Source organism: Passer domesticus, chromosome 23 (assembly GCF_036417665.1).
Source record: "Passer domesticus isolate bPasDom1 chromosome 23, bPasDom1.hap1, whole genome shotgun sequence".
Lineage (NCBI taxonomy): Eukaryota > Metazoa > Chordata > Aves > Passeriformes > Passeridae > Passer > Passer domesticus.
Window position 1 is genome coordinate 7312069 of NC_087496.1, and position 243793 is coordinate 7555861.

Sequence of the window (243793 nt, forward strand, 5' to 3'; positions counted from 1 at the left end):
TGGTAACTTTGCCACAGACTGTTGTATCCCTTTCCTTCCTTACATCATTTATCCCAACGATGCTAATGTCTGATTTGTGGAGCTGCTCCGAGGGCCAGTGCAGCGGGGGGGTGCTGGCAGAGAAAAACATTTGCCTGCATAAAGATAATGCAATGGGTGCTTTGGGCTGCTGGTGGCTGTGTCTGGGCTGTGCTGTAATTAGGCTGTAACGAGCAAGGGCACAAACGCTGGGAATGAGGACAGGGCTGGGAGAGGAGCAGCGGAGTGCCCAGTGCTGAGCCCACGCTGGATCTCCCATCTCCTAAACCCTGAAGGTGCCCTGAGCTGCCCAGCACAGTCCTGGGGAGCAGGGTGGGCTGCCAGGGGCACTGCCACCGCGGGCACATGGACCTGGAGCGTGCCCTCAGGCAGGGAAGAGCAGGCTGGCACCTCCTGGGGCCCGCTCGTCAATCCAGAGGGTGAGCAGCCAAAGGTGAGGAGATCAATCAAGCATTGTGTGCCCAGGCTGGGCTGCTGCCAGGCCCTGAGTGCTGCAGGATGAGCGGCCACCCTGACATCCACGAGTGTGGCAGGAAAGTGTAGCCATGATATTTTATGAAAAATCTTTTTGCCAGGATTTTTCCCGTCCTGAGGAGCTGAGTGCCTCAGGAAAGAAATGTAAACAATAACTGTGTGCTGCTGTGGAATGCAACAGGTGCATCTTCCATTGGTCCGTGTGGATTGTTTTTAATTGATGACCAATCACAGCCACCTGTGCCAAGGCTGTGAGCAGCCACAGGATTTTGTTATGCATTCTATTCTATTCTATTCTATTCTATTCTATTCTATTCTATTCTATTCTATTCTATTCTATTCTATTCTATTCTATTCTATTCTATTCCATTCCATTCTATTTCTATTCTATTCTACTCTATTCTATTCTATTCTATTCTATTCTATTCTATTCTATTCTATTCTATTCTATTCCATTCTATTTCTATTCCATTCTATTCTATTCTATTCTATTCTATTCTATTCTATTCTATTCTATTCTATTCCATTCCATTCCATTCCATTCCATTCTATTCTATTCTATTCTATTCTATTCTATTCTATTTCTATTCCATTCCATTCTATTCCATTCTATTCTATTCTATTCTATTCTATTCTATTCTATTCTATTCTATTCTATTCTATTCCATTCTATTTCTATTCCATTCCATTCTATTCCATTCTATTCTATTCTATTCTATTCTATTCTATTCTATTCTATTCTATTCTATTCCATCCCATTCCATTCTATTTCTATTCCATTCTATTTCTATTCCATTCTATTCTATTCTATTCTATTCTATTCTATTCTATTCTATTCTATTCTATTCTATTCTATTCTATTCTATTCTATTCTATTCATGTCTTTGTATCCTTCTGATCATCTTCTCTCTCTGTTCTTTTAGTACAGTTTTAATGTAGTATTTTAGTATATTATATAACATAATAAATCAGCCTTCTGAGAGCAATGGAGTCAAGCCTCGTGCCCTCGCACGTGGCGTGTTCACCTCAGCAGGAGCGAGCCCTGGAGCTCAGGGTGACGTGGCCGTGGCCGCTCTCCGGAGCCGTGGGGACGGGGCAGGGGGTGCTGCAGCAGCAGGGCCTGTCTGGCCGCTGATGGAGCTGCAGCTCGTTAGTCACGAGCTGGGCACAGGAGAGGAGCTGCTGCCAGGCGTGCCGGTGGCTCGTGGCTGTCGGCCTCCCCGCGCCAGGGCAGCGGCTGGGATGTGGGATGAGTTGTCCCGGGGCCTGGCGACGCTGTGGGTCAGTGCCAGGCCTGGGCAGTGGCCGTGCAGCCTGGCTGATGTCCCTGCTGCCCCCCTCCCTGCAGGGCTGCTGCCAGCGGGGAAGAGGAACGCTCGCTCAGCACAGCATTCACCAGGAGGGCACTTCACCACCAGACAGGTGGGTTCATAAATCCTCCAGCCCCTTCCAGAGCAGAGCAGACTGCTGCCTTCCCCACGATGAGTTTTGCTCAGAATTGATTTACGGGCTCTGCACAAGACCCTGTGGGGACAGGGCCTGCTCAGGGAGCCACCTGCACCTCCCACGCCATGGACGGGCTTCTCCCTGCTCTTCACCATCCCCTGGGCCCTGCAGCCCTGGCAGAGGCAGCAGGAGAGGCCCCAGCCTGCTGATCCTGGCTGTGGGATCTCTGAGAGCCGCCCCGTGCCTGGATCCACGCTCAGGACCAGCTCCTCTTCCTCTCCTGAGCTTCTCCTCCTAATGATGTTTGCTCCAAAGCTGTTTTCCCCTTGCTCCTTTCCACCTGCCGCCTCCTTCCAAGCCAATTAGTGCTTTGTTGGTGGTTCCTGGGATGTCGGTGACAGTGTCCTGCGCCCCTGGCTCTGGGGTCGGTCCCCAGCCCCCGTCAGGCTCTGTCTGACCCATCCCTCTGTTTCATCTTCTCTTGCTGCTGCTGCCTGGGCTGCTCTCAAGTCCTGGAGCTGACTCCAAAGTAGAAAGCTTTTCAATTAAGAAACTTTTATTTTTTTTTTTGGACTCATTAAAAGAGAGAGAGAAAGAGAGACGGTTATTTTTTTCCTTCTTTGTGGTAATTATTATTAATGGCCTTTCTTTTTAGCAGAGGTTTGTTACCCCGGCGCAGGGGGGGAGTGCTGGCAGGCTCTGGCACAGGGGGGTGTAACTGGAAGTGACGGGGAGCGATGTCTCCTACATTATTTCATTAGCAGGAGAGCACATCTGAGGGAATGCACGATTCCCAGCTCCTGCGTGGTGCAGCACTGCAGGGCTGGGGCGAGCAGGGAAGGGCAGGGAAGAGCCTCCTCCTTACATCCTCCCCTTCCAGAGAGCCTCGAGCCCCCGGGCAGCACCCAGCCAAGCTGCCAGGCGCTGAAGCCGCCCCACAGCAGCCGTGCCCAGCCCCTCTCTCCATCCTCTGTGGGGTCTCTCCCTGCCCATCAAAGCGCTGACCCACTTTTGTATCCAGAGCAGCGGCTGCTCCTGAGAGCTGCGGTGCTGCAGCAATCCCGGGTGACCAAAGGCTCCCACGTCCCCCCAGGTACAGCAGACACCAGCAGGGCCCTGCCCAGGGCAGCTCCGGGCACCTCTGTGGGCTCGTGGCGCTGCGGAGCAGAAAGCAGAAAATGGGACAGGGCTCTGGGAGCCCACTGAGCAGGATGACAGCCTGTGCCAGCTCTCTGCTCCTGGAAAGAAGGGACTGCAGAGGTGTGAGGGCCAGCTCCCTGGGGAGAGCAGGCTCCAGGCTCCTGGGGGAAAAGGAGGAAGGAGGTGCCAGTGCTCTCACAGTGCTTCCTTGTGCAGACCCCGTGGCTCTGTGCTGCTTTGGATAAATCCCATTTTCTGAGCCAAATCTGCAGAATGAGGCTGCGCTTAAAGGAATGAAACCCCTCCCGTGCCCCGTGCTGCCAGGGCGTTCAAGGCAGTGACAGTGCCACGGCTCTTGGGTGGCTACAGCTGCAGAACCCAGGGACTGACCCCCACCCAGATGGGACATCCCCTGCCCACCCCAGGCTCTGGCTCCTCCTCTGGGGAATCCTGGTCCAAGCTCTCTGCAAATCCAGCTGCCTCAGGTTGGCTTTACCACCAGTGACAGCAGAGAACTGCTTTATTATTCTTCTTTTATGATCTTTTTAATGAAAGCCGAGGCACTGGAGAAGGATGGCAAGGCCTTTCCCTGACCCCACCAAACTCCCTCATTGCCCTTCAGGGATGGGCAAACACCCAGTGATAAACACTTGGCTAATGGGCTGCACATCATAAACATCCCCTCCCCTCGCACTAATTGTCCTCCTTGTCACTGCTCCTTGCACGGTGACAAAATGTTTGGCTTTAGTGGAGATCAGCTTCCCCTGTCACTCCTCAGCCATCCCTGAGGCGGGGATGAGCCAGGGGAGAGGCCAGGCGTGCAGGGGAGCAGCCCCCGACAGAGACTTCCCCGCTCCCCCCACCCGTGTCATCCATAACAGCCAGCCCAGAGCAATTTTTCCCCCAGGCATATTTTCCCGGCCGAAGCCACTCTGTTTCCTGGAGCAGGAGCAATATTTATCCTTGCTCGTGCTGCGAGATCAAGCGAGCGCCTGATAGAATTAAAAGGCAACTCATTTAAAAGCAATGCAAGAGCAGCACTTGGATTACCTGGGAAACTCGAGGCTGCAGGGTCATTTTCCGGTAATAATTTGCTGTGGACTTAAAATATGACCCTGTGTTAGTCCTGCTAGAGCAGAACCTGGCCAGGGCTCGGGAGATGGATGGGTGCCCAAACAGTCCTGGAGTCAGGAGTCTTGTTTGCAGGGCTCTTGAAAGGAAGTGTAAAGAAAAAAAACCGAATCCCAAGTGCTCAGCTGAAGATAAGGAAAAAATCCCCAACCTGTTCCAAACTTCAGAGCCCTGGAAGAGGAGAAGCCGAGCGGAGTGTGGCAGTGAGAGCAGCAGAGAGGAAAGCGCTGACCCCTGGCCCTGGCAATAGCGAGGATTTCTTTAGATATAAAGAAGAAAGAAAGACTGTGATTGCCGGTAATGTGCTGTGAAAGAAACATTTCTTCTCAGCCTCCAACCTGCCAATTGAAGCGTGAGCTGAGGAGCAGGACAGGGCTCCAGAGGCTCCGAGCTGCTGCTGCTGCCCCAGCAGGACCTCTCCAGCCTTCCAGGAGCAGCAGCAGAGCAGGCAGCACCCTGCAGGTGCCCCAGAGCACCACAAAACCTGTCATGAGTGTTCCCCACCCTGAGACAAGCCTGCTGGCCTAGCAGGACGCAGTGATTGTCACATCAGAGGCTCTGCTCTCCCCTGGAAAACGAAAAAAAGCACCAAGATTTACCTGGAAGGTTTGTCAGGAAGGAAATCAAACCAGCTCCTAACAAACCCCTCTTCAGAAATTATCTCACTGAGTTAATGATGTAAGAAGACTGCAAGATCCAGCTGGGTGAAAAAAATCTTCCAGCTGAGATTCTCTAACAGCTTCCCGTGGTGAGGAAGTTATTAAAAATCCTGCCCTGGAGAAAGGCCCCCTCTCTGTTACCAACTCCCATCGCCCAGGTGATGATTCAGAGATTTTCTGAGGTGTTCTCAGTAAAGAAAACTGACTTATAAAATAATAGTAAAAACCCCTAACTTGGCTGCTCTGCATGGTTTTCTCTAGTCTCCATTTTTTCAGCTGAAGCTGCAGTAAAACTAAAGAGTCGTTTCCCATGTTTAACCAGTGGGTTTCGTGTTGGAGTGCCTTTGAGATACCTGCCCTAGAAAATATATGGTATTACAGAAGAAAAACAAGGGAAAAAGACAAGGAAAGGTGAGATTTGACCTCTCCAAGGATTGCAGGGAGGACCAGGAGAAACCAGCTGAGCTTGGTGGGGTAAAATCTGCTGGTGCTGCAGGATGGCTGCGGGAGCAGTGCAGGACTGCCACCAAGGGAGGGCAAAGAGCCTCCAGGGCTGAAAACCCTTTCCCCCAGCACTGGGGTACGGGGTTATGCTCCCCAAGAGCCCTGCAGCCCTCCTTGTCCTGCAGGCAGGCAGGGGAACCTCCCTTCCCACAGCACACCCATCCTGCCTGGGGATCCATCCCCTTGGAAAAGCCACCACGTCCTTGCACGGTGCCACCCCAGGTCACCCACAGCCAGAGCAGCCACAGGCCACGGCCTGAGGGGCAGCTGGGTGGCCACAGGAGGTGGCAGAGCCCACAGAGGGTGGGCACAGGAGGTGGCAGAGCCCACAGACAGTTTTGTCCCTAAAAAGCCAAGTCTTCCCCTAAAGCTTGCAGACCACAAGGGTCCCTGGCTGGGGGCTGCAGCTGAGCCATGTTGGAACATCCCAGCGAAGCTGTGGGGCTGTAAATCACTGCCTGCTGAGCCCCAGGACACAGATCGGACCTAACCTCACTCCGGAGAGCCAATTAGTGCAAATCTGGCCTGGTAATTACCGTGTGCTCAGGTGCTGCTGTCTCCGGGCGGATGAGGCTCGGGGAGCCACCCCCGAAGGCAATGGCAGGGTTGTGGTGGCCTCACCTCCAGCCCAAAGCCCCTGCGAGGTGCAGCCTCGGGCAGGGAGCAGGGAAGAGCTGTGCCTGTCCCTGTGCAGCCTGGGTGCTGCTCACAGCTCCCCTCTGCTCCGGAGCTGGACATCTCCTGGGCTGACAGAGCCCACCCCGCTCCTCCTGCTGCAGGCAAACCCCAGCGGGCAGGATTTACCCTGATTTCTCCTGATTTCTCCGGATTTCTCCTGATTTCTCCTGATTTGTCTTGATTTCTCCTGATTTGTCCTGATTTCTCCCGATTTATCCTGCTCCAGCATCCCTGGAGGAGTGCAGGGGATGCTCAGAGCCCAGGAGGAGGGAGGTACCCAAGCTGGGGAGGCTCTGAGCCTCTCAGTGCTGCCTTTGTCCTGGCCATGGGGGAGGTGTGAGTGCCCCAGCCGTGCCTGTGGTTCGATGAGGAGGGAAGGGACTAGAGCAGATCTGATTGTGGAGGAGAAAAGAGGATTTTGGCAGCGGATGGAGTGCTGGGTGGGACTGTCAGCCGCGTCAGGCTGGATCCAGTTCCCCGAGCAGGAGGGAAAACGGGGTCAGGCACTGGCACACGTGGTAGAGCTGCTCATGTCTGTGCAGCTGATGCCTCTGAGAGCAGCTCTTCACCCTCTGGGGAAGCTCAGAGGGGTTTGCACGCTGTCCCAGGCTGCCTCCAGCCCCCAGCAGGCCGTGAGATCATCCTTGCCACGTTAGGAAAGCTGAAGCTGAGGCTCGCTGGGGTGAGTCTGGACTCATCCTGAGGAGGCCAGGGGATATTTGGAGATAACTGTTTGGAGTCATCGTTATAAAACCAGGAGCCATATAACACCAGGATCAGAGCAGTAAAGGATCCTAAACCTCGCTGACGGTTCTGGTGGTTAATGTCTGCCTGTAGCTTAATTACACCATCAATTCCATTAAATAGCACAGTAACAACCTGGAATTTAATGAATACATAGAAAAGAATAAATTGGACTCACAGTGTAACTGATATTCCTTTATGGAATCAGAGGAAACTGAAACAGAGGTTCAGTCTCTTTTTAGTGAAAGCAGAGAAAGAAATCCATTAAAATTAGAGGTTTGAAGTGGTGCAGCAGCAGCTCCAAACCTGTGGTGCCTTGGGGTGACCCTGCTCAGAGGCTGTGACACCCCATGCAGGGCATGGACAAAAGCAGAGGCTCCCAAAAAGGGGCACGACTGTGGCAAAGCCAGCCAGGCGTGTGTGCCACCCCTTTGCCAGCACTGCCAGGGCGGTGCCGATGCTCTGCATCCTCTCCCGGGTACAGGCACATCCCTTCCTTCCCCTGTCTTTCTTAACTCCGCGTTTTGGTGGAAGAAGTGTTTGCTTTTTTTGCTCAAATAACCACGCACTGTTTGCTCTCGAGGTGTTGAAGCACCCGGACAAATTTCCCCCGTGTTGACGAGGAGCAAACAGTCCGGCAGAGCAAGCGGTGTTTGCACAGGAAATCCAGGGGCGTTTCGGTGCGTCCGGAGCCGCGGCTCCATGGAGAGGGAACCGCGACACTGCCGGCTCCGTGTCACGGCGAGCCTGGCTGCAACAAGCCCAGGACTGCCTCATCCTCATCCTCATCATCATCATCATCATCATCCTCCTCCTCTCGCCAGGAGCACCGCGGCCGGCGGCTGCTCCCATCTCCAGCAGGGATGCTCAGGGCAGGGCAGAGGCAGAACAGCGGGCAGGCTGCAGCCCAGCCTCCCTGAGCCTCCAGATTATCCAGTTCCAGCCCCCTGGAGGGGACATCGGGGGGAGCAGGGCAGCGGCGGTGCCCCCTCCCCGCCCCGTCCGCGCTGCCCCTTCCCCGGCCCGGGGCTCGCAGCCAGCCTGGCCCTGCCCTCGCCACGAGCCGCTCCGGGCTCCTCCTTGCCGGATGACACTGGATTTTTCTTTTTCAAGCCAGCTGCGCCCCGTGCTTGCTGTCAGCTCGGCTGTGCGCTCCCCATCCCCTGCGGGCCGGGGGCAGCGCGGGGTGCGGGCACGGGGGGCTGCTCGGCAGCTCCTGCCCTCGCTGCCCAGCCTGGCACGATCTGCAGGCAGGGGGGCTCCGGGCAGCCTCCCCCGTGCCTGCTGTGCCGGTGTGATGTCCCTTTCCGCGCCGGCGGCCGGGCGGGGCTGCGGCGGTGACCGATGCGAGGGGCTGATTGCCTGCACGGCGATGCTGAAAGGGGTCGCGACTCCCTAAGTGCTCGTCAGGATGAAGGATGACAGCCTCAGACAGCGAGACACTTCCCTCCTCTCCCGCGGCTAATGAGTGCTCCGGCGGCCGGGGCTGCTGCTGCTGCTTTTAGTTTACTTTCCCTTTGTTATTTCTCTCCCTGCTTATTTGTTTAATTAATTTATTTGGTTTAGGTTTCTCCCTCCTTTCTGCCCCCGACCCCCCCGCTCCGTCCATCCTTTCCCTGCTTTCCCTCTGGCTTCCGCAGCTATTTGCGTTGGATCCCGAGCAGTTAGCACTCTGAAAATTTAATTAGGCATTTGGATGGATGCTGAGAGCTGGAACTGGGTCCCCCTGGCCCTGCTGCTCCCCACTAAGAGCACTTTGAGGGGACACGGGAGCCCTCCCAGCCCCCCGCAGCAAATATCCCTGGTGGGTATTTGGATGAACCGGGATGAGATGGGAATGTGTTTGTCACTCGGAGCCTCTCCCGGCTGCTCCTCCCCGGAGCCAGGGCCGGAATTAGCTGCAGGGAAGGGGATCCTGATTTCCCTGCTGACTGGGCTCAGCAGCCAGCACCCCTGGAGGTGCCAGGCCCAGCATGGACAGGGGGTGCCGGTGTGGGGCTCGGGTGCTGGGCTCACAGAGCACCGAGCGAGGCTGGGGCCTCTCCAAATCTGCCTTCTTGCTCTTCCCTGAAGTTTGGCCTCCCTGCCTTCCAGGAACGAGCTTTACCCGGCTTCCCGGGGCTGATTGTGGGGACGCTGCCCTGGAGGAGCCCCCGACCTCGGCGTCCTTGGGGCCCAGGGCAGCGACCCTCGGTGCCCCGATGCTCCTGGGGACACACACGGGCTCCTGCAGTGTCACCTGTGCTCCCAGAGCCCCAGTGCGGGCCCAGGCACCTGCAGGCACTGTTCAGCACCCCCTCAGGGCATGACAGCTTTTCCTCCCCTGCTCTGCTTGGTCACTTGTTTTCCTGCCTTTTTTGATTGTATTTTTTTCCTCCTCCTCCTCCTCCTAAACCCCAGGGCTGGTCCTGCCCTGTCCAGCACACGATCCCACATCCTGAGACATCCACAGGGAGCTGAGGGAGGATGAGGAGGCTGGGAGAGGCGCCGTGGTATCCGGGCAGAGGCAGAACTCCCCAGGCACCCCCATCCATGCCCTGAAAAGCTGCCCCTGAGCAGGGAGACCCCATCGACCCCTTTTCATCTCCTGTTACACAAGGGAGTGCTTGAGGAAGGGCTGCCTTCCCTGCATTTGCACATAAAGGCTTGGAAGTGTGAGCAGGCACTAATAAATTACTCCCTGGATTGACAGTTTGAGGCTTTTTTTTTTTCCTACTGTAAAACAAGTAAAAAATATGCCAGGCTCATTCCTGCCTCTTTTTTTTTTTTTAAAGGATCGGTTAGACACAGGGACTCCAGAGTGAATAAACTGGGATTTATGTCCCCGTCAGTCGGATCCTTAAACTTCCTAAGTGCTTAAAACATACACATTTTAACTTGAAAAATTACCAGGTTTGTCTAAAGGAAAATTTCAGCATAAAACAGGAAACTCATTTGAAGGGAGAAATTCTCCAATGAAGCGAACCCAGGCAGTCATAAAAAAGTTAAACCAGGCATAAAGGGAAATGTCAGATGTGTGGGAGAGCCAGATGTCTCTCTATTTTTTCTCTTTTTTTTATATTTTTATAACCTAGATCAGATTATAGGAGAATATATGAATGTATCTCGCAGGGAGGGGGACGTGGCGAGAGGAGGAGAATTTAGCTCCCAGCCTGTAACTTGCTGTAACGTGGAGCACTCTACAAAGAAAAACATTTTTTTATTTCTAAATAAAGCACTTTAGAGTGACACATTTATTGCTGGCAAAGAATTACTCAAATAAGAGACATTGTCAGCTATTTATTTTAAAAGCTTTTTTTTTTTTTTTTGAGTTTGGGGAAAAAAAGAGAGATCAAAACCCCTTTCCATTCTTCACAATATTCCCTTAAAAGCTTTAAAATAAACTGGGTTTTTTTTTGCTCCTGGGTTGCCTTTTTGGTGTCTCCAGGGCTCTGCAGGGAGCTGGAGCGTGGCGTTCCCAGTGGGAAATGCAGCCAGGGGCTCTGCCCTTGCCCCAGCTGCCACCGTGGGCATTTCCCAGGAGACAGGAATGGGAATCTGGACCTTTCCAGGCGGGAATGCAGCAATCTGTCCCTGAGGCAGGAGCTCCCAGGGCTGTGCCCCCAAGGTTCCCGTGGGGTAAACGAGAGCCTACTCCCCCAGATCCGCGAGAGCAGCAGGAGATGCTCCCTTTCTCTCCCTCCTGGGGATGAAAAGGGAAGGAAAACAGATCTTTCCACGGCAGGCTGCAGAGAACGCCCCTGGCTGCACACGGCGGGTCTGGCTGAGCCCACAGAAGGGCAGCCCTGCGTCCTGGGCACGGCCAGAGCTGCTCCAGAGGGGTTCAGGGCAGCCCCTTTGTGGGATGGAGCCCCGGGAGGCTCACAGGGAAGGAGCCCACACCAGGTGGAGATGCAGGAGGCCAAGGGCTCCTTGCCTTGCCCTCCCCTCCCTGTCTGACTCCAAGCCAAGTTTAATTTGTCCACACTGCTTTGGATTTGTTGTTTCATTAGCTTTTCATCTCAGATACTTTCTTTCCCCCAAAGATTATTCTATTCCTCTTGCTTTCCCCCTTTTCTGTTCCTTTTGCTCTATAATTGGATCATTTGCAGTTTATAGGAAGGATGAGAAACAAAAGGTATTGACAACGTGAGCATTCAAAATTATATGTCAAGCTCAAAAAAAGGAGATGAAAAGAAAATCTGGATCCTCTTTCTTTGCATTCTGATTTCTGAACCTGCAGAGCTCATTAGTTTCCTGTGATTGGGGTTTTTCTTTGTCTGTGGAAACCAGAAACCTACTTTTAAGAAGAGCTGTAGTCAGTTGACTCCAGTGATGAGAAACGGTGAAGTAAAATCCCATGGTAAGTGCTCAGCTTTAAACTTCTCTTCTCTTCTCTTCTCTTCTCTTCTCTTCTCTTCTCTTCTCTTCTCTTCTCTTCTCTTCTCTTCTCTTCTCTTCTCTTCTCTTCTCTTCTCTTCTCTTCTCTTCTCTTCTCTTCTCTTCTCTTCTCTTCTCCACAGTTTTACATCCAGGCCCAATGCATTTTCCCACTGGCCCCCACAAACACAACCAGATATTCTCTGGAAGAAAATGAAGTTTTATTGTGGATCCCTCCTACCTACCAGCAAGTGCCCACCAGGGAGGCACAACCCCACGCCCTCATTCCCAGAGGAAGGGGAGCTCCGTGCCAGCCCAGCTGCGATTCCCAGCTCCCAGCCCCGCTTCCTGCTCCGTCCTGCCAGGCTGTGCCCAGAGGGGGCTGGCAGGCAGGGCTGGCAGGCAGGGCTGGCAGGGCTGGGGCACGGCGCTGGCTGCATTCGGGACGCCCTGCCAGCGCCTGACCACGGCTCAGACCAATTACTGCTGGCGTGAGCCCAAGCCATCCATCTCAGCAAATTTCCCTCCAGGGGCCACCCCATTAGTAGCAAATAACTAATTATTGCTGTCAGCTTTAATAAAAAAACATTAGTTGAAAGATATTCCCCCCCTTCCCAACTTTCCATTGCTGTATAAATTACAGGAGACAAAACTAACTTCTAAATTGAGTAATTCCAGACATTTGTCAGACTCCAAGAAATGCTTTAATTAGCATTGGTTAATAAAGTGTTTAGGTAATTAGGAGAACATTTGTCCTGCCTGTGCAGATTTTTTTCCTCTTGCTTACGACAACTCAAAAAAAATTAATTGGAGTCCAGTCTTCAGGAATTACAAGGCTTTTTTTGGTGCTTTCTTGGTGAGACCGTTAATGATTCTAGGGGGAGTTGCCTGTAGTGATGGAGTTCTGGAATTTTTCCCTCCTCTTTCTGGCTGTTTTGTCTGACGTGGGGAGCAGCAGCTCTCGGGGGACGGATCAAAGCCAGCCCCAGCAGCTGATTCCCCGCGGGGCGTCGGGCGGGACGCGCTCGGGGAGCTGCTCTGTCTGCAGCACGCGCGGCGTGCCAGCGACAGCGGCGGTCTGGCTCTGCTCCTGGGCTGGGCTGGGCTGAGCTGAGCTGAGCTGAGCTGAGCTGCCAGCCCACAGAGCTGTCACCCCGCCAGAAACCAGCACTGAAACCCGGCCCCCACCCTGGTGCTGCGCTGCCAGCTGCTGCTGTGGTGAGAGCCCATGGCACAGCCTGTGTCCCCTGCATGGCACAGCCTGTGTCCCCTCCATGGCACATCCTTCATCCCATCCATGGCACAGCCTGTGTCCCCTGCATGGTACCACCTGTGTCCCACCCCTGGCACAGCCTGTGTCCCCTGCATGGTACCACCTGTGTCCCACCCCTGGCACAGCCTGTGTCCCCTGCATGGTACCACCTGTGTCCCACCCCTGGCACAGCCTGTGTCCCACCCCTGGCACACCCTGTACCCCATCCCTGGCACCCCAGCTGCCCTCCAGGGCATTCAGGGGCCGGGGGCAGGCGGGCAGCTGGAGGAGCTGGTGTTTGCCATGGTGTTTGCCATGAGCAGGACTGGCAGCAGGCTGCAGGACCAGGCCCTGCCATAAAGGTCTGTGCTGGAGCCCCGGGGCTCTGAGTGCTGAGGGCAGCTCTGAGCGCTGCAGGGAGCACTGGGCAAGGGTTATTTTTAGCAGCATTAGATAACAGGGCTGCAGAGAGGTGGCTGCTGGCAGACCCGCAGCAATTCCCCTGGACGAGAGCACAGGGCAGCGAGGAAGCCCCGAGGTGAGCGTGGAGGTGAGGCTCTTCCTGCTCACCGAGTCCACACTCCTCTTGAGGTTTCCACCTTGCACTTGTGCTGCAGGAAGCTCTTCTCTGCTCTTGAAACAGCTTCTTCTGCCTCTCTGCTCAGCGGGCTGTGGCACAGCTGCTGGAGCAACCAGCTGAAACCAGCTCCGCTCGTCGGGCTGCGCTTGTGCAGAGCAAAGGCGCAGATGCTTGTGCTTCAGATGTTAAAAATTTAAGAACTAGTTAGTCTTGAGGATGTCCTCATGGAAAGGTCTTCATGTTGTGAGGTTAAAAAAATCCCATGTAGGTGTAGCTCACATCCTGCCAAGCACTTCTGGTGGGAGCTGCATCCTGCTGTGGTCGCGGGGTCGTGTCCTCACCAACTGCTTGGCATCAGTTCCTGCAGCTCCTCCAATCAATGCATTAAGAGACTCTGCAATTAATTTGCTCGTCTGGCTTGCAGGAGTGTGGGAACAATGGGAAACATGCAATTTTCTGGTCTGCTTCGGGCTCATCACCGAGGGGTCTGTTTGCACCATGCCTGAATCCCTCAGGTTTGCTCCTTAAGCTCCCTCTGCACAAAGCCTGGCTGTCCTGTGTGCCTTTCTCCATGGAGGAGCTCCGTGCTCCTGGTGGCTCATTCCCTCTGGGAGAGAAGGGCTCGGAGAGGCTGCCTGGCTCTGGGAATCCCAGCTCCAAGCTTTGGGTGGAGCACAACTCGGAGGACACAAAACTCTGCCAGGGAAGGGCAGCATTCAACTTCTGGTCCCTGAACCAGCTGGGCAACACAAAGGCTCCATGGGAACCAAAGGCAGCACGTTCCATCCTTTAACCCGTGGTGATGTGTCACTGATCAGCACATTGGCTCTAACAGCTCCCCAGGTAGATTTGGGAGAGCAACGAGTTGAACATAAAAAATCCCTTTATTATTGCCATTTTGCTTTTATATACCCATCAAGCTTTCATATTTAATCTCCTACATCACAATAGCTGATCATTTTTAACATTTGACATTGATAAAGTGCCCACTGCTATTATTCTGACATACTATAAAACATTACACCCATTTGCGATAGAAAAGGCAAAGAATCAATACTCAGCCCCATTTTCCAGTGCAGCAGTAAATCATGGGGAGACTAACAAATTGTTTTAAATATAAGCACCTTCAAGACGAATAAAGAACCCAACAGATCCCTGTCCATTGTCACAGCTGTCAAACATCTTTACTGCTAAATGGACACGGAGGTGGCCCAAACCCCGATCCCCTGGGGGTCAGGCTTGGGGGATCTTGCTGTGGGATGTGCTGTGAGCTCCTTTGGGCAGCTGCAGGGGTATCAGGGCTGCCCCACAGCTCTGGCAGGGCTGCAGGGTACCAAACCCAGGAGCCAAACGAGGCTCAGGAGGTGAAGCTCCTGGCCCAGCAGTGAAAGGAAGATTGCAGCTCCCAGCTCTCCGCAGCCCATGGCAGGGCTGCGAGGTCAATCCTCCCTGGAGGCGGCGCAGAAAACGCTCCCAGATCTCTTATTTTGGAGAGCAGAGACCTTGCTGTGGGCCAGGGCAGCTGTGTTTCCCTGGCTGCTCCCCTGGGTGGTGTCACCACGGACATGGGGCACCCCTGGGAGCTGGCAGCCCGAGCCGGGGGAAGGCTGAGTCGGGCATTGCCTGGCACACCTTGGAGGTTGGCAGTGCTGGGGCTCCTCACCCTGTGTCCCTGTGTGACCTCCCCCCATCCGTCTCCTCCCCGTGCTGCTACTTAGTCATGGAAAGGTAAAACGAAAGGAAGAAGCGAATAATTTCCCGTCTGAGCTGATGTAAACCTTGTGTGCATAGTTTAAAAATGTCTCTGGCACGTCTGCTGTCAGAGAGCTCCTAAATAACACGGTTTACCTGGGTTGACGGATTTATAGGAACGGGGCTCCCAGACCCCAAGGATGACATTTTAAACACATCTTCCTTTCATTTGTAAGGGATTAAATGAGCGTGTTTTGACAAGATTGATCAGATGGAGCCTCAGACGATTTCTCTTTGCGGCTTCAATCTATAGCTGGTAGAAGTGAGCGAATATTCCTGGGTCTCATTACAATAATGCAGGGCTGGCACCTCTGGAATGAATGTTCAGGGAGTTCCCAGTGCCCAGGCTGCCCTGCAGAGGCAGAGCCTCGGTCACGTCCTGCCCAGGGAGGTTCATCCACTCCACCACCGCACATTTATTTCACACCAGCCCTCAGGTCTGTGCTCCCAGAGCATTGCTGAGCCCTTAACGGCGGCTGGGAGCACAGGGAGGTTCCAGTTCCTGTTTCTGCACAGGAAAGTGTTCCCTGCTCTTCCCTGGAGTGCTCTCCTTGTTCTCACCAGGAGCTCCATCTCCAGGGGGCTGTGCCTGCTGCAGGTGGGGCTGCCCCAGAGCCTGGTTTTGTCTTTCAGTCCCTCATTCTGCGAAGCATTCCGAGGCTGTGGGCACTGAGGCTTTGCCCCGGCAGGATGAGGTTTTTAGAGTTTATGCTCTTTGTTTCAAATTCACTGACTCTGTGGCCACTGGCGTGGGCTGTCTGCCCTGCACAGCCTTAGGAAAAACCACAGGAATCAAAACCATCTTTGAATTCGGGCCAATGTCCCCAAGCCCTGAAGCCTTGGAAGATCCAAAGCAGCTTGTTCTTGCCCCAAAGCACTCAAGGCTTGCAGTGCCTGGCACAGAGGGGACAGTAAATCACTGAGTGCTCCTCGTGGAGATGGGGATTTGCTGACCTGGCAGAGGCAAAGGCTCAGTGAGGAATCACCAGACCTTGGCAGGGCTGGGCTGCTCCTGGTCCTTCCCACACAAGTTGTGCTTCCCCCTTGCTGGCAAATTGTGATGATGCCCTTAGGCCCTGGGCCAGATGGGAATGGCAAAGGACTCTCCCCCCACCCTGTTCTTGGCCTGGGGACATGATTTATGTCCTCCCTGCCTCCTCCCAGGCTCAGGAATCCCTTCCCCTTGGATGGCAGCAGCCTGGGCACGGCTGGCAGTTTGCACTGCTGCATTATGCATGGGCAGAAAACACAGGAACGAAGCAGGAGGAACAGGAAATCACTGCGGCGTTTTTAATCTGAGAGGTGAGATCGAAGCGCTGTTTGCAGGCTGCCTTTAATGGCCCTCGATTGGCAATTAGTGTTATATTATCACATATCTTTAATAGAATATTGATGCTGCTGGCAGAGATATAATCCCAGTGTCAAGAGTAATTCCCCTCCTTGCAGCGCGTGCACTCATTAGGTGAGGGCCCAGCAGAGCAGGGGGGGCTCGGCCCAGGCACCCTGATCAATCAGGATCAGCCTCTCCACGCGGCTGAGGGCATGCCAGGGATGCATATTCATGATTATTAATGACTATTAATGACCTGCCTGGGGAGGGAGGTGCCGGCCTGCCCCGACATTGCCAGCTCAGGGATCCAAGGTGCATCCCGGACCCCAGGGACCTTCCTGGGAGCACAGCACAGCCAGGCAGAGCTCCCAGCCCGTTATTCATTTACCTGGGGCTGCCTTTGGAAAGCAGGTGGAGCAATAACAAACACCAGCACCACAAGTCAATCTCTATCCTGAGCGCTGTAATAAATGGGAAGTTAAACAAAAAATCGATGCAGATCTGTTAATTCTGGGCGCTCCTGGGTCTGCTCCAGAGCGGAGTCTGGCCCTGGGGGGGTGCTGCAGCTGGATCTTCCCTTGGGCACGGGCATTCCCATGGCATGGGGTGTTATCCCCACAGGGCTGCACCTTCACAAGAGGATTTCCTCTGCCTGAGCCCTTTCTCCTCTGCAGGAAACCTCGAACTGCCCCTTCTCCCCAGAGGCAGAGCCTCAGCAGGATCCCTGGGGACCCCAGCCCTGCCCAGCAGCTCTGATGGGTGTGGGAGGTGCCCATCCCAGCGGTGGGAGCATTCCTGGCACACCCTGATGCCAAATGCCATCATGTGCCAACGGGGCTGATGGCAACGGGCACCACAGAGGGATGGGAGAGAGGAATTCCAGCATTAATCTGGACCCCAAAGGGGGAGCTGCTGCCCCCTGAACAGGGCCCTGCTGCAGAGCTGAGCCCAGCAGGGCTTCCTGGGGGAACTGGGACCCTCTGCAACCTCAGCACTTCTGTTTTCCACCAGGATGGAAGAATTTCATTGCTGCAGAAACCACCGTACCAAGCCAGCCACACCCAACACCCCACACTGGAGACTGATCCACGGATCCCCGAAGCCTGGGAGCTTCTGGACTGGCCAAATGGCTTCTGGGGAGGACTGGGAGGACTCCTCTTTCCATGGAACCCAAAGCCCTTTACCCACTTTCGGGCGGGCTGTCCCTTGTCCCCCCGCTTCCCTCCACCAAGGGGAGCTGCAAACCCATCTCAGAGGGGAAGGTGGTTCCCTTTGGGCTCAGGCTGGAGCTCCTGGTGTGGTGGCAGCTCCATTCCCCCAGGACCATCCCACAGCCGTGGCTGTGCTCCAGGCTGACCCTGCCCTCGCACCCAGCACTGCTCACCCCCTTACCCCAAACTCTGCCGTGGCTGCTCCTCCATCAGCTCCTCCAGGAGCCCCAAACCCACTGGAGCTCTGCCACCTCCATGAGTTTTCTCCCTGGTTCATCCTTCTTTTAGTGCCTGCAGCCTCGGCTGAGGGTGTGCTGTGCTCCAGCCGTGGGATTTACACCCCCTGCTCCTCTTCCTGCAGGAAGCCTCTCCCAGAGCTCCTCTGCTGCTTTCTGCAAGGCCTCAGCTGCATGGGTGTGAAAGGGAAAGCTGCTGAAAACACACCCTGAAGGGACTCAGCAGGCTGGAGGTGCTTGTGCAGCACCAGGGGCACGAGTCAGGCACAGCATCCCACCCCAGCAGCACCCTGAGCTCCTGAAAACTGGATCTGTAGCCTTTGAACAAACCCTGGAGATGGGATCTGGTGGAAGCGAGCCACTACCAGGAGACTGCAGCTTCAAAGCCTGGATGTATTTAACTTCTAGCAAAACACCACCACCTGAAATCTTTCCTTGGAAGGCACAAACGCGTCTGCAGCGAGGGCTCCCGGATGGTGACGGAGCAGCACATTAGCATAAATTTTCTCGGGAACTGAACTGTCACAAGGCCAACCTTGAAAGCTATTTGGAGTATTTACAGCTTTTATGAAGCCCCCCGGGAGAGAATAATCTCAAAGTACTGCAGACACTGCTAGGAAGAACCGTGAAAAACATTCAATTTAGGAGCAGTTTTGCCTGCATCTCTGCTTTTTGTGAGCCCTCACTCCCACCACCAGCTCTGTCCCCACCCGGGTCTGCTCTGCCAGAGCAGTGAGTCACAGCAAGGTGATGATGATGATGGCACAAGCAGAGAATTGCTAGATTGGGCAGGGAAAAGGCAGCAGTGGGTGGAAGGCTTCGGGAAAGAAAGTGATGTCTTTGTGTGAATCTCTGTTTGGAAATAAGAAACACAGGGAGAAACATGGAAGAAGATGAAGCTGCTGAATTGTCTCAAGGCAGCCTGCTTTTCCTGCTTTTCCTGCTTTTCCTGCTTTTCCTGCTTTTCCAGGAGGCATCAGTGGGTTTCTGAGTCTACCCAAACCCATGTATCTCCTGTTACCCCATCCTCAGGATCCTGTAACCATGTCAACCAGAAGAGAAGACATGGAAAGCCAGCAAAAAGGAGAGGAAAAAAAAAGGAAAAAGAAAAGGAAAACTCAGCTTGAAAACCACTGTGTTTTGGATTATGCAAGCACAAGAGTACCTGATCTAGCTCCCGAAATTACAGGGTTGCAGAGTGTTCTGTTTACAGTGGGATGTCACGGGCTGTAATGAGCTGCTGTGTCATTATGGGAGCAGATGCCAAACAGATCTCAGCGTGTTTATGGAAAGGCTCTCTCTTGCTGGAGAGCTGCACAGGGCTTGCAGGCTCCTGGCAGGTTCAGAGGACAGAGATAATGCTTGTCCTGGGGGTGTGGGTGTGCAAACACAGCCCCGAACACGGAGCTGCTCCCCTGGCACACAGAGACAGGCACGGCTGGAATATCCATCCCATGGATGCCATCCCAGAGCTGCCTGCTCTGCCTGTCGCATTTCAGCCATCATCACTGGCGTTCCCCTGGCACTCAGGACCCCCCGGGAACAGCAGCGGTGCCAGCCCCGTGTGGCTCCACGCTGGGAGTGCCTCCCCTGGGAAGGCAGCAGGGAGCAGCACCCACGGGTGCCTCAGCACTGCCGAGCTCTGGGAAGCTCAGGAAAGCAGCAGCGTCGCTCCCTGCGTGGAGCCACCCGAGAGGAACAACAAGCAGGGCCCCTCTTTGCAGGTGTTTGCCAAAAAAATCAGCGTGTGCATGAATAGAGAGAGAAATAAAAGGTGTCTGGGAGCTCGTCTTCGGGGCGCAGCAGCGTGAGCACATGTTTTATTCAGCGAGGAGCAGCTGCACTACCTGGAGCAGAAATTCAGCTTGTTGAGGCCTAATCTAGGTAGATCACTGAAGCTTTGGAGAGTCTAAACAGCCAGAGAGCAGCAGATCTCATCTTTATGGCAGGCGAGGTGCCTCTGCAGAGGGGGTCTCCGGTGCCTGGGCAGTGCCCGCTCTCCCAGGGGAATTCCCTCAGGGCTGGCAGTCCTGTGGGGCAGCTCGCGGCTCTGCCCTCCAGCCTGGCACCCCGACTGCCTCAGTGGCACTGAGCTGCTTGTGCAATCCCCTTTTCATCTGTTCTCCCCCCGTGGGATCAGGGCAGGACCCCCGGGATGTGCTGCAGCTTCAGCCCCCGGCCCTGCTGGGAGCCAGGGCAGGACTCGGAGCTCTGTGGCTGCCACCCCACACATCCCAGGCAAAAACAGGAGCATTCCAGGGTGCAGCCTCAGCTCCTCGGTCAGGTGGATGAGGTCATGACATTCTTTCATTCTCCTCTCTTCTGAGCGCCGGGCTTTGGAAGATAAAGTTAGCAAAATTCCTCCTGCTCAGGGCAAAGGGCAAAACTTGCAAAGCGAAAAGCCTGTCTGTGTGGGGGTGGTGTGGAGGAAGGCCAGGCCCAGGCTGGGTGTCCCCTGGCACCCTCACACTGCCTGGCTGAGGGCCCTGATGAGGATGAGGAGGGTGCCTGGATACCCGAATGTGGCAGGTTCCTCTCACCAAGGGCACATGGCACAGCACAGCCAGGTCCTGCCCCTTGGCATGGGCATGAGAGGTTAAATAATCCCCATGGGAAGGGTTCAGGAATTGCTCTGGAGTCCCTTTCAGTAATCTGTGAGGATGAAGGAAGCAGAGGTCTGCGTGTGTGGAAAAGGAGAGAGGCGGGGGGGAAGGGGAGATTTTATTACTGAAATTTGCCAGAGAGGCTCTTTAATAACGTCATTCATCTTTCTGTCAAATACATCACATTAGTGTAGGGAAAAGGGACTTTGAGAAGATGAATTAAGACTTAAATACATTAAAATGACTTAAGGAATATTTAAATACAATACAATTTATTTTTGTGTAGGCTTGTTCCATGTCAAGCCGCGCTGTCTGAGGCTGCACGAAGAGCGTGTGCACGGCTGTGCATCAGCAATGCCACCTCCCATAGAAACGGGGCTCAAATCAGCCTTCTCTTTGGACCAGAGATAATGTGGATGCAATTAGCTGGCATTGCACAGAGCAGCCAAATTCCCTGCCAATGCCCCAGGGGAATTGCAGCCCACAGGTGACCTTCACCTGAGCGCCTCCACCTGCGGCTGCACCCGGGGGCAGAGCAGCCACGGGGGTGGATTTTCCTCGCTGTGTGAGACACCTCCCTCCTCTGCTGTGCTCTGGGAAGGGAAACAGCTCCGCTCAGCTGCTCTGAGGCCGGGATCCCCAGGGCACCGGGTACAGCCCCAGGGTTTGGCTGGAACGTCCCCAGCCGGCGCTCAGAATGGGAGCCCCCTCTTCCTGGAACAGCCTTGCTGCCCTGGCTCCCCGGGGATGGATCTGAGAAGAGAGACAAGGAGGGGAAAAAATAGAAAGAAAACAGACAATTGCCTGGAGCTGCTTCTTGTTCTGCAATGTTGGGGCTAAAATTAGCTCGGCAGAGCCTTTCTGCCCGTGGGCTGTGCAGCAGCCGCCGCCTGCTCCCCTCTCACAGGAGCCACAGCAGGCCCGTGCCTGGCTTGTGGCAAGGGCTGTGGCTGACTTTTGGTCTGGTTTTGCTTCTCAACCCCGAGTGCTTCATCAGAGAGAAGCCACAGGAAAGCACTGAGGGTAATTTGGCTCCTCGGGAATGAGGAGTGGGTGGGATGCTGAGGCGCAGGCCCCGGTGAGTGCAGGATGCACCACAAAGATGGAACTTTCCCTGCCACAGAAGGTCCCTTGAGAGCTCTCTGTTATCTCCCCGTGCCCACAGAACAGGCTGGAACTGCTTCCCAAAGCGTTTAAAGGCTCCCAGTATGAAAGGCACATGGCTGCTCTGTGATGGAGGAAATGAAAACCCCTCAAAGCGACCTGCTTGTGTGCCTGGGGAGAGATGGATTCAGCTGCAAACAGCCGTGCCTGCAGTTTCCTCCTGCTGTCCCCACAGCTGGAGCGCGGGACTGCTCCGGGCTGGAGAGCACGGGAGGAACATGTGTACATGTGTCCTCTCTCACAGGCCCGTGTGTTCAGCTCCTTCATCTCTTCCCGTAAGTCAGATCTGCCAAACCCTCTCGGATTTGTTTCCACTCGACTTCACTGCTCTTTCTTCTGCTTTTATTGAGGCACTTGGAAGGGCAGCGGTGCCAGAGGAGCGATAGCCGGCTGTAGCCCTGCAGCCACACGGTGACCAGCCTCAGGCACACCTTGCACTGAGCTCTGCTGCCTTTGGGCAGCCAGGGGGGACACACGGAGCTGGGGCATGATGCTCATGGCTCTGCCACACCGCTGGGAGCTGGGGGCTGTCCCAGGTACCGCCAGGGCAGGGGTGGAGGGTGATCACTGAGAAATGAACAGAGGTGTGGGATGGGTGACAAGGAACCTCTCCCCTCCCCATGGCTGAAACTCCCTGGGTGGCTGTGGGACTCCCTCAGGGATAACCCGTGGGTCCTTGAGGGGATGCAGGGGAAGTGACACAGAGGGGATGCTCCTGGGGCTCCTGGCAGGGGAGCTCCTGGGGATGCTCCTCACAGTGGGGCAGCTCTGCCTGCTTGGAGCAGCCCCAGCTTTGCTCCTGCAGAAACAGCCCCCGGGTTTTGCTGCAGGGGGTCCCGCCCTGCAGAGCCCTCAGGCCCCCCTGCCCTGCCCTGCCTCGGGAGGTGGCTGCTGTCCCCTGGCCGGGCGGGTGGCAGTGGTTCGTGTCCCTCGGCCGCCGTGGCTCCTTCCCTGGCTCGCTGGCTCCGGGCGAGTCGCTGTGCTAATGAGCTCGCTGGCAGCCACAACTGCACGCGCAGCACTTTCGCATGCAGCGCCTGCTGGAAATGAATTTTTAGTTCCTCCAGAGCAGGGCTGTTGGCCCCAGCCCAGAGCTGGATGTGGCAGCAGCGAGAGGCGCGGCCGGGACCAAAATCCCTGCATGGGGTCAGAGATGCAAGGACTGGGATACGGGAGAAAACGATAGTTTTGTTCCCTGGTGTTTCCCAAGGGAGGGGAAATGCACATTTTTGTTTCATGGATGCTGTTTGCCAGGCTCTGCTTTTTTCCCCCCTATCAGGGGAATCACCTGTGACCAGCACAGGAGGTCTCCATCCCCCCAAACCCAGGTCTCACTTCTGGCAGCTCTAATGAGGGGAAGCAGATCCAGGCTGGCAAACAAGCCTACGTCACACCTCTCTCTGCAAAGAGGTTTTTAGAGCTGGCTTAAATGGATTTTGGGAAAACGTCTTCGGGATTGGAGCTACAAATGGCTTTTTGATCAAAACAAAATCGTTCATTTTAAAAACTGAAACTGTTTCATTAAACATGTTTGGGCTTTGTTTGTTTATGTCAGAAGCGATGGGTTTGCCAGGGTCTGAAAATTGGAAAGTTTAAAGTATTCTTCTATCCTGGACTTTGAATGTAAAAGCACTTCAAAGGTGCTATGGAAGAATAAGAACAATTAAAAATTTATTTCCCCGGGGGAAAAGGAATGATTAGAACGATCGGAATAAAGATCACGTCTCTATTTTCAGGCAAACTTCTCTCGTCTTTAAAGGCTGGAGATGGTATCTGGGCTGAATAGAATCGTGCAGGGGCCTTTGTGTCACTTGAAGCGGGAGAGGGGAGCGGGCCGGGGCTGCAGAAAGGCTTTGCTGACACCTGACATTTGAGGCACTCTGACTTTTTCTGAAGGCAAACGCCTCAGAAGTGTTTTCATGAGCGGTGATGATAACCAGGCTGCAGTCCCAGCTCCCCCAGAGCCCACGGGCTCTCCTGCAGTCACTGATGGGACCAGGGGCTGTGTGCCCTTCCAGGGCTGGGTGGGCACTGGGCAAGGAGGCAGGGCTCTGCCAGGCCCGGGTGAGGAAGGGTGGCTCAGGAGGGGAGTGTGGCCATGCCCAGAGCTGCTCATCCTGAGCTCTCCGGGCCCCTTTCTCCTCCTCAATGAGTCCTCTGCTTTCCATCCCGCTTCCAAGGGACAACAATCTGTGGAGCAGAAGGCTGCTCTGTGCTCCAGTTCAGTGGAGAGGGATGGAGAGGGGATGCATGGCAGCTCTGAGCCCCGCTGTTATCCAGGCAGGCTGGAGCCCTGGCTGGCAGCGTGCAGAGCCCGCAGCTCCCAGCCTGTCCCTGCATCCAGCCACGGGAGCGCAGAGCTCCGAGGAGCAGCGCTGGGATCAGGGGACCGGGCTCCGTGCCTCCACCGGAGCCTGCATGGATCCTGGGAACAAAGAAAGCCGCCTTTGAAACCAGGCAGAGCTGCCCAGCCCTTTGCAAAGCAGAAGCAGCTGGCTCGACTAATTAAATGTTAAAAATTCCAGCAAGACGAGCGCACCAGAAAACAAACAGGCACGGGAGCCAGGACGGAGCGAGTTGGAAGGGATCGGCGCGGTTCCCGTCTCTCCCATATGTGTGTGCACAGACTCTGGCACCTGTGCAGCCATGTGTTCACCCGGCCCCGCTGCACCGCCGCGGGCAGCAGGAGAGCGGGCTGGGCATCCCAGCCACTCCCGTGTCCCCATCCATGGGGATGTGCCTTCAGAGACCCGGGGGCACGAGGCTCCTGTCCCTGTGCCAGGCTCTGCCCAACCCACCAGGGCAGCAGGAGCGCGGGCTGGGCATCCCAGCCACTCCCATGCCCCCATCCATGGGGATGTGCCTTCAGAGACCCAGGGGCACGAGGCTCCTGTCCCTGTGCCAGGCTCTGCCCAACCCACCAGGGCAGGAGGAGCGCGGGCTGGGCATCCCAGCCACTCCCGTGTCCCCATCCATGGGGATGTGCCTTCAGAGACCCAGGGGCACGAGGCTCCTGTCCCTGTGCCAGGCTCTGCCCAACCCACCAGGGCAGGAGGAGCGCGGGCTGGGCATCCCAGCCACTCCCATGTCCCCATCCATGGGGATGTGCCTTCAGAGACCCAGGGGCACGAGGCTCCTGTCCCTGTGCCAGGCTCTGCCCAACCCACCGGGGCAGGAGGCGTCTCCATCGGCCTCTGTTCGATGGTTTGGGGAGGAGGGTAACTATTTGTGAGCGGTGGTTTTGCAAATCGCCACTTTGCGGAGAGGAAATAAGAGCCATCCATTTGTGCTGGTGCTATTAAAGATTTTCTATAAAGTGCCTACATTTCCAGTGCAGCTGAATGGATTTCTCTGCAGAAAACTGCCAGGACAGAGAGGCACAGTGGAGGAAAATATCATATACAATGATTCACAAACACATAAAAATACCCTTCCCAGCTTGGCTATTCTTCCACCGCACAACAAACACCTTGTGAGTCATTCTTGAATGTATGGACGCATTGGAAAATGAAAGTTGGATTTGAACATTATTCATTAAGACCTGGGATTAGTTCAGTTCTCCATTTAGCTCCTCAAAGCCAGCATGCCAAGTCAAGCTAAAATGCATTCTAAGGCTGTCTCAGTCACCAGGCAGCTCTAACAGCCACAGTGGTTTTCTACATCAATGTTTCTGTATTCAGCTTAAAAAAAACCCCAACTTTATTCCTTGCTCCTTGCATTGAATTAATCAGATATCTGAAGGTAGGTGGAGGCAAAAAATCAACATTTTTCTTGGCAGGCACATTTAAGTTGAAGGGCTGTAGCTCTTGCTGCAGACGACAAGATTGCACTGTTTAGGAGATAAAGAAAGGGGCTGGAGGGCATCCACGGAGTGACAGCCGCGTGCACGCCCTGCCGCCGGCGGTGGCAAACAGCCAGGCTCGGGGACGGGCCCACGGATGATTTACAGCCGCGCATCCCCTCTACAAACACGTTAACTCCCACCTCGGAGGAACTGCTAATGAAAACTTGCGTCAGCTCTTCCAGCTCCTGTCAGACACAAAGACGCTGCTGGATGCGCGGCCGGAGCGGAGCAGAGGTTGGGGACACGCGCTGCCTGTGTGTGGCCACGGCTGTGTCCCCATGGCTGACAGCAGGCACGGCAGCACCAGCCCGGCCCAGGAACCGGCCCAACAGACACGAGGCACGCTGCAAACACGGCCCACAGCACTGCAAAACACTTCGCAGCTTCCCCGGCGGAATTTCGGGCCAGCTCACAACTGGCGCGGTGGCCACGCGCGAGGCAGCGGCAGCAGCGGCATCTCCTTCCGCTGCCAACGGGGAAAAACATCACAGCTGTGCTTACTGCTGCTGCGAGGGATATTTAGCCTCATTTAATGACAGTGTGGGGCAGTTTGGTACAAACATATGGATGATGCGGTGACGTTTCGACAATTACTCAGCTGCTGGGTTGTTGCAGCTCCCTTCTGGATCCTGGACTGGGGACTGGGAGCCGCTGTCCTCAGAGTGTGGGAACATTTCCTGCTAACAACACTTACTGCCCTCTGAGGTCAGATTCCTCCCAGGCCACCAGCAGGACAAATGCCACACGAGCGAGGCACCTGCTGGAGGAGGACACGTCCCAGGCCAGCAGTGCCATGCCCAGGGTGTCCTGCTCGCTGCCAGCCGCCTGAGCCAGCCCCGGGCCAAGGCGGCAGCTCCCCTGCATAATTTCATAGCACCAATACCTTGGTGAGCAGCACAAGCTGCTTGTGGGCAAGGAATCAAAATTCATAGAATAAATTACACGCGCTAAATTATTTGCCCAGCTTTGTTGATTATCTGCAGTTAAAAAGTTGGAGGGAGCTGAGCTGCTCTGCGCATAAACACCAGACAGATCCTTGCAGGCAGGAGGTGCTCGGCTTTGGCACAGGGAAGAGGAGAGCTGCCAGCCTGGAGAGGACAGGCTGCCTGCAGATCTGCTCCCCTGCAGCATCCCATGGGGTTGGGATGGGTGGCAGCTCCACCACGCCGACGAAGAAGCTGCTACAAGCCCCTTGGTGGGTTTACTACAGAGTTACTCAGCGAGCTGCAGTTTGGTGGTGCTCCTACGCATGAGGGATTTGCTCTTTGCTGGCTGAATGAAATGACGTGTGTGATGTTACAGAACATTTAAGGGCGTAAAGGCGGTTCGGTGCAAGGGTCAGAGCAAGCACAGGGCTTTGCAGCCCGAGCTGTGGATGACCCATGCATGGAGGAGAAGGGTCCTGCTCCTCCTGTGCCTGGCCAAACTCCTCTCCCCCTGCCAAGAGGAGGAAGCTCGCAGTGGGTCAGCGTGTTGAAGGTCTGTGATTGAGCTCGATGATGAATCGCAGCTTGATGACTTCCTCTACATCAATGGAGCTGAACTGGCTTGGGGAAACTGTTTGATTTAAGAAGAATAGGCCTAATTTTGGAAGTGCTTCACACCCATCAATCTAAGTGAAATTCATTTATCTGAGGCACAGCTGATACGTCTCCCATTTACATAGCACTAAGTGCCTCACAATCCTTGATATATTGAAGCTCACAGCAGGGGAAGAGGATAACGCTGCTATCCCCTTCAGCAGGCAGAGAAGGGATTTTGCAGCGTAATCCAATGAGTCACAGGAGCCAAATGGGCGCCAGGACCCGGCCTGGGAGCAGTGTCCACTCCCCGGCCACGCTGGGGGCTGGACAGGGTGGCTGTGCACGTTGGGTCTGGCGTCTGCAGGGAGGGGGCAGAGGGAGCTTCAAAGCATTTCCCATCTCCGATCTAACACGGTTTTATGAAGTGTTTGCAATAGTGTCTCAAAGGCAGGGTTGGGAGGCAGAGTGGGAATCACAGCGGTATCTGATGGAAGAGATATTTAGAGGGAAGAGACATATGGCATCTTAAATAAAAACAACCTACTCAGTGGTTAATCTCCACTTGAAAAACCTCCAGGACGGACTCGTCCGTCTCCCGCTGCGGCCCCGCCACGCTGCTGGCTGGGCAGAGATGCAGCTGCTGCAGTCAACGCTGCAGGGCTGGGGGCCTGGGGAACCACAGCACCTTCCCCACCTCTCAGTGGGTCCTGCATGGCTGCTTCTGAAAATTCCAGCCTGGTGGGGAGAGGTTAGGGGGGTCGGTGGGGTGATGGGACCAGGACCCCTGAGTGCAGCCCCCATCCAGCAACCTCCTCTACAGCTCTGTCTTTGGTGGGCTGAAAACAGGAGCAGGCAGGAAGAGCAAGTGCCTTCTTCCTGGAACTCTCCATGGGCACTCAGGACAATGATGGAATACTTGGGCAATCGCACAATGTTTGTTTAATGCCAAAACTCTCCTGGCCACTTTACAAACAAGCATGAGTAATGGCAGAGCGGGAGGGGGCAGAAGTTTCTCTCTCTTCCTCTGAGATCTTCTGAGTATGCACTTCTGCCGTGATTTATCCTTGCTGCAACCTTATCGGCTCACTGGGGATGTAAATCAAGCAACCCGACATTTTACCCGGAATTCCAGTTATTTATACATAGATTGAAAGGGTATAATTACGGCTGCTAAAAACGGCCGGCACAGAGGAGGGACACAGGTGTCTGTCTCCGTGGAGGTTGGGGATGGAAAAGTCCGTGCTGGCTCCCTGCCTGTCCCTGTGCTTGAGAGGCCTCTTGGACCTCTGTGGCTCTGCAGAGGAGGAGGATGGGGAGCAGGGATGGAGCCACTCAGTCCTCTGGGCTTTTGGGAAGGATCTGACCGGGGTCTCTCCCCTTTCTCCATCCTGTATGTCCAGTCTGGGGCTGGAAAAGTGATCCCAGCTGGGCTCCAACCTTGCTGCTCCTCCATCTTTCTGATCTGAACCACCCCAGTGATGCAGTTAGGCTTAGGCTCAGGCTCAGGCAGTGTTTAAGGTACTGGTTAGGTGAAGTTCATTGGTAGGGTAGTGGTGCCCATCCCAACCAAGGAGTGCTTGCAGGGCCTGCCTGGTCCCCATCCCACCCGCATTCCAGCCAGGCTAATTCCATCACAGTCTCCTGCACAAGTCCACGGCCGAATTTGCCTTCAGCTGCAGGCAGCCGCTGCCTGTTTCATCTGTAAGTTGCCATGTACTTTAACAGCATCTCCCTGATCCCTTGTAATCTCGTTTTTTTCCGCTGCTCCCAGACATCTCTCCCTCCCCTTCCCTCCCTCCGGCAGCTGCGCAGCGAGCAGCAGCCCCACAGCCTGTTAGAGGCTGGGGAGCATCCTGGCAGTGCCCCTGAGTGAGCCCTGGCCAGGCCAGCAGCTGGCCAGAGCCACATCCCTGCAGGACCAGGGGATGCAGAGCCACCTCTCCAGGATGCCCTTCAGAGGCCCAGCATGAAAGGCATCTAAAATTCATAAATGTCAAGGAGGGAAGGAAGTGAGGACAACTAAATATAGAAATCCAAACACTTCCTTTTAGGCTACAGAAGCAGGGTGGTGTGCACAGCCCAAAGGCTCCTTAGACCTGAGCCTGGCTCAGCACTGCAGGGCAGGGCAGTGACTGTGGAAGGGAGGTGTGTTCATCTTCCCAGAGTCAAGGCAGCAAAGGCTGACTCCAGGAACATGTGCACACCTTCTCCCCTTCTCCTCTGCTCAGGTGAGACCCCACCTGAGCGCTGCCTCCAGCTCTGGAGTCCCCAGGAGAAGGCAGACATGGACCTTCTACATCCAGACCAGAGAAGAACTGCAAAGATGGTCAGAGGGCTCAGCATCTCAACAACCCATCCTCACCCCGCTCTGCACACACTGTGACACCCCTGATCCCAGATCTTTCTGTCTCAGGAGCTGCAGGGAGAGCTCTGCAATGTCTTGTTTGTCCTGCCCAAGTTCAGGAGCTTCCCCAGTCTCACATGCTCCCACCAGAAGGCAGGAGTCCATCCACGTCACACTTCATCCACTGGGGAGATGGAAGTGAAACCCCTGTTGTTTCTGAGTTTAGAATGTTTTTTCTTTTTGTTCCGCAGGAAATCTCACTGTTCACTTCTCCATTCTGCTGCAAGGGGAACAGAAATGGGTCCTGAAGTGTCTGGGTTTGCTGTGGAAGGAAGATTCAGATTTTCCTGCAGGGAATCGTGTAGCAGAAACAGCTGAAACCAGAGAAGAAATCCAGGGTTGTCAGAATCTTCAGTTTCTGTTTTAATTATTAGTCTGGTGGGATTTTCTCAGAAACTGCATTTCCACAGTGGTAACTGTTATCACTTTATTTTAGAATCTTGGCTATTCACCAGCCTGGGACGAGCAGGATCCGTGTGGGGAGGAGCTCCCAGGACACGTTCACAAGCAGAAGTGTTGGCTTCCCTCTGCCCCGTCCTGGAGCACCCACTGGGGCTGGCAGCACCCAGCCCGTGTTCTGTGGGAGTCCTGTGCATGGAATTGGGATTCCAGGGAGAGCTCGCTCTGAGCGCAGCCCCCGTCTCTCCAGCCCTACCATTGTTGTTGGGAAGTTCAATCTTTTTAATTTGTTGCATATCGTGCATTGTCTGATTAATTATAGCTTCTCTGCAGGGAGGGCTGGGGTTTGCAGAGCAGTCCAGCAGCGGGGCTGGCTCACCCGCCGCGGGCTCTGCTCCGTCGATAATGATGACTCAGCATTTGGCCGCTCCGTGGGCATCTCAGGAGCGCTTTATTAAAAACTGCACAGCCCGTGCATCGACCATGCATCCATCCAGGCAGGAGCTGCCGGGCGTGCGGAGCCGCTCGCGCACGGCTCGGGCCCAGCCGCCTCCGCCGGCCGCCGTTTAATTGCCGCCACAGCGGCCTGGGACGCCTTGAGCTGCTCGGCGTGGCCTCCAGCCAGGGACAGGCGCAATGAAATTCCCTTTACAGCCACGTCTCTCCATCAGCAGAGAGGAAGAAGCCCTCCCGTTCGGCAGCCGAGCTGGAGGAGGCCGTGTGAGCGCTTGGGAAGGCGCTGCGGCAGGACGAGCGGTAATGAAATGCAGTTGAACATTTCCAGCGCTGAGTAAACCATATGTCTTCATAATTTGATTGTGCCCCGGTCCCCCAGGTACCTCCCAGCTCTATTGAACACCGATGGAGTTATTTGGAATCATAAATAATATTATCAAAGAGGGTCTGCTGGGTAAACAGAGCTGGTGTATAAATTGTCGGCGGCGCTATTGATTGTTCTGAGCTGACTAATGAATTATTCTGTTTAAGGGGCTGTGCAAGTAGCACTCAGCGTTTTCAAGGAAGGCCCTTTGGATGCTTCCCTTGGCACTGCTGGGCTTTGCTGGGCCCAGCCCCCAGGCAGCAGCCCTGTGAGCCCAGGACAAGTGCCCAGGGGTGTGTTAACCACAGGGGCATGTCACAAATGATCAGGAAAACATCACCCTACCCTTCAGTTCCACCACTTCATCTTCCCCTCCTCCTTTCTCATCTCCCCTTCTCCCTCCCTCTTTATTGGCACAGCAGGATCCGATGTGGGATGTGGGGCTGCTCTCAGAGGGGCACCAGAGCCTTGCCACATGCCACCAAGGCTTCCCACCCCATCCCAGGTGAGCTCTGCTCCCTTCCTGCAGGGACTCCAGGCACTTCTCCCTTCTCTTTCCATGTCGTGCCTTTTGGGCCTTGAATCTCTTTAAACTGGGGCTTTTCCCCCAGCTGCCTTATGCCCTGCCTCAGAAAGAGGAGAAAAGAGCCATCCTTTTTAACAGGATTTGCCTATTTTTCCCTCACCTGCATAATGGGTTCTGTTAAATTTCCAGTTTTCCATCCCTTTGATGTGCGGGACTCCAAATGCCTCCCGCTAATCTCGTGCAGCAGCGCCTGAGACGCTGAAGGCGCTGGCGGGGAGATGGCAGGGAACCAACCACCAATTACTGGCGTTTGGGGGCTGGGCCAGCACGGAGACACAGCTCATTTTAAAATAAATTATGCCATTAAAACAGTTCTGTTCTTTTCCCTGCTTTTTTGGGCTACAGGATCAGCAGGGAAGAGGCAGAGCAGGAGCATCCTGGGGGAGCGGGAGGAAGAGGAGGAGGAGGTTGGCTGTGCCAGGAACAAGCCCTGGCACTGGGTCCTGCCCACCAGGGGTGTTCTTCCCATTCTCCTGGGAATGTTGTGAGGATGGAACACTTAAAGGAAGCCTGGTTATTTTCCCTCCAAAGCAGAGCAGGATCATTTTCCCCTGCCCCTTTGTCAGGCTATTAGGCATTACTGAATTCATCATTTTCCTCTTGTCTCCACTCACGCTCCCTTTCTCCTCAAAGCCTGGGAAGACCCTTGCTCACAGCTCTGGGTTTAGCATCCAAGAAATTCCAGCACTTTATCAACTTCTGTGAGAATTTAAATGTTGCCACGTCCTTACCAATGGGCAGTGTCAGGCAGAGCCCCAGCTCAGCATCTCCTGGGAGCAAAGCGAGCTGGCTCTCCAGATGGGATTTGTGCAGAGAGTGGAGGCTTTGGGAGCTCCTTGAGGATGCTGAGGGACGTGCCCACCTGCTGCAGGTGTGGAGGGCTGGAAGGGGTTAAGCCGAGCACCAGGAGCTGAGTGTCCAGCATGATCCAGGCCATTTAATTAGTGTCCCATGCTCGAGTTCGATAGTGTTTCCCCCCGGGAGGAGCGCACCCGCTCACATATATTGCCTGTTATCTTTCAAGTACTCCGAGCAGAATGCTTTTTCAGTAACCTCATCAAAGGATAAGCCAGGATTCAGATAAGCTTTTCAAGGAGGAAGTCAGGGTTATAATTTTCAGAGACTTCTGAATGTCACCTCCAATTTTCGGCTCCGCCGTTGGAGCGGCCGTTTCTGGAAGCCACCCAGGCTCAGATATTGAAATGGGTGACCTGTGGACTCGGGCCTCCTCAGTTCCTGGTCATCGTCAGCCTGGCAGATCTTGGAGTTAAAAGTGCCTGAGATTTCTGACTTTATAATAATGTGGTTTCTCAGAAGTGCAAATTACAGAGGAATTGGTGCTAAACTCCCCATTAACTATAGAGCCTGAGAAGTCCTCGGTGTCCCAAATTACCTGTCACTTTCTCTGTAACGTGGCATAACTTTGTCGCTTAAAAAGAATAAAAAAAACAAAGGGCTGTAATTTGAAATTTCAGTGAAACTCCTAATTGAGTGTGTGGCTCCCTTTGTAGCGGGCTGTGCCCCCTCAGTGGTTTGGCATCCCCTGGGCACCACGATGCTCCTCAAGGCCCTGTGTGTGACCCCCCAGCAATGCTCCCCCCATTCCAGGATCCTTTGGGGGTGCTGGGGGCCCTCCTGCAGCCCTGAGCCTCCAGAGGGGGCTGAAGGACCCCCGAGCTGCAGGAAAACTCCAGCTCAGGCTGGCTCAGGGTTAAAACAGCTCCCGTGCCTGTGGAATACCTGTGTCTCCCGGAGAAATCAGTTTATTAGGTTTGGGTGTGGGAAGGTGGATCGCTTTGCAGGCAGGAGATGGAAAGCAGGTACAGTCAGAGGCATCGACAGGCAAGCAAGCAGAGTCTGAGCTGATGGGGTTTTTGTGAATTACATTTTGTTGTGAATTGCAATCAGCTTCTGCCTGCTTCTCCAAGGCCACATTTTTAGCTTTCATTCATGACCACAAGATTTACCCCCAAAATTACCTGCACTGATTGAAAAGGACTTTTAGGTAAATGCAGGGAGGGAAAAGCCAGGGGAAAACAATGAGCAAGGTGTTTTCTTTTTTCACTCCTGCCTGCTGGAGGGACCCCCAGCACAGCCCCAGAGCTCCTTCCCACAGGAGGAAGGGTGGGATGCTGCACGGATAAAAAAGAGTCAGCACCGGCTCAGTGCCTTCTCTTCCCCTCTGGTTTTTTTTCTTCTTTTTCCCTCCTGGCTGAATCAATAATTAAGCATATTCTAAGTAGTACAGTTTTGCTTGAAATTTTCCATTTGGCTTGGGCATCAGTTGGAAATGAAATATTTAGAGGACAGAATATAGTAATAAAGCCAAGACACATTTTCTGCTAGTATATTTTATTTATTTTGTTTAATAATGAGGTTCTGTGTCTGTCTCTACCCCCCTCCGTATCAGTGGCTTTCTCCTCTTCCCCTTTCCTTTGGAGGCAGGAGATAATATCCCCCTTTTAAAAAAATAATAAAGTCTGGCTTGTCTAACAAATCAGGCCCTGTGCTCTGATGTTGTAAGTGTTCAAAGGAGCTTCCCAGAAGGCTGAGGGAGGGAGGAACCCAGGCTCCTGCTCCACTCATCTGTCTGCAAGGACAAAGCGAGAGGGATTTCTCTGCTTGAAATTATTTGTTCCCCGGTGCAAAACCTTTAATAACTGCCTGGGAAGGGAACGGATGCAGGAGCACAGCCCGCCCTGCCCCACCTCTGCATTTCCACCTGTGAAATCTGTTCTGCTCCTCGGGGCCCTCTCTGCTCTGGCAGCGGGGTCGGGGTGTGTGCAGGGAGCTGCTCCCCGGGGAACGCTGGGGATGCATCACAGATGCTGCAGGGAGAGCAGGGAGAAGGGCTGGAATGCTGATGGGTGGCCAGGGGAGGCTGAGGGAGATGATCCTGCCCATGGCAGATCCGTGCAGCAGGGAAATGCCTGTGCTCCCCCTCCAAAATCCTTGTGACTTCAACCCTGTTCCCCCCCCCATTCTGCTTTTGGGATGTAAAAGCAAATGTAAATCCCTCAAATAGAAATTACTCCCAGGAAATTCCTATCATGTACAGCGGAGCACTTCATCCCAACAGCTTCAAAATGTTTCCCTCTGATTTTGATCTTTTCTTCAAAACCTGTTTACAGTTAAAAAAAATAAATAACTGTGTCTGTATTTGAGATTGTGAGCATTTGAAATGGAGTTTCTTGGTGTGCAGAGGCTCTTGTCTGAAAAGCAAATGAAGTTTCCCAGCAAAGGAGAGAAAGCTGGAGCTTCCCGGGCTCTGGGGAGGCAACTGCTCCCGTGGGATATCAGGGCCTGCTTTTTGAGCCCTGAATGTCGCCAGGCTGGGGCCGTGGTCCTTTTCCTGTGTGGCAGAGACTGTGGCAGGGCTTTTTGGGGTGGCCAAGCTCTGTCATGGCTCCAGGGCTTCTGGTGCATCCCAGGCTGGGGCTGTCCCTGCCACCTCCCGCAGAAGGGTCCCAGCTCCCACTGAGGTTTGCTCCTGCCTTCAGATAAATATTTTGTGTACATTTGAACTGGAAAAGAGGACGGAAGCTGAGCTCTGTTGGGTGGGATCGTGCTGTGTTTGAGAAGTCAAATCTGTTCTTCTCAGCGAATTATGGGTGCCCAAAATTGAGCGTTTTCTGCTATTTGCTCAGGCCTGCGTCTGATGCCACGCGCTCCCAGGAGGAAAGGCCTGTGCAGGAATTCAATCACAGGATCCTGAGTGAAATGGAGAGGAGTTAGAGAGGTTCCCATTCTCGTGCTGCTCTGTTGGGAGTGGCTCCTGCCTGTCCCTTTGCAGCCTCTGTGCTTTTGCAGCAGCCCTACCACGATTGCCTTTACTGGCCCAAATCTTCACCCTGTTTGGGGCAGCTTGGGGTGAGTTTGGGTTCCCTTGGCCTTTCCTGTGAGCAGAACCAGTGTTTTGCCCTCTCCAGGGCGGTTTGGGGCTGGGCAGAGCACGAGGGAGGCCGGGAGAGCAGGGCCAGCCCTTCCTGGAGGTTCGCTCTAGTTAATTCTCGATAATAGTTTTCCCATCGTTAATATTGTTGTTGAGCTGCTGCATTCTCACTCAGCCAGAGCTAATTATAATAATTAACAGACAACTCATGAACTTGTCAAACTGGTAATTATAAACCACGGAGACTTTTATCATTAAGAGATTGCTCAGGAGGGGGAGAGGGGCGCGAAGGCTCTCGGGATGAGCTCGGGTCCAGCCCGGGGCTGCAGAGCTGCAGCTGCACAAAGCCAGCCTCCCCTCGCCCTGCTGAGCAGGGAGCTGCCGCTGCACTGTCCAAAATAAACAAGTGGCAAAGGCAAACAGTTGCCTGCAGATCCCCAGGCAGCCCAGGACAGCTGGGCAGGGCTGTGCCAGCACACGGACCTGGCTGGGCTGCGGGGAGGGTGGGAGGATGCTCAGCTTCAGCTTCCTCAGCCTTCCTCCCCTCCTTTGGCCGTCTTCTTCCATGGAGAGGCACCTGAGGTCCCTGTGCTGCCCCCCAGGGCTCTGGGCTTTGCTCTCCAGGGAATCCCTGAGCTCTGGCACCGTTCCCTCCCCTGCCCATCTCCCCAAGTTTGGCTCAGACGTTCTCCAAGTTTCCTCCCGTGCCTTTTGTGAGCTTTCTCTCCCGGACAGCAAACAACAAATGGTCCTTTTCACCCGGGAGATAAGATTGTTCATCTTCCAAAGTCACCGGCACTTGCGGAGCCGGGTCTGGAGCAGTTTGAATAATGAGCCTTCGGGAGAACTCGTGTTTCTCTTTGTGTCCTTTTCTTAACAAAGACCTTAGGCTCCCAAGGCAGCGGCGGCTCCGCCAGGCTCCGAACGCGACAGGGGCTGCTTCTGAAGGGCACAAGTTACAGAGAAGATTTTCTTTTCTTCCTTATTTTTTTTCTCCCCCACTTTTCCAATTGTATTTTTGTCATGCGCCCTCGCTGAACAATCGGTCCTTTATAGAAAAATTCCCACCAGGAGCGATAGGAGTGCTGCTGCCAGATCCCCTCCTCCCTCACAAACGCTATCTCGCACTGCCTCGCATACACATTTCAATCTGAAAAGCCAACCAGAAGTTCCCTGTGTCCTTAAATCCTTGCTTTTGTGGTGCCCACCCTCCCCTGCATTCCCTGGGCCCCCACTCCCTGCTCCAGCGGCATCCCTGCAGCATCCCTGGGGAAGGACCCAGCTCTCCCTGCCTGGGGGAGTGATGCTGGGAAAGGCAGGAGAGAGAAAGGCTTCCAGCACAGATTGAAACCCTCACCCTCACCCCTTCCTGTCCTGCTGCTGGCTTTGCTCTCCTCTGACTACCAGGAGTGCAACAAGGCAAACAGAACACTGAGATGTTCTCACTGTGCCTGCAGCTTCCCCGAGCAGGATCAGCAGCACAAACTGCTCCTCACGCCCTGCCTGAGCATGCTGGGCCCTCAAGGTGGCTGCAAATGTTCCCACCGGAGCCACACAGCTTTTCGTGGAGCTGCCTCAGGGCTGGGACCTGTTGCTGTCCCAGCAATGGGGAGAAATGAAAATGTGGACAGTACAGGAGGGCTCTGTCCGGCAGGGAGATCCATCCTCCCCTCCTGCTGCAGCCACAGAGAGGCAGAAACAATTCACTCCCCAGACACCAAACTGGCAGGGGTGGGTGTGAGAACTCCAGCTGGGTTTTCCTTCCTTTGGTGCCCCCAGGGGCTGCCAGTCCCCACCTGCCCCAGGGCCGGTGCCAGGCTGAGGGGGGCTCAGCAGGCAGGACCACCAGCCCCGTGCCAGGGCACAAGAACAAGCACCTGCTGAGACCCCCGGGTCGTCCCCACGCCGGGGAATGGCTGAGGGGGCTCTGCAGGGCTCTGGGCTCCTTGCAGGGGCCGTGCAGAGGAGCAGAGCCAGGGCCAGCGCTGCCCTTGCCAGGCTGCCGCACGGAATGGCACATCGGAGCATTTAAAATACATTAAAGGAGCCCTCCCTTTGAAGTGGGAAACTCTCTCTATTTAATCAGAGAGAAACAACTTTTCAAAAGATTTCCCCCCTCCCCTCCTCTTTACCTTCAGCTGTCTGGCTTCTCCTGTGGATAGTACCATGAATAAAACATGCATATCCCAATTAAATCTTGATTTAATTTCTCTTCTTTGCAAAGCTGATGAACTCGAGTGCTTTCATAAAGACACGAGCATTAGCATTCTTTTGTGCTGTACCAGCCAGTCAGAGGAACAAGGGACTGAAATAATCACCCGCCTCTCTCCTGGCCTTGCCAAGCTCTGCTCTGGCTGGAGAATAAACCCTGGGCTGGGATCATCCTCTGGAGCAGCAGCCGGGCTGGGAAAAAGAAACTGGTGCAACAAAGTTTAGTTTCTGAACCAAAAATCACACAGAAAATCACTCCTGGAAAAGGTCTGCTCTTTCAGGAAGGAATGAAGCCCTAAAAAACCAGCACACCTCAAACTTTCTTTGCTGGAGACCTTTTCCTTTAAAAAAAAAAAAATAAAGTCTATAAGCTCTCTCAGAACAAATTTCCCCCAGAAAATTGTTTTTGCCCTTCCATTTTTAATAGGGATTTTTGAAATTCATTTCCTGCGTGGCTCTATATGGAGCTGCTGAAATGTCACCATGGTGATTGTCCTCGTGACATTTCCATTCAGGTTTTACAGCAGAAAACAAACACATTGCTGGGCTGGGACAGGCCTGGAGGGGCTGGTGAGGGGCTGGACCCGCTGGCCATGGGGACAGAGGACTGGAGCCCTCAGCCTCCCTGGGTGCAGGGTGTGAGCCCTCCTGCTGGATCAGCATTCCTCGCACTTTGTAAAAGCAGCTATTTATTTACACCCCAAGGAAGTTCTGCTGCGAGCTGGTTCTGATTTACGGCCGCGCTGCTGTGTGTGTGCAGCCTTGGAAATGTGGGATTTATTGGATTTATTGGCTGTGCCAGAGCTCGTGTGCTGGCCTTGGCAGTGCCATCCCTTCCCAGAGCTCCTGGGCTGTGCTGTCACCTCCCTGGGGGTGGGGACCTTCCTGTGCACCCCGATCTCCTCTGTGCTGTCCCTCTTCCCCTGGGCAGCAGAGAGGGGCAGGAGGATTCCTGGGGCACCTGCTGAGGAAAGGTGGGGTGTGAGGGGCAGAAAGCAGGGAATGAGACACTGTCACCTGCTCAGAGGGATAATGAAATGTGCCCAAAGCACGCCAACCCGCCTTTCATCACGGCATCATTCATTATAAACCCAGAAAGAATTAGCAATGGAGCGTTATCAGATGGAGAAAAACATTAATAGCAGCAATGGGAGAGAGAGAGAGGAGGAATTTGGGGTGAGTTAATTAAACCACACATCCTCATTGCCTGCGAGGGAGCTGGACAGGGCTCCACTGCCCCTGAGGGCACGAGATTCCATCTTGGAGGAAGGAATTTGTCAGCTCGAGCAACTTCTTCTGAGGAGCAGCACTTGGGTGGTGTTCCCAGGCTGGGAGCTCCAGGAGCAGCACATGGGGGCTGTTCCCAGCTGTGGAGCTCCAGGAGCAGCACTTGGGGGCTGTTCCCAGCTGTGGAGCTCCAGGAGCAGCACATGGGGGCTGTTCCCAGGCTGGAGCTCCAGGAGCAGCACATGGGGGCTGTTCCCAGCTGTGGAGCTCCAGGAGCAGCACATGGGGGCTGTTCCCAGCTGTGGAGCTCCAGGAGCAGCACATGGGGGCAGTTCCCAGCTGTGGAGCTCCAGGAGCAGCACATGGGGGTGTTCCCAGCTGTGGAGCTCCAGGAGCAGCACTTGGATGGTGTTCCCAGCTGTGGAGCTCCAGGAGCAGCACATGGGGGCTGTTCCCAGCTGTGGAGCTCCAGGAGCAGCACTGGTTTCCATCCTGGACAAATCCTGTCGTGCAGCTCCCAAGCCAGCCCCTGGCTGTGCGTGTGAGGGGCTGTGGAACACTCTGCAGCCTCCACGGGGTTAACAAAGAGAGGCACCCTCGTGCTAAGTTACAGGGCAAAGCTCAATTAAGTTGGGAACTGAAATGGATAATTCCATTAAAATGGATTTATTCACTGTGCCGCCGCCGATACCCATCATGCTGAGGGAGAGCTTCAGTGCGAGTTTGTATTTTACCAACTTTGCTCAGTGTCCTTGTCCTCCCCAGACGCCTGTGGGGAGTGCAGGAGCCACCAGGACACGTGGCAGAGCTGGAGCCGTGTCCTCCCTCACCCCTGCAGCAGAGCAGAGCCAGGAGCTGGTGCCAGGCTGCTCTGTCTGGGTCCCCAGCAACGAGGGGACACTGCAGTGCTGATCTCTGTGCTGGAAGAGATGAATTTCAGCACACCAGGACCGTGAGCTGGGTGTGGTGCAGCTCCTGCTCCGCCTTCCTTGGAACCAGCTTCATTTTGAGTTGTTCGTTTGTTTAGGGCAAGGTACAGGAGAAAGGAAGGGCTCAGAATGGGGAGAGCGTGGCTGTCCCTGTGCCAGCCCCTCTGCCCAGGCACAGCTCCAGGAAAGCTCCAGAGATGCTCCTGGGAGCCCTGGAGCAGAGGGCATCACCCAGCCCCAGCTGTGCTGCTCTGGCCTCCACTTGCACTCACCCCAGGCTGCACAGGGGGAAGTAAAAAACAAACCTCGAACGCTTAAGGAAGGGAATTGTTTCATTCTCTCCAAAGGTCAGTTGCTTTAAACTCAGTTCAAGCCACCGGGGCACCTTTCAGTTTCATTCCTTCTGTTTAATTCTCAACAGTTCGTTAAAGTCTGACCCTGCTGCTCCCAGCCACGGCTCACCACGGCCAGGCAGACACAAGCCCTTCACTTCCCGGGCCGTTAAACTGCCAGGGACATTTTAGGGTCTCTTCTTAATATTTCTGGTAGTGGCTCAGGCGCTGTCGGAACCCCTGGCAAGCGGCAGAGAGGAGGAAAAGCAGAAGATAATGGGAGAGAATAGAAGAACGAAGGCACCCAATGCCATTTCTTGTGAGCCGAGGAAAGGTCAGGGGAGATTGTGGGCAGTTATCTCCCTGCTGCCACTGATAAAGCTCGGGAGAGCTCACGGCCACCAGTGGCTGCTTCAAACAAAGAGATATTTAATTAAAGCCCACAAAAAGAAAAGGAAGGATGAGTGCTTTAGAGATAAATTCCTATCACCCAGCCAGGCTTGAAGGTCCACGAAAGCTGAGATTTAATCCTCCCGCAGGTGCCTGGGCACCAGTTCTGTGCTCTGTGCCCGTGGGCACCCCAAAAGCGAGGTTTGGGGAGCAGGGGTGGATCTGGGCTCGCGGGGACGTGGCCACACCGTCGATGTCCCCGGCGATATTCACACCTGGGCTCTCCATCCCTGCCCTCCTGGCCAAAGCCTGCCCGAGCATCCCGGCCCTTCCCAAAGCCGGCTCCAGCCGAGCCCGGCGCGCCTGGGCAGGCTCTGCCCGCCCAGGGTATTTAGACATCACGCTTTATTTGTTTGCCTAATTAAAGCAGGGGTGGATGCAGCCCGTCCAGGGCCGCTCGGAGGAAGGTGTTGATTGCTCCGTGCGGGGTTTGGGCAGAGGCAGGTCCCCCAAGAGCGGCGGTTTAATAAAAACACCAGCATGATTTATCATCTCCCAGGCTTGGGAGCAGCCTCGCTCTCCAGGTAAAAACATCCTCGGAATCCACGCTCTTAATTTGCATAGGTAATGGTCATATCATTAACAGCTCATTAGGAGGAGAGCGGGGGTGACAAAACATAAAGTCAGAGATGCTGAGCTAGAGAGGAGCCCGGTCCCTGCCTGGGCAGGAGACACGAGGCTCTCCAAAGCGAGGGTTAAAAAAGCCGGAGCCGAGTCTGGGAAAGCCGGGAAGATCCACGGGTCATTTAGACCTTATGAAATGTAACATATGAGGAGCGGTGCGCTGAGTGAAGGTTAAAATTGTCCTGTTGTGCCCATGGCAGCCCGGAACGGCTTGTGCTGGGGAGCGCCCGCGCTGCTTCCGAGCTGAAACGGATGGGAGGGAGAGAACTGGATGGTAGAGAAGGGGCTGGGATGGGGATGGGGCTGGGATGGGGCTGGGATGGGGCTGGGACAGGGATGGGAATGGCACAAGGATGGAACTGGGATGGGGCTGGGACACGGATGGAGCTGGGACAGGGATGGGGCTGGGACAGGGATGGGGCTGGGACAGGGATGGAGCTGGGACAGGGATGGAGCTGGGATGGGGCTGGGACAGGGATGGGACTTGGACAGGGATGGGACTTGGACAGGGATGGAGGTGGGACAGGGATGGGGCTGGGACAGGGATGGGGCTGGGACAGGGATGGAGCTGGGACAGGGATGGGGCTGGGACAGGGATGGGGCTGGGACAGGGATGGAGCTGGGACAGGGATGGGGCTGGGACAGGGATGGGGCTGGGACAGGGATGGAGCTGGGACAGGGATGGGGCTGGGACAGGGATGGGGCTGGGACAGGGATGGAGCTGGCACACGGACGGAGCTCCTGCCCTCGGGGTCACTGTGGGGTCCCCGCAGCCACAGGGCAGCTGAGGAGCAGCTGAAATGTCTCCTCCCTGCCCGCCCTGTGCTTCTCCAGGTGCCCTGTGGATACCCGGGACTGAAGGGACGGGAGATAGCAACAGGGGGAAGAGGCAGCCCTGGTGAGGAGGGTTTGTGTCCGGAGCTGATAAATGCCCCTGCCGGGACTGGGTAACTTTATTGACATGTTAACCAGAAAAATAACCAGAAGAGAAAAGCAGAACTGGTTCTGGCAACTTTAGAAGCTGGGAATCGAAGCAGGAACTGGCTCCTCTGTCCTAAGAGGGTAATTCCGGCTCCTCGGCCGGGGGATTGGTCTCTCCCCTTTCCATTTTAAGCCACCACTTTCTGGGAAGTGCTGTCAGCCAGGAGGACGCCTGGCTGGACAGCTCCCACTGACACTCTGCTTTGCTCCTGTTAAGTGTCACTGCTGCTGTGCTCGCCTTTAATTGTGGTTATTTTAGGACAGGAGTGCGGCTGGGGGATGTCATTCTCTGCTCTGCTGCCCATCAGCTGCTGGCTGCAGCCCCAGCTCTTCAGTCAGGAGATGTAACACAAAGCTCTCACATCAAACTGCTCCCAGCCCATCAAATCAGACCTTCCCTCTCTCTCTGCTGTCCTGGGGATGGGTGAGGAGCATCCCTCGTCTCTGCAGAGCCCTGGGCAGTGATGCTCCTGCAGCAGGTCTGGGGCTGCGCGGGTGGGGGCCGGGATTTCTCCTCTCTCCCCTCTCCTCTCCTTCTGGCTCCGTTTTGCTCGCTCACAGTGGAGAGCAGCATCATCCCCTTGGCGCTGCAAATCCCCTCCAGCAGCCAGAAAGCCCCGACAGCTGCCACGGCTTCTGGGAAACCTCTGGGAGGGCTGGCAACGGGGCTGGGGAGCCCGGCCAAGGCTCCTGCTCCTGCTCTCTGCTCCTGTTCCTGCTCCTGCTCTGCTCCTGCTCTCTGCTCCTGTTCCTGCTCCTGCTCTGCTTCTGTTCTCTGTTCCTGTTCCTGCTTCTGCTCTTGCTCTCTGCTCCTGCTCCTGCTCTCTGCTCTCTGTTCCTGCTCTCTGCTCCTGCTCTCTGTTCCTGCCCCTTCTCTCTTCTCCTGCTCCTGCTCCTTCTCTCTGCTCCTGCTCTCTGCTCTCTGCTCCTGCCCCTGCTCCTGTTCCTGCTCCTCTTCCTGCTCCTGCTCCTGCTCTCTGCTCCTGTTCCTGCTCCTGCTCTCTGCTCCTGTTCCTGCTCCTGCTCTGCTTCTGTTCTCTGTTCCTGCTTCTGCTCTTGCTCTCTGCTCCTGCACCTACTCCTGCTCTCTGCTCCTGCTCCTGCTCCCGTTCCTGTTCCTGCTCCTGCTCCCGTTCCTGTTCCTGCTCCTGCTCTCTGCTTCTGCTCTCTGTTCCTGCCCCTTCTCTCTTCTCCTGCTCCTGCTCCTTCTCTCTGCTCCTTCTCTCTGCTCCTGCTCTCTGTTCCTGCTCCTGCCCTCTGCTCCTGCTCCTGTTCCTGCTCCTTCTCTCTGCTCCTGCTCTCTGCTCTCCTGCATCCCTGCTCCTTCCCAGGGCGGGAAGTTTCGAACTCCTCCGCGGGTGGGGGGATAGCTCCAGGTGGGGAAGTCCTGCTCCACTGACTGGCTGGAGGAAACCAGGACTCTTAATGCTAAGCTCCAGCCCGTGTAACACAGAAAATGGTATTAAAGGATTTGCTTTTCATGACCATAATTCAGAGTTGGCGTACATTTGATGTTTAATGTATGAACCACAGGTGATTTCAGACTGGCATGGCCTTTTCTAAATAGTGTTTTAATCTTAGGGGGTTTTTCAGTTTTTTAAGGTTTGGCTACTCAGCCTGTCAGACAAGAGGAGAACAAAACCACAGCAAAGCTGGGTATGAGAATCCAATGTGGGCAGAGGCTTTTGTTCCGTCTTTTATTGAGGTTTTACCTCTAATCTCTGCCTTTTGATGCAATTTAAGATTAAGGAAATGAAAGGCAAGGCTGCCTGTGAACAGTTATCCAAACAGGACAGCCAAGGGGCGCTTCCAGGCACTGCTGTAAGAGGCTTTGGGCAGCTTTCCCCAAAGGGAGCACCAGAGACTCCGCAGCAGCTCCCGAGGTCCTGGGGCAGCGGGAAGGGGGCCCCTCCTGCCCTCCCAATCCCACCCTCATCCCCTGGGAGGAGATTCCTGGCAGAGCAGGTGCTGGCTGCTGGGTTCAGGGACCTGCTGTGAGGTGCCAGCTCAGACTGAGGTGTTTGGGAATAAATCCTGAGCTGGATGCCCTTTCAGGGATGCCCCAAGCCCAGGCAAAACCCCATCACACCGTGGGCAGGAATGGTGTTTGTATTCCCAGCTGGAGCACACCTTGAGCGGCCCAGAAAATGGGGGAAAACCAAATTCCTGCCAGGAAAAACAACTCAAATAATCAAGCCCCTTCCTTCGTGTGGCACCGGTGATAAATTCGTGCTACTTACCCTGACGAGCTGAAAGGTCACGAGCAGACCTTCCAAAATAATTATTAAATAACTTTGCCATTTGTTCAGGATCAGTTGTGACCTTATTACTGGGAGCAGGAGATGATATCTCCACATCCTGGGCACGGATCCAAGGAGGTCATTAGTAACAATGCTCCATCCCAAATTTTGCAAGGGGAGGGAGGATTTCTCTTCAACCAACACAGGGAGCTCTCCAGGCTTTTGTTTCGCTGGCAAACGACCTGTGAGGACTGGGAAGATCCATCTTCGCTCTTCACATCATATATATGTTTCAGCAGCCTTGAAGGGGGCGAAGGGCAGAGTCAGGAAGAAATGTTCTGTCACTGCAAATCTTTTAGCTCAGCAAAGAATCAAGAGCCATAAATAAAATCCTCTTTAGTGCTCGGACATTTGCCTCGCTGTGTGCCCGTGGTGGCACCAGTCACACACGGGACGTGTCTCTAAACCCAGCATGGTCTCGTGGTCAGAGATGGGAACCAGTGCACCAAGGGCTGCTCCTTTCAAGTTAAAGATTCCAAAAGCCCTGTGCAAGCTCATTTCCAGTCAAATGAAGCACTATTTGGGCAAAAGAAGAAAAAGCAGCGATTCTGTGCAGCCTTGCCCTGCAGCTCCTCCATCCCGGTGAGGGCACCAAGGTGGGTCAGGTACAGGAGGTGCCAGGGCTGCAGGGATGGGCATCAATCACTGCTCTGCTCCCTGCCTGGCCCCCAGCCTTGTGCCTTCCCTGCAGGCTCCGGGATGTCCCCGGTGTCCCCCTCGGCCCTGCCGGTAATGGGATCAGCTGCCAGGGCCATTAGCGGAGCCGTTTGCCCTCCGCTCTTATTGTGCTGGAAATTTAATTGGCTGACGATTCAGAGGAGAAATCCTTTCTCTTTACTTTCATCTGGCAGCCGCCTTTGTCCTGCCGGCATTCCAGCCTCAGCCACCGATTCCTCGAGGACAATCGAAAGGCTCTTAGAAGAATTTCCAATACTTTCCAATGGCTCCCTTTCTAATCAAGTGTGTGTCACAGCGGCCGGCAGCGCTCCCAGCCCGGGGTGCAGCTCCCGGCGGAGCAGAGCGCAGCTCAATCGCTCAGCCCTGTCATTATCCGAGGGGATTGAGGCTGGCTGCGAGTCCCTGCGGCAGGTCCAGCCCGGGGGAGCGCGGGGAGAAGCGGCCAGCGAGCCCCCGGCCCCCGCTCCCAGGGCTCGGAGGTGACCCGCTGGAGCAGCCCGGAGCAGGGTTGCTCAAAGCCCTGCACTAAACACGGGGGTGCCCCGGGCCAGCTGCTGATCTGGAGTTGTTGGCGGCTCTTGGCCATAAGAGAAAAGGCAAGGCGGGCTCAGCAGCAGGGTTTAACCCATTCCCAGCTGGTTCCCGGCTCTGCCTGCTGCGCTCCGGTGGATATTGCGAAATTGGCTTGGGCAACCAGCGCGGGGGTCACAGGGTCTGTGCCTGGCCCCAGGGCTCCATCACAGCACCCAACCAGCCCTGGGGGTCACAGGGTCTGTGCCTGGCCCCAGGGCTCCATCACAGCGCCCAACCAGCCCTGGGGGTCACAGGGTCTGTGCCTGGCCCCAGGGCTCCATCACAGCGCCCAACCAGCCCGGCCGGTCTCGGGTGCGGCCCCAGGGCAGAGGCGCGGAGCCCGCGGCGCTCCCGGAGTGCTCAAAGCCTCCCCTCGGCATCACAGGCGCCTGTCTGATGTCGAACATGAATGCTCCTTGCTGCAGTTTATGTTTATCTTGTCATCCTCATAGCAAACATGAAAACCTGTTTATTCTCTCCCTTTTCAGAGCTTTCCTTTAAATGTTTGAAGGCTGTTTGCATGTGTCGCCTCGTCTTTCTTTTCCAGGATAAGTAAGGCAAAATTCCCCCTGCTTCCGTCCTGTGTCAGTGTTTTATCTCCCTGCTTGTCCTGGCTGCTCTCCCCCGAACCCTCCCCAACAAATTCCCGTCCTCAGGAGTGGTGTTCTCTCTGAGATGATGGGCAGGGACCTGGCTGGCTCTGGGAAGCTTTGGCGTACTCCCCAGTGTAAAACACACATTATTCCTGCTGATTCTGCCTCTTTTTTTTTTTTTTTTGCCTAATTGACAAATTAGGAGTGTCCCCTCCCTCCCGGTGGTGTCACCAGCCCATGGAAGTGGTTGTTGGTGCTTTCCGTGGAGCAGAGCAGAGCAAAGCTCTCGCCTTGCTGCCTGCACAGGGAGAAGCTGCTGTTGGGGTTTCTGCAGCTTTGCCCCAGAGCAGCTCAGCCTGTGGGGAAGAAGCAGTGGGGAGAGTGCAGGAAGAGAGGGAAGCTTGGAGCACACACTGCTGGGGCTTGCATTTAACTAAAGAGCAAAGTAACATTGTGCTCCATTGATTACACATTTTTTCTGCCTGTTGTGACATTTGCAGGAAGGCTAATTTATTCAAGCATGGAAATCTTTAAAAACTTAATTAAGTTATTTCTGCTATTTCCATGCCTTATTGTTTCGACTTCACATTTAACTTTTTATATCTGGTTAATGTCTTTGAGGGGAAAAAAAAATAATATAAAAAAACAACCAGAAGGAGAAAGGAAATGGAAAGGAGAGGGAAGATGTGGCAGGAATCCTGCCTGGTGGGATCTGTCCTGCAAGAGGTGGTGTCTGGGTGTGCCTGGCACACGGGCAGGGCAGGGGGTGGCCACAGCACAGAGCTGGGCTCTGCTTTGCTGCCAGTGGGGATGGAGCAGTGCCGAGGTGCTGTCAGGCTCCTCTCTGCTGTGTACTCCCTGCAGAGCCCTGTGTCCCACTGTCCTGCAAACAGGCAGCGAGGGCAGGGCAGCAGCAGGGGCTGGGTGCTCCTGGGCCCCCAGAAGGGGAAACAACGGCAGGAAAAGCCCCAGAGGCCCTGGGAGCCGGCGTTTCTCTGCACAGGAGGCCCTGAAGGGTGCAAGACGCTGCCAGCAGAGCTAAATGCTGCATTAATAAAGTTTCTGTCAGTAAATTCACTAATTAAGGCTCACAGATGGAGCTGGGAGGAATGCTTGTGGTGAAACCCAAGGAGTGTGAACACTGCCTGCTTGGGAGGCAGGCTGCACGCCTGGGGAAAAAAACGGGGAAGGAAGGAAGGAGAGGAGCCAGGAGTTTCAAAAAGCTTCACCTGCATCTCCAGAAGTGAGGTGAGCCCGAGGGCTGGGTCTGGGGGCTGTGAGCAGGGCTGGCCCAGGTGGCACTGTGGGTTTATGGCAGAGCTGCCCAGGTTTGAAGGCAGTCCAGCTTTGTCAGGCCCCGGGTCGGTGCCCTAAGCACCAATCTCCCTGTCCGTGACAAAGATGGATGCGGGGAGGAACCACTCCGGCTATGAAAGCCCCCAGGGCCATAAAGAGCTGCAGCCATAAATGACAAAGTGCTGTAAACCCTCTCGGCGGCAGCAGCGGGCCCGGGGGAAGAGTAATCCCCTCGCTCTCCAACATTTGCCGAGCATTAGGCTAATTTCCCTTGGGCTTCCACCAGGCATTCCGAGCTCTTGCTGGGTTTCTGTGTATTATTCTTAAGTCGTTACCCTGCACCTCGCGTTCCTGCTGGAACTCTTACAGGATGGATTTATGGCACTCATTGCCGGGCCCGTGCTGATGGATGGGGTTCATGGATGGCTTTCCCTCCTGGACAGGGCTGGTTGGAGGGAAGGCTGGTCCCTTCTGAGTGGGCTGAGGGTCAGGGCTCCTCAGGGTGTTCCAGCCTCTTCCCAAGCAGGGGGTGTGCAGGTGAGGGGTGGCAAGGGGAGCTCGGGAGCTGCAGGTGCTGCTCCGGGCCGGGCGGGGAGCGCAGCCCTTCCTCCTCTCTGCCTCCGCTCCCCCCGTGGCTCCGGCAGCATTTGTATTTGTCAGCCTATGGCAATCCTCCGCATATGGAATACATTTGCTCTGGGTGTTTGCCATTAACATTTTCATTTCTGTTTAGCGTCAGGAGTTTTCAATTACCGGCCTGGCGGAGCAGCGCGAGCCGCCGTGTTCGTGCTCCCTTTGTTTCCATTTCCACATCCCGGTGAATTACAGCACGGCAGCCCTGCCCCGGGGCTGCTGGGGACAAACCCAGCGCCCGAGCTGCCTTTGGAGCCGGCCTCACCCAGCTTTGGCTGGGGGCTGGCTTCGCCTGGCAGCACGCTGAGGTGAGCAGGCGGGGCTGGGCACAGCCCTGTCCCCTCTGTCGCCCCTCTGGGTGTGCCCTGCTCCTCTGTGGCAGCGCAGGAAGGGCTGAGAGCTCCGAGCAGCTCGGTGCCCTTGAGCCCGGCCTGGCAGGGCTGCGGGGCTCTGCGGCACAGCCCAAAATCTGCCTCCTCTCCCTTGGCCTTATCCCAACTCTGCTGAGACTTCACACCTCCACTTTATAACTCCACGGAGAGGATAAAAGTGCTTTAGCCAGTAAAGAAGTGAGGGACGAGTAATGCACATCCTGGCTGAAGCAGCAAACTCCGCATTTCCGAAGTGCCGCCTTCCTAAACTCTAAGTGAGCCATAATGTTTAGAAGGGGCCCTTGAAAGAGCAATAAAAGGCTGCCAGGCCGGGCAAACAGCAGTGTTAGCAGAGCTGGACGAGCCTGAGCACCCGAGCTGCTTTTCCCCGTGATTGCAGCACTGCTGGGGAGCCCCCGGGGACAGGGGAGGTGGTGGCTGTCCCCAAGCCAGCCCTGGGGACACGGGCTGAAGGACAGCTGCAGACCTGCTCTAGACAAGCAGAGAGGTTCTCCTGCAAGTGATCAGTTCCACCGTGATCCAGAATAACTCTCTTTTCCTGTCCTAGAGCAGGGAACAAAAAGTGCCGCGCGTTTGGCAGCAGCCGGGGGATGCCGGGATCCACCTGCAGCATCCCCTGTCCCTTGCTGTCCCCGCAGCCACCCTCCGAGGGGGCTGACAGGACCCCAAGGGGACGCTGAGGAGTTTAGCAAGCGTCCGGAGTGCTGTTAACCTCAGATTTAAAATCCGGGTTTCCTTTGATTTAAAGTGATTTTAAAGATTCCAGCACTCCCGCAGTGTAATTATCCCAAAGATTTCTGGGAGCCTTCTTTTGTGCCCCTTTGTTCCTAAGGCGGCTCTACGGGAATGCCACGAGGTTACAGCCATTATGGAGTGTAATGCAAACAGGGCCATTTATTGCCTTTTTATGAGGGTAATGCTGCACCACCCAATAAATTCTGCAGGAAGGATTTGATGGAGAAAAGGCTGAGATTCAGCCGCAGCAGGGTCAGCCAACGGGAGTTCTAATTTCACAGGAAAGCAGTTAAGGGGGCAAAAGGCGTATTTTTCACTCTCTTTGGAAGGAGTAGGGAAGGATGGGAGCTGGGGAGAAGCAGAGGAGAGAGCAGGTACAAGGAGGAGAAGGTGCCAGGCTTAGGAGATGCTGAAAGCTTGGCCTTTCTCCTTGTGTGTGTCCTCCTGGGGGCTGAGAGGGCTGGCTCCTGCTCGGAATGTGCTGCCAGGAAGGAGCAGAGTTGGGTGGGAGACGGGGGCAGAAGGCCCCTGATGCTCGTGCAGGCTGTGACCTGAACCTGGGGCTGTGACCTGAACCCGGGGCTGTCACCCACGCCTGGCCAGAGCCAGGGGCATCAGCTTGCCTTGATCAGTTCATCAGGGCGAGCAGGGGATCGATGGGAGCAGGGGATCGATCACAAATAACTGAGAGCCGCGCTGCTGCTCCCGGCTCATTTCTCCCGGGGCAGAGATGGATCTCTCCCTCCTTCCCCGTGTGGAATCCCCATCCAGAGCGCCGTGAGACCGCTCCCCGTGCTGGCCTTCAGCCTGGCCCAGGGCTGGATGGGCCCTCTGGGCTGGTTCCAGCTCGGTAGCTTGGCCAGACTGGAGCCCTTTGAGGGAGCCGCAGCTCTCTCTGTCCATCCCGGAGCCAGCTGTGCGGAGCCGCTGGAGCCGTGTCCAGATGTGCACAGCCCCTGGGAGCTCGGGGTGCTGCCTGCCAGGCTGCAGTGGCTGCCGCCGCCGCCTGACAGCCGAGCTGCTCTTTCATGCTTCTCTCGTTCGGCTCGCTCGCAATTGATAGATCAAAATTCCCCGCAAACGACCGGTTTCATGGGCCGTTTCCTCTGCTGTCAATACGGGGAGCTGAGGACTGTCAGCGCCGTCCCTCCCCGTCAAAGAAAAAAAATCAATTATTTATCGCTGCCTCTTAGAAAACTAATTGTATTGCTAATTGTTCTTTTCCTGTGAGGAATGTTACATTTTTTTCAGGTGAATGGCTTTAGGCAGTTTGAGGGTTTTTGTAAAGAGTCTTTCATCAAACATGTGATTCAGAATGAACTCACCGAGATGACATTTCCCTTCCAATTTTCTGTTTATGTTTTTGAAGCGGGAGGATTGCTGGGAGCCCAGGGCTGTAGCTGCTAACCTGATTCATTCCCTGCACAGGCACGGGACTCGGCGCAGATGAATTTTACGAAATTGGCCGTGTTTATGTGTAATGGTGACAATAATGTACTTTATCTATCTCCTGTTGAACTACAGCGGAGTTTTCCCAGGAAGTTTGACAGAAAGAGGATCAAGTTGCTGCTTAAATTTCTCCTTGGAGGACCTCAGGGTAATTTTCTTCCAGCACTTCAGATGCTGAGAAGGGTTGGGAGCAGCCGTAGGATCCTCGTGCGTCCCTGACCCAAAGGAAGATGCCACGGGGAAAGGGAAGGGATGAGGGGGGCACAATTCTGATAATCCAAGGCACAGGAATATCAAATCCATCTTGCCTGAGCACTTCAGGGTTTAAATGTCTCCTTTTCCAGCAGGCAGGAGCTCTCCTGTCACATCTTTTGCCTTTTCAGGACCACGATAAATCTTCTCTCTAACACACCCTGGAGAATAACAGCATCAATCATTTATTGCTGGCACAAGCTCTCAGGATTCCTGACCCCTTCCGTGCTTGGGGATGAGACAGGGGGCCTTGGCACTGCTTGTCCACGGCTCCATCTCCAGCACAGCCTGGTGCTGCCCCATCCCTCCTCACATGGAGCTGGAGCTCCCTGGCAGCTCTGGGAAGGGCTGAGCTCCCGGGGCCAACGAGCCCTTTTCCAGGCTGGAAGGAGCAGGGGGGATGTGGCTCCATTCTCGTTTCCCACAGTGAAGCTGTGCCAGGACAAATCCCTTCCCTGATTGTGCAGGATGAAATGCAGCAGCGAGGGAGGCATAACCCTTCAGTGCGGCAGCGATTTACAGGCTGATCCTCCTTTAATGGGGCCCGTGCACCTGAACAGGGCTGTAAAAACAAACAAACACAGCTTATCCCCCAGGCCCTGCGCTCCAGGGCAGCCCAGAGCCTGAGGACAGTGACACAGGACAAGGCCCTGGGTCTGCTCTGGAGATTCAGCTCTGCAGATTCAGCCTAAGGCACAATCACACTGGAATCCCTTACCCCTCTCCCCCGTCCAGAGCTCTGGGTGCTCCTGTCCTGGTGCCTGGCTGGGCTCTGCCAGCCCAAGAGAAGCTTCTCCGAGTGGGAGCACAGCCAGAGATTCACTGCAGCAGCCTGATCCCGCATCTTACAGTAAATCAATGAAACTTCCGTGCCTTGACAAGCCCTTGCCACTTAAATAGACAAGAAACAGGTAGGGATGGATGCTGCAGGTTCCTCCAGATCATGAGGCATAAATCTCAAGAGAACAGCAGCGGAAAGATAAAACACTGCTGGAAGCACAGAACAGGATTTAGGATTTGTTTAGAGGTTGTCATTTTGACAGTAAGGAAAATACATTTTTCCTGCCCAGGGTTAGCAATTAGTGTGGCTGCAGGGAAAGGTAACGCGGTGATGAGCACGGCAAAGCCCTCGCTACAGGTGCCTTGATGGCAGACTGCTCTGCTAAAGATGATAATTTCTAAAATCTTTGAATCGTTTAGGTCTGAAAAGACCTTTAAGACCATTGAATCCAACCATTAGCCTAATGCCGTGGAAAAGCTGATTAGGATCTGGTGATGGTACAGCAATGGTTAGAGGGCATCGGCCGCTGAGGTGGTGAGCTTGGTGTAATCAGCCTTGATGGACAGGCAAGGAGATAGAGGAGTGTAAATGGGAATTAATAAATTCAACAGCCAGATTAGCTGCCATTATTGCGCAGCTCCCGCTGACCCGGCGCTCCAGCTGGGAGCGATCTGTCCCGGCGAGCTCCCCACAAAGCCGCAGGGCAGAGGCAGCCGCTGCTGCCTGCCGGAGAACAAACCCGGCTTGTTTGGGAGAACAAATGCCGGAGCCATCGCGTCCCCCTCCCCGCCCTCACCGGGGAGCCGGGCTGCGCTGCTGGGAGTGGAAATGCCATCTCTGCAATGTCATTTGGCTGGAGCACGCTGCAGGACAGCAGCAGCTGCCGAGGCAAATCCAAATAACGCTGGGCTCTGTAATTGCGTATGCAAAAACGGGAAAGAGGAGAGCGAGAGGAAGCGGCCTCCCCTGCTCTGCTGGGTATTACAGATGTAGCTGTCATCCTCCTTCCCTGCCGCCGTGGTTGTAGGTGTTCGGTCCTGGTACTCCGCTGGGTGTTGTAGAGATTGGAATATAATTTCCAAGGTGCAGAGGTCAAGCCACGAGGCTGTTCGGGAGCTTGTGCCTCCGACAGGGACTTACCCAGCTCAGAGCTGATCCAGCCCCTCTGCGAGGAGGCTGCCCTGGAGGGGGAGTGGGAGTGGAGCTGCTGCTGGCCACGGGGAGCTCGGGACCCCCACCTGCCCAGCAGCTGCTTCCTGAGCCGGCCAGCATCTTGGGATCACCCCGCTCGTGGTCCTGCACACCTGCCCTGGGTGCTGGGGTCAGGCTCCCTCCTGCCCCCTGCTCTTCCCTGTGGGATGGAGGGATGGATGGATGGATGGATGGATGGATGATGGATGGATGGATGGATGGATGGATGGATGGATGGATGGATGGATGATGGATGGATGATGGATGGATGATGGATAGATGGATGGATGGATGATGGATGGATGATGGATGGATGGATGGATGGATGGATGGATGGATGGATGATGGATAGATGGATGCATGAGGAATGGATGGATGGATGGATGGATGGATGGATGGATGGATGGATGGATGGATGGTGGATGGGCAGATCCATCCTCATACCCACTGACCCTCCAAAATAACCCATGTCTGCTAAAGTTCCCTGTGAGATCCCTCAAGGTGCAGAAGAAATAAAATATTGTTTGTGTCCTAAATGAGATGCTTGCTTCATACAGACATTGATCAATACATGAAGGAGACACCATTAGGGAGGACAGAATTCTTTGCTTTCAGGTGAACTCTTTGCCCTCTTACATTCCAGACTGTGAAAACTGAAATCAGTTTATCAATCTAATTTTCTGTTCATAATTAATGCTTTTATTTTTCAGTTTGCTCTAATCATGAAGAAGAGCTAAACAGAGCAGTTCCCTCTGTGGACTATCCGTGTCCTCTTCCCAGTTTGCCTGGTTCCCATGCCCTGCTGTTCAGGTGGGGATGAGCTCTGCCGGGTGGGACACAGAGCTGCTGTTCCCTCATGCTATGGGATTGTTAGAGATTGTGTTTATCCTCTTTGTGAGGCTGAGTTATCCCGCTCCGTAATTTCATCCCGCTTCCCTAAATTATTCATCTTTTCCAATAGGCCACAGGAGCCTTCAGCTCCCTCTCCTAAATTACTTTGCAGCAAACAGAGCTGCTGCAGAGACGGCGGTGGCTCTGCAGAGGGGGAAGATCTCCACACATCTCCTTTACCACGGGGAGTGCTGTGGGCTCAGATAAGTCCCACACGCACCCAGAGCCTCCCAAGGACCAGGCTGAGTTGGGAAAGGTAAAGTTTCCTCTGAGGGACGGAGCATTTCCTTCCCAAGGCATTCGCCAGAGAATCCCCGACGGCTCCACGCGGCTCCAGAGCTCGCTTGCTTCAGGTTGTAAATGTTTTCTATTTCTTACAAGCTGTGAGTCTGATGAAAACGTAGCAAAGGCAGGACCCAGCAGCAGAAGAAGCAAAGTGTGCAGCACGCGGCGTGGTGCTCCTATAGGGTGTCCTCAAGTGTGGCGGGTAATGATCCGGCAGCTGTGAATCCATACAACCCAGAGCTGCTCCGAAGGGCTGTAATTATTAATCTGCTAACGCAGACACAATGCACTCAGCCTGCTCTCAGCCTCTCCCAGGAACGGGAAATAATGCTGCAGTGGCAATTACCTTAATGCAATTATCTCAAATGTGAAATTCCACAACCGCACTCCGCGTCCTGGGCTGTGGAGGACGGAGGGAAGGGGGGCTCTCCCCTGGGCCCCCACTCCTGCTGCCAGCAGGATCCTGTGCCCCTTGTCACCTGGCAGGCACAGGACCTGGGCACGGCACATCCTGCAGTTCGGGTCCTCAAGGGATGGGCAGTGCCAGGGTCAGGAGCAGAGCGTGTCCTCGATCAGGAGCCCTGGAGCAGATGGCACCACACGGGCAGCTAAGGCAGCCCTGGCCCCAAAATCCCACTGGAAGGAGCTCGGATCAATCCATCATGTTCAGACCCAGCTCTCTGGAGCTTTTCCCGAGGATAAAGGGAATGCAGGAAGCCACGCTGATGGTGACCCCTCCAGGATTAATGGCAAACACCAGGGCAATCCCTCCCACGTGCAGGGTCCGTGGTAACCCCGCACTCAGGACAGGCAGCAGCAAGGCCTGAGCTGCTCAAAGCTCCCTGGAACCCTCGTGCACACCCACAAATCAGGAGAGAAAATGTTCCACAGTTTGTTCAGGATGGGCCTGGAGACTGTTCCAGTGTTTTTGTCTCTCAGGGAGGAATGAACTAATTGCAGAGGATTTTTAAAAGGAAGATTGTAACTGGCCCAAAGCAGTAAATGGATTTTACTTCCTCTGCTCTGATAAATATTTAATTACTGAGTGTAATGCAGGGATTGGGTTTGGATCTTGCTTGTTTTGATGGGCTTTTGTTTGTTTTTACACATATATTTATTTATATTCTGTACTTCCATTGCAACTGCCATCCTCATATGCCTCCCCCACAGTGGTATCTCTTAAAATTAAATAGAATTGTCTTTCCACTCCTCTAATCCACACTGCCTTCATGTCTAGAGCCTGTCTCTGGCAGCAGCAGTCCAAAAACGAGCCTGATGTGTCCCTCACCTGCTGCCCTGACAGTTGCTGGTTGGGGTTTGGTTTGCTTTTCCCTCTTGCTTTCTAGTGTCATCCTGCACAATCTTTACCATTTTATTTTTTAAAAAAATCTCATCCCAATAATGTAATCGCTTGAAAATGTTTATTTACTTAAGGGACTCTTTAGTGACAACTCCAGGCTCTTGACTACTAATATCGTGCATTTACGTAATTGTGTAATTACAGCTCAAATGACAAATGTTTCTTTAGGCTCTGTTTCTCTCCAGGGCCCATTCCAAGGGCAGCACGGGGGTGTCCTGCTGCTCCCTGTGCCACAGCCTGGCAAGTGCCCACACTTCAGCTCTCCCTGGCCTCTACTCCAGGCCGATGAATTATTGCTCATGCAAAAATCTCATTAAAACTGTGAAGAATGCCCAGCTGCAGCATCCCAGGGGCTGGCAGGACAGTCCTGCTCTGCTGGGCTGGAGCTGTGTGCCCAGCCCGCGTGCTGGTCCCGCTGCCCTGGCTGACCCCGCTCCATCCCATGCATGCCGCAGCCTTCCCGGACCTCATTCGTGCAGCAGGGCTTTTCCCAGCACCCCTGGCAGTGCTACAGCCTCATAAATAACGCTCCCAACGGGATGCTGGGCTGCTGTCAGCCTATTAACGCTTGTGTGTTTCTCTTCATAACGTTCAAGTGCCTTATTTATGCCAAAAGGGCCGGGCTGCCTTTGTGAGGAGCGGTCAGAGGGTGGCTGCTGCCAGGTTAGGGGGGGTTTGATGGCTCTGGGCCAGATTTGGTGGGGTTTGGTAGCTCTGGGCCAGGTTTGGCAGCTCTGGGCCAGGTTTGGTGGGGTTTGGTAGCTCTGAGCCAGGTTTGGTAGCTCTGGACCAGGTTTGGTAGCTCTGGACCAGGTTTGGTAGCTCTGGACCAGGTTAGGTGGGATTTGGCAGCTCTGGGCCAGGTTTGGCAGCTCTGAGCCAGGTTAGGTGGGGTTTGGCAGCTCTGGGTTTACATTGCCGTGGTTGTCACTGCCAAGGGTCCCTTTGTGCTCCCAGCTGGGAACATTTCTGCTTCACTCTCAGCCACACATGGAGGTTGTTCCTGCAGAGGTGGCTCTGTCCCCACGTGTCCCCACGGCGTTCCCCCCTTGGCGCTCAGAGTGTTCCCAAAGCCCAGCTGCAATAAACCTCCAGCCTCAGCTCCAGCCTCTCCAGACATAAAGGTCTCTGTTTGATGGCCCCGGCTGTAAAAGGAGCCATAAAAAGGTAAGGGCAGCTGCACCTGGAGGGGATGTCCCCCAGCCTGTTCCTGACATGGGTGGAGCATTGCTGTGTGTCACCAGCCACCCCTGGCTGGGCAGGAGCCAGAACCAGTTTACAGGAACCAGAACCAGCTTCCAGGAGGGATTTAAAGGGCTTCTCCTCCGTGCTCTTCACTGGAAGCCAGTTTGCTGGGAAGCAGCATGCCCTGCAGCTCTCGGGGGCTGAGCTGGGGTTTCCACAGTGGAAAGGCTTTGCAGACACTGCTCAGCACTGCCCACACCCCATCCCACACTGGGAGCAGGAGGAGAGGCGGCTCCTGGGCCCAAACACGCCAGGGAGAGCCTTAAATTCAGAGGGTACGTTCGATGTCAGCTTCCATTGCTTCACAGATCCCACTGAAGCCACATCCATCAGTGAGAGACTTCAAAGTGCAGGGGAATAAAACTCCTCATGGATAACAGCCCCAAAAATGCCTTTTGGCAGCTTTATTGCCTGGCATACAGGGAAAAGAGCAGTGCACTTTCAGAACCAGAAAGAACCTGGATAATTCCCTTAATGGCCACCCCAAGGCAAGGTGAGGGAGAGCAACCTGGGCTGCTGGGCCTCTCCAGAAGAGAGCAGGCCTGGGTCTCAGGCTGGCTTGGCTCCCACACTGGTGCTGATGGGAGCCCAGCGAGTACAGAGAGCTTTGCACCAGCTGGGGAAACTGTCCCCACACGTTCCACGCCAGAAATCTCCAGGGTGTGCAGGCTGCTGGTGCAGACCCTCTGACCCTGGGGGCTGCCAGACCCCAGCCCCAGCAGTGCCCACGTCCCCTGTCCAGCACTGAGGCCATTCCAGCAGATGGGCTGCAGCATCCAGATGTTGGCACTGGGAAGTCCTGTCAGGGGTTACTGGCCGGGGTCTCGTTCTCGCCTGTCAGACTTGACATCTTCAGCGTATAATTAAATGCCAGGACGCGAGCAGCAGAGCAGGTGCATGCTAATGAGGAGATCAATTTTAATTATGATTTTAATTAAACACCCAATCCGGTAGGAAATATGACAAGCAGGCTAGAAATGCAAAATTTATACTGGGGGAAAACAACAGCGAGAGACAGAGAAGATGGAGCTGAGGTGTGTGTGCCTTGCAGCACAGGCTGGGTGGGATGAGGATGGATGGGTGGCTGTGAGCCAGGGTGGGCATGGAGGGCATCCTCTGATTCCTCTTGTTGCCATAATTTGATGAGGAAAGTTCAAAAAACCACATTCACCGTTCTAGTTATTTTTCCACACTCTCATTTTTTGCTCTCTGCCAGTGCTCCAGAGCTCTTGCAGACCACGGGGTGTGCAGCCACATGGTAGAAATCAGCTGTAATAGGAATTACCACTGAACAGAGATATTTGGCAAGAGGCTTTACAGCAGCCCATGTCACAGGGGGCTCGTGGTTTTGGATCACGGATCAGAGGGAACCTCTGGGATCCTTCTGTGCACAGCCTGGTACATTTGGCTGCTCCAGATTAACTCCTGCATGAACTCCAGCAGCCTTCAAAAGAACAAATCCCTCCCCGAATTTCCAGAGCAGGAAACCCTCCATCACTCCTGCCACGGATCACTCCCACCCCCCGACCCATCCGAACCTGTCTGGCTCCAGCTCTGGGGCCTCCCCACAGCTGCAGGCTGCCTTTGACAGGGACACTGCTGAGCCACTTCCATCAGGTTCATCTCTCCCAGCACAGGGGGATCCCAGCAGGCTCTGCCACATCTGCCCTGTCCCTGTGGGAGCTCTGGCCCCTCGGGATGTGGCGGGGGCAGCCTGGGCACCACGGTCCCTCCTGCAGGAGGTGCCTGTAGGGGAAGAGCAGCCTGGGATGCTCTGTGGTCCCGGCCAGGAGCAGCAGCACAGGCTGCCCCACCCGAGTGGAATGCTGCCGAGCAGGGATGGAGCATGAGGCCAGATGCTGGGAACGGGGTTTTTAAGCTCACTCGTTACCTGAACTCACCCCTGGGCCCCGTCCCTCCCTCCAGCCTACCCTGACCCTGTAGAATTATTGATTTTGCTGGGTTTTCACTTTTCCATATCATAAATTGACTTTGGCAAACCTTTTCCCTAACTAACGAGGCCATTAGCGGTGGGGGCGGGCGGACAGCTCGGGCAGATCAATCGGGCACGGGGATGTGTCTGTGCTGACAGGCAGGAGGAGGTGTGGACCCCAAAGACATGGGTGCACCCACCTCCATCCCCGGGCTGGGCCACAGCCCAGAGCCAAGAGGGGCAGAAAACAGCAGATCCAAGAGGGGAGAACCCAGCAGAGCCAAGAGGGGCAGAACCCAGCAGAGCCAAGAGAGGAGAAACCAGCAGAGCCAAGAGAGGAGAAACCAGCAGAGCCAAGAGGGGAGAACCCAGCAGGGCCAAGAGGGGCAGGAGCCAGCAGAGCCAAGAGGAGAAGAACCCAGCAGAGCCAAGAGGGGAGAACCCAGCAGGGCCAAGAGGGGAGAACCCAGCAGAGCCAAGAGGGGAGAACCCAGCAGAGCCAAGAGGGGCAGAACCCAGCAGAGCCAAGAGAGGAGAACCCAGCAGGGCCAAGAGGGGAGAACCCAGCAGGGCCAAGAGGGGAGAACCCAGCAGAGCCAAGAGGGGCAGAACCCAGCAGAGCCAAGAGAGGAGAACCCAGCAGGGCCAAGAGGGGAGAACCCAGCAGAGCCAAGAGGGGAGAACCCAGCAGAGCCAAGAGGGGCAGAACCCAGCAGAGCCAAGAGAGGAGAAACCAGCAGAGCCAAGAGGGGAGAACCCAGCAGAGCTGGCCCTGGAGTGTGGAAATACCCATCTTGCCCCTGCAGCTCTGCCACCACCAGCACTTTTCCCCCGTGGTTTGGCTCCCAGCCTTGACGTTTTGAGTTCGGGGGGATAACTGGGGCTGTGGATGGAGCCGCTCGGTGACGCCAAGCCCCACTCCCACTTTTCCCCAAAAAGGAGGTTCAAAGGACAAAAGGGGTGTCCTTCCCGCAGCCCCCGCTCCCTGCCAGGCTGGGCTTTGATTTGCTGGCTGGAAGTTTCTCTGCGGCTTTGCCCCTCCCGTTTAATTAGCTGCTCTGGCAGCAGCCGCATAGCCCGGGCTGGGTTTTCATAGAGCGCGTTTTTACCTTTCACCCTCTGAAATGTCAGAGCAGCGGGGAAGCCGCGCCACTTTGTTGCCTCCGCTGTTTTAATAACTTTATGGCTTGCAGTGCTCCGGGGGCCCTGCTGCCCACCTGCCTTCGGGAGGAGAGCCCTGGGGAGATGAGAGCCCACGGGAGCGACGGAGCAGCGCCCAGGCCCGGTCGCTGTCCTTAACCCGGGCACCAGGGTCATCCATCCCGGCAGTGCTGCTCCTGCCACCCCAGCCACAGCCCAGTAAATCATCCTGGCCAGATAAAAGTGAAAGCCAGGGCTGGTTACTTATCCGGGGCTCGATTGAAAAGCCGGGAGCTGGGGAGAGGGGAGAGGCTGGGGGCAGCTCGGCTCACCTCCGGAGCGGGCGGTTGTTACAGCGGAGGCACCTCGGGCTGCAGGAAGCAATTTGTCTCCCGGAGGCTGACAGGAGCTCCTTTCTTCTTCACTTACTCCTTGCTCAGAAATAAAAGGGGCATCCGCTCACATGAAAAGCGGGGAAGGCTCCAGGTTTCCCTTGTGAGGTCTCTCCCAAGCTGGCACGGACGGGCAATTTGTACAAATGACACTTCCCCGGGAGGGAAGAAAGAAGGAGAAGAAGAAAGAGCCACCCCAGCTTCCAATTTGTGCCGCAGCAGTCTGCTCCAGCTCCTCCTCTCCCCTACTTCCAACCTCCCGTACGCTGCTCTGGCTCTGCTCCCTGGCTCTGAGACTGGCCAGTCCTGGGGTCCAGTGTCCAGTCCTGAGCTCCAGTGGCCAGTCCTGAGCTCCAGTGGCCAGTCCTGGGGTCCAGTGGCCAGTCCTGAGCTCCAGTGGCCACACGAGCCAGGCCAAGGGGGCAGCCAGGGGTCAGTGGCCGTGCTCCTGGGCTCTCCCTGCCCGCAGGGAGCCAGCTCCTCTCAGCCCAGCCTCGCCGAGTGCCTGCCCAATGTGTCCCCAGTCACCTCTCGAAGGGGAGCAGTTAAACTTCCACAGACTCCTCGGTGGGCGTTTTTGTTCAGTATTAGAGTGGTTCTAATTCGATTTATCTTAATTCACTTGCAATTTGCTTATAATTAAACTACAGTGAACCAGGGGAGCTGATTTACCCGGCGCACTGAAATCTGATGAGGATTGTGAATCAGCCACCTCAGTTCACTGCACAGTGTATTAATATAAATTGAAGTCAATGGTGGTTTATATTAATGCTTTCTTGAATGTCCCTATATGTGCAGGTCTGGGGGAGAGCACAGAAAACGTTTGGTTTTGGGGGAAAACATCATCTCTTGTGCTTTGTGCTTGTCCCAGGCACTTAGGGCCAGGACAAGAGCCAGGGCTGTCACCTGCCCCATCCAATCACAGGATAACAGAATCATTTCTGCAGTATTGGACTGAAGACGTAAGGGAGGATTTATTCTCCCAAAAGCCCCCCTAATGGCCCTGGCACCTGGCAAAAGGGGGTCGTTATCCCCAGATAATGGACCTTGCCAACATTAAGCTTTCACACAGTCAATTATCTCCTAATCAGGGCCGTTTTGTCAGAGGTTATTGCCCTAAGGACTCAATTAGGTTATATCCACGTCATTAATATTTTATGGAAAAATCATTCACATGGAAGTGTTAAACACCTTTACAAACTTCCTTCCCCCACCCCAGGGAAAAGGGATTGGAGGCTGCCCGGGCCGGGCAGTGCAGCTGCTGAGGATGCAGGGAAAGCTCCTGCTCTGCCTGCACACCCAGAAAGGACCTGTTGGAGCTGCTCTCCAAACCCTGCCAGCTCCCCCTGCGTGCTCTGGGGTTATTTTCAAGCTCTCAGTTATATTTAACTCGAGGTATAGCAGTTGCCACTCCAAAACCTCTGTTTTATTAAGCCAGGCGTTTGGGTACTCACTAGTAGAGCTGCGTGGAAAATGGAGAAAATTGCAGAGAAAGCCATTTATTCTGATTACCATTTATTTCCAGGAAAAAAAGGTTCCTTGTCCTTCATCCAGGACATCTGATGGTCAGGGCAGGAGGCGGTGGGGGCAGAGGCTGCAGCTCATGGGCATCACCTGGGGAATGGGGCTGTGGAGTGGTAAAGGCTTCAATGTGGCCCTTGGGGAGCTGCTGAAATAACTGTAATGATGGTCCAGGGTGCCAAATGTCCTCAGCATCCCAGAGTTCAGCTCCTGAGCAACACTCATTGAAGTTAATGAATAAAAGCCTTTGGAAGGCTTTTTCCAAAGGTTCCTTTGGTGGGCTCACACTGTTGCTGTTCTCTCGGGTGGATTTTCATGCTGGCAAAAACACAATGAAAAGAATAAACTCAGCAGAGCAAAAACATAAAAACATGTACCAAAAGCCAGTAATGGCACAAAATGTTGTGCTATTCCTGCACCTCTGAGATTTCCCAGTGTAAGTAAAGAACCTGGCTTCCCTCCCTCCAGCAGATTTGTTGGGAGCACTCCCGGAGGGAATGGGGCTGCTCCCAGAGCAGTGCTGGGTCGGAGGTGCCAGAGGGCCCTGGATGGCAGCAGGCACAGCCTTTCCTGGGCTGGGAGCAGCAGAGATTCCCTGCAGTGATCCGTGTCTCCGGCATGCCAGGCAAGTGTTTCCCATTAATGGGGATTGACACAGAGTAGGGCTGTTTTTTTTTTCTTTTTTAAAAAAAAGTTCTCCTCCTTCCCTAGGCAGTTTTGATGTGAATATTAATATTAACATAATTTCATGATGATTAGAGAACACAATTAGGGGCTATTAATAATGACACAAATAATGACATTTAAGGCCTCGTTTTCCTGTGAGTAACACTCTGTCTGGTGGTATTTAAACAGCTCTGTCTGGCACAATCACTGCCGTGCCAGGGCGATGCCACGTCAGCGTCACCGCGGTGTCAATCACTGCCCTGCCTGGAGGAGAGGAGAGGAGAGGAGAGGAGAGGAGAGGAGAGGAGAGGAGAGGAGAGGAGAGGAGAGGAGAGGAGAGGAGAGGAGAGGAGAGGAGAGGAGAGGAGAGGAGAGGAGAGGAGAGGAGAGGAGAGGAGAGGAGAGGAGAGGAGAGGAGAGGAGAGGAGAGGGAAAGGGAAAGGAGAGGGAAAGGGAAAAAGAGGGAGAGGCCTGCCATGAGCGGGGATGCTGCTGAAGATGCTGCAGCCATGGGCACACTTTGAAAAAAAAAATAGATAACTTTTTGTTCATAACACACTCTGGAACAGGCTGAGGGCTGTTCTCCAGGAGCTGACCCCACTGGAGGGTTCCTGGGACTCCCCAGATAGGAGGAGAAACCCGTGCAGTGCCAGCAGAGCCCATCCCAGTGCCAGGCTGGCCCTCCCCAGAGGCCAGCTCCATGCCCCACTGTAAAAGCAGCTTAGTGGGGCTGTTGCAGCCCAATTCCACCAAAGTCAGGCCTTGCAAAGACCCCTTTTCTTTTCCAACACATTCACTGCCAAGCTCAGCCCTTGGAAGAGGCCGTGCTGTGCTAATGTCACTTAATGGAAACCTCGGAATCAATTTTTTGCTCCCTGAAGAAAATCCCCCTGGTTTATGCAGCAAAAGCTGTAATACTGGAAATGGCTTCGGATTTTTTTGTGGGGAAAAAAAAAGGGAGGGGAAGAGAAGAAAGGTTCACTGTAGCTGCACAAAAAGGAGGTCAAGTGAAAGGCTGCCAGTTTGGTGCCTGGTCCAGCCATGCTGCCCTGGGGGAGGTGTGGGGCTGTGCCAGGCTGTCCCCAGGGCTCTGTGGGAGCACTCACACTCCCAATTACAATTCCCAGTTCCCATTTCTTTGGAACACCCAGAAATGTGGTTCCCTGATGCCGTGGAGAGGGGGGGGCAAGCTTGGAGGGTGGTTTAGCCCACACTGGGATGGGGACAGGGACTGTGCCAGCCAGCAAAGGGCATCTGAGGGTGTCTCAGGGTGCACAGAACATCCTCCAATTTCCAGGATTCAGGCACTCAGGGCAGGAGGGACACTGCAGAGCCTGAGCCCAGAGCCACAAGAGGGTGGCTCATGGCCCCAGGAGCAGCTCTGGTGGTGCTGTGAAGGAGCTCAGGCTGAGCTTCCCCAGAGCCCCGGCGGGGGATGCCCGAGGGAGCAGCGTGGTTCAGAGGGAGCAGCGTTGTTCTTCGGCATCCCCCGCGCCTCACACTGCGATAAACAAAGCCTTTCATTACATTCTGGAGACAAACAGCTCGGGGCATTCCTCATTGTAATGCAGGCAGACACTGCTGGTCCAGCCGAGCTGGAGCTTCCCTGGGAGCGTTTCCGTGCGCTGGAGCTCGGGCTGTGCTCCCAGCCCGGCTCCCGAGGAGCTGCAGCTCAGCACCGGCAGGGACAGGGCTTTGTGCCAGGGCTCTCAGGTCACAGAAAGCTGGAGCCTCCTGTGTTGGAAACCTGGAATGTCCTGCGTTGTAAAACTGGAATATCCTGTGTTGGAAACCTGGAACCTCCTGCGTTGGAGACCTGGAACATCCCATGTTGGAAGCCTGGAACCTCCTGTGTTGGAGACCTGGAACCTCCTGTGTTGGAGACCTGGAACCTCCCGTGTTGGAAACTTGGAACCTCCCATGCTGGAGACCTGGAACGTCCTGTGTTGGAGATCTGGAACCTCCCGTGTTGGAGACCTGGAACCTCCCATGTTGGAGACCTGAAACGTCCCGTGTTGGAAACTTGGAACCTCCCATGTTGGAGACCTGGAATGTCCTGTGTTGGAGATCTGGAACCTCCCGTTTTGGAAGGGACCCACCAGGATCATCCAGTCCATCTCCTGTCCCTGCCCAGACACCCCAACAATCCCACCCTGGGCATCCCTGCAGTGCTGTCCAAGCTCTCCTGGAGCTCTGGCAGCCTCGGGCTGTGCCCATTCCCTGGGGAGCCTGGCAGTGCCAGCAGCCTCTGGGAAAGAACCTTTTCCTGAGCCCCACTCTGCAAACCAACCCCGCCACCCATGGCCCCCTAAAGCCACCAGAGCTGCCGATGGCATGGACAAGACTCCAGGAAGAGCCACCAAATCAGTTATTAAATTTTAATCAAACAGTGCAGAGGGCTACAAAGATCACACTAAAATTTAATGAGCCGGGCTTGTTGGCTTCCCCGAAGAAGCACATTACAGTAAAAGTGTGGCTCCTGACTTCCAGGTATTATCCACAAACCCTCCCCTCTCCTGCTCACCGCGCGAGAAACCAGGCGTGAAGTGGTTCCTTATGGCTGGTTAAATGAGGGTTTGTTTTTCCCCTTCCTCCAGACACCAATTTCTTTTCTTTCACCATCTCATCTCGCCACAATTTATTTATTCTGGAATTTTGACTCTTCAGAGCACACAGGCAGAAAGACCTCACAGAAAAGCTGCTCTTCTTCAAATAAAAGGGATGCTGTGTTGTTGAGCACCCCTCCCCAGCCTGCAGTGATCTGTGCTCTGGGATCACTCTACTTCCCTCTTTGGGACCAGCAGAAAGGAAACCCCAACCCCAGACTGGTTTTTTACCTCAGAGAGCTCCAGTTCCCAGCTTAGGATGCAGGCAGCATCGCATCTAGAACTGCACAGCTGCATGCAGCAATTCAAAAATTGTCTTGTTGGACTACAATGTGCCAATTTTTCACATTTACAGCCATTTTCAGTATTACAGCCTGTGGCACTGAAGCCGGGAGGCTTTTCTTGGGGGAGCGGGAGCTGCTGCAGAGGTGACCATTAGCACACGCTGCCTCTCCTGCAGCCAGGGGAGGCCGGGGAGGCTGCAGGGCTGCGTTTCATCAGCCCTGGCAGCTGCAGGCTCCGCGAGCGCGGCGCGCCGGCTCGGAGCCCCTGTCTAGACCAGGGCTGGCAGCGGCTCCCGCTCCGCTTTAATGCGCCTGGGTGAGCTCCAGCCCTGGGAAAGTAAAGGAGTGCTTGGGCTGGAGCCAGGGCTCGGGTGTTCCGTGCTCCAGGAACGCGCTGGGCTGGGGGAGAGGTGGCAGGGCTGCCCTGGGCAGGGGTGACAGTGGGGTGGGTCCCAGGGTGACAGTGGGGTGGCTTGCAGGGTGACAGTGAGGTGGGTCCCAGGGTGACAGTGGGGTGGGGCTCAGGGTGACAGCAGAATGGGTCCCAGGGTGACAGTGGGGTGGCTTGCAGGGTGACAGTGGGGTGGCTTGCAGGGTGAGAGTGAGATGGGTCCCAGGGTGACAGTGGGGTGGGGCTCAGGGTGACAGCAGGATGGGTCCCAGGGTGACAGTGGGGTGGGTCCCAGGGTGACAGTGGGGTGGGGCTCAGGGTGACAGCAGGATGGGTCCCAGGGTGACAGTGGGGTGGGTCCCAGGGTGGCAGTGGAGTGGGGCTCAGGGTGACAGCAGGGTGGGTCCTGGAGCACCCACCACTCACAGGGGCTTTGGGAGCACCCACGCATGCACAGCTCCCCTCCCAGCCTGCTGTGGTTTGTTTATACAGGAGGAAAATGCCATTCATTGCTAGGGCAGCCTTTCCCAAAGCTCCCCCGGGAGAACCTTTCCAGGCTGCAGCCAGGCCCGCTCCAAGCTGCGCCGTTCCCAGCACAGCCCACCACAGCTCTGGGTTTTACTCTCTTTTTACAGCACTTTTGGGGTGTGCTGGGCCAGGTGGGGCCGACTGGGCAGTTCATTCCCTGGAGCTGAGGTCATGGAGCACTGCTGGAGCCACCCTGAGTCCGGGGTGTCTGGGCTTGGAGGGGGTTTGTACTGCTAAGTGCTGACAGGACGTCGCTGTCAACACAATGTTCCGCCTTGGAGAACCTTCATCTAGGAAGATACTTAATGAATTAGTTAATTAATGAGTGGAGTTTGATTGATGGATCATAGGGAGCTCTCAGCAGGGTGAGCCTGACCCTGGGATATTGCTGCTGTTGCTTAAATGCATCCCCTCGCTGGTCCGAGGCACTCGGTGTTCTGGCAATTTGCATGCATTAAATGTAGCTCCTTAATAGGATGTAATGTTAGTGAAAAGCCAAAAGCATAGCAGCTGTAACTTAAAAGACAGCCCCATTACTGCAAGCCTTATAATTAGGGTAAGAGGGAGACTCGCGCTGCCATATGTTAAACTCTTTTGAGGTTAATAGCTCTGTAAGATTTTGCAATTTAAAAAAATTAGTCTTGAGGAACGATGACAAGGCTCGTCAATGAGGCTGCTCCAGCGGGGGCCGGGATGCTCTGCCCTGCACAGCCAGGCAGGGGGACAGGGCTGGGGTCAGCCCTGCCCTGCCTGCTCTTGGCCAGCCTTTTGCCAGACCTCCCCTTCTGCCCCCGCTGCACCCAGGGGTGCTCCTGGCTGGCAGGACACGCAGCCGGCGCTGGGCAGCAGCAGCTCCTCCTCTGCCCTGCTCTTTGGGGGCCTGTTCAAATTACACAGAACAGCAGCTGCTGCCTCCAGGTCCCCAGCCCGGTGTTTGGCTGATGCAGGAACAAATAACCCTTGTGCAGCGGTTGTTTGTTAAAGCCCTTTTCCCGTGTAATCGCTGCACAGAGGCCTCTGCTCGTGTCTCAGGCTCTCGGCGCGGGGCTCCGTGAGCATCCCCAGCTCAGGAGTGCTCAGGAGTGCTCCGAGCTCCCGGGGCTGGCTCTGGACCCAAGAGGGGCTGGGTGGTCTGAGCTCAGCCTGGCAGGGAGGCAGCTCCCCGGGGGCTCCTCTCGGCGGGGTTTGAGAGACAGAGAGACAGCTCCTGTGTTTTTCCTTCCAGCCTTTCTTCCTTTCCTCTGTTGTGCGGGCAAATCATTCCACTTCCCAGCCTCAATTTCCTCATCCATAAAACTGAGACTAAAAATGTACTTGTTAAGGGTGTCACAGGGCCTTCTGAGTCTGCCAGGGCTTTGATGTCCTCTTGTTAAAGTGCCGTGGAAGTGAAGGCATTTATTGTCATCAATACGTGAGGTGGGTGGCTATCGGCAGCAGCGCGGGCTGGCACGCTCTGCCACACTTGAGGTCTGTGCACTTGCCTTTGCTGCCCAAGGAGGGCATTACTGGGGCACTGCCTTGGTTTTCTCCCTGCCAAACCATGGGCAAACAGAGCCTGGAAGGAGCCAGCGGGGAACAGTGGGGCTGGTTGGTCTGGGGAAGGTTCAGTGCCCGGCTGTGCTGCCCTGAGCTCTGTGAGGTGGTGGCTGCTGGTGCTGGTCACCCAGACTTGCTAAATTGGAGCTTTCTCAGCCACAGTAGTGGAAGACTTTAAGGTCATCCTGAGCTCGCTTTGTTTCCTTCCTGCACCCCCCTCACCTTATTAAAGTGTTTAATTGCTTTCTTATTTAAGTGCATCAAGATTTCCTGATAGGCTGGTCCATTTGACTCGCGTGTTCTCTTTAGGGAAGCTGGGGAAATGGAAAAGAGAAAATTATTTTGAAATTCCAGGTTACTGGGGACAGATACGAGATTGTTAAACCCTCTCCATTGGTGTTTGGGTATCATGAAGCTCAAGAGCTGTTTTGATGTTGAGCTGAGGTTCAGCTTTGTAAATTCAGGATTTGTTCCTCTGCTGCTTGGAGAACGAGGCCTCAGCTCCCCTGCCTAGTCACTGCTGCTGGGATGGTTGTCAGGTGCCTTCCAAAGAGTCTGGGACTGTGGCTGAGGAGCAGACCTCAGGAGATGCCATTTCAGGGGTGCAGGGATTGTTCCCAGCCCTGCGTGGCTCTCCTGTTCCAGAGCCCGGCTGTGCTCTGTGTCGTGGTGCCTGTGAGCAGCAGCTCAGGCTGCTCAGGAGCCTCCCCCTCGGACACAAGCTGCCTTTTTCCTTTTCCCACTGGCGCTCCAATGTCAAAGGCAAAATCCCCATCTCCAGGTCGATACCAAAGCCATTAAAGCACATCCTCAATTTCCGCGGGTGCCGCTGCCGTGCTCAGCGCTGCGCCGGGCTGAGAGCGAGCTCACATCCCCAACAAAGGGAAATGCTTCGCTGTCCTGGCCTCTCCTGCAGGCTGGCCAGCAGTGAGCCTGATCCTCCAGCAGGGAAAAGAGGGTTACAGAGGCTTTGGAGCAGCTTTCCCAGGTGCAGGGGGAGCTGCCAGCCCCCAGCTCACTCGGATTTTGGCATACAGGGGTGCTCGGGGCAGGAGCAGCGCAGAGCAGGCAGAGCTGGCTTAGGCTCCTGCAGCTCCAGGGGACTTAGGCATTTACAAGCACATTCTGAAGCGTGACCCTCCTGCAGGGGAGCCTGAGAAGCCCTCTGGAGCCCTTCATCCCTCCCTGAGCCCTGTGGAGCCCGTCACGCTTGCAGGCAGTGCTCTGTTGGGCAGGGCCCGGGGCTGGGCAGCCTCTGATCCCTTTAGCACCGCTCTGCCCCCGCTCCTCGCTCTGGCTTTGTCACTTGGTGATGCACAGAGTGTGTCAGAAGGGGCTTGGGGCATTCCTGGCTTTAGTGCCGTGGTGCTGGGCAGTTTTTCAGCACAGGATTGAGAGCTTATGTGCAGCTGTAAACCCTCTCCATCTTTCTCCTCTGTGTGGAGGGGGCAGGTGAGGATTCTCTGATGCAGCACTCCCCTTGTCTCCTCTGGCTGGGAACAAAGCTGACCCAGCAGCTCATTTGAGTTTCCATCTGCTGCTTCCATGCTGGAGGAGAATGGTGTCTTAGTTGTCTGAGGAGAGACTGCTTTTTAATCATGTCTGCACTGCCTGGGGTTTGGGCCTCGGTGCCAGCCAGTAGGAAAAATCAATGTTTAAACTGTTCGATGAAGAGCGCTGGCTGCCAGTTCCTCCTCCTCTGACGGCTCCTGGGGGAGAGATGTCTGTGCCATGTGTGCCTCGGGGGGCTCTGGGCAGCTCTGCCCCTTCCTGGGGGGCAGTTCATGCCCCAGCTTCCTCTGATAAGGAGGTTTAGAGGGGTTTGGGTGTGAGCTGAGCTTCCTTTGGACTCGTGAAAGGCACTGGAGCTGAGTGCAGGGTCCCTGCTGCTGGCACTGGCACATCAGCTTGTCCCCCTGCCGCCCTTTGGGGTCTGGGGATAAGGATCTCCCCTGACCCTGCTGTGACAGATGGGAAAGCTCGCCTGGGCAGGCCGGACTTGCTATGATGAGTGAGGATGGGGAGCAGAACAGGAGGAAACAAAACGGAAATCCATCTTCTGGCACCGTTAAATAATGGTGCTGCTGCTCGGCCAGCAGAGAAATATCCTTTGGACAGCGTGACAGAAAACCTTCTGGGTGCTGTCAGACGTGGCCTCAGCTCCTGTGAGCACATCGTTCTCTGCGAGGGGAGACAAATCAGACAAATCACCCCTCGTGCAGGCACACCCTCCCTCCCTGCTGGGCCCTTGCACAATTCCTGCTGGGAAGGGAACGCGCTGGGGCAGAAGGGCCCCGAGCAGCTGCTGGGGTGCTGGGCTCGTGTTGCAGGATGGGGGTGGCCATCCCAGCTGTCCCCGTGCCCCCAGACCCACCGCAGGCTCCTCAGTCCCCTCCCTGCTCCCCCTGGGGACTCAGCTGAGCCACCCAGAGGGACAGACGTGGCAGGGATGGTGACCCTGGGCTGCAAGGGGAGGGTGACAGGTGGCACGGGGCCTTCCCAGCTCCTAATAACCCTCACTTGCTGATTTGCCTTCGCTGCTGAATGCTGATGAGGTGTAAATCCTGGGCTGACCTCAAATTCCATCTGCATTTCCTCAGATTTGCCATTTCAAGCACTGGTTTAGCTCTCAATCCCCCCGGCAGGCTGGGAGGGGGGGCTGAATAATGCTTTGCACGATCGTCTTACACCTCTCTGCACCTGAAGGTTTGGGAGCCCTTTGCAGAGGTTCGGGAAGGTGGCAGGTGGGATCAGGGGGTGTTTAAAGGCAGACACAAACCCACAGCTATGCTGAAGTGAATCCAGAGCTGGAAGTCAGGGTGAGGGCTCTGCAGCCTGCACCTTTGCCCAATTACAAGCTCCTGCTCCACTGGCACTGGGTTTTTGGGAAGCGTTTTGCCCCCTGGTTCCCCTGTAAGTTGTTATCAGGAGATGCTGCTCGAGGTCTTGGAGTCCTCCTGCCTCCAGGAGCAAAGCGTCGGGACAGAGACTCCTCAGTGCAGAACAACCTGTCATGTTGTGTTTCCCGAGGCTTCATTTCACTTTTTAAATGATTTAATTGATGAGCCCTTTCTTTTTATACATCACATTCAGCTGGTTTCCACAGTAACAACCAAACCTGGAACCCGGAGCTTGGAGTCCTTTCTGAGTAAATAATGCCAAACCAAATCCTCGAATATTTAATTAAATTCACTGTCATGCCCCTTTTATCTTTGTTCTGTGGATCTTCCATAACAGATTTCATGGGAACATGGAGCCCAAAGGGGATGGCAGAGGACAGCCTTCAGGGGAGCTGCCCTGGGCCAGCCTTGGTGCTGTGAGAGCAGCGTGGGGACAGCACAGCTCCCCGTGTCCTGGGAGTGTGTCAGTGGCTGGGCTGACTGGGCTCGTGGTCAGTTTGTGACCATTGGTAGCCTCAGGTTCCTCTGGGTTTTTCTGGCAGCACCCTGGGCTCCCCTGGATCACATTTCCAGTGTCAGGGCCATTATCCATCCTGCACTGACCTGATGTGCTGCCACATCTGCAAATCTCATCCTTCTTTCTGTTCCCTCCTTCTGTCCTGAGTGCAAACCCTGAGGAGCACTGGAGATGCTGGGGGGCACAGCCACAGTCAGTGAGTGGATTATTTATTATTTGCTCAGAGGAATGGGGTGGATTCAGTCCTGTCAGCAAGGTCAGGGTTGGGACTGACCAGGGCCAGGGGTTCAGGCTGGTTTTATTTCCCCCAGACCCTGCTGCAGGAGCCTGGGCTCTGCTGGCCGTGCCCCTGGCACATCAATTATCCCTGTGCCAGGGCGTGTGGCACAGACACCCAGTGGTGCTGGTTTGCTTACAATGGCTCTTTGGAGCTTTCCCGTGGTATCACAACACATCTTCATCAGATGGTGAGTGGGCTTAATTAGCCCAAGTATAGGTTTTATTTTTGATTTCTATGACTACTTAATCTAATGGCAACACATTATCTGCTCTGAGGTCTGCAGTTTTCCATTCGTAATTATTGCTGCTCTTAATTGATGGTGCATCAGGGGTTGTGGCTGCAATATGGGACTTGGAACGAGTCGGTTTTCTTGAGCACAGATCCCAAAATGTTCCTCTGAAGATGCCTTGGTGTGCTTCAGCCCAGGTTTGAGTTGCTGGCTACCTGACTTTAGTCAGAGGAAGGAGGAAATTCCTTGGAATGATGAAATCTTTGGTGTCAGTCACACCAGAGCTGTGTATTGTGAAGTTTGTGCTATTTTGTGGTGGAGTTGAGGGAATTAAAATGCCTGGATACTGTAGCTGGAAGCTGTTCAGGTAATGGAAGCAAAACAGCTTATAAATTTCCAAAACGAGGCCTGGCATTTATGACTAAAACCTCGCATTTCAGGACATGCAGATGGTGAGGCAGGAACAGCTTGGAGGGACGGGCTAATACAGAATTATTAATTGTAGTGGCTCTGGCATCTTTTCCCCAAGAAGGTGCCTGCCTGCTAGGTGCTGGTTTGATGTGGGCACTGGGAAGGGCTGGCCCAGGGAGCCTCACTGGCTGTTCCACGGGGTTTCAGGGATGGAGCTGGCTGGGTTCTGTGCTTGGCCTCCCTCTCCCCCTTGCAGGGAGGGACCTGGCTGTGCTGAGCTGTGGGGCAGTTCCCAGTGAGCAGCCCATGTGCCATGGAGAGGATGCAATACAGATATTTGTAGGTGCATTTTGCAAGTCCCAACATCTTCCTGAGGCTTTTGGGTGTTGCCTTTTCCAGCTTCTGCCAGCAGAGGGAATGCACAGAAATGTGCCAATTTTATTTTCTCCTGCTCAGAGGCCCCTGCCCAGCTGGGAGCAGCAGACACAGAGCCCTGGTGTGTCCCTTGTCCCGGGCTGTGCCACCCTGTGCCTGAGACCCTGGCAAGGGCCTCTTGTGCACATGGGGAAGCTGTTTAACACAACATTTTCAGAGATTCCCTTGTTCCCAACCTGCTTTGGTGGCAGGGAGAAGCCTCAGCCTCTTCCCCAGCCTCTCTCTCGCAGGGTGACCGATCAGATAATGTTCTCTAAGCAAATGCACAAATAACACGAATTGGGGTTGGCACGGAGCAGTGAGGTGTAAAAAAAGCAATTTGAGGTGTTCTAAGAAAATGCCAGAGCCTCTGTGTTGTGATTGCCTGTGGGAAAGCCGTGCCCAGGGTGCAGAGCTGCAGGGACACCAGGGAGAGCAGGAGGGTGAGCTGTGGGGGCAGCAGCTTGGGGACAGCACTCAGATTCCCTCCGTGATGCCGAGCCCATCCTTTAATCTGCCTTGGCTGTGGCAATTTGCTGCACGCTGGGAAGTGCTGAGGGCAGGGAGAGCCCTCGGTGCAGCCCCAGTGTGATGGGCAAGCTGCTCCAGGCAGGGGCCAGGGGATGCCGTGCCTGGGCCAGGTGAGAGCTGGGTGCTGCCTCAGCACAGGGTGAACACAAAGTTCAGTGTCATTCTGCTTTTCAGTCACAGATGTGACTGGAAATGGGTTCCTCTGCACGTGGCAGTGGATGTGGGCACAGCTTTGAGGCTGGGACGTGCCCACTCTGGCCAGGTCCCCCTTGGCCTCTGCTCCCGTGGGTGCTGCTGCTGTGGCTCTGTGGGAGCCTGTCTGGAGGGAGGCAGACGATATCTGAGATGGCAGCCTTGCATTTCTGCTCCATTTCCCTGCAGCCTCTCCTCCTGTAACATTCATTAGCTGCAGAGAGGCCGGGCTGAAGCACTGAACAGAGGCTGTGTGCAACCTGTGAGTAACCCCTGCGCTGCAGCCCCTGCTCTGCACCCCGCCGGCTCCTCGGGAGGAAGGAGCCCTCATCTCCCACCCCCCGAGAACCAGCGTGCCCCATTAGTGTGGCACAACCAACATCTGTCTCCTCCACGGTGTCTGTTTACAGTGGGGAAACTTCTGAGGGCAGCTCTGTCCTGTTGGAAACGAAAGCAGGGCTATCAGAGACCTGGGAATTCCGTCTCGTTTGGAAAGCACACATCCTTCAGGTTCAATAGATCAGCTGCTCGCAGCCTTCGAGGTGTCAGGGCCACTGGAATGGCCATGGGTGTGAATGGGTGTGGGGAGCACTGGATGTTCTGGGACAGCCTGCCTGCTCCTCAGACCCCTCACAGACCCAGGAGGGTGGCACAGCTCTGGGGGTGACCTGATTGTAAGAACCCTGCTCTTGCTGACTGGTTTGACTGGTTGGTGCAGCTGCTGCCTAACCCTCACCCTCACCCTCTCCCTCCTCTGCGGGGAGGCTCTGGTGTTTGGATGCTGCAGGTGGTCCTGAAAGTGAAACCAGAGGTGCTGGTGGGGGCTCAGGTGAGCAGCTGCAACGCTGCTGCTCCTGCATCCCTTTCTGGACCCTCCTGGTGCTTGCCTTGCGTGTCCCTTCTGCTGTGTGAGCACAGTGCCAGGACAGCAGCTGAACTACTCTCGCAGATAAGGATGTGAGGGAGTTATCTGGAAGCCTGCAGATACTGTTGTGAGGAGGAAGGTCACTGAAGGGAGGGGGGTGGAGGAGATGGAGATTAGGTGATTTGGAGATGGCTTGAGGGATTTAGTGGAGAGGCAGAGCTCCTGTGGAGCATGAATGGGCAGCAGCACCTCTGATGGATTACGGGGAGCCTTGTTCAGAGGCGCTCGGTGCTGCTGCAGGGACCAGCAGGGAGAGACAGGGAAATCTCGCATGGAGAGGAGGCTGCGAGCTCCAGAGCGACACGCCTTGCTCTGCCCTGCCCCTCCTGCGAGCACTCTCCAGGCAGCAGCACCAGAGCAGGGTGTCAGTGGATGCCCGGGGCAGAAAATTGGCCAGGACATGGAATAAAAGGCCTTTTCTGGGTCTGGGCTTTTCCCGTGGCAAGGTCCGTGCAGGAAAGTCCCTGCCTGTCCTGCAGAGCTCCCTGCCCTGTGTCCATCTCCAGGCACCTCGGGGGAGCTCATCCCAGCTCCGTGGAGAGCAGGCAGCTCCTGACCTCCTCTTGCTTGTCCTCATTTGGGATTTGCCCCGTTCTATCCTATTTCAAACCCTGTTCTCTGAGCGAAAGCAGGGTTTACAGCCTTGTTCCTTCGGGTAATGCCTGCCTTACATTGTACCGGGGCTTTTCCCTGGGCTGTCACAGAAAATCCGCGGCCGCTGATCCTGCAGCCGCTGTCAGGGATGTGAACCCCGGCCCGGCAGCCAGATCCTATCTCTGCAGCTGGCCCTGATCCCTCCACGGCAGCCGGGGAACTACACCAGCCTTTATCCCCTATTGTCACGGACAAAGCACGGGGATTTGTGTCCCAGGCTTAAGCTTTCGCAAATCTCCGAGTATATTCCCCAGACGATTTCCTGGCTGTTTCCTGAGTGCCTTTTTCTCCCTGTCGCCTTTGTTTCCGATCGCTGCCGCAATTTGCAATAGGTGTTTAGTAAATATCGCCGTTATTTACTGGAAACTGGCAACTCTGTTTCTCTCGTGGAGTGAGCGCTTCCCAGGGATGCTGTGCGTGTCCGGGCAGCCTCGGGCCGCCCGGAGCCGGCTCCGGCTGCTGCCGGCGTCATCCCCGTGCCCTGACGTGCAGGAGGTGCCTGCATCCTGGAGAGCGTGTTAACATTTAAATCAGCGCCATGGCCTGGGAATAGCAGCGGCTTAAAAGGACCTCTCCTGAAAAGAGCACAGCGGGGACTTGGCTGAAGAGTTCTCTCAGCCCTTCAAGCACGCACGGCTGCACGGATTTCATCAGCGCCAGCGTCACGCTGGTCCATTAGGGCTTGATTGAGCGGCTCTTGGGGTGGGTGCGGAGGGAGGGAAGGGCAGGAGCTGCCCCTTCCCCGGCCTGGGTGCTGAGACCTGCTGGCCCTTCCCCTTCCACCACCGGGGTCCATCCTGAGCGGTTCCAGCAGGGTTTGTGCTGCTCTCACAGCTGCTTCTGTCGCAGAACTCGAGGTCAAATTAATAAATGTGTAATTACCTGCCCTGTGCATGAGGCTTCATCCTGGCCTCTCTATAGTCCAAGGTGCTCTTCAGCATGAAGGCTGAGGTTTAAAACACTCTTCAGAATCATTTCACCGTGTGTTTCAAGGAGCCTGGGTGCTCTGGTAGCTGTGTGATCATGGAGCCCCTCCGGAGTCCTGCTCAGCTCCTGTCCTTATTTTCTCTGGCAATAACTTCAGCAACTTCATTACTGTGCTGGAGAAGTTTTTCCTTTTATCTGCTTGGACGTTCTCCCTGTCTGATTTTATTGAAAGCCCCAGCTCTTGTGTGTTATGAGACAGCACAGAAGTCCCACTCTACCCCTTACGGACCATCCATTGCCTTTTTATTGCCTCCTCTTAGCAGCTGCCATTCCAAAGCCAGAGTCTCATTTTTTACGATCTGTCAGGCTCCTGGACACCTCTGAGATAAGGGCACTTGCTCAGATCCCCCCTGCCTCTGCGGGCTGTGCTCTGTGGCGGGCAGAGGCGGTGGGTGAGCTGTGGGATGCAGGATCCATCCCAGCAGCAGTGCCAGCAGCTGGAGAAGCCTTCCTGCCCTTCACGGCGGAGCAGGAGCTTTCAGCGAGCTGTCTGTAATGTTGGCAGCCCCGTTAGCTGAGCTGACAGGATTAATTTAAAATCCCATATGGCGCAAGGCTCGGCTTTTCCCTCCCAGACTGCTCCCTGGGAGGATGGGGAGCTGCATTTGGTGTCCTGCTGCCACCTCGCCCCCATGCCTGCTGACCCCGGGGCAGCCGTGGGCAGCTGTGGGCCTGCCCAGGTGCCGGTGCCACTCTCGCCTCTCTGGGGGCAGTAAAGCTCATCAAAGCCTGTAACTGGATGCTCGGAGCCATATGGGCTTTCAAGGTCCTCTGTGGAGCACTGGGAGTGATTTAGGGAGTTTGGGGGAAGTGCTCACCTTTGACCCTAGATCTGACACAGCAGCTGAAAAAATAAATAATCCAGTTGCTGGGTAAAACATGCAGGGGAATCGTCCCTCCTGGGCAGGGCAGGGTGCTCCCAGCAGGGCACTGCGAGCTGGAGTGTCTGGGGGAGGAAAACCAGAGTGGCAGCACAGGAACAGTTTGGCAGCCACAGGGCAGCAAAAACAGAGATGCTACTCATGGGTTTGGTTTGATTTAATATAACTTCAGGCAGGTGAATTATTCTTTCTGCACTTGTTACTTCTGCAGCTCCCAGCACTGAGGTTTTGTTGGTTAATGTTTATAAAGCCTTTTGAAATGTGGCTGCTGGCATGTGGGTCCAACAAAGGGAAGCAATTGTGAACAATGAAAGAATATTTTCCAAAATACAGTGTAGTAAAAGCAGCCGAGATAAGGTCTGCTCTCATTAATTTAAAAAATGATATTTTTCCTTCTTCTTTCAATAAAAACTGTCTGCATGATAAACTGACATCTTTAACAATTGTTTAAGCTGCACAGGTTTAAATATATACTTCCTGCATAGGCTGCTGATGAGTCACTAGTCAAAATTATTTATCAGAAGCGATGGCTCTGTGCTAGACAGCGTTAGACAGAGCTCTTTGTTCTCTGGCCAGAGCTACGTGGTTACCGAGAGCTCTTACCTGAGCCCTACAGCTCTGCCCGTGATTAAATGATTCTGAATCAACTCTAACATCTTTGGGGAGCTGGAGCAGTTTGGGGAAGAGCAGGTAGGGTGCTGAGGATGCAGTATTTTCCACAGTGTGAGGGTAGAGGCGAGGCTGGAGCCAGGGAATGCTGTTAGAAATGCATTTGGGCACCTCGGTGCTCTGAGCTCTGCTGACAATTTTTGAACACTTACGCTCCCATTTCTTTTGATTGCAAACACACAAACACTCTCCAGCCAGAGTGAGAGAAAACTCACCATGCAGAGAAAAGAGCAGACAGGCTACACTGAGGGCTGAGGGTGAGAAAAGGGATTTAATGAATGTATATGGACACACACAACAAGCTTTTAGCTGTGTGTCATGGGATGGGATGCAGCAAGTACAAGCATTTTAAGGAAGGTGGTTTGCTAGGTACCTCCCAAAAGCCAGCTCTGAGGGATTGTTGTGATGATTTAGAGGCTGTTGGATTTGTGATTTGGCTTCACCAGGGCTGATATTTGTAATTACTGTGAGTCTGGAGGGTGTTGGCCTCACAACTGCAACAGGCTCTGCACAGGGAAGGGCACCAGGGCTGCTCTGGAAAGGGGATGGCGGGACAAAGAGGATGGAAATCACTGCTGACGGTGTTGGACTGAGCCCAAAGAGGAGCCCCAGTGCCCTGGGGATGCCCAGGCCAGCACAGCAGCTTTGGGGGTGCTGAGCCTGCCCTGCTGGCCCCCGGCCAGCTCCATCCCTCTGACGCTCTGCCACCTCTTGTCTCCGGGATCTGGTGCCAGTGAGCTCCGTAACAACCCCGTGCCCTTGGCTGCTGGAGGACGGGGGCTTTTTCTTCTGGTGTTGGCAGGGCTGGTCTCCCACACAAAACACCTTTATTTCCTTTTAATCAAATTGTCACCAGGAGACACGTCTGTTCCCACTCGCCTCGCTGCTTTCATCAGGGTGAGGACTGGGCCGTCCTTTGGAGCTGCGGATGCGGATGCAAAACACCTCAGCCAGGCAGGGCAGGGGGTATCAAAGCAGAGCCTGAAGAGGTGGGATGCCGGGATTTGCATACGCGATTGCCAGCTGAAATGCAAACAGCAGCGATGTGAAAATCAGTGTGAAGGGTGAGCATGAAAAGCAGGGGCAGGCTGGGGAGGGGGGAGCCAGGGCAGGTGGGGAGAGAAGCAGCAAGATATGAAAGAGGAGGAAAACGAACACACAGAATATTTTAACTAACTGAAAAGTTTCTTGTACGGCAGACAGATGATGAAAGGGAGACAGTGAGGAATTATTAGGACAGAAGATAAGGAAACAGCAGAGATAGGAAATAATTATTTTGTATCTGTCTTTATAAATGAAAATGAAGGGCATTAACTTAAATAGGATTTAGATTTTCAGGGACAGAAGGGGATGAATTAGGAAGTGTTCAGATAGCAGCAGAAACGATTATTAAAGGTTGGGGGCTCTTGAAACAGACGCTGTGGCTGGGCCCGTGCAGAGGCAGCCGGGGTGTCCCGGGCAGGGAGGGGACACCTTGGGGTGCCCAAATCCCGTGTGTGGCTGAGGGGTGCTCAGTCCTGCTGGGGCTGGCCGGCCCCCACACTCACCCCAAGCTGAATCGCTCCAAAAACCTGCACGGGGCTGTTTTGTCTCTCAAAACCCTCCTGGCTTGTGGCACACGGTTCCCCATTAAAGATGCTTCTGTTTAGGATAATGATAATTAGGAACACTTTCTAATATTGCTGTGGGGGGTAAAAATAGAAATCCACCCTCAGTAAGAACTTTCTTAAGGCGTGTTTTCTTCCCCCTTAGATACAAGTAGAATGAATTCAGCAAGTCAAGCATTTTTATTACATTCTAAAGCCAAACAGCCCTCGGCCCTGTTACATTTTCATGCACTTAAAGAGCACTTGCAAAATTCTTTTCATTTGCACTTAGTTTAATTTCAGATGATGTTTTCATCACTGTGCCCCCACTTTGCACGCACAGCCTCCTACCTGTGGTTATCCAGGAGAATAGAACCTCATCTGCATAACCAGAAATGTTTATTTCCCTGGTTTGATGTACAAATGGGCAGGTTGCAGTGAGCTGCTGATGGCAGATGTGGAGGTTTGGGGGAGTGATTAATTTGAAATTATATGTCAAGATTTCCAAACAGACCAGTGACATCGAGTTTAATGTCAGAAATTGAGCTATTTGAGCACAGCCTGACCTTGGGGGCTGCATGTTAATGACATTCCAGAAATACTCTTGGAAGTGCTGCGGTTTGGGCACTGAGCCTCATGAGCCACTTGGGAAAATCCCTTCTTCACCTCTGGCAACCTGATACGAACTTCGAACTTTTGCCCTGATAAACAACATCTAACAGGCTTTAAATAAACCAAATAACAGTAATTTCTCTTAACCTCAGACTCTTAATAACACTTCTCTCTTGTGTCACTCTGATACACTGAACTTTGCTGGTAATGGGTTTGGCTTTGGCGCTGATGAGCTGACTCCTCTCAGCTCATCCCTGTGGTTCTCATAGGGCCCTGCTGGTGGGTCTGCCCACCTTGTCCTCCCTAGAGGAGCTGGAGGATGGATTTGGGGGTGGCACTGGGCTGGCAGCATCACATAACCCACTGCCACCTCACTCTGCTCCAGCTGGAGAACTGAGGGGGGTGAGGATGCTCCCACTGGAGCCCTGGAGCCCATTGTACCATCTGGGAGAGAGGGGAGATCTCCACGTCAGCCTCCTGCTGAATCCTGCGTGGAGGAGCTGGAGGAATTCTGTGTCTGCTGCCTGGGAGAGGAGCAGGAGCAGCCTTGTGAGTGGGCGAGTCACTTATTTATAACTCTCCCACTGAGAGCGAGTTTGTTTAATTTCTGGAGCAGCACAGCGCCGGCGAGTGTGGCTGTATAAATTTGCTAACAATAGTGTCTGAGCCTATATATAAACCTGGAGACACTGCAGTCCGCCGTGCATTCCAATTAACAGCAAGATGCATGATCTATGGCGTGCCAGAGGTGAGCTGGGACCTTACCTTGATGCTGCTCTTATCAGTCCCAAACTCCCCGGGAGCAGTCGCTGCCTGGCTCCTTTGCAGAGCTGTACAGAGCGTTTGGTAGTGCCTGCTTTGTCCTCTGCTCCTGGGATTTTGGGCGCCTGATGTGTTCAGACCCACACACCTGGGTCCCTGGGGGCCTTGTAACCCGTCTTCTCGTACCTTGTGGCTAATTGCTGTAACTGTGGGATGTCAGTGGCTTGGCAGACCCTCGGTGGGGCTGGCGGCTCGTGGTCCCCAGAGGAGGGGGCAGTGGAGAGGAGGGATGCAGGGAGCAGCAGATGACATTGCAGTGGGAAGGGCAGCACATCAGCCAGCAAACAGCTCCAGGCTCTGGAACAGACGTCACTGGAAAGAGGGGCTCTAGGAGATGTCCATTACACTGTTAATTGTTAATTGATAAAATCTGACACAGAGTAAAGGCCAGAATCTGCATGAGTGAAGCTGAGCTTGTCCTGTAAATTACCCACGCACAGCTCCAGTTTCTGCCTTGGCTATTCTGTCAGCAAGAATAGGGCTATTCACCTGGTAAAGCGGAAAACCATGATTGAAATGAGATTTACAGCACAGTTGTGGGAAATAATCAAAATGAGAGGCCGCCTTTTCAAGCCACCCACTGCCAGCAGAGAGGCAGCCAAGGGGCTGCCATGGCTGGGGCGGTGGCTGCTGTGTGCAGAGCATCTGTGGACAGCAGTGCTGCTGCTCTGGGGCTGGGGAAGGGCAGGGAGGGCAGGAATTGGGTGGTGGGGGCCCCCTGGGACAGTTCAGGGTGGATTGACGTCCACCAAGCTGCATCTGTAAGGTACCTGCAATTACAATATTGCTCATTATGGCCTTGTAGAAATGAACTCATCAATAGGCACGTGAGCAAAGGGAGGTTCCCTCTGAGCAGGGCCATGTGTCTGCTTGCTCTTTGAGGGGGGGCTGGCTTGAAAGCCAGTCTGAGCTCTGGTGAAGGTGTGTGAAGGTTCAGAGGAGCAGAGTGGCCTGTTGGGTGGTGCAAGGACGATTTATGCCCTGAGTGAGCTCAGCGGGCACAGGCTCAGCCCCTGCTCAGAGCAGCTGTTTGACATGCAGCAGCCAGAGCGCATTCTGCACCGTCTTAATGGAGCCAAGTAAATCCCATCAGCTCCAGAGGCTGCAGACTGGACCTGGGGAGGGGCTGCTCCAGCCTCCTGAGAAACCCAGTTACAATATCACCACTTCATGTCATGCAAGAGAAAAGGTGCAATTTAAAATCCCATCCTTCAGGTGCAGCGAGCAGCCTTTGGTTGTCAAAACTGCATTTCTTTAAGGCAGTGGCCCAGAATAAACTGGTAATGAAGAGTCATTTGACAGCAGGCAAGCTGGAAGCATGTCTATGAAAATAATACAAGAGTTTCTAGTTTATCGTGCATTTAGGTGACTTATTTTTTCCCTGTGCAGCTCCTCACCACCACAGGCAGCTCAGCAGAGCTGTGCCTTGGGGAAGGAGGTGCCTGAGCAAGCTGCAGGTGTGTGTGGAAGGAATGTGCCTCATGGACTGAGCACTGCCAGGCTTGTTCAGCGCCTCCTGGGCACAACCAACCCCTCAGTCAATCCTGCTTCAGGGGCAGAGCTTGGGGAGAGTTCTGGTACCCAGCTGTGCTGCATTCCAGCTGCTGCAGCACTGACTCCTGCTCCCTTGGCCATGGCATCTCCCTTGCCCAGCCAGTGCCCACAGTCAGAAATCACATCTCCTACACAGGATAGAGAATAGATGCCCATTCCTTGATTTTCACACCATCCCCTTGCAGTCTGGAAGCTGTGGCTGACAAGACCTATTATTTTTCCAGTTATCCAAACTGTCTGCATCGTAACAGCTTCCTACTTCAGTCGAGACAGTCTGAAAAGTTTAATATCATTTCAAATCAGAGTGCCAATAAAACTTGACATTATTAATATGATGTCAAGGGGTTTTCCAACTGCTTAGGGAAAAACAACGTGTCCCATTAAACAAAGCTCCCTGCATTGTGAAATATTAAGTGACTTTTCAACGAGTGCCAGCTGGAGCTATTAGTTTTCCTTTGGTGCTGCTGATGTGGAGAGGAGGTCTGGCTGAGAACCTTTTATGAAGACATTAGCCGGATCCATGCAGTCGGAAAGGCTTTTGCTTTCCGAGGGACCGCGCGCGGTCTGGGCTGCGTCTGCCAGGATGAATTATTAAAGGCACTAAATACGTTTGGAGGGATGCGCCTCCCCCCGCTGATGCACTGGTTACACTGGGGAGTCTGGAGCCTCTACCGGGACTTGGAGCCAAGATTTCCATAAATGAGCCCAGCCCCTGCTCTTCTCCCAGCTCTCCCCACGGGGGCTGGGGAGTGCAGCTGGCGCTGACGTAGGAGCCCTTGGCTTGGAAGGGACTTTGGAGATCATTTGGTTCCTCCCCTGATATGGACAGGGACACCTTCCACTGTCCCAGGTTGCTCCAAACTCTGTCCAGCCTGAACATTTCCAGGGATGGGGCAGCTTTTCTGGGCACCTGTGCCAGGGCCTCAGCCCCTCAGCACAGAATATCCCTCGTTCTGCCTTGGGGCTGCATTGGTTGTGCTGGGGGTCACTGCCAGGCGCTGCCCTGGCTTGGCTGGGTGCTTGTTTTCCAGGCAGGGCTTCCCAAGGTATCCTGCTGCTGCTTTCCAGGCTGGCTGCTTTTCCTGGTGGGTGCTTAGGCAGCTCACAGCCGGTGGGATGTTCCTGTAATCCTTTCTCTGCCTCCCAGTCATTGTGAAAGAAAATCGCTTCATCTCTTTGTCCAGACTAAACATGTTCTGCACAAAAAAAGTTGAAACAGATTTTTTTTTTTAGCCAGCCTTTGGTACCACGCCCGGGACTGAGCAGGGATTTGTGTGCTCCAGGCTTTGTGCAGCACATGAAAGCCTCAGGTACACACGATGTTTATACCAGGCACGTGTTGGTGCATGTTCTCAAACACACCCCTGAATGCTGGGCTTGGCTCTGCCTCCACCTCTGGTGTCCCCACTGGTACAATAAGGAGGGCTTTGATGCCTCACAGGGGAAGTGAAAGTATTTAATTTAACTTTTATGAACTTCTTTGACAATGTAAGAGCACTGCATATAAAGCTGGGTTTCAGGGAAGTTGAGGCAGTGATGTCCCACTTTTATCTCCGAGAGAGATCCCACATCTGAGCTCAAACCCTCCCACCCCCAGGGCTTCCAGCCAGCCGTGCTTGTGCCTTCAGGCCATAACTATTTTTGACACTTTTAGCCAATAAAACCCCAACCCCCGTTCCCATTCTCATGCAGCAGGACCAACAGCTTTGCTACCTGAGCCATTCATGCTGCCAGGAGCCAGGCCAGGGCTGGAAAGGAGCCTGCTGCCAGCTCCCTTCCCACGGGAACCACCATCCCGAGGGCACCACCATGCCTGGAGCTGGATCCTGCCCAAAGCACCCCAGCCACTGCCCTCGGGCTGCTCCTCTGGGGTGCCTCGCCTGGCCCTGGGGCTCTGTGCCCCAGCCGGGGCAGCAGTGGTGGCTCCAGAGGTGGATGCTGCTTCAGCTCCCCAGTAAGCTCAGCTCCTGGAAGGACAGCAGGCAGTTTTTATGCAGCCTTCAAGGGGGAGGAAGCTTCTTGCTGCCTTTTTCCTGCTGTACAACCTTCCTTCACCTTCCTTCTTTTAATGTCTTAATCAAGAGGCTGATAAAAGAAGTGATCCATGAAAAGGACGGGTATCTTGACAAGGCACAGAGGCTTGTGGCAGCACTTTCCCCACAGATCAGCATCCTCCACGCGACGGAGAGACAAAAAAGGCAGATTTTTGTACCCTTAAGCTTCCACCACTGCAGTTCAAAAGACCAATCTTTACAGAAAATAAATTTAAAGGAGAATTTTTGATGTATATGATGGTCTCTTGTGGTCGACAGGAGTGCTGCTGGCAGTATATGGAGTTATGCAAAGCCAGAGTTGGGATTACTTAAAAGTGTCTGTAGTTCTTTGATTAACCAGTGTGTATTTTATTTTTTATATGGCACAATCACAGCTCTACATTGATAATATCTTGCTATTATTGTTCGATACGCCGAACTCCCCCTTTTCCTGCAGCATGAGGCTGCTTTTTAGGGCTCTATTTAAAGAATTCACTCTCTGCATATTAAATTTGTGGGTTTACAGGAGGGTTTGTGCTCTTGGGTGTATTTTGGTGCGGTGCTATGCCCGGTGAAGGCTGTGGAGGCAGGGGAAGGGCCGGGCTGCGCTGTGCGAGCCTCTCTGGGGAAGGGAGGCCCTCAGCATCCTCCTCCCCCACACTCAGGCTGTTTTTGGAGCTGCCACAGCAGGAATGATGCTGGTTTCTTGGTGCTCTGCCAGCTTTGCAAGCAGGACTGGAGAGGCTGTGAGGTGCTGCAGCAGCCAGGAGATGTGAGGGCTCCGCTCTCCTCCGTGACCCTGCTCACTTCACACCCCTCACAGCTGGGCCTGGCGGAGGCCATGGCGGCAGCAGAGATAAGAATAGCTCATTGGGGAAGGCAGAAGTGAGCAGAGCCAGCCCGGGGGCTCTGAGGGGCTGAGGGGCCAAGCCAGGAGGAGATGTGAGGGCTCTGCTCTCCGACATGGCCCTGCTCACTTCACACCCCTCACAGCTGCTCCCTGGGCCTGGCGGAGGCCATGGCGACAGCAGAGATAAGAATAGCTCACTTGGGGAAGGCAGAAGTGAGCAGAGCCAGCCCGGGGTCACAGTCTGAGCCTGCTGGAAGGGGAAGTTCAGCACTGGGGCCAAACCTGAGGAAATTGGGCCTGAGGGTTCCTGCTGGGACCTGCTGGGCAGCAGGGGTGTGCACCTAATGCCGCTCCCCACCCAAGGCTCCTAAACCCTCTGCAGCTTGGAGCAAGGCTGTAAATACAGGCTGGAACGTGAAGCAGGCTGGTCTCTCCGGCTTCTATCCAGGGATTTATTTCTATATTTATTTTGCATTTTCCTTCTGGCCTCTCGGCTGCCCTCCACAGCAGTTCCTGGGCAGGCCCTGAGCCCTGGCCTGTTGCCATTCCTGTGTGATCCCTGTGCTCTGTGTGATGTGGAATGTGGAGGAACAAGCTGTGTGCAAGGTTTCTCAGCCTGTTGTAAGGGGAGAAGGGAGCACTCCGCATCACCAGAGGAAAGGGCAACCTCTGTGTCCGTGCTCTGACTTTACACAGGGACTGTGATGGTGTTAATGAAGGGTGTGACAGCCTTGGCTCCGTGCCCTTGGGGCTGTCCTGGGAAAGGTGAGAGTCTGCCCATGGACGCTCCAAGAAGGAAAAGGAGGATGTGGGATACAGGACCTGGTTGTGTGAAATTTGTTCGGTGCCGTTGGATCAGAAATGAGGGGAAAAGGGATGCTCAGCTCTTTCATTATTTGCCTCCTTTTATAATGCTTCCACTTTAAATAAAAATGAAGGTAGAGAGTAAATTTCACATCCAAAGATGGGTGTCTGCTCCTGAATAGGATCGATTTAGGGTCAGCGCTTCAGCAGCGCAGGATTTGGGTTTCAAAGGTTCCCAGCCACTCCTGCAGTCAGGTTTTTCTAAAGGCCCCAGCGTGATGACATTTACAGCCAGGATTTTCAAAAACAGCGTAGTACTTCAGATGCTGAACTCATGAAAAATCCAGTCATTTAATTTGTTAAATGAGAGCGAAGGTCTCTTCAGATAATCTCCCTGTCATTGTGAGAGCGAGGCAGTTCTGTGGGAAAAGCAGCCCGTTCCCAACTGCAGCTCCTTTCGGGAGCAGCACGTGCTGGCCTGGAGTCACTTTGAAGTGTGCTGGAAAGGCAGGGAGTGACCTGAGGAGTGCCAAAGGCCACCCGATAGCGTTAGCTGGGATTTGCATGGCTCCTCCCGGGAATTCGGAGATGTTTGGTCTTTGGGGAGCACTCCTGCCTGGTGAAGAAGTCTTGCTGGAGCTCAGGATGGCATTTCCCAGCGCCTGGCACAGGGACAGGCACTGCAGAGGCTGCTGGAGTGAGCGATGGCTCTCCCAGGGCAGATAAAATTCTTGTGTGACAACTTGCTCCTAAGATTTCAGGCGCATCTTTTCCTTAAGAGACTCCAGCGGGCTGAGCACTGTCTGGGGATGCACAGCTTGGAATTCATGGCTCCCTCCAGCCACAAACTGCCTGCCATGAGGACAGGGCACTTCATCTGCCTGTCCTGCTCTGCGCTGTGGGGTTGGTGGTGCCTGGAGCCATTTGCAGTCCTCAGGGCGCAGGAATTCCTGTCTGACTCCTTGTTTTGGATCAGCTCCCAGCTGGGGAGCGGAGTTTCATTGCTGCAGTCCGTGGGCATTGCTCCCTCTGCAGCTGTAATAACCCTGGAATGGGGAAATAGCAGCTCCTTGTGCCCTGGCCCCTTTGCCCACGGTTTGCTCTGGAAGCCAGAGCAGCACATGCAGACACGGTCTGGCCGCAGCGAGGGGCTGTCACCTCCGTGTGTGCACGGGGATTTGGGGTGGTGCTTCCCTGGACAGGTGTGGAGTGTGGGCAAATCCCAGCTGAGCAGCTGAACCTGTCACTGGCCTTTAACTGCTTGGAGCTGATTCTCCTCTGTAATAAACGCCTGCTACAATTAACAGTCAGTTGGTGGTTAATTAATGAAGCAATAGCAGCAGAACAGAGCCCTGGCATGGGGCACTGGGCTGCCACAGCCCTTATGCTGAGCTGTCCCCCTAAACCAGAAGCAGGAGTGGTGTGAGGAGGGCAGAGCAGAGCCCTGTCCTGCTCAGCTGAGCCAAGTTTAACAGCACAGATGGGATGGATCCTGTCTCCTCCCTTCTCTCCTTCCTCATCCAACCTTCTGCTCTGGCTGGAGAGGGCAGTGGAGCTTGGAGTGATGCCAGAGTTTGCTGGGGGTTTCCTGGGAAGGAGCATGTCAGCTGTGCTGGTGACAGAGAACATCCCTTCCCTCGCTGTTCTTCCCTTTCTGCTCCAGGGCTGTTGTGTTAGAGGTGACTCCAAGCATGTGAGCACCAGCTTCCTTCCCTTTTTCCCTTTTTTTTTTTTTTTTAAGTCCCATTTTTCTGTCTTGTCAGGTCTATTTAAGCATTTAATGAGGTGAGATAGTACCAATAAATTTAACACAGCACAATAACTCTGATGTGGGCCGCAGCCTAATAAACTCCCATCCTTGGGCCGGGAGGGCCATCCAGATTGCATCTGGAGTGATTGCTTTGCTCAGGTGTTCCCGAGGTTGAACAAGGACTTTGGAGGCACTGCCACAAAACTGAGGCTGTTCTCTGAGAGGTTAGGGCAGGTTTGCTGAGGGCAGAGCTGCTGGTGGTTAATTGGCAGCAGGGGCATAGAGGGGAGGGCTCTTTCTCACATTCCCAGCCCCACTTTGTCCTGTACCCCTTGCACCATCCCGGGCAGAGAGCTCAGGCTCTGCCCTCCTGATGGCTCTGACGCATTCGCCTCTGATGAAATACTCAGGGATTTTTGCACCATGTTGCACAGTGTAGAGAGATTTGTCCTTTGGCTGCTTTGAATGTCTCCTGAATGAGTAACTTGGCAGATTTTTATTTTTTTTATCCCCTTCACTACTTGCAAATCTGTTTGCAAGCAGCTTGCTTTCTCGGGGGAGGACTTGGAACGATCCGCTGGCTCCTGCATCTCGTTTACTGAAGCATCCCTGGCTTTGGCAGTGCCTTCTCTCGTGCTCAGAGCGGGCTTTTTTGGGCGGGGAGAACAGGGAAAGCCGGGTTTAAATTTCATGCAGGGGCATCTGCAAGTTCAAGACTTATTCTGGCACTTTGGCATGTTCATTTGTGGCTGAGGCAAAATTATTTTGGAGTATGAACTAATTGTCTCTGGCTTTGCACATGTTTGAGGATTTTAATTGTGTCTGCAGCCGGATATTGCCCATTCATCAGGGCCAAGCGAGGCGATAGCTGAATTATCCTCCTTCATGCGGTCCTACACCTCACAGCAGTAGAGAGCAGGAAATTATAGCGAGTCTGGGGGAAGTGTGTGTGATCCAGAGCCCAGGGCCCTGGCTTGGCAGAGCTTGGCTCGCCTTGCAGAGCGTGGCTTCCCTAAGCTCCCTTGTGCTGAGCTGCTTTCTCCCGCCTCTGTGCTGAGGGACGTTCTGTGAGAGGTTTATTACAGTTTTCGGTTCAGCTCTGCTGCAGTACAGTAGAAATAACACAATCCTGCCTTGGCTCCATCTGCTCTCGGGGGCTGAGGCGCAGAACAACCTTTAGCTCTGCTGGTGCTCTCACTGCCAGCGCTGGGGGATGGACTGAGGGATGGATGGATGGATGGATGGATGGATGGATGGATGGATGGATGGATGGATGGATGGATGGATGGATGCTCTGAGGCTCCCTCCCTGCTCCCCTGAGGCACTGGTGTGGCTGGAGAGGAAATGCTCCTTGCTCAGCCTGGTGTTGGTGCTGGGCTGCGGGCTCCGTGCTGCAGGGAGCATCCTGCTGGAACTGGAACGTGCTCCTGCTACACAAAACAACCCCGTGCTGCCTGGTAGCTGTAATCTCTGATGCTGCTTCTACCCTGCCATGGGAAATTAGGGGTTGTCCTGAGATCTGGAGCAGAGAAAGGATCAGTGTGGTGATGGCTGCCCTGGTCACCGGGCTGGGTGAGGGCGGAATGAGGAACAAGGGAAGGGATGCCAAAATTACCTGTAGGGTATTGGGTGTTAGCTGTACACAGAACATCCAGGTGTGAATCCAACACTCAGGTTTATCATAATTATCTGCTCCAAACAAGTCCAGGGATAACTCCCTGTTCAGAGCAGGGAGCCTTGTTGCAGCTCAGTAATGGATTCAGCAGTTCTTTGAACATGGGGTTAAAAGACAAGAGTCCCTTCAGGTAACAGACAACTCAGAACACAAAAATGCGTGAGCTGCTGGGTTTGGGGGCTGTAGAGGTCATGAACTCTGCTAAATTCTTTCAGCCTCAGTTGCTGGAGCTCCATGAGACAAACCTGGGGGAGAAGGAAAACATTCCTGGTGCCCCTGTGCCTCCACAGAGCGGCAGCAGCAAATGTTTCCAATTACCCTGTGGAGTTTGCATGTGCTGGGTTATTCTGCTCAGTGCCGGAGGGGCTGGATTCCCTCACTGCTGTGGAGAGTCTGTGAGCCAACAGCCACAACCATGGAAAAACATAAAACCAGCTTGGGCTTTCATCACAAAAATAAACTCTGCCATGCAGAGGGAAAGTGAGAGATGTGGAGGGCAGGGAAGGGGACAGGCTCGGGCTGCAGCCCCTCCTGGGTGAGAGGGAGGGTGCTGGGCACTGTACTGTGCAGCCAGGGATGGGTGCAGGGGGCTGTTCCAGTATGAAACTCCTGGTGGGATTTTCTGCCTTTGGAAGGAAAACAGGATGGAATGGTTTCTTAAAGCCAGCTCCGTGCCACGCTGTCTTCCTTGAGAGGATGAAGCAGGGAATGGTTTGTGGTAGGTTTCCATCATATCACTTAAATCCGCTGGCACCAGGCGAGGGACATGTTTAGAGAGACCTTGAGGAAAGGCATGGGGAACAGCTTGAAATATCAGGGAAGCTTTAACACAGAGATGAAAAGCAGCAGGAGAAAGTGGCCGGTGCCCATGGAGCTGTGCAGATGGACAAGAACAATTTTGTGTGTGAAAAATGAGCTGGTTTTGCCTGGGACACAGCAGAGGTGGGAGAGTCCCCGAGTGCTCGAGCAGAACAGTCCAACCCTCAGGATGGAGCTTGTCTCGACCCTCTGCAGCCCACAGCTACAATTAGGCTGCACCCAGACAGCTTCAGCCCTTCCCTTTCAAGTGTCTGAGCAGTCAGTGGGGAGCACAGATTGCTTCTGGAGACACAGAGCTCACTGAAGTACCCGGTGGGTGCAGGGGGGTGGGTCTGCAGGTGAGCTGGGAGCCCAAGGGGGTGTTGGATACTCCAAGAGGTGCCCCCTCAGTGCTCCTGGAGCCCCAGTGCTGAACCCCCTGGCTGTGGGTGAGTGTTTCTTTAAAGCAGCCGCAGTGATCCTTGGCTGCCTGACAACCCAAATGTGGTGGCAGTGCCGTATGTTTCTGGCTTTAACCCTCCACGGAGTGCCCCGATTCCTCTATGTTTCGATTTTAGGGTGTTTTTGTTAGATCTGGCTCCAGCAGCTCTCCCCTTGGCCGTGGTTGCTGGGGAGTGCTCTCCTCCTCTCCAGCCCTTTGTTGCTGAAGCAAATCAGGAGTGTCTCGGCTCCCTCGCCTTCCCACACGCTGCCAAGTAAATCCCGCAACTTTCTCGGGTGACGACATAAATTTGCAATGGTGTTGTACAAAAGCTCCCTCCGAACCAGAGCTGCCTGGCATCCGTAACAAGCTTATCAAAGGGTTCCTTTGCAGGGAGATCTGAGCCCTCCAGGTTTTGATTCAGAGCAGGTGAAGGCAGAATGTGCTGGAGCCTGATTGAAATGTGCGAGGTCAACAAAATAGAGCCGAGAGTGCACAATAATTGGGGAAGAAGCGGCAGCCTTGCTTTCTGCATGTGTTCCTGTGATCCCTCGGCTGTAATCTCCCATTTCCAAAGGGAAGCCTGTCTTGCATACTTTATCATGGTGCTCATTTGCACAGGAGGGCTCTTTCTGTGAAAAAGGGAGAAAACCCAAGCTTAAAACCATCCCTGGCTTTATTCCCTGCTGTTCTTGTGCAGGGAGACATCCCAAAGGGCCGTGGGGAGAGGAGCAGTGCGGTATCCAGCTCTCATTTTATGGCACCCCGCTTCTTTCAGAGTCTGATCTTCTTTCTGGGATGCTGGGGAAGGGGTTTCTGCACTCTCTTGGAAGCTGAAAATCCCTGGAAGGATGAGACATCAGGGCGGAAATAGCTGGGCTTTTTGGGGCAAAACTATTTGCCAGCCCAGATTTTTGCCTGGTCCTGTCCCTGGAAGAATTTACAGCTTTGGGGATCTCTGGTCTGGGAAGAAGTAGGAATGGGTTTATTTTAAGTGTGTGCTTTCCCCAAAGGCTGTAACACTTTGTGGGAAATTCTCTGTTCCCGAACATCTGTGCAAATCAAACCCTTCCTCTGCTTTGGAGAGTGTGTTTGGGGGGTTTCCTCTCCTCTGCATTCTGTCTGAGAGGGGAATGGATTAAAAAAAACCAACAAAACCAGGGGAGGGGGAAGAAATCTGTCCCCTTCAACCTCCTTCCCATCTGTTCTTTAATCACCAGCTGTTTGTCCTTAAGCTTGGATTACAACCTCTCCAGCAGCCTGCTCGGTGCGGGGCCCTTGCTCCTCGCACACACATTCCACGCACACTGCTCCAGGGAGGAGGAAAATCCAGGGACCTGTTGAGCCTGTTGCTGTTCTGCTGCAGAAACATGAATTTCTCCCCTCTGTGTGCTCCTGCTTGAGCTGTCCCTGTTGGAAATGCCCGTGATGGGGCCCAAGCCGGTGCCTCTCACCCCGGGGTTGAAGGGTTTGAGGTCATTGCTCTCCCTCCCATGGGACAAGCGATGAGAATCAGCCCTGACCCATGTGTGGTGTCCCCTTGGTCCCCTTGGTCCCTTGCTGCCCTCCCAGGCTGTGGGAGGTGAGAGGGCTCTGGGCTTGGCCGGGTGTTTGTGTCCTGCAGGGAGCTGTGGCAGGCACGGGGCTCCCAGTGCCTGATCCAGGGAGTAGGGAGCCAAGAGTGACGCTGGGATTTCAGGATGGGTGCCAGCTCTGCCTCAATCTAGAAGAGCTGGAGAAGTCAGCAGAAAACCGAGGGATTGCTTAACAAGCTCTTTAGTGCTACTGAACGTGCTGAGCTCATCCAGGGAGGCCACGGGCTCCAAGTCTGCCATGCCATGGACTCAGTGCCGTAGGTCGGGAGCCATCAGCAGCTCCCTCTGTCCCATCCTCCCCTGGGGAAAGGCTCTCTCAGGGCGAGAGGCATCACTGTGCTCCCATCTCCTTTCTCCCTGCTTGCAGCATGTCCAGCTCCATCCTTGCAGCACGTCCAGCTCCATCCTTGCAGCACGTCCAGCTCCATCCTTGCAGCATGTCCAGCTCCATCCTTGCAGCACGTCCAGCTCCATCCTTGCAGCACGTCCAGCTCCATCCTTGCAGCGTTCCCCACTTTGCCTGGTCTGCAGCTCAGAGCCGGCCGGTGGCAGCGGCGCAGATCCAGCTGCGCCACAGCTGCCTGCAGACAGAGCTGCCGGGGCCTGATTACCAGCACAGCGGATGGCTGCAGCCACCAGGCTGATTAGCAAACATCCCCCGCCAGCCCCGCTCCGTACCCGCACGGAGCCCGCGCTCCGCAACAAAGAGCCGGAGGTTGAAAGCGGCGCCGGCTCCCCGGGCACGCGGCGGAGCACCAGCAGCGCCTGCCAGATCATCACTAATGATACCCGGATCAAATGTAAACTATTCTTAGACACCTGTGTCAATCGGGGAGGACAAGAAGAAAGCAGAAACCCAGAGCTGCTGAACACAGCATCCAAAATATTTTTATAGATTAGTGCGAGCTCTTTATTTCCGAGCAGGTGAGGTTCAAAGGAAAGCAGGGCATGGAGAGCGGCCCGGTGCACAGCGCTGGGAAAGGATTGAATTAGCTCTGAGTTTGTACTCGAACAAAATAACCAAGGGGAGATGGGGCTGAGGATTTTGGGGCACAGCTCACAGTAGGGGTGTGGTGGGGTTTCTTTCTGGAAAAGCTGGAGATGGTCTGGACACTGCTCCTGTGTCCTGTAGGGGAACTCCGGGCAGGTGGTGGACACGGCATGGTGTTGGGTATGTTTGGGTGTGGGAGGAGAGAAGAAATTGGCTGCCCTGGTTTGAATCACAGCAGAAAGGAGAATTCAGAGCTGGGAGCCAGGGTGAAAACTGGCAAGGTTGGCGTGTGGCCTCAAAAAGGGCTGGCTCTGATATGGCCTCATCCAGCTCCAGAGCTGAAATCAGTCTCTGGAAGAGGGGACATGCTGTGACCTGAGGGGTGCTGACAGCCCTGCTCTGACCGTGGGGTCACCTGCTTTCACTCTAGGGGAAGTCTGGGAAATGGCTTTGAAATGGGGCTTTTCATCTCGAATTTCCTGGGAAACCCAAGAATGCAGGAGAGAAGAGCTGCTTGGAGTCAGGAAGGCCATACATTCACTGGTTAATGCCTCACCAGCCAAGAGAGCTTCGTTACACGGGGCTAATCATTTACAAGCTCTGTGTTTAGATGTGTGCATTTAAGCTCGTTACCTCATGCCCCAAGTATGTGGATCAGCTTCCTGGCTCCAGGGTGGGGTTTCTGGTGGGTCTTTGTGCCCCTTGACAGCAGAGATTGGTCATACAGCGAGTGCCAAAGCCAAGCTCGCTCCTTCCTGCCTGGTTACCATCAGTGCCAGACTCTGTCCGGAAAGAAAACTCATACTGGGAGTGTGGGGATCCCACAGTGCTCACTGCTAACAGCATTTCTCCTTTTCTTCTCAGAGGTGGAAAGGGTGTAAATGAGTAGCTACCTCAGCCTCTGCCTTGGAGCTTTTGGGGATGACCCAGGAGAAACCTTAAATGCTGCTTAGAATAACCTAAAATGGATGGTGACTGCCAATTGTTCCTGAAGGTGGAAAATGTGCTCCTAACCCATTAAACCCCCGGGACTGGCTCTGGGGTGGGTCTGTTTGCCTTGGTGGTGCCACGTGTGGTGATGTTGTGCTTTGGTGCCAGTCAGTGAAGGCAGGAGATGTGGGATCAGGAGGGCTCTTCCCTTACACAGCACCACTTCGGTTTTTCTTTCCTCTTACCTGCAAATGAGGCATGCTGCTCTCCCTAGCTCTGCATTATTCCAACCATTCCAACCCCCAGCTCCCCTCTCCCTGAACTAATAAGGAATTTTGAGTAGGTTCATGGCCTTGTTTGTTTATATCCGGCCTAGAAAATGCTTTTCCTCCCCCTGCCTCTCTTGCTAAAATGTTTTCTGAGATTTATTTGTAAGCCTGTAAATACAAAGTAAATAGCTTTAATTTAATTTACCAGCCTGCTGTAAGGAACAGTGTCTGCAAACAGGAATTCCACCAGCCCCTGCTGAGTGAAGAAATGTCTGGGTGCTCCAATATTTTCTGGGTTTTTTTTCCTTTTTGCTCTCCTTCCTAAGGAAGGCACTTTTTCCTCACCTTCTAGAGGCTTCAGGAGCTTTGCTTGTGGGATGCTCTGAGCACAGGGCAGATACTTTATTCCAAAGGTGACAAATTCCCTCCTGACCCCTGAGGAGGGAAGGAGCTGATCCTGAATGGGGCCAGTGCTGGCCCAGTTTGAGGTGCCAGAGCCCCAGAGGGCATCTCCCGCCTTCCACCCACCTGCACTCCAGAAGATGTCATTTCCATATTTTCTCACAACTCTTGGAGTCTTCCTGGTTTCTGGGATGTGCTTGGCAGGCAGGCTTTGGTGCCTGGCTCCTTCTATAAACAGTGTCTCCACGGAGCCGTGAGCGCGGCGCGGGGTTTTATGAATGGGGAGTGTTGGTGGCATATGGAGGCAGCGCTGAGCCCAAAATGAACGTGAGAAAAGAGGGAGAGGGTGCGAGCTGGCTTTCAGCTCGGCGGCGGCTGGAGGAGCGACATTCCCACCCTCTCCCTGCCTGGATGGCTGCCCGGGCCCCTGCGGAGCCCGGCACAAAGGGGCGGCTCTGGCACCCCAGCTTTTGGGAGCACAGGGCTGGTGATGGCACCACACCTTTTCCTCTGCCCATCTCCAGCTCTGTCCCATCCACCTCCCCTCCCTCCCTGTGGCTCTGCGGGAAGCTGCTCATCCCCAAGGAGCTCTGGATCCTCAGAGCATGGCCGGGAGCCCGGAGCAGGATGGGTGGGAACGCAGCAGAGCTGGCAGCCTTGGCACATTAGCCAAGATAAATGCTGGATGGAGGAGGCACTGACGCAGGAGTTTGCTGTGCCCTGTGTCACCCTGTGGCTGGGGCTGGCGCTGTCCCAGTCGATCCAGTGCCACTCGTGTGGCAGGGCTGCAATGCTGCTCCAGGTTTGCTGCTCCCCACGGCTGCCTGCGCCTGCTTTGACTCCCAGTTAAGAGATTTGCCAACTGCGATCTCTTATTTTACGTCGATTTGTGAGGAGGTTCCCCCACGCACCTCTCCCACCCGCCGCTGCCTCTGACAGCTTATTTAGAGGGGGCTGGTGCCCAGAGGTAGAATTTGCAAACAAATAACTCTCACCCGACATGACAGTGCGGAACAGGCTGCGACAATCCGCCGGCGCTCGCTGACGTGACAGTGACAAGAGGAGTTTTGTGCTCATTAGTTTTCCCAACATAAAGACTCCAGCTCTGCCCGGCCCTCGCCGCATGTCAGCGGGAACAGGCTCCTCCAGCTCCCTCCCAGCTGCTGTGCAGATGCTGTGAGTGGCTGGGGCTGTGGGGGCCTCCTTCTCCTCCCAGGGAGCTGTACTGGCACTGCTGAACACCAGCCGTGTCTCTGCAGCTACAGGAGGGTTTTACCCCTGGGTGTGAATTTAGGACATTCTTTAGGATGAATCCATCTCTGGTGGAAGAAGGGAGAAGGGAAGGGATGAGGCTGCCTTGCCTCTGGTGCTTAGTGCTTAGTGCACCGGAGATCTGAGATGTTGTTCTTGTCTGTGGTCACAGCGACTTCTGCATTGACTTTCCTTACTTTTAATCTGAGGAATTTGTAGTTGCCATGAGTTGTCTTCTGCAGCGTGATCTCCATTACCTTGTTATGATGGGAGTGCGGGTGGAAGGGGAAGAGAAGGAGTAAATCCTGCCGCCCCTGGAACTGCACTGCTGGGATTTGTGATGGGACTGCAGAGGCTGAACAACCTGCATCTGTGAGGGGCTGAGTGGGGATGGAGGGACTCCCCAGTTTCATAATTTAATATTTTAACTCTTGGGCAATCTATCTGACAATGCATCTGCCCACTTAGGAGTACTTACCTGATGGAAAATCCACTAATTCTGAAATTTCAATCCTTGGGGGATGGAGGAACCCCTTCTCCACCCTTTCCCTCTCCCAAACTGCAGCAACCAAATGCCTCAGGGGCAGCTGCTGAAGGTCCAGAGCCCAAACCCACCCGTCTCCCCCAGAGCAGCCGCTGAGGACACCTCTCCTGCTGGGGTGCAAGCAGGCTCCCATTTTTCCTAATTAGTCATGATGTCTTGCCCATCACAGGAATAAATAGCAAGCTTTCCCTGAGGGTGTGAGATGAGAAGCACTATTTATCGTTGCTCTCAGAGGAAGCTGACAACATGACAGGTGAAATATCAGGAATAATTAAGAAAAATAAGGGCTTTATGTACTTTATTGCACCACCAGCAGGGATGTATTGCCAGCGACTCGTGCACCCTTTCATGTGGCCCCATCCTTTTCTGGGCTGCAGTGCTGTGCTTGTGCAGTGCCTTGTGTCTGGGGCTCAGTCACCACTGGCCATCCCCACAGGCACCTGGGCTGCCCAGTGCTCCCAGGATCCAGTCTCAGTGGAGCACAGGCAGCAGTTCAGTGGTGGCTTCACCTTCAGGTGAAGTCAGGGTTCCAGCTCTGAGGTGTGCACAAGCCAGATCACAAACCTGTCCTTTATAACTCCTGTTTTCCAGTGAGCTCTTTGTCCACGAGACAGAAAGGAAAACCCCCAATAACCTGTGTGGAATTTGAGGTTTTTTCCCAAATTGTTGGCCTCAGAAAGTGGCTGAGCCCCCGAGATGTGCTGTGCCAGGCTGCAGCCGGGCTCATGCCCTGCTTGGGCTGAGAACGTTCCCCACTTCCATGGGGAGCTCCATGCCAGGCAATGCACAGGGCAAGGAGAGCAGCTCTGGCGACCTGGTTTTCCATCTCAGCATTCCCTTGCCCCGGGGAGCTCCTGCTCTCTCAGGCTGGTGCTGGGCTCCGTGGCCTCCTCGGGAATTCAGTGCCAGCTGCGTCCCGCCCGCGCTGGGAGATGTGCTTGGTTATGAGGCCGGACAGCTGGGGAGCTCAGGAACTGTATCTCCTCAAACAATGTGAAAATCTGATTACAGCAAGTGTCACTGGGCATCACTTAACTCTTCCTCTGCAGCCCCAGCCTCGCCTGACAGCCATAATAGATCTCTCGGATGCATCCTACACGGGAATAAAATGCCCAGTCAAAAGCGCTTAAAATCCCTCAAGTTTTGGGTTTGCTGATCACATCTCCTCGCTGGCTCGGGTGCTTTCGGGGCCACCCAGCCCACACTGAGCCTCATTAGGGCTGTGCAGACACATTCCCAGGCGTGGGCAGTGAAATGTGTCTGGTTTTTGGCACTTGGGAGAAGAGCCATTGTGTGCCACAGTCCTCGTCCCCTCTGGCCATGTGCTCCCAGGGCTCGCTGGCTTTCTCAGAGGCTTGTGAAAGGGACCTTTTGTCAGGGGAGTAGAAATCCAGCAGCAAACAACTCTCAAATTGGGAAACACTGCTCTTGGGGCACTTATATTTAGCTCTGTCCCTTATATTTGCAGCACTGTCCCTTCAATTTATCCTTGTGCTTTTGTCCCTTTAACCACGGGCACCAGGGTCTGAAAGAGAAAGATGCCGGAGAGGAACAGCAGCTGCTTCTTGCAGAGGTGAAGGTATTTTTAACACAATGCCCGAGAAAAACGAGCTTGTTTCCTCCACCCTTCAGTCCAAATCATCCTGTGAAGAGGCTCTAGAGGAAAGAGAAGCCCGTGTATGTCTCTCCACAAAAGCACCGTGGAGACAAAGCCACATACAAAGGCTGGAGAGGTGAGTGAGATACACAGGCAGGGCTTTGTCCCAGCTCGGTGGCCTGCTGTGACTCACTGAGAAGCCAAGGTGCTGCCAGGGAGGCAGGACAGTCATGGATATTAATTTAAAACATGCAGGGTGGCCAGGATCCCAGCCCAGGCAAGGGAGAGGATGAGGGCCGAGTCACAGCGAGCCAGGTCCCTGTCAAACCGAGCCTGGTTTTTGTTCTTTTAAATATTTATGGAGCCCTGTGGCACCTTGTGCTGTGGCCTGCATCCCCTGAGGCTCTGGAATCAGATAAAATGTCCAGAGCAGGGTTTGCATCTCTGTGTGAAGCCACTTCAGAGCCTGCCCGTGACCATTGGTCACCCCCTGCTTTGAGTCTCACACTGAGGGTCCCCCAGACCCCCTGGGGACCTGGGCAGGGTGGGGGTGGCTGCTGGGGCCTCTGCTCGACCTGGAGGATCCTTGTTGGGGGTCAGGGTCTTCAAGGAGTGGGACGTGCAGGGACCCAGGAGCCACCTTCCCAGTGGAACACCCCAGCTCCAGGGGTGCCAGCTTTGTCCCTCTGCTCCCAGAGACTGACACCCTGCAGGAGCAGCCTCCTCATCTCCAGGAGCTCCTCCTCACTGGAGCCATGGCAAGCTCTGGGGATATGCCCACAGCTCACCAGGCCTGCTGAGGAGAAGCTTTTTCCCCACCCCTTCCCTATCTTGAAAACATTTGTTTTCTTTATCAGTAGCTGGCTGGGAGCAAGTCCAACAAGTCTTGAGTTCAACTGTGCGACCCCTCCACTCGCCAAGCAAATCAGCCCAGATAAGATCTGGACCTCTGAAGCCAATTGTAATTTAATACAGCTTAAATTGTAAACATCCAATAGTGGCAAAGGAAATATGATCAAAGCCATTGATTTTTTGTAGTGACACAGTGTCTTTTTGACTAATTTCCAATAATGAGAAAATTGAAACCTGTTTGCAGATATTAGAAGCCTAAGTGGTCAAGTAAATAATTAGCAAGCTACTCATTTAAGCTCTCAGTATGAAAGACCATTGAGGTCCTTACTTTCAAGTAAAATGTTAAAATGTGCTGAGCATCTTGAAATAAAATGGGGGGAAAAATCACTTCAGGCAGCAGAAGATGGATTTCTGCTGGGAGAGCAGGATGCTTACTGTAGAGAACAAACAGCTTTTCCCAAACTGCATCAGTGCAGCACTGCTCGTTTTCCATTGTGCTCCCTGCATTTCTGGCCCTTGGATTAATGGTGGAGCGCTAACGAGCTGGCCTGGCACGGCATTCCAGGGAAGGGCTGAGGTGAAGCTGGCAGCAGTCACACACAGGGTGTGTTTGGGGTGCCAGGGGCAGCACAAGGCTGGGAAAGCAGAGCCCTGAGATACCCCTCCCCAAGGAGAGCGTCCTGGGCAAGGCACGTTTGGCCATTTCCATGCAGGAAGGTCTGTAGGTGAATGTGTGTGATACGGGCTGTCTGTGGTGCCAGAACAGAGGGGAATTCAGAGCGCTGCTGGAGCCCAGCTGACTCCCCTTTCCATCTGGAAAGGGCAAAGTACACCTGGGAAGAGGTTTCAAGAAATAGAAGCAATTTGTTCCTGCTTCCCTGTGAGAGGAGCTGCTCCTGCCTGCGCCGAGCACGGCACGTCTCGCTCTGTTCCTTCTCTTTGCTGGAGGAAAATGTCTCACCTGGAAACGGGGGCACAGGGAACCCATTGGGCTCGTGTGGTTCATGGGCGCTGCTCTGTGGTGCTGCAGCTGAGGCTGAGCCAGAATTTTGTGGTGTGTGTGAGAATTGTGGACTGGAGGGCACGAAAGTGAGGTGTCTGGTTTCCCCAGCAGACAAAATACCTGCCTGATTGTGGGCCCTGAGAAAGCTTGGAGCCTTTCAGAGCTGCGCTTCCCTGCCAGGCATGTTCCGTGGGAAGCTTGCCAACCCCCCTGTGGAGACAACATTCAGGTTTGTCTGGATTTCCACGTGCTTTCAGGTGTCAGGATTTCAGCTGGATATCTCGGCTGCCGTTCCAAGCGCAGAAACAGGGTGGCCAAAAAATGAGGATGCAGCAGATAATGGTGCCGGTCACGGCGGAGCGGCGCTGCCGAGGGCAGGAAGCCACCGATTATTGTTCATGCCAGGCCCGGGCTCACAGTGGATGTCCTCAAAACAGCCGCGCTCTTCCCCGGCCCTTCAGCCAGGAATGAAAAGGCTTTCATGTTCTGCGGGGGCGGAGAGCACAATTTAAGCTGACCTGGCTCCGGCTGGGATTCGAAAGGTCACTTTGAGTACGGCGCTATCTGAGCCCATTGATTTAAAAAAAAAATAAAATAAAAAAAAAAGAGCCCCAGCGCTGTATGGAGGGGGCAAGCGGGGGAGAGGAAGCGAAAATAGCTCTGGCAACAGTCATTGTTTAAAACCAACAAAGAGGCACTGAAAGGCTCCCTGCTCGCTGCCGTCAATAGCCGCGGCCAGGGCGAGGGCTGGAGCGGCTGCCCCGGCCAGGAGCCCCTGGGCAGGGGCAGGATGGTGCTGATCGGGAGGATTGGGAGAGTAATTCTGCCTGAGGGAGCTGGAAAGGGGCTCAGCCTGGAGAAAATGGGCATCAGCGGGGCCCTTCTGGCTCTGCTCCCAGGGAACAGGGACAGGAGGAGAGGGAACGGCCTCAGGCTGGGTCAGGGAGGCTCAGGGGGGACATCAGCAGCAATTTCTCCATGGAAAGGGTGCTCAGGCCTTGGAACTGCCCAGGGAGGTTTGGAGTGCCCGTCCCTGGAGGTGTCCAAGGAAGGGCTGGAGGTGGCACTCAGTGCCCAGGCTGGGGACAAGGTGGGGATGGGGCACAGCTGGGACTCCATGGTCCTGGAGGTCTTCTCCAACCTCAGTGATTCCAGAATTCCCTGGAGAGGGCAGGGAATGATTGGCAGCAGGTGGCAGGGCAGGTGTTCAGACAAACCCAAAGGGAGTCTGAGGGACCAGCCATGGCTGAATCGTTGCCTTGAAAGCATCCGAGGCCAGGAGAGGAACGATTTGCCCTGAAGAGCTCAGCCCACTGTCAGCTGCTTTGTGAGCATTAGTGAATAATAAGGAGCGAGAGCGGCATTAGCCCTGGGCCCGCGCACTCATCTGTCACGTAACAAGGGAAGTATTGGCACACTGTCATGTTTCAAACAGTGCTGATCAATGGGTTTAAAAAAACAAATGCTGCAGCCTGGCCCCTGCGTGCCCGGCAGCAGCGCTGGCTGGGTGGTGGGGCTGGCAGTGCCAAGGCAGCTCCTGCCCACCCACCCAGCCTCCAGCTGAGCAGGGCACAGCCCCTCTGCTCTGCCTGGATGCCCACGAGCAGGGAGGGGAGCAGTGGTGGACACCCAGGGGTTGTTGTTGTCTCTGTGGGGCTGAACTCATCAGTCCCCAGCTCAGTGCCCTGTGGAACAGGGACAGTGACATCTCGGAGGTGCTCTGGGGTGGGGAGGGGACATCAGAGTCATGGGCTGTCCAGCTGCCCCAGCCTGGGCAGGGCTGGGAGCTGGCAGTGGGAGAAGCCGTGCAAAGGCCACGCTCTGCCTGTCTCTCCATCATTAACTGCAGCGTGCAGCCGTGGATGTTTCTGTGGCCAAGAGGGAAAAGGCAACACTCAAACTTCTGACTGGATTAGACAGCAGGGAAAAAGAGGATTTTGCCTTGGCTGGTGGTGAGCAAAGGTGGAGGCAGCATCTCCTGGGCTGGGTGTCTGAGGGAAGAACAATGAAAGAGCAGAGGAGGCTCTTCCAGAGAGCTCACACTGACAGGTGTTTGGGAAAGTGATATTTTCCTATTGACTCAGGGGGGAGAGGACAAGTGGATTGAGGGATGGGAACCCCTCTGCTCCAGACACAAGCCCAGAGGATGCACCCAAGGAGGCAGAGCTTTGCACCAGCAGGAAGGAGCTCAGCACAATCCCTTAATGGATTTATTCCTTCAATTTCCTTCAGCTCTTCCAGGCTTTGGATATAAGCAAGGAAAGCAAGTTTAGGCACAGATTATAAAAGTGATGGATCTACAGAAACAGGAGAGGTTTGAAGGGCTGAAATTTACTGCAGAGCCTGGCCCAGAAATGACCCTCTTCCTCCTCCTCGACATTTTTTGTCTCTTGTGCAGAAAAATGCAGCTGGTCAGTGTGACAAGTGGAAACTGGAGCTTTGTCATTGCTGTGCGATGCTGAAACAATGATGTATGGCTGGCGATAGATCATGTTGGGTTTCCGGAGAGCAGCGAAGACGAAGGCATGAGACTAATTCATGATGCATGAACACATTGATCTTCCTGGCTCTGGAAATACAATGTAATGAACCCCCGCTAACAGATCATTTTTGTGCCACTGCACTTCACTAATATCTAATGATTTCACCTTGCTCTGAGATAAAATATAATTGTATGGGAGTTCCAGCTTTGTTCTTTAATACTCACATAGAGTTAACGAATTATGTTTTCCTCTGTAGCTGTCGGCAAGTTGAGACAAGCTTACAAAAGCCCCGCAATTACCAGGCTAAGATGCATGTTTAAAACCCCGTGTGTGTGTGTGTGTGTATGTGTGGTGTGTTTATGTATAATGGCTCCATGCTCAGAGCTTGGTGTGCTGCTGGGGGCTGAGCAGGGCAGGAAGGACACGGAGGACGCTGAGCAGGGGGTGGCTGTGCTCAGGGACTTCTGGATCTCACCCATCCAGCTCAGGGAATGGCAGGAGCCCTGCAATGGCAACCTGCAAAGGCTGCTGTTTGCAGCATCCTGGCTGGTGGCCGGCAAGGCCAGCAGTCCCATTGGAAAGCACAGTTCTCCTTTTATCTCCCAAAGTCCATTTGGAGGTCAGCCTACCCCTGTCTGCCCCCCAAACCCCCAGTCAGGCAAAGCCTTTTGCTTAAGAAGATAAGTTTGGGGTCCTTTGGTGAGCACCCCTGTGAGATCTTTGCGCTTCACCTCAGGGAAGGTGCACACTGAGGTTTCCCCTGCTTGTTGTGTGTCTGTATGGGAGTTCCAGCTTTGTTCTTTAGTACTGTCTCTCTCCCAGCCTGTGCTGATGCCCACGGCCTCTCTCTGGTGATCAACAAGAAGGATGCTCCCCAGTGAGGAGGAGGGCAGGTGGAAAGGAGGGGACAGGTAAGCACTGAGTCTCAACAGAGCCTCCTTGTTCTGGTTTGAGGGGTTGGTGGCCCTGGTGTGTGTTCTGGAGCAGCACCAAGAGCGCTCCTGGGCTGTCAGCTCTGGCCAGCAGCGTGCCAGGGCCAGACACTTCTTCCTCTGACCCTCCGGCAGCGTTTGGCTTGGCCCCTTGCTTACAGTGTTTGTCTTTGCCCCCAGCTTTTCTGGGGCAGGAGGGGTAAACTCCTGTTTGCTGCCCAGCACCTGCTGCAGCTGGGTGCCAGCCCTGGCTGTGCCTTTGGAGCACACGCCAGGAATGAGCCGGAGCGCAGATGGGAGCTGAAGGTGAAGATGTTTGTGAATTCTTCAAAGCGAGCCCGGCTGGTACAAAAGGAGTCAGTGAAAACCTAACTGCTCCTGACAGGGAGAGCTGCAGTAATGCTGAACCTCATTTGAAATTCCCTCTAGGCTAAGTAAGGCTCTTCCTTTCATGTGCGGTGTTTGGATCCCTTCTGGGAGACCTTTCCTCTGCGCCGCGCTCCGTACGTGCGGTGTTGACAGATGATTAAGATGTGAAATCTCTGAAATCAGAGGAACAGCCCCAGTTTTCATTGTGTGCTCAGGTGTTTATTCACATTGGTGTAATCAGCTCAGCCTCACTCTCTGGCTCAGGACCTGCTGCCTCTTGCAGGAGCGAGGTACCAGAAGGCAAACCAGTCCTTTACTGGTACTGGTGTGTTTCTAGTGGATGGTCTTACTGGATTTGCTGCTATCCTTAGAGGTCACTTTAGGAGGCTCACTTTGTGCAGATGAGGAGCAGAATGTTTTAGCAGACTCAGACCCTGCAGTGTGATTTGGGGAACCAGTGATTGCTGCTTCTGCACGCTTTGGATGTTTCCAAACCCCAGGGTCAAACTGCACCACTGGGATGGAGCTGGGTTTTGGGGAATTTAGGCGAGGCAGACAACGCCCATGAGACATCATGTGGTGGGGAAGATAAGGCCTTTGATGGGATCAAAAGGGGGATTTTTTTTTCTCCCAGCAGCTTATATAAAACAAACAAACAAAAAACCCCAGATAATTTGCTGTGGTGCCTGTCTGGAGCGTGGGGCTGCGCTGGCAGTGCCCCAGTGTCCCTGGCTGCTCCCAGCAGATGCTGACACTGAAACCTTGTGCTGGCACGGGAGTGGAGCTGACCCCAGCTCTGCTGCAGGACACAGGCTGGTCCATGAGTGGCCTGTGCTGAACCAGTGTCAGCGGTGCTGGAGCCCTCCTCACACAGGGCTGTGGCTTCCCTGGCACTTATTTTGATGTCTTCCTTCCTCCCCTCCCTGTGATCTCAGTGTCTTGACTTTTCCAGGCACTTTTCTCCTATAAGAATATTAAACACACTTAAAAAACACTTAAATGCTAATGTGAAACCTGAAAAGAGGATGTCAAATGTGCGAGGCACTCTGAAGACATGATGTCTCTGTAGAAGGGTTTGACCCCAGTAATCTAATTTGCTTTACATTTAAAATGATACTTCATTCTCCTATTATAAGGCTCTGTGTCATTGGCTCATAAAGATTACCATTTCTTGTCTTCCAATTGTAATAAATCCCATTCAAGCACCCTCTTGATTTGAAATTTGTCACGACAACATGCAGAGGGCACAGTTCCTGCATTTTATGGCGCGGGTGCATTAGATACTCATCTGCAGGAAGGATGATGCAAGAGCATAAAATGATTTGTCCCCTTCCTTTCTCAATTAGGTACATGTTAAAAAAATTAAAAATCTGAATTATAGCTTACTCCTCATTCTCCAGCAGTAAAAAGGTTGGGCTGGCAGGGGAGCTAGGCTGGCTGGATTGGCTCTGGTTTTCCCTTACACTGGGGAATAATCTGGTTTCTTTAAAATCATCTGAAAATATTTCTTGTTTCAGCAGACTGGGGAGCTTTAACCTTTCTGGTTGTGCTTGTTGGAGACAAGAGGAAAGTGAGTGTTTGGAGCCTACACCTTATCAGGCACTAAATGCCACAGTCGTAGCAGCTCCTTGTGCCAAAACGCGAGGCTGGATCTGGGGCAAAAACGAGACTTTTGGGTAAACTCAGGTGTCCCAGGGTGGAAACACCCCTGCCCCATATCGGAGTGAGTCAGAGCAGTGTCTCTTACCCCAGTGGAGCCAGCCCACTCCTCTTTAGGGCTGGGACAGCAACACATCAGCCATCAGTGCCATGGAAATGTTCCTTTTTTTGGGAGGTCTTGAATAAATCCATGCAAGAGACTTTGCTCAGGGAGAACTTTTATACTTTTAGTATCTGTTGTTCCTTAGGGTTTGGTTTTTTTTTTTTTTGGTAACAAAGGTTTTAGTTGAGCAAAGAATCCCATCTGTATGGCTTTTTTATTAAAAGATAAAAAGCTGGAGTTCACAGGAGTTAGCATTAAGTCACAGTCCGCAGCAATCCGAGGTACTCGCTGGCTGGGGACTCTCTCTGTTTATTTCAAATACCCCTTTATCATCCTGTTGAAAGAGCCCTGTGCTCTGTAAAGCTCAGCCAATTGAAAAAAGAATCAGATAATGAAGACTGATGCTGCACTGATGACAGCCCCTCAGATCTTCAATAGGATTGCTCCAAAATCAAAAGACTTTTGCGTTTTATTGTCACACTCGTGGCTCAAAAATAATTAAATGGAATCCTTTAGCTCTAGAAACAAAAATGAAAATTTTAAAACAGCCCCCCACACCTGCAGGAAAGGGGCTAATGGGAATATCCAGTGGGTACTGGGCTGGATTCTGTGTGAATTTGCAGATTGTGCAGATTCTGCGTGAAAATCTGGTGATTGCAGCAGGTGCCCAGCACGTGTGTGGTGACACCACTGCTCTGGGTGACAGCACTGGGCGCCAGCCCCCAGAGCTCCCAGCCCTGATGGGGCTGCAGAACCCCACCTTCCCTCTGTCCTTGGCTCAGCTCTGAGCTTCAGTTCCACCTCTGGAAACTTCCAACAAATTCGTTGCTCATTGCAGTGGAAGGCAGATAAATAAAATATATTGGGAGCGATTTGTGCTGTAACTAAACCCTGAATTTATAGAGAGAGAGCATGGCCAACGACAACTTTGTCACAGCACATGAAAGCCTGGAAATTAGGCTTTGCACTTTTACCTGATCTTTAAAGAGGCATCTCCAGGCCGGGCCCAGGTGTGAGGAGCAGCTCTGTGGTCCCACTGGGGGGTCCCACCAGAGGAGGGGACACGGCACACCCAGCCGAGCTGGATTTTAGGCAAGGCATTAAATCCGAAATGCTATAACTTGATTATTTCTTCTGCAGACTCCCCTTGACAAAACTGCTCCATTTTCAAAGAGTTACACAGGATTTAGCCCCGCGCCGCTTTCATGTGAATTGTGTGGCTAAAGTTCCATGCAGCTCTTTGAAAATTTCAGAGCCGGCGCTTTCCCCAAGATCGACAACTGTTTTATTTCTCTTGACAGAAAATGGTGAGAGAACAAACACTGCTGGCCGTGGGGGAAGAGGTTTGGTCGCGGGCCCTGCAGCACCTTTAATGTGGGGCTCAAAGAGCCACGCAGGAATGGCAACTCCTGCTCTACCTGGATGGGTTCTGTGGGATCGCCCTTCCCTAGGGAGGAAAACTTGGGTGGCTTCAGTTCTTTCTCCCTTCTTACACTTTGTAGGGAGCAGCACTTTGTCTCCCTTTGTCCATGTGTGAAACCAAGGAAAGGGAACTAATTGATCATGGGTTTTGTAATCCCATCTGAAAATGGCTTCTGCCATAAATTCTTCTGCAGTTGATGCAATTAGTGTCAGTTATTTGTAATTAGCCACCCCTTGGGTGACGCTGTGTCCCCTAAGACCAGTGGCAGGACTGGCACCAGTTTGCACCGGGATTTCTCCCATCCCTGGCCCAGTGTGTTGACAGCAGCTGCTGCTTGTCCATGGATCTGAGGCTCCATCCTGCTTCCAAATGCCACTCCAAGCATGTCCAACCACTGTCCTGTGCTGCGTCACAGGGGGACAGACACAAATCGCCTCGATCCTTCTCCTGCCTTTCTCTCTGGGTCTGAAACTGTGGGGCTTGGCTCCGTCTCTGGAATCATACCACAGATTGGAATCCTCATTTTTAAGTTCATTTCTGCTCTGATTTAAAGGCTGAATTAACAAACAATGGCTTATTTGGTTTAAAATGCAAAAACACCATCTGGTCTTTGAGATGTGCTAAACCACAGCGGGGGGAGCCAGAGTGACACATGGGAAGGGTCTCCAAGTGGCACGGGTGAGGCTCCCAGGAGGAATTCCTGCTGCTCCTGACCCACGTCAAGGCAAGGAAAGCTGATCTTTGGAGTGGGCATTGCTACAGCTGCCGCTGGTGGCCTGGGGACAGCTCGATTTCAGGGGATGCTGCACTTCAGCCCTCACTGCTGGCAGCTCAGAGCAGCGTCCTGGGGGCTCTCCTCTGCCCCTGGCTCCTCTCCTCACCCTGATGCAAAGTTCTGCAGAGGCATCCACAGGCACTGCTGGCCTTAAGCTTTGCTCCAGAGCTGGCACAGGGCTTTCCAGCATCCCTGGCACACGTGAGTCTCAGGAGTGAGTGCCAGCAGGACTCAGGGAGTGACCTCATCCCCTAAGACCCTCGATTACACCCCCCGTGCTCATGGGTCAGGTCACTCTCTGGTCCTTCTTGCCCCAACCCCTGTGCCCGCGCTCCCAGTGCCACTCCCAGCTCCGTGCTGTCCCTGGCTGCTGGTGATTTGATTTAATGCAGCTTTCAATCACTGCCAGCGGGCCTCGCGCTGCAGCAGCATCACTGCTAAACACTCTGTGACAAATAATCTGAGGCTAAGCTTCCAGGACAGAGGAAATCGCTTTCCTCTTGAAATTAAAGTTGATGCATAATGGAAGGCACTGAGACGTCTCCAGCAGGAGCATCGCCAGTTTGAGCCCGGCCCGAGTCTCTCCCCGTCTGCTGAATGAGACGCGGGAGGTTAGGGAAGTCATTTCCTAGAGTTCAGGATTTGCAATTTGCATTCTATAATCTCCCGGCCATTTACCAGCAGATAATTTGTCATGGTTTGCTTTAGCTGTTGTGATATTGATATTTATTATGCAAATTGTATTTCTTACTACTTATTGTCCTCACCCTCAGAATACTTGAATTATTATAAACCTGTTTAGTTAATAGGGGTTGTGTCTCAATTGATGTCTGAGCGCAGCGGGTCGCAGCGTGTGATATCCTGCAGGGGGGCTGCTCTGGTATTTAGGGACACGGGGTGCCTGGATATGGGGTGGCACAGGGGCAGTGGAGCTGCTCTGCTGGGTTTGGTGGGGCTGGAGTCCTGGAGAGGAGGGGATTTGGGGTGCCAGCACAAGACAAGTGCTTTCGCACTAACTGGGGTGAACTGGCTTAGTTATGCAATTGTGATGGTTATGGTGGCCCAAAACCCTGCTTGTTGAGCAGGAAACAGATGTGTGGCATGGCCGTGGAGCAGAAAGGCTTGTCATCATGGGAGACAGAGTGGCATGGGGAGGTGGGGATACAGGGAGCAGTGGTGCCCCAAACCAAGTCCCCGGCAGCAGCATTTTGGGTTTTCTTGGGTGTGAAACCAGCTTGGTTTCGCATTCCAAAGGGTGAAAGCTCTCTCCAGCCCCACAGTGTGAGTCAGTGCTTGCCCTGGGCGGTTATAACCTCAAGCTTGGCAGAATCTGGGATGATGAAGCTGAACTGACAATTCACCTGCCTCAGGTTAACTTGGAATAACCTAATTAATAAGGTTGGGAATATTCGACATCCTCTGCGTTTGCTCCGTTAACGCTTGCATGGACCCATTGCCAGCGATTCTGTGGTTTCATTCCCGGTGCCGTGGGTGGGGGAAGGCTTGGACCCTTCCCGGGCGGGATGAATGCCCCGGTGACCCCGGCCGCTCCGTTTGCCGTGTGTTGCGGTTCGGCTGGGCACTCAGGGGAACGGCAGGGGGCAGTTCCGGGGCTTCACTCGTGAATCTGCTCCGTTTAAATCCATCGCGTGGGTGAGAAATCCGCAGAAGGGGTGGATTGCTTGCCGGGCTGCGGTTCCCGAGCCCCGATCGCCGCCGCCGGGGGGCCCGTGGGCTCCGGCCGCTCCGCTCCCCCGGAGCCGCCAAGGCTCAACACCGCCTCCAGCGGCGCGGGGCCCGCTCGGGCGGGGAGCGGGGGGCGCAGGGCCGGGGGACGCGACCCCCGGGAGCGGAGAGGGGGCGGAGAGGGGGCGCAGACACCGGGGGAGCGGCGCGCTGCTGCCCGCGGGGATGCTCAGGGGGGCACCGCCGCCACGGACAGCGCGGGCGGAAGGATGCTGGGGTGGCACCCCGCGAGGAGGAGGATGCTTGGTGGCGCGGGAGGGGGACACACGACCCCGGAGAGGGGGAAGGCAGGCGACGGGGTGACAGCTGCGGGTGGGGCGCGGCGGTGCGGGGTGCGGGGCGCGGGGCGCGGCCCCTCCGTGGCGCTGCCCGCCCGCCCGCTCGGGGGTCGGGCCGGGCGCGCCCGGTGCCGCCCGCGCCCCCCGGGCCGCGCGGGGCGGCGCGCGGGGCGTGTCGCGGTGTCCCCGCCCCGTGACGCGCCATCTCCCGCGGGCGGCGCGCGGCGGCGGCAGAGCGAGGCAGGTGCCGGCGATGGCGGGTCGCGCCCAGCCCAGCGGCCCCGCGGGCAGCGGCGGCGGCGCCCCGGGGCTCCTCCCGCTGCTGCTGCTGCTCCTGTCCGCCGCCGCCATCATCCCCCGAGGTAGGGAGGGCGCGGCCCCCGCGCACGGACGGGTGCTGGCAGCGGGGCGGGCGGCGCGGGGATCGCGGCGGAGCTCGGGTAGCCCCGGTTGCGGCGGGTCCGGGGGGCGGCCCCGCCCGCCCTCCTTTGCCCCGGGCCGTGCCCGGAGCGCTCGGTGGTCCCGGGGAAGCGCCCCCGGCGGCGGGAGCGGCGGGCGGGCTCACCCGCGCGTGGCGGCGCGGCGCGGGCAGCCGCTGCCGTTTCCATGGAAGCGGCTTCTCCCGCTGCCCGGGGGGTCATCAGCGGCCCCGCAATTAAAAACTAATTGCTTTGCGCGCCCCCTCTCTCTCCCCCCTCTCCGCGCCTCCCCCCGGTGTTTGCGGCGGCGCGGGGATGCTGCGCCCCTGCGGGAGCGGGGAACCTGTTGGAATCTGAGTGGAACTTGCGCGACGCTTCGCTCTCCCTCTCCCTCTCCCTCTCCCTCTCCCTCTCCCTCTCCCTCTCCCTCTCCCTCTCCCTCTCTCTCTCTCTCCCTCTTCCTCCCCTCCCGCCCCTCTCTCTCGTTCCTCTCCCCTCTCCCCGGTGCCCCCTGCCGCAGCCGCGCCCCCCGCCCGGCCGGGCGCGCTCGGGGCGCTCGCCCGGCTCGGGCGCTGCGGCTGGAACGGGCGCTGCTCCGGCGTGGCTAACGAGGCCCCCCGAGCGGGGCCGGTTGGGTTCTCTCGCCGCACCCTCGGGGCTGCGGTGTGCCCGGTGCGTTGGGCGAGCCCCCCGCCCCGCCCGGCACCGCTGCCCGCCGGGCCGGGAGCCGCAGCAGCGAGCTGCGCTCGCGTCCGGTGGCTTCGGTTCGAACATCCCCCGTTAACGCCGTTCACGTTTCCAGTATGTCCGTGGGGCGGCGCGGGGCCGCACGGCCGCAGGAGCGGCTGCTGTGTGCGGGATGTTTGGGAAGAACAAGAGGCCATTGAACGATCTGTTGAATCCCGCTCGTAGCAAAGGGGGGACGGAGGGGCCGCCAGCCCGGCGAACAAAGAGCTTTATTCACAGCCCGTGTGCATGTCCATGCCTTCCCCGCTCTTCCCGGGCGGCCTTTTTGGTGGGATGGCGGTGGGGGGAGATGGCCGGGGTCGTTTTCATCTTGTTCCCCCCGCGAACGGGGCCGGGGCTGGTGCCCTCCCGCCGGCTGCGCTGGGCAGCCCCGAAGGGCGACCGTGCCCCGATGCCGGCGCTGCGCAGCCCCGAGCCCGGTCCGGGGAGCCGGAGCGAAGGGAAGGAGCCACCGCGGCGGCTCTTGGCGCTGCGAGCCGGGGAGAGGCTCCGCTCCGGCTCCCCCGCGCCCGGGGCTCCCGCGGTCGCCGTGCTGGAGCTTCTCGGATGTCTCGTCACGAGGTGCCGTTTGTGTGCTCGGTGCTTTTCGCTGCCTGCTGGGTCTCCCGCCGCTCTGACCTGCGGACTCTGCTACTGAGAGAGACGCTCAGATTGGGAATACGAGCCCGGCTCCTGGACGGCCGCGTTCATCCTTTGTTTTGCTGTCTTGCTCACCTCAAATTCCCTAAGAGCAGTTTTTAACTGGAGGCCAGAGTGATCCCCCGGCAGGCTCAGCCTGTTCTCCGCTGCCCAGCCAAGGGGTGGAACTGTGATTTGGGATCGCAGAGCTGCTGAAGGCAAACAAAAGCAGGGCTGGATGCTCGCTGTGCCTGACCCAAGCACCGGGGTGAGAAGCACCGCGCGGCGTGAGCTGAGGTTGTGGTAAGACAGATATTTTGTGGTTGCAGTGCTGTGTTGTGAATCGCAGGATAAAATCCCAGACTGTCTGCGTTTAGGCGAAATTTCCCTACAGCTGAGGAGCTTCTTTTCCCTTTTTCCCCCCATTCTCCCCCTTTTCCAAGCTAACAGTGTTATTTCTCTTCAGCGTTCTGCGAAGGCAGAATTAGTGTGAGGTGGCAGCGTCAGCGCTGAGCGCAGAGCGCTGTCGCTGTGTCTCCCGCACGGCTGCCACCCGAGGCACAGCGGTGCCAGCGCTGTGTCACCGCCGTGGTGGCACCCCGTGCTGCGGCTGAGGGTTCTGCTGCCTCCTTTCACCGAGGCGACTGGAGCAGCACTAGGCAGCGGCGAGACTTGGTTTGGGATGAGCCTGTGCGATCGCGTGGATCCGTGTGTGTCTGTGCTTCCTCTCCAGCCGCTCTCGCTGCTTTGCGGTTCACGGAGCTGCTGATGCCCCTGTGCAGCAGGGCGAGGGTGAGGAGCGCTCTCGGCTCACTCTGAGGCGCTCGGGCAGCGCTGGGCTGGGACTCGGAGTGTGTCTGCGCCGCACTCGGCACTTCAGGGAGAACAACTTCCCAGCAGAAGCCTCAGGAGGTGTTTGGAGACGGCGTTGGCGTGGAGCCGCGACCCGGCCGTGGCACGGAGCTGCCAGGGGCTGGCCAGGGCTGGCTGTGGCTGCAGCCTCCGTGTCTGCCGACACCAAACCGGCCCGGGAGAAGCCCCTCAGGAAGGCAGCGAGTGCTCCCAGCGCGGCTGCGCTGAGCCTGGCTCCTTTGTAAACACAGAGTGAGTTTCCAAGGAGCCTTTGTATGCAAGCGAGGCGAGTCTGCTCGTCCCCGGCCTTCAGCAACACGCGCTGCGTTCTGCATGCGACGCAAACACCGGCGGGGAAGGGGCTGGGGAATAAAGTGATCCATCTGGGTTGCAGCTTGGGCTCATTTGTCTTGCGTGTAGGCAGTTGAGCCCAGGTTTATAAGCACGACAATCTGGCTTGAAACCACTGCCAAGGAGGCTCCTGAGGATGGGAAGGCGAGGAGATGGCTCTGCTCCGTGCTCTGCTCTGAGGAGGGGCGGCTGCCAGCACCTGCTGCAGGATGGACATCCCCGGGGTGGACGCTGTTGATGGACACCGCCGGGACGGGCGCTGCCGGTGTCCCCTTGGCGCGGTGGCCGCTGTTGGTGCGCGGAGGTGGCCGCGGTGGCAGGAGGCCGGAGAAGAGCCGCGCTCCCCGGGGACCCCGTAGCCGCGGCCGTTCTGCTGATGCTGCGCTGCCGTCGCCTTTGTTTGCCTTGCGCTGTCTTTCCTGGTGTGTAAATAAAGAAGGCTCTGTAATCAAACAGCGCTGGCTCCGTCAGCCGGGCGCTTGGCGAGCCTTCCCCCGGCCCTGCCAGGACCGGTGGGGCCGTGCCTGTGCCATCCCTCGGTGAGCTCTGCCCTATTGCCGGCTGGAAAATGGGTCAGCTCCTTAACCCTGCGCCTGCCCGAGGCCACCCGGAGTAAAACCTGTGTTCCAGCCTGGATACACCCTCTGTTTGAATGGACCATCCAAGCACTCCTCAGAACACCTTTGCTCACAGAAAGCAAAGCCACCTTCCTGCATGTAGGCAGAGTTTTCTGGATGTTTCTCTTGAGTGGCTGTTTTTCTAGGGATTATTGTCAGACTTTGTATAGGGGTTTTGACAACCTGTTCCTCTTCTGGGTGTTGGTGGCACTTGGTGGTACTTGTGTCAGGAAAGCAGGGGCTCCCTCCTGCATCCAGACATTTCGGTTCCTGTCTGCGGCTCCAGATCTGAGCAGGCTGCGGGAGAGGAGCGTGAGGCTGCATCCTTCCCTGGAGCTGAGCCAGGAAGTGAATACTTAACACGGTGGTTTGAGAGCACAAGCAAAGCTGGACACACAGCCAGTGTCTGTGAGAAACTGGATGCTGCACGTTAAAAAAAATAAGTTGTGCTTGTTCCTCCGGGGGACATTGTGAGGTGCAAACCCACCGGCGCTAAATAAAGGGACGCTGTGGAAACCTGCCAGGAAGGAGAGACCCTAGGTGGAATGTTGTAATTAGGAGTGGTATGTACTTGTTGAAGTTCCATAAATCAGTCTCTTTCCCGGGCCGTAATTGCACGCCGCCGAGAGCAGCTGCTGCCGCGGCTCCTGGGGAGCTCCACCACAAAGGCTTTGAAGGTCGCCCAGCGTGGGCTCCGGCGCTTCAGGGCAGCGTGCTGGGGAAAGGGGTGGCTTGGGATGTGCAGCAGGCGAGATGGAAGGGAAGTGCCACGAGGCTTGGATCGCTCTCAGCTCCGTGAATCGGGACGCAGCGAGCCCTGCCCCGCCGGGGTGAGCCGGCGTTTGTGGTTCAGCCACCAGCTGCATTTAGGTATTCCACTTTTTAATTTGCAAGGGCAGGGTGAGCCCCAGCTGCCATGCTGTGGCTGCAGGCGACTCCGCTGATGGCCCTGCCCATGTATGACCACCACCCGCCTGCTGTCAGCCTTTTTTGCTGTGGAAACAGTTTGTCTTCTTCCTGGTGTCCTCGTTACCTGTTGAACCTCTCGGTTTTCCTGCTGTGTTGCACATCGGGCTCTCACATCTTTGCAGGGTGTTGAGTTGGGTGTTGGGGAGCCTTCCAAGCCGCTGTATGCTGCTGGATGAGGCTTTGAAAACCCCAATTTCGTGTCAGTCTTTTCCACCCATCCCAAATTCCAGCAAGGACTACAGATCCCCAAAAAGATTTGTTTCTTGGGGTTTCTCGGAGCCATTCCTGAGCCCTCACCACACATTCACCCGCAGTATGTGGCTGGTGGCTGCTTGCATTTAAAACACTTGGCTGGGCTGTGCCAGGGACATTTGCTGCCCTCTGCTCCTGGTTATTTTAGACCAACAATGTCCCTCTGTAGGGTTGGGCTGGCTATTTTTACCCTGTGGTGTGGTTTTAGTTTACTGTGTTCTTCTGTGGTTTAAAAACTTGAGCATTACAAAGACTCTGCCCTTACCAAATTCTCAAGGTGAATCAGTAGAATATTTGATACCCCATTAAGTTCCAGCCTGAAGGATCAAAGAGATACTTAGGCGCATCTCTTTGCTCAGAGATATAAAACTTTTGTGGGCTGTAGCTTAACTGGAAAATGTCTTTAGTTTTGCTTTTTTAGGTATTTTTTTGTCCCTGGAAGTGCTGGCAGCTCCTTGATGTTGGTTTGCTGACAGTCTCACGCACAGGTGCTGCCTGCTGGCAGGTCTGTGGTGGGTTTGCTTTGGTCCTGCCCGTGTTTGTGGGTCCTGCCCAAGTGACACAGCCCAGGTCCCCCCACCCCTCTTAGTGGCAGTTCCAGCATTGGAGGGGGAATAGTCTCTTTACAGTAAACGACTGCCAAGAGGTTTTAAAGCCCAGGTGTGCATTTGGCAGTGGAAAAAAGTTGTGTTGGAAACTCTCCTCCTCTGCCAATCCCAGCTGTGAAGTTTGCCCTCAGTAGTTACGCTCCTGGCTTGAGCCTTCCCTAGGAAATGTCCCATTTTCTGGAGCCCTTGGCTGAGCAGTGGCAGCCCCGGGGGATGGAGGTGTCTGCCTGCAGGTCAGGGAGATGCCAATGAGCCATCAGAGCCAAGGCTGCCTGCAGGGTCACGTCGTGCTCAGACTGGAGGAGTTGGGTGCATAAACCCCTGGGTTCAGGTTACGTCTGGAATAAACTGCTCTGATCTCGTGGTGTCCTCTTTTAGCAGTTAGTGAGCCTGTGTCTGATTTATGATCTCCTCCAAGGTCTGCTTCCAGACTGGAAATGTCATTGCACGCCCCACGCTGTCAGCAGGGCTCTGGAGCTGGTGGCTGTGACTGCACCTCTGCAGTGGGGCCTTCCCTTCTCAGAGATGCACTTGGGTGCTGCTCCCAACTGTGATGACTCTTGGAGCTGAGACACCTCAACGTTTGGTACAGAAATAGAGCAGTAATGCTTTTTTAGAGATGAATTTTTCATGGACAGCATGAGACCATACTGGGGCAAGCTCCAGCAAGGCTGGTCTGGGAGTGCTGGTGCTGTGGGTGGGGGCCCAGTGGGGTCCTGGGACCTCATCTGCGAGGTGGGTGCACCCAGACCCCCCGCTCCTGTCAGCTCTTGCAGTGTGCATCCCTCTCCAGAGTGTGACAGGAAGAAAGAAATATGAAGCAGCAAAGTGACATTCCCTCCCTCCCCTTCTCCCCCCGTGCAGCAATAGAAATACGAGTCTGAGTCTGCAGCGTCAAAAGAGAGATCAGAGTAATCGGATCAAGCATGAGGAACTGCTTGTTGCTGCTTCCCTGTTTTTAAATGAGGCTGCCTGGCAGCTTCCCTGGCAGAGCACTTTCAACATTACTCGTGTTCAGCTTTGGAGCCGGGGTTGCAGCAAAGTCGGGCTCTGTGAGAATTGGGCTGGAAAGGGAACTTTCTGCGTAGCCTCTGGGCTAACACGCAGAAATAAAGGCTCCCTGTGCCCCCACGGCCCTGGTTTTGTAGCCGAGCAGAGGCACATCTGTCCCTAATTCTGCAGAGAGAGCGCTCTCACTTCCTGCATTTATCACAGTGCTGCTGCTCTGGGGTGTGCTCCGTGATGCCAATACATCCCTGACCCTGGAAAAGCACCGTGGCTTTCTCCAAAGCTGCTTCTGCCTCGCTGCCCTGGTGTGGCACGGGATAACTCTGGGCAGCAGCTCCCCTCTGGCTTTGGAGAGGTGTTGAAATGGTCCAGCTGGGTCAAACCAGGGGGGAGAGCTGCTGGCTCAGCTGCAAAGGCTTCTCTTCATGCAGTGCCTCTGTGCTGGCTGCGTGCAAGTGGACATCCATCATCCATCCATCATCCATCCATCCATCCATCCATCCATCCATCCATCCATCCATCCATCCATCCATCCATCCACCTCAGTCTTTAGTGCTGGCACTGCTCCAGAGCATCTGGACAGTCGCCTGCCCTGCTGCAGTGCCTGTGGTCACAGAAACCCTGCATTGCTCCATGGAGTTTGGTTGTGAGGTTGTTCTGCTAATCCTAAATGGTTTCATAGAAATGAGAACCTGAAATACCCACATGTAGAGGGCTGTTGCTGTACTGGGTTTGTTCTGCATTCTCATTCCAAGCTATTTTGCTTGGAAACATGGTTGGACCTCTCTGTGTGTGCTCCCATTGCCTCTTTGATGTCTTCGTTCCCGTTGGCTAACGCAGACATGGTGTTAGAAGCCTGGTAGAAACAGGGACGTTCCCAAGGGTTGCTGCTCCTGCTTTTCCCATTCTGTGTGGAATTAGGTGCAGTTTCCAGCTGTTTGAGGACAGCCCTTGCCGTGCACTCACAGGCTCTGCTCAGCAGAAAGCCCGCTGTGCTGGTTTGGGTGTCAGCAGCTCTTACAAGCCTTCATGCCCAGATCCCTGCCTTGCTCAGGGAGGGCTGTGGGTGATGGGGTGGCGTGCTCAGAGCTGAGATCCCGAGCGGTGCCGTCCCTGTTATCGTTTTTGTGACAGCCTGCCTGGGCTCCCTGGCGCTGGGGAAGCTGCCTGACAGCCATCAAAGCCCTGAGCCTTGTCATCAACGGCCGGCAGCTTTGTCAGGCGAGTGCTGGGGGACGCTTGCTGTGTTAGGACTCCTCGGAGCCAGCCCAGCTTTTCCAGGCTGGGCTCAGCAGGAAGGAACAAAGCCGAGCCCCTGCTTGCCTTGGGAGGAGCTGTCTTGGTGTTGGCTGGACAGCAGTTCCAGGTGAGCGGGCAGATTCATTCCTTTGCCACCTGTGTTTGTTGCTGAGCAGTCTGGAGAAGCAGCATGCAGTTCCCCAGGCTCGCAGGAGGATTCCTGTCCTGGAGGGTGAGAGGCAGAGCAGATCCCTGTCTGGAACACAGCAGTCAGGCACTGTGGCACCCCTGTCCTGTGCAGGTGCTTGTGGTGGCTCGTGCTGGATGAGGCAGAACCTGTGTAACCTGCTCCTGCTTCTTGGCCATAGTCGCTGTTGGAGGGTGGGTGCAGGGAAGGTTTCTCTTGGTGCATAAAACGTGAGTCTGATTTCTCCTTTGGCACTTTTCTCCTCTTCGTTTACCGTGATTTTATGGGCTGCTTGGAATGAAGACTCGCATCATTCAGAGCCTGTGTCTAGGGTCACAACGCACAGTGGCTTTTCTTGCCCTGTCACAGTTAAAGACAGTTTTCCTCAGCTCCCGGTCTGTGGGTGGCTCCAGAGGAGACGTTACTCATCCCTGAGTAGGCAGAACCACCGAAAGCGAATCCCACGCTGAGGTTGCTGAGCTCTGTCCACACAAACAGCTTTTCCTTCGATTTAAAGGTCTTACAGCCTTAATCGTTCCCTAGAATCTTTAACAGAAGGTGCAGCTTTAATCAACTCCCTGAATCCATAACTGCCAGGTACTGCTTCCTCAGCACGAGGAGCAGAGTCGTGCCTCTCCCTGGGAAGGGTGAAGATTAAAGTGGGATAGACGGGAGATTAACAGTGCTCCCTTCAGACATCGCCAGGGAAAGGGGGAGACGCTCCCAGACGAGGAATAAAGGAAATACTTGGAGGCAAATCACTTACTGCTCTGTAGGAATCCGTGGAGCCTTGTAAACAGAGGCTTTATAGCAAACCCAGTGCTGTGGCTCTTAAATCACTCTGGGAGAATTTTGGATGCACAGTTAAAGGGCGACTCGCTCCTCCAGGCTCTCATTAGCAAATTGGATCCAAAATATTCATGTCACACATGATGTGTGTGGAATGCAGCTCAGGAAGGTCTGTCCAGCTGTCGGGTTTGGGATACTCTGTTTTGTGTTGGGGTTGGGTGGATCTATTGATCTCATTCCTGGTTTGGAAGGGGGAGGTTTAGCAAGAGTCCCATTAAATCTGATTTCAGTGTTACCTACAGAATGACTCTTATTAAGTTCCTGCAAGAATAAATCTCTTGTGGACAACCTGTTGTATTCACAACACTGCTTCTTCTTCTCCTTCCCCTCATGCACGGCACCCCTCTGCATCTGACTCTTTGGACAAGGCAGGACAAGGAAATGAAAATTCTCTGTGGGGGTGTGAAAATCCTGTCCAAAGGTAGGGAGTGACTGAAACGATCCTGCAGAAAATAAATGAGGATTAATAAGCTATTTTCAGCCTGGTCATTTGCTTCTTCCCAGGGAGAGCCCAGTGGAGTGACCAGTCCAGTGGGTGTCCTGAGGGAGGAGGGGATTTTGTGCTGGAATTAATGTGGATGTTGGAGGGTGTGCATGGACAAGGAGGATATTGGAGGAATCCTCCTCCTCCTGGATTTCACTGCCCAAAGAGAAGATATTGCTGAAAACTGTCCCTGAATCCTCTGGGAAACCTTTGGAAATGCAGCTCCTCGTTGCTTTATGTAAAATGTCTTTGTAGCACTTGAGGATGCTGGCGTCCATTAAAGACACAATCCAAAGCCATGTGAGAGTTTTAATAACTTGGTATTTTTGTTGTGCCAAAAAATCCAATTACATACGGAATCACTTTTCCTTTATAAAGGTCTGGGAAAGTGTTTGCTAAACTGCTGTGGAAGCGGCATTTCAGTGAACCAGCTGAAAAGTCACTTTTGTCAGTTTAATGGCTGTAATAAAATGGTCCATCTTGGGGGGGGGCGAGGGAGGGGGACAGAAAAGCCTCTCTGAAATTGGGATCTTTTAATTTTAAATTGCTTCCTAGGATTTGTAAGGATTTCAAAGGCAGATGGAGAGGGAAGAGCTCTGGGTAGGTGTTGACGCAGCTTGTCCCTGTTTTTCTGAGAAATATACCGATCCCATAGATGAAGTATTTACGAAATGGACACGAAATACACACGTATATACAGAAAATGCACAAAGCCGGGCACAGGAAGGTGTTGTGGATGGCTGGGGGCTCTGCTGTCTGTCCTCAGTGCTGTCAGTGATCTGGCAGTGCCATGGGTGCTTGTTTCCCACCCAGCGTGGTTCTGTTTGTCTGGTCTCCTCTTGGAGTGGCTTTTTTCAGCCTTCGTTTGTCCAGATTATCAGCATGCAGAGGAGAGCTGCCTGGTATTTACATGATTTAGTTGTAAATATGGTTAAGTGTTGATAGATATTGTTGTCATAAGTGCTTACAGCTCCTGGACTGATTACTGAATTTCTTATGTGGAAATCTGTACAAGCTCGGCGTGCGAGCAGCTTCCCAAGGGAGGAAGGAGCTTGTGGTTTCCGTGTGGAAATCAAAGCCCAGATGTGGCTGGAGAGGGTGAATTTATGGGGGAAGTACTGTCGGGTTTGGTTGGCAACAACTGGGGCTCCGAGGCTGCGATGAAGGGAAAATAAAAGGCTCTTGTTGCCTGTTTTTGTGGGAACAGATGCTGTTCTGTGGAACAGCTATCGGGGGCTGATGTGCACGGGGAACATCTGTAGGGTTATACACCAGGGCTCCGGCTGAGGGGTGCTCGTCGCTGCCACTGGGCTGATGGAACAAATGTGTTATTTGCTGCTAGTTTTATTTTTAATTGACTGATAGGCTCTGCTTGAACCGCCCTAGTTTAACAGTGTTATTTCCAGGATGCTTTACATCCCAGTGTTTCTGGGAAGTGTCTCTCTGAACGCAAAAAGCCTGGATTTGGCAGAATCCTCCCCGGGGGGTGAGGATCGTGGAGGGCTCTGTGATCCTGATCGTGGTCCTGAAAACCTGTGGGTCTTTTCTGTTTGCCCACACAAAGGGAGATTTGTGGGGGTGCTTTGGAGTTCTGAGGTTATTAGGATAAAACACGGGGGGAGAGGCCAGCTGTGTGGTGTGTGGAGGGGATTTGTGGATGTGCTGTTCAGCTCAACGCTGAATTTAGGGCAGGGATAAAAGCCTCTCCCCACCCCGGAGTGCCTCTCTGCGTAATGCCAACACTTGAATCCTCGCAGCGCTGGCTGGGCTCGGGCTGTGGGAAGAGAACCTGGGAGCTGCACCCCGAATCCTGCGCGCCGGGGCCTCGCAGCACGCAGAGCAAGAGGCAGCACGGCCCTGCCCGCCCTCCCTGCTGTGTTCCGCGCTTTAGAGCTGCTTTCTGGGAGTGCAGGCAAGTTGGAAGGAGCTCTGTTCCCTCCCAGGCAAAACCTGTCCCTTTGGAGGGAGCTGGAGCGGCGTGTCTGCATCCGCAGCGAGCTTTGGCAGCCGCTTTGCCTGGCAGCCCCCTGATCCAGGACTGTTTCACCTTCAGGGGGGAAGATCCCCCAAAACCCTTCACTGGGATCAGGAGGGAAGGGAGAAGAGGAGCCCCTAGTACTTAGTATGGGCAGTGTGAGCTTTGCGGAGTCACACATCCAGATGGATTACATGAGGAACTTGACATCTTGTTTAAAAACAAATCATTCATTATGTAGCAGTGAATAATCAAGCATTACAGTTTCATCTCTGGAGGTTCCTTTTTTGGTTGGAATTTTGATAGTTCAGTAATTAAAAGCTGTAAGCTATTACGCTGTCTACATGTTGATCAATTGGTAATTAAAAAGTTGATGATAGATATGGTATTTCATGGGACTGGTTGGTTACGGTCAGATTTCCTTCGTGTGTTTTGAAAATTGTCGTTTAACTTAACACTTAAACGTTTTTCAATATTCATGGGCTGTTTTACTTGATTTTTATAAATGCCTTTTAATGATCACAATTTGCATATGGTAATTTAGAATCAGAGAATCGTTTAGGTTAGAAAAGCCCTGTAAGATCATCGAGTCCAACCATTAACCCTGCACTGCCGAGGCCACCACTAAATCATGTCCCCAAGTGCCACATCCACACGGCTTTTAAATCCCTCCAGGGGTGGTGACCCCCTCTAGGCAGCCTGTGCCAGGGCTGGACAACCCTTTAAGGGAAGGAATTTTGGCAATATCCAGCCTAAACCTCCCCTGGTGCAGGATCTGCTGAGCCCCTCGCGGCTGCGGCGCTCGGAGGGGAGCTTGATAACACAATCAGGGATAAAGCAGTCCAAAATGAAGGAAAACTGGGTTGGTAATGGCCTCCGTGATGGAAGATTCATTGCTTCAGGAGTCTAATCTGAGACCAAAATGAAGCCCAAACCTGACAGCATAATGCAAGATTTACTACTCTGCCACGCTCAAGAGATTAAAAATAAAAACAGCCATCCTCCAAACCACCCTTCCTGTGCCTGCAAAACTTAGGGAAAACCAAGGGGTTTTGCGTCTTTTCAGTAAAGAACCCCAAAATAACCCCAAGCAAAATGGTTTTGCCCTGTGAACTCATGCCATGGCATGCGGAGTCCTTTTCCTAACACGTGTGACCACATGGAGCTGCAGAGGGGGGTGATTTGGGGTAGCTCTGGCAGTGAGGAGTGTGATGGTGTGCTGGGAGGGATCCTCGCCCTGCTGAGGCCATGCACTGCCCTGGTGGTGGATGACCCTGGCTGGAAGCTGCTGCCAGGGCGTCTGCTGGGTTGGGAATCCTTGTGGAGTGGCCCTGGCTGGGCTGGTGCTGCTGTGGGGCTGGCACCGTGCCCTACCTGAGCTGCAGCCCTGGCACTGCTCACCCAGCTTGGCGTGCACAGGGAGAGCTGGTCGAGGTCCCTGCCAGCCCGACCTAGTGGAAAACACCTTCCCATGGAGCCTGTCAGTCCTGGAGAAGCCTGGAACGGGGGGGAGCTCATCCCTAGCTGCACACCTGAGGAGGTGCCTGGTTCGGGTCGTGCCTCCTTGCTGGTGATGCATCCTTGGCACTGGACTGGTCCAAGGAGCCAGAAGGTGAAAGCTCCAAACACTGGATCCTTCCAAAGGTTGAACCCTTCCCAGCCCTCACCCCTGATCCCTGGGATGTCCTTCTGAGCTCCAGTACAGAGTGATCTGCATCCTCCTGTGGTGTCAATGCCTGTGGTGGCTTCACTCCCTCCTTGGGGACAGGGACAGTTTGGAGTGACCAGGTCTGCTGGAGATGAAGACAGAATAGCATCACATGTGTCCTGGAAAGCCCTTGGTTTAAAAACCACTTTGTCCTAAGACACTTGTTGCTTTGTGACAGCTGGTTCCAGTAATTTGTTTTTATAGGGCAGTTTGTAGTAAATGAATGACACGTTGAATATTTTAGCGAGATTTTAGATTATCTAAAGAATGTTTTCCGGTTTACTAATTGGTAGATAATGCTGAATACATTGATGCTGACACGAGCAAATGGATGTAAAATGATTTTGAAGCGAGCCTCATTAGAAGATGCTCTAATTCAGTCAACAGGAGATGTCAGCTCGTGGCCGTGTGTGCTCGGACCCGACTGCGCAGCGCTGCCTTCCCAGGTCTCTGCTAATTACAGGAGATGTGGGGCTCCTGGTGAGCCCCATGACAGGTTCTGGGAGTTGCCCTGATAGAAGGCAGTAAGTGACTAATTAGTGATCTTGAAGAGCTCCTTTTGGCCTCTGTGCCATCCTCAGCCAGGCGAGGGTTGGCTTTTGGAATCAGTTTTTTCTGGAAAACACCAAAGAGAAGCACACCAAGGGTGGCTGGGCGTGACTGAAGGCGTGCTCAGGTGGGCAGGGTGCCCAGGTGAGTTTCTGGAGGCAGGCACTGGGTTCAGAAAGGTTCCCAAAGGCCTGATTCTCGTGGTGATACACGCGGAATACGCTGCAATGTGCAGGGGTTGGTGATCAGATCCTCAGAGTGGCTCCTGACAAGCAGTGACAGTCCAAAAGCACCTTGCTTTAACCCCAGAGGGAAGGTGGGTTTTGTTGTCTCCTCAGGTAATAAATCCCTGCAGTGTCTGGTGCTCCAGGTCCCATTTATTGTACAGAGCAGGAGATTTTTCACTCCCACAGATTAGGATCTGCCTTTTTTGGGTCTTCCATCAATAAAATTAACTTTTCCCTTTCTCTGTGCATCTATGAAGGATGTTGCTTTGCTCTCTTGCAGGCAGTGTCTGAAGTTTTGAATTCATAAAGCTGGATTTGCTCAAATCTCATGTTTTCATTCCCTGGACACAAAGGGGGGCAGTTGGTGCCTGTGCAGCTGCAGCCCAGTGTTAACCCTTTATCCTTCAGGCTTTGTTTTGCGTGAGAAATCGTGAGAAGGTTTTACCAAATGTGATAATTCTTTGGGAAAAGTCCTTTATTTCATGTATTTGGGAATGCTCAGAAGTTAAGGGATTTTTGTAAGGTGGTTGATTCTCAAAATGCAGCCAAGTACAGAGGGCATCAGGACTGGGGCAGTCCTAGGAATGTTTGCCAGAATACCCAAACCATCCCACCCAACCAACCCAAACATATTTCTTACTTGTCTGAGTAGAAATGGAGCAGTTTGGGGTTAACTTTTCTGGGAGTGAGTCCTCAATTTCCCGAGGCTGATCTCTGCAGACACATGGAGGATAAAAGCTGCTTCGGGAGGAAAATGAGGAGCAGAGTCCTTCCCCAAAGCCGCTTTCCAGGCAGAGGATGATCAGGAAAAGCTCTTCCAAAGGGGGAGGAAACCTCAAAAAACCCCAGGCAATCAAGTTTTAGCTTTCTCCTGTCACCACAGGCTTGCCAGGGGCATTCAGATGGTAGCTGGAGCCTTGCTGAATTTTCACTAATGTCTAAAATTAATCAAAATGAGTGTTATCCACTTAGTGCATAATCCCTTCTGTAGGCTGTGTGTAGGCATAATCAAGGGATGCCAAATGTATTACATTACCTGGGATATTTGGGGATATTTTTATTCTACTCAAAGTAATCTGCAAGATCTGATATGAAGAGACACAAAAGGTTAGTTGAAAGCAGACAAGAACTGAATCATTGACTTGAGGAGGAACTGCATTGTGCAAGCTGTAATGCTCCTTCTTATTCATTACTGCAATTATAATTATGGAACCCAAAGTATTTAATTGGCCTCCCAGACTCTTCACACTGAATAGATTGCATTGTTACCATTTAAAAAAAATATCCTCTTATGCATTGCAAATACATGTGCGTGTTGCTCTCCGGCTCTCAAGAGGTTTCTTTGTTTATGTGATGAGCGATTAACTGAATTAGGGATCTCTGCTGTGTTGTGTCAAACGAAAATCCAGCGGAAGAAGAATTCTTCCCGGATGTCAGGTGATATTAGAAGCTCTAAAAGCAAAACTTCACGCATTAAAACCACCAAACCCCAGTGTAATCAGGGCTGTTAGGAGTTCTCAGAAATACAAAATTTCGTGAGGGTGGAGTCAGCCCTTGGGGTGAATTCCCCCTGCTCTGGTCTCATGGCATGGGACGTGGGGTTGTGCCCGCTGTCCAAGGTGATCCTGCTCTGCTCCAGCCAGGAAGGGCTGGCTCACATTGGCTTGTTTTATGTGACTTTGTGTCTTGTGTGTGGAACAAACAGACACGTTTAATTACCAAGCAGTAATTCCGTCCGCGGGGCTCTCGTGAGCCTCCAAATGCAGGCGAAGCCTGTTTCCTCTCCATTAACAGCAGAAAGGTGCGGAAAGGTTTGTTTTTCCGCCCTCATTCCGCCGTCCCTCGTGCCTCCCAGGCAGCATTTATCGTCCTTCCCTGATCTTTTAATGCTCTCACAAATGGAAGGACAGTGGGTTTGGGTATAGGCAGCGCGGCAGTGCCCATCCAAACAGCTCTTTAATGGAGCGTTCCGCCGGAATTGCCGCTGCTCCTCGCGGAGGGGCGGTGGGGCTGGAATCGTCACACACAAAGATGCTGTGTGTAACACTTGGCAGAAGGACCTGAAATTGGATTACAAGCTCCTATTCCAGCAAGTAAACGTCCACGGTGTTTTTTATAGCTTATCTCTATTCATCTCTGTTTGCAGGCTCTGCTTGCCAAGCGTTAATGTAAACACTCTATTTTGAGACGTCGGTCCATTTGCCTTCTGGAAATCCTTCTTTTATAAGGTGGTAGTAAAGTCTGTGCATAAAACCAAAATAGCTCTGTGGTCATAACTGCACTGATGCCGCGTGGCTGGCGTTACCTGGGGTCCTGGGCCTTGCAGATGGAGCAGGAGCAACCAGGGCAGGGGGATTAGCTCTGTGTGTGTCTATAGATGTATGTGTATGTATACATATATATGGTTTTCTCTCTCCCCAGTGAGGCTGGAGATCTCTGATAGTTGAATTTGAAAGAATTAAATTGACTTTCAACTTATTGGACTCGCTTCCAATACTCTCCTAGAACAAATTTCCTGGAGTTGGTGCTCGGTGCAGAATGGATGATGGTTTGAACTCTTCAGGGGATTTAGGGAATGGTTTTATTGTATTGTTGGTTTGGCTGAAAAAATCATAATGGATACATCATCTGAAAGAGATTAAAAAGAGAAAATGAACCAATTTTGTGTGTCCAGCCAAGCAGTTGAGTGTTCTGGTGGTGTAATATGTTGCACAATATTTTGGAAGAAACTGTAAATTCTGGGAAACATGGCCTGGAAAATGTGCGAAGAATCCCGGCATTCTGTGAATGTGCAATCTGTGCAGTTCTCCGAGGGAACTGGGTGTCAAGTACTTAAGAATATTTACTGGTTCAGAGCCTTCTCGTGTTTATTTTGGGCTGCTTTGTGATTGGAAAAAAGCGTGAGGATTGAGATATTTCCTTGCCTCCTTTGAGAGGACAGACAGAAGTGAATGAGGAGATGAAGGCGGAACTTCCCAGGGAGAGCTGTTTGTATGGGAATGAAATCAAAATGTGCCTTCATAGCGTCAGGAAACCTGTAAATAAAACCTGTTTTTCTTCCTCTCTGTTTGCTCCAGTTTCCTGAAAACTTGTTTACATATTAAAGGGTGTTAAACTGTCTTCCTTTGTGGCAGGTCTTACTTAGAGCTGGGCTGAAGCAGTGGGAATGAAAGGCTCCCATCACTGCTCTGGATAACGGGACCAGCCTTGTGACAGTCTCTGGGAGGTGATTTGGCAGGAAAAATAAAAGATTCTTTTTACTTTCTGGCATTGCCATGAGGTCAGGGAGGGAAAGAAGGTTCAGGAGAGGCTTCCTACACACATGTGGGGTAGGGGGACAACCACCAAACAGGGCACCTTTCTGCTGCCCTCTGCTTGGCAGTGCTTCCCACCGTGAGAATTTGAGGTTGTTACTGGTGTTGGTGTAACAGTGGTGTCTGGAGGAGCTTGTTCTGGTTTAAAATTTTTGCCCCATTAGCCACAAGAAAAGAAGGCTGAGGTGAAGGACATCCCTGAGAGTGTTCAACACCCAGACTGGACAGGGCTTGGAGCAGCCTGGTCTAGTGGAAGGGCAGGGAGTTTGGAACAGGGGGGTTCCAAACAGGATGGTCTTTAAGGTCCCTTTCAACCAAGCCATTCCTGATTCTGTATCACACAAAACCATGCAATGACATTCAATTTGAGACCCAGTTGTGGTGCCTCTGAGAAGACTCATGGTCAGGCAGGAGCCTGTGACTGAAAGATACTCGAGGGATGTTAGGAGGGGAAAGCAAAACAGCTCAATCACCGTTCAATAAACACATTTTTACTGCTCTGTGATACTTTGGTGTTAGGTTGGACTCACAGTTGAGCTGGTTCTGCAGCACCCTTGGCTCTCAGCCACCAGGCACCTTGGGATCAGGTGTGCTCTGCGTGATCCTGGGAGCCATGTGTGCCATCAGCCTCCCTGCTGACAAATGGCAACTGTTGCTTAATTTTTATCCCCAATTATGTAGCTCCAGGACCCATTTTTCAGGTGGAATGTTGGAGCCATTAAGAAGAAATAAGTAAACTCTGCTGTATTCCATCATTTCTGGCAGGTACCCAGTGGTCTGTAGCCTTAATGTATGTGCATTTCTATGCAGGTATTTTTCATAAGGCTGTGCCTGGGACTGCTTGAAGCTTTGTTTGCTGGCTTCACTCGTTTCAGGAGCGAGTGCCAAGTGAACCCAGAGCCTGGGCTGGCTGTAACATCAAACTGGGGGAGGATTCCTGGCTGTCCTCACCCCTCTGCTCCGGGGACAGCATTCCTGTGGGACCACGCAGGATTTCCAGCTGTTGGCTTCGTTTCCAGGGAGAGACGAGGCGGTGGCTGGTGGATGATCTGACATTTGCAGAGGTCATTTGAGGGGAGCTGGGTTACCTTGGGAGAGCTGACAGGGCTGTGCTCAGCCTTGCTGCAATTCGGGGATGATGGAAGGTTCTGGTGAGGGAAAGACCCGGTGGCTTTGCTGGGAATCTGTCCCTGTGCTTTAAATGTGTTTCTTGATGACCTTCCTAAGCAGAAGGAGCAGCTTCCAAAGTTTCCCTGGTTCTTTAGCAGATGGATAGGTGAATATTCACATAAAAACACCTGAACCCGAGAGGTGCTGCTGTGATGTGTGTCTTTCCTTGCTGCTTTTGATGTAACAAAGATGCACAACTTCCTCTAGAAGAAACGGGAAATTAGGATGTGTTTTGTTTTCAGAGGAGATTTTGTCACAAATTTGTCAAATTTGACCTCTCAAAAAATGGCAGAAGTTTATCCAAACACTTGCAAGGTTGACACCAGCTATAAACTCGTGTCTAGCACTGGGCAGCAGAGGATCCAAACAGCCTCCCTGGGTCTTGTTTTGGGAGCAGAATACACCTCTGCATTTTAAAGAATGCATCTGAAAACATCAAATTCTGTTGCACCTGCGTTCATTGTGTGCAGGGAGAATGCAGCTGCCAGCACCAGGCTGGGAACAAACGGGATGGGTCTTGGTGTCAGAAAGCTCCAGAATCCATTTATTGCCCCCAGGGAGGAAGGGGGGATGGAGATGAAAGAGCAGGCAAAGGCAGGGTGGTGGGGTTCTATAGGGATCACAGGGGTGGAGGTAGGGTTTGGGTCAAGGCAGGAGTTCTTAGCAGCACAAGAAGGGTAAGAGCAAATTCCTGCCTCTTTGTGGCGAAAGTTCTTCTTGGTATGAGCACCCAAGATCATGGAAGGGTGGCTGAAAGAGATTATCTTTGTTTCTGAGATAGGATCAGAACTGTTAGATATTTTCTAATTTAGTTTTGAAAGTTCCTCCACTTGCAGGGGATGCGGTGACGTTCCTGGCAGCTTTTGCCTGTGTTTATCTGTCCTGGCACTTTTGTGTGTCTAATTCTGCAACTGTTGTGTTTAAACCTTCTTGCTGGAGAGGTGTGTGCTGTAAAACTGCTCGGTGGGATTTCGGCAGGTGTGTGCAGATTGCTGGGGCCAGGCCAGAGCTCACCAGCTCCGGAGCAGCTTCCCAGCTCCAGCCTGAGCCCGGAGAGGAGCACAATTCAGCAAACCCGTTCAAGATAATGTGATTTGCTGCAAAAGTCTGTATTTTTAGGATGTTTACTACAGAGGTCTGAAATTACGTGGGCAATTTGTTGCCCTTGACAAGAGAAAATGTATCTCCGGTGAAATTTCATACTAAAAGCAATCTTTTAATGGACCTTTTCCTGCCGAGCTCGGAGCTGTAATGGCAGTGCCTGGGCTGTAAATCACCGCGCTCCGGGGCCGGAGACAGCCGGGCTGGGCTGGGGTTTCTGCTCCCCGGGGCACAGATCCGGCTCCAAACCCACCCAGCTCTTCATTTTCTGTGGGCACGGCCCCTGGTGTGTGCAAAGAGCCCTCCTGGCGCCAGGCTGGGGCTCCTGCAGTGTCCAAGCCTTTCATTCCTGGTCTGGGTCCACACTGCCAGGCTCAGGGAGGTTCTGTGGATCCTTTACTGCCCAAACAGGACCCAGGAAGGCTCTGTGGATGCTTTAGTGCCCAAACAGGACCCAGGAAGGCTCTGTGGATCCTTTACTGCCCAAACAGGACCCAAGGAGGCTCTGTGGGTCCTTTACTGCCCAAACAGGACCCAGAGAAGTTCTGTGGATCCTCTGTTCCCCAAACCAGACCCAGTTAAGCTCTGTGGATGCTCTGTTCCCCAAACCAGACCCAGTTAAGCCCTGTGGATGCTCTGTTCCCCAACCCAGACCCAGTTAAGCTCTGTGGATGCTCTGTTCCCCAAACCAGACCCAGTTAAGCTCTGTGGATCCTCTGTTCCCCAAACCAGACCCAGTTAAGCCCTGTGGATGCTCTGTTCCCCAACCCAGACCCAGTTAAGCTCTGTGGATGCTCTGTTCCCCAACCCAGACCCAGTTAAGCCCTGTGGATGCTCTGTTCCCCAAACCAGACCCAGTTAAGCCCTGTGGATGCTCTGTTCCCCAACCCAGACCCAGTTAAGCCCTGTGGATGCTCTGTTCCCCAAACCAGACCCAGTTAAGCCCTGTGGATGCTCTGTTCCCCAAACCAGACCCAGTTAAGCCCTGTGGATGCTCTGCTGCCCCAGTACCAATGGTGCCATGGCCTGGGGGGTGTGAGCTGTGCACTGCAGCATCCCCAGCAGCCCTGGCCTGTGCCTCCCTGCCCCATCCAGCCCCCCGTGTCCTGCTGGAGGCTCCCGGTGGATGCACAGCCCCTCTGTGGTGTCAGAGCACAGAAATGTGCTTTCCCATCCCGGGGACTTGCTGGGACGGCTCCTGTGCTCAGGCACATTTGCTTGGCAATCCAAGGAATTAATGCTGGGTTTTGTTGACCCACCTGTTCGGGGGGAGGTTTTTAATTACCTTTTTGGTGGCTGGCCAGCGGGATAATGCCTGTACATGTTCCTTCTCCTCTGTTTGGTTCCCCCAGCTTGAACACAAAGCGAGCATTAAATTGCCTTTTCAGAAGTGTGGCAGCCTTTGCAAGGGGCGCCTGCTTTCCCCTATCCGGGTTGTATCTCGCACCCTGGGCTGCCAGGAAGTTGAATTTCAAGGGAAAAAGCTCAGGAGCAGCTGGCAGCCGGGATGCTGCAGCGCTGCTCTGCCAGCTCCCTGCTGGAGGGAGGAAGGAAGGGAGGAAGGAGCACTGGTACCTGCTGGAGTGTTTGGACACGGTCTCCTGAGTGGGAATGGGAGCTGTGGAGTGCTGAGGTGTGTTTATTGCAGTGGGGGTCAGCAGCAGTGCCCTGTTGGGCGGGTGAGCCGTGCCTGCCCCAGGCTCTGCAGATTGCAGTGCCAGCAGCAGGGGTTGTGTGCCTGCACGGGGCAGCTCCAGGAGCTGAGCTCTGCTGGCACATTTTTCCATGCCCTTACCCCAGGTGCCCTTTTGTGTCCTCCTCAGTTGACTTTCTGATGTCCACTGGCTTTTGTAACCCGTCCTTTGTCCCTGGAGCTGGCAGCAGCAGCAGTTCCATGGGTGGCTCCCTGTGCTGGCCCTTGTGGCTCCACTTCAGGGAGCGGGACCTGATGGCCAGGGGACCCTGGGGACCCATCCCGTGGGGAGCTGGGCAGGGATGAGCAGGGCTGGGCAGCACTCTGGGGCTCAGCTGCCTGACCTGCCAGCTCTGCAGCCCCTCCTGAGTGCCCCCAGAGCAGACCTGTCCTGCAAACACTGAAGGTGAACGGTGTGACAGAAGTGACAAACTCCACTGCAGCCCTCATTTTTCTCCCCAGCTGCTTTGTCAGTGTGGTTGCTCGTGGCTGGGGCTGGTGGCAAACCCCCCAGCAAGGCTGTGGTGGGGGCTGCTGGCTGCTCTGAAGGGAGGCCAGTGTGAGTTTGCTGAAGTCTCTTCCACATGCGTGGACTCCCCTGCCCTGACTCCTTCTGCTGGAGCCAGGCACCAAAAGGCACTCGGGTGCTCTGGCAGGGGTTTCAGTGCTGCTGACAGCATGGTTTCCTCAGTTACGGGGGTGTCCCTGACGTGGGGGGTCTGAGGGAGTCGGGCAGGTGGGGCAGCACACCTGGGCTGCTGAGCTGGAGCAGAGCAGGGGCAGCCAGAGCTGCTGCCAGCACAGTCAGAATTCCTTGGTGCAGACAGAGGATAGCTCTGCCCTTCCTCTGAGGGCTGTTAAGGATTAATGTTTGCACAGGGCTTTGAGTATGTCAGGCTTTATGTAAATAGCAGTTATGACTCTTTTATGAATTCCCTCCCCCAAGTAAATAAGCCGTGCTGCCAGGGAAGGCAGCGGGGCTGATGCTGGGCTGGGCAGCACCGTGTCCCCTCCCAGGGCCTCTCTGACCCCAGCCCAGCACCAGGGCTGTGCTGGCTGCCCAGTGAGGCAGAGGTGCTGGCCTGCAGCCCTGCCAGGTGTGTGACTCAATCCTGTCCCTGGGAACCAGCAGGGGACATTTCCATCAGCCCCTCAGGGCACGCCACCTCCTTACAGCCGAGAATTCTTTTGGGGCTTCGCAGAAATGATTATGTGCCTGCAAAACACCAGCCCCAGGTCTCAGTGTCCTTCCATTTTGTGCTGCAGTGTTCTTGTGCAGGAGATCTACATTCATCCGTGTCGTTTTGGACTCCATGTTCCATGAATTTATGACTTGGTTTGCTCTTGATGTGAGATGTTTAAAGAGGAGGATGAGTCTCTGGGGTTTAGCTCCTCTGCCCTTGTGTTTGTAATCAGGCAAAAACATCATTAGAAGAGATCTCTGTGAAAGGTTTGGGAGTGAGACTGACAGAGGTGTTTTACTGCTGGGTTCAGGAGCTCATTTCCAAAACTTAGTGTTGTGCCTAAAACCATGGAGGGTGGGAATTGGCTCTTTGCCAGTTAGTTACTTAAGTTTAAGAGATCTTTGCATTCAAATTACTTATCTGGAGTGCTGGCAGGCTAATAAATTCCAGGGAACTGTTCTAAATATTGTCAATCTCCAATGTAATCCTATTAAAATAATTGAGTATTTTCAGGGTAAAGAATTCCCTCATCCTCTGTCCCCAACACACAGGAGGAAACATGAAAGGCAGCCTGGAGTGTCCTGTGCACATCATGGAGCTGACACAGCTGAGGTTCCTGGCTGTGGAGCTGTGAGATTCCCAGCAGCCAGGGCTTGGAGAGGCACAGCACTTGTACCAAAGCCATCTGCCTGCCAATTTTGTGCCTTTTTTTTGTGGATGTGAGTGGGTTTTGTCCTCGCTCCCTGTTTGATTTAGCCTGGTGCACCTTGATTTCAGTGGGAGGCTGTTGTTATCCGCTGGGATTTGTTCTTGGAATGCAGGGAGTGCCAAACCTGGCATTCAGGGGAAGCTGCTGGGCCCTGTGTCTGATCCTCTCAGCAGTTTCAGTCTGGAATAGGTGCTCGCAGTGCCCTGCCTGCTCTCTGTCCCCCGTGAAGAGCTGGGTCAGCTCTCTGGATCCTCTTGTTCCAGCTGAGCTGGGACAATGGACCCTCCTGGAGCAGCCCCCAGGACATCAAACGCAGCCCCTGTTGCTTTTTTTCAGAGAAGGCAGTTTCTCCAGTTTGCCTTTTGATAATCTTCAAATGGAGGCCTGACCTGAATTTACAACACGGAGGAAGAAAACGAGAGGAAAAATATCTCCCGACAGCTTTTAAGGTGTCTTTGACAGCAGTAAACTAAAGAAAATAAGCACAAGTTCTTCCCTTCCCCTTTGCTTTTGTAGGTCACTTCAGGGGAAATCTGAGCAAATGAGAGAACTTCAAAAACAACCTCGAGCCCAATCGCTTCCACCAGCACCCAAACCCCCCCGCCCACAGCCCACAAACTCACATTCTCCTTGGCAGCCTCGTGTGAAAACCATCCTGGAATAACTCGCCACAAAGAGGACACGAAGTTCCTTTGGTTTGGCAAAGTAAACAGGTCTATTTTTGTTTGCAGGAGGTTTTGCAGCGGCAGAGCTGGCCTGCATCTCCTCCTTGCCTGGATTCACCCTTGGGCCCGGGGAGTTTGGAGGATGAGGTCGTTGGGAAGAGAGGGTGCAGGGGCTGCCTTGGTGGCTCCTGTCACCAAACCCTCGTGACCTGAGGTGCCACATGGCACCTGTGCCACCAACACACGGTTTATGTTCCTGTAGAGCATCAGCAGCCCCAGCGCTCTGTCCCTGTGCTCTGTGACATGGTCCCTGTCACCCTGGGCATGGGTCACTTGGGTCCCACTGCCCCAGTGCTCTGTCCCTGTGCTCTGTGACATGGTCCCTGTCACCCTGGGCATGGGTCACTTGGGTCCCACTGCCCCAGTGCTCTGTCCCTGAGCTCTGTGACGTGCTCCACGTCACCCTGGGCATGGGTCACTTGGGTCCCACTGCCCCAGTGCTCTGGCCCTGTGCTCTGTGACGTGCTCCACGTCACCCTGGGCATGGGTCACTTGGGTCCCACTGCCCCAGTGCTCTGGCCCTGTGCTCTGTGACGTGCTCCACGTCACCCTGGGCATGGGTCACTTGGGTCCCACTGCCCCAGTGCTCTGTCCCTGAGCTCTGTGACATGGTCCCTGTCACTCTGGGCATGGGTCACTTGGGTCCCACTGCCCCAGTGCTCTGTCCCTGAGCTCTGTGACATGGTCCCTGTCACCCTGGGCATGGGTCACTTGGGTCCCACTGGTTTCTGCCGTGCTGCTCTGGGTGAGGCAGGAGCAGAAGTGGTGCCATGACTGAGCTGGGCCTGCCCTTGGGATGATGGATGGTTTGGGGGGCTGCTGCTTGTGCGAGCTCCCTCTGAGCTGGGCCAGGAGGGGCTGCTCACCTGGGCAGAGCCCTGGCACTGCCCCTGGCACTGCTCCTGGCACTGCTCCCATCTGTGTCAGGGCTGTGGGCAGGGATGAGCCATTATTGCTGAAATATCATCTCCCTGGGCTCTCGGGGATGAGGAAAAGGCTCTGTGCTGCAGTGAGGGCCTCGGGATAACGCCCCGGCGCCCTCACAGCGGGATGTGGCTCCATGGATTTTCTCCTCGCCGTTTTTAAAAACAACCCAGCAGATACAGCTGATAAATGGGGCTTTGAGGCTGCTTTCAGGTGCCCGGTGGTTTTGGCTGGAACAGTTGATGTGCTTGAATTGTGAGTGGAGTTCAGCGTGCTCGGGCCAGGCCAGGCCAGGCTGCTCTGGGGGCTGCCCTGTGGGGTGGTGTTGGTCAGAGGAAAAAGAGGAAAAACAGTCTGTGCAGGGGATTTGTGGAGCAGGTGCTGGTCAGAGGATGGAGGAGTCTCTGTGCGGGGGATTTGTGGAGCAGGTTTTGCTCTGCTTGCCTTTCAGGGAGCTGGAGGCAGCCCCCGGGGTCTGGCCCACGGCCGTGTGTGGAGCCCTTGCAGGAAGGTTTGCCTTGTCCTTTGGAACAGCACAAATCCAAGGCTTTCTCTCAAAGCCACTTCAAGCGGGGCTGAGGAACCACTCAGCCCTACCTAAAGCATGGTGTGGGTGCTGTATCTCAGCGCTTTCGTCTCCTTTGCTCAGCTCCCCACTCTTTTGCCCTTACAAAGCAAGATGGAGTTTATTGTCTAATCACCAAAGCTGCCGAGTCAGGACTTGTGTCCAGGGTGATCGTTGTCAGTGCCAAGAAACAGAACTGAGCAAAATTAAACCCAGACCTGATTAGTGACCTACTTACAGGATGGAGAAGGTGCTGGGATTCTGGCTGAAGCAAATTCAAATTCCCTATTTCATTGTATTTTCTTGATTAATAATAAGTGAGTGAAATATCAGTCAAGATTTTTTTTAAAGCAAGGAAGCAGCTTTAAAACATTACATTTATTTTACCTTGGGAGAACTTAATTAGCTGTCAACAGCACAACACATGAGTGGTGACTTTTGAATGAAATTATGAAATCTCTGCTCCTGAGGCATTTTTCTCCCTCCTTCCAAGGCAGAGGGAAACACAACAGATATGTTTAGGTAAAAAGCTAAGTAATTTTTAGGAGAATGCTTTTGCCTTCAGTTTTCTTGTATTAATTACAGAAGTGTATAACCCTTCAGTTCTGATTTGAATGTGAGCAACCAGCACAACCAGGTTATTAAATCAGATTGTGAATCCGAGATCAGGGTCGTGTGGTTCTCTGTGGTTCTTTGATGGGCTAATTTCTTAAGTGATTGAACTTCTATCATTCCACTGGATACCATGGTAATTTACTTATTTCACAAATGTGATAAATAAACCACAGCCAGCAAATCACTCAAATGGTCCTAATTTAGAGCTGCTGGCTTTTGCTGACACATGATGGGAGCGAGGCAGGGCTATCAGGGAAATGGATGTGCTGAGGAGCCAAGGAGAGCAAGGTGGTTTGGAGTTAAAACGCCAGGAGCCACCAAAACCCAACCAGCTGTCCCAGCTGCCTCTCCTGGGGAGGTTTGGATCCCAGGGAAAAATCTGCAAAAGAGTTTGAGGAAATCCTGAGCAGCCAATTGTTGGTAAGAGAGTGACACTGAAAGTGACACCGAGTGTGGCCATCGGTGCGAATTGCCTTGTTTGCAATGATGTTGCAAAGTGAAGTACCCACATACTTAAAAAATGTAAATAAAATTGACGCGAGGAGCGTGCCTGGGGTAATTTGCATTTCAAAGGGCTTCAGTGGGACAAAGATCTGCTGTTTGCTGGCAGTGGCTGGCTGCCGTGGGCACAGGCATCGCCCGGGCTTTGGGATGTTTGCCTGTTCAATGTGGGTTACCCTGTAAGTGGTAGGGACTGGTAAACCTCGGCGAAGTCCCACCTTTCACACTGTGGCTGAAACCCCTCTTGTGCACCCTGGGGATGGGTGTTCCCTCAGCCTGCTTGGAGTCAGAGAGATAAAAAAAGGATGGTTGTGGCAAAGCATTTAGTGTACAATATCAGGTTGTTTTTTCAGTCCGGATCTCACCTTCAGCGTCCCTGTCACAAGTCCCCATAGACCTTCTGATTGAGATTCCCTGCTCTTCCAGGAGACAGGGAGAGGAAGGACGAAGAGCTTCCCACGTTTTTGTGGCAACTTGTGACAAACAATTTCAAATCTGGCAGCTGCAACAAAATTGTTGGCTGCACCCTGCCACCACTCTGGGGCTCAGGAATGTGTTTTTGTAGCAGATGGAGCTATTAGTTAGCTGTGCTATCTTGAAGAATTGCTTTCCCAGGTAATCAGCTCTGCTCATTTAGGATGTCGTTTCCCCACCTCGATATGTCAGCGGAGGAAGCAGGAGTGATTAATCACTGCGGCTTGGACACTGCACAGGAATAACTGCGTGGAGGGAATCGTTCTGCGGAGCGCCAATGCCACAGGGAGTTTAAAGCGCTCTGATGCAAGGCAAACAAGATGGAAAAGATGACCGTGATGCTTCCTGATGGCTGCGTGGCACCCTGAGAGTTTCTGTGGCAACCTGAAGATTTGCAATTCATGGGGAGCCTGGAGCGAGGCAAAACTTCCCGGGGCTGGGCTGTGGCTGCTCTGGAAGGGCCAGCGCTGGCCGCGTCCCCAGGCCGGAGCCGCACGCACGGCACGGCCGGACGGACGGACGGACAGACAGACAGACAGGGGGATGGACGCCTGCCACGCTGCCCAGCCGCTCCTGCCGAAGGGAGCCGGAGGTCTCGGGAAGGTTCATTAAGAGTCAGCTGTTGATCCCTCTGCCTGAAAGGCTGGGTTTGCTGGACCGGGCAACAAAAACGCTGTGAAAGCAGCACATTTTTATTCTTCCTGGTTTAAAGGCTGAAAATGAGATTTTGTTTTTTCAATTACTGATATTCTTAAATTACCAGCAAAGAAGGTTAATCCTTTTTTTTTTATTATTATTATTATTTTTTCTGGCAGATCTGAGGCTTAATCCTGCTGGTGGCTGCCTCTGTTTTCGTTTCACCCCTTCGAAAGCAATTTGGGATATTTTGCAAGACTTAGTGTTGCCATGTACTGTATAAACATAAGATGCAAAATAGGGCAGTCTGGGATTTGGGATAGAAAGGGTATCAGCTTTAGCTCTGAAGTGTGACCAAGGAATTTAAACTTGTTGTTGGGCAGCCTCATCTTGTGAGGAACATGCAGGATTTTCAGTCTCATCCCTCCTTGTAGCAGCTTTTTACCACTCACCTTCCCTGCTGGGCTGAGCGCTCCATGGCATTGTGCTCCTCATGGGGAGGGATTCTCCAGGGCTTGGATGTCATGGGAATGAGAAAGGCAAAGGGACTCGTGGTGTCCCAGAGCTAAATGCATCAGAAGATAGCTGTGGAGGGGTGTGTTGGCTGCTGGGGTGAGTCAGAACAAGCTCAGGTGGGTGGAAGGCAGCACAGCAAAGCTGTGGTACAGGGAATTCCTGGCAGCTCAGAGCACAGACACTGGAACCCCACCAGCAGCCCTGCTTTGTGACCATCAGCTTTAATCCCATTTCAGACCGGGCTGCACAGCCATTGGTGAACCTGGATCATAAAAATTACAGCAGCATTAAACCTTGCACCGTGAGCTTTATGGTGGACGAGTGGTCCTGCAGGAGTTCAGTGTGGGAGCTGATCGGTGCCTTTGATGTGGCCAGCACAGCACGGTGAGCTGTGTCCATCACTCCTGCTGCAGGCTGCTGCCTCTGGGGAGAACTCCCTGTGGGAGCTTCCCAGCTCCATCTGCAGCTCCTTGGAGTGATGTCCTGGGTGTGTGCTCTGGGCTGGCTCTGTCCTGGGGCAGCTCTGCTCTCCCAGCCCAGCTCACAGCACGTCCCTCTCTCCACACTGATGGTGACACAGAGGTCTCCTTGGCTTTCCTGCACCTCATCCCGGGGGCTTCCATAGACCTCGTACAAGGCCAGGCATCTTTCCCTAGGTCTGACATAACCACGTTGTTCTGGACTGCAGAACCAGCTGGGTGAGGCGTGTCCCAGGAATGCAGAGCCCCGGGCAGGCTGTTCTGGGGCACGTGCCAGCCTCCTCCAGGTGCCCTGGGTGGTGCAGTGGGGATGTTCACCTCGGAGCCTGTTTGGGAGCTCTTCTTCTTCCCACCTAGCTCAGTCATGGCTGTTGCTGAAAGATCTTCCTGTTTATTTTCAAAGCACCCCGTGCCTGTAGCAGAATTTTGAAGTTAATTGCCTGGATGCAGACAGCACGGAAGGCGGAGTGTTACAAGGAGATAGCTGGAGATAGAGAGGCTGAGAAAATAACCTCAGGGCATCTGCCTGTGAGCAGGCATGTAAAAATACTAATTTTTGAACTTTTGACTTCAAATGGTTTGTGTAAAAATGTTTAAGTATTTTTTTCCTCTCAGATTTGATCTTTTTGAGTCACAAGACCTTTTTGTGGTTGGCAGGGCTCCTGTAACATATTTCTTTTTAAATGATCTCTGAAGTTGTTGAGTACACGGGTATGAAAGTGCCTGATGGAAAGCTGTACAATTTGTTCAGGCAGGAGCATAGAATGAGTTTCTTTTCAGTGGAAACTGAGTTGGCTTGAGAAGAGATTTTCTATGTGAGGGCTCAACTCGTGCTTTGTGGCTCTTCCCAGTGAGCCTGTGAGCAGCCCTGTGTGGAAGTACCCTCGGGGGTGTGCACTGACAGGTACAATTTGGGGCAGCCTGGTTTCTTCAAGCTGGAAAGTTTCCTAGAATAAATAAAATGAGAAGTACAGGGGTGTGGGCCTGGTTGGAGGTGTTTCCATGTCAGCTCCAGTGTTCTGTCTGCGCCCCATCTGGCGGCGTCGTGACGGGCGAGCTCCTTGGCTCCTGGTTCCGTGCCTGTTTGGGCTGAGTAGGAGCATCCCAAGGTAGGCACCGTCCCAGACTGCAGCTGAGTCACAGGCACCCAAACTGCTGCCGCTGGCGCTTCCCACCCGCGCGCTCGGAAATGGGCCCCAGAATCCCAATAACGGGAACTCCCAGAGCGGGGAGACAGCTCTGGAGGCTTTCAGAGAGGCGTGTAAATGAATGAAAACCCAGATCCCTCGCCGTGGTGACAGAGAGCTGCAGGCTGCCCCCCGGCCCGTGCCCCTTGGGGTGTCCTTGCAGACCTCCTGGGGCTGCAGAGGTTGTGTTTCCTGGGTGCTGGAGGTGACTTTGTTCCTCTGACTCTACTGTTGTCTTGAGGCAGGGGCTGGAACATCAGTGTGCCTGCCCGTGTCCTTCACCAGCATTAACCACTCCAGTGTAAGGAGCTCGGAGCTAAGGAACACAGCAGAATGCTCCTGGCATGTTTCATAAATCCATGAAAGTTGTTTTTCAGTCTTGGTCTCATTCTCTGGGAAATGCTAATATGTACCAAAGGATTTTTTGCTAGTCTTGATTCTGCTTTTGACCTAATACAGCAAAAGGACAAGGACAAGAGAGCAGAAAAATGAAATGGAGAGTGGAAAAGAAGGTGTCTTGTTTGCACGTGGTACTTGGCAGGCTCCCCTTGGTGCTGGGGATCTCACCCCTGTCCCTGCAGCTCTCCCAGCTCCAGCTGAGCACATGGCAGAACATTTTGCTGAGTCTAGGACTTAATGAGGAGCCATGTTGGGAATAGAGTTGTGCTCCCAGACTGGAGTTCATGGTGGAGTGTACCTTTAATATGAAGTGACACTTGTCAAAACAAATGAGCGAGATTTTTATTGCATGTTCACTCGCTTGTAAAATTCGCTAGTCTGCAGTGGCTCTTAATCACCGCCGCGAATTAGCCAGGTCCTCCTGCAGTTCAATTACTGGTGTGTCATGTTTAAATTCTCCCTTGATGAACTGATGGTGAGATTATACGCACGGTTTCATAATAGGTAACGGGCAAAATACAAACACAGGAGGGGAGCACAGATGGTGCAAAGTGCTTAATCTGCAGCAGGGCGAGGTGTGGTGGCTGCTGGAGCGGGACGTGGGGGGCCACCACAGCCAGTTGTGCCTCGGATGAGGGCAGGATCTGGCCTCGACCAGGGCGTGGGAACTGCATATTGACGTGACGGAAAGGGGCAGGCACTGCTGGCCTTGCCACAGCCAGCATTCCTTCAGGTTGCTCCGTGTTCTGGTAGCATCATCGCTGGCGCTGGGCTCTTCCTGCTGTTGGCACCACGCTGTGCCATGTTGGTTTTTGACAATGCCCACGGCCAGTTTCGTATAAAATCACGGGGACGAAGGATTGGCCGAAGATGCAGAAGGATTGGCCACGATGCAGAAGGATTGGCCGAAGATGCAGAAGGATTGGCCACGATGCAGAAGGATTGGCCACCATGCAGAGTTTGTGAGGCTGGTTTCTCCCTCTGCTGTCGCTCACGGCTTTCCCATCCCCGCACAGCTCCACGGAGCTGCTCGTGCTAATTGTTGCAGGCGGTGCTCAGGCGCTGGCTGAGGCACAGTGTTTAAACAGAGTGGCAGGTGGAGCAATAGATAACGTTAAATGCAGCTCGCTGCGAGCTGCACTCCCACAGACTGTCTGGGACACAGCGCTGCCTTCCCCTGGCTCCGCGCAGCGCCGCCGGGCCCGGGGCAGCTCGGGCTCACCCGTCTGGAGGCAGCCGTGGTGCCTCCCTTGTCTTGACCTCTTGCTCAAAATGAAATTCTTAATTACCAGGGAGCCGATGACTGAGTCATGCTGCGCGTTGTCAAGGAGACAAATAAAGCCCGTTGAACTCGCAGAGATTGTGCTGGAGAGACTGGCACGATTCCTCCTTGTTCTAGAAGCACTCTGAGGCAGTGCAGCCTTCCAGATGTTATGTACAGCTGCTACCTTTACACTGTAGATTTCAAAATTGAGTACAAAAAAGCAGACTCATTCCCTCGTCTCTTATCTGTGCTCTGTAAATTCTCTGCTTACCTTGATAATGTGGTTTTCTAAGGAGCCACCTTGATAATGACCAGAGGAGATGAGATGAGATGCAAGCAGTTGTAATTGGAGAGGAAATAACATTTAAGAAGTGGGAAATTGAAGATGCTTTCCTGAAGCTGAGCAGGTCTAACTGATCTCCGTAAGGTTTCCATAGAAAATTGAAATTAGGGTGTTAAGTCCAGGGCTCTAAGCTTCACACCGAGCTGTTAGAGCAGGGTGAATCTGGGGATGGAGTGAGTGCTGCCACATGTCTGAGCAAAGGATGATCAGTGCCCTGAAAGCCTGGCCCCTCTGCTGCAGTTTGCTTACCCAGGAGATGTCCTCCTGTGCCTGTACTCCGCTCAGGGCTGGGGAGGATCCAGATGCACGCATCCGTCAGCCTGGCTGCTGAAATTAGAGGTAACAAATTACTGATAATTAGGGCTGTTTTTTGTTTTACCATTGCAAAAAGAGAATTTATAAAAGCCAATTTATTTTTATCTCTGGCCTCGGGAACTCCAAAGCAGTTGTACTTACTCTTAATTGCTTGTTTTATGGGTGAAAATGAAGCTGGGATGTAAACGACGGCACGGGGGGGCTGGGATAGAGCTGCTGCCACGCTCCAGCCACGAGGAGGAAAACTGGCACTGAGGATTGCCCAATACTCCACAAATTCCAATTTTTATTAAGTTTAACAATGCAACCATTTCCAACCATCCCAGAACTAAATATAGTAATGAAATTTTATTTGAAGTCAGGAACATTATCGAGATATGACTTGATGTGTGTAAGATACTGCACATCACCGGAGTGCTACAGATTGTGTTAAATGGGCCTGAAATAATCTTCAGGAAAGAAAATCGTTTTCTATTCTCCTTGACACAAAGTGTTTGTCACAGATACGCGTTCTTATCCACGTCTTGTTAGTGAAATCATTATACTTTTCATTACAACTTTTATGCAAATATGCTGGTTTTCCTTGATTAGGTTTACATGAATAAGCTGTAATTGTAGGCTGAGGTGATATTAATGCGCAACAATTAAATATGTAATTACCGTGTGTAATTGTGGTGTGAGGGATGGGCAGCCTGGGCGCTGTGCTGGCACAGGGTGTGGGGTCTGGGCTGGCTCCTGCCCACGGGGCTGCTGCAGCGTGTCCAGTACCCAAAATCCATCAAGAAAGGGAGTGTGAGACCATGGGAGTGCGCTTGCTGCTGCCCAAGGTGTTGGATGGTGCTCACTTGTCTCACTTGCATTCCTCCTTTTGCCCACCTGTACACGTGGAGCCTTTGCAGTATGATATTTAAGGGAACTCCTTTTTTCCCAGGCAGCTGCTTGTGTCTGCTGTAATTCCTGTTAATCTCTGTGTGCACAGGGCTCATTAGAGCAGAGGGTGGTTTTCCTCTCTGTGACACTTTGCTGTGTTTGCAGTTGGTGTTGCAGAGGAAATTAAAAAAAAAAAAAATAAAAACAACCAAAAAGGAAAACTCGAAGGGAGAAATACTGACCTATGGGTACCTGCCAAAATTGTCCTTTTGGCAAGCAGTCAGATGTGCCTCTAATGGAGAGAGCTGGGGACACCCTGGGAGCATCTTCTAGGCTGTGTTGCTGGTTTGGAGTCCCTGTGCTGGGAGGAGTTTCAGTGTCAGCAGGCACAGGGCTGTGCTCCTGGAGGTGACCGTGAGCACTGAAAAGGTGTGTTGACAAAGGCAGCTCTTCAAATGTCTTTGCTTTTATTTATTTTTATTTTTATTTTTTGCAATCAAGAGTTCCCACAATTCTAATTCCTTTATTTTTGGTTCTGAGTGGATTTTTCTGTTGTTTTTTTTCTGATAAGGCAGCGAGGCTCCTCTGGTGGCCCCTTTTTGAGGAGTGCAGCCCCCCCTTCCCTGTGCTGTGCTGGGACCCAGCACACCAGAGCACAACTCACTATCTGCAGCCTGAAGAATGAGTTATTGTGCCGCCAAGAATTGTTTGAAGAATTAAAATTGACCCATTTCCTTCAGGCACGGGCAAGTTAATACTCCGGAGTGTTCACATCGTAGGAGTGATTTGAGAAGTATTATTCGTCAAATCCCTGTGCTCATATGTATGTAGGTATAAATAAAAAGGCCTCAAAGGTTGTTTCAGCATTTATTAACCTCTCCTCCTCTTCAGGGGCTTTACTTGGCCAAGGCTTTATCTGGTTGTGTGTTTTTTTCTGAATTTGTGGAACCAGAGGAGCAGCTGCCAACACCTCCCTGGTCTGAAACTTGTCTTTGTGTGGGGTTTTATATCCAAGTTGCTACGTTTGTGCTAATTTTGTTTTCCTGGCTTTTTTTAGGTAAGTGAACCCGCTCAGAGGTGGGATTTGAAGGCTGGTGTTTGGCACGGGACAGGTTCGGGCTCGGACAGCGGCTCAGGCAGTTGTCAGCCAGCAGATGCTTCATTAGTAAGTCTAGAAATGATGGGCTGTAAAAAAATGCTTCAACGGCTTTTGGAGATTTTCTGGGATTCTCGTGTTTGGATGAGGAAAGGAGGACTCAGAACTTTTCCTCTCACAACACTGTAGGGAAAACCCAAACAGCCCTTTCCTGTCTTGTGATTTCTGTTTCTGATTTTCCGTAGTATATTTAGGAGTGCAACTCTTCAAGGAGTAATTTTTAAATGCAGCTGGATGCCTGGGCTTGGGAGTGTTCTCCAGCCTCGTGTTGAAAGGGAGCGTGAGGAGGTAGGAGGCAGCAGGGGTGGTTTGTTGTTTTTTTAAATAATGCTTAATCTAGAATTAAATTCAGAGGAGTGCCTGGAGAAAATGAGATCTCTCTGATCAGATGCTCAGAGTACTTTTTGTCTTCTCTAATAAGCAAGAAAAGCTAGTAGAGGGAATTACATGCTGGAAGAGGAATTTTAATAGCAACAGATATGCAAAAAGGCAGGTATCTCAGGTGAATAGGAGGGGCAGGCTGGTGAGCAGGAGATCCTTTCCCAGCTCCAGCAGCATGAGTTTTTGTGGCACAGACACAGAGCTGGACCTCCCCAGCAAAGCCAGAGGAGAGGAACCAGCTCCATTAGGTTTTCAGTCCCTGCCTGGTGCGGGGATATTCCCTGCAGGAATGGGCAGGAGAAGCAGCACCCCCAGGGCTCCCTGTGGCAGCCTGGCTGGGCAGTGACTTTGTTTGTCCCTTTCAAGTGCCCTGCTGCTGTGGCTAAGGGAAGGCATTTGACCTTGGGGAGTGTCCTGTGGGACATCCTTCCCTGGCTGTGGCTCCCGTTTGAGTGGGCTGCATTCAGCAGACGTGCCACCACCCCCAGCCTCGGAGAGCAGAGGGGAAGATCCTCCTGTTCCTGAGGCGTGGGCACGCTGCAGGAAAACAGAAGCATCTCGTAGTGGGCACAGATGCTCCCAGTGTCTTTTTGCCCGTGAATCTGGTTAAATAACATGGGATTTTGCTGCAGATGCCATTCAAGGTCGGTTATTCGGCGGTGCTGTAACTAATTCCAATTAAAGCAGAAAGCTTTTCCCATTTTTTAAAAAAAGAAAGACTTAAAAGCTTTAATTTGCTGCAGTGAGCTGCAGCTCATGGTCTGGACATGCAGGAGATGTTCCTTGTTCCAGTAATGCCCTCCTGAGCTCGGGAGCCCAGGCTGCATCTCCCAGCCTCAGCATTCCAGGGGAATGGGGATGGTGGCTTTGGTGGGTGTTGAGCAGAATCCAGCCCTGTGGAGAGGTCTGTGCAGGGGGAGGAGGGACAAACAGGACCAGGGCAGGATAAATTGCATTCCCAGGTGGGACCCACTCAGCCCAAGAGCCGTGAGTGCTGTGGGAATCCCGTTGTGGAGCGGCAGCTCCCGTGCTTGTGTTCAAACATGGAGATAAACACACCCATCTAAACTCATCACTTTGGGGTTTTTCCATGGAGTTGCTAATTATTGAACATAACTGCTTATTCATAATTTCTCTTCCCCTGCCTGATAGCCCTAATCCCGTATTTGTGCGGCTGTCATTCCCATGGCAACAGACTGGTGTCTGAGGCAGGAGATGATTAAATACCGAGCAGCACATTAAAATAATGGGCAGGTTCTGACTTAGAGACTTTCGCACGGGGGCAAACTTCAAAAAAGAGAACACTTTCACAAAAAGCAATTTACTTTGCCAGTAATGTTCTCCGTTCCCCCAGCTCTCAGTGGAGAGAGCTGTTTGAGGAGCAGCCCTGCCTCGCAGCCCATCTCCTGCTCCTCCCGCTTTGCGGAGAAATCCTCGGCTTATGTTTATGTCATCAGTCTGTTGCCATGGAAACTTTGTCACAAATGTATCGTGACCTCACAACGGGATGGCAAAGGAGGAGAATGTGGGCTGGAAGATGACATTAGGAATGATCAGCAGCAGGGAAAAAAACAGCCCCAGGCCTCGGGAGATGCAACAGAATAAAGCACAGAGAAGGGACCGGGGCTGGGGTGCCTTTGCCTGATCACCACTGCAGGCACCCGTCCCACCCCGACCCTGGTGTGCAGCAGCTCTGCTCCAGGGCCATTTACAGCTCTAACTTTGCTGGCTCCCTGTCAGTTCCCAGCACCGTCAGGTGTCCATGGCAAAGGAGGAGACCCTTCCCTCCAACCTGTGGCACAAACAGCAGGGCTGGGAGCTGGGGGGCAACTCGACCTCTTTGTAAGAGTCAGGTATTTGTCTTTTTGGGGTTTCAGCCCTGTGTCAGGTGGGGACAAGGGAACAGCAGAGCCCTGGGTTTGCTGCAGCACTGCTGCTCTGTGCAAGGTGTGTTTGCGGGGGTCTGGAGTGACAGGTGTCAGGGTGATGCTTTTTGATGCCTTTCAGAAATCAGACTTTCCCTAATGAAAGCTGCAGCTAAAATGTGAAAGAGGATTAAGCAAGGATTAATAAAGGAAAGGTAGACAAGAGGTTTGATTATCTGTCACAGAGATACTGGCTGGGTGGTGTGTCGAGGCAGTGAGATGGAACAGGAGATTCTGCACACCTGGGGTATTGATCAGTGGGTGCTGCAATTTATGGTGCCTTTTGCTCATTTGTGCTGACCACAGACTGATGCAATGCACTTCCCAAAGCAGAGGATTTCCCCTGGCAGGGCTGCTGCTCCTTGCTGCCTTGCTGCAAGGTGGGAGCTGCCCCAGGACTCATTGCAGTGGAGCTCGGGGCAGGTGCTGCTGTGACGCTGCCTGGAGCTCAGCCACCTCCTGAACATCAAACCGAGATGATAAAAACAGAGAGGCTGGTTCTTGGAGCCAGTGCTGCTCCAATGTTATCTCCCTGTGCAGGTGCTCCAGGCAGCGGAGCCGCATCCAGGAGTGCCATTCTCTGCATATTTCATGTATTTTTAATAAAATCCTGTAGAGCACTAATAAGATCTTTGTGCAGCTCGAGCTTCGCTGAGAGCCAGTGGCCATGGCAGTGTTCTGAGGGATGTGGGGGGTGTGTGTGTCCTGCACAGCTCTGGCACACACTGGGGAAGGGCTGCCTTGGCTTGTGGCCTCCCCCTCACCAGGGCTCACAGGGAGGTGGGAAATGGGGAAAAAGAGCCTGATTGGGAGCCAGCCAGCCCAACAAGGGCAGGGTGGACTTGCCTGCCTTAGAAAACCCTCTGGAGGGGATTTCTCGTGGTGTGCTGGGACAGAGTCAGGGGAGCAGCATCTCCTTGCTGTTTATCCCTTAGGATTCCTGCAGGGAATAAAACGAGGGCTGGACTGATTTGTAGAGCGTGTGCTTCAGCACTTCCTTTCTCTCTTAAGCAATTTCCCTGTCCTCTGGCTTCTTAAGAGCTTAAGGATCATTTTCCTCTTGCAGTTGGTAATACGAGAGGAGATGAGTAAGTACAGATCTCTGCGACCCATAAACCCTAAAGTCCTGCCTGCAACTTAAACCTCCGTGGCTTTATTTGCTGTGCCGTGGCTTCTCACATGTGCTGGGGTTTAACAAACACGAGTTTTCCCTCTGGAGACAGACTTAAAAAGAGGCTGCAAGGAGCAGCATTGTTCTCAGAGCGTCTTTTCTCTGCCTTGAGAAGCGTGTGACTTCAAAAAGGAGCAGCAGCAGCTCTGCTCAGGCTCCTTGCCCCTCCTGGGTTCATGAGTTTGTTTTTGGCCGCAGCCTGCAGTGCCTTGGGGACAGCTCTGTGCAGGGAGAGTGCCCTCACCCTTCCTGCACCCTGCTGCCACCCTGGCCCCTGCTGCTGGGAAAGGCTGTGGTTGCAGGGCCGGGCGGCAGGTGCGGCCAGGCGGGGAAGGAGCGAGCTGGCAGCACAGCATCCTGTGAAAGTAGGGCATCCCGGAGCTGTTGTGTAACAGCAGCTCCCCTCCCCTCCCCAGCCAGCCCTCTGCCTCCTGGGGGATTTATGACCGAGTTCACTGCGATGCTATATTTGGCTGAAATATTGAAAAATGCATTTGCTGTCAATGGGTTCCTTTAATATAAAAGGAAGAAGATTTATGGGAAGAGGAGCGCTGGCATCACAAGTGCCCTTTGTCTTTACTTCTTTACTCAGTTCTGTCTTACCCTGGGCCTGTTTGAGCCAGCTGTGTTGTTGGGAAGGTGAGGATGTGAAACCATAAGGGTGACTCGGATTTCCACCTCCAGGAGATCCTGAGGACACAGGCAGCACTTACAGGAAACTTTGAGGGCTGTTCCTCCTAGTGCTCTGCCCAATTTTAATCTTGAGCTTTTTCAGTTGAAGGTGGAGGGGTAAAACCAGGGCAGCGTGCTCCTGGAAGGGAGCTCCTGGAAGGAGTGCAAGGGGAAATGGCCCTGCTTTTGTTCTCTTTGATGAATTCTCTGAATTGTGTGTCTAATTGCGCTCAATGACTCCCGCCTGGTGCAGGTGGCTTCACGGTTTCCAGGCAGGGATGTACATTGATTTCTTTTGCAGGCCTGGACACAAAAGTCATTCATAAAGGATGAGGAACTTTGCTCTGCTGTCAGGATGGGTGGGGGTTGCATTTCTGCTTCTGTATTGTTGGCAGCTTTTACATTGATTCAATTTGAAAACTGAATGAGAAATTAACGTGTTCTCGTGTGGACACATTTCAGCTAAATTATTAAATGAAGTGGTCGACTCTTCTCCCTGCATTAAACCAGGAGAAAAACTATAATTAACTATTTCATTGACCGAGGAGGAGTGGCAAATTGATGTGAGACATTGACCTCATAGATTTTTCTTGCCTGTGCTGTGAATGTGAGGGTGAGCTTTTAGGAACGAGAGTGGTGGGTCAGCTTTGTTCCCAGAAATACAAATGGTTTCAGTTCATTAAAGCACCTTTTCTGCCTTATCTCTGCTTCCCCTGGGAGGCATCTGCTGCTGCCTTACTCTGCCAGGATTTAGGAATCCCATCACTCTGGGACTTGATGGGATCCCTGCTCTCCTGGTGGTCCTTGCTGGCTTGTGTGGAAGGGAAGAGGCACAGCACAGCCTGTGGTTGGGATGCGTGTCTTCCAAAACACCTGTTCCACTTATTTAACATAACCTGCTTTCCAGGAAAATTCCAGCAAGTCTGGGGCACCAGCAAAGGTCACTTGGTGTCAGTCCCTGGGCTGCTGGCAGGTGTCCTGGCTGTGTTGGGCTCCATCCAGCAGCCGTCTGCTGCCAGGTGTGCTGGGGGTGACGGGGAGATGCTCCCTTGGCACAGCTGCCTGGAACTGGCACTGTGGGAACTCGCAGGTGGGAAGCAGCACGTGGGAATGGCTGGGAATGGAAGGGCCCCCGGGGCAGCCCAGCTCTGGCTCAGGGGTGGAGAAGCACTGCCCTGAGAGATGGAGGGTGAGAGGTTTGTGGCAGAAACAGCCTTGCACCTTGGGTGTGCTCCAGCCTCCTGAGCAGATGGCAGCAGTGACCCTGGCTGACCCCTCGTGTTCCCCAGGGCTGGGATATCTGGGTTCTGGGCACAGGGTGGGGCTGGGATTAAGCAGAGATTATGCAGAAAATCCATGGGAGGTGGAGTGCTGCCAGCTGTTTGCTCCAGGGGACGATGCTGTCGTGGTTGGGAGAGCGGGCAGTGTTCTGTGCAGCACAGAATAATGTGCTTCTCTAAAATCTGGGAACACAGGGCTCTGTAGAGCACTGCACAATGAGAACTGCAGGATTGCATTCCCCTCATTGTGAGTGCTGCCATAATGCAGTACTCCAAGCCCCTTGGAGACAGGAAAACACAGGCATTTTATCCAGAATACCCGAGTCAGTCCTCTAATAGAGAGTTTTATTGGGTACATAGCAGTGCATTTCTCACAGCGTGTGGCATCAGTAATGGGCTCTGTTGGCTCCAGTGTGATACCTTTAAATATCCCAGCTGTGCATCTAATATGTAAAGCACAGAATCCCACAATGATTGAGCCTGGACAGGACTTGAAAGCTCATCTCATCCCACACCCCCTGCCGTGGTCAGGGACATCTTTCTCTGTCCCAGTCTGCTCCAAGCCCTGTCCAGGCTGGCCTTGGACACTGCCAGGGATGGGGCAGCCTGTGCCAGGGCCTCACTACCCTCACAGTTATAGCAGGGCATCGGTAGGAATAGCAGAGTTATCATCTCTGCTGATTTCATGCTTGAAGTTCCATTAGGAATTGCTTGGGATTTCATGGGGCATGTAGAATTTTGGTGTGAGCTATGTGGGAGGGATGTTTGTGTTTGCCCAACTCGAGGGGTAAACAAGGGGATGCTTTTTGCCTGTGGTTTGTTTTTGTCCCCCTTTCAGCCAGCCCAGCACACCTCGGTGCTGGGGAGCTGCTGAAGGTCCCTCACTCTAATGAACACCACTGCCAGTTGTGAGGGGGCTCCCACGGGAGCAGCGGGCTCAGTTCTGCAGCCTGCAGCTGCTGAAAGTCTCGTGTGGCACTGGGGGTCTGTTAAGTGTGTTCACATATCTCTGTCTTACATGTGGCAGCTCCTTGAACCTTATCAATTTTTAATGGTAGTCTACTGTAATAAGAATATATGATCACTCACTGGGCAGGAGAGCTGAAATCCCAGCGAATGCAGGTTTTCTGTAGGGTTCTGAGAGCAATATAGCGGGAGGCATTTAAGGCGTGCTGGTGGAAGAAGGTGAGCTATCCATCAACTGCACAATCTTGGATTTGAGTCTTCTATTTAGATTAAACACGTTAAGAAAGATGGATGGTAAACGTATTTCAGCAGCATTGTCCCCAAACCAGAGCGGAATATAAAGAGTCTGGGAGAAGGATTCAATTACACTGGCAAATAGCTTGAGCCAGAGCTGGGTAGGAAGGGAGCTCGTAGGGCAGTGGGATGTGGATTTATGGAGTTCTGTGATAAAAACACCGCTTTCATTAAACCCTCCCGCTCACAGCACATCTGTACTGCGTGGAGACCTACCTGGGAGCTGCTTTGGGGTGGCTTTGTGCAGCTGTGATGTGTGTGATAGTTTATGTACATCCCAAACTGGGGCTGCTTCCAGCTCCTTGGGCTCTGTGTCATTGCTGGGAAAGGCTTCTGTGCTGGTGCCTTTGTGTGACTGGTGGCTGGGAGGTGATGTTGGCATTCCCTCCTTAGGTACACGGGATTGGGAGAGGGAGAATCCTGACCCAGCCCTTGGGTGATCCCACTGTTGGCTCACGGGGTGTATTCCTGAGCTGTTCAGAGCGCTCAGCACGGGAAGGGTGAGTCTGTGCTGGCTGTGCCCACAAAGAAATGAGTTGTATCCTTGACGTGTAAAGGACGAGCTTGAAAAGGCCAAGGCATCAAGGTGGCTGTGCTACAGGGCTTCCTTGTACAATTAATTGGTGCCCCGGCCAAAGAGGAGCAGTTAACTGTGTATTCTGCCTCAGTGTGAGGTTCAGAGGAGCAGGAGTGGGACTGCCATTGTAAACCCCTTTTCCTGCACCTTGAGGTGTGCAATTAAATTACCTGGGGCTTGCGGGCAAGGTGTTTTCTTATCTTGAGCTGAAACTTTGTTCTTTTCCTCCCAGTCTGGTGCTTGGCAATTAAGGAACCGTGTGGTGCCTCTGCTTTGATCTTTACCTGCTTCTGCAGTCCCTGGTGTTGCTGTGGTTCAGAGAAGGGGAAGTGTTGGCCACTGCTGTGACCAAGGGCTCACTTGGCATTTTGCTCTCCGTGTTTCAGTGGTGGTGTGTGCTCACTGTGAAAAACAAACCCCCAAAACCTGCTGGGGTGAAGCAGTGCGGGGAAGAGTTAACGTGCTGGGGTTCTTCTCATTGAAAATAGGGGATTTTTCTTTCCAAATTCTTGCTGTTCTTTGTGCAGTGATTTGCCCTTGCTTGGGCTGGTACCAGGATCCAGGTAGCTGCCCAGGATTGTGTTCTGGGTGAGATCAGGACTAAGTTAAGATGCAGGGAATGGGTGAGCAGCCAGTGTGGCTGTGATTCACCCCAGGGGTTAGCAGTACATGGTTTTGTGCTCGAGTCCTCCCTGCAGTACAAACATCTCATATCAGCTCCTGGGCTGTAGGACAAGAGGCCCCAGTAGGTTGCTGAAACCTGTGAGCTCCTTCTGCTTTCTCTGGGGCTTTCTCACTTGGCTGTTGAACAGAAAACAACACAGAAGCTGCAAAACTCCAACCCACACACAGGTTCGCCTGGGATTTCTCCCCTCCTGGAATTTGCCTGGATGCACAGCCTCTGTAGGAGAACTCATCTGTGTCTTGCTCTCTTTCTGTATTTTAGGCAGGGCTTGTGCAGGTGTTTTTTTTTCATGGAGGTGGTGGTTTGTGTTTAATTTCCTTATCACTTTGACTGACCCACGAGCCAGGTGTCCAGCAGAGCTGCCTCTGTGTGTGTTTGTGTTTCCACCTTCCCTGGATCCCTGGGGCTTTCCAAGGTGGCAACATCAGGATAACCTCTCTTGAGTGAAGCTCTTAATTCAGCTGTATGTCCCACAGAGTTGGAGCCATTCAGAGAAGGTGACTTGGATGATTTTGTAGCCAGAGGAGCTACCAAAAGTCTTCTTGCATTTTTTGTTGTGTCTGTGGCCTGTCAACCATTCAGATTTTTTTCTTCTGTCAGGTTTTGGTGGCCAGCCAACACTTAGGAGGTTTTTTCACTTCGCTGCTCAAGTCTTTTCATTTCACACCATTACCCCTGTGATTTGGGAATGTTTGAGTGTGTGCCACACTTGTGCTGTCGAGCCACAGTGGCCGTGCTGTGAGCCAGCTCCCAAGCCTTCCCTCCAGTTCCTGGAGGTGGTAGAGAAAGTTGTGTAGGTCAGCTTGGAATCATCATGCTTGCAAGGAAAAAAATTAAAACTGACTTCAAAGGACAACTCTGACACGGTCAATTAATAATTAAAACAGTTTTTTAATGAGCTATGCAATTACCTGTGTGTCCCTGGAGATGATAGTTTATGGTATTATTGCTCAGTGCCCTTTCTTTAGTCATGGCAGATGACATCTGTAATTTAAAGCAGGCGAGACATTAAAGTGACAGAACTTTCATTAACCTTGTCTAAAGTTTGTTAATGACAAATGTCTCGTTAAAAAAAAAGCTATTGTCAAAACAGCAGCTTGGTGTCAGGAGGAGCCCCAGCTCCTGTGGCCCGGGGGCTCCTCCTTGGCCAGTGGGGCTGTGTGAGTGCTCCTCAAGGCTGCTGGGTGCCTGGGGTAGCAGCACTGAGGGATATTTGCTGGAATCCTCAAAGGGAGCATCCCCACATCTGGGGTGTAGTCACAGATGTACTCCCCAGGGTTTTCACTTGGCTTTTGTACTCCAGGAACTGCAGTGAGCTCAGGTTTAACACTTAAAGTTGTGGCTTAGAATTTGGTTTATTTAAAACCACGGTCTTTGAAGGAGCCTTGGAAAAGCAGCGTGGCAGGAGGCCCAGAGCCCTGTAATACCAGTAAATCTGACAGCCTTCACTCTCAGGTGCCAGTCCTCTGGGCCAGCATGGCCCACTGGATGCCCCGAGGAGTTAATTTTGTTTCACTGGGGTCCCGATGAAAGGAGAAATGATCTGCTTGAATCGTGAGCAACTTTGTGGGAAGGGGGAGAGGCACAGGGAGGTGCCTCAGCAAGGAGATTGCTTTGAAAAGGGTCAGTCAGACCTGAACATCTCCGTGGTGAATGCCAGGCTGCTCAGAAATAGAATTTTTGCATCGTTGTGTCAGTGAAGACACTGCAGGGGAAAAACCATTTTGTTTGGCGTTTTTGCGGTTTCTAATAGGGAACAGGTAGGAAGTGCCTTGTTAAGTTATTGATTACCTCCAGATGAACTTCCAGGAGTTTATAGCAGCACACCGTGCCCTCAGACTTTGTTAAACTGGATTAATTTTTGCTGCTGATCCCATGAGGCTTCCAAGCCTATTAATACAGAGTGCAGCATTTAGGAGCTGTCCTTCTGGCAGAGCAGCGCTTCAGATCACGAGACCCAGGATTCATCTGCCTGGGAGAAATGTGGTTTCCCTTTCCAAATTAACAATAAGGAATGTAAATGCCTGTGTGAGGGTTACACAGCATTTCATGCCTTTGTTTGTTGTGGCAAATTGGATTTAAAACACTTGCTCCTGCGAGAGGGTTTTATGTGCCCTGAAGAAAGGATTTGCTATAGTTGCTGGGGCCCTCCTCCCATCACTGTGTGTGTACATGCAAACACACACATAGATTGTGTTTGTGTGTGTGGACAGAGAAGGGAAATGCAAGATCTGCTAGTTCCAGTGTCCCAGTTTTGTCAGAATTTGGGATGTGGGGTGCTCAAGAGGAACAGTCCCTAATCTCAGTGTCTCCTGATTTCAGTTCCTGTTGGTCATTCATTGGCATCAGACTCATCTCTCATCTCATTTGGGAAGGAAAGAAGACATGCTGATGTCAATGGTGCACTTGTAACCCAGGGCAGACTCTTCATCCCCTTTGATTTCACTGTTGCTGCCCAGTAGGAAAAGTTTCTGGGATGAAGGGCACTCACTGTGTGGCTTCTCAGCAGTGTCAGTGTCCTGATGGAATCCAGGCAATCCTTTGGTTTCCCATAGAAATTCCACCTGCTCCTGCACACCACCACTTCCTGATGAAGACAGGAGAAAACACAGCAGCCCTGCGGATTACTGTCATCCAGAGAGAAAGGGCAGTGGGCAGCATCATTGTAAGTGGATTTTGAAGGCAACTTAGGTTATTTACAGCCCTGTCTGCGCGTCTGGTGATCCCAGAAACGCTGCTGAAGCCTCTCTGTGCTTCCAGGATGAAGCAGGTCCCTGGTGGCTGCTCTGCCATTCCTCCCTGTGCAGGTAGTGACCCTTTGTGGGGATTACTCAGTTCAAGTGGCAGCAGAGGTGCTGCAAAGAGAGCAGCTATTATGTCTGTTTATCTAAGTAAGACATAATGCGTATTCCCCAGATGGGTGGATCTTGTTGCCAAACTTTTGTCTACAAATTGCTAAAACCAGTTAAGCAAGCACGTTTGCAAATGCACGCGGCTCTGGGGAACGCACTTTTGTGTGAAATAGCCCATTAATTTGAACAAAATGTTTTAAATAGTTTCGGATCCTGCTCTCTAAAAGCTCTGTTGCTCCAGCACGAGGAGTGGCAGCTAACAGACGTGCCAGTGCTGCTGCTGGCTGATGGGGATGGGCTTTGGTGGGCAGACCTGGGTGAGAGGGGCACTGAGCCCCAGTGTGCCCTGGCACAGCCAGCAGAGGCTTTTCAAGCAGCCAGGACTGCCTGGAGAGGGTGGTTTGGTGTTCAGCTTCCCTGGCCACGCTGCAGTCTCAGCTGCTGCAGCTTGCCAGGCCCGTGCTGTCTGTGCAGGGATGTGCTCTCCTCGCTCCCCAGCTGCCTTGCAGGAGTTTGAGGAGTGTTCTCCTTTCCCTCAGCTCAGTCTCTGTGTCCGGGGGAGCCTGCAGTGCCCAGGGCTGTGCTCCAGCTGCAAACAGCCCCTGGCTGTGCCAGGCTCCCTCCCAGCCCGCGGTGTCTGTCCCCCTCTGTCCCCATCTCTGGGGGACCGTGTCTCCCTGCTTCAGCCCTTGGTGAAGTCCAGCAGCCCTTGTTTATCCAGGATAACGCTGTGTGAGGTGTGAGGAGGCTGCTGTGGCTGGGCAGGATGGTGGGGTGCTCACTGGGGTGGTGGGGTGCTCACTGGGATGGTGGGGTGCTCACTGGGGTGGTGGGGTGCTCACTGGGGTGGTGGGGTGCTCACTGGGATGGTGGGCTGCTCACTGGGATGGTGGGGTGCTCACTGGGGTGGTGGGGTGCTCACTGGGGTGGTGGGGTGCTCACTGGGGTGGTGGGGTGCTCACTGGGGTGGTGGGGTGCTCACTGGGGTGGTGGGGTGCTCACTGGGATGGTGGGGTGCTCACTGGGGTGGTGGGGTGCTCACTGGGATGGTGGAGTGCTCACTGGGTGCCTCCCTTGGTTTGTGGCTGGCTCCGGCGTGACTTGGTGGCAGATGGCTCAGCTTTGCCAGTCTTGAGGAAGGCTAAAATAGGAACAGGTTTGTTTTCAGAGGCAGGGAAACAACCGGTGCATGGCAAACTTGTGATGATGGTGGTGTTTCTTGGTGGTTTACAATACAGAAATATGAAATGCTGCACGGTTCAGGATGAGGGTGCTGGGGGGAAGCAAGGTTAAGCAGCATCTCACACCTTCCACTTCACATCTCATTATTCACTGCTAATAGAAGCCTGGACCATCTGTCTCTGCAGAGAACATTTGGATGTGACAGGCATAGGAGATGTTACAAAACTTTCTCTGCGAGGTGTTTATTTCTGGCGTGTTCTGCTCGTGGTGTCCTGTGCTCCTGCAGTGCCCGAGGATCCCTCGTGCTGGCTGCTGCTGCAGGAGCTGGCCTGGGTGTCACCGTGAGCTCTCCGGGCCACCAGAGCTGCAAGTGCTGCTCCCTTGCCTCTTAAATTCTCTTTGACTTGCAGACAGCCTCCCAGAAACCCTCTGAGTTTCTGCCATGTCTTAGCAGTGGTGCTGTGTGTCCGTCTGAGACCATTGGTTGGGGAGGAGTGTCCTGTGAGGGTTATGGGGTGGGAAGCAGTGTCCCATCAGGGTTATGGGGTGGGAAGCAGTGTCCCATGAGGATTGCAGGGTGAGAGCAGTGTCCCAGCAGTTCCTTGCTGCAGGTCCTGCCCCATCCCATCCCTCATTTTCCATCAGTACCCTGCTGTCAGTGTTCCTGGCTGGGCTGACCCCGAGATGGGGCTGCAGGGTGTTTCCCTCTGCCCACAGCACCCCTGGGAACACTCCCTTCTTCTTTCCCTACAGTTCTGCTGCAGGGAGACTTAGAATATCAAATATCCATCTCCCCTGGAGGGAAGGAACTGCTGAGGGATTTTAAAATTCTTTTATGTTTTCTTTCAGCAGTGCTGAGGAAAAATATCTTCTTGGTTCCATCAGTTAAATTTATGCTTGTGAAAGACTTAGCAAAGACCTTCTTTCCATCTGTTTATTAGGCTTCTGAATTTAAGCAGTAATCAGAAAACCAAACAGAAAGGATGGTGTTGAGTACAAAGTCCCTCCTGGGTAGGTTTCAGTCGTCTTGGTGGCTGTGGTGTCATCCAGAACGTGTTTCCTCTCTGGAGAAGAAAATCAGACGGAGCACAGTTGTCTTTTGGGGGGCTGTGTTATGAACTGCAGTCCTGGCTGTGTTAGCAGCAAGCCCCTGAGCCCCAGTGCTGCTGACAGAGCAGGGACACTCGAGTGGGCACTGCTGGCACCATGTCCCACAGGCAGCTGCGTGCCACTTGTTAGAGAGGACAGGCATCCATTCAAATGCTGAATAATTGAAGGCCAGGAGTGCAGCGTTAAGGCTGGCTACTTAAGGAAGGGATGATGGATTCCTGCAGAATCCTTTTTTCTCACTTTTTGAAGGCATTTTAGGGAGAGATTCTTCCTGAGGGGATTGAGGTCATCTCTCTTCCCTGTGTAAGGCCTGGTGAATTGCCTCTTGGACACTTTATCTCGTGAATGACACGGTGTTCAGTCAGGGGGTTCTGCTGACAGCTGAACCACCGAGCACAGCTCGCTTTGTGAACATCAGCAGAATCGGAGATGGAAATACCTCCGTGCCGTTGGTGATTTAGTCATGGCATGTAAAGAATTTTCAGCAGTAAATGCACCGGCTTTTGAAGTTTCTTTATCCTCTGCAGAGTTTTAACTTAGATGGCAATGGGATATCGGTATTCATTTTATAGAATTTTTTCCGGAAAATATTTTTCTTATTTGTGCCAGCCTGACGTTGTTTGCATTCAGTTCTTCCGTTATCAATAACTGTAGAAGCAATCTGAGCAGAGTCTGCAGAAATTGCTTTGTCTGTGCTTTCCTCCTCCAGTATTTATTGGCTGACACTCTAATGTGATTATTTCTCTGTGTCCCTGCTAAAGACACAGCTTGGAAAGATGCTACCCCAAGATGCCAAATCTGCACTTTTCTTTGTATGAATTTGTGGGAGAACAACTGTTTATTACAGGCACCTGATCTGAAAATCATTCCTTTGGAAGATGAAGATTAAGCAGCGTTGAATTTATATTTGTGATAGATAGGTCTCAGCTCTGTGATAGAACAGTAGCAGTGTTGAAATCCTGGAATGATTTCATGTGGCTGTGCTGACAGGAGATGGTAGGAGAGAAAAGTTTTTACAGGACAAGAAACAAGTTGCTGAACTTGGCATCTGCAATAATCTCAATTGGCAATACATGCCTTGGAGCAGAATATTTGGCCACTGAGCTGGAAAATTGTTATCAGTTGTGGCAAGGCTATTTTTAGGCTGTAACATCTGTGGAACACCATTTCCTCAAACTTTCACTATCTTTTGACAAGTCAGCCAGATGTGACTCACTTGAGCATATTGGGTGGAGAGGAAAAAACAATGTGTTGTGTTTACCAGAAATGCAAACATGACCTTTTCGGGATGAAGGCAGCCTTTATTCTCCCATGGAAGAGGCAATAAGAAAAGATGGATTTTCATCATCAGTATTAAACCTCTTTACAGTGCAGTATTGTGGTCCAATGCTCGCACAGAAATCATGTTGAGGAAGGTTCTGCCAAAAACACAATTTCCTCTCCTTGTTTTGGAGCAGAAAGGGGAGGGAGCCAGTGATGGTGTCCTGATTCTTGCCCTGCATGTCACCTTCTGTCCCAGGGCTTGGGGCTGGCACTGCCTTGAGAAGCTTTTCTCACCTGGAGATGGGTCTGACCTTTCTGGGAGCAGAGTGTTTCTGTCCAACCTGGAGTCTCCAAGAACCCCTTGGTTAAATTAGATAGAGGGTTTGGTTTCCTGGCTGTGCCATGAGTGCCATGCCAAGGAGAGTTCTCTCTCTGAGGAAGCTGTGGAGCAGTTCTGGCTTCTGGGGGTGATGAGCTTCTGGGGGTGATGAGCTTCTGGGGGATGATGAGCTTCTGGGGGTGATGAGCTTCTGGGGGTGATGAGCTTCTGGGGGTGATGAGCTTCTGGGGATGATGAGCTTCTGGGGGTGATGAGCTTCTGGGGATGATGAGCTTCTGGGGATGATGAGCTTCTGGGGGTGATGAGCTTCTGGGGGTGATGAGCTTCTGGGGGTGATGAGCTTCTGGGGCTTCTCCTGCTGCCTTGGTGCCGGAGCCCAAAGAGGAGGGTGGCCCTGCCACGAGGGGTGTGACACCTTGGGAAGGTTTGGGGTGGCTTTTGTAGCCCAGGAATCACGTTTGTATCATGCAAGCCACACTGGAATTGCTGTGGGAGACTGCAGGAAGCCAGTGGTGTGTTTTCCTGCTGGAGGAACCCGCAGCAGTAAGGGCATCTCATCCTCTGACACGGCTCAGTCAAACAAATCAGCCCCAGGAGGTGTCACCTGCCAGGCTCCGGCTGGGGCGTTACAACAGGAGTCAGACCTTGACATTTGATGTCTCTGAAACAGGTTTTGGCTTAAATTCAGTTGTTTACTACTGCAGTCAGGAGCAGATTTGTTAGACAGGGCTAATTACATGTGCTTGTTCCAAAATCATTTGGAAACTGTAACATTTGTTGCTTTTCAAGCGCTTTAAAATATGCAAATATTTCATGCAATGAAGAGAGCTGATTTTTGCAAGAAGCCACAAATGGTGTTCCAGCCAAATGTGATTTTAGAGGTGGCCCAAAGCAAATCCATTGGGTCCCCTGAAAGGAGTGGGGTGGAGGAGGACGGGGAGGGTTCCTTGATTGGTGCCAGTGTCTAATCACGGGTGAGAACTGAGCAGGTGGAGAGTTCCTTTGCTCTCTTTGTGTGGAATTTGTTAAACAAGTAGTGGGAAGATGACCAGGAACCATTCCCAGATCCGGATGAAGGGATGTGCAGGGGGTTTCTCACAGTCGTGCTGTGCGTCAGCCAAGAGGGGCTGGCACTGCCTTCAGCAGCACTTACAGGTTCTGACCCCTCAGATCTGAGAATTCCTGGGATCACAGTGTTTTAAATGTTGCTGGGTTTCTGACTGTTTGGCTTGTGCTGCTCAGACATTCTGCTGTGTTGATGGGATCCAAGACTCCCTTCCCCAGAGAGCGGAAGCTCAGCCTGGCCCTCTCTGCTCTTGCCTTGAACAGTTGTACAGAAAACCAGTGGATCTGGGGCTTTTCAGTGTTCTGCTGAAGGTCCAACCTCCCCAAACCACCTAACTAGATGAGACCCTGATTGTGTATCATGGGAGCAGGGATTGGAAAGTGTTTCCTTTAGGTAGGTCCAACCACGCAAAAGCTGTTGGGGCATCCAGAGACACCGATTCCTCCCATATTTTAAGTGTGGATAATTTTATAAAAGGCCTCTTATTTTGTTTGTGTCTTTGCTGGAAACCATGTCTATCTGCCAACCCTTTGGAAATGTCATGATGTAATTATTTTAACAGGCAGTCTGTGCTCCTTTATTTGGGGGATATTAACCTTTCTAAACAAAAGAAATGTTAATATACATGGGAGACGCAGCTAATGGGATTTCATTTTTCTTATTAGAACAGACTGGAGTTCTCTTTTTAAATTATTGTAAAAGAATTCAGCAAGTCGAGTAATTGCCTTCAGCTAATCCACGATGGCAAATTTGAATGTGAATATCCAGATCATTCTGTGTGGATGGGAAAAAGTAATGTGATTTTCTTGTTTTTTATTTGCTTTGGCTAAACAGTGCTGAAGGATGATATAAATTCATTGAATTCGAAACAAAGAACATGCTAATTATTAATGCGCCGAGTTGTGATGCGCTGTGAACATGCTGTTTAATTTGCAAGGCCTGTGGTGGCCTGCTTATATTTCATTGCACATTGATTCAAAGTGTGTGTTTGTACGTGGTTTGGTGGTTTTCCCTGATAGCCAGGGAATTTCAGCTGGATTTATGGGCTTTTCCCCCTGGTGGGGACACCGTCATCAGACCAGGGCACAGCCGCACTGGCTGTGCAGGTCTGGACACAAATGGGTAATACTTTATAGGGCTTGCTGCAGGTTGACTGGATTAATTCAAAGATTAATTTCTCTGTGTGCAGCCTGTCCTCCAGGCCGCCTCCTGCTCACCAAACAGCCCCAGGGCTCGCCATGGCCTTTCTGGGGCAAGCACTGTTGCTTTTACGAGCTGATGCTGCATTTAAAGTCGTTCCTTCCCCGGCGTGCCTTGCGGTTGGAACGCGTCGGGATAAATACCCCAGACTCTGCAGGATTTATCTTCCAATCTCGATTTTAAAGGGATATTTCCAAGCTCTCTAATCACTGGCTTTATCTGCAGCCAACTGGTGTGGTTTGCAGCGCTCTGTAGCTGCCTGGGCGCTCCGCCGGGGCTCGGAGGGAGCCGCGCGCCGTTCGCGGATACGTAACGGAATTCGCTGTGACCCCCCGGTGGATAAAGGGGGATGAGTGGAAAGCCGAGCTGATTGCATGTCTGGAAGAATATTTGTGCCTGATTTATGTTCTAATTTTGGTATTGGGCTTTCTCCGCAATAGTAAAATGTCACATTAGCATGGAACTTTCCATCTAATGCGCTGAGAACAAACACCGGGGCTGAGGCCGTGGTTTGGGCTTCCCTGAACGTCAGGATCTGATGGCTTTGCTTCAGCAGGGTCTTGGTTAAAGCTGTGCTTCTGTGTGCAGTTTTGTAGGAAATCCTTGGGTAGTAGTTACCTGCCTCAGAAGTGCTTAGGGAGATCTGCCCGCGGTAGTTAATCCTGGTGTTACCATGTCAGGATGCTCGTTAGAGGCTGGAATAAAACAGCCTCCAAAGCCTGATGACTCCCAGATCCTTGGCAGCGTTGAAGTACACAGGTGGGGGGAATTCCTTCTTGGCACTTCTGGTTTGCGTTGGATTTTGGCTATATATCAGAGTGAAATTTTTCATCCAATGAAAATTGGTGTCATGGACCCCTCAGTGCCACCCTGTCAGACCCCAGGCTCGCCGAAGTGTCAGCTGCAGTGACTAACCCCAAGTGCTGCTGGTGGGAAGCTTCCAAGATCTCATCTTCTGCAGTGTTGGAGGCTTTGTATTACTCAACCAGTAATACGAAGGAATTAATAATTCATCTTGTGTCTGTAGGAGGAAAATGAGTCTTAAATTTGATTAGTAAATGACAGGTTTCAGCCTGGTAATTTGCAGCCTTTATTAACAAACTTGTAGAACTTATCAATAACACTGTAAGCCTCTTTATTTTGGGCACCTTTATTGGAGCTGGTGTCATTTTTCCCAGGAAAGAAGTGCTGGTGTTCCTATCTTGAGCCAAGCTCATTAAGGCTCCAGGGCTGTTCCACTTGTACGTGGTGCCTCTTGCCTGTTATATGCCACAGATGAGTCACAAGCCTGTTTTGATTCCTGGTGGTTCTCCGCCTGCTTTGCCAAATCCCCCAAGATTTCTTTCTGAGATGATCCTCAGTGGTTAACCACGACTTAGAGCCTGTCCACAGATTTTATGTGGGATTTTTGGGTTTCTCTCAAGCGGTGGTATGAGACACGCTGTGAAGAAAATAGTAGCCATATGTAGTCTAGTCTTGTCGAAAGTTGGGAGAAGCTGTGGAGTGATTCTTCCAAGTTTTGTTGGAGTTTCCTTGGCTCTGCAGTGCTGATGTGCTGGAAGCACTGCAGTGAGTCAGTGGCAGGGACTTAAAAGTCCCTTGAATTTCCTAAAAAGTCCCAAGACAACTTGAGGAGCAGTTTGTTTTCTTGATGTTTATTTTAGTGCCTTCGCGCCGTACTGGGAGGTCACAAACCAAACCCTGCTCAGATGGGGAATTGCTTTGGTTAAACTGCTCTGCGCTGTGGGTGTCAGGAGGATTTCACTGAGGAGGAGGAGGGTTCTGGGGGTGCTTGGGGGGCTGTGGGCTGTGGACATGCTGGCAGAGCCTCTCTCCGAGCTGGTTTGCTATGCAAATTGGCAGCCGAGCGTTGCGTCGCGCCCGCTTGGGATGATGCTCTTAAAAGTTGTGCTGCTTTTGTAGATAAACACGAAGACATCCGCTTTCAACTTCACATTCTTTAACCTTGTTTTATTCCTTGCCTAGTGCTGACACTTTCAAGGCAGATGAAAATCAGACTAAATTTAGCAGGGAGCAGAGCCCTCATCCCTCCCTCTCCCCCACCCTACCCATTCCACGCGTAGCATCCGTATGCTTTTGATTAGTTTTGCCCTTGGTTTCTGCTTCAGATGTGAAGTTTTGCAAAGTGATGCTGAAGAGAAGCTTGGGTTTTTTATGAAGTGAGCCCTTGGCATGCCATGTCTTCAGTCCTTTGCAGAAGTGAACCTGGAGACTCTGTTTCCCCTTGTCAGGTTACACCCTGCTCTCTTCCTGTCTTGGCACTTTGGCCTTCACAGAGGTGGATTTTCTGATCTCTTGGTGCAGGATGGAGCCACTGATCTGGAGAGATTTTGTAGCTGGTGCTGGTGAGCATCACTGTTGACAGACTGTGTGCGTGCTGGTCCTCGCTGCTCCTCCGAGAACCTCCTCAGACATTCCTCAACTCATTTAGTCCCATAGTCTCATTTAGTCCCTGTTTGAGCAGAGATTAATTATTTTGCTGTGTTGTGATGGCTTTTCGAAGCCGAGCCCTCGGGGGAAGGAATTTTTTAAGGCAGTTGAGCCTCAAGATTTAATTTGAACTCCTGTCTCTGCATTTGGACAAGCAGATTAATTGACCCTTGATAGGTGTGGGCTCTGCTCCAAATGAACAAATCCCAGCTGCTTCCACTGTGCCTGTGCATGGGCAGATAAACGGCTGGGATTGTGAGGTGGGACACTCAAACCCCTCCTTGTCCTGCTGAGAAAAGGGGAGCTGAGTGTCTGGAGATGATGGGGGTGGCTCTGGTCACCCCGTTGGTGTGACAGGCTGCTCACAGCTGCCTGCTCCTTTCCAAAGGGACCCCAGTGAAATGTTTCCCAGCTGGCTGGGGGACTCTGGCTGGGACCCCCAGCACCTCCCTCAGCTCTTCCCATCTCTGCTGCCTGGCTGTTCCTTGTTCTCCAGCCCTTCATCCCCATCAGTTGGTGTGCATATCTAATGAGGAGGAACTGGTGGCATCCCAGGATTAGCTAACCCCATTGCTTGTGAAATGAAGCCCTCTTGAGTGTTGAAATGCTGCTCGGTGGCAGGTGAGCATTTATTATTAGACTTAAACATGCAGCTGAGGAATGGGACTGGCTGTCCTGTTACTTCCTCCTGCAGCCGCTTGAACTTGCCCGTGTGTGCCTTGGACCCAAAAAGGTCTGTGCAAATGCCATGAGTTTCACGGGGTGCAGAGCGTGGGCACAGCCAGGCTGAGCTGCCCACGGGGGAAATGTGCCCCTTCTGCTGTGGGCTGGGATCTGCCAGATGCCAGCAGGTTCTTTGGGTGAGCAAAAATGCTCCCAGCATTTTTTTTTCTTAAATAACAGCACTTTGCGTATTCCCTTCTGCTTTTTTCTGATGAAAAACAACTACCTGTGCCCTTTAGTTTTGAAACCGAAGGGATGTGTGTGCTGTTTCCAGCTGGGAATGAAACTCGAGTTTCCCCAGCCCAAATCACATTTCCTCAGTGCTGTTTAGATGAAAATTACAAGTTCTGTATATTCTTTTACACAGTTGATGTGTTTTGTAGCTACACACTGATAAGGTTCATGAGCCAAACATAACAGTGGCTCTGCAGTATGATGAATTGGCCCTGGTTTTTAGGTCCTCTACTACCTTTGTTCTGAGTAATCAAATTAAAGTAATCTCTTATTACAGCATGGCAGAACCTGCACATGCAGCTGTTTTTTATGGTAGCTGCAGGTCTTAAGGTAAGTTAAAGTTATTTCAGTTGTTACTTATCTTTGGAATGACGATCATGACAAATGGCCAGTGTAATTTCTTTCCTTAGCAGATGGATAGAAAGGGAAGATATTGCACAGGCTGCTCACTGAATTCATAAATTTTTAGACTGGAAACACTGAGTTGGATATTGAAACACTTAACGTGACAAGAAGACAGAGAATTGTTTTCTGATCTTGTTGGTGCCATAAAGTGGAATTCGGTGAACTTCGTCAGCAGCTTCTTGTTGCTGTGTAATTTAGATGGGAGGGGAAATAATCCATGAGATAAAGATTTCTGGGGTTTGTTTGTCCTTTCCTGCCGTGAGAATGGAGCTGTGGGGTCCAGCAGCTGCAGCAGGTGTGTGTATGTGGCAGGGTGGGTGCCTGGGGCAGTGACCAGGCTGGCAGGGATGCTCCGTCAGGGATGCTGCTGTCACCTGGGATGGGGCATCCCGTGTGTTTTGGGGCTGTAGGTGAGGGTGCTGGTAAACTCAGGGTGGTTCTGGGGCAGGGCACACATGCTGGGACATGGCCAGGCCCTGGGGAGCCCTTGTTGTACCAAGCAAATACCAAAGCGCTGCCTGAGTCTTCTCTTTTAGCTGAGTGTCTCTGGTTCAAAAGGATGACAGTGTTTGGTTTAAGGCACAGATCGTGCAGAGAAAGGCCTTCCTTTGCTGTCTCTTGGCTAACTGGTGTGGACAGGAGCTGCAGAGAGGACATCCAGAAACCAGAGTGCCTTGGCACGAAGCTGCAGAGCCATGTCTTAAGGATTGCCAGCAGTGCTGATGGGAATAAGCTCCTTCCCTCAGTCCTGGGCTGGCTCCGTGCTCTCCTGCCTGGCTCCTCTCCTTCTTTGCCAAAGTGCCAGTAGATGTGGTCAGCACAGAGCTCAGGGTATGGATCCAGCTCTCCCACAGCGTTCCTGCTTGTGTTCTGCCTTGGTTGTGAGCCAGGCAGCACTGGTGTGAGGTCCATGGGATTGCTGATGTGCCGTTTTTTCTGCATGAGAGGAGGTTTTATTTAGCATGATGCTAATTGGGTGTTGCCCTTCAAAATACGTCGTGTGATCCTTTAGGTTTGGAGCTGGGTGGGAGAGGAGCAGCTCCCTGACTGCATCTGCAGCTAAGCTTACACTTGCATTTGTAAGAGGGAAGGAAAATTTGGCTTCTGATTTTGCCAGCTATAAAGAAAATATTTTGATACAAGCTCATGAGTCATCGGAGGTAAAAGGGAGGAAGTCTGAGCACTGGAGCTGCCTGTGGCTTCCCAAGCAGCCGAGCCTGAGATACAGGACTGTGCTCTGGGGAGCAGCTCGGTCACACTGCAGTGCCCCAGACCAGGGCAGATGTGGCACCCCTGGGGTTCCCCACTGTCTGTGCAGTGAGTGGGGCTGCAGCACGAGCTCTGGACTGGCACTGAGCCCTGTGGATCGATGCTGAGCATCTCTTGGTCATACCTGGGGCGGGCTCCAAGAGCTCTCCCTGACCACCCTGCAGTCCCCTCCTGGTCTGTACTGGTGTGGCCTTCACAGAACATGGCCTGGAGGGTTCTTCCATCATCATTTGTCACCACGTGAACTGAACAGGCATTGCCACGGATGGGCTGCCACCCAAGGACGTGAACTGGGATAACCCTGCAGGGTTTCTGCACTCTTCAGTGTCTGTGCTCCTCTGGGAATGCTCCTCTCTGCTGCCTGGGGTGCTTGTGAGACAGGGAGGTGTCAGGGGACGTGCCTGGGCCACTAATGGCTTTTTTTGGTGCCAGCTAGGGAATGTTGACCTCAGAGAGAACCTGAGCAGGGGCTCAGGCACTGGAGAGCTTGGCCAGCATGAGAAACCTCTCCCAATTGTCCTCCTTGATGTTCCAGTGTTTAAACGACGCTAATTTTCTGTTCGCCTTTCATTTGTTGGATGGCTGCTCAGAAAAGATAATTTTTTCATTTTCCCTGGGCTTCTGGGTGGTTGAAAAGAAGCCGTGCATCGTGCAAGGCGGTTGCAGAGAAAGTGGCTCTTGGAATAAATGAAGGGAAGGCCTGTAAATGGGAGGCAGCTCAGTGGGGAAGGAGAAAAGGCGAGGCTATCGCACGGGAGCCAGGTGCTGGCATCTCTGCCTGCCTCCCTCCAAGGTTCCATCTGACAGAAAAGCAAACTCAGCCGCGCCTGCAGCACCACTTATTTCCCTCAGCACAGCATTCTGATTATTAATTTGAAGGCGTATCAGTGTGCGAGTGATGTGGTGGCGTGCAGACAAACAGAAGACTTTGGTCTTCCAGGGGCTGCCTGCTCGGTATAATTGCGGCTTTAAACAAATTCAGTGGCCGGAAAGCTGTAAAACATTTGCAGGCGAGAGCACGCTTTGAATATTCATCTTCTGTGAGTGTCACCGAGTGACATCTAAGAGTAACTGGGCAGATATGGGTGCCAGGCAAAATAGAGAGTGGGGAGTCTTGCTCGCTGATTTGTATTCTAGATGTAAATCTTAAATTAGTTTGAGGTTTTAAAATGGATTTTTAAATGCCAGGCACATAAGAGGCGGAATGGATATTAATATTAATAGGCCTAAAAAGATATTTAATGAAATATTTGTATAATTTAATTTCTTCATAATCAAGTCAGAAAAGTATCAAGTGACCACAGGGCTCAGAGACCTCCATTGTGCCATCCATGTGATGTGTGGGGCATGACCTTGGATACCTGGGACTGCCCTGGGCTTTGGGCTGACCCACACCCCGGCTCTGCCACCCCAAATGTCACTTCTTTGGCAGCAGTGGAAGGATCCATATGGTGGCAGAGGCACCACATTGGTCCCCTGGCCTCGGGGCCGGGGCTCTCCCCGTGCCAGAACACGGAGGCAGTGCTGGGAAGGAACAGTCCCTCGGCAGGGAGCCTTGCTCCAAGCAAACAAGAACTTGGAAGAAGTAAGAGTGGTATCCTGCAGATATAAATAAAATGAGGCCAGTTGCAGGAGGAGGAGGAGATGGGAGAGACTGAAATATTAATGAAGATATAAAGCACTGCACCTACACTGAGAGCAGTGTGATGTTCTTGCTCATCTATTCATGTTGAGCTGGCTGGAGCTTTAAATTTTAAAGCCTGGGTGGAGAAGAGGGGCAAGGTTAGGCAGCTCGTTAGAGGCTGTGGTGGTGCTCACAGGCAGCTGAATGGCTCTGAGGGGAGGGAGCTTCCATCCCAGGGATTTGGCAATATCCCATTGCCTGAGCCTGCTGTGTTGGGCATCCCTCCCCTGTGCTGGGTGCTGAGGGTCTGGTGCAGCTGGAGGTTGGGATGTCTGGTTGGGATGTGCAGCTGGTGGATGGGATGTCTCTGCTGCTGAGAACCCCTCTGTGCCAGTGGCCAGGAGTGAGGGCATGACACCCCTGCACAGACTGGGCAGCCTGAAACCTCAGGGAGGCCAAAATGGCGAGGTAATGGCACCTGCCCAGGTGCCACGGTGATCCAGGGGCTGGCAAAAACAGCAGCAAGGTGTTCTGCAGAGAGTGCTGTGGGGCAGCCAGCCCTCGGGGACAGTCTGGAGCAGGTGGGGCTGCACAGATCCCTGAGCTGGGAGCCAGTTTTGGGGTGGGTGGCATGGTGAGAGTTCTCCTGTGCAGGAGCCATCACAGTGCAGGAGAGATGTGCGGGCTCCTCTGGCAGCTGCTGCAGGTACCTCTGGCTGTTTTCCTGCCTGTCTTCTCTTCAGCAAGGAGTTTGCCTCCACCTACAGGAAGCAGAAAGCAAGAAAAGCCCCCGTAGTCACACGACACTCTGTTAGCCCTCATCCTTCAGGGGAACAGCTCATCCCTCTCCGGGCTGCCAGAGCACCTCCAGGAGCAGGGCAGTGTGCTGCACGGAGGCTCCTCTCAGACAGGTTTTAATTCCCCCTTCCTCGTGCCCAGGCTTTGACAAGGAAATGCTGACAAGCCAATAATTGAATTTTGGTGCGTTAGCGAGGCTTCTGCTGGGGCTTGTGCTGAAAGACAAAGCAGATCTTTCCGAGGAGAGCAGTAGTGGTGCAGGAGGGTTTGGGGAATCACAGCTCTGGGGAGAGTGGAGCTCTGAGTGTGGAATTATTGGCCCTGAATGGCACAGGAACACAGGAGCAGGATTGATATCCATGCTGGCACATCAGGGGAGGGAGAGGGCTGGAACTCCCCATTCACCTGGACCTGCAGGTGGAGGGGCTCTGGCAGTGCCTGCAGTGGGGCTGGGGTACACCATACCCCCATTCAGTCCTGTTCCATATTCAGCTTTGTTTACCCTCTCCCTGCATGTGAATGCAGAAGAGAAAATAAACAGAGCTTGGGTGGCTTCTCCAGGGCCTCTTCAGAGGGAACCTTTCAGTTCCTGTTTCACTCCCAAAATGACAGTGGCTCTGTCACTTTCTCCTGTCCCACTGCAGCCTTGGAGCCCTCCCTCCTGTTTGGGTGCTCAGTGTTTGGTTCTCGTTTGAATTTTTGGATGGTTTCCAGTATAAGAGACTGTCTGGGACATCCTGCTATGGAGGACTTGTAGGATGGGGCACACTGGGGTGCTGGGCACTTTCAGATATCAGTGTTGCTGTTGTGGGCACTTCTGTGGGACAACAGGGAAAAGCCTTTAACAGCATCTTGTGGATGGGCACAGTCCTTGGTACTGGTGTTCCAGCTCTTTGGAGCAGTTTATCCAGATGCTGAGGGCCAGGATGAGGAGGGGTCTGGCTGGCCCTGGTCCAGCCAGGCAGCCCCCTTGTACTGAAGGAGTGAACTGTGTCTGTCCACCCTGGCTGTCAGTCCAACAGCCTCACATCAATAACGCTGCTGGAGTCATGTTTGTGTGTGTTGGGGGGATGGTGCCACATTTGAGTGATGTCTGGGTGAGAGAAATTCCAACCTCTGCATTTTCTGTGCAGGATACCTGACAGTAAAGCTGTGGGATGACCTTTATCTTTATGAGCTGGGAGAATTAAGGAGTTCTGTATTTTAGTTTAATTAAGCTATAAGGCATAACAGATGGTGCTTTTCTGGGTGATTATTGAATGTCTCTGCTTTGACTGAGAAGTGCAGGAACACCGTGATGATAAATGCATTGTGATTTGAAATATCTGAGCTCTTAAAGAACACGTGGCTGTGGCCGTGTGTCCGCCCTGCCTGCTGGGCACCTGCAGCTGTGGGTGCTGATATTTTCCACCCTGTTTGGCCAAGGTGCTTGGGTGGCATTGGCCAAGCTGCCACCTCGTGTGCCTCTCTGTGAGAGCAGAGTCACCTGCTCCCCCTCTGCATCCCTCAGCAGTTTCCAGGTATGAGATTCTGCAGGGAAATGTTCTTGTTGTACCAACTGCCCTGAGCAGAGGCAGGTCTGTGCCGTGTTCTTCTAATAAAATTGACAAACAAATTACCCTAGAATTTCCAAAATTACCCTAGAATTTCCAAAATTACACGGATTCAAAAAGCCCCCAAGCCCCAGCATTCAATCTGCAGAAACATCTCTCTGTAGGAATCACCAGCCTGATGAGATGGCGTTGGCGGCAGCACAGCAAGGAGGGACTGAGAAACGCAATGGGCTGGAAACCCAGAGCAGCAGCCAGCTCCTGTGTCTGCAGATCAGGTACACCCAGGGCACTGGAGATGGTGCTGTTCCAATATTTGCATATACATAACCAGGTCAGGCATTAAAGATGCATTGTAGCACGGCTGGTGTGTAGGACTCAAGAAGCTGAGAGGAGCTGAGGTCATGGCAGGTTGATTTGCTGTTTGATTTTTTTTTCCCCCTCTATTACATGAAAACTTTGCATGAATTTGTCTATGCTGGGTGTTCCTCTGCACGCTGGCAGCTGCCATAGTTACTTCAGATGTTAGAAAGCAGCAGAAGCAAGGAAGAGTGTGGAATTAATTGAGCAAATCTGACCAGTCCGAGGATTTTGGAACAGGGTTCAGGCAGTGAATCCCAGAATGGAATGGGCTTGAGACATCATCTCATTCCAGCCTCTGCCACGGGCAGGGATGCCACCCACTATCCCAGGTTGCTCCAAGCCCTGTCCAGCCTGGCCTTGGACACTTCCAGGAATCCAGGGGCAGCCACAGCTGCCCAGGGCAGCCCGTGCCAGGGCCTCCCCACCTACACAGGAAAGAATTTCTTCCCAATGTCCCATCCAACCCTGCCCTCTGGTAGTTTTTTCCACTGGTGCATTGTCATCATCCCCTTTTCTTTCCCCCGACTTGTCAGACGTGGGAATTGCTCACAGCCTTACCCTGAACTTGTGCTTCCTCAGTATTTCAGATCACTGACTAATATGCCTCAATTTTTCTCATTAATGGGGTATTTGAAATGATCAAAATGAAATAGATTCACTTCCTGGCTGTAAAGTTGTTACAAGGATGATCTATGGGAAGTTTTTAACAAAGCTGTAGTCTTTTTTGGAGAAAACCTCCCATTTGTCTTGATCTTGTGCTGTTACAAGATGATCTGGGATCATTCTTTAGATGGTGAACTTTGAAAACCAGCAGTTCTGCAAGAAAGCTCCAAGTTGTGGTTTCAAAGGGCCTTGTCCCTTCTTGACCTTTCCTTCCTCTGTTTTATGAGCCAGTTCCTTGTTCCCCCTTGTGGCAGGGTGGTTCCCATGGTGGGACACACCCGTAGTGGGACACACAGAGGGTCCCACACTGGGCTGGACCCCCTGCCTGGAGCTGCCATGCTGGGGTGCTGCATTTCGGGACCGCACAGCACAATGAGAACCCTGGGCTGTAGATGAGCTGGCTCGGTGCCATTTTCAGAGACAATGCCCTGCCTAAATAACCCGGATTGGGCCGCGAAGAATAATTGCCGCTATGAAATAATTCCGCAATTACCGCTGTAATTAAGGGCAGTTTGTTAATGAAAGTGCTTGGTGAGTAATGGCTGCGGGGCACTCCATCCTGCGACCGCGGGGATGGCTGGGGACGCGGGGACACAGCTGTCGCTGGCAGGATGGATGCAAATACCCGCCACTCCGGTGATGAAGTGCCGTCATTACCCCCCTGCCCCGCGGGAACTGGTCAGACAAGGAAAAATAAACTTAAAATATGACGGCGGGCGGCGTGGCCGCCGAAGGGCCCTTCGCGCGGCCGCGTTAATGGGATATGCAGATGCCCTCACCCAGCTGATCCATCGCGCGATTCCCAACCTCGCCAGCCGTTTGTCAGCAACACGGACTCCAGGCTTTGCTTGTTTTTCCGCATCGTGCTTCCTCTTAGAGCACAAATCCTCACAGATTTTTCCTTTGTATGGCTAAAAAAAAATTACTGTTAGAAAATGTTGCCCTGTTTGCATGTCTGAGTGCAGGGGGAGCGCTGGCTGTAGACCCTGGCACAGCGTGTTTGCAGGGAAGCAGTCTTGGAAATACTTTGGTGTGTTTGGGCAGGAGTCAAATTAATGGAGCATTTTAAATTGCTGGAGGAGGCAGCTGGCAGTGGACACATCGTCCGTGGGCTGAGGATCTCTGAGGGTTTCCTGAAGCCAGTATCACAGAATCGTATGGAATTGGTTCTGTTGGAGAAGACCTGTAGGATCATTGACTCCAACCATTTCCCTAGCACTGCCAAGTCCACCAGTGACCTGTGTAGTGATGTTAGTGCTGGCATTCTCAGGGAAGTAATTTTCAGGAGCCTCCATTGTTTTCTGCGTGATCCAAACCATTGATTTTGTGGCTCTTGGCTCTTTGTGGGGCTCCTGAGCAGATTTTCCAGCATAGGAGGCAGGGTGGGATTTGGCCTCTCATTGCCTAAGAGGAGGGTGGCTTTCCTAAGGTACCAGGTGACCCTGCTGATGTCTGGGTGCCAGGTTGGCACTGAGCAAGCCAAATTCCTGGTGAATTTCAATTCCAGCTGCTGAAGGGCTTTCTCAGGGATGTCAGGGCCATTGGCTTACACCTGGTGGGAACGGAGGTGAGGGAACTTGTGGGAAGATGGGAATGGGGCAGGTTTCAGATGTGCTGAAGAGCAGGGAGGCTGCTGGTGCACCAGCACTGCACTCAGGGGGATGTTCTGTGTTGGGCTGCAGCTGTGGAGGAGAACTGGTGCCACTTGTCCCCTTTGCTCCATAGCCACAGTGCAGGACAGGGATGCCAGGGCAGCAGCCAGCCTTCTGCAGAGCAAGGAAAGGCTTCCATTGGTGCAGCTTGTTAGAGGTGGAAGGATGTTTTTGTGCCCAGCACATCGCTGGGTAGCAGTGCCTCTTGTTTTAATTGGATTTGCAGCCTGCTGAAGAGCCGTGATTTACAACAGCTGCTCAAATATGCACAGCGAGGTCTTGGGGACTGCTGAGGTGTTCATCTGACCATCAGTGGAAAATCATTCCGGCCCCTTGCATCCCATTTGCTCTGACTGAGCTCCGGGAAGCGCACGGGAAGAGGGGGAGAGCACACGGGGCTGGGTCCCGGAGCCGCCACGGATGCGCCGGTGTGGATGCGAGGAAGCAGCCTGTCTGCCTGTACACGGGGCTTGTCAAAGGTTTTATAGATCTCCATAATGAAGATGGATCAGGTTCATTCTCATTGCCAGTTGCTCTATCAAAATAGCGCTAATTACCGCAGCCGCACGTGCCGCGCGCTGCCATCTTCCTCCTTGGAGCCTAAAGCACGTCTTGTGCCGCTCACAATAGATAAAATGAGGCAACTTTTCCCCTTCTATTTTTGGAAAAGTAGTTAGTAAAGGAGAAGGAAATTGATTTTGGTGTCAGAAAGGACATTTCTGACAGGAGCATACTTTGAAATGATTCAAGGCATCTGTTTCTGTTGCAGACACCCAAAGCTGCTGAGAGCGGTACCTAAATTAAACTGTTTAAGATGTCAGCTCTGGGTACGAAGGCAATTTACATCCCGGTAGCACGGTTGGAATTTTTATCATGTAATGAACTTTCTCACTCAGTTTACGAACAAAGCCTCTCCCACGGTAACTATTTTTGTAGAACGTACAGATCCTCAGGTGCAGGATTGATGTTCATGTTGGGAACGAATGGGGCAGGGTGTGAAGTTACGAGCAGGCTTGCAGGAGCGTTGGGCAGGCTGGCTGTGGGACATCAGTTTGGTGGCCTTTGTTTTACAGTCTTGGTTATCATTAAACACTGGGGAGAAGCATTCCTCCTTGCTGCCAGTGGTTTCCCCATCCTCTGTGGTCTGCGAAGGGTCTGCAGCAGGATCACCTTTCAAGGTGAACGTTAAATTAATATGGAAGACTTCTAGAGCTCTACAATTACAAGGTCTTTTGCTTTCCCCACTTCAGAACAGATCTGGCGGTTTATTGCCAGAGCCTTGGCTCCCAGCCTGGCTGACCTTGGATCTATGCCTTTTAACTATCAGCAGGGTTTCTTGTGTGCTGTTGTGGCCTTTTATGCAAAGAACAAGCCCCTATTGTGGCCACCAGCTTTGCTAAAGTGTTTGTGATGCTCAGAGGATGCCAGCAGAGGTGGGAAGCTTGATTTTCCCTTTCACGTGCCTCTCTCAGTCAGCACTTACTGTGCCCATGAGGTGGTCAGCAATGTAGGAGACCCTTTTTGGTATAGATATTTACCTTTTTAAGGTTTTCCTGATGAATTGAGGCAGATGAGGAGGCCAGGGGGAAGCACAGGCTGTGTTTGCCTCTGACAGTCTGGGACTTCAGGGTCTGGTTGCTTCAGCACCTTTCATATTCCCAGTTCTGACACCTTTGGCAAATGGTCCAGAAATGACAGCAAGGCTGATCCAATCCCCTCAGAATCAGCTTTGTGTCCCTGCTTTATGTGCTTGAGTTCCAGCCTTGGCTGCTCAAGCAAAGCATCTGCTTGGCATTGACAATCCAGAGTATAGTCTCAAAAAGGGGCGTTACACGTGGTGCTGCTGTTTGGGGCGTGTCAGCAGCTCTGCACTGACACTATTTAGGTATTCCTTCACCCAGAGTTAATTTTCACTCAAATTGAGTTGTCTGCTTAAGGGGAGAATCAACACCCAGCTGCCAACATGAGCAGCATATTGAAGGGGTCATGGGTGCCATGTCATTATCATTTCTATTAGTTTATATTGGCTGAAAGGATGAAAGGGGAAACAAGAATATTGACTTATGTTACTTCATATTGAATTAGCATCCCTTTGCAAAGGGCTTCTGGCTTAACTTGGAGCTGTGAATAGTTTCTGTTCAGCAGAGGTAGGGAAGTTGTGGAGCAGGGATGTATCTGTCCCTTCCCACTGCCTCTTCCTGCCTTTTGCAGGAGCTCAGTGAGACCTTGCCATGCTGTAACTGAGTGGAGTTTGTTTAAGCTTTGACTTCAAACAGTGGATTACCTTTTATCACATTATATAATGAATTATTGATCCACTGATTGTGAATATTCCGGGGAAGGAGGCCGATGGAGGCTGCCACCGGCAGATCCAGCCCTGCCCTGGGCTGAGCAGAGTCTCCCTTGTCCCAGGCTCGCACTACCACGTCTCAGACCAAACACAGCTCCTTGGGCATCGTCCTTGGAACGTGGCTCCAAGGGCACAGATCCCCCACCACCCTTCAGGCTGTCACAGCTCTCCCTGAAATCAGCATCGCTGCTGCTGCTGGGAAGGGAGAGGTGAGGCATGAAACCCTGCAGCTGGTGAAGGTGTTGGTGGGCAGCATTTCAGTCTGGATGGGGAGATCTCTGCAGAATGGTACCCTAGGTCAGCTCTGGAGCTTCCTAGGGCCTTTACTCCTTGGCAATGTTGATTTTGTCTGTGTTGGCTGATGCCAAAGGAGCTGTAGTTTGTGTTTATTGAGTCACTGGTGTTGAGGTGCTGTTCCGAATCTCAGCCTCACCAGGCCTCTGTAGGTGAGCAAACCTCTTGAGGGACCAGTTCTGACTTCAGGACCCGTTCCCTGGGGGACCTGGCAGAGACTGGAACACACATTTCCATTGTCCTCCCTGTGTGGAGGACGGAGATAAAGCAGAAACACGGGTACTGCTGGCTGCAGGCTGCCCGGACAAGGTGTTGAGGAGCTGTTTGCACTGAGCGAGACGTACGGCGCATGAAGAACAGAGCTGGGCTCTGCTCACCATCTGTGGATGCAGCAGATACCATCGCTGGGAACAGAAAGGGTTTTCAGCCTGTGAGATGAGTTCCTGATTGTTTTGCTCCGTGCAGACTCCGCGGTCTTTGGCATTCCAGCAGCACGGCCCTGCCTGCATCAATCGATCCCCGCCCGCCGTATTGACAGGCAGCTCCGATAGTTCTCATCTGAAGAAGTGCAGCATGGATAATTAAGCAATGCACTCTGCAAGTTGGTGATCAGCTTCTCGTGGAGGACCAGTAATGAATAAAAAGTACATTAAGTAAATTAAACTCTTGATGCCTGCAGGTCTGTAACTGCAGAGTTGCCTTTCTGAAATTCATTACAGTTTATAGGAGTTCTGTTAATCAAGAGACTCCTGCAGAAAACATTCTGGGAATTAAAGTTTATTTTGTTCCTGTGTTGTTTAGGACAGAGACAAGTGATGTTGCTGCTGGTCTCTCTGAATACTGAGCTGGGCTCTGAACCTGGGCCCATTGGATGTGGAAAAATCTAATTTAGCAGTTAAATGGTCTCACCCCCCCCCCCCCCCCCCCCCCAATATTTAGGTAACTACATCTAATGGGACTTTATGCTCTTTGTTGGTGATATATTGTCTTTGAACAGACACCAGGTTGAGGGGCTCAGTGTGTGTAAGCCAGCCACCTTTGTGTTTCTTGGTGTGTGCATGGAGCATCCAGACTCTCAGCAATGCCTGGGATCCATCCCGTGCTGGATGGCCACGTGTATTTGGTATGTTCAGATTTCTTCCTCTGGAGCACTGAAGCTTTGTTACATCCTGTAAACGAGAGAGCGCCCGGCCGAGCAGGTGCCCTTCTTAGTGTCCAGATGTAGAAATGTTCTCCAGCGATATGAACACGCTGCAGAAACCGTGTTTGCTCTCTAAACTTTTTTTTGCGAGCGGCTGCCAACTGCACGCTTGGATGGGAGCCATTTATTTGTAGCACAGTCAATCTTCCCTTAAAGAAAACCACCAGTGAATTAGCTTTTGCATAGTGTTTCAATCAAAGCATTTGATCCTTGTTTCTGCGAGATAATCCTAAGAACTTCTTATTTGGAGAATAGAAGACCGTGATGGATTTAATTCATAAAGGGAAGCAGCCGTAAGGAATGTAAATGTAAGAGGCTGATAAGGTAGGATTTCCTAGTTGCTATGACAACCCCTGGGTCATGAGCCTGAGAAAATATAAAGTAAGTCCTGGAGCTGTGAAGATGATTATAAAATTTAACTGTCATTCTTCATTTGGAGTTGATGGCAAACATTATTTACTTAAGTTTATCTCCAGGCAGGCGAGGATCCTTTCTTCCTCCCTTAAATCGGAGCCTCGGATCACAAATGAACGTGTTGTGCGCGGCCGACATTAGAAGGCGAAGCCACTATTTATTATTCTAACCAGACAATTTGCACGGAATATCCCTGTAGATTCGGTCACTCCGTACAGAAGCAGAGCTTTTATCCAGCGTATCCCTGATAAAAGGCTCAGTGCAGGGGGATGTTCCCGGCGGGGGTGCCAAGCTGAGGATGGCTCCTCCACCCCAGGGATGCCCTGATCCCCGTTTTCTTACTCTGGAATCCGTGTTTGGCTTCCATAGGGGAGGGAATGCTCAAACCTGATGATTTGTGGAGCATGTGCCCTATCCCGCTGCCTGATGGGCTCTTCCCTGCCTGCAGGAGGGAACAGGGAGCCACAACAGCCTCTGCATCCCCCCTGTGCATTTCTGGTGCTCTCAGCATCTGCTCCCACCTCAGCCGCAGCAATTTGGCTTCACCTTCTGTTCTTTGTTGTCGCTGTCCTCCAGTTTCACACCAGCAGATGAATCCTTTTCCAGCCCATAAACATTTTGTGGTCTTGAGGGCTGCAAGAGTGGTCCCAGCTGGGATAGAGTGAAGCACAAAATGCCTCTGCACAAGCTGCTGATGTTCCTGGGATTAGCGGCTCCAGGAGTTGGGCATCTGGGGGTGTGGCAGCGGCAGAGCCCGCAGCTGCCAGTCCCCCACTGTCCCAGATACCCAACTGCTGCAGAAAGGTGGATTAGTTCTTCAACAGCTTCTGTTAAAGCTCTGCTCCAGATGGAAACCAGGGAGTTCCTGGCTTTCAACATCACCTTCTGTACTGATCGGTTCTCTGCACACTTATGATGGTTTCAGCCATTCCTGGTGTCATATAATTTAAAAAATACATATGTGATGAGCAGTTGTGTGTGTACTCTAAAGGATCAGCCGTGCCCTCAGCAGCGGCCTCTGGCCTTTGAGGGAAGGTGGGAGAAAAAATTCTTACAATTACTTAAAGGATGTTCCAGCTGCAGTATCGGAATGTGTGACTTGAGCACAAAAATCATTCAGCACCTCCCTCTGAACTTTATTTTACTGCGTTTGGAAGACTTTTCTCTTGCTGCTCAGTGTACTCGAGGGGATGAAAAGGGAAGTCACTGGATTCAAAGAATCCACGTGCAGCAAATGCCTTTTGAGGCTTTTCACTGGCTGCGGGATTTAGTGTGATGCTATTTTCGAGGCTGCTCTCACAATTTCAGTTGGGAAACTCTTTCACCTTTGCAGCTTTCATCCTGAAATGATGCTGGTGCAGGCGAGCTGGCAGATTGTGGTAAGGATCAGAGTTTGTAGCCATTGCTGAAGAGAAGTAGCTCTTGTGCAAATGGAACAGAGCATTATCACTGTACTGGGAAAACCAGAATCTGTTACTTTTCCTGGGATGGGAACTTTGTGAAAGCACTTGCCTAAGTGGAAATTGCAGCAACCCAAAATTTTAATGACAGTGCCTGTGTTGCCCATGAGCTGCAGGACCTCTCTCCTTGTGCTCATGAGGGGGATGGACTTTGGAACATCTCTTTTTGTTCGTGACACTGTGTTTGCTGCCTGGGACGTGGCGGTGGCTGTTGGTACCTCCAAGGCAGTGTCCCTGGCACTGATGCTCAGCTGTAAGCCTTTGTCAAAAAGGCTGGTTCCCAAATCTTCAGTGTCTTCCCATTTTTATTTTTTGGTAGCCAGAGTAGGCTGAGCCTCAGGAGTAGCTGAGCACTGTCTGGGGAAGGCGTTCATCCTTGGACCTTCCCTGGGCAGGCATCGGGGTGTGGTTGTGTTTCTCCATACAGCATTTAGTCATTCAAAGCCACGTTTCAGGAAGGTACATCAAAAGATCTGGTCCAAAAGGCTTCCCCAGGACAGACCACTGTGCTGGAGCTCTGAAGCACAACAGAGGATGAAATGCTGGAGCGTAACAAGGCTGATGAACACAAAAGAGCATTTTTATTTGGTTTCTCATCAGTTCTTCGTAAGCGTTGCAGTGTCTGTACATTGATTGGAGATTTAGCCCTACTGCCCTTGTTATCCCTAGTTTAAGATGTAAAATGCTTTTTTTTGCAAGTGTGGAGGCAAAAGGCTTTTGAGTTAATTAAATCTATGAAGAAATGAGCTGTGAGCTGAGCATTGTAGTCAGCCCTTTCCAACCTGAGCCTGGACCCCATGGTGCTGGCCGCTCGCTGTCAGCGTGCCGATACCTGCCAGCGTTCAGGTAGCATCAGATCCCTCTATAAAATGGAGATTTCAAGCAGCTTGCAGGAGGCTGTGCATGTAAACCTAAGCCAGAAATAGCTGCTCTGACAAAGACTGACAGGTACGTGCCATTCTCTTCATCTGGCACATGCTGTCGGCGGTGCCGCTACGGGAGCTGGCAGCAGCCTTGCAGTGGTGGGTGGCAAACAAAGGCTGCTCTCAGAAATATTTTCCACACAAAGTTAGGATTAAAAGCACAGAGCCAATATAAAATACCAGTGATAACGATATGGATGAAGGGAGTTGCTGGCAACACACAACTAAACTGAAATCTGTAAAATGAGGCTTTTTCTTTTGTACTGAGTTTTCCAGCATTGCTTTCGCACAGGGTGTGTTGCCTGTGATCTCCTCTGCCTCCTGCAATTGATAGAGCGACGGGGATCAATAATTCATGGACGTATGGGACGGCATTAGTGCTGGAGCCAAGGTTGCTCATGACTTGGGGAAGATGCTGGTGGTGCTGGTCAGCCTCAGCCGAGTGTGGTTGTTACATGCTCACCTCTGCCCGCAGCCCCTGACTCATCTTTGACTCACCTGCAGAGGACCGGGGGTGGAGAGAATCGCAGTCATCTGCCAGATCCCCCTCAAGAGCTCCCACAACTCCATGCAAATGGAGTTGTTCCCCTCCCACAGCTCCTTACGCTGCCTTGGGCTGTACCCACGTCGCTCATCAGCACTCCGGTGGTGTTGGTCCTGATGGCTCAGCAGAACCCACTCACCGCCCTCCTCCGCCAGCAGAGCCGAGGGAGGGCTGCTACTACCTTCCCATTTTTGGTGGTGGGAGGAATACGGGGCATTTTTATGGAATCTGCTCCTTAACACAGCCTGGCTGGACCAGGATGGTGTTCCCTTCACTCTGCCTTACACGTGTGCAAGGTGAACTGCTGCAGCTTCACTTCAGGTGCTCTCCCGCTGTCCAGCCTGGCGTGCGCTGACAGATAACCACCACCACCTCCTGGAAAACTTTATCCAGGCCTCAGGGGCCTTGGTCACCTCCAGGCTGAAGGATGGTTTCTAGGACAGCGTGAGCCCCTTCTCAAGCTGTTCTGTCGGGCAGGAGGAGCTGTCAGGCTGGAGATGTGGGAACACTTCTGGCCAAAATGAAGATGGGCAGCGATGGGTGTGGGTGGAATCCCGTGCTGACATTTCAGACACCTTCAGCATCAGAATGCTGAGATAATTGAAATCAGAGATAATTGCAGAGCAGCCATGGTAAATGTCATGGATTCTGCTCCTGTAAGAGCTGAATCTGTGCAGGCAAGTGGGCAAAGAGTGCGTGAACAATGAAGGTTCTTATGAGTAAGTACAGGAGTTGAAGATCAACCTCTCCTCCCATTGCCAACTGTTGCTGCCAAAAATGTAACGATTGTGTTAAATACGTGGCTTTTCAGGCAAATCCTGTTAAACCTCTTTGTGGTTGTGTCCTGTGTTGTAGGAGGTGATGACTCTGTTCCTTTGCCTTCTTGGGTGGGAGTCCAGGTCAGCACCCCCAGCTCTAAAGGGGCTTTTGGGGTGCTACTGGTTTGAGTTTGGCGGTCTGAAGTAGTTAAAAATGGACAAGGATTGGAAAAGGCATACTGTGATCTCCCCTGAGGGCTCCACAAGTCCTCCAGGTTGTACTTGGCTCCACTTCCACGTCTTCCAACTGATTCCAGTTTTGATCTGGGGTTTTTTGCAGCAGAGAAATGGAAAGATTTGGAGAGGACAGGTCATGTTCTTATTATCAAATTTCCATGATTTGTATTGTCTTCAATATATCGTTACTTGTATAGCAGGTACCATTAAAACTTCCCATTGAAGAGGCCAGTATCATGCTGATAGTGTTGGCAGAGTTGGGGATTGGACTGGCATCCAGCACCCCGTGGTGACAGAACCCATTTTTCAGTGAAGTTTTGTTTTTCCCTATTTGCCCATTGAGTGGGCTCCAGACCCTCAGCAGGACCAAAACCAGAACAGCTGTGGCAGCTTTAGGGGACTGCTGGAAAAGCCTGTTAGGAGGTACAAAGGCTGTGTTTAATTTATGGAAAAGAAGGGAGGGTAATGCACGAGAGTCAGAAATTGGCTGTTCTCTTTGTAAGTGAAAGGTCACGTTACCGAGCACGGCAGGGTGGATTTGTGAAAAACGAGCTCCTGTTTGCGAGGAATTAGAATGAGTAGCTGTTTTTTTATTTTTTTTCCCCACTTGTGACCTTTAAAGATGCTGCTCGTAGATTGATAAGCAGGCTGATGCTTTTAGCAACCCAATCCTCCATTTGCCTCTCGCAGAAGGACAATCTGTCAAACGCCATGGGTGTCACTCGCAGAAAACCTTCCTCTCTGCAACCCCCCGGGGGAAGGAGGGACGTGGTGGCAGGACCCGAGCTGACAAACAAGGAAAATTCAGCATTGTCTTCATGAGTAAAGACTTGCATTTCCTGTGGTCTAGAGCCTCTGGCTAAGGACTTTGCCTACGTCCTTTTCCCAGTCAATTCTACTTTCTCCTTTTCCCCTGTCCTTGGAAGGGTTGCAGTGCTCCTACCTGGTGGGACAGTGAGGGTGGTTTGGGAAAGCTGGTTTTGCCCTCTGAGCCAGGAGAACTGCTTTCCCTCCTCTGCTGCTGAGGAGGTGCATTTTGGGGCTGGGAAATGATGGTTTGGAGAGCCCCATGTGCACTGCAGGTAGCACACAGTACCTGAGATGCATCAGCATGCCTTACATGGGTTGTGTTTGGTGACAGAAATAATGGAAGATGGGCTGAAGTCAGAAAAATAATTTTCTTAGTGATGGACAGCAGTTCTGTATGTCCAGGTGTGCCACAGCATCCTGGAGGACACTGAGGAAGCTCCTGGTGCTGCATGGAGGTCTGGCTTTGTGAGCTTGGCAGTCTCTCTGAGAGGCTTCACTGTGTTTATTTTCTGTTCCTAGAGTGCTGCTGGCACTGAAGTGCCGCGGCTGCACACACCCTGGGTAGTGCAGTGCCTGTGGCAGAGCTCTCCTGTGTTCTGCTGGGTGCATGACACAGTTGGTCCACGGCTGTCCTGGCAGGAGCAGGATTCTTACCGGGTGACAATTTGCTGCAGAGCAATCAGTGCTTTTCTGGTGATGCTGCCTCCCTTTGCCCTTGGTCATCCCTTCCAGTTCAGGCAGAAACTGGAACATGTGGCTTTGGTCCAAAGCCTGCTCTAAGTGCTGTAAGCCACGTGAGAGCTGTTAACACGGATAATTCCACCGTTTCATTTGGTTGCCCATTACTGGGGGATGTTCGTGCACAAGTGATTCTCTTGCTGCAGTTGAGGCTGTTCCTGACCTGTTTCTCTGTTCTAAAAAGATTTTCGTCACTTTGTCTCTGTGATGCTGAAGAGCTCACCCATAAGGTATTTTTCCTTGCTGTAATGTGTTGCTGTTCTGTGAGGAACAGCTGACAGGCTGCCCCATGACTCTGAGCATCCACACTGCCCAAATTGCCCCGAGTTTGGCACATCTGCCCGCTACCCTGGCAGGCAGTGGGGCATTTCTTGACCTTGCTCTCTTTCAAGATGCTCTGTCTGCTCATTCCCCATGGGCAGAAGGTGCCTTCATGGTTTCACTTGGGCAAAACTGAAGTGCAGGGGCTGAATTCCATTCTAGGCCCTGTGTAGGGCACGAAAGGTGAAGGGTGCTGCCAAGACTTGGAGCTCATTCCGGGCGAGGGGAGCCGGCCCAGGGCAGTCTCTGTTCTACAGTGTCCCTTTGTGAGTGCCGCCCTTACATAAGCGCGATGCCGCAGCCGCACGATGGAAATCTCGTCAGGCCCGCCAAGTTCCCTGGTCCGGAGCCAGACATCTGGGATTGGGGTTTTCATGGCATTCTTCAGTAGCATGAGGAGCCTCATAAAGCAGCTTCTCTGGGGTATTGTGCCGAGAGCCGCATTCCCAAGCAATTACAGCCGGGGCTGCAGCAGTAATGAGCCCTCGCTTCGGGAAGGGACAGGAAGACAAAAGGGAAACGTTCAATGGAAGCTGCGAAGCCTTTGAACGTGAATAGCTGTGGGCTTGTTAATTGGGATCACCATTGGGAACATTCCCTGCTCCCTCCGGCTTGGCAGTATGACCAGGCTCCAGGGAGCAGGGTGGCAGCAAGGGAAGAGGGCTGAGAAGCTGCAGCTCTTTGGGGTTTCACCATTAATGATTTCTGGCGATGGGGACGAGGCGCAATTGAGCCTTTTTTGGACCAGAAAAGTGCTGCAAGTGGTGTTCCCAGCTGAGCGAGTCTCATCATAGCAAAGCACTTGCCTGCTGCTTCAGAAGGTTTTGCTTCTTTGGCACCAGCACCATCCTCAGTAGCTGTGGGGTGGCAGGGGATGGAGGAGCTGCTCTGACTGAGCTTGGTGTTCCTGAAGACGCCTGCCCCAGCTGGTCTTGGGGAAGCAGCAGTGGGATAGTGGGTGCAGGCTGGTGCTGGTGACAGGCACTGTGTCACACAGGCTGGTGGCCATCCCTGTGACCAAGCTCCCATTTATTTACAAATCTGGTATTTGTATCAGAGTGTTTCAAAGCTTCCTTATTGTGTGAATGTTTCCTCTGGAGTTTGGTGGGTTCCAAATAAGAAGTGAAGTTTGAAGAAGAACCACTTTGGCTTCTGCAGTGAGTTATTGCTGAGGCTGCTCAGAGACAGGCTGTTTGTGTCTGTGTGGGTAACTATCAGAGAACATTTTGTTGGTGTTTGTTTAAAAGACAAACAAAAACCATCTGAGTCTGAGTGAAACACTTGTCCCTGGGATTTTGAATATGACAGCAGGTATGGTGTGGATTGTGACTCAGTGTGAGGCATGGCACCAGTACAGTGCCCATAATAACACTGGTGTGTTATTATCCTCGTGTCCCCACAAGGCTCTGCCAGCTCAGGGTGGATGATTGCACACTTGCAATTTCCCTAGGGAAAACACTTGGTGCAAGGTTCAGGGAACCAGTGCTTCCCATCCTGCAGGCCAGCACTCCCAAACGTTCTGGTTGGCGGTGCAAGGACAGATTCCTGGGCTCACTGATGCCAGAGGCAACCGCACGTGGTTCCACTCTGTCGCGCGGTTTGCAGTTGAGAGTGACAAGTTTAATTCCTTGTATTGCATTTCGGATGGAAAGGAAGAGTACGGCAGATGAATTTCCTTCTTTTCTGATTCCCTCCCCCCGTTTGATTGCGCTATTGTTTCTTTGGGCACATTAAAATAGAATTTGACTGGAGTCGTTATCCGCTGTCCCCGCGCTGCCGCGTGTAATCCTCTTGCAGAGCCCTCCGCTTTGTGCAGCGGCGTTTGCTAATGAGCAGAATGTAATTCTTTTTTTTTTTAAATTACATGAAACAGCATACCCATAAAACCTTCAGATTCAAGATGGCTTGTTTTGTTCCCATAAGCAGCCCAAACTCCAGAGCCGTTCATCACCCGCGCGGCTGCCGCGGGGTATCCACAACGAGGATTCAGCCCCAGCTGGAGAAGAACCTGTTGTGCTCCACAATCCATTCCCATGCACGCTGCTTAGATCCCTGTGTTCAGGAGATGAGAGCAGGATGAGCTGCTCCCAAATCAAGCACAGGCAGTAGGGAAAGGAAATTTTGCAGGTTGAAGTCACCTGCCTCATTGTGGGTGTTGAGCATATGGTGTCTGTGTCAAAGCATTTTTCCACAAAACTTGAGTGTTTTATCTCATCAGCCGAGATACATTAATACATTCCATTCACAGGATGGTTATCCCAGGGTGATGATTCCGAGGCACAGCCTGAGGAGGTGAGCTGAGGGAGGAGTGTGCTTGCAGGGAGGGTGCTGGGGCTCAGCCTGGGCGAGGTGTTGGTGTCACTTCAGAGGCAGAACCCAGCGAGTGCCTGACTCCAGTGATTGATGACACCCATGCTCCAGAGTAGCTGCCTGCCTGCAAACCTTTCAGTAACACACAGCCCTGGCAGGTTTAGCAAAAAAAAGTAATCCCCAACCCAAAAGCACCTTCACTGCAGGATCTGCTCAAGTGGCTCCTCAGCAAAAACCTTTTTAACGTTTATAAACCACTTCTAAAAGCCAGCCTGAACCAGACTGTCATTTCAGTGCCTTGCTAGAAAAATACCCGTGAGGAATTGTCCTTCGTTTGTAGCTCCAAAATGTGGTGTGTCATCCAGTTTGGTGAGAGCAGCATTTACTGGAAGGTCGTGGTTGCTGGGGTTTAAGGAGGGGTGTTCTGGACAGACTGTGCTCTGAGTTAGAGCAGGTTTTATAAAGTGGCTTTAAATGCAAGTGATTAAGGGGAGGATTTCTCTTGCTCTCAGGTGCAAATGCAGCTCCTGATTAAAAGTCAGCTGCTGAAATCTGAAATTTTCACAACAGCACTGCTGAGTTATTTATTGTGTAGCATTTCCATTGAAAATGAGCCTTGTTTTAAATATCCTACCCTTGATGTGCTGAGTGCGAGGGGGCCAGGCTTACAGTTCATGAAAACTTGGCAAAAACAAGCAGATCTCTTCAAACTGTTGGGCTTTGAGAAGAGAACTGTGAAGAATGTGTCTAATTGAAACTGTTCTTTCAAGAAATGCTAAGCAAATGTCTGGTAGATTTTCAGCTGCTGCTGGCAACATCTGTAAAAGGTCTCATGTCTCCTGTGACATGGCAGCAGGAGGGTTGGAGCCCGCCTGGCTTTGATGGTTGGAGTGCATTTTTATTTGAAATACACTCACTGTGTGTACAATAGAAAGAAGGGAGGTTGTTGGTGTGTGAGGGGCTGCTCCACCTGCAGCAGTGCTCAGTTCCAGCTTCGTGCTGGGTGCCCGAGCACCAGCCCTGTGGGCATGAGAGAGCAGGTTTGCCCAAAATTGCAGCAAAAAAGCGGTGTACCAGATTTTTCTGGGGGTTCCCCATATTCCCCAGGTTTGTGCCCAGGAGGACAGGGAAGAGCAGCAGTGACGGGAGGGAGAGCAGGATTGAAAAAGCTGGAGCTGGGATGTGAGCAGTTACCCCCCCCCAGCCCCACATCCCTCTTGGGCTCCTCAGAATGTTCCAGAGAGCTGCTGGCAGCACTGTGGGTGGCACGGAGGGGTGGTGGCAGCTTGGCACCTTGGGGAACTTAGTCCCTGGTCACTGCAGTCCATCTAATCCTGGCTAAAGGAGGTAAAGCCGCCTGGGGCCAGGCGTGGCGAGAGCCGCAGGGGTTTGAGGTGGTTTGTAATCCTGGGCACATCGAGCAGGAGAGGCTTTATTTAATTCTAATAATGGCAGAGATAATGTTGGCTTTGTGATAGTCCCAGGCACAGCTGTTCTGTAATATCCACGGCGGTGCATGCTGTGAATGGCTAGCAAGGTATCGAGCCCCCAGGATGTTTTCCTTGCTTTTCAGTGCCTGGGATGGATTGCATTGGTTTATTGGAAGAGCGCTGACTTTGTGCTTGCAGTAATTAATTCCCTTTTCCGGGCTGGGGGAAGGTTGGCTATAATTTCCTGCATTCTTTTATCATAAGGCCAAAGGAGAAGCTCAGAATAGCGAGCAGAGAGGAACACTGCATACATGCATTTTAAATTTAGTTTCAAGCAGTTAAGAAGACGGATTTTTGGTGGGGTGGCCTCTCTGTATTTGCAGTTTTCAAACAAGGTGACCTGGAGGATTGGTGCTGGATGTAGTGTCCATTTCCAAAATCCCTGGCTGTACTGCTCACTCCACCTGCAAATCCATATTCCCTTCTCCTTCAGGGCACTGCAGAGGGCTGGAGATCAGGAGTTTGTTTCCCTGTTGGTAGTTCTGACAGTGCCTGTGGACAGGAGGAGGGTTTTTGGGGGGAGTACAGGTGTGTGTACAAAATTAATTTGTGTCTGAGCTTGGAAATGTGGCAGAGGAGCAGCACAAAGCACGTCCTCTTGCTGTCCCCTCTGCCTGCCCTGGTATTAGGGACATCCCAGTGCAGGCTGGGCATGAGAGAGCATACCACGGGTATGAGTGAGCATAAGAGATGGAAAATACTTGCTTGAGAACAAGAAGGGCAAAAAGAAATTGGGGAAGAATGAGATTCTTGTGTATTTCCTCTGATTTTGGGGGTTTTTCCACAAGAGGACAAGCACGGCTCTCCCATGTCTGGTGCCACCTTTGCTTTGTGGCCGTTGCTGTTCCCAGCTCCTGTCCCACTGAAATGGATGTGTACAGACAGGCAGGGAGGGCTGGGGTGGGGATGGCCGGGTTCTGGCCAGACCCAGAGGGTTCCTAACCGCGTGCGTTCCAGAGGGAGCTGCTCCGATGGTCCCTGGGTGCGGCAGCACCGCGGGGGCTCCGCAGGCTCGGGGGCCGTGATGGGACCCTGCTGGGGACACCCTGCCGGGGGTACTGGGACCCTGCCGGGGGTACTGGGACCCTGCTGGGGGTACTGGGACCCTGCTGGGGACCCTGCTGGGGACACCCTGCCGGGGGTACTGGGACCCTGCCGGGGGTACTGGGACCCTGCCGGGGGTACTGGGACCCTGCTGGGGACCCTGCTGGGGACACCCTGCCGGGGGTACTGGGACCCTGCCGGGGGTACTGGGACCCTGCTGGAGACACCCTGCTGGGGCTGCTGGGGACACCCTGCCGGGGGTACTGGGACTCTGCTGGGGACACCCTGCCGGGGCTGCTGGGACCCTGCTGGGGGTGCTGGGACCCTGCCAGAGCTGCTGGGACCCTGCTGGGGACCCTGCTGGGGGTTCTGGGACCCTGCTGGGGACCCTGCTGGGGGCGCTGGGACCCTGCTGGGGATATTGGGACCCTGCCGGGGGTGCTGGGGACCCTGCTGGGGACACCCTGCTGGGGGTACTGGGACCCTGCTGGGACCCTGCCGGGGGTGCTGGGGACACCCTGCCGCGGGGGTGCCGGAGCCCTGCCGGTGCAGCCCTGCCCCGGGCTCCCCGGAGCCCTGCCGGGGTGCCGGAGCCCTGCCCGGGTTCAGCCCTGCCCCGGGCTCCCCGGGCCCGGCGCTCCCGTTGCCTTGCCAACACCGCGCACGGAAGGAGCGGAGCGCGGCTGCGGCACTGCCGCGGTGCTCGGGGAGGAGGAGGAGGAGGAGGAGAGAACCTCAGCGCCCCAAAAACAGCCCTCTGCACCGCGGCGGGGAGGGAGAATTAATGACGCTGGCAGAGGCACTCAGCGTTCACTCCTTGCTACTTCTGAGATTGTACAACAGCATAATTTTTTAATGACGGGTAATGATGAAACATCAATTTCAAATCTGTTTTTTTCTGACTGGTGCCTGAAGCTGCAGCGTCAGGCTCGGCACAGGGAATAGGGTGCCCCGATCCCTATGGATGGAGCTGTGCCTGCTGATGTTTGCCGTGTGGATATCAAGGAGGAGCACTAAATTGAAAATTGCTTCTAAATGGGCTCAGTTTGACTGTTTTAATGCTTCTCGGGAGAACACAAGAAATGTAGAGATTTTAAAATAGAAGCAGCACGGCGGTGCCTGGTGGTGTGCATGGCTGGTGTTTGTCTTTCTTTACAGTTCACATCCCTTTGGTGGCGGCTCGGAGGCGCCTCACCTGAAAGAAGCAGGGATGAAATGCCATTTATCTCAGCCTTGCAGCCTGCAGAGCGCTGTGCTGCAGGGCTGTGGGACAGGTGGCAGTCTGCTGGGCAGCCCCTGGGTGCTGTGCCAGGGACACTGTCCCCAGGGAGGAGCGGTGGCTCCGTCCTGCCCCCACCATAAATTCCCTTGGCCCCGGGCTTTGGTGTTACCTTGGGCTCCCTCCTGCCTGCTCATCCCAGCCCTGCCTTTGGGGCTCTCCAGATATCCTTCCCAAACATTGGTGGTGCACCAGGCTACACACCACCCATCCTGCCACATATGGGAGCGTGGCAGAAAATGAACATTTCAGCCCAAAAGATAAAAATATGTAAAGGGAAGGCTTTTCTTGCTGCAGCTCTCCCTCGGAGCAGACGCTTCAAAGGCAGCAGCGAAGGGAAGTCACTCTCTGGAGCTGTCTCGTTCTTTCTCGAGGCAGTGTTTTGATAAATGTTGATGAGTTTCACTGTAAAACTAAATGACATTTATAGCACGATGTATGCTTTACCCATTGCTTAATTATACCTAATGGTGTTGGATGGAAAAGGCATTTACCATTTTACTTTTGTTTAAAATGACAATCTAAACCTCAGAGCCTGTGGGGTTTTGTAGAACGATGACGATTTAATTAAGAACTAAATACAATCTAATTTTAAAAGGCAATTGCAACTTTAAGAAATAAGTGATAAAATTTACAAAGAGCTTGCTGAGAGAGGAGTGCTGGGCTCGGTGTGCCTGCTGTGGGATGGGGTGGGCATCTGAGGGGGTTTGGCTCCAGGTTTGAGGAAGGTGGTATGAAGACCATATCCAGACTTGTTTTCTCTCTCATCATTACTGTATTTCTTTTGTCATATGCTTTACAGTCCTGTTGCTGCACCTGCAGAGGCAGTGAGAGGCATTGGGCTAATGCAGTTTATAAACCCAAGGGTTTATTTTCGTGTGCACAACACGGTTTCTCTTCCCTTCCTCCCCGCTCTGCCTTTGTCCTGGCAGCCAGCAAAGAAAACAGAGCCTCTATTGAAAACAAGGCGTGAGGAATGAGCGTGGATCAGGCAAGCTGCATCTTTAAAAATAAACACTGGAGCAGAGCTTTGTGCCTTCCACTCAGCTGGCAAAGCACTGACAGCAGGCAGGAATGTGTTCAGGAGCATCTGCCCTTTCTCTTCTTTTCATGGGTTTAGTCAAAACAAATCCCGTAGATGAAGGGGAAAAAATACCAAAATGCATTTTACTTTCCCAAGCCTGGATGAGCCACCGGGAGGAGGCTGAAGGGGGACGTGCAGGATCTGCAATGAGGAGATTAATGTTTAAAGATATTAGCACTGGTCCTATACTAACATTTATAAATCCGACGGGTGGCAGATTGAGGGCTGATTCCACATTTTTTCTTCCTCCTCTGTAAAATAATAAATATGGTAAAATAGCTCTCAGAGCTGCCTTTATCGTGGGGATGAATCAGGACAGTTGGTGTTGCAAGAGACTTAAAACTTACAAATATGTTGCCCTTTAGGTGAGCATTCATCATAATGTCTGATCTGGGATCTAGACTAAAGGCTTCTCTTATACCTTTTTATCCTTTCTGGGAAGTGGAAATTGGAAGGAGCCCTCGCTTTGATCGTGATGTTGCTGCTGAGATTCTTTCACCTGTTTTGTGGGGGAGTGTCTGTCGCTGCTGGGGGTCTATTGTTCTTTGAGAAAAGAGCTTGTCTGCTGTCTCTAAAAAATCTGAAAGGGGGGGACATACTTGAGTAAAAAGAAAGTGAAGGGAAAGACCCCTAAAGACAGTGCCCCAGTGCCCTTCTTGATGGCATGGAGTGCCTGCAGGTGCTGGGTGGGCAGGGAAATGTGGGCACAGCAGGGCTCAAAATCCAGGACTGTGGCATTCTCATCTGCACTGCCACCCCGGGACATGAGGAGTGGACAGACAGCACCTGTGAGCAAAGCCACTCCAAAGGCTGGCAGTTCGTGGGAAGTGACATCAGCTTTCCTCCCCTGATGGCAAACTGGGAATTAACTTCAAAGGGCAGAAGGAACTCAGCCTGATCTGTGGAGGAGGGCTCATCCTCGAGGGTTCAGTGTGTGATGGGCTGGTAGCAAACAGGTCACTCCCCGTGCAAACCCTTGGTCATCCCAGCTGGTAAATGTTTCCTTTTCTGCTTTTACCCCACGGTTTTGGGATAACAGCTGGGCAGGTGTTTTGTCACAGAGTCGCTCCTGTGTGTGACAGGGCAGGGACAGTGCTGGGATTTAAGGCTGGCTTCATGCTGAGCCAAAGGATGGGAACAGGCTAGGATGCCCCAAAAAACCACAGTATTCCCTTGTATTCCTTGCTGGTCCTTTGTTTCGAGGACATTTTATACAGGTTTGTGCATTTGTTAATAATTTTGCCATTTATTTCTTGCTTATTTCAGTGGTGAGCTAAAGATTTCAGACTTAAATATGCAGGCGGTTGAAAGGAGGTCCTTTTTATAGGGAAGAGACCAGGCTGATGTTGATCAAAATTCATTGTGGGTGCTTTATGGAAATACAGATTTCTTGGGTTTAAAAGAGATTATTAAACCGCACGTTGTGACAGATGCTACTGACAGTAAAAAATAGAAAGGATGTGAAAAAGTCTGCAAGAAATGGGTTACAGGTATGGATATAAGACATATCTGCTCATTAGAGTAAAATGAAACCCATCATCTGAGTTGAAACAGGATTCCTTGTTACTGGGAGCCCTGTCGCTCTGACTAATGGGAATCTGTGTTCTGGGGCGCACCTGGGGCAGGTGCTGTGGGATCCAGAAATTGAGCGTGTGCCAGAGCAGCCCTTGTAGCAACGGCATCATCCCAGAGGGCTCGGAGGGCACAGAGGGTGTCTGTGCTGAGGGGCTGGCGGGCTGGGGTCCCTGCGAGGGCTCCCTGCTGCTGGCAGTGCCATGGAATGATGTCCCCCCTTGTGTCCCCGTCCAGCCGCGGTGCCCGGCTGGCACCCCCGGGAGCAGGGGTCTGTGCTGGGGGAAGGTGGGCACAGAGCAGATGGGCAGCTCCCTGCACAGCCCCACGTGCCAGCTCGAGGTGTGAGCAGTGCCCTGCTCCCTGCCAGGCAGGTGGCAGCTGCTGGCCACCGCAGGGCGAAAGCAGAGGTGACAACAATGGTGACAAACCTGCAAACATGTAAATTCTCTCCTCCTGTGCTCAGGTTTTGGCAGGGGCTGCTGCAGCTTTACCCCCGTGGCAGAGACAGAGAGGAGTGTGAGGCAGCAGGTGTTGTTCTGGTCAGGGGAATGCACAGAACATGCTCTTTGATTGTGAAAACTGAATATTTGATCTGCGCTTCCTCCTCTTACGCTCCTCATCAGGGTTTAGCTCCCCATGGAGCAAGTCAAGGCAGGGAAAGGAAATTCCACCTGTGTTTGAAACTCGGGTTTAATCAAGGTCTCCTTCCTTGGATCTGGGCTGTGGGTGTCCTTGGTAGCGATGTAGCTGGAAGATAAATGCAGATACGAATTCTGTATTAGGGCTCCATTAATAATAAACGTGTGTTGATGCTAACTGAGTGTTATTTAAACACACTGAATGGAGGCAGCAGCCTGCTGGGACTGTCTCGTGTTGTCAAACCTTCTCCCTTGCTGATGCTGCTGCCAAGCAGTGCTGGGCATGGCAGTGGTGGGTTTTAGGTGGTGTCCTTGGCGGGTGTTGGCTGCCAGAGGCGGCTGAGTGTCAGGGGGAGCAGGAGGGAAGGGCACCTGACTCTTTCTGCTGAAGGGCCACTCACAGCTCTGCCCTTTCCTGCTCTGTTGGTCTCCCTCTCTTCTGTCCCTCAGTGTCCCCCAAGAGCCCCCTCAGAGCCCTCAGCAGCCTCCCCTTCTCAGGTCCTCCCACAGAAGATGTTCTGTCTCCCTGCTGAGCCGAGGAGCCCTTGGGGACGCTTGGATAAACCTCTGACCTTATGGGAGAAGGACAGTCTTTAGTAAGTGACCTTTTACTGTCTAGGCAATGGACCATCAGCTGCTGGGAACAAGGCAAGAGAGCAGCTGCTTCTGTTTCTTAGAAACACGTTAGAAATGTGGAATAAAAAGCTGAGATGTGCAGAGCAGCAGACTCGTGCTGCCATTCCGAATTGTGCCTCACCGCGCTCCCGGCGCCGCCTTTGTCCCCTCTGGTCAGTGACAGAGCAGATGGATATTGATCCTCAGTGTCCGCCAGCAGTAACCTTTGAAGGGACAGGCGACGTATGGCCAGGGAGTTTGATCTATCAATATCTGGGTAATAGAAAGACAAGGGTGACATCTAATCCCAGCCCAGGTGACAGATCATAAATCTGCGCAGACGGGGCGATTGGCGGCAGCAGGAGCGTGAGGGGAGGGCAGGGTGAAGGACCAGCTTCAGTCTGAAACACGCTTTGGCCACAGCCACAGAGGCTTTCGTGGCAGGAAAAAAGAATTTTGTTCTTAAGATCCAAAGAAATACTTTAATTTGGCCATAACACAGGACTTTTGTTCCTGTACCATTGTGGTTTCAGCCAGTGAAAAGAATTCCCTGATGCCATTGCATCACATAGATATTCACTATGTTTAAAGTCAGTGCAGCCTCCAGTGTAATTTCAGAGCTATTGTCATCTTTTATTCTTACTCTTTAAGCCAGAAAAGCCATAAAGGTGGCAATGGCATTTTTTTTCTCCGCAAATTTAATATCTGTGCACAACTCGCTTGAATTTGCCGTATATTTCTCTGAAGTGGCTGTTTCATAGCGTAAACTTGCTCCTCACAATAAGTAATTTTTAGCACCATCTTGCACGTTCTCTCTGAGTGTGGAGAGTAATTCAGGGGAAGTGTGACTGCGGCGGGTGCGAGCGGGGAGAGGAGCGGGCGCTGCGCGAAGGCGCCGAAAGCGCTCGCTCGCGAAAATCTGTGCTGAGAAGGAGGGGAGAGAGGTCCCTGGGACGGCTGGGGCTGCCACAGCCTGTGACAGGGATGAGATCCTGGCGGCAGGAGCGGCTCTGTCCCTGCAGACAGTGCCAGGGAGACTCAAGGAAATCAACATTTTGGGAACGGTTTCTGTGCATGCTAATTCCTCCCACTTTCCCTCCTAAATGGAAACTGGGGCTTTGAGCATCACCAGGGGATCCCAAACTTGGCACAGCAAAGTTGTCTCTGTTGGTAGAGCCCTTCCTCAGAGCAGTTCTCTTAAACCTGGCTGCGGCATAAAGGAAGGATAACATGCATTAAATGTGAAGTAGAAATCCAAATACCAGGTGAGCATTACCGTGTCAATTTGCTGTAGTCTGTGCCTCAGAGGGAGACATGGAGCTGCCATACCCCATTCCCATCATCTCTGAGCAAGCCTTGCCCAGTTCAGCTCAGCTGCACCTTGCTGGAGAGTCCCTGTTCCTCTTATGCTCAACAAGGAATTTTCATGGGCAAGACTCCCCAGTGCTGAATTGCAGCTGACAGACCTGCACAGAACTAACTCAAAAGGGAGATCTTTCTAGAATTCTATTTGTTTGCCACCATCACTTTTTTTGAAGAGCTCTTTGCCTGGGAATTGGAGTTGCTGAGCCTGTTTCTGACCATGGAGGAGATGCTGAAGAGGGAATGAGAGCTACTTGAATGAAGAAAAATCTCAGAGAGGCTTGACTCAGGGTCACAAAACTGGTAATTACATCTTATTAGAAGAGAAAGTTGCTGTTGCAAAAGGTTAGTTGTGAATCTTGGTGGAAAACAACATTTCCCTCTGGGGTGAGGGCACGCTGGCAGAAGAATTGCTCGGGGGTTCCACGTCTGGCTCCAGGCTCCATGGCCTTGGAGGGTTTCCCTTAGGGGCTGTGCAGGAGTGGAAGGAGCAGCAGCTGCCTCTCCCCCTGCCCTCCCTGCAGCCCAGCCTCCCACAGTGGCTGTTTTTGAGTGGGTGAGGACGCCTGTGCCTTGAACACGCACGGAGCAGTGCAGGCTGGCTTTGGTGGGGCTGCAGGAGCGCTGCATTCTGCCCCAGCCCCTTCCCTGCCTTTGCAGGACCCTCCTGCTGCAGCCCTGCCCTGCTGCACCGGGGCCACACGTGTGCCCACGTGCTCCGTGGTGGCAGCCTGGTCTCCAGCTGTTGCCCGTGAAAAGATGCCATGAAATTAACTCCATCGGCAGCAATTGCCTTTCCCTGCCAGCACAATCAGCGTGGATTGTCTGTTCTTTTCCAAAGTTCAAGTGTGACGACTGCAGCTCTTTCAAATGGTCTCTCAGGACTTGGAGCCCGGATGCACAGAGCTCCAGTGGCTTCTCCCAGCACGGCCTGGCAGTTCTCCTCTCCCTCCTAGAAGCAGATCTGCAGGCTAGTTAAATGGGCTTTGGGTCCCCTCCTTTTTCCTGTGTCCCATACATGACCAAGAGTCTGGTTCTGGTTCTCTTCCTGGAAAGCAGACTGTGATATTTGTGTTGAAGGGGAGAGATGAAGCTCTCAGTGATGGATGAGAGAGCAGAGGATGCTCAGCTCAGGGAGGAGAAGGAACACAAAGGAGACAAAGCTTCTGGGGAGGTGGATGCTCAGTGTTTATAAACCCACTTGTCTCTTCTCTAACCACCACATTCCTTTTAGGTACTTGAAACTGATAGATGAATGTTGACATTCAAATTGTGTTAATTCTGGGAATGGAGCTCGGTGTCGCTTTTTTCCTGGAGCACGTGGGCAGTTTGTGTATCTGTGTGAGTTGTTTCTTCTGACTCAATCTATTAAGAGGAATTTTGTTTAGGTTTACGGGCTTACACAGTTCAGGTGTAATGAAAACCCCTCTTCCTTGGAAAGCATTTGTGTCGGGATCCTGCAGACTGAGCCAGCAGTGCTGCAGCTCACGCTGGGGCACCTGTGGTTAGAGATTCCATAGAAATTGAAAAACCATGCTCCCCAGCACGTATTTTTAATCTTTCCTCTGCTCTCCCTGATGCTTCCCTCTAGCCCAGTGTCCTACAAGCAGAGAAAGAATTGATTTTAAATGTGACCGCTGAATATGAGCCAAGGTCCCTGGGCTGTGTCCAGCTGAGGGGGACTTGTTTGAAACACAATTTACTCGTCTGTGTCTGTCGGGAGCCCTAAGAGGAGAGACTGCAGTGGTCTAAGGCAGGAAGACAAGTGCAAAAATTAATTGTACAGGTTGCAGCCAAGGCGTCCCTCAAGCACTGTGTCCCCCTCCTCACCCCCCTTCCAGTAAGTATAAAACAAGGTGTCATTTTTCACCTTCACAGGGAGATTCAGTAAATGAGGCTGGAGAATTGCTTTGGGTAATGAAGGCAGCACACATTGTACCCTCCCTCCTCCTGGCACTGCAGACACCCATTTGGGTGATCCCCTTGCTTGTTAACACCGGTGCCTGTGTTAGACAGGAGCTCACCCCAGAGACTCCCCCCAGAAAGTGCCTTCATTCCTGTTCCTGCTCCACTCCCTCTGCAGCAATCCCTTGTACTCCAGGTCAAGATTTTCAAGGCTCTGAGCCCAGTCCTGGATTCTGTCTGTCCTGGTGTCTGTCTGTCACACGCTGGGATGAGGATTTGTCCCTCATGTTGGAGTCCCAGCAGGAAGCTTTGGTCTGATACAAGGACACCATGCTGTCATAGTCCCTTCACGTGTGATAGATTAAAATCTGTCCCATATCATTCTGTTGGGGGCTTCCTGTTGGATCTGCTTGTGCTGTGCCCCTCCAAAGCACTGCCAGGATTTAACGTTGCTTCTCAACAGTAATTTTCCTTTTCTTCTCTTAGCTCCTGAGATTCCCTGTTGAGCCCATAAATTTCACCTGCCCTCCCCAGCCCGTCTTTTTCTGTTCCAAAATATTGCCATGCTGTGTGTGTGTACTTTAATGCTCCTCAAAATACGTATACACTGACAGTAAATATTGACTGAGAAACTTGCCGGGGTGTTGACAATGAGGACGGCTCTGAAGAGTTCTTGCTTTGTGTTGCATTTTTATTTAATTTACAGCTTGTAATTGCCGCTGCCCGTGGAAATAGCTTTCCTGGGAGCAGACAGGAATGGATGTGGAGGGGTGCACGCCTTGGCTGGGTGCAGCACGTTCAGGGCAGCAGAGCAGACACCCTTTGATGGAGAACAAAGAGGCAGAGCCCAGGAGGCCGTGGAGGGGCTCAGCGTGTCCTCATGTGCTCCCTGCCCATATTAACCCAAATAACAGCCTCGTTCAGAGGCATCTGCTGCCAGCCCAGAGCCAGGTGCTGGACTCTGCAGCCATCCATCGGCAGGTTTAATGCAGCAGCATCCCGGTGTGAAAAGCTTCAGTGGCTTGAACTTCAAATAATTTATTTCTAAATTACTTCTACTGTAATTCTTATTAATTCAAATAGTCTTCTAAGCTGATGTAAAATTCAGTAAACGCAAGGAACAGTTTAATGAATTGAAAATAGGATTGAGTCTTTTAAAGTAAATGTAAAAAAATATGCTGGCAATAATTGCTTAGATGGAAATCGAATCTTAATAGCTTTGTTAATGATTTGTAGGGAATATTGCATTTATGAGAACATATCAAGCTGATCCTTGTGCAAGAACCTTGTTTTGAATGGGTTTGATAAAATTATTCCCCAGAAGCAGTTAGTAATGTTTAATATTTTTGCTTGAACCACTTTTGAGATGTTTGATTTCATTCGTGCCAGGGCCTGGCTGTGGCTGTGCAGGGCTGCTCCAGCACCTCCACGGCAGCATGTGGCACAGGCAGGGCAGGGCTCTGCTCTGGTGGTCTGCACAGTGGTTTGGGATTTGGGAACAGAACCATTTATGCTGAAAAAGCCCTTTAAGATTATAGAGTCCAGCCTTTAATGTGTGTCTCCAAGGTTCAAGAATACCACGTTAAGAGTGCTGGTAGTATGGTGGGGTGGCTGAATGCTCATCTTCTGATCAGAGGGCTTTGAGCAGGACCAGCTTCATCCTGATGCACAGAATGTGGAGCCAGGCAGGTGTCTGGGGCAGGGTCTTTGCCCCTCTTGAGAGGGGCTGGGGGTCTGTGCTCCAATATGGGTGTCACTGTTTGATAGTAAATCTTCTTGTTGCTCCTCCAAGTTCATCAGTCTGGAGAATCTATCTAAAAATTTATACTGAGAGGGCAAAAAAATGTGCCCAGACTTCAGCTTTCTGCCCATCAGGTGTGGAGAGGAGTCAGATGGTTTATCAATCTTTCTCTTTCCGAACAATGCACTTTTTGTCAAACATTTGTTTCCAAGGGATGTCAAATTATAAAGGCAAGTTGGAAAGAAAGATAAATGAAGGAAATGCAGGGTGAGAGAAAAACTGGGGTTTAAATATGATCCCCAGACTTCCTGTGTGCAAACTTTGTCCCAGTCCTGCATTTTTGGGTTTCTCGTGGCTAAGGCAGCTGCGGAGCAGCAGAGATTCTCTGACCACCCAGCCCAGGTATCCTGGCTTCAATTGGAGCACTGCCAACCAAAGTCTCGGTTTCTCCCACTCTGGTTCCCAGTAGTGATGGAGGAATTGCAATGCAGGGCACAGTTCTGCTGCCATCCCCGTGTCCTTTGGCAGTGGAGAGTGTCTCAGCGTGCGGGCGTGCGCTGCCTCGGCTCATTAGAGGAGAGTTTTCAGGGTGATGACCTGGAAATGATTACAAGGCTCCCACGGCATAATTGCACGGGATCCTTTTTTCCCCCTGCCTCTGGACATTAATAGCACCTGCTGATTACACAGAGTGAGTAACGACTGATTCCCTGAAGTCTGTCTGCTCCAGTCGAAGGATAAGTGCTTCTTACAGGGAGTTGTTCCTTCAACGTAATTTAACAGGATTTGTCTGTTGGGAGAGGAAGGGAAATTTTGGTGTTTCTGTGTGGGGCACCAGTCCTTCTTTATTCCCATCTCAGAGCTCCATTCTCATTGCTCCTTTACAGCTGGTTGGGGACCCAGAGTCAATGGCTCACTGGCTGATGTTCCTCCATTGGTGGCGTGGAGCTTTTCACTCCGAAGTGAAACCCACTGGGGTCATTGCTGACCTTGAGCCCCGCCTTTGCTCTGTGCTGCAGGTGATGGACAGAACTTGGTGACAGAGGACGTGACCGTGGTGGAGGGGGACGTGGCCACCATCAGCTGCCGCGTCAAGAACAGCGACGACTCGGTGATCCAGCTCCTGAACCCCAACAGGCAGACCATCTATTTCAGAGATTTCAGGCGTAAGTTTATGGTTCCTCGTTTGGTCGTGACTCCTCCTCTTGCACTCAGGACATGGCATTTGCTGAGATCCCTCCTGTCTGTGCAATGCTGGGCACTTAGAGTTCACTGGTTCTGTGGAGACAGGTGAGATAGACAATCATAATCTTCCCCTTAATGGAAGACTTCACAGTCCCCTCTAAAAGTCAGAGCATCTTACTTTGCAATGGGAATTGATTGTTGTAATTCAGGGTGAATTGCAATTGAATGCCAAATATTTAGCTGACACAAACAAATTGAACAGGGCGACACCGAGACAGCGCAGTGCTCTCAGGAATAATCTCTTCAGAGCAAAGACTGAACATTTCAGGACAATCTGTGCCGCTTTATACCCAAACTGAAATCTCTCATCACTTGCATGTCCAGTGGATAAGCCTGTCCTGTGGTGACAGTGCCATGGTAGCTGCAGTGAGACACTTTAAATGGTCTGTGTTAGTGTCACTGTGGGGACACGCCTGTACTCTCTGCCCAGGAAGCAACAGGACAGGAAAAATGCTTTAAATTCTGCTTCTCCCAATTCCTTCCTCATTTAGGCTGTCCCTGAGTGCCTACAGTTGTTGCTGGGGCTGTACAGACACCATAAGCATTTTACCTACACAACCCTAAGCCACCTGGTAATAAAACCATGTCCAAAGATTTCATGCTGTGCCCTGTGATTGGCTCATGTTGATTATTTGAAATCATTGGAGAACCAAAAGATTTTTATAGGTCCAGCTTCAGGGTAGGAAGCAGCGAATCAGGAGCCCAGGGGTGCTCACCTTGGTGTGCTGCTGTCTGTGGGGATCTTTGGGATCGTGGTGTGGCAGGAAGGGGACGTTGCCTCTCTCCGTGCAGTCACCCAGGCTGTGCTTGCCCCACAGCCCTGAAGGACAGCAGATTCCAGCTGGTGAACTTCTCCAACAGCGAGCTGCGAGTGTCCCTGACCAACGTGTCCATCTCTGATGAAGGGAGGTACTTCTGCCAGCTCTACACCGACCCCCCCCAGGAGATCTACACCACCATCACGGTGCTGGGTAAGGAGCCTGCGGGCCCTGCACATGCAGGGTCAGTGGGATGGGGTTCTGTGCAGCACTGGGAGGGCTCCAGCCCCTGGAGAGGGGCTGCAAGCGAGGATTTGAACCATGAGTGCTGGTGGCCAGGCTCGTGTGGCCAGGGCAGCGACGTGCTGCTCTGCTCCAGCAGTTCCTGATGATTAGCAGCAGCTTTTAAGGCTCTGTTAATGGGAGAACCCGAATCAGGGAGGGTGACTTAATGTAAGATCTCACTTGCTGATTAGTTTAAATCTTCCTTCTTTTGCTTAATGAGATTTGGGTCTTAGGTTTTTATACGTTGTTAAGTGATGTTTATAAGCAGTTTTACTCTTGCTATTACAGTTATCAACACCTTCAAAGTTTCCCTGCACTTTCCAGCACGCACAGGCACAGGAAGCTCTTCTAGCTCCTGCTTCTAATCGTGCACAGGCAAAAACAGTTTGTTGGATTTGATTTCACTGCTGGCAATGCTGAGAAGGTGTTTGAAAGGAGAATACTCATTTCATTCACCTGTAAGCCAGCACCGCATGTCTTTCAAGTGCGAGACATAATGCAGGTTTTTGTTGGGTTTTTTTAAGCATGAATCATGCTTTAGAACTGAGGGAAAAGTCAGTTTTCTTGCCTTGTACTTCAGTTGTTTTTGAGAAGCCTTTGTGGCATGGCCAGTGTGTGTGCTGCCTTTCCCCCCCATCCATAAAGGAGGTGGTTTCTTGTCACCTTTGTCGTGTTCTCGGGTCAAACCTCAGCTCAGGAAGCAGGCAAGCATGAGGGAGGTTTATTAGCAGGAGATGAAGGGGGGTGTTAGTACTTGCATGGAGAGATTGGGCACTCTGACGCCAGGGATGGCTTGTCTTGCCTGTCTTTCCTATTATTGGCTCCCTAATTAGGGGAACTAATGAGCCAGGGTGGAGGAGTGGTGGCGTTGGCTGGTCCTCCCAGGAACTTGTCCCCCACAAAAATCTCGTGGCCATCACCCAGCCTCTGATAGAAATCAAAGGCTGGTTTTGCTGGCTGCCTGTGATGCTGCCAGCCCGGAGAGCAGAGGGAGGTGCTGAGGTGTCCCCCTTTGCAGCTGGCATTCGGGGGGAGCTGCACGTTTGCTTCAGCACTTTCATGTCTTCTGTGACACAATATGTAGATTTATTCATGCTTAATTGGAACATGTGAAAGTCTCAAATATGTAGCTCATTCTGTTCTTTTTAGAGAGAAGCCACAAGTGACTAATTAGTCCATTTGATCATCTGGATGGTATTTATACATATTTGTTCTTCATTAGCTTTAAGACCTGTGAGTCACATCTGAACTGTGCAGTTGCTTAATCACATTGATCAGAGCAAAGTTGAGTTTCCTTTGGAAGTTCTGGGATTTTCTGAAGCCGTGACTCTGCCATAAGAGCTCTAGCTGTTCACTTTTTCCTGGGTTTTGCCTCGCTGCCGGTGCTTTCATGGGAAAGAGATTCCCTTGTTCCCATGTCTTAATTTTTAAGCTCATTTGTCCCATTTCTGGGCTGTGCTGCAGTGGTTGTTAGCCCTGAACTTACAGCCTGTTTCTCACTGTTACTGGATGATTTTTCATTGGGTACAATCTTCCAGCTTTGTGTTTTGGGAGACTCCTGGTCTAGGGAAGATGTGTGCCTGGGCAGAGCAGCAGATCTCCACCCCAAAGGATGTGGCTCTTGTGGCTGGGTGTAGAGCCAGCTCCCTCCTCCTCTCTTTGGGGTGGTTTTGGGGGGGTTTGTGGGGGTGTGATGAGGGGCAGGGCTGTTCCCAAGGGATGGTGTTCCACTCCAGGCTTGTATTCAGTGGCTTTTTGAGCGTCTTAAATGAGGTTGATGTTTGCTGGCCTGCTTCCATGCTCACGGCTGAGCCTTGGAGCTGAACAGCAGGAGAGAAAAATTGCCGTGGAGGTTAGAGGCTTGGTAAGTAATGCAGTGCCAAGTGTCAGCTTTTGTGTTTCCTCTCCTTGTCAGAGAAGTCAGGAAATGTGCACGGAGTCAAGCTGGATTTTTAAATAGCAGCACACACCCGAGTAGTGCAGGAGGCTGCGGCTCTCCCTGGAACGGTGCCTGCTTGGGAGAGGGAACACAAAGTTACAACCCTGATAAGTAATAATTTGTGAGACTGCGGTGATTATTAGGTGGAGAGTGAAAGTGCTCACTCCAATTACTGCAAAACCACCTATCAAAGGGTTTGATTGATTGAAAGATCAAATAAATGCCGGTTGCTTGTTTCCTTCAGTAGATTTTACATCTTTTCCTCAAGGTTTTGTCCCGTGTTAGTGATCAAAAGATGTTTTTTTAATCTGGTTTGTGTTGTGCTTCCCATTCCAGTCCCACCACGCAATTTGGTGATTGATATCGAGAAAGAAACCGCCGTGGAGGGGGAGGAGATCGAGCTGAACTGCACCGCCATGGCCAGCAGACCAGCCACCACCATCAGATGGTTCAAAGGCAACAAGGAGCTAACGGGTAGATGTGTCCTCTCAGTCCCTTGCTTTGTTCAGGGAGCTGGAGTGATTTATGTAACGCTGGGTGTTTGTTCTCTGCTGCCAGTTTAAGGGGGAAAAAAAGTAAAAAAAGTAGAGCGAGCTTCTTTGAGCGCCAGCTGAGGAACAAAGGACTGTGTGGGCAGACAGATTATTCCCTAACGCAGGGGGCTGAACTCCATTTGGTCCTCTGCCTACCTGCCAGCCTCGAGTGCTGGGTTCTGGAGCCCTGCTGTAACTGCAGGTGACCTTGAGGAGCCCAGGGCTGTGCACTGAATTCATTTCTGCATGGCTTGTGTAGCTTTCTGCCCTGTCTCAGGTACAAGAGGGATTGTCTGTGCTTTGGGCTGTAAAGATTTGCAATTCACCTTCATGTCTAGCTCCCTTGTTTGTCGAGCGTTTTCCCTGTGTTTGGTTGAATATTCATCTAAGATGGGTTTCTCTCACTCCCTGAAGTCTGGTGGCTCCCAGTACTTGCACATTCAAGTCACTGGCTCTGATTGCATGTGACACACTGTTAGTTTAAGTCTGCATATAGATGTGAGCTTGGTTGACAACACCTTTGTGCTTTACCCAGTCTGAGACACTGACTGACTCTCTGCAGAAGTCCAGACTCATTACTTCAAACCCACCCCCTTGCAAGGACAGGATAAAATCCTCTCATTAAGCCCAACACTTCAGAGCATTTGAGCAGGCCCCATGCTGGGAGGATGCTGGTACAGGTGGGATGCAAACCTGCTGCCTGGTGAGGTGGTGCCCTGCTGCATCCCAGCGCTGTGCTGTGCAGGGAGTTAATGATCCCGTTCTGGTTTCCTTCCCCATATCATGGGCAGCAGGACAAAGTGTTTGTCCCTTTCTGCCTGACCTGTGCAGCTTCTTGACTGAGTTTTCTTGTGTTAGCAGTTGAATCCCAGCTTTGAGTTCTCTGGGAAGAATGCTGAGCTTCATGTAATACCATCTCACCCTGCTCAGTCTTCAGATATTTTTTTTAACGGAGTAGAGACTGAAACATTTGGCTGTGAGTTTGTGAATCACAGGAAGTGTGGCTTTGCCCATGGGAAAGCTTTTCCTCCAAATATCAAGGGGTGTCTGCATGTGTCACCTGTTTCACTCTCATATATTATACAGCAATATTTGCTGTCTGCAAGAGCTCTGCTACAGAAGTTACTCTTAGCAATTTTGCCTGTGAATTCTTAAATAAAGAAGCACAGATCAGAGTAGAACTGCGCTGTCAGCGGGTGCTTGCTGAGTTCCTGGAAAAATCCTTTTTCTCCTGTCTTGTCTCGTCTCGTTTTGTCTTGTCTTCCTGTTTGTTTCCATCACAGCATCCCTCAGGCAGCCAGTCCCGAGCTGGGCTCCCCTCCCTGCCGAATGCTCCCACCTATCCATACTCAGCTTTTAATTAATTTAATCTGTTAAATCACTTTTGTAGCTAATTGTTGATTCAGCAGTGGGAGGGGATTTGTAGCTCATTGACTGAAGAGTTTGGGGACTTGGGGGTGGCGTTAATCACTGCAGTAACATGGCAGGACGGGATGGGTCTCCAAAGGGAACGCGGACAGGAGGGAGCTGGCCTGGCTGCAGGGCTGTCTCCACCCTGTGCTGACTCCCCTGTCGCTGTTCCCTGCCCCAGGCAAGTCGGAGGTGGAGCGGTGGTCCGACATGTACACGGTGACCAGCCAGCTGCTGCTGAAGGTGGGGCGCGAGGACGACGGCGTCCCCGTCATCTGCCTGGTGGATCACCCTGCGGTCAAAGACTTGCAGACACAGCGCTACCTGGAAGTCATGTGTGAGTAGCAGAACCCTTAATTCTCTCCATGTATGAAGTTGTGTGCTTGGGAGTTCAGGAGCCGTTCCCTACATGTTAAAATTCCGACATCCGTGAGGATTATATCCTGTTACATAGAAATCATAAACACAATGTAAGGTAACACTTCACGACTTTTCCAGCCCTCTGTGATACCATAAATACTTTGTTCTCTGATGAAATAACTCCCTGTATATACAATTTGCATCAAAGGTTTCTGGCTGGGCTTTTTAATTGTCAGCACAGATTAAATCCGAGTATTTTTCTTCTAGCAACCTACTTAACTCTGAGAAGTGCTTCTCCCCCTTCAAAGCAACTGGCCACCGTGGCGAGTTTACTGGCAAAAACTGGGTACTGTGCAAGAGAAACCTTGTTCACAGTTGTGCACTGTGAACATACAGCATCAGCAGGATTTGTACATCAGAGCATGGAGTTCTCTGGAATCTGTAGGAGCAGCGCTGATTGAAGCCAGCCTATTTCCTGTACTGCTCCTGACATGTTCATTGTTAATAATGCATCTCACTTCCCTTAGGAGCTGCTCCACTGTACATGACAGCAGCAAGCAGGTACCTGGAAATAGCTGTGGTCCCAAATGCGCCTGGTGGAGATTTTGGAGCTGTGTACATGCATCCCTCTGTTCTGAAACATCTCCCAAAAGCAAACTGGGATGGTCCCTACAGCGAGGCCTTGTGCTTGGAAAGCCAGGCCCTGAGACAATTCAAAGCCCTTGTTTTTGTAGGGTCCCTTCAACTACATCGCACTGAAAGGAGGAGAGGAAGTTTTGTATTAATTTATTTCATCTGCTTCATTATCTAGTTTCATTATGAACATCTTGGTTACAATTCTCGTATCTCCAAAACTAGCGGGAAGTAATGTTCCTGTAATGAGGAAAACAGGAATGATCAGATACTGCCTAAATTGACAGATACGAGATTTCTTGCGACTGTGCTAATGTGTAATTCATTTATGCAAACTTAATGTCCATTAACATTTCTTGCAGAGCTCCATTAGCTTTAATAATACATTAGCACCTTTGTGAGGCGTGATCAAATACTTAACGGGGAAGAGCAAAAAATGCCATCCACCCTGTTGTGTGAGGGGATTGGAACTCGCTGGGCTGGAAGGGCGTTGGACAACCTTGAGGCTTCCTTGCAGAAATCTCTCTGGAATCCTGGTGGTGTGGTGGAATAGGAGAGTGCCACTGTTTTGGGGGGGATAAAGCAAAATTTTTTTCTCCTCTTCCTCAAATAAATCCCTCCTTAGCCACTTCAGTTTGCAGCCTTAGGGGTTGCCCATGCAGTGAGGGAAAAGCACCCTTAAAGCACAGTTCTTTGTTCAATTCTGCTTTTAGTGCTGATTTTTGGGCTGTTCCAGAGCTGTTTGTGGGAATGAGGGACGGAGCCTCTTTGGGAGGGAACAGGGATGAGCAGGAGAAGGGATTCAGACTGATTTGGTTTTATGTTCTGAATTAAGCTCTGAGCTTGTTAAAAGTAATTGTGTTCCAGTGTGGGGACTTGACCCCATTAGCCCAGTCTGTTCCTTGCGTGGTCACCAGCAGATGGCCAGAGAGGAGCCCCAGCCCAAGAACTTGTCCTGCATTGTGACCTTGTGGCTCGATGGCCTGGAGCATGGCCAGACACCTGCATTTCATACCTGCTGCAGGGCTTTAGCTTAAGGAAAAGGCAGTTTCAGAGCAAACTCTTTCCCTGGAGCTTCTGCTGTCTGACGATGATGATTTGTTGGCCAGTGGGAGAGTGTGGGCAGGAGGAAGAGCCTCTTGTCCTTGCACACAGGCATCTCCGTCAGTGCTCCCATGGAGCTCTGCCCTGGGGGGCTGGGGCTCCTGCACTGACACCTTCTCAGCTGATTTTGGATGTGGAATGTGCAGCAGAGGATGCTTCTCCAGCTGCTGCCCGTGCCTCCACTGTCCATGGCATGTCCTTGCAGGCACCCAGCTAGCAGGTCTCTGCTGCAGGGGTACTCAGAATTCCTTGCTCATCCTGTGTGGATGCAGCTGCTTTCCCTGCAGCAGGTCAGTTACCTGGGCTGCCTGTTCCACTCTCTGCTCTGACATCCTCTGCCCACAAATCCTGCCCGCTCCCCTCACGGGCACAGCGGATCTGCCCCTTCAGAACATCAGCAGGGCACAAGAAAATGTTTTTCTCAGCAGATGTTATATTTCTCTGCACTTAATGTATCCAACTGGAGCATGAAATGTGTTGGGGAAGGACAGGAGGATGATGGATGGAGCCTGCTCAGATAATGAGGTATTTTTTGTCTGACTAAATTTCAGAGTAGGGAGATATTTCTTCTGAGATGCAGCTAAAAAGTTGTGGGGTTTGTTTTCCAAGAAAAAAGCAGAAAAGAGCAGTGCTGGGTGCTAACTTGCCCTGTTCATGGAGTAAGCCATTTGTTGCATATCTGCCCTGGCACAGTGGTGAAGATTGAGGTGAATGCCTTCACGTGGCTGTAGGGTGTGTTACTGAAAAGAAATCTCTGTGAACACACAGTGTAACGTGTGAAACCCTCCCCTAACACTCCTCAAAAGCAAAGCAGGGCTGCACTGAGAGCGTGGGGCACTCACAGCGGCCACAGCACTGCCATGCCTGAGGAGCATCCTCAGCCCTGGCACTGGAGTGGAAATTGGAAATGTCCCCAGGTCTGCTGCAGCCACTCTCTGTGCATCCGTCAGTGAGCGATGGGACACCAGCGTGTTGGGTGTAATTTTAGAAAGGAAATGAAGCAACAAAATGCATTAAAATGTCGTTAAGGAGCTGAGTGGAACCAGATATTCTGGGAGACGTGCGAGTTGAGCCCTTGTGGTGCGTTTGCTGCCCTCATTACATGACACTGGGAACGAGCATTGGACCTGGAGTTTGGCCTTTTCTCTGGGCTGGCTTTTTGTCCTTTTCTGAAGTTATAATTACCTGTGCATTCATTTTTGTGATACCTACGTGTGTACCTTTAAAGCCTGCCCCAGTGGAGTCTTGTTGCAGCCTCTGCTGTTGCGATAGGAGAACTTTTTGTGCCCAATTATGTTTAAAATCAGCCACATACGTTTGCTGCCGCATCTCCAGTAATCCTTACATTTCCGTCCAGTACAAATATTAATTGCATAGTTTGCAGTGAAGTTATTAACATCAATGTAATTTATCATCTGGAGATCGCTAAAAGCGAATAAATGAGTTGTTTTGTTCAGTGAGGTGTTGACCCCTTCAGAAACTTTGATTTAAAGCTGTTTTTTTTTTCTTTTAGTGAATATGAAAAGCACCACAATCAGCCGAGTGTTCAGTTATTTGATTTTCTGGGGCATTAGCCACTCTTGTTTGTGACATTTCCCAGTTGGGTGCTCGTTTGTGAGCTCATTAATAAGGTTTTCTCGGAGGAATGTTGTTGGGAGCACGGAGCGTGTGGGGCGACCGGGGCTCTGCCATTTGCAGGCATTAAGCAGCAGAGTGTGCTTAAATATTAAAAGAGAAGTGTTTATCCCCAAAATGCCTGTCGGGTTCTGGCATTCCTTTCCCCGCAACAAGCAAAATGATTAAATTGCTTTCGTTAAGGGTGAATTTTGCAGAGTCGTGTTTGGGGTTGACAGGCTCTTCCAGACAAGCTGTGATCTGCCAGTCCTGCTCATTCCTTATTTTAGACACGGGATCTATTTATTGGATAGATTTCTGTATTTTGGCTGAAAATCAGCAGTGCAGCCTCTCGTCCTTGTCAGAGGTGAGGAGCAGGCAGGGGATTGCCAGGCTGGGCTGGCTTTGACGCAGAGTGCATTCCTGATGAGCAGCCCCGCTGGATTTTGGAATGAAGGTAGCTGTTGTTTACACCTGAGGATCAGTGTTAACTTTGCTGACTCCTTTTAATATTGAAAAACACATTTTTCCTGCTCTTCCCCGAGTGAGATCAGAGACTGCCACAAGTCAGTTTTTTGAGCAGCTCTTCTTGGCACAGAAGAGAGCAGGGATGAGGAGCTGGATGAAGCAATGCCCACCTGGAGGGAGATGTGTTGAGCATTATCTGGGAAATGCTGAGGCTGGATTTACCTACAGTGGGCAGGAAGGAGGCTTGGCCTGCAGATCCTGCTCCAAGGGAAGCCATCTGCCGCCAGGTTTGCCAAGAGGTACGTCAGCAATCCATGCAGGGAACCAGAAAACGGATTTTAAACTTGGACCCGGCACCTCCTTGCCTGGCAGAGGCCAGAGCCTGCTGGGCTGAAGCACTGGCAGAGTCCAGGCTGCCGGCTTCTCTGCCGGCTGGGGCCCGGCGCTGCCAATGGCACCACGTGCTGCCTTCCCAACCCTTGGGAAGAAGCCTTTTGGGTGTTTCCAGCCTCACAGGGAGCGTGCCCTCTGGGCTGGGTTGTCTCTGGGGGTGGTCAGCGAGGGTCTCACAGCCCCTGGAGCATCCCTGGGTGCACGGGGAGCCGCGCTTGCCAAATCTGCCTGGTGCGGGTGTGGGGCAGTGAGCTCGCCCGCCTTCGAGGTCGTGGGCTGGCCTGATGAAAGGAAACGGGTGGAAATAATAGGCTTAGGCTTTTGTAAGGCCCCGAACTCGGTGTAATGTTTTATCTCGGCTGATTAATGACATCTAAGCATTATCGATGAAGCGCATGTTTAAATGGATTAAGAAATCACTAACTGGCAGATCTCAAAGGATAGTCATTAGGGAGTAATCAGCAGTGCTGGTATTTTTAGAGGGAACGCAGGGGCCTGGGTGCTTGGCCCGATGCTGTTCAGTTGAAGCATTTGAAGTTCTTAAAAAGTCACTGTTAATAATCTTTGCTGATGGCACAAAAATGGGGCGAGCAGCTAAAAAAAGGAAGAACTGGGACAAATGCAGAACAACTGGAGTGGTTTGGTAAGCTCCCAAGCGCGGAGCTTGAGAGCTGTGAAAGTCAATGGGTGCAGGCTTCAGTGGTCTGTGGCATCCTGAGGGGAGGTGAGGGTTTTGGGGTGCACGGTGGCCCCAGCAGACCCCGGTGCACGGGCACGCGCCGTGCCTGTTGTGAGAGAAATCTCATCAAATGCAGAATGGCTTTGTAATAAGTTTTTCAAATTGGCTGCTGCTACAGTGTAACCTTTAGACGACTGGTATTTAACCTTGTATATCACTCTGAGCTTTTGAATGAATTTAGCTTAATAAAGGTGCCTTATTAAATTACGAGGCTGTTTTTTTTAAGCTGCTAGAAAGAGGCATAGTAGGAAATAGCTGTGGGTTGTTGGGTCTAATTGGCTGCCATGGAGCATGCAGGGCCTCGGGTGCACAGATGCAAGTGTTTATTTTTGTGTAACAATCCAGTGGTGTGATGTTACGAAGCTCCAAGTTGAGGATTTTCGGGCACTGGAATGCGCTTGGTGGTGGAACCTGCCACTTCCTGCTGGTGTCCTGTGTTACCACCCGAGGTGGTCACCACCCCACCTTACAGAGCTGCAGGCATCACTGCTGGAGCAGTCCTGTGTACCAGGGCGGTGGCAGACAGCTGGAGCAGGCCTTGGAGCCGTCAGAGCTGTGTCCGTGTGCTGCTAAATGTCACAGGAGCCGGGCTCGGGGTCCCAGAGCGCTCGGCATTTCACAAACCCGCGCTCGGAGTCCATCATCTGCAGGAAATACACTGACTCGCTGAGAGGCAGGCTGTGGGCCCAGGAAGGAGGGTTTAACATTGTCTAAAGGCACGTCCCTAAACAAAGGGAAAAAGACACCACTGCCCCTCCAGATTCTTGAGTGGAGTTATTTTTGCATGCTGTGAACCGAATGCCAGCCCGTCCTCTGGAGTGTCCAGCCATCCCTCTGCATCCCTCAGGCTGGGTACACTTTCCTAAGTGCCCTCCCAGCACGCTGACAAGATTGCTGTGGTAACCGTTGGGAAGTTCTTGACTTCAGCAGTGTTGACACGTGTGCTGATAAACCCAGATTCCTGTTGCAGGTGACACCTGGACAGTGCCTGGATCCACTTCACTGCCGCTGTTGGTTGGATGAAGCTCGTGGGGCTGGGAAGTGGCCCTGGAAGGGTGGGAGCTCATGGAGCTGGCAGTTTGTGCTCAGTACAGTGAGCCTGGGTGTATTCCTCCTGATTTCCATAAGTAATTGTCATTAGTAAACAGCTCATTAGAAATACTAAACTCACCTAATGGAAAGGTGCATCAGGAGATGCAAACAGCAAAAGGAAGTGTTTCAGTCCCCGTGTGCTGAATCAGCTGGGCTGGGGAGGTTTCCTGTTCCTTCCACAGCACGGATATAAGACCATCCACGTTCCTGGCATGGGCTGCTGGTGCTGCTGCAAAGCACATCAGAAGTGGGGAGCAGATGGCCGTGGGGTGGGAATTGTGGACGGGAGTGGTGAGCACAGTGCCGAGGATGTGGTGTGTGATTTATTTGCTGCACAACACCAGGTGAACTTGTCCTCCCGTGCTCCTAGTGCAGAGCTGTTGCCACTCCAGGACTGGAGGGTGTTTCCAGGCACACCGAAGCTGCCCCATGTCCTGTGGGACTGGGACTGGGACTTGTCCCCTCAGCTGGTGACACCCTGAAGTGCTGCCACCACCCCCAGCCCACAAGGACAGCCCAGTTCCAGAGCTGCAGAAAGCATCTGTAACAGGGATTAGTTGATGAAATGTTGTGCTAGAGTCATCTCGGGAGAGGATTTACTTGTGTAGCTTATTCCATTACTGAAAATTATGAGAGTTTAAATTGGTTAAATCCTGACACGCGGGTTTTTTTTCCTAATCTCTATTATTCCATAGGAGGCATGTTAATGAGTTAAACACAGTTAATAAAATGCAGCCAGCCAATATTTTGGGTAGCAGTTACTCTCAAAGGAAATAGAAACATTTAAATGGTTTCAACCTTTATGCATACTGATTTTTTTCCTTCCTTTGTTCCTTACAGTTGAGTAAATTCCTGAAAAATATCTATGGCTTAATGGCACTTGTAGCCTTGAATTGATTTCCTGCACTGATAATGTTTTAGCTACAGCTCAGATTGCGTTTTTAATCTCTGTTTCAGTCATGGGAGGTAATGAATTTTTTAATTGTGGACTCTAGGTTTGTGGTTTGGCTCTTTTTTTCCTGCAGGGTCCTACTAAAGTGTTGTTGAGTTTGCTCCCTAACTATCCATGCTTTAATTCTCTGTTTATTGTAGGATTTAGAGGAGCTTCATCTGGACGAAAGGCAGCCTCCTGTTGTTTACACAGAGGCAGCAGTGGCTGTGGCTCTGTTTGTGTCTCTAACGAGCATCTCTTGTCCAGCCCGGCATGTCAGCACCCGCCGACTCCGTGGGGCTGTGGCGCAGGAATCGCCGGCACCCCGCAGCACCCTCCCATCCCGGGCACCACGCGCCTCTCCAGCTTCCCCTCAGCACCAAGGCAAAGGAGTTCCTTTTAGCTGGAGCCAGCTGGGGGCTGAGGCGAGCAGCAGGAGCCCTTCCTGGGCAGCGCGGTGCCGCGGCGGGACTCGCGGCACCGAGCGGGCGCGGCGCGCGCGGGCCGGGGCTCACCAGCCGTGTTTTGTGTCCTGCAGATAAGCCTCAAGTGCGGGTTTCTCAGAATTACCCCTTGCAAGGCCTGACGAGAGAAGGGGAGCCGCTGGAGCTGACGTGCACAGCCTTTGGAAAGCCACAGTAAGTTGGACCCTTCCCAGGGATGGCCCGGGGTTGGCCGGTGGTGACGGGACCTTGTGTGGCCACTGTTCCTGTTGCCATTCTCTGCTGGGAAGACGATGGCCCAGAGTGAAGGAGAGAGATGCTTCCTGCACCCAAACATCTGCTGGACTTACTGTGCACCTAATAGCCAAGGAATTTCCACTAGAAAAGCTCCTAGGAGAGCTCCACCATGCAGCAGCCTTCGGGTGCAGAAAGGCAAGGCTCCCAACTGGACATCTCTTCCCCCAGGGAATGGCTTGGGTGGCATTAATCTGCAATTAATCATGGGTTGGTTAATCTGCAAAAGCAAGGCTGGGGGCTGCAGTTGTGGCCCCTGGAGTGCTGGTGCGTGGATGCCAGCCTGGCACCACAGCACTGAGCCCGGGGGGAAGTGGGTTGGATCCCCAGGTAAGGCAGTCCATCCTTCTGCTCATACTGACTCTGTGATGGTTTTCCTCCCCCTTGGTGCCCCGTGTGGTTTTTACAGAATACCAGTTTTTACTCTCTCTCCTCTTCTTGCCAAGCCCTTGAGGCTTTCTTAGGCAGCTGAAGAAATTTATGCATCAGGAAAATCCTGGCAAGGGAGGGTAGATTTTCTCACACTTTCATTGCTGTTCTAATTTAAGTTTTGTCAGCTTTATTTTTTTTTCAAAATACTTTCTCTTCCACTTGGATTTATGGCTGTCAAGTATTTACGATCCTTCTTTATTTTCATCATGTCCATAAGATTTCTGCAAACATTCCTGAGATCTGTCAGTGCCTCCTTGGCAGTGTGCCCAGAGCAGGGGCGTGGGGAGCTGGACCCCGTCCAGCTCGGCGTTGTGGGCAGGGCAGGCACCCAGCGCTGAGGAGGCTCAGGCTGCCCTCATCCTCCCTGGTAGCCTACATCCCCTTCCACAGTATTTTCTTGATTCCCATAGTACTTGCTTGATTCCCACTTGCCAGTTTGTTCTGTGTGGCACGAGGCCAATCCCTTCCCTGTGCATCAGAGGCTGGCACGTCCCTGCTGAATTCCGTTTAGTAGCTATTCCCTGCTCAGAGCCTGCCAAGCCCCTTTGCATTCCTGCTCCCCTGGGTACCTGCAGTGCCTCCCATTTGCTATCAGCTGGGAATCTAATGAACAGGCTTCTCTACATTTTTTCCTTGCAGGCTATGAGTAAGACATCCCCATGTTAAATAGGACAGACACATCTCCCTGGCAGCTTGCCGCTGCACGTTTCGTGGTGCTGGTGATGTGCTGGGAATTGGCTTCTCTAGGTCACTTCACCTGGGTCTCCCAAAGCTAAGAAAATACACAGTAAAATAATGAGCTGGGTTCGGCTCCATCTTTTTAAGACCAGGAGGTTTCACAAAATCTTTTACAGAGGTTTCAGATGAAGGGGGACGTTTCTCCAGTTCAGCAAAGTAATTTCTCTGCAAAATTTGGCAACATAAATATTGGGGGAAGGAAGCTCAGAGGGAAAAGAGACTAGGGAGGAGAATTTTCTGTTTGATATTAATACAGATATTTTGTTAGATTAGACACAGCCTCCTAAAAGCATGACAGAAGTGGGAAGATGCTGAAGTGGTCACTTGTGAGGCATCCAAGGACACACTTCTCTGAGCAGCAGCTACTGTGTCGTGTACCACCTGGGACTCCACAGCACAGAGAGCCCTTTAAAAACTGTAGCCAGGAGCATTTGTTAATGCAGTTAAACTGCATTTGGGCTGACTCAGGAGCTCTGCTGCCCACTCTGTGCTTCGTGTGCCGGTTCCATGGCAGCGAGGGACAGAACACCAAGCCTATGTCCAAAAGCAGCCAGCCAGTGCCCAGCTGAGTTTGCTTAGTGCTGGATCCATGCAGGAGCATGGCTGGGATGTTGAAGCATCAGGAGCTTCTGCATCATGGCTGTCATGTCCTGTTTGGACCCAGGGAAGAGCCTGAGCCGTGGGATATCTCCGTCAACGTGAAGTCCCCCTTGCCAGCCTTGGAGCCAGGCAGGCTGAGAAGTGCTGTGCTGCAGGAAACTCCCCTTTAAGAGGAGTTGAGTGGCATGAAGAATGCTGTAATTTCCTTGCTGAGAAAGAGCTGATCTGTCCCCTCACCACTGCTTAAAGACATAATAATAATAAATGCTAATAACTCCCACAGAGTCAAAAGACCTCCCCCCAAAGCCCTTCAGTGCTTCCAGTCTTTACCAGCTTGACAACCCAGGCTCATTTCATTCCCTGAACGATGCAGGCCCCCTGCCCACGTGGGTTCTGTAAGTGTGGGGTGCCAGAAGGGGCTGCCAGACGGGCTGGGGGACAGGAGAAGGGCTGGAACTCCCTCAGTGCACAGCACAGCCCCCGCTGAGGTCACCAGGTCCCTGGCAGCTTGTGCAAGGGTTCAAACTTGACAAAACCGTGCTTGTTCTGCTGTCCAGCTCTGCCCTCAGAGCACCCCGTGGATGAACACTGAGTCTGTAGCCTCAGAGCTTTCAGGTTTGCTGAGTAAGCGAATGATTAACCACTAATGAACTTTCTTCCTGCTTGCATTAGTGTTTTCAGAAAATTTAAGCTCTGGATACAGTTTCCTGTTGGGTTTAAATAAATTTAAATTGAGGAAGCCCGACAGCATCTGGGCTTGAGTAGTGCAAAAAAGTATGTGTTGTTTCTTTACAGTTTTTCTTGGTTTGGGCTTTCTGTCTGTGGATGAACTTTTGAAGATGCCATCTTGACCATAGGAAAATAGTAATGTGACTGTTTCTTTTTCTCCCTCCTCTGTAGGCCTACGGACATGAGGTGGTTAAGAGTAGATGATGAGATGCCTCAACACGTTGTAGTGTCTGGTTCAAACCTTCTCATTAGTAACCTAAACAAAACAGATAATGGTACATACCGCTGTGAGGCTTCCAACGCGGTGGGGAAATCACATGCGGATTACATGCTGTTTGTATACGGTACGTGAGAAAAACCACCGTTCTTCTAGACTCGTTTAATTGCAACATGCCCTGCTCGGAAAGCTGGGACAGAACCTAACGTTTGCTCAATGCCACGTCTGCAGGCAGCTCCCGACGCTGTGCTGGGCTGGGGTAGGGGCTGGGAAGGCACCGGGGGGTGCTGGGGCTCGCTCTCGGTGTGTGCATCAGGCACTGAGCCTGTCCCAGCTCTGGGGAGCTCCCACCCCGTGCTGCCAGGTGGAGCCTAAGGAGAAGCCAGAGCAGGGGCGTGGGGAGAACTGTGCAGTTCTCCTTGGACTTCTCAATGATTTCTTGTCCTTCTGGTAACGCCTCCTCCAGTGGCCTGAACAATGGTCTGAGGGGTTCTGAGCCTTTCACTAGCGAGTTAATCAGCCAGCATCCCCAGATAATTACAAACCAGTAAATAAACTGGAGGAATGAGGTGCCTTCAGCCTGTCTGTGTGGCTGGGCAGACACTAAAACATGCCTCAGCATCTTTTGAAGCGCTGTTAAGTACCTGCTTTAATTCTTCTTTCCTCTGCGTTACTTTGGCATTGCTGTGAACTCATGCTCCTGCCATGAGGTGTTGCATGGAATGGAGATTCAGGAGGCACTTGCAGAGCCATCCCCCAGTTTAATGATGAGCTGTTCCTTGGGCTGCATATTTCAACTTTCTCTGTCAAGGGCGGTTGTGTGTGGCTGGGCTGAGTTCCTGGTGGGTCTTGGTCTTTTCTGACCTGAGCAATGCTGTGGTTCCACTCAGATGGGACAGAAACTCGCTTTGAAGTCTGTTCCATGCAACAGCCGCCTGAAGCTCTGCAGTCTGAGCTCTCTGGCAGTTGCTCTGATACAGTCAAAGAGTGGAGAACCTCCCTTACCTCTCCAAGGAGTGATTTTAAGCCCAGTCTTAGAAACTCGCCTAAAGACTCAAGGTAGTGGCAGCTCTGAGCTTATACAAAACTCATGCACCCCATCATATAGGTAGTTTTTCTAGTGTCTCTCACTCCACAAGACTGTAATTTACAAAATGAAGTCAGATAGTCATTTATGATTGGTAATTTGCATGCTCACAATACGAAAAACCCACTTGTTTACATCAGTGTTGAAAGAAACATCCAATGTTGCGGAGAGCAAAGCAGTTGGAAGAGGACACAGGCAGTTCCCCACGAGATGGAGACTGTGAAAGCTGCTGCCACAAAGCAGCTGTGGGGCAGGTGTAGTGCTGTGTACCCATCTGGGCCATGGCAGGGCTGGGAGGACCTCCTCAGCATTACTGACCTGAGGTTTAGAGCTCGTGGGAGCTCTCACATAACTGCTCTGCATTTTGGATGTGAGCGAGAATAGACAGCGCAGGACTTCCTTGGGGTTGCTTCCTCTTGGGATTAAATCCCCAGGAGAAGACCCAGGATAGCATTGCTTGGAAGGAGATGCAGGTTCCCAGGGGATGGAGACTGTGGGTTCCAGCTTAGGCATCTGGCAGATGTGCTGCCCATGCAGAGGAGGGCTGCTCGTGGGCAGAGAAGGGTTTTACACACCCCGTCACCTCCAGTTCCTGCATGTTTGGGACCATCCTGTGCCACTCTGGACAGCACAAGGAATCCTTTTAACTCTTGATTTTAAAAGGAGAGGTCCAGAGAGGGGAGGGAGTGGTTGGGCTGTGGCCATCAGCTGAGACCTGGTCCAGAGCCCAGCTGGAGCTGCTGCTGAGGGGAAGATCAGCATGGGGGTCTCACCCTGCTCGGTGGTGGAGCACTTAGACCTCTGGTCCATGGCTTTTCCCCACCAAACCAGCCAGTTCCCCAGCAGCAGCGGGCTCTGTGTCCGTGCAGCCACGTCTCTGTGGGCACGGAGGGAGCCTTGGGGCAGGCTGTGCCTCGCTGGCCCCACCAGGCCAGGCTCATGCAGAACCCCCAGGCCACGCTAGGGTGGGAGCTGGGGGCTGCAGACACGGAGCAGGGTCTGGCACAGCCCCAGGAGAGGCAGCATTCAGGCAGTCCCGTTGCAAAGGACATCTCTGCAGGTCCAGGTTTGATGTGGCTTCAGCAGCTGAGCTGTGCCCAGCACCTCCCCAGCTGCCCACGTGGGATGGGGATGCATAATCCCATTGACACACACTGAGCACACGCTCCTTTCTAAAATTCATTTTATGCTTTTTGTCCCTGTGGGCGTGGGCAGATACATTGCTAGAAGCTTCCAGCTCCATTAGCACTCCAGCTTTCTTTTTTTCTTTCTTTTTTTCTTTTGTTTTGCTGTTATGGAGGAAGAGCCCACGGCACAGCCAGTCCAGGCTGGCCAGTGTGAGTCTGGGGGCTCTTCCCCCAGTGCTGCTGTGCCTCAGCTGGGAGGGTCCCCCTGCTCCCAGCAGATGTGTGGGTCAGGAGTGAGAGAGAAGCACAGGGGCTGGGATCCTGGGGATGCAGAGGAGAGGCAGTGACTGCTCATAGCACAGCCAACTATGAGGTGATGTTCCTTAACTCTTGGGAAGTTGGATGGGATATAATAATGGTGCAGTATATAATTAAAGTTCAGATATCTTAATTAGGGGATCCAAGGGAGCTTGCTCAGAGATAAAAGAGTAGCAGATGTGTTAGTGAGGAACAGCTGACGTGCTACGGAGGAAACCTAAAATCAAAAGCCCATGAAAGGTTTCATGCTCTATTATTGCCGAATGAATCCGTAGTTCAAAGTCTTTCTGACTACTTAGTGCATTCAGTTTGATCATCTGGGCATTGATACATATTTTTTCTTTTACATCTTCTCATATCTACCTTCTCCTGCCCGATAGTTTTGATAAGGATGTGTCCCTGTGTGTAACATCAATCCCGTGACGAGCAGCAGGGTTTGAATCTCAACAGGTCCAGTCCATCTGAGAAATGGTCACAGAGAGAAACATCTCATTAACGATGCCCTAGTAGCAAAAACAAGCGTGTGCAACTGAAATTGTCAGAAAAATATTGACTTTTTTTTAATGGAAAGATCTTGGTGGAATTCCTCATACCTGGAAATTGATATTCAGCAACGGTGTTGTTCATTTCTCTGTATCCCTTACCATCTTTGAAGTAGTTTTTAACATCCTGCTGCCGTGTGTTTATAGAGGAAGAGCAGTGAGGTTCACGGCCCTGGGAAGACAGTGAGATCTGTTCATGTGCTGTTAATGTTCAGGCTGTGAAGCACAGCAGGGCCTCTCACACAACCCTCCCACCTGGGTTTGCAAATGTATCCGTAGACAACCACCAAAGCACCACCGTGTCTCTCCTTGTATGTGCAAACTGGTCTTTTTGTTGTGGAAAGCGTGCAGTTTATTTTCCTTATGCCTCTCCCATTCCATTTCTCTCGCTCATTGACTAATTTATGCTGGGTTTTATTTATTTTTTTTTTTAGCATTGTTTAAGGCAGAAAGTGGGGAGAGGTTGGAGCCAGGTTCTCCAGCCTGGGTAAGCATGGGTGGAGGATCTGGCCCCGCTGTCCCTGCTGGGCTCCCCCCTGGGATTTAGCCAAGCAAGGGTCCCCAACCCCACGCTGCTTCTTAGCATCCTTGTTTTCCTCTGATCACGATTGACCGCTGTTGTGTTCTGCTTGTTTTTTTCTTAATTTGCTTTTTTTGTTATTTTCCTTTTTATATTTTATCCAGATCCCCCCACAACTATCCCTCCTCCCACAACAACCACCACCACTACCACCACCATCCCTACCACCATCACAGGTATGGTACCTTCATAACCATTGGAAATGTCCTGAATGTTTATTGTCTTTTATGTATATAAGCAGAGCATGAAGCCTGGGGAAAAACAACAAACCAGTCACTTGCAGTATTTTTTTTCCCCCTCAAATACGCCCACCCACAGCATGAGCCCTGGTCCGGCAGCTCACAGCGTGTCAGACAGTCCTTGCTGTGGGTGTGGGTGTTCCTGAAACGTGGGAATTGTCATGGCAGGAAAAGTGATTAATTCAGTTACTGGTGGCCAGCACTGGGTACTTCAAATGCAGGATTCCAAAAGCCTTAGAGCTCCCTTAGCACAGGCAGTCATTTCAGCCTCCATCCCGTCAGCATCAATTTCTGAGCAATTTATAGAAAGTTTGGTCTTGGGCAGTTCAATTCACCTGATGTGACTCAAGATGATTTTTCTGGTGCCAAATGTTGGTATTTCTCTGTGATAAGCTCCTCCCTCACTCTCCCAGAAAAGGGAATTCCACCAGTCATTTTTGTTGTGTGAATGCCATCCATAGGCCCCTTCTTGAGGAGCTGCCTTTCAGCTTGTGAGATTTTCCGTGTCTTGCAAGAAAAGATGAATAAAAACAACCAGCAAGATCATGACACCTCTCTGACACATCCTCATACCTCGTCACAGACCCGACTCATCAGGAAAACCCTTCTGATTTATTTGTAACCATTCACATTGTCATTCCTCCGACCTTTCCTATTCCAACCGCTGCTTTTGCTTTTGCTTGCTGCTTTTTGTGGGTTTTGGTTTGGTTTTATTTTTTTATTTGAGGCAGAGGTGACAAACGGCAGGTGAGGATGGACCATTGAATAGCTAATGGCACAACGTTTACTGTTGCTGTAAACCACCCCTTGTGTAAATGCCTTCACGTTTTATTTGCTTTTATGACGCTGCTCAGCTGACTCTCACCACCCTGCCCAGGGCGTTCCGTGGCTTCTTTTCCTTTTCGAGGTTTTTTTGCACCCAAGCCAGGCCCTGCTGGCACGGAGACGCCGGCGAAGCCTCTCTCCCAGCGTGCCTTAACGTGGCCACCATCGCCCTGGCTGTCCTCACCACGCTCTGCTTCCTCCCTGCAGGTGCCCGCCAGTAGCCCCAGCTCCAGGCACCCAGCCCGGGGCGCTGGGGATTTGGTGACTGGCTCTCCCTTCTTCCCGTTCTGGATTTCTAGACCTAACCCGCTTTTGTTTCAGAGGAGGTTTGAAGCTTTCTCAAAGCCTCCCTGAGAGCTGTTGGCAGAGGAGCTGGCCGTGTGTCCCACAGGCTGTACCTGGACGTGCTCACAGGTTTCTTTCTCTGACGGTAACTGCTCGTGCTTTCAGTGAATTTTGGAAGGCTGAATGGAACAATGTGTCTTGATGCTTGGATAACCCCTTCAGTTAATCTTGGTGCCTGCAAACCTTAATGACTGTCCTTTTTCTGGGAACTGGGTTGTTATCAGCCTGTCATTTCAGGGATTGCCCCAGCACTGCCTTCCCAAGCCTGTCCTCAGGTGCTGTGTCAGGTTCCACAGCAGTGCTTGGTTCTTCCCAATAAGCAGCATTTGGTTGTTTGCTGTCCTGCTGCAAGTGCTGTGGCTTGGCTGTGGATGCTCAGTAGCCTTTGGGCTTTCCTTCACATAGCTTTCCAGGTTTTTATATTAAAAATAAGAAGGGGAGAGAGATGGTTCTTGCAGTCGGAAACGGCCGTGTCATCAGCCTGGCAGAGGTCCCGTGGGGTAAGGAGCACGTGGCTGTCCAGCATTGTTCTCTCACCTTGGTTTGCAGTGCTGGAGGATCTCAGACTGTGGTGGCAGAACCCAGTGGGTCTCCATTGCCTTCTTGATGCTTTTCTGTGCTGCCTTTGAACTGCTGAGGAGGCTGGAAAAGTGATGATGTGATATTGCTCCCTGATTCCAGCAGTTCCTGCTCGCCATTTGTCAGAAGAAGATTTACTAACGCTGATAAGGAAAATTATTATTTTCTTCCCTGGCACTGAGTCTTCTTGACATGTGTCTTACCATCCTCTGCCCATGAGTTTAGTGTGCTTTTCCCACCCAGAGCAGCTGAGGCTTCTCCTCCCTCTGTTGTGCAGAGATCTGTGTGTGTGTCCTCTCCAGTCAGTGCTCAGCAGCGTGGAGCCACACCAACTTCTGCCCTTCAGTACTTAAGAGACTTGGTGGCTGGAAAAAATTAGGTCATATTAACATAATCTCTAGAATTACATAGCAGAGTAGTGTTGGAACACTTTTCAAAGCCTTGAGAGACACCTGATACCTTAATTCCCATCCTCACCCAAATGCTGCAGCGTTCTTCCCGTCTGACAAAGGAGGTGGGAGACAACAGGCTGTTCTCTGAGCTGCTGGCAGCCCAGGCATCTGGAGCCAGCCCAGTGGAATCCAATACTTAGGATGAGGTGGGTTTGAAATCTGCTTTGTTTTGCTTTTCTCCCCCTACTTTTAGTATAACCCTGACATAGTTCATGTCCCCTGGAACCATGGAGTAGTTCTGAAAAACAATTGTCTTGCTTTAATTGAATAAAACATGGGGAAAGAGGCTGCACTGAAGCAGTTTCTAGCAGGTGACCCTAGAAAATTCTGTCCTTGGAGTTTGTCCTTTTGATTTATTGGTTCAGGGAGTTTCTGGGAGAGCTCTTGGAAAGCTGACCTGATGCTTTCTCCAGTGAAGGACAAGCTGAGCAGTGAAGTTTCCAGACACCACGACCTTTAGAGCTTTCCCTCTGTCACTTTAGTGTAGGTGCTTGAAAAGATTTCCTGCGTGACAGCTTGATCTTTTCCACGTATCCTCCAGCAACATTGATATTCCAGCCATCCTTTGGTGTTCCAGCCGTTATCACTGCCGAGCCCTTTTTTATCAGTTAAATTGTCCTTGTGGCTTTCTTCATTAAGATGTACAATACGATACAGCAGAGCAAACAGCACCATTTGAATTACCCTGGAGTCGCTCCTGGAAATGCTGGGCTTGGGCAGCTGTTGTTTCCTGGGAAATAAAGGTCCTTAATCACAGCCCAGCCCTCATCTCAGGTTCCCAGCCTGTCCCAGCCTCCCCACAGCTGCCTGGCACACCCTGCTCGCAGGACCCACTCGTCATTCATAGGTGCACATTTGCATTTCCCAGGCTTTCTCCACAGGTGGAATTGCACAGGTGTCTTGGCAGCAGTTTTGGTGAAGACCTGGGGGTGGCACGTGCAGGTTGCCAGCCCTGCAGTGGATGCTGCTGGCTCTGCAAAGGCACTGCTCTCCATCCTTTGCAGCAGCAGCAGCAGGCTGGGGTTCCTGATGTCCCCCCTGGAAAGCCTATTTAGAGCATATTTTAAATCCCCCTGATCCCTGGGAGTAGCAGGTGTGGGTGTGGGCCTGTCTGTGTATTTCAGGGGGCTGTAACATTGCAGGCTGTGCTTTTCACTTGAGAATTCCCAGAGGTGCTCCAGCTCCTGCAGTGAGTGCATGTGGAAAGCACCAAGCCCACCCTGTGGAAATAGCTCTGAGTTCTTTCCTGAGGCTCAGGATTTGTACAAGCAGGAGCAAGCTCTCTTTGGCGTGGAGGTGTGCAGTGAGTTCCAAAGCAGGAGCTGAGAATTGATGCTGGGTTGGAGTATCAGCTCTTGAGCAGGGGCACATGGTGGTGGAACTCTCCTGTCACCCACGGGGGCAGGCACTGTCTCCTGAGAAGCACACCTTTGTGTCATCCCAGGTGCTTTAAAAATAATTGCACATGGAAATGCGAACTCTGTGACCAAAAATAAGTTGCAGATTTTCAGAGCATTTCACATGTTGAAAAACTTCCTCAAAACAAGAAGAATTATTTTATCCTCAGGAGGAGTTTGTCCTTTCCACAGCCAGTGGTGTGAAAAGCTGCAGTTGCAGGGGTTTATCCCAGCAGTAATCCCAGTGGCTGGTGGGCAGGAAGAATGCAGTCCCAGTCACCCTGTTCTCAGATCTCCTTGCAGTGTGTTTGTGGGAGGCAAGAGGCAGCGTGGGGATGAATAAAGCACTGCATCCTGTCAGGATCATGGCACCGCTCAGGTACGGCCACTTCTGCCTGGGGCTGCAGCAGTGCTGACCTCATTATGGAATTTAATTGTAAAAACACATTTACTCCCCAGCCAGCTCAGAGGGGTCAGCTTCAGCTCGGCTGTCTGGACTCTCTCCCAGTCTCTTTTCTGGGGATGTGGAGATGCCCACGCTGCCAGCAGGAGATGGGCACGTCAGCAGGAGCAGGAGAGCTCTCGGTTTCCTCTCGGCATTCCCAGTCTGGTGTCGAGCTGTGGCATGTCCCTGTGCTCAGTGCCACTGTGCAGGGACGCAGCCCAGGGATTTGTTCCCCCAAATTATTTATTATTTAACTTCTGCTTTCCGTTGAAGGTTCTGCCTGTCCCTGGTAAAATGTCAAGTTAATTTAAAGATGATTCTTCGCCTTTCTGACATTTTCATCCAGGATGTGTCTGCATTAAAGGGGCTAAAGGCAGAGCTGACAGGCCTGGGACAGGAAATAAAATTAAATAAAATTCAGTCTTTCGGTCCCATGTCCAGCCAGTAGCAGGCAGGGCCTGTCTTATGTGGCCTTGCTTTTGGTGACACAGCATAAGCAGTGCACAAACCATCGTCTTGTTGAGCAGAAGCGTGGGTTGTGTGCTAGCTTGGGCTTGAAATCAAACCCAAATCCTCCCAAATCCGTATGGAGAAACATGCAAAAGCATGGCTGGAGCCACTGTGGCAATTTCAGACTATTTTTGTTCTGGTCACACACAACATCCATAGAGATTGTGATGATTTTTGTGAAACATCTGGTCTGCTAATCAAGCTGTCCCCAGGGCCCATTGCAGCACGCCTGGACCGGGGCACTCAGTGCCAACCTGGAGTGCTGCACAGAGCAGATCAGGGGGCTCAGGAGGGCAAAGAACATCTCCATCCATCCCTGGAGGAGCGTGTGGTGAGGGAGGGGATGGCTGAGCTGAGGGAGAGGATGGATGGGCCACTGCTCTCTGGTGTTTGAGCCCCGTCACCCCTCAGCTCGGGCATTGCTGGGGGATGTGACGTCTGTGCTGGTGTCCCACAGCAGCTTCATCCAGGGAAGGGTTTTGTAGGCCTTTTCATCAGCCCTGAACCAAAGCAGGGATCCGTTTGCAGTGCTGCATGCTGCTCCCTCAGGCTGCTGTGAAGGCAGCATGGTGCAGGAATTCACACTCGCCCCGGTCAGTACATGTGAAGTAGTCTGGAAAATCGGGAAGAATAAGAGCTCCACGCATCAGGGATCAGATTGGCTTTTGGTTTCAGTTCAGAAAGCAATTTTAAAAGCAATATATTGAATGGGTATCTATACTTGCTAAAGCCTCTTTAAATTTAAAAGGCAGCAGCGTGTTTTGCCGTTATTTTGTGGATGTGCTGCTGTAATTCTGTGTGTGCTCCTCAGCCCCAGCACCGAGTACCTCTGCGAGGCTGCAGCACTGCAGCTGCAGCATTCATCCAGGGGAATTTAATTTTGCTGCTGGGGTTTTAATATTCCTCCATCGTGCTTGTTCTGTTTGAGGCTGTGGACTAATTACGGCCAAGTTTAAAGGGCCTGGTCTGTCACACTCTGCAAACAGTTTGAAGTTGGAGAGAATCCATTTGAGAAAACGAGGAGGCTCAGCAGTGGAGCTCATAACTCTGAGAAATGTTGCCCAGCTGCCTCCATGCAGTAATTTTATAAATACGTGTGTGTATATGTGTGTGTGCCCTTGCGTAGCTGCCTAATGGGGTGGTAAGTGCCTAGAGCTTGGGTGTCATCTGAGTTGTCCTAGATGGCAGATATTTATTTCTTACAGCCAGTGCTACACAGAAATCCCAATAAAGTGAAATTTGCAGCTTTGTAGAGGCCAATGGTAACTCCTTTGGGTACTTTCTATAACTATAAACCAGGCCCCTGAGGAGCTTTTGTACACAAAGAGTTTGGAAGGCCTTAACATTGTTCTACTTTTTCTGAACAGCATGTTTAGTTCTCTTCCTGATTGGCATTGGGAAGAGAAGCCTTGATACTAAGATAGAAAATCCCATGTTGAGTTGAGTCTGTTTGGTTATGTGATTTCTACATCCTCTTGGCTTTGCTGCACCTGGTAAGCCAGCCCCTTCATCACCAGCTTTCCATTTTAAATGACAGCCATCAGCCTTGGGTGATTGTGTAGCATGTTGATGGCTTAGGGTGCTTTTTTGTGATGGCACAGCCTTCCTTGGCTTTGGTCAACATTAGTTAAGTCAGGAGTGTATCAAAGACTTCTTGTTGGTCAGCATTTGAGGAGAAGAGATGGTTTTTATTGTAGGACATGGGGCAGAAGGCTGATCCCTGGGGTGCTGTGTGCTTGCTCTGACACAGAAGTGTGGCTGTTCTTGAAAGCAAAGCAGAAGCTGGTGGCACAAACCCAGGATTCAGAAAAGCACCTTTGAAGTTAGCCAGTCCAGCCTAAAGTTAGGTGCTGTGTGAGCAGCAGCATGGCAGGGCTGGGACGTCCCTTCCTGGGTGACAAGTGGCAGGGCAGGACACACATGGATTTACAGGAATGCTCTGATTTGGTACCAAAGCACCAGTGCCTGTTTTCTCTCTGCCACGTGATGCTGTAGAAGCACTGCAGTGTCAGCATGTTCATGTCTTGAACACGGGGTCGTTCCTGTGTGCACAGTCCTTCTTCCCAAAGAAGACTGGGACTGGGCAGGACTCCCCGAGCGCTCACTCTAAACTTTAACCGGTCTGTGTTTCCTATTGCAACCATCCAAACCATTTGCTAATCATAACTTTGTCATTCCAGCTGCAGCCAACATGTTGTTTGACGTGGATATTTGTTCGCACTTACAACCGCTTGAGAACTTTATTTTGTGTAACCTGTCGGTCTCTGTCCCCGGACGGGGAAGCGAGATGCACTGTCCAGTTTGCACTGTTTCTTGACTAATAATCTCTTCCAGCACATCAATACGAGTTTGCTTCCAGCAGATTCTCTATTTATTGTAAAAGCTGACATAACTTTTTTTATTTCAGGAAGACAGTAAATTGAGACTATTTATAGATGCCAAGATGCTATCTCAGGAATTAATACTCAGTTTTACAACCCCTTCTAAACAATGGCTTTCCCCCCACCTCCGCCACCATTTCCCCTTCCACCATTTGCTTGGTTAAAACAAATGGGGATTGCTACCCAAAACCAAAGCAAAGCCCTGCTCTTGGTCTCCTCGTGGCTTTGGAAGGCATCCCCTGCAGCCCCCAGAGCTCCCGCAGGAGAACAAGGGCTGGCCTCCTTGAGGGTGCCTTAGATTTGGTTGCCAAGATGAGAACAGCCTACACTGGCAGTGGAAACAGGCTAATGATGGCTTGATAATCTGTTATGCAAATCTTGGTGCAGTTTGTTAAACTGTGCAGGGTTTATTTGTTTTGCTTCCATAATTAAAGCATGTAGACCTTGTATCTGTAAGTATTGTGTATTCCTTGTATGATCCTTGTCTTTGCTGCTGCTTCAGGAATTCAGCCCTGGGCTGTCCTCAGCTAAATTGCCAAGAAACAGGTCCTGTTTTTTCCACTGCTGCCTCTGCCCGTGCAGGGGCCGTGTCCCTGGGTTGTGTGCCAGCATGTCAGCGAGGGGAAACGCTGCTGTGAATTGTCTGTCGTTGCTGCAAAACCCAAGCTCCGGGCTGCTGTGCAGGGACACGCGGTGCAGCGCTGCTCACCACGCTGTTGCTCACTCAAACACTGCCTGCCCCAGCCAGGCAGAGCCCTTGGCTCCAGGGATTTATTCCAGGGACACGTCCTGGGGAGCCTCTCGCTCCAGCCGCTGACCCCTGCCGCAGAATACCCACCTCCAGATGGAGAGTAAACAGCCTCCAACAACTAAATAGGCCAGTAAATTGGGGAATGTGGTTACATTTGGTTTAGACCTGTTGGTGGAAATAACTGTCAGTAAAAGCCTTCAGATCTGGTCAGTCTTTTAAAACTGCCTGTTGCAAACTCCTGGAAGAGACAAAGCATCTCTCCATTGCGAGGCAGTGCCCCCCAAGAAATTTCCAGTGGCGTGTAGTCCATATGGAGTAGAGTCAGCTTCAGACTAACCAGCAAAAAAAATCCAGGATATTTTAATTACCCATAGCTGTTCAACCAGGTACCTGCTGTAGCAGAGGGACTGGTAATGTTTGTCCACTGTTGCCAGTCCTAGAACTTCTTTTATACTGAAAAAAATGGTTCATCATGCAGGTGATGGCTGGGAAGCTGGAGGAGAGGCAGGAGCAGGCTGTTCCCTGGCCATGGGTGCTCTGATGAGGCAGTGTTTGAGTGTGTAACAGCGATGTGCCGAGCCTCAGCTCTTCATCCTGCTCTGGAGCTTCTGTTTTGTCCCCACCAACCAAACCGTTGGTGTCGGTGTTCTCTCCTGTCTCCTGTTCCCCTAACTTTGCAACCACCAGTAATTGTTCTGGCAAGGACCTGGAAAAAGAGAAAAATTTACTGTTTTCCTCAGGCTCATAGCTTTTGAACTGGAGGCATGTCTTCTAAACAGTGCAACTCACTTCAAATGCTTTTTGCCTTTCATTTTATTATTGCTTGTCACGCAATGTTCTTTGAAAGCTTGCTCATATATTATCTGTTCCATTTTTTCCATTTTCCCTTTTTTTGCATGCTGTTCCTCCTGTTTCTTCCCTTCCTCCAATCCTCTGTTCCCGTGTGTAGACACAACGGCGACGACAGAACCGGCAGTTCACGGTTGGTATCACATTCCTGTTTATCTTATTTCTCAGCGCTGCTGAGTGGCAAGACAAGCCTGGGAAGGGGAGGCCAAAAAGGGAACTGGAGTCTTCAAGGGAAAACTGTGTTTCAGGTGGACTCATCTCATAAATACAACATGGGTTCTAAGGCTGGAAAGTCTGTCTGCTCTTGTCATTTCTGCTGTGAGCTCCCCAGGTGATCATCCTGGTGCCAGGCAAGCGCAAGCCCCGTGGAAGTGGCATCCAGGTCCAGGCAATACCAATTGAGTCTCCACCCATTGACTGAGAGAGTCGCTTTACACATGAAAAATATATAATTTTTTTTGCCTTTTTTTTGCCTTTTTTTTTAGATTTTTGAGCATTTTTCTTGCATTTTGAGTTAGTTTTTAAGACAGGGTCTGCTGGCACAGGGCAGCACTGGGGATTCTGGGATGCTCCACAGAGGAGCGCTCGCCTCCAAGGTCAGCAGGGAAGTTTGCGTTATTACACTGCAGAAGGAGATTGGGAAAACAAATAGCAACACTTTCCTCTCAGCATAGCAGTCTAGCAAAGTAACCCTTCTCGTCTGCTCGAGGCAGTCTAGCTAACAGCTTGACAGCTTCCTGAGCTTCCTCCATTCCCCGCGAGCCTACGTACGCGCTGCAGGCTGGAAATTGAGCATCCCAATTTTTTGGCACAAGCTTACTTTTCAGCTGAAGAACCAAAACCTTTGACAATTTTTAATTACAGCTAATCCACGTTGGACTTTGCTGTTCTAGTTTCTTTTAACTCCAATAAATTGACTGATTTTTTTTTTACTGACAGAAATCCATCGCACAGAGCACGCTGTTCTCCTGCCTGCTCCCCTTGAGGCATCTTTCCTTATTTTTCTTTGTTCTGAGGATGCCATAAAAAGCCTGTTCTTAACTTGAGGACTTCCCCCCTCCGTGGGGAGGATCACTGCCAGGGAGGTGGCCAGCTGAAATGACAACCTATCCCAGTCAAACGAGCTGCCACAAACTTTCCTGCCTTAAAACCAGCCAGTTTGTTCCGAATTCCCCCCTGCTTGCCCTTGTGGGGTGCTTTTCCCATGAAGACTCTGGATTTCTTTCCAAGCTTGTGTTGCTGGAGTGTGTATGGAGTATACCAGGTGTTTCTGTATGTTGGCCATTTGTTCTTTCTGATGTCCGATGGGAGTGAGCATGTCTGTGAATGACTAGAAATGCATGGGCATGAATACAGCCAAATGGATTTTCTCCAAAAACGATTTAAAATGAATTGGGGGAAGAAAAAAGAAAATAAACCAACCAAACAAAAAAAACCAAAAAACAAAACCAAAAACCAACCCAAAAAAGAGCTTGCTATCAAAGAAAATGGAATGTAAGGCCAGTGTGGAGCCAGCACAATGCTTCAATCGGGGAAGGAGGGTTTTGAGCCATTTGAAGTTTTGGAGTGTATCCTAGAGGACTGGGGGGAAGGAGTCCTGTGTGTGTGTGCATGTCCCAGCAGTAGCCAAGGCCCTGCCATTCCTGTTTCCTCACGGAATGGAGTTGACGGCAGCGATGCATGAGTGACCTAACGCACGAACGTTGTTAACTCTTTTGTTGAAAAATGAGAGCTTAACTGTGAATTTTCTGATGCACTCTCTCCTTTCTCTGCACTGTTCATTGCCAGAGCTCCAATAACAGCATGGTCATGGCCGGCAGGAAGGCTTGTGCTTCCGCTGCACCCCACGAAGCTGGGGTTTCCCAGCCTCAGCCCTCCTCCCTCTCCGTGTGCCCCCGTGGGGTCAGGGTGCCCGTGGGGCTGAAATCACAGGTCCCACTGTTTGAGCTGGAGTACGGGCAGAACTCAGTGGAGCCAGGAGTGTAACAGCCTGGAGTGTTACACTCAGTCTGGGGAGAAAGCACTTTTTCTGCCACGCCCTTTCAGTTTTCCTCCCTGCCGCCCTCCCCACCATAATCAATGTGCCAGTTTTTAATGTCCTGGCCCCTGTTGCCCCTGGGTGGCCAGAGAGCTCAGCCCTCACAAGGTGCTGGCCTTTGTGGAGCCCTCAGGTGAGACGCCCAGCTCATGTTTGCCCCTGATACAAGCAGGACATCTCTAAGCAGCCATGACCTTGGACACGCTGACTTTGTGTCCATTTTTTTCCAAATTCTGCCCTTACCCTGTTGTAAGCAGAGAGCTCTAAATGCTCAGAGTGATCCCCAGGATATGGGTGCTGTCCACACAGGTGCTTCAGGCCCTGTCCACCCCTCTGTCTGCCCAGCAATGGGGGGCTCAGGGCTGCTCCCCACTCCCCCAGCAAGGCAGGAACCAGGCAGTGCTGCCTCAGCACAGGCAGAATTTCTGCTGATTCCCATGGAATGGTAGGGTTTTGAGCCATTTGGAAAAGCCTTCTCTAAAGCTGGCAAAGCAGGAAGCCTGGAGTGAAAGTTAAAATAAGGAAAACACCCCAGTCACAAATGAAGAATGATAAGAAAATACTTGGCCCATAGTGCAGCAGGTAAATTATTTTACAGGCTGGAAATCCTTCCCTGAAGGCCTGTGTGGGTTTTTAATTGTGGCCTTAGCAGGTTTGATACAAGAATAGGTAACACTATTGTGTTACGCTCTTGTTCCTTTTTCTGATAGTGCTCAGTCCCTGAAAATGAGTTTTGCTTGGCTGAAGCCAAAGCCAAAGCTGCACCAGAGCGCTGGCCACTCGTACATCCAGGTTCCACAGAAAAGGGCTTTCTACACTGCCATCACCAAGCAGCTCTGCTAGCCCAACTGCCTCCTTCCCTCTTGGAAATGCCCTACTTAAAAGTGCAGCTAATAGTGAATCCGTTCCTCAGTCTATTTCACAGCTCCCATCCTTGGGGCGGTTGAATAAAACATCACAGCGCTGCCTGCGCGCGCCGCCGCGCGCGGCATGAAACGGAATCCCTAATTGCTTATTTAGAGCCTGAGATGGGAGAGAAATTGGCTTTTCCTGAAAAACTGGATCTAGCGTGGGAGCCCAGAGAAACCTAAATATACTCAGGGTGCCTGGTCCTTGTGTGAGCACCTTGTTGAGCTGCAGGACGCACTCACCGCGCCGGCTCTGCCTGCCGAGGATTTATCATTGCCAGGGAAATGGAGCAGAGTGAAAAGTTCCCTTTCATTTCTCTAACAGGCGCAGTGGCAGATTTTGAGTTCATCCCCTCAGAAGTGAAAAGAAGGGGCTTTAGTGGCCAGTATGAAAGTTTAATGAGAAAAATCAAGAAGTAATTTACCACCTATTTAAATGCCTCACAACAGGTTTTGACACCGGCCGGTGGCATTTGTGAGTGTCCCAGGTGCAGGGAGAAACGGAATTGAGGAATTGTTGCAAATTTTATTCTGAAAAGGATTTTTTTTTTTCTTCATAAAAAATGCAACACTGCCCTTTTTCATCAGTGAGAAAATGTAGTTCCTTAAAAGGGAACTCTCTACAGAAGCAATTTCGGAGAGAGTAAAGTTGAAGGGCTCCTCTGCCGAGTGCAGCTTTGCATGGCCAATGGTTCTGTGAGTCAACTGTTGTATTTATAGATCATTTATAGGAAAAAGGCTCCTGAAAATCTGAAAAGGACTCCCTGAAACCCAAGAGTGGCACACAAGCATATTTCCTGCTATTAATCTAAATGGCTTCCCACTTCAGGAGGTAATACCAACGTAGCTTCCTGGTGATTTGATGTATTTAAAAACCAGTTACTGAAAATGAGTTTCATTTTTAAAGGGCAGTGTGTATATAAAAATACTCATATTGCTGCTCTGCAGTGGGGCCAAGTCTGCACATTGACCATGCTGCACTCACAGCTTGGCTATTTAACAGAGTCAGCTCTGGTAGCAGTCCATGAGCTGCTGACCCAGGTTCCCCCATGCCCAGGGATGCAGGATCTCTTCATGGGAATTTTTTTTCTTTGCTTATGCATTTGCTTTTGGTGGCCAGCAGGAAGAGTCCTGGAAGTGGCAGCCCACAGGGTAACATTGCCCCACCCCACATTTCAGTAAGTCTGGGTGGCCTCCCGGCACTGGTTTGCCCTGTCACTGGTGCTGAGGTGTCCACCCCTGGAGATGCTCTGCCTGCAGACCCCAGCACTTCCTCAGACTCCCAAATAAGCAACACTAATGCCCTCACAGACAGCACTGGCTGCCTGATTGCTTTATAGCTCTGAGGACAGATGATTTTCCCATAAATCCATCACATTTGGGCAAATAAAAAAAAGCCGGTTTGTCCGATAGTTTGGCAGAGGACACAGCCCGCAGCCTGCAAACAGGCCATGACATGCACTGCACAATATTCATACTCTGTCATTGGTAAATGTCCTGACTTGTCACCATGATCAAAACTAATTGGATTGGTTGCAAAATTGGAGGCAAGTTTTCCATTGCTCTCTGTGTGCAGGGCTGAAATCAGCCTGGACTAAATTGGGAAATTGTCCCCGTGACGGCCGAAAGGCAGAGTCTGGGGGCTCTGCATGCTGTTATGAGTGGTCTCAATACCACGTTTCGTGTGCCAACAGTGTAGAGCGAGGAGCATTTCTGTCTGTAATAAAGGCCACGATTGCACTGGTGTCACACGATGGCTCTGCCCGCCCCGGCAGACGGTGGCAAGTGACTGACGCATTCTCTTTTTCCCCCTCAAGAAATTCATCCTCAGTTCTTAAGTGTGTTGTTTTTTGTCGCTTGAGAAACGCAGAGAAAAACGAGTCTGTTTTTACTTGTAAGGCTTTACTCAGTTGCCCAATTCGGCCGAGGAGCTGGACTATGGGGATCTCTCAGGTAAGGGCTAGTCCGTAGGTAACCCGCTGCTCTCCTTCGCTAGACACTGGTTCCACTCTGATTTCTGCATCTTGGCCATGTTGCATTGTGCAGTTGCTATGGCGCAGCCATTCCCCCCATGCTCTTGCAGCTTGGAAGTGCGCTCCTTTCTGTTGGGGTTCTCCTCCCTTTTTTTTTTTTTTAATTTATTTTATTTTGGCACCCATTTCTGTGTGGCATCCTCGGGGCAGGAGGTGCAGGGCACCAAGGCCAGCCATTGTGGTTCCCTCCTGGCTGGGATTTTTTGAACACTGAATTGGAGACCGGTTGAGTTGAATCTTTGTTAGTAAAACACTTGACTCTGCCGTGTTGTGTGAAACCCCCATAAAACAGGTGGCCAGCACTAACCCTTGGCTGCTCGGGGATTCCTCATCACACCAACATCAGATTGGCAGTAAAAAGGAGGTGGTTGTTTCATCTGTGAGGCCAAACCAAGTAAATGGTTCAAGCCTCTTTTTATCCACACTGGACTGAAAGGGGCATAAATGCATCTTCATGGCTGGTCCTTGCCAATTAGTGCTAATTGAGATTAAAGCATAACAGCATCTTCAGTGGATGCAGTTGGGTGCATTCAGAGCAGAGCCTGTACCAGTGGTACAAACCTAAATCTTTGTTTTTCATGTTTTCTTATAGAAATGCACCTATATTTTTTTTTGTCCCCTCCCTTGCAGAGCGTTCCTGCAGACTCCTGGTACCTGCTGGGCTCTGTGGCTGCATCCAACCACTCCAGGTGCACAGTCCTGGCCGTAGGGCAGGAGCAGCCATTTGTCCCCCAGCCCAGGGGGTTGGAGCCCAGTGCTGTTCCTTTCAGGGGTTCAGCATGGAGCAAAAAAATACGCCAAAAAAACCACTGAGTTCTCATCTTATTCCATCAAATGGTTCCCTCTCACCCAATCAAATCAGGAACGTCTCATCCCATAAGCCACTACAGGTGTGCTGTGGCCAAGAGGTCAGAAATGATGGATTCATTCTGGATGTTTTCTAACATGGAGCAATGCTAACAATTATTATTGCAGGCCTGGGACAGATCCCGTAGGTAAGATGCACCAGGGGTCTGGTGAAACATCCCTGAGTGGATGGGGGAAATTGTTTTGCTCTAAGTTCTTTTACTTTTTAAAGTTCTATTTTTAAGGAAAAAATACACTTTTTGGTGAATGAAGAGAAGAACCTGAAAAAATTCCTCAAAGGAATTGTCCAGAATGGGTGTTTGCTCCCCAGCCTGTGCTGCCCAGAGGGGCTCACACCTTTCCCAGAGCACACAGCACAGTGTAGTCCTTTATCTGAGTCTGGAATAGAAGCCAAATTTCCCCCACCTCTACAGAACACAGGTCAGGCAGAGCCATGCCCACAGTGAGCACCTGTCGTGTGCTGCCAAGCAGCCTTTTGGAGCATCTGGTTTGCCTACTGATTTTTTTCCCTAAGAATTTCAAAATTTTGCTTGTTGCTCTTTAGGTTACTCCTGCCTGCCCAAAGGGTGGTTATTCCTGCTCAGGTGTGGTCAGGATCATACTGGGTCAGGTATGGGGGAGGCACTAGAGAGACCCCCAGGCCCTTCTCTGCTACAGATAGAGTGGTCTCTGCCCCATAGCTTCGGGAGACTGAAACCAGGTCACGTTTTTGGCCCGGGTCAGCACATGGGGGCTGTCAGAGGGGTGGTTCAGGTGAGTGCTGGAGCTCTCCGTCAGGAATGCCACCCTGAGCTCCAGGCAGAGCGGGCTCTGGCAGCCCTGGGCACCACCCTGGGGGATGCAGGGCACGAGCCCACCCCCACGGGGGAGCCTGGCGCGGCGGGCGTGGGGGCTGCTGCCGTGTTTGCTCAGTGTGCTGTTCCTTCCAGGTGCGTCTGTCCCACCCACAGCTCCAACCGAGGCTCTGCCGACGGTGCAGTTCAGTAATGCATCCCTTGCCTTCCGCCCAGGTAGCGTGAGCGCAGAGCCGCGCTCGCCCTTCCCGGCCCAGCTCTGTGTGTCCCTGCCTCTCGCAGCCCTCCTCTTGTTCCTCACGTCCTGAGCCCTGAGGGTACGGAGAGGGCTGGCTGGCACCTCTCAGTTCCTCGTTCCAGGCAGGCAGGGTTCCTGCAGCACCAGGGCAAACCTGAGCGTGTGTGTGTGTGTGTGTTGTGCACACCTGTGCACGCAGGTGCACACACACAGACACTGCCCTGGGCTCCGGGCACGGCGCTCCAGGGACCTGCCCCGACACTCCCCGAGCTCTCCAGGCTCTGCTCCGGAGCGTGGGCACCTCCTGTGAAGCAGGGAACCAAAACCAGTCAGCACCTTTGCAGAGGGGATGCTGGTGGATCGATGGCCACCGGCTGCGAGCGGGGCTCCCTTCTGCACAGAGGAGTGTGTGGAAGCAGCTCTGAGCTCTGCCATGGTGAGCACATTTATTCAAACAAAGCGCCTTATTTTTTATGAAGCGATCTTGAAATGGGTCGCTGAAGGGGAGCTTATTGATTGAAGAAGGATGAACTCCTCAAATTTCTCTGGTTTAAATTAGACCAAATTCAATTACGATACGACAGGCAGGTTAACGCTGCTCTTTAACAGCCCCTCAATAAATTTGAGGAGGGGTAGCCTGCTCCATGCCACGCTGTGGGAATGAATAACATTATTGCTCATCCTGTCATGGACAGGCAGTGATTTCTGTCCTCCCATGTCGTGGCTAAGTGCTTTATAGTGTTCACAGAGTAACGGCAGCCTGCTCTTCCACCAGCACCCCCTGCCAAGTCCAACCTCTAGTGCTGCTCCATCATTTCAAAAACTTCATTCCACAAAAGAATTGACCTCAGATTCATTTGGGAGGTGTCAGTGCAGTCCTGATGTTTCCTACCTCCAGGGAAAAGGAATAATTGGCTCACCAGGTTTTCAGGAGTGCTCAAGTGACTTAAGGCCATTAAGCACCCAAATTGTGACCTGTGGGATCTTCAGGCATACTGATGTGATAATCATTTAATAAATGAAACTGCCAGATTTAGAAGGGATCACTTATTTAGGAATTCTTCAAAGCTGTTGGCATAGGTTTCCTCTCCCCTGTGGTGATACAGATGTTACCTGCACATCTGGGAGGCTCAGGAGTGGCAGTGGGGTCAGTGTATATAAGCTTGCTCCTGCCCACAAGTTCAGCCCGCACTGCCCAATGTCAGGAGCTTGACATTCATTTTCACCCAGAAATAGAAGTTAAATTTTTGTGCAAGTGCAGCAATATATCCTGCTGTGCCAAAAATAATGTCTTAACTACATTTTCATAAAAATCTCCCTCTGTTCTCTGCTTTTACAGCAGAAATGCACATAGAGGAAGGTCAGGGCTGTCCAGAGGTGCCCCAGAATGTTGCAGTTGGGTTACAGAATGAAGCTGGAACGGGGTGAGGAGGAAGGACAGGAGTCAGGAGCACCACACAGCAGGAGTTCCATAAAACCTGGGCTTTGCCACATCACAGCAGGACAGGCTGCATCTCCCAGGGCTGCCTTTGCTCCACACCTCTGGCACTGAGCCGAGGTGGGCTGGGGAGGGTGCTGGAGCACAGCAGCGATGTCAGGAGCCGTGCCAGCCGGCTCGTCCCGGCTGCAGGAGGTCCTGGAAGGAGCTGCTGCCCCTGGGCACTCGAGGGGTGCAGAGTGCCCTTCCCAGCCCTCGTGTGTGCAGAGGGCTCCCGTCAGCAAGGTGAGGCCAAAGCCGCCGCTCGAGCCTCGCGGGACCCGCTGCTGGCAGCGTGGGGAGCACTGCAGGTAAACGTGGGGTGGTCTGACCCAAATAGGTCTGAAGCTGTTAGTGTGGGTGGAAAGGAGATTGAAAATACAGGCAGCCTGGTCCAAGCCAGTCTTGCTTTACTCTTGAGATGCTGCTGCTGACAAAAAGTGGAATATTCATAGGTACATCTATATTTAAAGCCTCGTTAAAATGGAATTGAGGAGTTGGGAGCAGTCTTCCCTCTGCTAAACTCAGTGTAAGCACTGACCCAGACTGTCAGAGTGCTGCTCTTACCACCACCAGCATTTTTCTTGAGAGCCCACAGAAAGCTGGTTTAACACTTTCATTGGCAGAAATGATAGAAACCTGGAGATCATTAGAACATTCACTTTCTAAGAGAGTCCCTCAAAGCCCCCATAGCTGAGTGAGTCACAGATGATGATGATCAGTACTTAGATGGACAATCCCCAGCTCAGCATCTGCTCCGTACTGCTCCTAACCTCTGGAATTAGTTCCTTAGTTCTGTGATGAGTAGGAAGCAGTCCCAAACCCCTTCCTCTCCTGTCTATGTGCTCTTTGCTGAGCCGCACTTTTTGTTTAAAGGAAAACTTCAAGGTTGCCATTCCAGCAGTGTAATCACTATTTTGATGATTACACGAGCAGTTGGCAAAAATAATCAGCAAAAATAAATTTCAAGCTACCCAAGTCTCTGCCTGGCCACCCTAGAAGAGACTGGAGCACTGCTGCTGCTGTACAGTGACCTGCACCAGGGGCAGATGGGCTCAGCACTGCATCCCATGGAACCCTGGCATCCCCTGTGGTGGGGCACAGCCATGCCAGTCCCTTGGGGGAGCAGCACAGCACGTGGGAAGACAAATTGATTTTTTTTCCTGCATGAGTTCAGCTCTGGCAAGTGGATTGTACTTGGAAAACCGCTGCAGTTTTCCTTTAAGGTGCTTTGGTGCCAAGCAAAGCATCGACCCAAAAACGGTTCAGCCAAGGTGCACCGTAGCTGCAGAGTAGCCCTGAGGGGGCATGTTGCTGACAACATGCTGTGATGTCTCTGCCTTCCCTGCCCTTCCCTCCTTCTTTCTGCCCCACCCACAAAAATTCGCAAGCAAACCCAAAACAAAACCCTAGTAGGAAAATTCCTGATGATTCGCTGGAGAGGCCAGGATCCAGCTTGCTCCAATATATATTAACATCCTAATGGGAAAGCTCTGCATGTATACATTTACTGCACCCTGACAAGAGGGAATTAAATGTCAGAAGGATTTGTAGCATCTGTAATTGAATTGGTGCTGAGAAAAGCAAATCTTGAGGAAGAATAACATATTAGGATTAGCAAATAATGTGGCATTTTGTCAGTTCCTGCCATCTCAACTGTTCCCTCTTCAGCAATAAAGTTGTGATTTCTGGTTTAATCAGAGATAGGAGGCGGGAATAGCTTGGGTGAATTGGAGACAGCATTTAAAGCAGATTCCGGTTGTTAAGGTCAAGTCTCTCTTTGGCTTTGGGGAATTATTCCTTGTTCCATAGACCTGACACTTTGTTAATTACCAAAGAAATAGCGAGGGGCGGGATGTGGAGGGGCTGCTCCTGTGCTGGTGGCACACAGACGGGTTTGCTGGGAGCAGTGTCAGAGTCACTGGCGGTGGGTCTGGGCTTTGCCATGCCTGCAGGCAGAGCTCTGGCTGCTGGGTCATGCTGCCAGAGCATGCAGGGTTGATGAGGGGCTGGAGGCAAGCAGAGGAGATGCTGCAGGAGGAATGTTTTAGGCCATGTGCAAGCTTGAAGATGTATTTAGCCACCTGTATAACAGCGTTCTTGGGGCTGGCACCTCGCAGGGGTCTTCCTTAAGAGGAGCAATTGAGAAAAACGGCCCTGCACGTCTCAGCAGAGGAACTGACACTTAACAACTCTGCTGAGCAAACCTGGCAGGGCTTTAGGCCAAAGTCCCTTCTCAGGGGAACCCTCGCTCCCTGCTCTTGGCACGGTGCCATGCAAAGGGAGGACAAGAGGGATGTGTCAGGCACAGGGCTCTGGCACAGCCCTGTCTCCATGCAGTGGGACGGTGTGGAGGCTGCCGCCGCCAGCACGAACACGCGGCTTCGTCTTTCCACAACCTTAATTTATGATGATGAAGAAAAAATGCCTCTTGATGCAAAATCCTGCTGGAAGCACATTACGGAGCCGTAACTCAGCATGTTTATGCCCCTCAGCTGTTCCAGATGTCAGCAAGGCACTCATCCGCCCAGGCTGGGATGCTGCTGGCTGCTCCGAAAGCAACCGAGCGGAACTGGGTGCAAAGTTTCTAAAAAAATAAGAAAAAAATGGAGTGAAGCGTGCCTAAAGCAGCTGCTCCGGCAGATGAGCCAGTTTAGCTGCTTTGCAGAAAGCAGGTTCACAGAGGCCAGATCAGCCAAGCTGGAGTGGAGTGGGGGCTCCCAGGATGCCTGGTGTGACAGGTTTTTCCCAGCTGCCACCCTGGGCAAGCAGCAGATCCTGTGCCTGGGCACGGGATCAGCTCAGCACCCCATGAGTGTCCATGGGCACCTTTCCCTCAGCATGCAGGGATGTTCAGCTTGCCACAGAGCAGATGCTGGGAAGTGATCACAGCATGATCTGCTCCCGCTGGAGATGAGACAGAAGGTTCCCCTTTGCTGTGCTCTTGGTTTGCAGGGGAATAATCTTTTTTGGCTGCAGTTTTTACCTTATCAGCCAAGCTGCTGGAAGGGTCTCCACAGTGTCTCTCACCACACCCCAGCTCATCCCAGCATCTTGCTGCCCACACTGGGGCTCCTGCTCTCAGAGGTTACTCGAAGGGGCTTTTTTTCTTAAATTGTTTTAATTAAAAGGCGCTTTATGGTGCTCTTGGTCCCCAGTTATTTACTTGGGTCCCTCAGTCCTTAATCTTGGAGCAGAATTGGAAATATCGATAGAAAGCGTAAATCCCAGCTGCTGCTCGAAAGCTTTGTATCAGGTCTCAGCTCAAAAGAGCCCCATTACCTTTAGCTGTCACGGATCTGTACGCTTGATCGATAAACTTCAAATATTATTAGAGGTGGAGGCTTCAGAGATTTGCTCTGTTCTTTGGAGGGAGACGGAGATAAATCTTTCTTAAAAATTGACTTGCATTTGCTCTCTCAGTCGTCCTGGCAAAACGCATTTCTCCGAGGTGTCCAGGCAGGCGCAGGCAGGGCAGATTTATGGGCCATGTGCTTCTTGTAGTGAAAGATTTAAATGGTAAATCCTTCACATATGACTTCACAAATCATGTAAAGTTAAAAGATTTTTACCGTTTCTGTTGCTGCTGTGCTTAAATTGTAAGGTATGGCCAGTAAATCATTTTAATAGAGGTGTCGCGCTTGACTCACTAAAAAAAAAGAGACAATGGTTTAGCTTCTATTCCAAAATGTTAATGTATTAATCAGCGGGAGAATAATTGTTTTTTACTGCGTTATAAATCTCAGTTGCCATTAGGATTGCAGCGAGGGTTGATGTAGCTGCGTTCTTAAATTAAAATTGTTTACACTGCTATACATTCATTTTACATGGCCATAGCTCATCCGGGGTTCATTCCGGAGCTGTTCCTCCGCCACATCAGTCATCCCTCTCCCAGGTGACGGCATCCCGAGGGAGAGGTGCTTCTGAAAGGAAACTAATTGTGTGGTGAGGAGTTAAATAAACGCAGTAAAGCAGTCGGAGGCACTGTACAGTTACTGCTTACTGTCGGCCTCAGACTGGGTGTTAGCTTTTGGGTCAGGAGGGCTGTGTGCTTGTGGGTTGCATTGGACAGTAAAGGTGAGGGTTCATGGTGGAACCCAGTTCAGCTGGGGCAGAGGATGGTTGTAAACACATTTTCCATGCTGGGTGGGTTGGGTTTTGGGCAAGGAGTGTTTTGGGAAGTTGAAATGTTTTCAACAGGGCACTTGTTAATGACATTTCTCAGAGCTAATGATTAATATTCCCATGTTGTACTGCTCTTCTCCGTGCCCCATCCGCCAAGAAGGCTGAGATTTGGGGAGCACTATAGGGAAATTTCCCAAAATAGATCCCCACCAACAACTCCACGTGCCCTTCCTCCCCTCTCCCAGCTGTCTCCCACGTGCGTAGTCATAGTGCTGCTGCTTTTAGCGGAAAACACCTCGCGAGTCGAGCCGCCAGATCAGTTCGGCTCCGGAGAAAGCTCCTCTGCCTGAACTCATCTGTCTAGTTAGCTCCGTGCTTCACCCCTGCTCCTCTGGAGAGCCCGAGGGCAGCTCTTCCCATCCTGAGAGCAGCTGCAGCCAGAGCCTGCCGAGAGCATGGTGGTGAGTCCCCAATCCTTATTCCTCTTCTGATCTCAACAGATTCCCGCGCAGGTGAGGAAGGGGCCATACGGAGTGTGGACCATGCCGTGGTTGGTGGCGTCGTGGCCGTCGTCGTCTTTGCGATGCTTTGCCTGCTCATCATTTTAGGGCGATATTTTGCCAGACATAAAGGTAAGACAGAGGCCAAAGCTGGAGGATGAAAGGCCAGGCTCGTGTGTCCCCTCAGTCGTGGTGTTGTCATGTCTGATGGGACACACCCCCCACTTTCTCTCCCAGCAGCACTTTTTGTTTCCTTTGTTGATCGCTCCCTCAGCACCACACCAAGAGCCCCGAGGAGTCACGCAGCCTCCACTTCCCTTGCAGGTACATACTTCACTCACGAAGCCAAAGGAGCAGATGATGCGGCCGACGCAGACACAGCCATCATCAACGCAGAGGGGGGACAAAACAACTCCGAGGAAAAGAAAGAGTACTTCATCTAGAGCAGCCTTGGTTCCCATGAGGTGTCCAACTGTGGACGGTTACTACTGGCCCTATTTAAACGCTACAAAGACAAAGTGATCTTGGAAGTTGCAACCAGCTTGTGTCTTTTTTTTTTAAGGAAAAAAAAGCAAATGGGTGGAGAGCGGTGAGGCCGGGAAGGTCTGGGATTTGCTGTGTAAAAATATTCCTCGTAAAGTACACTCTGCTGTTTGACACCTCAGTTCGTTTGGGTTTTCTTTTTTTGGCCAAGTCCAGCTTGGATTTAGTTTAGTGAAGTCATTTGCAGAAGATTCTGTGCCTTGTTTAATTTCTGTTCGTTCGGGTCGGGGGGAGGCTGGGAAGAAGAGGGGCTTCTGTGCGTTAGTTCCCTTCGGGTTTCTGTGGCTCTTCGTTTCCCCTTTCCTGTTTCTGGAGTTGCCAGCTGGGACCCCGTGGAGTAGGTGCGTTTCTCTGAAGGTGTTTCCCCTTTTTTCTCTTCACCGGTTTCCGTTCAGAACTCGAGCTCATCGGAGGAGAACCAGCACATTTTAGATGCGTAGTTTGCAGTTCAGTGTGCCCATGTCCCGTTCCCCTGTTGCCGTCATGGCTCGGATAACACCCCCCAAGCCCCCTTTTGTGGCTGTTTCAGGTGCTTTCGATGGTGGCGGCTGGGAAATGGGCTGGAGCTCGGCAGAGGCGCTGCTTGGCCGTGGGGATGCAGGAGCAGGGTCCTTGCTGGGCAGGCAGAGCCCTCCTGGATGCAGGGGCTTCTCCTCATCCTCTCCCCACTTGGCGGCCATGGATTGAGCAGGTAAAGCCCCTCTGACGTGTGAGCCCAGACCTGGAGAGCAGCTGGATGAACAAAACTGCCTTTTTTTTCTACCTGCTGAGTAAAACGCGGGAATTTGTGTTGAAACGAGCGTGCTAATGACCACTAAAGCCATAGGTGCACAGGAGACTCTGGCTCAATTGGAATTGTAAGCGACAGGTAGCAAACTGCAGCGGGAAGACGGTATAAAGTTATATATGCTGACTTTTTTTTGGTGAGTAATCATGGATTTCGAGCGATACTTTTTTATTGTGTTTATGTGGCAAATGTATCTGATTTATTTAAGGAAAGCATTAATCTTAGTGTCAGGTTTGGGGATTTTTTTACGGGTTTCGGGTGGGGGGGCCATTTTCGTGCGTTTGTTTTTTAATTGCTGTTTTTTGGCAGAACCATTACAGTGTGGGGTTCCTTTGGGAACGGGGCGGCCCGGCGCAGCACGCGGGCCCGTTCCCCAGCAGTATTCCGTCTTTCCCCCTCGCCACGAGCAGAACCTCGCGGAAAAAACACCCATTTTTCCGAGCAGCTTTTGTCAAGCGCAGCTCTTTCCTGAGCCCTCAGCACCATTGCCAAACCCCATCGCGGTGAGAAGCAGCCAGGCTGGAGCCAGGGGCTCCGTGGCCCGGCGGCGGCGGCACGGGACGGGCATCCTGGCCTTGAGCAGCCCATATTTGTTTGGAAGTGTACCGTAGTGCAGTGTTACCGATGTAACTTTGACTTACAATGTTGACATGTCTCAGGTTCATGTGTTTGATTGGTGTTTTCCGTCTCAGGTAGATTGCAAAATTTCGGCCCCACGCATTGGAAAAATAAAAAATAAAAAAAAAATCACACACATAAAAACAGGAGAAAAAACAGGAAATTATTAATTTTAGTTGTATATCGGTTTATGTATTTTTTCTTCAGTATACAGTGCACTGTTGAAATGTATTGTTGAGTATTACTTTGTACAGCTTTAGATCATTAGGACTTTGAAGCGTGAAGAAAGAACAACCTTGTTTAAAGGAGGATCACAAATGAAGAACGCAGAACTGATGATAAACAACCTTGTTCTTTATTTACCCGGCCTTTTTATTTTTTCCCCTTAGGCCAGTTCTGTTTTAAGGTGTCCATGGAAGATGTTACAGTGTAAGAAAATACATATCCATCTGTTCCCATTCACATTTTGTATTGGTTCATGTATCCCATTTTTACAAAGGAAAAGAAGTACTATAAAATATCTGTCTTCTTAATAAAAAAAAGTTAATGTTACAAAACTAGACCTTGTTTTGCACTCTTTATCCCAGCTGTTACTGAGTCCACTTTTGGAGCTCCAGCAGTAACATGGGCAGGAGGAGCTGGGGCTGAGCAGGTCACCCTCAACACTAGGATAAAAGGAGTTAAACCTGATGCATTGAACCTGCATATAATATAGAGCAGATTTCATAAGCTTCTTGTTTATAATTGCTAAATTATTTTATTTAAGGAATAATGCCTTGGAGAAAATTGATCTGACACCAGGCTGGGGTAGGTCAGTACACAAGTTCTTAATAGCAAATATTTACATCCTCCCTTGGAAGGTAAGTGTTGAAATACACGAGTTTCTTTGCCCTGCTCTTGTCTCCCATTCCGTCCTGGTGCTGCCAGATTTCCTGGCAGGTGTCTGTGGAGCACCTGGCGTTTCCAAGGAGTGACACCGATGTCCAGACGCGCGGCTCCTGCAGCCGCCGCTGCTGGAAGGATCCTGTGGCTCCGCTCAGCCTCGGGCAGCCAGCTCTCCCCCTCCTGCCTTCCCCCCACCACAGCCCCCAGCCCGGGCTGCGAGGCAGCTGCAGCACTGAAATTAGAATCATTAATCTTTTATGTTTTGCACAAAGGATGAGGAGGAAGACAATTGCTTTTTGAGGAGATCACACCGAGAACAGCCGTGCAGAAATCAGCGTGCTTGGCCCCCGAGGGGCCGTGCAGACCCAGGTGTGTGTGCCAGACCAAGGCCACTGTCCAGCTCTTGAGCACTCGGGGCATCTCATGGTTATGTCACAAATAATGTTTTTCTGAGCAAAATCATGACACTGAGGGAAAAACCATAGAGGAGAGCCAAAAAAGCAGCTCGCTCTTTTCTTACCTGAAATGAGCAGAGCAGCTTTGATGGTTTCCATGGCTATTGCAATTATTTCAGTGCAGAAGAGGTTTGTGGCTGATGCCAGCTCACGATGGTTTTCTCCTTAAGCCAGCACTAATTGTGTCTCACACTTGTGGTGTCTGTAATTTATCCTCTCAGGGGTCCACATCTTTCAGGGTTTTGAGGTTATTTAGTGGTGCTTTTCTTCTCATTGAACCTAAACACTCTGGTCCTTTGCTTTTCTGGCCCTACGCAGGCATTACAAGTAGGTGGCAGGAAACTGTACCTGTAACATGCAGGATCCAGGTACCTGATGAAACCCTTTGCATTAACTTCTCAGACACTGAGATACAAAGAATTTGGATGGGGAAAGCTGGAGAGTAACAATTGACCAACAAAATTTAGTGACCCCTATATCTTGTGACCCCCTGCAGAAACACACTCCTCATACCTGACCCCACAGCTGCTGAGCCTGGTCCATTACACAGAGCTGAGGACACTGCCAGGATTTTATGAAAATGAAGAAAATCATCATTACCTCAAATAAGAATGTAGTCTTTGCCCTGAATTTCACATTTTCACAAGTTGCAGAAGTCATTTGGTCCTAATTGCAAAATTATTTTACTAGGTCAGTAATACAGTTCTTAATTTTCTTCCCTTTTTAACCAAATACAGGGAGGAATTGTTTTAACTGTGTATCTGAGTCTGTGTAATTACAGCCTGTTCTGCCAGGCTGAAGTTGCCGAAAACCTTATGCCACGTAAAGTAATTAGCAACAAATGACACTTAAACTCACGTCAGGTAAGGTGTACCTGATCCTGGCCTGGGTGATTGAAACACACGGGAGCAGGGACGAGGCGTGAGCTGGCAGCATCGATCCGTGCTGGCCAGTCAGTTCTCATCAGAGGGTCCTGACAAGGGGCTAATAGCTTTTTCTGAAGATCCAATCCCATTTTCCAGGCAGCTGCTGGTGCTGTGCCACCTGGGATAACACCTGCTCCAGGTGGCATCGATCGGGCAGGGGCACGTGTGACACCCAGAGCTGTGTCCCAGCAGCTTTATCTGGCAGTGAAGGGAAAATGTGAATTCCATCTAAACCCCAACGCCTGGCTTAAAAATTTACATCTGAATTAGTGTAACCAGGGAAAGAATTCCAGTGCACTGACCACTAAGGGTTTAAACTGGGCTTGCTCTGTTCCAGTCAGCCGTGGAGGTGATCCCTGCAGCACTTCGAGGTCTCTCCTGACAGCTGTGCCCACCGTGAGCAGGGCAGGGGCTTGGCAGGGTCCTGTGGGGAAAGGCAGGGAAGGGGATTCTGCAGAGCTCTGCACGCCCTGCAGCTGGGCTGCAAACTGAGGAGCTCCTTGGTCTGTTTCAGTTAAATAAACAGGCTTTGTGTAAACAAACAGGTTTTGGGAAGAAAAATAAGCTTTAGCCAAGCCAACAAACACTATGTGAAAAAATAAACTTTAGTTGAATAAGCAAACTTCAGTGCAGTAAAGAGCTCGAGTTAAATAAGCAAACTGTGTTCAGATCCAGCTGTGCCAGCGAGGAGAAGGATGGGAGCTCAGCAGTCCTGCCCAGCACAGGCTCTCCTG

At 52.3% G+C, this 243793-nt stretch overlaps 1 protein-coding gene and 1 long non-coding RNA gene across 12 annotated transcripts; one reads left to right on the forward strand and one right to left on the reverse strand.

Moving 5' to 3' along the window:
• Positions 1 to 61141: 61141 nt before the first annotated feature.
• LOC135285619 (uncharacterized) lies at positions 61142 to 63549 on the reverse strand. The gene is made up of 2 exons (XR_010350412.1): positions 63358 to 63549; positions 61142 to 61482 (listed from the first exon to the last, which is right to left on the reverse strand). It is a non-coding gene; the product is annotated as an uncharacterized LOC135285619 (long non-coding RNA).
• Positions 63550 to 109097: 45548 nt separating this feature from the next.
• CADM1 (cell adhesion molecule 1) lies at positions 109098 to 241353 on the forward strand. Of its 11 annotated transcripts, none has more exons than XM_064397847.1 (13): positions 109098 to 109255; positions 197501 to 197647; positions 198545 to 198697; positions 201045 to 201182; positions 202833 to 202988; positions 210524 to 210623; positions 213393 to 213565; positions 217197 to 217268; positions 225966 to 225998; positions 230711 to 230764; positions 232641 to 232721; positions 238846 to 238977; positions 239170 to 241353. In XM_064397847.1, exons 1-13 carry the CDS (start codon positions 109147 to 109149, stop codon positions 239286 to 239288), a joined length of 1467 nt encoding a protein of 488 aa, XP_064253917.1. In that variant the 5' UTR covers positions 109098 to 109146; the 3' UTR covers positions 239289 to 241353. The 11 variants fall into 11 exon arrangements, with proteins under 11 accessions (XP_064253917.1, XP_064253920.1, XP_064253918.1 ...); XM_064397852.1 differs by lacking the exon at positions 109098 to 109255 and adding an exon at positions 187123 to 187144; XM_064397850.1 differs by lacking the exon at positions 232641 to 232721.
• Positions 241354 to 243793: the final 2440 nt, after the last annotated feature.

What these genes read in the sequence shown, in the direction of transcription:
- CADM1 (XM_064397847.1), top strand. Translation starts at nt 109,147, where the DNA reads ATGGCGGGTCGCGCCCAGCCCAGCGGCCCCGCGGGCAGCGGCGGCGGC. An exon ending in CACCACCATCACGGTGCTGG is followed by an intron (nt 198,698 to 201,044) that starts GTAAGGAGCCTG and finishes TTCCCATTCCAG; the next exon opens with TCCCACCACGCAATTTGGTG. An exon ending in GACAGAACCGGCAGTTCACG is followed by an intron (nt 225,999 to 230,710) that starts GTTGGTATCACA and finishes TTTACTTGTAAG; the next exon opens with GCTTTACTCAGTTGCCCAAT.